The sequence below is a fragment of the Ananas comosus genome, linkage group 6 (assembly GCF_001540865.1).
Source record: "Ananas comosus cultivar F153 linkage group 6, ASM154086v1, whole genome shotgun sequence".
Classification (NCBI taxonomy): domain Eukaryota; kingdom Viridiplantae; phylum Streptophyta; class Magnoliopsida; order Poales; family Bromeliaceae; genus Ananas; species Ananas comosus.
This window is the reverse complement of record NC_033626.1, coordinates 11,947,353-12,224,728: the sequence shown is the minus strand read 5'-3', so window position 1 is coordinate 12,224,728 and position 277,376 is coordinate 11,947,353. Positions and strand designations below refer to the sequence as shown.

Here is a 277,376-nt window from a genome sequence, read left to right as displayed (position 1 = left end):
CCGGTGACCGATAGCTTGTGGAAGAGATTTTACGAGCAACAGTTTGGAGTCGAAAGCACGAATCTTGCTATCAAGAGGATGAAACAGAAGCACGTATTTTTCAAGTGGAAACAGCTATACGAGGTGTTTAGCACTCTTTCTTGAGCCTTGCAGCGATTACTTTCGCTTTAGGGATTAATCATTATCGTGTTTATTTCTTGGCCGTAATTTGTTATAGAGTTGTATGCTTTATTGGAGAGGTTATTGAATGCACTGAGCCGCTGAGTCTATTCAGAGGATGTCCGAAACTCAAACCTAGAGGCCTTAAAGTCTAAATGTAAGCCGCAAGAGTAAACAGTTTACGTATGAATATCATAATTTGGAGTGGTTAAAAAAAATTGAGTTTCTAAGACATATACACATAAAGTTGTAGATCTGCTTTAGACTTTTAGGCCTCTGAATTTTAGTTTTCAAGACCCTGGTGTACAGGCTGTAGTGCGTGCAATAAATTCTCGCGTTTTTGGCATGCAATAAGCGGCTTGTTCTGTTGTGGTAGGCAAAGACTAAGGAGCGGGAAGAAGCTCAGAATCGGGTAGCTGAGAAACTTAAACAGAGATATGCAGAAAGTTTGGCTCGTAAGTTGATTTTCCATTTCCTTAACATTGAGAACTTTCTATTGAAGTGTTTAGGTTTTCATGAATACAATGCCATATGAAATCTCTGTTATGTAACTATGAGCTTTGCGGTCACTGGTGGTAACATGCATCACATCTGCTGTCCTTTTATGTATAAGTTTCTTAGTTTAATTGAGTAACTTGACAGGGTAGATTTCTTACTTCTTTTTGTCGTTTAAGGGTCGTTGATGTTGCTCTTGCTTGACTCCTATTTCCTAATAATGGCTTGAACTACAGGACCATAGAAAGTGAAAAGTTTATGCTTGCGAAACCTTTTTTCTCCTCCGGTGTTGTTTTTTGAAAGTGTAATGCAGTACATGGCTGGTGATTTGATGAGTTTGTGATGGTTACTTTAGGTTGTGTCAGTTGTTAGATCTTCATCTCTTTAAGCCTGTAGACGACATCAACACTCGAATTTCTACTATGCATTATCACAAAAATAATACACTTGTTACAGGTATACAAGCTTCTCATAGTTGACATGTTTTTTAGCCTTCTATAACACAACGGATGATGTTATTAAACTTGTCTCGAAATATCTGTTCTCATATTTGAGATCAATTTTCAGCTGTTTGCAAGAATGGGAGGAGGGAGATGTTCGGTGTCTCTATAGGGTATACTAGAGAAAGGGCACATGCTTTGCATGAAGTCTAAGCACAAGTTGTCAATGGTGCTGGACAACAAACTAAATAATCAATGTATTGGAATATGTTTTGTTCTCTAGTCATTTCTTCCCAAGAAATTTTTCGAGTACAAAGTATTACTTCTTTAAAGCTTCATTTTGGCCTTATGGATATTATTGAGAAACTTTGTGCATCTACATTTTTGTGCTCTAGTTATTCATGAAAGTGTTTAGCTGTTGATAGCAAATGGAATATTTGTACAGGACAATTTTAAAATGCATATCCAACCTCTCTTTTTTTCCCCTTCCTTGTTTGAGCAAAATGTATAATCGACAATTATGCAGTTTATTTCTTTGCTCTTTATTGACATAGCCACTGGGTAATAGTATGCCAAGAGTTCTAATATTTCTTGACCTGCTCTTTTGCTTAAAAATTCCATTTCATCACCTCTTTTCGTCTTTGCATGCAGAGAAACAAAGTAGACAAATCAGAATATGTTCTAAAATCCCACCTTCGGGTGGTAAAAGAAGCTTCTGGGGAGGTAATGTGGTTTTTGGTCCACACGGCCTTGTTATGTTGCTTAGTTACCTGCTAACACGCATAGCAGCAAACAAGAAATTTCATAGGGTAATTCTTTAAATTAATGTTCTATGACTCTTTGGTTTTTTGTAGGCGGTGCTTCTAGCACCATCTCCAATTTCAAGAGCCCCCTGATGAAAAAGGCAAAGATCGAGTGCCTTAATAGGTAAGGGTTAACTACATATTGCATCTTACATGGTAATAGTTTGAGAGCTTCTCTTTTCCTTTCTTTCTTCATATGATTTCTAAAACTTTGCTGATTATATGCCTACAGTCCAGAGGCAAAAATACATGCAACCATGCGGAAAAATGCCTTGCAAAGAAACAATCTGACTTTTAAAAGGTATTTCTTCTGTTCTTTTTTAAGCATCCTCAATAAGAAAGTTGTCTCCTGTGCTTGCACGAACTTATATGCAAGGGGGTATGTTTCAAGTTCTCATTTACTTCTCCTATATGTATGCTGCATATATTCTTTTTTTCTCATTTTAGTATTTTGCAGCGCCCCTTCTCCGGTTAAACCAAACAATCTTCGTGGAATGGATCCATCGGCCAGTTCAAAAGCAGCAAAACCTGCGGTGAGAAAATAGTAGCAGATATTCTCTGACGAAAGGCTTTTCACTGAAGAGTTAACTCTTGCCATGCCAATATGGGATCTCATAGAAATCTGTAATTTGGTGTAACCATGCTGTATATGTAGGTGCCTCATACAATTTGAGTTGAAGTTAATCGCCTTAGGCCCGTCTATTTTGTTTATCGCTCTTATATAGGGAAGACAAATTTCTGTAAAATAAGGTTGAAATAATTTGGATTTAGTGCAAGTTAAAGAGTTATGAAGCATTATTCAGATTCAGATGGGCGACGGAACCTCGATTCGTGGTTCCCATTTTGTTACACTAAAACATTCCCCAGAACACGAGGGAGGAAACAATATATTGTTCGTTGATATTGATGGTCTTTTTTTGCTTTCATTCTCTATGCTTAGAGATTAGTTCTTTGTGTCACAATCATACTTAATTTACATTGCATGTGTGATTGTGGAGATCAAATGTATGCCACCCTGATTAATCCATGCACAGGGAGAGTGTCACAATGATTCCAATTGCATTTGCACAAATCTGTGAGTGTAAGAGAATTTGTGGATTTGAAAGAAAATTTCTCCTTTACGTGCATCTTTTCTCTGTTTGGCTAATTTGCATAAAAAATTCATTGGTTTTGAACTTTTGCAAAAAGTAGACTATTTTTTTAGATTTTGTAGATTCGAGCCGAATTTTCAGAAACTAACTAAAATGCCGAGACCGTGCTGCGATCTTTTTTTTTTTTTCTCTCCGACCTTTCTCCACCGCCTCCCCGGTGCAGACTCAGCGTGGTCGGAGGCGAGAAAGGCGGAGGGAGGGTGCGCGGGCGAGGGCGAGGGCACGCTGGACAGAGTGGAAGTGGGCTGTTTTTGCCTCCACCTCCGCCACCCTCTTTAGAGAGAGAAAAAAAAAAGAAAGAGAAAAGAAAATAAGAAAATTTTGATAAATTTTTTAAAAATTTGGTCCGAATTTTTAAAATTTAAAAAAACAGTCTATTTTTACAAAAGCTCAAAACTAATAGATTTTTTATGCAAATTGGCCTCTCTGTTTATCACAATTTTTGAATCTACTGAATAAACTAGATCAGTTTTTCCTGCAAGCAGATTTACAGCTCAAAAACAAATTTTTTTTTTTTTCTGAGAGAGGAAAAATAAATTATTATTTGAATATAAAATCCCTCTTTCCAAATGAATTGTTTAAATTCTTTAATTGGTTGGTTGTGAGAATTATAACTAACTTTTGGACATATTATTTTTCACAAGAAACAAAAAAAAAAAAAAAATTTCACCGTCGCTACACAACTTAGGAAGCAGAAATAAAATATAACTTAATCATCTGCAATTTACAGAGCAATGGGTTTGTAAAGGATCCGACATTTTCGTTCCTTACGTAGTATAGTATCGCTCTCCCCAGATCCGACCCGTTCCCTCTCCCTCTCCTTCTACATGAGACGCTAAACCCTAATTCCCACAATCTCAGGGATTCGCCATTTCTTTTTTGGTTTTCGATTCGAGCTCCCTCAGTGAAGTGCCGAGGATTATGCGCTAATGGCCGTTCACAGGCTCGGCGGCGAGCCGTTGCGCTATCGCCGAGCGCGGCGGATCGCACGAATATTGAGGCGGCGGTGCTTCCTCGGCATCTTCTCCGTCTCTTTTCTCTCCTTACTCTATCTCGCCTTCTTTCACCCGAAACTCTCGTTTCATGGTGAGTTCCTCATACTGCGACTGCATTTTTTTTTTTTTTTAATTTCAATTGGGTGGGAATTGTTACCTAGGATAAAGAATGTATGATATAGATGATCCAAGAGGCGTGGATTAATCTGTTTAAAGAGATTAGGAGATCTCACAATTGAATGTGCGGTCGCAGAATAGTTTTCACCTATATTTGTTGATGAGTGGTATGAATTCGATCTCCGTGGTGACCCATCTTGAGTTCGTATAAATGATATCTTGCATCAAAAAGCATTTTTTTTTTCTTGGTGGAGGATGTTTGTCTACTTGGATTTCTGAATAGGATTTGAGCTGAGAAGAGTGTTGATGTTTTAATTGAAGTTCCAAAAAAAATCTGCTTTTAACTAACAAGATTGTTTTAATAATCGAACGTATCAATCTACAGCACAAATGCAAAGCACGTGTCTAATTCTAGCGCAACAGGGAAAGTTTATGCAATGGCCATAATTTGCCGAGACTGGATTTGTTGATTTTTTTTATTTGCTTTTTCTTGAATTTGTTGAACAATTAACTCAATCATCTAACAAAGCAACAAAATTTGCGGGATTCTTTTGGTTATCGGGAAATTTTATGGTTGCATGTTGCCTTTACCTCTCATTCATTGATAACCTCGATGTACCGAGTTCTTCAATACTATTAGCTACTTGGTTCTCTGTTATGTTCACAAAAATGAAATGTTTTCTTCAGCTTTGCACCACGGCCGGGTTAACCAAGGAAATACTGGGCACCGAAGCATTATAAGTACATTGTATTCATCGGACAATGAATCTGATGTTTCATATGTTAGTGGTAAAGCTGAAGCGGAGACTTCTAGACATCCAAGAGCTAAATCTCACAAGCACCGTAAGAGCTTTTGCACTGTCCTTTTTCATATTATAGTCTTCCTACAAATTGTTTTCTGTGTTGCAACATACTCGTTCCCCACTATGTGGAATTAATAGCTTCTACACCTTTGCATGGTTTCACACAATATTTAACAGAATATGGTGATTGTTTTGTTTGTCTAATATAAGCATGAGCCTAATTAGTTGAGCCTAATTAGTTTATTAAAATCAAACATTTCAGATGTACCGTGTGATATTGAGTTTGTGGACTCAGTTGAGGATCTTGTGGAGCCTGAGAACTACATGAATTTCACGCGATTTTCACTAGACTATATCATTGAAGAGGAAGCTTTCTATCAGACTGATCAATCTGAGCCTTTATTTGGCGGACGTCAGAGCATTGAAGAAAGAGAAAACTCGTTCTACGCTGAGAACCAAACAATACATTGTGGTTTTGTCAGAGGACCAGGGGGGTATCCTGGCAGTGGATTTGATTTGGATGAGAAGGACAAGGAATTCATGGCCACTTGCATTGTGGTGGTCTCATCATGCATCTTTGGAAGCTCGGATTTTTTGAGGAGGCCAACTAGGAGTAAGGTACTTGCTTTGTGGTCTAAAAGACAATGTGCATTCTTTTTAGCATTGCACATGTACATTTAACAATTTTTGTTAATCTGATATCATTCATGATTTTAATATTTACTGTAATGTGATAAATACTCAATAGAGCATGGCATACTAGTCAGAGTTGGCTTAGCTAGTATTTTCTTTCTTTTGAGATAATTAGCCGCTATAATATCTTACTCTCCATAACTTGGCCTTTCTTAAATATAGAATTTTTGAGTTGTGTCGAGGTATATTAGTTCAGATTATGTCTTGATGATGATTTTTCTGGCTTATTTTAATTAAGAGTATGTTCACTACTGGATTTTTTTTTTTTCCTATCAAACTTGTGGATTACAAGTTTTTTTGTCTTATATATTTGGTTTGTCATGTATATCACCAGCTTCCAACTGTCACAGATTGGCACATACTCTAAGAGAAATGTATGCTTCGTGATGTTCCTGGATGAGCTAACATTGACAAAAATTTCTTCAGAAGGAAACATTCCTAACGAGAATGGGTTCATTGGCTTATGGAGAGTTATTGCAGTGAAGAACCTACCATATACAGATATGCGGAAAACTGGAAAAGTGCCAAAGTTTCTGTCACACCGACTTTTCCCATCAGCTAGGTAGTGCAGATTTGTAAGAAATACATTCTATTTTTTGACTTAATTAAAGTAAGAATAAAAGCATATTTATATCTTAAGATTGTTTCATTTAGAGATGGTTTTCATAAGCCAGCAGATCAATCTCTTTTTCTCTGTTTCTTGAGATATTTAGTGCAGGTATTGGCGTGGAAATGATTAAATTAGTCTGTAATCCTTTCAGGTACTCTATTTGGATCGATAGCAAAATGCGTCTTAATGCTGATCCTATGCTAATTATCGAATACTTCTTGTGGCGAAAGAAATCAGAGTACGCTATTTCAAGACACTATGACCGTAGCTGTGTCTGGGAGGAAGTTCTTCAAAACAAGCGCTTGAACAAGTACAACCACACTGCAATTGATGAACAATTTCTCTACTACCAGTCTGACGGTCTAATCAAGTTTAATGAGTCTGACCCAGATGTCCCTCTTCCAAGTTGTCTGTGTCATTTCATATTCTCTTTGTAAAATCTAGGCCTTTATTATCTTCCTTATCTGTGTTTATTCTTTTGCAGATGTACCTGAAGGCTCTTTTATAGTGCGTGCCCACACCCCAATGTCTAACTTATTTTCATGTCTTTGGTTCAATGAGGTTGACCGTTTCACTTCCCGTGACCAGTTGAGCTTTGCATATACTTTCTTAAAGTTGAGGAGAATGAACCCGGGAAAACATTTTCTCCTAAACATGTTCAAGGTAACACAAATCTTGATTAGAGGAGACTCTGCAGCGATAGTTTCAGCACTCATAGTTTGGTGAACTTTCTGTTTCTAGTAGAGATATGATCGGTGTTAGTTAATTTCTTTTAATTCTTTTCCACAGTTCGTTTGCTTAGAGACTAGAAAATTAATAGCTAGCTCATATATCTATTACATGTTAGAGCGAATATACCTATTGTAAAGCTGTTGAATTAGTAGCTGCTAGTAGCAACAGAGGCACAAATATGCTCCTTTGTTACCTTACTAGGCTTTTTTAGTTTGGTCAGTGTTATGAAGAAATTTATTTTTTTCTTAGATTTGGAAGTTGGACACTCATTCATATAACTCCTAAGGTGCATCTAAGCTCCTCACTTGCTGCAAGTACATTTAAGTTTTATTCACAGATAAAAATTTTTATAAGGTAAATCCTTGTAGGCATATATCAAGCGTAACATACTGAATTGTTACTTCTTTTCTTTCTTTCTTTCTTTTTAATTCTGCAGGATTGCGAACGAAGAGCAATTGCTAAATTGTTCCATCACCGGACTGAAGAATCAGTTCCACCGCCACCTCCACATTAACTGCAGATAAGTTCTTGGTGACCTCATCGGCAAAGTTCATGTTGGGAGTACCAAATGAATTTCACTTGGATCAATTCTGCATTCCCCTCTCTGCCAGCCGCACCGTACGTGTCAAATATTTCTCGCTCACTTCAAAAAAAAAGGGAAGAAATTATCCCTTTTTGTATTTCATTTTTGCTTTTATGTTTTCCTATTTATTTAGCGGTCTTAATCAGAGTAGCGCAATCCTCTTATTTACAGATTTGTGAAGCAATTGTCAAGAGGCAAAGCGTCAGCACCAGAGGGAGCTCTGGATCTCCTAGGCATATATGTTTGTACGCTATGTAAACGGCAAAATTCTTATGTTGCTGTGATGCATGTAGTCAAAATTATTGTGCAGTTTTTTTAAAATTAAAATAAAGAATCATTGGTAAACTAAACTTTCTCACCCCTACTAGCATTATGATCTATTTTTTCACTCCTTGTTCTCTTAACAGTAGTCATTCCTTGCCTCTTTATTAGTCTCTTATAAACAGCAGCATTTCTCTTTAAAATAAGGTAAAATGATTAGCCCCCTTTATTTTGCGTATTTGCATTCTACCACTCTACAGTTTAAAAATGATACTTTCGGTACCATATAATTATATTTTTGTTTTATAATAAAGACCAAGACCTGCCTTTGAAAGATAAATGTCATACTCTACGGACATCATTAAGGGCATGTTTGGTTTATCTATTTTAGACTATGGAATCGATATAGAATTTATTGATTTCGATAGTTATCGTTTGTTTTATAGGAATCGAATTTTAATTTCCATTCCATTCCGGAATGGGAATAGTCAAATTCATTTATAACCCAATCCAGTTTTAAATCTCAGATTGACCTATTCCAAAGGAACTATTCAAAAAAAAATTTCACCAACACCTTTCTTCTCTTGTTTCATCACTTTTCTATTTTTTAATTAAAACCCTCTACAAAAAGTTGTATATTTTCATTCTGATTTTCATTCCAATAATGAACTAAATATTTTTGAATAATTCGTTATTTCATTTTTCATTCTAAAATAATCTAATTTTATTTTTCATTCCTATTCCTACTTTTCATTCCTATTCCCCCTAAATGTGATGATGTGTGCTGTACTGTGCAAACTGTACGGTGTACGGGGACAATAAATTATCAATAAAAGCCCATGATTCTGCAGAAGCATGCTACGAAAAACAGTGAAGCGCCACCGCGGAACGGCCAGAACCATTCAGCATACTCTTTCATGCTCCTTCGTCAAACAAAATGAATGATTCATCTGGCTGTGCCGTAGAATCTCTAGCAGAAGATAGACACTTTTTAAGTAGACCAGTCAACAATATGAGTCAACATTCCGTATTCTCTCTTCTCAAATCAAAGATATCAACATCACGGATCGATCAGCATCCGAAAAAACAGTTAAGATCAATGCTTATGGACATATCTATATAGCTTACAAGAGGTCCGTCGCAACCCCTGAACTATATTATTAGCCTACCAAACTTAAGATTGACTCCCCATGTTGGGGACTAAGGCCTTAGAGATTTACATCTGAAACCAGAAAAAAGAAGATATACAAGGCATGTGAATTTAATATCGAAACAACGAAAGGAATGTAATTTCTATTTAACCATGCAACCAAGGTGTGTCAAAGCTAATAGATTACGCACTTACGCAAAGTTAAATGGACTTCCAAAGATGGAAAAAGAAAAAAGAAAAAAGAAAAAAAGAAAAGAAAACAAAGCATAACCGTTTCTGCTGAGAATACATGCAAGAAAGTCATGCGAGGTACCGATACAACTTCCTATCTGCTTTGTCCCTCTCCAAGAACTCGCGCTCGATGAGGGACTCGATCCGCTTCTTTATCACGACGGGATTCGGCAAGAAGCGGGACTGCAACTGCTTCGTTACCTCGGTCACTATGCTGTTGTGATCCAACACCCTCCTCGACTTCATGATCCTCACAATGGCTGCCTCAATCTGCGGCTTCCTGTCCTCCTCCACTCTTTGGCGGGTCTCCTGCTTCTCCGGTTCAGATTCTTTTTGCGCCACTACTGTGCCTATCTTCACCTTGACAAACTTGCTCGAGAACTTGTCATTAAAATAAAAGGTATCATCTTCGGAGATATCCTTGCTCATTGGTTCCTTGCGAAGGACATTCTTACCCTTCACCAAAGCAAGAGACTGAAGACAGCGCTTCAGATCAGAAGCCGGAATCTCAGTGGCTTGTTCAATCTCTTTGTATGTTAATCCGTCGGCTGAATTGAAAAGCATTAGTACGCACATTTGATAGGTTGAAACATTGAGCTCGTGCTTCTGACCCTTCCCAAAAGTAGCTTTTATATCAGCATATCCCATATTTGTTTGCCATGTCAATCTCCTCCCGGTATGGGTTCCAAGATAATAGGATTTAAATTTCTCACAAACATTAACAATTTCAGGGGGAAGGTTGCAGGCTGGGCTAGGTTGGGTGGGCCATGAGCCAGTTGTCAGGATCTGGACAGTGAGGGTGGGCCCATCACCAATATCACCGAATGGACTTGCATAGAAATCTTGCATGGTGTCCTGAGAGGTCTTCATGTCGGTAAACATGCCTTCCAGCTTAGAAGTGAACTGATACCCACATTCCGTTTTCAGCTTAACTAACATGCTTCTCTCAGCATCGTCGGAAACAGTTTTGCCGTTGAGCAGCCGTTTTGCCAAGTGCTGTTTGTAGTACTTTTCGAAAACATCCTTCTCTTGTAGGTAACGGAACAGCATCATAACCTTGTCAAGGACAACTTCAACGTCCTCTTCAGTGGCCCCATTTAGCCCTTTGCGGAGTTTATCATCGACATATAATGATATAAACTCGGGCGAACGGTTGTTTAAGTTGATGAAAAACTCAAATGAAGAATTTAGGGCATTTTGGAAAGTCTTGTCATTGTTGAATGCAATGCTGATTATCTTATCGTGCTTATCCTTCTCATTTAGAAGGCGCTGGACAAAGTCCACAGGGTCTTTTAGTCTCTCAGGGTCGGTTACCAATTGCTTACCAGTTTCACGAAGGTGAGAAGTCATCACGTCTCGAATGGTAGAAAGCCCGTCAGGTACCCTCCGGAACAAGTTGTACATCCTGCTCAAGTCTTCATACTTGTCATCCAACAGCATGTTGACAAGTCCGGAGTTCTCCATGTGTACTAACCTTTGCATATGGTTTGCAATCATTTCTTTTTCAACGACACTAGTTATTTTGGCTTCACTTCTTGCATCCAAGTACTGGGAGACTCGCTCCATCTCTTCATTAAGCCGCCTCTCAGCTTTCTTAAGGTAATCGCCACAGTCGCAGCACTCAATGAACTGCTGTGACTCACCACTGTAAAAGCCAGCAGAGACCTCTAAAAATGGCTTCTCAAAATCTTCTTGGTATACTGAAGGTCCAAGGTCCATTAGCATCTTTGTAATGTTCCTCATCAGCCCTCTGTTTATTATTTCGCCAGTCCTTTCTCTATGTATGAGTTCGAGAAGCGTGTCGAGTAGCCTAGTTTGGATTTTGCCGGAGTGAATGATGTGATCCCTCCATAGATTAAGCCCGAGCTCATGAACAGGAGTCTTATGACAGCTGGGAATATAAGTCCTGTCCATGTACATTAGTATGTCGCGGATCATCTGTAATGCCTTGTTGTGGTCAACCCATTTTCTGTTTAGTTCCTCTAAAAACAAGCCACCCTGAGCAGCCTCTATGGATTCCGCTATTTGTTTCAGATGCCATGTCATCGTTGTTACAAGACCAGAGTATAGCTTCTCGCCGTACTTGTGAAGCACCATGTTATAAGCACTCCTAGATTGATAGAATAAGAAGCCCAAGTCAAATTCCAGGCTTCCAAAGGAAGCAAGCCATCATTTAAATTACAATTCACTAAAACAGATACAGAAAAGTTTGCGTATCAATTGAGAGGCAAGAAGTACAGAAGAGAGGATATGCACCATGTCAGGTGAGAGTGGTAACACCTTTTTTAACTAAACAAAAAAATATATATAAAGGAAAAAAAAAAGATTAACAACAAAGCATAGTAAATGTAGAGGAGCATAATTTTAGACATTAAAGGCAGTGAACTATCTCACAAGATTAAGTAGGCTGTACAGCTACCAGCCTATTCACAGTCTAACATATTAATGCTTGATGCATATGATGCAAGGAAGTTGGACAACCCTTTACCATGACAGGTTATTTAGTGAATGCTAAATCACTTTCTTCAGACTAAACAACAGCTGTTTATCCTCTAGCCCTATTTGACCACAACCGCAACAAATTGCAAAGAAATTATCTAGCATCTAAGGACATTAATATAGATTATATAATCAATTAAAAGAAAATATGCATAGAAAACACTATGAACAGTAACTATGATATTCAACCGAATCCAACTCTCATCAGCTCTCTTCCAAGCTATGTCGGCCGACCACATGAATCCTGACCAAGTGAATCCTCAACAGAAACTATATGGATCAATCATATGATCCTCTCACACCGCCGAAGGAAGTAATGAGTAATGTTCTTCCTAAACATATTGTTATTTAGCTAACAAAGCAAAGAGGCGAAATGATGAGCAAAAAGTTAATGTCATATCCAAATTATAGAAAAGCAGTTGAATCAAAGGCATGGCCGCAAAGAAATCAAAAATCGAACACTTAATGGTAATTCCACATTATCCAATAATAATGTCCAGCAATCAACAGCGGGCCATGCAGTTAAAGATCTTTCTAGGTATTAAAACAGTTGAGAAGGTAAAAACCAAATGGTGTGGTTCTTGGATTTGTTATGTCTTTATGACTTGGATGAAAAAATATATATATATTGATTTTCAGGGAGTAATTATGGGGTACAGTATAGATGAAGCATTTAACACTCGGTAGCCTTTCTACAATGTCTTCTAATCTGGCTATAGCTTTTGCCATCAGTTGCACGTGCATCCCTTCTACTCGACTAACACCAAAAGTATGAACACGCATGAACATTTAGTTGCCATGGCCCTAAGCAGAACCAAAAAGGAAGTAGAATCAAAGAATTGACTACCAAGTTATCGACGCTTCACCTGTCACAGTAAAAGAAAAAAAAAAAGAAGCCACTCCAAGTACCACAGCTATGTTTGGTTACTGTGTAAAAGTAACAGAGCTATGTTTGGTTAGTTCACAAATCACACAACGACAAGCCACTTCGACAAACTACCTACCATAAAGGTAAACAAAAGAAGTTCCTACAGACCATAAGACTTAAGCATCATCAGTCAGGAAGCATCTTTTGCCGAACAAGTTTCTATACCTTTACTATAGCAAGAAAATCATCCATGCACAACAGTAAGCATATCTAAAGATAATCAATATCAGGATTCTGGAGATAATTCCAACATCATACAAGAACGGAAAATCAAAATCATAGAACCTGCCTGTGGCAGCAACAGGGGGACTAAAACAGGCTTTAGCAACATAAAACACATAAAAATCCAAAATCATAAATTCACAAGATCCCTATAGAATCACGCACCAACACAACAACTCTCAACCTACGCAGTAGAACATTTCTCCCTTGAAGAGAGGTACAAGCACAAGAATGATTCCTAAATTAGTAGTTCCTTCGCATGCTTAAAATTGATACACTTTACAAACAAAATTGTTTCGAATCTCATAGCGTTCTAAATACTTCAGATAAGGGACAAACGCAAGTAACCAAAAAGAACATCAAATGCTTCATGGCATCCAAAATATTAACCGAAATAAATAAATCAATCAATAATCTAAAGGTCTAAAACAAACCATGAATAATCTATCACTAGAAGAAAGCGCTAGATCTCACAGATCCACTGTTTAATGGTTTCTAATAAGATCAGTAGCTAGCAAAAAAAAAAAAATACAAAATAACCAAAACAAATAGGTCATCCCAAACCTCGATCAAAACAATCCTAAGAGGGGGGAGCAAAAAAAACGTGAAACGAACGATCAAAGAGGAGGGGAAAGGAGCGAACCTGTAGAGCTCCTCAAAGCTGAGGCCGCTCGCGTTGTGGTTATAAATCTCATGAATCGCGTGTTCCAGCACCTTCCACGTCCTCTCGGCGTACTTGGGATCGAGCTCCACGCGGTGCTTGAACGCCTCGATCTTGAAGTTGCGCTTCTTCTGCGAGCTCATCGTCTTCCCCGCCGAGTCCTCCGGCGAAAGCGATCGAGCGACACCAATCGGAACGCTAGGGTTCCCGCAGAAAGGGGACGAAGACGATGGGGCCCCGAGCGAAGGCGCGAGGGTTAGGGTTTCGCCGAGAGGGGAAAGGGGAGGGGTGAGAGGAGGAGAGAGAATGGGGGGATGATGAGAGAGAGAGAGAGAGATGGTCGCTTTATTTATTCTTGGTTTTGCCCTCTTTGGTGATCTTCCATCTTTATACCCAGATATATAGTGATCAATGGAAATATATGATGAAATAAATATTTATTTTCGAAAATATAATGAAATAATATAAAATGTTATATTATTATTGTGGTTTACTTCACTGGTTGGGTTTGCTCCCCTAAAGCCGTAAAGCGTCACTAATTTATTCAATTTTATATGTAAATATAAATAAATTTATTATGATATATTTTTACAATCTCATGGGAAAAAAAAAAAAGAAAATTTGTTACTATCTCTCTCATCCCAACACTAAAAAACTTTTATTAGGATCAGGGATGCAAACGGGGCGGATCCGGAGGCGGGAGAGTTCCCCCACCTCCCGCTTCATTTCTTATCGGGGCGGGGCGGATTCGGGGCGGATTACTTTTCATTTTATTTTTGGCTTCCATTTACCGCTCCATTCGGGGCGGATCGGGGCGGGAGCCGGATTTTTGACGGATCGGGACGGATTGAAGGAAGAAAAGAGTCTCCCATCTCCCGCTCTATTTACTTGGCGGATCGGGGCGGATTCGGGGCGGGTTATATTTTTTTATATTTTTTGTTCCCACTTACTACCCCATTCAGGGCGGATCGGGGCGGAGCTCCACCAACCCGGATCCATTTGCATCCCTAATTAGGATAAACTTCAAAATATCACGCTTGTGATTTTGTACTTTTTCACTTTAATATTCTATAATTTAAAGTGTATCGATTTAGTACCTTGTGGTTTTATTTTTTTCTTTTCGTCAGTCCTTTCGTTAACTTTTCGTTAAATTATATACAAAAAACTTCAGATACTTCATTTACGATTTATCAAATATTCATTTTAGTACCTTTAGTTTTAACTTTATCACTCATTTAATGAAAAAAAATTAATAGAGAGAATAATAAAAGAAATAAAATTATAAAATATGAAAATGATACATTTTAAATCATAAGATATCAAAGTAAAAAAATATAAAACTATATACGGATGATATTTGAAATTTTTTTCTTAACTTAATTACACGCCTTAATTTTCTTTTTATTTTTTTTTATATTATTTCGGTTTACGTCACAGGTTGGGTTGCTATTATAGTTGGGTTTGGTTTCCCAAAAAGCATCACTAATATATTTATTTTTTGAGCTAGACTGGTATACTATCGGTAGCACGGAGATCTTCGTGTTACTAAATTATTTTCAATAATGCGGCTTCCAAATCGACGATCGGCTTCATTAGACTTGATTTACACTATTAAAAATATTTAGAAACTAAATTTCATAATTTTTCGGCATAATTTACCTATCAAACGAGTAATCTAAAAATGAACGGTTGAAAATAAAAATATCATAAAAATGATGATAAAAAACTCGAATTTAAGATCAGCGATACTGATCTTACTCTAAATAGTGAAAAGAATTTTCTATAAAAATTTCATCAAATTTGAATTATTTTACACCGTTAAATTCACAAAAGTATCACATCTATCATTAAAATTATCAATTTTGAAACTTTTTTACCACTAGCCAAATGATATCGAAATATTATGAAATTTAGTTTCCAAATACTTTCAATAGTGTAGATCAAGTTTAACAGAGCCAATCGTCGATTTAGAAGCCGCATCATTAAAAACAACTTGGTAGCACGGAGGCCTCTATGCTACTAATAGTATACCAGCCTAGCTCTTTTTTTATGTAATATTGCATTTTATATATTATAAAGCTATTATTCTATTTTTACAGTCTCACTGGAAATTAAAAAATTATAATTCTTTATGCTTTTATTCTATTTCTATGTTGTCTAGCAATGCTAAATAACTTAATTATGGACCTTAATTATATTTTCACTTTTTTCTTCTTTTCTTTTTTTTTCTTTTTAGAAAATTATGTGGTCCTGATTCCTGAATTGTTAGGAACCTCTCCCACAAAGTAGTCTAATAAAAAATATATAAAATAAAATTTTTGTTTGTAGAGAGAATACCTAGCAACTATTTATAAATAATAACATAGTATGATGTAATGTTTAAAATTCTAATATATATAACAAATTTAGTTTAGTTGGCTACTACTCTGTTTAAGATCACGGAGATATTGCATACAGTAAAAACATACGATAAAAAAAAATCTTATTTGTACATAACACAGTTAACTATAATATATCTTTTTAGTATCATCAGAAATTTAAAAGACNTTGTAAAAAGTTTCCTCTTTTTTTTTTTTTTTTTTCACCCACTCAACCCTTTTGCCTTATCATTTAAAGCGTTCAAAAATTTACATTACTATTAATCATGTCTCATAAAAATATCTTCATATATAATTAGCCAAAGAGTTTGCCACTTTTTACAACATAATAGAAAAAGTTCAACATAGAAGTTTGCGGCTCTTCGTAGCATAGAAAAAAAAAAAGAAAAAAAGAAAGAAGATATTTTAGTGTAAGTTGTTGACACGCTGGCATTTACAGTACTAAAAAAAAAAATGCGGCCCAATAGGCCCGGTCCACTGAACCGCTTGGGGTCACTAATTTTGCTTTTCATAATCATAACGGTTCGTTCTAAGAAATGTAATTAATTAATTAATTAATTTGTTTTCATTAGTACATAATTAAGTCCACGAATCTCGTCTCCGAGTTCTCCCGATGTTTCTCGGCGATCGAGTTCTTTATTCCTCGTCAAAACCCTTCACCCTCTTCACCGTCGAGAGGTAAAAATTAGTTCCTTTTTTTTTAGCCCTAATTCCCAGATCAAACCCCGATTGCGTGCTCCACCAATTCGATTTCTTATTTCGAATTGTTGAATACAAAGTGCAATGCAATTGTTTTTTGTTTTTTTTTGTTTTTTTTTTTTTAAAATCAGATTCTAAGTACTTGAAAAATAATACCATAATCTAAAATTTATTTCATTTTTTTTCCCCCGAAAATGAGGATGAACAATTATGTGCTCGGCTTTTGTTAGGCTTTGTTGTTCATAGCATTATATATATATATATATATATATATATATATTTGGTGAGAAAATCGTGTATGGTTGAATTGCTGGATCACTGTGTTGATCGGGATCGAAGAGCGATTTCTTCGGTGTTTGAAACAGGATTCGAAACTCTTTGCTGTTATGTCAAATTTTGGTTTTGGCCAAGTAGTTTTTCTTAGGCTGCTTTACATTCTGCTTATAGACATTTGGAGATTTATGGGATCAAAGGTATTCTTTTTTGTAGGGAGCATATAATATATGTCAATTTTTAATTGAATCAATGAGTGTGGTTGTGGTTCTTAATTTCATGTTGCAGATTTTGTTGTTCCGAAATTGGATATCCACAAAGTAGAATTATAAAAGGGAGTTGTTTAATACTCCGAAATGATATTGTCGAACGGCCTTTCTTGTGCTATATCATCTTGCTTTCCTCTTCGATTTCAGGTCGGTGTTTGTCTTTATTGCTTTCATGTGAAGAAGCATTTGGTTTTGATACCATCAAATCAGAAAATCTCGAAATTGAGGCGCGAAACTGATATTAGTCTTTGCTGTGTATTAGGATGTGAGCAGCATTTTGGAGGTTCCAGACAATCAGGTACAATCATGATTCCATTACCCGTCAGTTGCACATTATGCTTTCTTTTGTTCAATTGATATTGATTCTCTATTGAATCCTAATGGAGGTTTCTGTGGACCCCAATCACGTTGGGAGCATCATTTTCGAGCCCTTAGATTTAAAAGAAGAGGTCCGAGACAATGAGAATGCTGTGCTGTTTCTATGTGATACTGCGAGTGAACAAGATGCAGAGGAAACCATGGTGAGTTTTGCTCAGAGCTCCTCCTTCTGTCTTGATCTGTTGCTTTGTTAATACAAAAATTGGAATGCTTGGTTGAATCTTGAGGATGATTATTTGCTATCCAGAAAAATGGAATGAGGAATATTTTATACTTCTATGTCTACCCAATCTAAAGCAGAACTATCTAGCTCGATATGTACATTCAGCCAGTTATTCTTAGGGTGGTTTAGTCACACCACAAAGAATTGATGAGTACGCTTGTATATGTACATGTAAAGCAAATATATAGGCTTTCCATGTTGTATTTGCAACATAATTACTACGCTATTAATCGGAATCGCAGTAATATGTTTTTGTAGATGGTTTATTTTGTAAATCTGGGTTTGCACCCTGTATTATCCATCTTGAGCTCACATAATCTTCCTGTCATCTTACTTTCTTATTTATTTTAAACTCCTTTAGTTAACGATCAGATTCACTTTGAGCTTCGTGTATAAAACAGTTTTGAATTAAAGCTTCTCGAATCTCCTGCATAGCGCACTGCACTTGACATTACTTCGACTCGTCGTTTTTGTTTACATCATTTACTATATTACCTTCAAGCTCAACAATTCTATTTTGTGATAGGATAAGTTTATGATGTTTGGGTGCAGTAATGCAGCTCATTTGGTGGATAATAAAGTTTGCAAATAAGCTGCTTTCTTATCATCTATCAGGTGCTCGAGCACTCTGGGAATCTCGAGTTAGGTGGTCTACATAGTGGAGATGCACCTACAATTGCTACAACTGCAGTTGGCCAGATGATAATCTTTTGGAAGAATTGTTGATAAAGTACCTGTGGGCTGCCGGGTGTTTTTACTCTTGGCTTTGTTTATTGCATGTGGATAACATAAAGATTTTTGTGCAACTTCTTTATGTATTTAATGGTTGCAAATTGGAAGGATATTGCTATTAATTGTATAATGAAAATAAAGGATTGCGGCAAAATGTAGTCGTATGGCTTCAAAGTTGTTAATACGTACTGTCTTACTGATGCGAAGCTACTTTAGTGTAGATATTTTGAGAAATTATGGTATGTGTTACAATGGTTTTGTTACCCAATTTTTTTATTCAGAATTTCTTTAGTGAATTATTTATTGAAAATTCTTTATGCGTACAATATTTCACAATTGCTGCAGCAGGAAACAGTATAATGTTCGAATGTGAAGCCCTTTTGGTCGTAGATAGCAGTTATCTTTTAAACTTTTAACAAACCATATGAAACATCGAAATGTGAAAAGCTGTAAAGAAGTTTTGTCTTGTTTTTTAACTAAATGATGCTTGCCAGCTGAATGTAGGAGAACTTTTAAAGCAATCATCTGATTCTGCTGCAGTTTGACATCTGGCGCACTTTGACTGGTACGCATATAATGAAAAGAGATGCATGATCATATGGTATGGTCTCAATAGATTGTCTTATAACCATGATAGTTCACCTGCTACTTCATAAACATCTTTCTAGTCATATCTTTACCTGTTTTCAGCTTATCAGCAGCAGATATACAATATTAGTAAAAGACATTGTTGCTGGTTTACTTCTATGTTTTCAACACTGATCTAAGCATATTTTAGATCTCATGCTGTCAAGATTTACTCTCCTCTTCCGTGAGTTTTCTTTGTCTATCCAATATGCTAGCGTAAAGTGATCTCTGGATGCAAAAACTTTAGATGTAGTAATTGACGGATGCGATAGCTCATTTGGTAAGGTTATCTAGTAGCTATTTTACATGAACATGAATGGGCTTCCCTAGCATATCTAAACCAGTGTCCTTTTTCTTTTCTGTTCTATTTGTATGAGAATTCTTTTCTCTAACTTTTTCCTACTGTCAACCTAGTTTATAATTTCATTCTGTTCGCAGGCAATTTCAAAGGGCAGACAGGGAAGGAAAGCACAAAACATACTGCAGTAAGCTCTTCTTTTTTATTAATAACAAGCAATTCAATGGAATTGTTTGCATGAGCTTTTCATCGATGTTTTCAGATAAATCTAGCTCATAATCTGCGTCTCAAGTTGGTCTCGACTGATGTGCTTATCACTGCATATGTACCAATAATAATAAAGCTTTACTTTTGTGTCAAATTAATTCTAGTCTTATTGACCGAACTCTCATCTTAAGAGTGAATAACATCATTCAAGAATTGTATCTCTTTCTTTCTGTAAGTCTAGCCCCCTTAGTGAGACCGCTAAGACTGTAGGAGCCAGCCCAGCTGTACTTGCTAGACAAGTAGGATGCTTGCTTGTGGCCAAGGTCTTCAGATTTGCTATCACACACTATAAGATCCATGGTTGCAGCCTTTTCGTTTCAGGAGCTTGAGCAAATGCAGCTATGCAATATATGGCTGTTGTGTGTGTACAGCTTTTAACCCCCTTTTCTCTAATGTTTCTTTTGGAGTTTGATGATGTTTATGTTTGTGAATCTAATTTTGGGGTGACATATTGTTACTCCAACTTTACCTTCCTACCTATAATGAAATTGTTTACGAATTCCAGCAATTCTCAACTGTTTTAAGAGTGCCCTACACTGAAAGCCTCTCAAATTCCTTTCATATGACAACAAGCATGTCCTTCAATAGGAAGAACTGCCATTATCAGTGGGAGGCCGTCTGAAACGGTAAAAGCTGCACCGACGCCTGATGTTTAAGTGTTTCATTTATCTCTCCGCAACTTCAATTGAGTTATCTATGTTGCAATAGCTGACAAAAATTTCTCCATATGTCGAGATTCTTCCCCCCCTATCTAATGGACTTTCTCTTCATGTCATTTGCTTGTCAAATGTTGCAAATTGTGTATTAGATAATGATTGTTTGAAAAAATTGTGTATTAGATAATGATTGTTTGAAAATTTTGTGTATTAGATAATGATTGTTTGAAAAAATAATGTCGAAAAAAAAAAAAACCAACCTTGGAAGTTTGTTTCAGGCCAAACAAGTGCAAGAAAGATTACTTGTTGCCCTTTCCGGCTTAGCAGTCTAGTTATTTGATGGTCTTAATATTCTGAGTGGCACCTTTGAATCTTTTAAGAATATGTGATGTTAGTGTTACTATAATATGCGATTGAACACAGAGGACTCTCTCGGCGCATGTTTTAGCAGATGCAAGTGAAATTCTTTTAGCAGAAATCAATGTATGGCTTGGTAATTATTTCTGGTACAATTCTAGTGTTGGAACATATTCTTAGTGTCTGTATATTTTGACAGATACGTCTCGTAGCTGGTGTAAATCGAGCTGCAAACTAATTCATGCTCACGTCCTTGTCATCATGCTGCAGTTTCTGCTGCTACAAAAATGGGACAAAATGGTGAGCCCTCTTCAGCTTTTCCTCAGTGGGTCTATTGGCCCATCTAGTTTTGATATTATGTTCCTCTGATGCTGCTATTCCATGTTACTATTTTGCTTTTACCACCAAAAGCACTTTTATTGTTTGGTCTTTTTTTTTTTTTTTCCTTTTTCTCGACTGGGCTTTTGGTAAGCCATTAGAAAGAAACGCAGAAATGAGCGAGCGTGCCTTCTACGGTGGTGGCGTTCGCGGTGGTGCAACGGAGCTCATCGTGCGAAATTATCAATAAAAGTGCAGCATGCGTCTTCTGCGGCACGCGAGGGGTATAAAAGTTTAACTCTCTCCTGATACTCGTCATCACTGATCGCCAATCACGTAAGCAGCGTAAGAAGCCGAGCTGAAAGAAGGGGAGGTTGCTAGATATGAACCAAAAACTCTTTATGTGGTTGAGCCAAAACTAGACCAGACACTTTGGGCCCACTCGAATTTGATGAGGTGGGGCGCGAACACATGGGTCGCTAACTCGTTGCAGCTCAAGCTCAGTCCCCTTAGTGCCATCCAACTGCTGTCGTTGGAACTCGTCAGATTTGATCAAACCGAAACATTGAGCCACCACCAACCCATGGCCTTTATTCTCCTCTTACCCAGATCATAGCTTTGTAACTAGATGGAGCATCAACAGTCCATTCGTGTTATTAAGATGTTTTTGTTTTTGTCTTCTTTTTGTATGTATAATTTAACTAGGTTTCGTCAGTTTTAAACGAAGAGAAACAACAATTCAGATAACAGCTACATAACTACTCTCTCCTGCGTTGTACGCCCTACACTATAGTTAGAATCAAAAGGACGAGGAATGAACAGTCGTTCATTCCGCTTCTTCTTCACGTGGTCCTTCTAATCATTTTCATGCATATCTCTCTATACATTTCATGCAGAGATGCATGAAAATGCATTGCGGCTTAGACGCTGTTTGAAAAGGTAACTACTCGACTTCACACCCCCCACTCTACCGAATACGAAAGGTCGATCTCTGTGCAACTCTAAGTCGGAGTTTACATGACCTCCCGACTTTGATGTTGAAAACGAACACTACCACTTAGGATTTGTTTGGTTGAGGGTTAAGGGATGGAATAACCCCTTAACCCCCATATTATTTCCAAACCCCACCTCAAATGGGCTATTCCGGATTAGCTAACCCCACCCAACTCTAACCAAACATTATTTTCTATTCATAAAAATCTACTATCCTTTTTATCCCACCTACTCCAACCAAACACTATTTTTTATCATTCTGGACTAACTCCAACCCCCACTCTACCGAATACGAAAGGTCGATCTCTGTGCAACTCTAAGTCGGAGTTTACGTGACCTCCGGACTTTGATGTTGAAAACGAATACTACCACTTAGCGTTTGTTTGGTTGGGGGTTAGGGGATGGAATAACTCCTTAACCTCCATATTATCTCCAAACACCGCAAAAATGGGTGGGGTCTAACCCCACCTCAAATGGGCTATTCCGGATTAGCTAATCCCATCTAACCCCACCCAACTCCAATCAAATACTATTTTTTATTCATAAGAATTTATTATCCTTCTTATCCCACCTACTCCAACCAAATACTACTTTTCACTATTCTGCACTAATTCCAACCAAACACAAAAATACTCTAATCCCACCTTATGCCTGAACTTAATCATATTCCTGTAATAACTAATTTTTTCTTAACCCCGAACCAAACGGTAGCTTAAAAACTATTTTCAAGTTACAGAGTCCGGCCTCTAAATTTCAAAAATACGCTTTTATTTGTTATCCACAGAAGGTGCGAATTTTACTACACAATAACTCTATAAAATATATTAAATATTATTGATAAAATATAAAATTATTTAGTAATAAATGAAAAAGTAAATTATCTGCGCATTTTACGATTCTACTCTATTTTCCGCTATCAAAAAGAGTACAATCAATGGCTTGAAGTTTAGGGGGTTTAGTTGTAATTAAAGGGATGGGCAGGGGCAAAGGAATGTGGGGATGGTCCCACCCCGGGTCCGGGCTTACGGGTATACCATATACGGCCCGGAATAAGCGGGTGGGACCCGACATTCGCGATGTGACCCAAAAAGAAGCAGCGGGGCCCACTTGTAAGGCGGGTGACGTCCTCCTCGGGAATTGTGGGTTCCCTCACCCGCCAACTTTTTGGGACGGCGAAAAATTTTCCAATGCAACGCTGACATGTCACACCCTCGTTACACGTACTATTTCAAACTGATTTAAAATAATAAAAGTTCAAATCAAAATTAAATTGAACCCTGTTAAAAAAATGATGATTAACAAGCCAAATTATTTCATTTGCAAATGTATTTATAATAATAATATATTTAAATCGACACATGTTCAAGAGGAATAGTATACGACCACGTACCCGGTTGTTTTCCACAGCACAGGGTAGTGCTATCATCTTTTTAAATATCTTTTTTTTTAAAAAAAAAGATTTGAGCTTAATAGATTAAGTTAATTTAATTTAACATGATGGGGCCTCACACGCAGGAGTGTCACAACACCGTAACATGTATCCGTACGCTAAAAAGTTTGTGGGGGTGGTAATGCGCTGCACAACTGTGAAGAGATTCCGACTGTCTGATGATATGGAAATGTCCATCAATCGTCTATTTACAGACGGTCTTCACTATTATAGTTATTTTATAAAAAAAATAAATAGTATTTAATCGATACGATCAATCATATTCAACATAATTGATTAAGTGTTCGCTTGGTATTGAAAATATACAGAACAATAGAAAAACAAATAATATATTTTTTATTATACTATTTTATGTCGAGTAATGTAATCTTTCGGTAATTCCAAACAAAATCTAAGGACTTTAACGGTTGTCGTCCGATATTTCAAGTTTGAAATTTTGATTACCTTATTAGCTATATTTATAGAAAGCTATAAGTAATTAACACAATAAATTAAAAATATCTCCAAAATGAAGATTCTGGAGGTATCTTCTCTCCTTTGTGTCTTCTTAATTTGGCCATAATCGCATGTGTAGTGCAAAATGTACGACTAATCCAGCAATAACTGGATTAACCGATCGAACCAGCAGGAAGAACACTGCAGGATTTTCTAATGATCATGCACGTACTAAAATTAAGAGTTACGAGACGAGTCTTTTAATCATAAAATATGTGGTGCAGTACTAGCTAGTCTACTAAATACACCCCTATAGGAACTACATGCAACTTTTGCTCAATTATTATAAACAATATATAGATTCACCTACTATTGTTTAATTAATGTTAGCCTCCCCAATCATTTGTTACAAGAAACCTTAATTTCAATGTTATTATCTTTAACTTAAGGGATAACTTCAAAAACCCCCCTGTGGTTTTCAACTTTCTCACTTTAGTACCCTGTGGTTTAAAGTTTATCAATTTGCCCCCCTGTGGTTTTGTTTTTCTCTTTTTTTTATCAATTTTATTATTTTTTTTCCTCAAATCAGTAACAAAATTAAAATTAAAGAGTACTAAAATAAATATTCCGTAAATGTAGATGGATATCTGATATTTTTTTGCATATAATTTAACGAAATGTTAAGAAAAAAACTATAGAAAAAATAAAAACAAAACCACAGGAGCGCAAATTGATACACTTTAAACCACGGGGTACTAAAGTGAGAAAATTGGAAACCACAGGGGGGGGTTTTTGAAGTTTTCCCTTAACTTAATTATGATCTGATTTTGAGGACATTTTTGACATACATGTGTGAGGTACTTCGTATTGTACATGACAATTTAGGATATAGCTAGTATTACATGTACCTGGTGCATCCATACATCTGTGAGCCCGCTAGCTCAAAACCCCGGTTGCCATCTCATTTTTGTTTTAAAATTCAATTATACGTATATTTGTTAACCCAAAAAGAAAAACAAAACAATAAAAAAAGACTCATATTTATTTGGTGGAGCATTAATATAGATTGAAAGTTGAGATGAAATGCCCTAAAATATATACATCGTCTTAATTTTTTCTATAACATCCTACTTGGCTCGGATATAACGAGGGGATAAGGGGGATATCCCCCCTTTATACCCAAACATAATTTTGGGATCGTGGGAACAAGTGTTCCCACCATGGGTTGGAACAAGCTTGTAGGCTTGTTCCAACCCATTTGAGAGAGAGAGAGAGAAAGAGAATTTTATTTTAAATTTAAATNATTTTAATTTCTAATTTAAATTTAAAAGTTAAAATTTTAAATTTAAAATTATAAGTTTAAGATTCAATTATAGGGATAATATTATTATTTTCTATTTATAACTACCAACTATTTCTCTTATTCTCAAAAACCATCCAAACACAATTTTTCTAGTTCCAACTTATACTCACAATTTCATCCAAACAAAAAAATACCATTGTTCCTATAAAAATCCATATTTATATTTATCCTCGGTATAACTAGTTCCTTCAAAAGTATAAGAACAAGCTAGTTTTTTGTTTTTCTTTTTCCTTAGCATCAATTCAACTTAAATTTATCATAAAATTATAATTTTTTTTTTGAGAGATAGGTAGCACGCTATCCACTTTATTTATTTTATTTAAAAATAAACTTAGCTGGAAATGTGAATCAACTGTTGATTAGACCTTCACCATCTTAAATAACTTATTGAATTAGATAGGTGCGCGCATATCCTAATTAATTAGATACCTACTGCGGAGCCGCGCTTTTGTCATCTGCAACTGGAAATCGGAAATGACCCTAAACATGCATGGCCTTACTGTGATTGCCCAAAACTCTAGTTTAAGGGTGCGTTTGGTTCGCACTATGAAAGATTACTATCAATAAAACAATGTCCGAAAATCTTATTCCTATTCATTCTATTACTAAAAATGTGGCATTCCTGTGTTTGGTTCGCACGGTTATATTATTTAGTTATGTTATTTAAGTTTACAAAAAATATACAATTAATTTATTTATTTTTTTAATTAATTTTAGATAATGCCACCAAAAATTTCAACATCTTTTTAGAAAAAGGGAGAGAGAGAGCATAGGTTAGAGAGAGAGAGAGCATAATTAAAGAAATAAGAAGAGAAATAGAGTCGAGATTAAAGGGAGTGAGAGAGTTGAGATTTTAGAAAAAGAGGGGAAAAGAGAGTTTAGTTTAGAGAGAGAAAAAGAGTTGAAGTTTAGAGAGAAAAAAATAAGTTTAGAGAGAGATATGAGGTTAGAGTGTAAAAAAAAATAATACCAACTAGCCGGCGGGTAGGGAGAAAGAAAGAGATTAGATATATTATGATTATCCCAATCCATTAATATGAGAATACCCACCCTCCCTCAAGGGAATGAGATTAGTACTTTGGGATGAATCTCATTCCCAAGTAAATCTAATATTACCAACTAGATTACTTAGTACGTTTAGCCAAACACCGTCATATTTTTTTATTCCTATTGGATTACTAGGAATCTTAAAAAGATAGCGCGAAACAAACGCACCCTAAAAGTGTGTGATTCTTTGGTTGCAAGAAAACGGAATGGGTACTACACTATTTACAACTGTAATCACTACAATAAAAAAGGTATATAGCGATACTTTTAAATATCGATATAGATAAAAAAGGTGTTGCTGATTAAATTATCGATATTTTTTAAAAGTGTCGCTATATATGGAGTCACTATATGTAGGACCGTCTTGATGTTTGGTACCAACTCCTCCAACGACCTGTGGCGGAGGAACATGTGGCGATCGTAGCTCTCTATGGTCTTTGCAAAATCCTCGGGGCAGAACTCCAGCCGCCGAAATCCTAACTCGTCGGCTACGACAGCGGCGGAGGAGGAGAAGGAGAGATGATAATCAATTTTTCTACCTCGTCGGCTGTGGCGCCAACGGAGGAGGAGAAGGGGATATGGTGATCAATTTTTTTTCTTTTTTTTTCTTCCTTTTCTATTTGTAATCGGACCGAATGAGCTTGGTAAGGTTGGTCGAGTAGATAAACTTTTTTATTTTTGATTAGATTGAGCTTTATATTTAGATTTTAGTAAATATTTTTAAAAAATTTTGACATAAATGAAACACTTACGCAAAAATATTCTAAAAATATGTTTCTATAATCTAATTCTGTTGTAATGAATTACTAAACCTACAATATGAATCTATATATTCCCTTTTTTTACTTGCTTTTCCAACTTCTCAAAAAAAAAAAAAGGAAAAAAATAAAGTGATCTCGAACTCAATCCTACAATGCTTTTAACAAAGAGAATGAAACGCCCTATAATCAAGAGAAAAGTAAAACCAAAAGAGAGAATAGAGTACTTAGAGCACTATTTATTACTGTCTCAACTGTAACAACCAAAACCTTTAGCTTTAATTTTCCCTCCTTTGTTCATCTATCTATAAATCCACTATTTTCATTATCTATACCTATATATGAAATCTCAATTTTTAATGCAAGCGTGAAAGCCGCTCTTTATTTTGGGGTGAACGGGATCCAAATTCAACAAAAGCTATTTTTTCTATACCTATATATGAAACCTCAATTTTTCCTTCGTACGCCTCTCTTTCTTTCTCCCTTCATCTCCCTACCACATTTTTTTTTAAAATATGTATAATTTCAAACTATCATAAATGATCAATGATGATAGGCAAAAAATTTACTTCGATAAAATCTGCCCGCTGCATCGCGCGATAACTATACTAGTTTCAATTTAAGACTCATAGACAACTCCATCAAGGAAAATTTATTAGAAGCAAATGGTTGTATGAGGAAGCACCCAAGAGTTGTAAAGCTGTGCAAAAAAAAATGAAAGTGTTATTGTTACTATTATTATTATTATTATTTCATTGGATAAGTATATTGTTTAAAGTCACACCCACCTCATCAACCAAATCTCTCCACTCCAAAGGAATGGATTTGGGATTAACTTCTATCCTAAGTGTATGGAATAATTGTAGACAGTTGGGAAATCCATTAATCACATGCTAGAAGGGACTTTATTTCATTTAATGTGCCATATATTAATTGTGCCATGTGTTCTACTTATTGGCAACATTAGCATATGCATAACCTGCATTTCTCTCCCCTTACTTGGAACAGCAAAAATGTAGAATGACAGAATTATCTGACCCTATATTTTTTTGAGTAAAATCGTAAAAAACTTATCGGAACTATCTAATCTTTCGAAATTTTGATTTTACTATCTAACCTTTCAATTTTGTTTAATTTGAACCAGTCAACAACATTTTGACTTCAAAACTTAAATTAATTATTTACTTTAATAAATTTATAGTTGTGAGAATTAATTGCATGATGTATACTAATTAAACCTATAAAGAAAAACGACAAATTCAAAATTTGAAGTCAAAGTGCCGTTGACCGACTAAAATCAAAAAAATTTAAAGAATGGATAGTACAATCAAAATTTTGAAAGATTGAATAATTAATTCAAAATAGTCTATAAATTTATGTAAGTTTGGTATGTATTTACCTATATTTTGTTTAGTTCGTAAGCTTGAATTATTTCATATATCACTTAATTTATAAGAAAAATGTGGTCAAGATGGAAATCATATAAATCTTTTATTTTCTATTTTTATTAGTGAATAACATAATTAGAACATTAGATGAAAATTATATTGCTTTAAAAAAAATACTATATATATCTGTACATGCATTCCATTAATTAAGAAGTGTAAGTCTTATATTCCAAGATCTAAGAATTGAGAATTTTTTTTAAAAAATTATTATAAAAATTGACAGGACAAAAAAGAAAAATATGGGCCACAAGATTTTATGGGTGAATGAATAGCATTGCTCTTCTTTAAAATTTGATACGTCAAAGGCCGTTGTTTCAGCATTTCATACTCATCAGCGCAAATTATAAAACATATTAATATGTTATTGATTTGTGGTACAAGAAAATCTCTCCAAAGAATAGACTAGAGTTTATTAGAAGAAACAGGTACAAGAACATCAAAGTTTAATAATAATAATAATAAGTTTTATGGGGGATTAAGTAATGTTCCCCAAGTTGGGAATAAAGCTTCCTAAATTGACTCTTATTAAGTAGCTAGGGAAAGACCCCAATAAACCCTAACCCTAGCTATGGTTTTTTTAAAGGGAATGATTTGGAAGGACCCTTTCCCGGGATCCCAACCATGGTCAGGCCAAATTAACAAAGGCAAAGGCAAAGGCAATGGCAATGACAACAAAAGCTGAGAGATAAAAAAGGCAAGGGAATGATCACTGATGTGTTCACAGAGAGAGAAGAGGAGAAAATATTTCCTACACCCTGTGTATTTATATATTTTTGTATATATCCCTGCATTCTGACCGTCCCTAGCGCAAGTGACAAAAGAGCTTCGTGGTTGGTATCCGAGACCTAAGTTCCAATCCTATCAACTAAGTTTATTTCTAAATAAAATAAACGAAGCGGATAGAATTTAAGTAATTATTTATAGATCGCACGTCTAAATAATTACATTTGAGAGTTGATTGTGCACCTGGTGCAGGAGATAGTTTTTTCTTGCAGGAGAGAGAGTGAAGGGGTGTGGGTCCCAGTGCATTATATTTTTCTTTTCCAGGTCCCTCGATTTTTGACTTGGAGGTGGGACCCATCTCAGCCCACTACATGTCCGAGATGGATTGAATCATAAAGAGCACCGCACGTGGAGCCTGAGCCCAAGCGACTGCCTCTCCACAGTGTAAAGTAAAAACACGCACAAACACACACACACGAAAAAAGGAAATTAAGAAGGGGATTTTCAAGTTTCAACCAATAAAATTATATTTTTTAAATTTATATATCTTATCATAATTAATAAAAAATATTTTTATTATATTTTTTAAAAAAATAATTAATTTACTGTTGATAACGTTGTGTAAGTATGATACCGTAGATTTTTTTTCGCACTACCACGTATCTGACATCCTCTTTTTTCTCTGTCATTCTTTTTTTTTTAATTTTATTTTTTAAAAATAAAAAGACAGGAAAAATAAGAAAACAGCTGGATGAGAGAGAAAGGGAGAGAGAGAGAGAGAGAGAGGAGATGGTTAACTAAAGCAAGCATTTTCCGCCAAAAAACAGCTGCTTTCCATGCCACCATATTATTATTTCCACTCAATTGTATTTGTCGCTTAAAGTTTCCCTTCTCCCTTATTCTCCATATTCCCCACCCCCCTTCTCTCTCTCTCTCTCTCTCTCTCTCTCTCTCTCTCTCTCTCTTCATGTGTCTGCTTCTTCTTCTTCTTCCTCCTCCACCTCCGGAGGAGGCATAGATTAATTTGGATCGATCGTGTGTCCTAAATTTTAAGCTCTTTAATAGCTGGACATTCCAATTCCCCATCAAACCCCCCACCCAATCTCTCTCTCTCTCTCTCTCTCTCTCTCTCTCTCTCTCTCTATGCCGTGCGCACTTCAAAACCCCATGAAATTAATACTATTATGTGAACCATCAAGGTAGGTAGGTAGGTAGGTAGCTAGCTCCCGCGCAGCTCAAACCCCATCCCTCTCCATCGTATCCCCAACGTACACCCAACGCATGATCATCAAAGCTAGCTGCTGCAGCTTAATTTGAAATGTTGTGTAGCTTCCGATCGAACACTGATAATTAGTGTATAATAGTTAGCTGTAGGTATTAATTACCCACGAGCTACCACCCATCGATCCTTTTCTCTCAACCTTAATTCGCTTATAATTAGTTTAGTTTAAGTTTTAAGTTTTAAGTTTTAGTTCGAGACAAAAAATAAATTAGTAGAGCGAGCAGTTCATTAATTTAAGCGATCGATCGACATGGTTTAATTAAGCGATCGGTTATGGAGGCCGCCGGAGGGCCCCGCCGCCCGAACTTCGTCCCGCTGCAGCTGCTCGAGAAGACGAAGGAAGACTCCTCCTCCGCCGCCGCCACCGACTCCCCGAATTCGTGCTCGCCGTCGTCGGCCGCTGCCGTCGTGACGACTAATGCGGCGTCCTCGTCGGACGCAGCGGCAGCGGCGGCGGCGGCGCAGCGGAAGGCGGCGCCCAAGCGGAGCTCGACGAAGGACCGGCACACGAAGGTGGACGGGCGCGGGCGGCGCATCCGCATGCCGGCCTTGTGCGCCGCCAGGGTCTTCCAGCTGACGCGCGAGCTCGGCCACAAGACCGACGGCGAGACCATCGAGTGGCTGCTCCGGATGCTCGCGAACCCTAATAACACCAGCCAAGGAATCGGCGGCGGCGGCAGCGGAGGCGGAGGCGGAGGCGGAGATTCGATGTGGACGTTCCCGCAGATGGGATTCCGCGGGAACGTGGCGGCGGGCGGGCTGCATTTCATGAACTTCCCCGCGGCGCAGATGGCGCTGCTGCCGGGCCAGCAGCTGGGCATCGGGTCGTCGGGCGGCGGCGGCGCAGAAGGGCACATGGGAATTCTGGCTGCACTGAATGCGTATCGGCCGCCGCCGGCCGCGTCGGAGGGAGTGGAGAGCGGTTCCCAGAAGCATGCGGCAGGAGCCGGAGACCGCCGCGACCGCGAATCGGAGCGCGCCCAGTGATCGATGGATCGATCGATCATCGCTCTTTTGGCTCGGTTTCCATTTGTAAGCGCCCCTACGTGCACATATATGCATTGTGATTTATTGTCTCTCATTCTCTCTCTCTCTCTCTCTCTCTCTCTCTCTCTCTCTCTCTCTCTCTTAATTTTAATCATTATTATCATCACCTTTGATCTGCATATTGCTTTGGGAAGTATATATAAATATATATATACTGGTGTGCTCGCAAAACATATGATCGAGGGCCGTTAAATTTGTGAACGTTGTGGTGTGCGAGTGATCAATGATATATAAGAGAGAGTTTAGGGTTTTAGGGTTTTATGGTTTCATGGGAGGGGTCTTGATCATCATCATGATTTTTTGTTAGTTTTTCTTAATTTTTTTTTCCTTTCCTTTTCTCTTTTGGGTTTTTTTCTTTTTTCACTTTTTCGCATTTTCAGTCGTGCTTGTGAGCTTCTATTAATCTACAAAGTAATGCTGTATAGCCATGCCATTTTGCATTGCTCCATAAGTAAGCTCTTCTTTTTCTTTTTTTTTTCAAACGACAAAGATAACAAGCTAGCACTACTCGCCTCATTCATTAAGAAAATAAATTTAATTATAAAAATGAGTCAATTAGGTCTCAAGAAAAAAAAAATATTGCTAGGTTAAGGAAACAAAAAAGAAAAATTACAAACAGAAGAAACCAAAAGTGCTTTTTAAAAAAAAAAAAAAAACCATGTTTTAAGTACTGTTGTTTTTTCACTGTCCCACTAAAACTTACATCCATGAGTTTTCTTTCTCCATTTCCATTCTATGCGGTTAGGTGTGAAATGCTCATGGAATTTGGATGCGTAGTTATAGCACATGAGAGAGAGAGAGAGAGAGAGAGAGAGAGAGAGAGAGAGAGAGAGAGAGAATAGGGCTTCATAAGTTCAATCATGGAGAGAGCAGTAGCTGGGATATGCAAGTAGAGGACAGAAGGAAAAGAGTTGTGAAGAAGACCATCAAATTCAACAGTGAGTCAACTTCGCCAAACTTTTATAACTCACCCAAGTAGCTAGTCATCTTATCAACTGTTTTTCATATGTACAAAAAGGATTGGGCATGTGTAACCTTCTCATCAAATATAATAGTACAAATAATGGTAATTACTCGCATATATATTTGTTTTTGTTTCCTACCTGCAATTAGAAAACTCAATACCTACTAAAGAGATATATACTTGCTACAACAAATACCTTATTATTACTATTATATATAAGTGTTGCTAGGCATGCAATGAATACTAAGTTTGAGGGATGTGGTTAGTTGCTTTATATGGATGTATTCATATACAAATATATGTACACATGTGGGCTCAGTTTCTCACAGATGGAAATGCGAACAACTAGGATGGGAAAGGGGCCAAATGAGTATAAAAACCACGCTAGTACCTGTCGGTTGTTCTGTTCCCTAATGGAGCTGTCACATGTTGAGCTTGATTGGTTGACATTGAGTAACCCTAACCACATGTAGTCTTATCCTGTTTGCCCTTTATTTCTCCTTTTTTCTTAAGTTCTCTCTCTCTTTCTCTCCGCTTTTCTTTTCTTCTTTTACAAGAAGGGGACTTTGAGTACACTCCTACTTCCTACTTGTTCATAAGAAAAAACATGCATGTATTTTTATGCAAAAAACAGTAGGCTAGCTATCTTCATGCCTACATTCTTATATGCACCAATCACAGGAAGAGAGAGAGATAGAGAGAGAGAGAGAGAGGCCTCGTTTTCTTTTTTCTTTTTTTCTCAATAATATGAACATCTAGTTGTAATCTCCAGATTTTTCTAAGTAACATCTACAAAAATAAGTTATTAGTGTAGTTTAATTTATGGTTAATGATTGAAGCTCCACAGAATTGTATGAGTGGTGAGAACACCCTGACATTGACATGAAGCAACTCAGGCCTCGTGCGTTGAATTATGCTTACTATTCTGAATGATTCGTCATTAATGTCTCGTTGGATCAGCCTTGTGTTTTCTTGAAAAAAAAAAAAAAAACAATAACGAATTAAACAGAAAAAAAAAATGCATACCACCGGTTCATTCAATTAATTGTATAGAATTTCGTCTTAAAAATGATAATAATATGATCGAAGAGGTTATCAAACAAGCTATGTGTGTAGTCCTTAAATTTATATTTGAATTTTGTAGCAATTGGCTATTGAACTGCTTGTGGTGTCGATGTGTACTAAATGCCTTTTTCTTTCTCTCTCTGTGAGTAATTCCAACCTCAGCAGCTTTATGATAAAACTGAATATATCCTTTTTTCAGGTCATGCTTATGATTCTTTATGTTGTCCTTTGGATATTTTGAGAAAGTTTATGTTCCAGCTTTTATCACCTTATTTGCTTTTGCTCTCCTCGAGGTTGCAGCATGATTTCCATTTGATGGTATGATGATGATGATGGCGAAAATAAATTGTCTGAAACCATTAAACGTTATTCTAGCATATTCTGATCTATTACCGACCGTCCCTAGAGCAAGTGGCAAAGGGCTTGGTGGTTGGTATTCGAGACTCAAGTTCGAATTGTAGTTGATTCATATTTCTAGCTAAGTTTATTCTAAATGAAATAAATGAAGCAGGTAGCGTGCTACCTATCTCTCTAAACAAAAAAAAAGAAAAAAAAAAGAGCATGTTCTGATCTATTTCAAAATCAGTTTCAAGCATGCATTTCATTAGATAAACATACAATTAATAAGTTGAATTAAACTTTTGATCTTAATAAAGCAGGTCGTTAATTAATTTGGAACTTCCGCTTTTAGTATGTTATAATTTTATCAAATAAAATGATTTAGACTTTGTTTGGATGCCAAAATGAGTTATCCAATGATAACTTATTTGGTGTAAAAATTTTGGAGTTTGATTTTTGTTTTTTGGAAGGTCTTAATTAGTATTCATAATTTGGTAAGATAATGTATCTCATTTACGAGGTGATTTATCTTATCGAAGAAAAGAGTACTTGAAGGCTAAATGTAGTATCTAATTTTAAATTTTGATCGTACTTCTCATCTACCAAATGTATAAGTTTTTTAGACAAATTGTAAAAATATATCAAATAAAATATTCATACATCTAAACATCATTTTTAAGAAGCTCCGTTCGAGCTAAACAAATGCCAGGAGAGAAAAGGCATGATAAAAGAATTTAGAAAAAATTTGTGCTAATGGCTTAGCTGTAGTGAGAACAAATATTAGTGCGTTAATTTGACTCCAAAAGGTATCTTCGAGCCCTAATACGTACGACTCTAACATATAAAACCGAAGTGCCAAGATGGATTAACTAATGTTTAATATATATATATATATATATATATTATATATTAAATTAAAATATATATATATATATATATATATATATATATATATATATATGAGTCCGGTTATGGCACTTGTAAAAGTACCAAACACTTGGTGCTTATAAATTTTTTACCGTTAAATCTATGCCTTTGATCATTTTTATCCGTTAGAATATTATACTATTCAACCAACCGCCCACTCAACCCTAGGGAGCCCACATCATTCTAACCGCACATCCTTTAATCCAAGGGCCGAAAACTTACAAGCACCAATAACTTGGTACTTTTAAAAGCATAGGAGCTCAATTCTATATATATATATATATATCCAACAATGTAGTTTGATACAGCAAATGAGCATAACCTTAATCCTTCGATTAATTTTCCACTCTTTAGCTGGTTTCAGCGAGATTTGTGCAAGGAATTAATAAACTCATTAAACTCCCAATAACCAACAGATTCTGCAACGATTGTCTTAGATAGATGAATAAAATATAGGTATATATATATATAATAGATACATACATACGAAAATATCGATGCAAGTATATATACTCGATCGCGTCATAGATATGCACAAGAGTCTAGATTGTGACAATGTACGTGCAAATATACTACTTGTTTTCGAACTCAAACAGATCTTAATTAAGGCTCTATTATAAGCCTAATTAAGATGAGGAATCTCTCTTGTAACTAAACATGTAAAAAAATTTCTCCCTTGGTGGATGCATGGAGCCCGTATATTCCCTTCCACCTCATCTCTTAGATTAGTTCCCTGATTAATTGATACATGATTGGGTAACAGGAACTAATCATATATTCACAAGAAGCTACAGGTCAACAACTGCTTTGTCAACTGTCATAGACTTTTGGCCTAAAGAAACAAATGAAGGAGATTATCTTGATACTGTTTATGGTCCAATATTGAAACAGATTAGTAGCCCTCAAATTGTCTTATGTTCATATGTAGCCTCACTGTATATATTAATGAAAGGGATTTATGTTTTTGAACTATATATGGCGATTTCAGAAGATTAATTTCTATTTACCCAAGAGAACAAATACCTCGTAGTTTGATTTACATCATACATATATAACACAAAAAAATAAAGTTACTCTCGCATGCATGAAATAAGTACAGGTAGAAAATTAGTAGCTATATATACTATATAGTTAGTACATGAGAATCATTATAAAGCAATATCTAATCAATCATATCCATAATTATTGTTTATTTATTTTATTTTTTAACAATGTACAAATGATTGACAAAGAATCAAAAAAAAATTTAGATCCAATTACTGCTTAAGCTAGAAGAATTAGGGATTGCTCAAACATAAATTGATGGGTCTTTTGTGCTAGTTCACGCAGAAGTAAATTTTATTAACACAGATGTGGAAACAAAATAAAATTAACTCCTCCTTAATTCCTCAATTCTTTTTTCGTATGAATAATTTCTCTAACAGTTAGATCAAACAAGTCCTTCATTCCTATTTCCTATGAATAATAATTGGACCATAAGAAAGCATGATCGCAAACTTAACTGAGGAATAGTGGTGAGATAAAAGAGTGTAGAAATCAATAAAAAATAGAAAAAAATTAACGAAGAATCTACTTCAAAAGGCTCTCCAAATGCTATATCGTTTTAAGCTAGTTTGCGATAACATTATCATAACCGTATGTTTTTCTGACAGCGATAGTGCCATAATCTTATAATAATAAAGAAGAAAATTATAAAAACTCTCAATTTTTTATATTATTTAAACGTATAAAAGTAGGGTTTTTTTTTTTTGAAAAAAAAAAAAGAAGAACCACATTCAGTGAAGGGTGATTTGGTAATTGCACACGAAGGAACCATTGTGCGGAGATGGGGACTTGGGTTCACCCGGCCCCGTGAGTCCGAGACCGAGCCATAGTCGGGTCCGAGGGCCACACGTGCTCGGCGCACATGGTCGGGTCCAACCCCGAGTCCACAGCCATCGAGTGCAGTTAGGGGTGTTAAACAGGCTGAGCGACACGTGGACTGCCCGGCCTGGCATAGCCTCAGGCCGAGCTATAGCACGGCACGGATACTATAGCACATGTGCCGGGCCCGCCGGGCCCGAACCTCCGTGCCGTGTTGGGCCGCTCCTCTGTGGCCTAACGGCCCGGCACGGCACGGCCCAAAACCCCAGCGCCTCTGGCCTCCGTTAATTTTTTTTTTCAAAAAAAATAATACAAATTTATTGTTTTTAAAAAATTAAATATTTGCTATATTATAATTATTTTTATAAATTTTTAAATGATTTAATCAAATTTAAACTAATTTTTTTTAAAAAAAATTAAAATAAATATTTTAAGAGGCGGCCCGAAGCACGGCCAGTCCCGGCACGGCCCGTGCCTTCCGGGCCGAAGCCTTGCCGGCTCAGATGCTATTGCAGCTCGGGCCCGGCCCAGCTGCCGAATTGAAAACCGGCCGGGCCTGGCAGACTATTAGCCGTTGAGTTCCGAAAAATGTGGCGTGTCGGCCAATTACCCCCTACGACAATGATCCACTTCCCGAACTATCTTTTCCTTTTCTTTTCTTCTCTCCTGCTGTACGTTTTTTTTTTTTTCTGCTTAACTCCATCAAAACCACCAATTTGAACGCCCTCGCAGCGTTTATATCGGTTCTTTCCTTCGTCCTTTTGTTTAATTCCCCCCCCCTGAATTTAGGCAATTTGGGTTAGTTCATCATGAACTGTGCTCTTTGTCGGTAATTTATTTTTATGCATTTTGTTTTGTTTTTTTAATTCGGTTTAGGTTTCTTTCTTCTTTTATTTAGTTATTGATGAGTTTAATAATCTATGAAAATTTTGTGTAGAAATTTGCTCTGTGGATTGTTAGGACGTCTTGTAATTATTACATCATTTTGTTTTTTTAATTTTATTTTTTTTTTGAATTTTTATTTTATTTTCTTATGCTAGATATCTAGTCCTAATGTTAAGATTCTCGGGTACTTGGCCAATGATGCATATGTTGAACTGAGAAGAGGTGACGTTTCTTGTCACTGTATATCTTCCCTTTTTCTTTGTTCATATTAAAAGTAGTTAAATTAATTAATACTGCAATTTTGTATATATAATTTTATATATAGATATTTACGTCTTCATAAGCAAGCTAAAGTCTAACATAATTGAGTAATGTTTTCAACTCCGTATGCTAGCTTTCGCTACCATTATGCGTTGTCGAAGCAGGTAAGCTCGCTACCTTTATTCTCAAAAAAAACTTGATATGGTTGTTCGAGCCTTTTTATTACGTTTTGCTTTATAAACTCAGAATATTCGAAGAAACTCTTGCTAAATTGTTCGACTATTGAATGCTTTATACTTTGCTTAATTTATCCTTTGCTGTGATTTTAGTGCCAAACTTTAATGGTTTCCGAATTGATATACCTGTTTTGACTGGTGCTTGCACATTTATTGCGTTGGACTAGGATTATTCGAAATATAGAAACTGATATGAAGATATAACCAGTTTATTTTCAATTGGGTAGAATATATCCACATTACGGATTGGGTAAGATATGAGATAATCTTCGTGTAGAGAAATGTTCAATGTCAAACCGATCTATTCTATTAAATTTTGAATCTGAAAAATTATTTTTTGACCATCTTTAGACTTGTTGGTGATTTGGATATTAATCTTAATCTCTTTGTCAGATACCTACTTTTCGATCTATCATTTCTTTGCTTGATTCATACTTGAAATACCTGAAGGTGCGTATTGGTTTCGCATTATAAAATGATTATAGGAATAAAATTATTCCGAGAATCTATCTCTTATGCCTATTACTAAAAAATTGGAATTCTGGGTTTGGTATCGCACCCACAAAGTAATATTTATACATTTATTTCATTTCAAATAAATATCTATTAATTAATTAATTTTTATTAATTTAATAATGTTAACTAATAAAGTTTCAACATCTTTTTAAAAAGGTCGAGAGCATATAATTAGAAGAGAGGATAATAAAAAGAAGAAAATTATTAGTCGAAAATTAGAAAGGGTGGCGAGAGTGAAATTTAGAAGGAGAGAGAAGAAAGTGTATGTTTAGAGTAGAGTAAAAAAAGTTGTAATGTTAGAGGAAAAAATAAGTTTAGGTTTTGAGAGAGATAATAAGGTTAGATGTGTAAAAACAAATAATATCAATTGCGCGAGGAGAGATAAGAAAAGAGATTTAGGACACATATTTTATTACCCCTACATTAATATTGAGTGTACCACCCTCCTAATGAAATGATATTATACTTTTGCATGATTATTCCCAGAGATGAATCCATATTACCAATAATTTACTAGGCGTTTATGCCAAACGCGTCATATTTTTTTATTCCATTGATTATAAGGAATCTTTAAAAGATAGCCCGAACCCAAACGCACCCAAATGTGTTCGAATGCACGTGTACTCAAAAAAGTGAGCGTGAGAGTTCCGAGAAAGACACAAGGCTAAAAAGAGACAGGATGAAAGTGAATACTATGAATAGTTTTTTGGATCTTGTCATCATCGTCTAATAATCGTCCTATTTGTCTCAGAAACCTGTTATTTATATATATATATATATATATTATATATATTATATTTATCTTATATATAATATATATATATATAATATATTTATAATATTAGGCTATCACGTTATACGTATCTATAGTTACCGTCGGTACCTATATGCGTTTTTTCATTCTAGGGCGTCAAATCAACGATCCACACGTTACAATGATCTAGGGATATTTAATTTAAAAAAATATTTATATTTTTTCGACCATGTTTATTTTAGATCAACGCGATTTCAAATTTGATCAATTTTCATGGCTATTATGTACGAGTTTGTGAGTTTACCGTGTAGAGAAGATTTAATATATTCTTAAATTTGATGAAAATATTTTAACGATATAGCTTTAGGTTAAATTTCTTGATCTTGAATTTAAGTTCCTATGCCTCAAGTTTAAAGATTATTCACATTTCCACCGTCCATTTCTTATAAATTATTTACTAAGTAACGATAATCGAAAAAACTAAAATTTTATTTTCCTACAAATCATATACCCTGATTATTATTTAACGGTTTGATCGTTGAATTTGAACGCCTTAATACGAAAACACACATTAGTACCGGAGCTCGTACTTAGATATATAGTACTATTTCTTATATTATATATATATATATATATATATATATATATTTGTTCGTTAGCGTTCAATAACTTAAACCAAGTAAATATGTCATATTTTAGTCTTTTGGCTCAGACTTATCAAGTAACTTCTCCAACGAAAATTATATTTTAACTTTCCGCTGCATTAGAAGTTTAAAGCTTTTCTATGTTTCCAAATGCTTTACTAGCTACAAATGATCATGAATACAACTATCTTTTTATGCACATGTATTTGTGGCTTCAATGTGTATAATTAACTTGGAAAGGATTAGAGGCTTCTGCTTAGGTTTGATATTGCTACAGTAAATGCATGTGCGGAAACAGCATTTTAAGCATAAAGCTGTTTTTCCTCACTGGATTGTGACTCTTGAACTAACCTTATCAATGTAACAAGCTTGGTGATGTTCAAAATTTTCTGATTTGACCTTCAAATAAATAGTCGATCACCTGTTCGCCGTAGATCTCTTACTATTTTAACCAAGAAAAGTCCAAACTAATTAAGGACTTTGAGTAGACAAAAGTCTATTTTATCACCAACCTAAATAATTGCTACCTTCCAAGGAACGTACACTTGCTAGAATAGCTTCAGCTCATGGAATTAATTGATCCAAGGACAAGCATGTGACACATTCATTTATATATGTATACGTGTGTTTAACGCGTACACAAGAAATTTGTTAGTAAACGAACCTGTCAACACAGCTGTGTTGAAACTAGTCGCGTGTGTTTCAATTACATTCATATGCACGGAATAGGTTGGATGCATGGGGCTATAAATAGCCTAGAAGAGCTGCTCCCAAAAGCCACCCATTCCGTAAAAGCTCAAAGCAAATTGAAGTGCTTCTCTGCCCTTTCTCTTTCCTTCTAAAAAGATGGGCGTTCTTAAGGTTTCAATGACGCAAGTGTTAGGTTTTGTTCTATTATTTGGTGCCCTAGCTCGCCCCACTTGGACCAAGGTTCATCACCATACCTTCGTTGTAAGTGTACCTCCACAATTACATATATACATATATATATAGGCCCCAAAACTATGTGATTATTTTAGTTACTATATATGTGGAGAGGATTGCACCATATTGTATGGATAGAGGCACTAGATTGTCACTACGCATATGACATAGATAGATAAAGTATATACATATTGTAGCACATTAAATATAAAAATATTTCAGTACTATTCTTTAGCACTCTTTAAGTTTTTTTTAGAGTAACTGATGGTCTCATATTTTATACAATGAAAAGATCTGTGTTTAAATCCACTTAAAGTCGTAGAGTAGTATAATTTGTTCTGCTTAGGCTTGAACGGAGCTAGAAAGTTGTGCAGATTAATTTAGTTTGGCTCAAGTGAATCTGTTGATCTCTCCATGTTTGGAACATATAATTTACTATTCTATATTGAGCTTTCACAGTTTGTTAGTGTACCTGCATGGACCAAGTATCATATCATACCAACTTTCCAATATACCAACCACGTTCACATTTTTATCAATTGATTAATGTACACAAATTAACATTTCTTAATTTGGTACACCCGATTAAACTCAAATAAAATTATCAAATAATGCCATCACAAGACTCATTCGACATGAACTAGCTAGCTAATACAACTTGCAGAGAGAAAAAAAAATGGCATTTATTTGGACTATTTCTAATTTCGATTACTACATTTTTACTTTGAAGTATAATAATAATATAAACAATTCATGATATTTGACCTTTTATCGACATATGTACTCGTTACAGATCGAAGAAACCAATTACACTCGGCTCTGCTACACGAAGAGCATCTTAACTGTTAATGGTCAATTCCCGGGGCCGACCATCAACGCGCGCAACGGAGACATGGTCATCGTCAAGGTGTACAACCGCGCAGGCTACAATATCACCCTCCACTGGTATGACCAAAAACCTCATTAATTATGTATTCAATTTGGTGAAATAAGATTAATTTTACTTAAACGTTAATTAATTGATTTATTTGTTATTTTGTGGTAATTTTGTTTTGTAAATACAAAGGCATGGGATACGCGAGACCCGGAACCCGTGGTCGGACGGGACCGAGTACATCACGCAGTGCCCGATCCAGCCGGGAGGCAACTTCACGCAACGGATCGACCTCACCAATGAGGAAGGCACCCTTTGGTGGCACGCCCACAGCGACTGGGATCGCGCCACCCTCTACGGAGCCATTGTGGTTCGCCCCACGCGCGGAACCGCCTTCCCTTTCTCCAAGCCTCAAAAGGAGATCCCCATCCTTCTCGGTGTGCTCCTTGAATTTCTTCTTAATTTTGACCGGTCATGCTCAGGCATTAGGAAAAACTGAAGTCCAATACAAATTATAAAGCTTCTGCTTTTTTAGTGGTGAAATATTTTGACGCTAATTAAGTTTTTGCTGAAAATGATTAGCACTTCTTTGAGCAACTCTAGTCAAACAAAATTAAGCAGCTCACCGTCTTTTTTTTTTTCTTTTTTTTTTTTAACCCTCCGTACGTGATGCTGCAGGAGAGTGGTGGATTGCCAACGTGAGTCAAATCCTGGCCGACCTCATTCGGACAGGCGGCGACCCTAATATCTCTGATGCCTACACCATCAACGGCCAGCCTGGGGATTTCTATCCATGCTCCCGAAAAGGTAATAGTTTAAGTAGTGAAGGACAGACTAATAAATTGCATCAGACCCGTACGTCCATTATATGACGAGGATGGAGCCTTCGCGGCATAGTTTATTAGCCGGTATTTTTCTGGCCACAACTAATCTCATCTCATCCTTTCATGCGCACGCAGATACCTTCAAAGTCCTAGTGGAGTATGGCAAAACCTACCTCCTCCGCGTGGTCAACGCCGCAATCAACAACGAGCTCTACTTCGCGGTGGCCGGCCACAAGCTCACTGTGGTCTGCACCGACGCGAGCTACACCAAGCCCTTCACCACTGACTTCATCATGATCACCCCGGGCCAAACCTTCAACCTCCTCCTCGAAGCCAACAACCCGGCCGGCGCCGACCCCTTGGCCCCCCGCCGCTTCTACATGGCGGCACGCTCCTACTCCAGCGCACAGAATGTCTCCTTTGACAACACGACCACGACCGCCATCTTAGAATACACCACCGGATCTAGCCCCTCCACACCTGCTGCGCCGCCGCAGCTCCCGTACCTCCCTGGGTACAACGACACCAACGCAGCGACCGTATTCACCGCAGGGCTGCGCTCGCTGGCTAGCCGGGAGCACCCGGTCGACGTGCCGCAGACGATTGACCGGCGGATCATCATCACAGTCTCGGTCAACCTGCTGACGTGCCCCGGCGCCACGTGCACGGGGCCCGGCAATAACCGCATGGCGTCAAGCCTGAACAACGACAGCTTTCGAAACCCCCGGATCGACATCCTTGAGGCGTACTACTACAGCATCTCCGGAGACTACGGGACCAACTTCCCCGACCGCCCGCCGTCCTACTTCAACTTCACCGCCGACATGATTCCGCAGAACATGACGTTCACGAAGAGGAACACGGAGGTGAAGGTGTTGGAGTACAACACGAGCGTGGAGGTGGTGTTCCAGGGGACGAATTTATTGGCCGGGGAGAACCACCCCATGCACCTGCACGGGTTCACCTTCTACGTGGTGGGGAGGGGGTTCGGGAACTACGACGAGAAGAGGGACCCCCTGGGGTACAATTTGGTGGACCCGGCGTACGAGAACACCGTCGGCGTGCCACGCAACGGCTGGGCTGCAATCCGCTTCAGGGCGGATAACCCCGGTGAGTTTGTTTCCACGTCTTTCTTTTTCTGATTTGATTTTCTGGTCCTTCATTCCGTGCTCTTGAACTTTACAATGAAATACCTTTATAAAAAAAAAAAAATACTAATACATTTAAAAATGAACAGTAAATTTTACACCCATTTATTTTGTTGGGAAAAATCAACGATCATTGGTATGAGATATCATACTTGTATTAGTTTCAGACGAAAGAACTTGTCGAATCGTTGCATTCGTCTTACAGCCTCCTAAATTTACGATGACTTTCTAAATCTTCGATTGAATGTTATGTCGGGATCTTTACGCTTGATCGTCGTCATGGAAGGCTACTAGAGTCTCCATAATAGCCCACCTTTTAAAACGAAATCCCGAAGAGAACTTAGAGCAAGAAAAAAGGATTCATATGTATAGATAGATTATCAGGAGATTACTCAAAATATGTTGATTTTCACATAAAAATAAGTATAAAAATATCTATTAAGACATTCATTAAGAGATACGTTTTTTTAACTAATAAAAAATATATAATTTGTCTTTAGTCTTAACTTATTAGGATAAATTATAATTCACATCTCATTTAATTTGAATGAAATAGAACATGCTACAAGGCAACATATTTAGCATCCATCTTTCGGATGTATAGAGAGCATTGCTCAATAGCTTAATGGTATTTATTTGAACTTATCAAGTTTTTAATTTTCATTCATAACATAATGTGACATAATTTTATAGCAAGATTTTTACAGAAGATATCATAAGGCAAGTTGAGTGCCCACCTTAAAATTACACACGGTTATCTACATATTATAGAAGTTTGAGATACGCACAAGGCTTTTTTTGAATTACCTGTGTTGAACGTTTTCTAAATTCACCATTTTTTTTCTTCTTTTTCTCTGTTTTAGGTGTTTGGTTCATGCACTGTCACTTGGAGCGTCACCTCACCTGGGGAATGGACACAGTGTTTATAGTGAAAAATGGGAAAGGCCCCCAGGAACGTTTGTTGCCACCTCCTCCGGATATGCCTCCATGCTAAGAAGATCAAACAAGGACTCTATACATAGAGTTGGATACGAACATTGCTTATAAAATTTAATATTGGTTGAATATGGAAGTATGGTAAGGAATTTTAGTACTGATTTATCGGATGGCAATGTTGTTATTGTTGTAATTTATAATTTGTTTATTTGTTTGTTAATTTGTAAAACGTTTTACCCCATAAATTGAGTAAATAAATCAAGAACATCTCACTAGTTTAATTTCTCTCTCTCTCTCTTTTAAGACATCTTTTTGGTAGTTCTCTTTACAAACGAGTGGAATTATTTCTCGAACCTTAAAGTAATTCACAAATTAACTCATTCCCGGGAGTGGATCTGGACTAGTAAAGAAGAAAAAAATATAATGTGGACAAGTATGAGGACCGCATGTTTTTCTGATAGCGATAGCCGATAGTGCCATAATCTTATAATAATAATAAATTTTATATATATATAACCTTCAAATTTTTAAAATTTTTAAATGTATAAAAGTAGGTTGTATTTAAATAATAATAATAATAAAAAAAATAAAAAAAAATTAAAAAAAAACACAGCATTGAGGGAAGGGTGATTTGGNAACACAGAGCATTCAGGGAAGGGTGATTTGGTAATTGCACATAAAAGGAGTATCGTGCGGAGATGGGAGGGAGTTGGGTCACCCGGCCTCGTGAGTCGGAGCCCGAGCCATAGTCTGGTCCGGGGGCCACACGTGGTCGGCACACGTCGTCGGGTCCGACCCCGAGTCCCCGACCACAGGGTGGAGTGCTCGCCACACGCCGCAACGTGCCACATGCTCCCAAAACTCCTCTTTTTCTTCTTCTCCTCTCTGTGCTTTTTTTATTTTTATTTATTATTATTTTTTCGAGGGGTAGTTAACTCCCTCAAAACCCCCAATTTGGGCGCGTCCTCACGAACCTATTCGATCGGTATCCTCCCCCCTCTCCGCTTTCTTTTTTTTTTTTTTTTTACATTCTCTCTGATTTTAGCTATTTTTGCTTGCTCCATTGTGAATTGTGTGCTCTTTGGTTCGGTAATTCCATGTGCTTTTTTTTTTTTTTTTTTTCGAAATCCAGGGTTAGGGTTTCGTTCTTCTTTTGACTTGCTATTTGAGAGTTAAAATCTCTGAAATTTGGAGAAAAATTGCTCCTTTGGATTGTTAAGGGACTCTAGAATATTACATCATTTTGGGTGTTAAATTATTATTATTATTTTTTTGAAGTTTATTTCTTATTCTTGCAGATATTCTACTTCGCAATGGTTACGAAATCGCCCTCATCTGTGGCCAATGATGCAGATATTACAGCTGAAAAAGGGTGAGATCTTTTTCTTAAAACTGCACATGCTTCTTTTTCCTCTGTTGTTTATTTAAAAGGAGTTAAATCAATTAATTGATGCAATTGTTGTAAGTACATATATATATATATATATACATCCTTCAATTACGCAAGCTAAAGTTAACCATAATTGCGTATTTTTGTTCGATTTCGTAGTATGTTTGCTGTCACGGCCAATTATGGTTGTTCCGGCAATATGTTATTACCTTTGCTTATATCAACTCAAATACTCGAACGAAACTCTTAGCTAGAATTGCTACGACTATCGAATGCTTGATACATTGCCTATTTATTGTTGCGGGTCACGGCTCAGTGATTTGTGCATATGACCTTTCGATGTTGATTTCGGACATTGATATGACCGGTTTTTGACATAGTTGCTTGTAAATGTAATTTGCGTTGGACTAGGCTTATTCAAAAAGTCGAAACCGATAATAATATACCAGTTTATTTTCAATTGGGAGTTGGAATATAATCCCACACTACTTGGATTGTGTAAGCATACGGAAGAGATAATCTTCGTGTGGAGAAAATGTCTGATGTCGAACCTATTCTAAGTCCCTATTAATTTCAAACCTTGCATTATTCCTTTGACCATCTTAGACTTGTTAGTGTACTTTGCATATCACAGCTCTCTGATCTCTGTGTGTTGCGATACTTGTTTTGCATTGTCATTTCTTGCTTGCATTTCAACTTTAATACCTGAAATGAGTCGCGATGCAGGTCAACCGTCAAAAAGAGGAGCATGAGAGTTCCAACGAAAGAGCACAAAGCTAAAAGAGAGAAGATGAAACGCAGTCACATGAATGAGCTTTTTCTGGAGCTAGGTCATGCAATCGGTAAAACTCGGCCCCTAATTTGTCTCATAAGAACCTGCTTTTAATGTATATATATATATATACTATTGATAGTATGGTAGCATAATTCTATATATATATATATATATATATATATATATATATATATATATATATATATTAGTTGGTTACTGTTCTAGTGACTTGAACCAAGTAACATTATCCTTTTTCCTCACTGATGGCTATTTCACTTTCTTAGCATTTTTAACTTGTAGCATGCTATTCTGAGAAAACCAAATTTCTATTACAGAACCGTCTCAGCAGAACAATGGTAAAGCCTGTATATTGAACACTACCACTCGATTACTACGAGATCTCACTGTGCAGTTGGAAGCTCTCAAAAAGGAAAACGCGGTTCTGCTTGCTGAATCTCGCTATGTAAGTTGGTGAAAAGCCTACTGTACTGTCTCTCTGTATCTTAAATTTTGATACTCCGACGAAAATTTATTGCAACCAGGAATATATAGACTTACAGATCCGTTCTAAACAATTTAAACAAAAATAGGTTACTGTCGAGACAGATGAGCTGAGAGATGAAAACAGCATGCTCGAGGTCGAGATCGAGAGACTGCAGGATGAGCTTCGCGAGAAGACGCACTCTTCTGATTCAGATCAGCCCACAAGCAGATCGACGCAAATGCAAGACCAACCAATCGGGCCGCTCTACGTCATTCCAATCCAACAAGAGCCCCATCCCTTCACCGATGCAGAAAACACGTCAGCCCCGCCCAATCCTCCCTCCATTGTGAGCCGGCCGCATCCGAGGTACCCGAGCCCGTCAGATTCCTGGCCTCTGGAGCTCCTCTCCAAGCACCAAACAGCGGCCCACGAAGGCTCAAACGCGAGCAAGCCATAGTTTAAATGCGAACCTTGGTTGCTTAAAAGAGGTTAAAGAAGCATCGGATCGAATACGATAACTGCGGGGACATATAATTGAGATTTTGATGAGGAAGGAGTTGGTGTAATACATGTTGCTTCAGGATGCTTAGTTTTTTCTCTTTGTTGTGTGTTTCTTTTTTAGTTGTCCATCAATGGTTCTAGTAGTATTGTATATACTTATTTGGGACTAATGCAATGTATAATCCTGTAGTTTTATGTCATAGAATTGTTCCCAAAAAGCCTTGGAATCAAGGAAATGAAATGAACCATTTTGCTAGTTCAAATTTTTACAAGAATTTTAATTATACCAATGTATTTTATTTTGAGTAGGACCACTAAAGAGTCAATGTATACTATGTGTTAATTTTGTTTGCAAAGCAAAAATAAATTATTAAAAAAAAATCTTTTCAATGATCTTCTTTTTCCTTTTTCTATTTTTGGTAAAAAGCCGAATATTGAGTAAATTTTAGTATATATTTCGAATCAATTAATATCATCAAATACCAAAAAATCATCCTGGTCTAATATTTCCAATTTTACAAGTTATCATATCATTGATTGCTTATCGATTATAATCAAGCAATTTTTATCTAATAATGCTTTTTTTAACCAAATTGTACACTAAATAATTAATTAATTTTTCTGGATATTCACTAATTCATTCTCAACTTTCCTCGAATAACCTTCCAGAATCGCCCGCATAGAAATTTCTATGAGCCCAGTCGCACCGCCGCATACTGTCCCCTCCCGTTGTGAGTGTGAGAAACATCGCACTCGCTCCCATGCCCTAAAAGCAAAGAGAAATACAAAAAAAAGGACAAGCGAACAACTCATCCTCTTTGCGATTTTAGATTTTAAAGAAAAGAGAGTAATCGAGATCGAAGAAGAAGAAGAGTTGGAATGGGATCGGGATCGGGATCTTTCCTCAAGGTTTTGGTCCAAAATTTCGACGTTCTCGCTGGGTAATTTTCCGCTCACTCCGCAAAAATTCGACTTTTTTTTTCATTAATTTAGGTTTTCCTATTTGCTCGTGCAATTTAAATCCTATCACATTGTGAAATCACACCTCGATTGATGATCTAAGCAACAATGTAATTTGTGGGTTAGGTCGATTTTCCCCTTTTTTTGTGTTTGATTAGTACAATTATTGGCCCTAAAAGAGGCATTTTTAAGGATCCCTTTCCCCAATCCCTGTCTCAATTCAATGCTTTTGTCTTGGTATAGAAAAAAAAAAGGAGGTTTTTTTAGGTCATATAATTGCTTGGAACAACCAGGGTAATTTATATTTGCCAATAATAAGAGGATCTAAAGTCATTGTTGTTGGTGTTATGTCTATTTTTTCCTAAATCATATCTCTTAATATTTCTTGTATTTGTTAACTATATTTTCAATTTTTGTATTTGCAGGCCATTGGTCACACTTGCTTATCCACTGTAAGTATCATTAAATAGTATTCGTAAGACGCCGAAATCTCATTTTACCCCTTGATTTTTTAACATACATACAAACTTGTAATAACTTCGCAGGTATGCTTCAATCAAGGCTATAGAAACAAAATCTTCTGTGGATGATCAGCAATGGCTCACTTATTGGGTGCTCTACTCATTTATTACACTGTTCGAGCTCACTTTTGCGCCAGTAATCGAATGGTAAATGTTTTGCCATTTCTTTGACTGATTGTACAACCTATTAATCCTTCATTACATTTCTTGGCTTTATAGCTTAACATGGAAACATGTTGTTGATTCCCCCAACAAATTTAGTGCAAATGTTCCACTAAACAGTCGGCATATCGTTATTAGCAATGTTCAAATTGCACCCTTTAGAGTGATGATGATATCTAATAATAAGTGAATACATGCGATTTTTGATCTTTGGATGGTAACATTTGTGAGTTTCAAAGTTTATGATGGTAAACCATATGCAAGCTTTTAACTTGGGAGTGCATATGTATGTATTATCCTTGTATACATGTAAGCCACTTATTGAGGTTATGTCATCGCAAAACATCGAGAGGGTGACACTTTCACACAACGAGTCTTCGTAGGTGGGTGTTTGTAACGCCTAGTTGGAGCTTATGTAGATGTGTTGATTGGCAAGTGCTTGTCCAGGAGCCTTCCTCTTTTCGCTGAAATCGCTTTACTGACTTTCCGCATATTTCTCAAGAGGGGAGAGTTAAAACGTAATTACATTACATGCATGTGCTTGTCGCAGGCTTCCGTTTTGGTCTTACATGAAGCTGTTCTTCAATTGCTGGTTGGTCTTACCCCACTTTAACGGCGCTGCATACGTTTATCAGCACTATGTGAGGCCGCTGCTTGTGAACCAGCAAACCGTAAACATCTGGTACGTTCCAAGTAAGAAAGACATTTTCAGTAAACCTGAGGACATATTATCAGCTGCGAAGAAATATATCGAAGAAAATGGACCGGAGGCGATTGAGAAGCTCATAAGCAAGGTATATTCTGTTTTCCACTTTTACATTCTCCTTTTTGAGGTTTGCAACTAACACAACAAACTGAAAGGAGATTTATGATGTCCTTTTTGAGGGGTAAAACTCAAGTCTCTCTTTTCATTTACTCGCCAGACTAAAACCATGTGCGTGTCTTTCAGACCGGAGTTCGATTAAACTCTAAGGGAAGGAGACGCTCGATCTTGGAAGAGGTCGAGGCTGAGCAGAAAGCAAAGGCAGAAAAAGAGTCGGAAACCTCGAACGGAAATTATTCGATCTTTGATGAGGGCTACCGATACTGATACCAAACCAAACTTCTCTCTCTTGGGAGATCGAAGTCTTTGTTCGCTGTTTGTTAATATGTTTAGTTCCCGTTCAGTTCTTATCCTACGATGACGAAGAGCACCGAGGACCAGTTCAATTGGAGTACTTGAGAGAGTTCTCTTACTAGAGGATTGTTCGTTGCGTTTGTAGTGAGATGCATGATAGTCGTGACGCATGATGTCTGCATGTGACGGTCTTGTTCATCTTTTACTTTTATTGGTATCGGCAGTTTCGTGTACTTTTCAAGTGGCTTTCTGAAATGGTATTCTGAATTTCTTGTTAGAAAATCTGCAACTTTGCATGGGTTGCTTGTTCAAGAGAAAATCTGCAACTTTGCATGGGTTGCTTGTTCAAGACATTCAACTACTAGCGGAAAGCTCTTTTCCGGTGAATAAGCATTCCCATGAATTTCTAGTAAAAGATATTTGATTCATAAGTGGGCGATTAGCAAAGCAACCAAATACTGGAAAATCTATGAACTCGTCGTGCAATGCAACCATCTTTTAAGGCGGCATGTTCAGGTCATATTAAGACGACAACAAAGTATCCAAGTCGCCTTCGAGTCGAGAAAAGCTCGAACTGAGCTTGGACTCGTCTCAACCTGTTCGGATACATACACAACACAATTCAAATGCTTACAAAATGGAACGTTACACGTAGAAAACTCCCTCATGTCTCATAGGCCTCTTATTGGATCTCAGCAGTGATCCAAATTTTAAAAACATGGAGGACCACTAAAGCCACATATTTCTAATAATAGCGAATCAGAGCTTTGATTGCGGCCGCCTCTTCTTACATCCATATTAAGCTGAGGAAAAACTTAACTAATCTACCAACCTTACAAAGCACTAATGGGCCTAAGCAAAGACAACCTGTTTTTGTTCCAGCTCGCAAGGAGAGCTGCAGCAACTAGAGCTGCTGAACCCCCGCCTCTTCTACGCGTTTGGGACCTCTATCTATATAGTTGCCGATGTCGAAATTCGTTACAGCATTTCGCCCGCGTAACTCGACGGCGGCAATATCATATGCCTCCGCTGCTTCTTCCTCTGTTTCTGGTGTGAGACAAAACACTCTTAACAATTTTTATATTTTAAAAAAAAAAACTGCAGTTTTCGCACCACTTAAGTAACAGTGTTAGAGACTTAGACAAAGGGACCGACTTACTGAAGGTTCCTAGATAAATATCTCTCGTATCAGCAACCAGACCTATACGGGCTTGCCATCTCCCATCCTTCTGCCTTCTATCATCGATGTAAGTTTTAGTCGAAGGATAATCAATGACAAAGTAGAAAAAGTATAGCGGCGAAATTACAGGAAATCCCCTTACAACAAGTATCCTGAGTATGTGCAAAGATCAGGTAAAATGTAGGCTTTATAATTTCACGGTGGAAAGTGGTAAAATGTGATACTTTGTAAGGGATTTCCTGCATTTCAGCCGGATATATTTCCATAGGTAACAAACGAAACAAAGAGGTCACCTTGTGACTCCTCTATAAATGGAAGCACCCCTCGAGAAGCAACTGCTCCTCCTGCCACACAAGTTGAAGATTATATGTGAGGGCCTTTACCTAAAGAATGAAACTAAATCAAGTTTCCTTCTACAATACCTTCTGAGGTATGCAACACATTCTTCGCGAGTCATGTCCTTAACATCCTCCAATTCCTTCTCGTATTCTGAAACCTGAAAATTATGCAAGTTGTAAGGACTAATTCGCCCTAAGAGTACCGAAGCACATGAATTAATGCAGCACCAGGCACTAACTGGAAAATTCAACTTGGTGCTGGCACCCCAATACTTAAGGGCTGCAAGATCATAGGCCCTTGCAGCTTTTTCCTCTGTGTCATAACTTCCTGGGGGCAAAAACATGAAATCATGTATGTATGAGATCATTACCAACACTCACAATATTAACTGAGCCAACTTTCGATTTGAAGAACTTACCTAAATAAACTGAAGCATCACCAAGGGAGAGCGCCAAAGCAACAAGAGCAGTTAGTGAGAACTGACTGTAACTAAATAAAGCGGGTGACAAACAAAATATATAAAACAGCTTAAAATAAAAACAAATATCAGATGCATATTTAATGCCTTTGGAAAAGCTCTTTGTTTTTTTGAATGGAATGCCTTTGCAAAAGTTCATTCATCAAGAAAGACTCAAGCAGAAAATCTTTTTGCTGGCTTCAGGATTGTTAATTTGCATATTTCCTTCTGGATAATAATGTACAAGAATGCACATCCGATGGATCATCTACTTCTACCTAAGTTTGATTAGAGGTTGTAGGAGCACATCTCCAGTCCTTTCTATCAAGGAGGATCACTTGAAAGACTGTGGCTTGCTATAATTTGGCATATCATAATCTGGGAACGGAAAGTTGTAGGGAAAACCTAACTTTGCGAAATTTGTAAACATGGTAAAAATTGCCGTCCTTACTTTTCATGGATTTTGCTACTAATAATATATCAATATGAGGAAAACATATCGGTACAAATTGACAAGCAATAATAGATGTAGATGCTTACCTTGCTTTCCCTTGCGTCTCCGCCCTTCTACTCTGCAAGTGTTATCCCACAAATGAGCTTCATATTTTCCACTCCATCTATGCCTGCAAATTGTGATGTTACAGGTTTCCTCAATACTTCACTCCATAAAAACTGTAATCAAGGTCCTCAGCAGCAGCTTAGCTCCACTATTTAAAGAAATACCCATGCTATCTTCTTCCCAAATACATGATCACACAACCAAGAATGATGTAAAAAGAGGAAAAGTACGAGATGTGTTATCTCACGTTGGCCGCACCTAGTGACCCCATGATAGTTCGACGACCGGGGAATTGGTGACTTTACTGCAGATATTCTACCTGCAATACCGCCGATCTTCTTCTCAGAATTATTCTCGCAGTTTGGCGTGGCAGCAGCGGAACAACTTGTGGCCTCCATAGAATCATCTTTCTTCACAATGGCAATCCCACCTTTCTCTTCATTCCCAGATACCTTCGCGCAATCATCTTTCCTCGCAACACCATCACCACTAGTGCATTCCCAATCCTCAGAAATCTTAATGGGCTCATCTTTTTTGACAACAGCCGCGCAATCAGACCGCTCTTCATCCCCCAAAACCTTCAAAGAACCATCTTTGTTCCCAAATACAGAACCATCAGTGTACTCTTCACTTCTAACTACATTTGCAGCATCACCATTTGAGCTCTTCTCATTTCCAATGAGCTCCAAAGAATCTTCTTTACTACCAACAACAGGATCCTCTAAGGAATCATCTTTTCTAGATGCGGCAACGCATGGCAAAGAATTAAGGTTAAAGGAATCGCCTCTTTGCGATTTAGTATCATCTCCATCATCTAATGTCGACTGAATCCTGCAATCGGAGCAGTCCACTTCCTCTCTTTGTTTATTGACTTCTCCATCTAATTTCCCCATTTAAACAAAATCTATTACAAAACCCTCAAAAAGAAACGCACAAAACTACCTACTCCGATCCATGGTTATAGCAACCAATTATTTCGCCCAATAACCCTATGAATCAAAATACATAAATCAAATTAATGCCACGGATTATCAGAAAACAAAAAAGCCCGATCTCAAACTCGATCAATTCCTGATCAATTCTACATATCTTCACGATTACAAGCAACAGTGATTAACATGCAAATTGAAATAAGAATTAAAATTTATAACCGAAATCAACAACAGAAGGGTTCCTGAGACGAAAATTTTAATTTAATTCATCAAAAAAGTACCTTAAATAGAGGAAAAATCGACCCCAAATCCACGGTTCACGCCCAAAAATGAATCGATCCGGGCATATAAGAAGCGCGACCAAAACTTCGAACCCTAAACGGGGTATCGACGAGCTACGGGGAATAGAGGAGATCGAGGGGTCGTGGGTTCATGATCGTGGAGAGGAAATAATAAAAAGAGAAAATTATTAAAAATTATAAAATAATCAAAACATAAAAGAGAGAGTGTAAGATTTTTTTTTTTTTTCGACCTTATATTGTATATCGCCGCTTCCTATGTGATTGCATCGTGATGCGCGCCAGGTTGGAAAGGCCGACGAGTGGTGACAATTTTGTGTGAACCGCGGTCCATAGACCAGGGATCGTAATTTGCCGCAAACATATCTTTTTGCGGACCGCGGTCTATAGACCCTGTTCCATGCAACGGTTTCTCCGAGGAGCGAGGGACGCACGCGGAGTGCGTGGGGGCCGGCCGATCACGGAGTGGAGATGCCACGCATACAAGTTTCTCTGCGGCATCATAGATCCACCGTTCATTCACTTGCCCTCTCTCGGTTTCGCTTTCACCCCGCCAGCTGTAGAGATGCGCGTGGGTCATTCTATGCGGACGCCCAGTACCTTCGTGGCAACGTTAGCGTAAAAATGCATCCACGTTGCGCGAATCTCCAGGCGTGTCCTTGAGATCGACGGAGACCGTTTGGACACGACCGTTGACGTGTGTCCTTGTCATTCCATTTTACTGCAGAGACTTATCGTTACAAAAACAATATTTTTAAACTATACAAAATCATACAATAATTATATTTATGTATCTTGTGCTTCTTATAATAATAGATTATTTACATTACATACAGTTTGAATAATATATATATTCCTAAAAATTTCAACCTTTCATCTTTATTACCGTGAAAATTTTAATATTTCCACGTATATCTTTACTGTTAGAATCCGTTAAAAAAATATAATTAACAATAGGTAAAATATGTAATCCCGGTTATTGAATGATGCAAATTAGCCTTTTAACCACTATTATATCACTTATGATGGTAGAAATAAAGAAGATAATCGTTGGAGTTTTTTTTTTTTTTTTGAGAGAGATAGATAGCACGCTACCCGCTTCGTTTATTTCATTTAGGAATAAACTTAGTTGGAAATGTGAATCAACTAGAATTCGATCTTGGGTCTCGGATACCAACCAACAAGTCCTTTGCCACTTGCTCTAGAGACGGTTGGATAACAATCAACAAGAAGATAATCGTTGGAGATTTTTGAAATGACATTTCCGTATAATTTTAACAATTAGAATTTTAGAATGACATATTTATGATGATAACAAAACAAAGAAACAAATATAAATATTATTTGATTTTTGCAGAAATAAATATGAAAAGTTGAACTTTGTAGGAATACATTTGATATTCGATATGGTTACAAAAAACTGTATGAAGTTAACCCTATAATAGATATTATTTCCAGGGAGCAGTTTCTGGCCCCTTAAATGTCAAGGCCGAATGGATCGATCGAACATGATGAGCTAGATTTGCTCAAGTCCAGTAAGCAACCGAGCGTTCAACTCGCGAGGCTCTACTTCATGTGTAGCTCCAGTGCAGGGCTTTCTCACCGTCGTCGTTGTCGCCGCCGCACTGCAGTACGGTGAGATGCCTTTCATATAAAACTGGTTCTAACTACGCGAGTAAGAAAACAAGTAACTACTTAGAGCTTCACAAAAAAGATTATCTTGTTGAAGCGTTCAAACTAAACTTTGTTAATACTCTCAATCCACATCGGTATGTATCTTATGCCATTATTGATCAACATCAATGACGATCCATCTCTTGCCGCGATTCACACCTATATTTGAAAAAAAAAAAAAAAGAAGAAAGAAAGAAAAAAAAGTAGCTACTGTTGTACAAAATTCTCCAACAGGGCCATATATATCTAGAACGCATACTTTAACAAATCCAGCATGTGAATAATTTAGTCCGCTTCAAAAAAATTGTCTAAAACTAGAGGCCCTGATTGGTAGGAAGAGACTAACTAAACCAAAAGTTTCGTTTTTATATAATGAGCTGATCTTAGATTAGTGTTCTTTGTGTGACGCTTATGTTTTGATAAAGGTCATAGACATATAATAGCTTGTGTCTAAGATACTTTGGATTCTATCGGGTGTTGCCCAGCTTCTCTAAGAGGCCATTTGGTTGTATGCGATTACAACTATAATGCAGTTGTAACTGCATGCAAATATAAATTTGGTGATTGGTTGATGTACTTAACTCTAATTGCTGCAGTAAGAATTGCAAGAGGAGGAGCCCAACTCCAGCAGTCGGAATTACGCAATCGCTAGTAGGTGACGATAACAGGGACACATCACTGACCGTCCCAAGACCCAAATTTTGAAGCATATTTATTTCATATTTTTAATTAATTTTATTTAAAAAACATATAAACAAAACGGATTGAATCCTAACTTCTTTTTTCTCAAAAAAAAAAAAAAAAAAAAAAAAAAAAAANCGGCCTCGGCCGGTCGATTTCTGCGGACGCACACGAGTTCGCCGAAAAGGGAAGAGAAATAATAAAAAAAAAAAAAAAAAAAAAAAAAAAAAACAGACAACAAAGACACGCGGGATTGATATTTGAAGATTCCAAGCCGAGTTTGATCTTATCCTGGAGTAATTAATACCCGATAAGGATCCTACTTAGATTTCCTCCAGAATCAGAAAAGGCCTTATTTGTCTTACCAATTATACATATAATTAATGCACCGTATGCAACCTAGTCCAAAATTATATTCAAAATTTATTAGAGAGTTTTATATTCAAATTGCATTCGGACATGGAATAAACAAAAAAAAATTAAATGAAGAAGAAGTCTTAGGCTTAGTTTGATATTGAGACCTACACTTTATTGTTAAATAGGAATAATTACCTATATACTCCTCATACATTTGAAAATATCTGATTTACCTATTTTTTTTTCTTTCTAAAATACCCCTCATATGTTCCACTGTTATTGCAAAATATCCTCACAGTTATCTCCTGTTAAGTTAACTTGGGTTAAACGTGAGTTAAACATCTACCACAGTTAAAGGGCAAATAAGAAATGTTGGTGACGGTAGAGGGGTATATTGGAAAAGACCAAAAGTCAAAATATTTTTTGTACCCCTGACTTTAAGGGTAAATAAGAAAGTCAGTGATTGTGGAAGAGTATATTTGAAAGGGCAAAATAGTAATTTTACAGAGTTAACGGAGTTAATTAACAGATTTTAACTCTAGGGGTATATTAGAAATAGGTTGGAACGTAAAGAGGGTATTTTCAATATTAGCCTTCTAAGTGGGGTAAATCGGAAAGTCGGGAACTTTTCAGGAGTATATAAGCAATTGCCCCTATTAAATAAAATAGAGTTGGAGTAAAAGCATATAATGATATGCTTTTGTTCTTTCGGTGAGAATGCACAAAATGTATCGTAACTGACTCATCGAGATATGCAGAATGCAATATTTCGTACGGAAATAAATATGTTATTTTTTCATCATACTTTCTCACTGTACGTAATATAATCTCTCTATAATTCCAAACGCTACAATTCCCAACGAAACCTTACAAAAGAAACACTTATTAGAATCTCTTGCTTTCATATCTTGTTAAAAAAATATAAAACATAAAATAACTATCTATTTTAAAAAACTTGGGCTATTAAAGAATGATATCTTATTGTTTTATATGATATATTACATGCTAGGTTTCCTATGAATATCTCAATAATCCTACATATATAGGATAATGTGGAAGAATCTGATGGATTTATAAGTGACAGATATATATACTAATAATAATAACTATATTTAAGCATTTTAGGTCAATGGTTTGACCCAACAGTTATTATTGCTAACACGAATTTAAATCCGTGTGATGGATACATTAGTAATAATAACAGAATTAAAATACTTTGGACTGGTGATTTGGTCAAACGAATTATTGTTACTGGCGGATCGGATCGTTAAATTTACATTAAAAATATTTTTATCAGTCACCAACTCTATTTTATAAAATTACTAAAGTACCTTTAATTTAGATTCAAGCTTATCAGCTTGAAATGACATTACATGATTGGAGCATGATTCATCCCATATCGTGGCATTGGGAAGTGTTGCACACGACACCTCCCTTGGAAATTTCTTTACCTCCTCCAGAAAGAAATATTCTATGAATTATCCAACGTAATATTCTCCGACACATCAGATAATATAAAATCATCTACGTTATAAAGATTAAAACATTAATATATTGGGCGGTTAAAATATTATTAATAATTAAAAAATAATATTTATTGTTTATTTATTTATTTTTTTGAATGTCTAGTAATATTATTACGGACGCAAAGTCTAAACTATTAATAATATATAAACTATTTAGAACAAAAAAATCTCTCTTTATAAGTGGATACGAGGTCTTCTCAAGTCATTCGAATGGATAACTTTGTTGTTATTTACAATATTCAATTAATGGATATATATAATATAATATCGTTGCAACATGGGTACCAAATTCAAACAAAAAACAATTGGGTACGTACGTAGCGTTATCTCGTGCTGTTTATGATTCCAATGACGTGGCTTCGTCGCTCCATCTACGTAGCCAATTCACCCATTCACGTTCCTCCACCTTTGCTGTACTTTTAAAAATTTAAATAAATATATATATATATATATATTATTTATATATATAATTATAATTATATATATATATTTATATATATATAATATTTAAGAAATTTTAGAAAAAAAAAAAGCGTAACGCCAACGTCTCTTTTATTACGCGGCATCCGCTCCCCCCGCTCCTCCACGTCACCGTCCACGTCGCTTCGAAGCGACGACCCTCCTTGCTTACCTCCCACACGTGTCCGGTCTCCACTCGAGCCACGTGTCTCCACGTGTGAAGCCGTGGTTTGTTTATAAGGAAAACGGGGGCGGCCCCCTCTCCGCGTCTTTCCACACTAGGCTAGGCTACTAATTAAAATCGTAACACGCGGGCGCTCACGAATCGGCGATACTTCTCGAAACCCTAGCCCTAGACCTTACGCCCCCCCGATCATGGCGACGATCCCGATCGAGGAGACGAAGCCGCAGGGATCCCAGCAGGCGAATTGCGGCGGCGGAGGAGGAGGAGGAGGAGGAGAGGCGCGGGGCGGAGCGCCGGTGCACAACCAGGTGCGGCGGATCAGGGAGGAGGAGATGCGGATCGGGGAGGCGAAGGGGGAGGGGTTGAGCGCGAGGGAGACGGATCGGGATCGATTCGTTCTCCTCCGACTCAACCCCAGCGTGAATTCGATCCTCTGCTCACGGCCCATGATCCGATCCTCGCCGCTCAGCAGCAACGCCACTGTCGAATCGCCCTTGCGATGAAGGTAGAGTGGATTATTAGCTTCGTCTCGATATCTCACTCTCTCTATCGCCATTTCTTTGTTTCCCTAATTTCGTTTTTGATTCGGCCTCTTTAGGCCTTGATTTCGAAATTTGAGTTGATTACTTTTGAGTATGATCTGAGTTTAAAATTTTATTTGCTCTTCTGCTGCATCGCTGGGACCAAAAATTTCTACAGTGGAATTTTCAGTGGAGTAACAAAATGGATGAACACCAGGTGACCTTGTCAAAACCGTGCAATAGATTACTAATTTTTATATTAAAAAAAAATGCAGAAAAAGAGGTTAGGTTGATTTGCTAGGAAGGGTATTTATCGCGAGCAAATCCTCGACATCTTGTGCGTGTAGCAACCTAGCGTTGAACAATCCTACGGATTTTGCTTGATCACTTCAATTTGCGGAGATGAGTGCTATATTTGAATGGATGGTCAGATCATGCAACTAGACTGTATGGTATTCGTTTTCTCGAGAGAAAGATAGCGAGCTATATGTAAGAAGTATAAAGTAATTAGAATTAAAATTTAAAATATTAAGCACCAACAATACAATTCTGTATACAACTGCACACGGCACAATCGATGACTAGCTATATGGTATTGATAAAATTAGCTAGCTATATATATCTTTTGAATAATCACTTATCTCGAATGTCACATAACCAAAGGTTTGTGAAATTTAATCTTATAGAACTCATTTATACATTTTCAAGGCAAAATACATAATGTTTAGTTGAAAGCCACTATTCTTCTATAGTTCCCGTGACAGAAAACACTAGGGACGTGAAAAATACTATGCATAAAAGAATTTTGCATACAAAATAACATTGTCGCTTGTCCGACAAGATAAATTCGAACTGTCCACGTCCACAGATGGACGGAGGGAACGCTTCGCTATTTATTTATCTGATGGTATAAATTCGAACTATCCATGTCGGCAAATGGGCGGAAGGATCGCTTTGTAATTATAACACACACACACACACACACACACACACACACACACACACATATATATATATATATATATATTTTTGTGGTGTGTGGAAAAACCGGTTCCCATTTTGGGTATTCAGAACATTACTATATAGTAAGCAAAGTAATTGCATTCACTGTATAAATTTTTGTCCCGGTCGCGGGCTCCGGATGGTATCCTTCTAGACTTGCTTACATATTGAACCGGAAGAATCGCTCGTATCAGCAGGTGAATTTACAGAAATGCCCTTAATTAAATGGTCAGACCTAACACGACGTATCTCTGCAAATTTCCGTGCAGGGCTGCGAACGAAATACATTTACGGCTGCGCATAAAAGAAAGAAAAAAAAAAAAAACTCACGCACCTTATCTTATTCGCCATTTAACCCCCTATTTTTTTATTTTTCCTCTTTTTGGCCCTTTCTCTGTTCTATTTACTCTTTTACCCCTCCCGTTACATGTACAGCACAGCCTTTTGTAGGGGCATATTATGCCATTATCATCTCAATATATTTGTATATTACGGTGTCGAGGATTTTCTAATATTTTTTGTTTAATGATTTTTTTTTTTTTTTGCCTTTTTTAACTGTCGTGTTCAACTAACTAGCTACAACCGTAGGATACTATTCATTGGACGGTGGGGACCGAGCCCCAATCAGTGGTGGGCCCCGCACTGGGGCTCTGAGCCCAGCAGGCCCTGACTCTCGGGACCCGCGTCCTTCAATTTTGGCGTCCTCGGAGGCCACCAACCGTTAGATCAGTTCCCTCGGTCGACATCCTCGCCCCTCCGTTGCTCCACAGGTACAGCCTAATCCCAGTACGCGCTCCACCCACTATTCCGTACCGTCCACGTGTGCAAACCCTATTGGTGGGTTTTTTGCCCGCCGGGGTGTTAGAATCATCGGAACACAATAAAAACAGAGCCGGTGTTGGGTCTTAAACAGGAACTAAGGAGTAAAAGGAATTTTTCAGGAAAAAAAAAAAAAAAAACTTATGTGGTAGTTATATATTTTATTAAGTACCTCCCCTTTCACATGTGTACGGATTGAACTAGGGAGTCTAAGAAGGAGCCATGAAAATGAGCATATATATATATGTATATATAAAATAAGGTTTTATATTTATATATATATTTATATATATATAATGGAAACTGAGTAAGAGCTGGATTACATGATAATTTTCCTAAGTAGTGGTTGGTCGGTTGCCATAGTAGAAGCAACTCGAGCCACACCTCAAAGAAGATGTGCATAAAATTGAAAAAAAAAAAAAAAAAAAAAAAAGAGGAAAAGGAGAAGAAGAGGTAGGGAATGGAGAGCTAATGCTACGGCATTATAAAGCCTAGCTAGGATCTAATATATAAGTACGTACATTAATGAGATCTAGTTACCCTAGAAGCTTATAAATATATATATAGATTTATCTATTAGGAGTGGTACGTTGGAGGGGCTAACTTGGCGGCGCAGCACAGCACAGCACGGCACGGCACGGCGCTCAGGACCGGAGGAGGCTCCGGATGATCTCGGCCTGGGCGCTGTCGTTGTCCATGCCGGCCATCAGGTCGGAGAGGCGGTCGCTGAGGTCGTCGACCTCGCGGTGCAGGCTCTTGATGTAGTTGCACGTCTCCTTCAGCAGCTTCGTCGCCGAAGCCTGCATCTTATTATTTTATATCATCATCATTATCATCATCATCATCATCATCATCATCATCATAATATAAAAGTAAAGTTACAAGCAAAATGTTCTAACTAAAATATATATTTATATTTGTATGGTGCTTTACTTCGAGAGACTTGAGATTGTTAATACCCGGCTGTTGCCTCTGCGGCGGCCCTCCGGAAGCAGCGACTGGAGCTTGGAGATGAGCTCGCTGATCTCCTCTTCGGTGATCCTTGTCGACCTCCGGCTCGACATCGTCGCGGAGCGAAGGAGATCGATGTGAGAGAGACAGAAAGGGAGAGCGAGGGAGGGGAAGTTTATAGGGGAGGAGCACTCGAGACAAGAGGAGGGAGAGGTTAATGGGAAGGGACCGGAGGAGAAAAGAGTTTGAGAGGCTTGAGGAGAGAAGAGAAACACACATATAAACCAAACTCTTAGGCCCTACATGTCCCCCCCCCCAACCTTTCTCCTTCTTTTCCCATGCTGGGCCCACCACCCGGCCCAATAGCTGAGAGGGCCTATGGGCTCACCATACCACAGCCCCTCTCACTGCTCAGCACGTGGCGAAATCAGGGGACTCCTCACACCATCTCTCTCTCTCTCTCTCTCTCTCTCTCTCTCTCTCTCTCTCTTACATCTCATGCGGTAAAAAAAATTTATTATTATTTATTTTTAAAGAAAATATTACTCTAGGCACAAAAGATGCCTTTGTCCCCTTTATGTCTAAAGAGGGGGCGCTACAACTCGTCCTGGGCATTATCTTGTCAATTCGACGACCTTTTAGCACAATCTCAACGCCTACATTTTTTGTTAATACTCCAAAATAATAACAATAATAATTAATAATAAACAATAGTAATATTATTACTATTACTATATTGAGCCCACGTTCGGAAATTAAGATTTTTAATAGAGAGATTAGAGCCCGTAATTAATCATCATTAGAATAACAAGCCCGCAATTCGGCCGCTTTCACTTCATCCGGATGTTACGGATGATTTTTCTTTTTTGCTTTTTTTTTTCCCGTGAAGGAATGGAAAGTGGCCAATCCGGCAGTGCCACGTGTCCTCCTGGCAAAGAGGTCCACGACGTACGTCCACGTGACGGGGCGCGGTGGGCGTGCCCATGGGCCGATGGGACCATGGCCCATTTATGGCTCTCATGTGATCCGGGCCTCGCGGGAAAAACGCATCATTGCACGCTCCCGGCGAGCGCGCACCGTCCGTTACCGCATCGCACTCCTCAACACGTAGCTCTAAAATTCGTGCCTCAGAATTAGAATTTTTTATCGACTACTACATGCGTCACGTGACATTCCAGATATTTTCGCGCCCACTACTCCAAAAAATATATATATATATATATATATATATATATATATATATATATATATAGTCCAGCATAGTGCTGTACAAGCACAGCACTTGGTGTTGTAAAATTTTTACCGTTACGATCTACTCCTAAATCATTTTCAACCGTTAGATCTATACTATTCAACCAACCACCCACTCAACCCTAGTTTGGCCCACATATCTATCCGCACATCTCTTAATCCAATGGTTAAAAATATACAAGCCACAAACTTGATACTTGTTAAAAGCCATAGAGAGCTTCAATTAATAGATATAGTGGGCTGGTATGCTTCTGGAAGACGAAGCCTCCGTGTTCCAAGTTTGTCGATTTTGAAAGTGACATTAAAAACAACTTGAAAGTTACGGAGCGTCCGTATTTTGTGAAGCATACCAGATGCATATATATATAGATATATATAATATATATATGCGATGGTTTAGTTGGGTGGCTTAATAAATAAAGCGGTTGTCACCTATTTCCTAACAAAATTAGACCTATGAAGTAGAGAGGAGAGAGAGAGAGAGAGGGGAACGAGAGAGGAGAGAGAAGGAGAGACGAGAAGGAGGGGCCATCGGATGATGGGGGACTTAACATGTGAGGGATTCTACGTGTAGGCGCCCACTTGGGCGTGGTTCTCTTCTCCCTGGTGAGTCATAAAGGAAAAGAGATCGCAAACACCGTATATTTAAAAACTGGGGAGATGAAGAGAGGGGGTGGGGGGTGTTGTAGCCCCTTGTGGTGGGCATCATCCCCATGTGACCAAGAGAGACATGACAGTGCACTGGATGTGGAGAGATGGGGAAAGGCTGAGTGAGAGAGAGAGAGAGAGAGAAATTATTGCTCGTATCCTTTGCGTATATACGTACGTCTTAAAATTAAAATCCAATCTGATAGTTATGGCTTACAATATTAGAAAAGGCGTATGTGGGAAAATCATTGAGCTTGAAATTTTAAAGAATTAAGAAATATATATTATTATTTGATTTAGAATTTGGGCCCACTAGACGTCTTAATATATAGGTTAATGATGTATTGACAAAATACACGTGGCATCTTTGAATTACATGCATACGTTCGTTAAGGGCCTTCACCTCATTTATATTGTTATGTCGACAATATACAACGACAACTTTCTAGTAGCAATTTTACAAAATTAGATGTTCGAGATTTTCTGATATCATACATGTAATTTGCCAAACTATAAGTGATAGATATATTTGAACTGCACACATAAGCTAATTTAAGGACGCTCACCTCCTATGTACCATTATATCTATAATACATTCATATATACAATTAAGGATGTTTGGGATCTTATAATGTTTGATGCATGCCGCATTCGCTGAATTAGATTCTGATTTTCATATTTATCCGCTAGAGTTTTAGAGGTGCGGTGCATGAGACGTACAGATGCACGGGGTATGCGAAGCGAATAGTTTAGAGAGTGAAAGGGGGGTGGGGACTGTAATGAACACTCGAGGCATGCTGTACATGGGCTGCTTACCACATCTATATGAATCCGGGACTTCCCACATGCGCTTTAACTCGCTATGTTTCTTTTGCGACATGACTACACCTGACCCAAGATAGATACATAGATATGCATAGATAAAACAAGCCCCTGATACAACCTTCCTATTTTTATTATTGCGACGTGGTCATCCACACCCACGCCTAATGCGTGTTGTGTAATAACTCGTAACTTTGCTGAGAAGCTTATATGAGTCCCATGAGGGGAGTGTTTAAAACTGGGAAATGAGGATGGAGGAGATCGAAGGGGTGTGTGGAAAGTGGGAGTGGGTAATGTTTGGAATGGGAGACATTATTTATTGCGTGCATATGCATGGATGCATGACCCTGTGCATGCACAAAGCTTTCAATATTGGTCGATATATTTGTCTTGTTTATATCTTCATCATCACCGATTAATAAATTAAACAATTTAAGGTCATAAATATATAGTTTGCGGATTCCTCTTCTGGATGCTATGAATATATATATATATATAGAGAGAGAGAGAGAGAGAGTTAGACTAATATACTTTCGGTAGCACGGAGACCTCCATGCTACTAAATTATTTTTAATGATGCGGCTTCCAAATTGACGACCAACTTCGCTAGAATTGATCTACACTATTAAAAATATTTCGAAACTAAATTTCATAATTTTTCGACATCATTTGGTTAGTGATCAAAAGTTCTCAAAATTGATAATTTTAATGGTAGATGTGAGGCGTTTGTGAATTTAACGGTGTAAAACAATTCAAATCTGGTGAAATTTTTTTTTTCACTATTTAGAGTAAGGTCAGTACCTCTGATTTTAAATTCAAGTCTTTTATTATCATATTTTAGGAGATTTTTATTTTTAGCCGTTTATTTTTAGACTACTCGTTTGATAGGTAAATGATGCCGAAAATTTATGAAATTTAGTTTCCAAATACTTTCATAGTGTAGATCAAATCTAATAGAGCCGATCGTCAATTTGGAAGCCGCATCATTTAAAACAACTTGGTAGCACGAAGGCCTCTGTGCTACCAATAACATTCCAGTTTAGCTATATATATATATATATATGCTAATGCTACTATCCTATTAATAGGATAGGAGCACTTGTCCTATCAAGTTGCTCTTGATGATCGAGATTCCGAATCGATGATCGGAGCCGTTGAAGTTGATTTAGAGTATTTGAAATATCTAGAAACTAAATTTCATAAATTTTAATAATGGTTTACATGGTGATCAAAGTGTTGTAAAATCGATAATTTTTTACGGCCTATATGAGCCGTTTGCTTGTTTAACGGTGTAGAGCAATCCAAATTACTTAAATTTTTGATAGAAAATTCTTTATACTATTTAGATAATGTTTGATAACTCTGATTACGAACTGAGAAAGTCTAACCTCTATTTTAAGAAGGTTATTCATTTATGACCGTTCATTTTTCAACTCTTAAGATGAACTTGATAATGATTTTTAAATATTACAAAATTTGGTTTCTAAACATTTCTAATTGTGTAGATCAACTTCAACGGTGCCGATTATCAATTTGAAGTTCCGATCATTCAAATCGACTTGATAGGACAAGAGTCCCAATCCTATTAATAGGATAGTAGCCGGACCCTATATATATATATATATATATATATATCATCTGTAAAAAGTTTTAGTTCTTCATACTACTATTTTATTGTATTTGGTCAATTACTCTGGATGTTTCAACAGCACTTTAGGTCCTATTTAGATGTATGAATATATTATTCGACACATAAGGAATGTGAACAAATATATAAAACAAGCATCGATCATGTTCGACCTGCGAGCTATTTTTTCATAATGAGATGCTTCGAAAATTAAAACTACTCAAACTTCTTACTTTCAATCATAGAAATATATAATTTATTCCGACATTCAATTATAGAGAATTATATATGTTTGGTGTCTCACTTCATCGTGTTTGCGGGGATCCTCGAGTAATATGGAATCAGTATAAGATATATGCAAAAAATTACTCTCTTAATTAATTCTATTTCTTTCTTTGGCTCCGCACATTAGTGAACTAGATATGATTCACTTAAAAGGCCTTAACTAGTGGGTCGAGTTGGGTGTGAGCACTACCCAAATTGACGTGACTGCATGGCACGGACCCGATCGCGTGGGCACCCACACGTGCCCGTGTTTGCGGTAAAACGACTCGGTACAATAGTCTAGTAATGCTAGCCCAACAATTCGATCAAATTATATCTTACAACTTTTTATTATTTAAGAGATTTTTTTTTCCCACTAATGTTATTATTATTCTTTAAACACATTTTAAAAAAAAATTAAAAAATATCTTTATATGTATGTATATTTTATAAGGTTTATTTCATACGAACCTCTACAAATATAGTAAATAAAAAATATATTCCTATAAAGTTCAACTTTCATATATTGTCCTTACAAAAGTTCCGATATTTTTAAATATATACTTTTGATTTGTTACTGTTAGATAATCTTTAAAGATCTATTTATTTTTTCAATTTTGCTATAACAAATATGTCCTTCGAGAAGCTATAACAGTATAATTAATATAAGAGGGATAAAAATATCAAAAACTAATTTGGATAAGTATTTATCCTATGTTTAATTAAAATCTTTTAACGAATTTTAACGGTCCGGACATATTTGAAAATATCAGAACTTTTATAAATACAATATATAAAAGTTGAACTTTGTAAATATATATTTATCATTCATTATATTTATAGAAATCTGTATAAAATTAATCCTATTTTATATATATTATAAAGCATAAAGTAGAGGGGTCCCAAATTTTGTTGTTACTACCGATTGGACCAGTTGAAGAGAGTGGGGGACCCACCTCGTCAGCTCAATGTCGGGGGCAAACTCTAGTCTAGTGCATTAAGTTGTTAGGCCTTCTGCAGAAAATGATTGTTCCGTGGACCGTGTGCGCCAGCTGTAGCGATTTGAACCCACGATCTTACAGAATAAAGGATATATTTGGTTCATGATTGAAATTGAAAGAAAAAAATTAATGTGTGCGCCAGCTGTAGCGATTTGAACCCATGATATTATAGAATTAAGGGTTCATGATTGAAATTGAAAGAAAAAAATTAAGTTAAATTGTACCGGAATGAAAAATAAAATGACGAATCATTTAAAAAATATTTGATTCGTTGTTTTAATGGTTTACTCTCAATTGGGCCAATTCGGAATTTATAGTCGAATTGGATTGAACTAGAAATGGATTGACTCATTCTCATTTCAGCGTAAAATAAATAATAATTATTAGGATCAGCAAATTTTATTTTGACTTTAGAGCCTAAAATAAGTGAACAAACCAAGTCCTAAAGAAATTTAGAATTGATATAAAATATTAGGAGCCTTTGGTCGATTTCAAATTTTACATTGAGCATTTGAACCATGTATCAAGCAATAAAGTTTGATTATGCTTTATTAATGCTATTTTGTGTTGAATGATTCACAACTGAATAACCTTAAAATGTCATTGGGCTCAGTTCATTCAAGATCGGACTTATTGATCTTGAGTTATTCGGAGAAAAAAAAGAATTTCAACAAAATAAATGTTGATGTGCTTGGTCGGCGCTAGAGGCCTAGTATACAACAAATCCAAGGAATTGTGCTTCTCAATCAATGCCATGATGTGACTGTAGCTGGCCTTGGTGGCTCATTAGTTGGGTTAAATCTAACCACTAGGGATCAAGTAACTAGAGCAAAAATAACATTTTTGATACTTTTTACATTTTTAAAAAATTATTATTAATGAATCAGCTTTTTAAAATATTATTAATGCTAAATTAGAGCAGACTGGATTTATCTGATGCCAAACTGATATGATTTCAGATAGAAATATAAAAAAAGCGAAAATCCGACTCATTTGTATTCAGGTATGGATTTTACTTTTATCAGAAGTGAACTCAAATCCGAATTAATTTTATGCAACATAATTTATAATTAATACTTGTTGTTGTATTTGAATTTGCTTTGAATTTGAACTTTTTTAAAATTTTTGATCGAACTTTATTCTGAATACGAATCTTCAAAATCCATCGAATTCGAATTTGAATTTAATTATCAAATTTGGATTCAAATTTTTGATAATTCGTCTCAAATCCGGTCCGTTGACATATCTAATATAGTATTTAGTAGCCAGCTACTTATTGTTGGCATTTGATGGAACCTTCCGAGTTAGGAATAAGTTATAAGTGTCTAATCTCCTAACTATTGCGTCACTAAACATTGGTACTAGAAAAGTCCCAATCATGCAACAGTGTCGTCCTAATAATAGTACTCAATGATTTCCATGATTGTGATGAGTAGTTTTAGATTGTCGTGGGGGGGTCATGATGTTATCAATGATGTTGATTTTGACACTAATATATAGATTCGTCCAATCAAATTATTAGTCCTCGATCAAATTTGATCAGATTCAATAAATTTTATCACGCACGACTCCTCTTATTAGCAGTGTAAGCACGTTTGTCGAGTTATTTCGTATTTGGATTAGTTCAAATATGAAGAACCATATTGAACTCGTATAAACAAATGTTAACTCAATTCTATTTAATAATGCCGTGGAATAGTGCGATTGCGCAATTCGTCGAAAATCACAGGTTTTGTTATGTATGCTTTTAGAAAAAAAAAAAAAGAAAAAGAAAAAGAAAGAAGAAGGTATCCACATTATTAACAGTCAACGAAATACTTTGTTTACTGATTGTACGGTTGAATCTCAACCATTTATCACATATTTAATTTGCATTACGAGTCGAGATCCTTTTCTTTATTTATGCCGTCATTCAGTACTCCTTTCATTTAAGCAGCAATAAACGATTGACTTTGAACTTTCAATTTTATTTTCATTCAAGAATCTTATCACTTGTCGTAACAGGAGAAGTCGCGTTCATTGCATTTCTGTGCGTGCGTATTGATATTAACAATCTCCTTTATCCACACATTATGTGTCATCACGACATCACAACTACAATAGCCGTCAAAAAGTTTATAAGGAGTACCGCACTTCGCAAAGCGGCGAAATTGATTAGGATGTTTCGCTTGATTAGGGTTATGGAGACTACAGGCCCGAGGCCTGGTAATTAAAAATCTACTGATTGATTTATTAATGCTATAGATACTAAGAACATATTTTAAAATACAATTAATAAGCGAGCACGATATACATATACTAATTATATATTGTTACCGAAGCTAGGTATGTCATATACGCACGCAACATGCATTGTGAACTTACCATTGGTAAATCAATTTTCCTTTATCCTTCCTTGCATAATGTACTGTTTACTTTGATGATGATTCGCTGTTGCATTAATTTCATATCCATAACTAGTGACTATTAACTCTTCATCATGAAACTTGTTGGTGACCGCAATGAATTAATGAATGTCTATGACCCATATGCCTTTATAATACACCGGTACAAAAATGCGAAGAAAATAAATATTCTTTCCGTAAGGTGCTGATTTTACCAACATATCAACCGTCTGTAAAAACAGTATTCTAATAGATCTCTGATAATGATACTTAAAGAAGATTAACTTGTATTGTCGTATTCCTTCACCAAATTTCCTACGAAAGGGGCTTCAAAGAGTTCGCATTTATTTGTTTCGTAGCCGAATCAACCCGATGTTTCCGATATGAAGTGTATAAGGATAGGGATAGGTCCACAGCAGGAACCAAGAAGTTTCTCCAAATAGATCCAAAGCAAGTATGAACAGAGATATGATCTGCAAACCAAAGCAGCCAACATTATGAGATTGACCTATGCCTTCTCCATATCTTTTTGTTGCAGGGGAAAGGGAACTTTTAAGCATATCTGAGCACACAATGTTAAAAGAAAAATCTTTCTGTATGGACCATTGCAAGATTTTGTGGTCCTTCACCTGGTGATCCATCGATCTCGCGGCGAATGTGGGTCGACGCCACAACAGGAAGCCTACTGGATTTTTAGTAGTCCGTCTCTCGTTCTATCCTATTCGTTTAGCTTATCTATTGTCAACAAACACGATAGAAAAAAATTTATTGCTTCTGTAGTAGTGGAGAGTAAAAAAGACTCTTGAGGCTCAAATATAGAAACTCTAATTTGATGCTATTTATGGTATTGTCGAAAGACTCTGTTAGTACAGTTAGTTCTTCTAAAACTACTACTTGGATCGCACTTTATGCATTACAAGAGAGTGTACGAACTATAGAAAGACTCTTATTTCTAAGATGTACTTTTTGCAGTTTCTCAGATTCGAAGTTGTCTCTTGATTCACAAAATTCTGGTAACTCCAGATCAAATTAATGTAATAGTTTGGTTTAGACAACATGGCATAAAATAAATTTTCCCCGAGTGATTTAAACTGTTTGTTTAATGAAAATACAGCTGAATAATAAGATGCCGACAAATCTAGCAAAGATAAGGTGGCGTATAATGTTCGCGGATATATCAGCAAGTCAAACAATATTCAGAGAGTACACAATCAAAATGACACGAAGTGAAAGAAGCAGAGGGCATGCGAAACTATTGCAAGATAACATACATAGCCAAGAAAAGAGCAGCAACATCTCCTAAGAAGTGCCTGTACAGTGAGTTTGCAAAAGATTACCAGGAACAAACTGAAAAAACAGCATTTCAAAAAATTGAGAAGCTTAAACAATTAATCTCATAAAAGACGATCTGTTATTGCAAATAATTACATCCTCAAGGAAATAAGAACAAAAACAGAATATAATTGAAAAGAATAAGAAAAAGATCATATTTTTGGGAAGCCCTATTTGACTACAACAACTTCCAATAAAACAGTTCTTTCTTTTTCTTTCCTTAACAGACACCTACTGTTAGTTTATCGTCTACCTTTTTCAGATAAATTAATGAGATAATCATCACAGAAAGACCCTACTTTTCATTATTTTCTCGACCTCTACTATGTTTAAGCGCCTTATGCCGTTCTCCTTCAGCCACCTCTCCTTCGCTTTCGACATTCCTTCCTTGAGCGCACTCTCATCCATCCTTAATATCCTGAAACTCTCATAGAGCTTAGGAAAGAACCCTTCAGGTCTCAAACACCACGCAGCGAACACCCCGAATAACACATTAAGATCACCGCCTAATCTCTCCACACCGCCATTGTAGAATTTTGCACCACTCATGAGAATTCCATTGAATAGAAGTTGATCGACCCCATCTGCTACAGTTCTCCACATTGTGATAAAGTCCAACGCATTTATGTGCTCTTCCAATTTGGATATCTTACCTTGAAGATAATCTAAAGAACCGACAATGATCCTTGAAACGGCCAACTCTTCTGACTTGTCCTGCCATTGCTTCTTGTTTTTTAGATAGTCTCGTGATCGAGCATCAAATCCCCTTAAAATGACGGTTGAAATTTTATCAACCCATTCCACTCTAAACTCCTTCAATTTGTTTATCTCCTCGTCGAAAATACATTTCCCACCAAATTCTGGCGGTAAAGCTTCCATCTCGAGGAAAAAGACATCCTCACACCATTGCATTAAGTTTGATTCACAGTACCTGGCTGCGTTAATGCACTGCGAAACCTTAATTAGGGCATCATCATCTGCCAGAGCGGTAAGGCCCTCTGCTTCTTGGCATCTATGGAGCATGCAATCAGCAAATTCCATCAAGATTGATGCAGGAGCCAACCTGATGAACCTAGCTCTAAGCATGATGCTGGGCAAAGGACGAGCCCGGTCGATTAACAAAGATACACCTTGAAGAACAGCACCAGAAATAGCAGGAGAGTTGTAATCATCTGATCCGGATATGAGAACAGCCCCTCGAATCCTTGTAATCCAACTTTTCTCATTCTGCATCGCCAATTTTACCTTATCTAGTATCTCCCCCTTTTCAATTTCCGCCCATACCTCAAGCCAATCTGGGCGATCACAAAAAACAGAGAGAGCTGATATCCTCGGCAAATTCTCGTCTTCTTTAAGAGACATTAGCAGTCCCGCATTAGTTATCAGGGCCCGGGTTCGCTTATCAAAAGATATCATCAAATCAACAAGGTTGAGCCATGTTACTCGAGCATGTGATGTGCTTTCCTGAAGAAGATCAACATACTTGGGGAATACTTCCTTCGACAAATATAGCGATAGTGCAGTAACCATTCCCGAGATCCACTCCTCTCTGCAGCTATATCCTACAAGCCTGGCCTTGTCCACAAGTGGTTGCAATATCTCATCCATGGAATCAACGAAATCTCTAGTGATCTTGTACACGAGAGCAAACACAAATTCAGGTTTCTCAACCCATTTAGAGAAATGGCGTTGCGCGGCCACGGCTATTGGATTCACTAGCTCCTCGATAACCCACAATGGTTGGCGAATTAGGGTTTCAAGATTATATCCTTCTAATTGTCGAGCTTTTCTCCGTCTTTGCAGTTCCTGTAAGCAGCAGAGGGAGAGGAAGCTATCGGAGTATTTACTCTTAAGGTCCCCCCTCATTGAAAATAGAGGGTTTGAAAGCTCGGCTGTTTTTGATGAATTCGTATTTAGAAGATTTGAACCAGTTAAAGGAGGAGGCCACCCAAGGGAGACTAGAAGAGATCGATGATCAGCAATTGCTTGTGGCCTTAGAACAGCTAAAGCTCTGTCAACTCTGTGGTCCACAGCCGCGACAAGACGAGTCCATTGAGGCCTTGTTTTAGTAACTGAAATCAATATGTCCTCTATGTCTTTGAGAAAGCTGATAGCCATTTGACGAGTTTCCTGTGAATAAAGAGAAAAGGTGAACGGTTAATAAAAGCATAAAAGCTTGGTGATTATAGAGTTTCCACCTTTGCAATCTAGCATTTCGCACCTCTGAATTAACAGCATTATGAGTTCGTAGTTTTCCTGCGACAGAAGAAGAAACTGTGTCCTCTACATCCCCAATCAAGCTGTCAAGTTTTAATGCCGTTTCTGTGCAGGATAAAACCTCCCATAAATAAATTTAATCCATGATAGTAAACTACAATCCATAACTCTAATAAGCAAACAGGAAATGTCAGAAGATGAGAAATTTTCAAACAAGTTACTCATAAAAGGTGAAGTTGAAGATACTACAGCTTTACTTGAATATTGCATAAGCATAAATGTATCCGAATCTGAAGCCAAACTAGCAGAAACTCTAGTATTAAAAATCCAGTTATGAACTAAAAGCAAAATCAACACATTTGTGTTGGAAAGGATCCGTTTTTTCCAAAAAAAGATTAGAATAACCTTCAGATTCAAGTTTCAGTAAATTGGTAGCCAAAATATTTGATCTATGCATCGTAGCATCTTCACTAAGCGAAACAACCAAAAATTACAACCTGAATTATATCTCTTTAAACCAACATGAGTTCTGTGGTACGTATAAATAGGTCTTCTGAAACTGTTAGTTTGGTGAAAAGATCTTAGCACGTTCGTATTTGTCCATAGTTGCATATCCAACAGCTTGACCCTTTATTTATTCATAATGGCCTATCAAACATTCATCTGTTTTCTTATCCCTGCGTTCAATTCCCCTCATTCCTGGATCGAATGAAAGCAAACACAAGTCGGCCTCCCTTCTCCACCACTGTCGCCCCTCGCCGGTAATTACCTTTGTTGAATTTGAACTAAGAATTTCAAAAACTATAAAAAGTCTAAATTTTTATGCATTATTTTTTGGATACTGTGATTGTACTAAAAAATTTTCTTTCTTGAAAAAGGAAAGATAAATTTAGGATTCAAAAAGCAGCACATTTCGCAGATTCATCAACTTCGTTACAAATTAAGCACTCAACAGCAAATCCACTGCATAAGTCTAAATGAGTTGGCACATTACCAGCATACGCGCGGACCGTCTCCACTCTCGCCACCTCCTTCGCCAACGCCGGTAGCTCCTCTAGCAAGATCCGCTCGCTCCTCTCCGATCGATCCCCTTCTCCAACACCTACGACCATTGCCCTTCTCACAATTACAACTCGCCGTATATTGAAGTAGTCAAAAGCGCAAATTCTATCTATAAAAAGCAACGATCAAACCGAACCTTGAGAGGACTCGGATACGGAGGCGCGGAGATCGATCAACCCCTCCCTCACCCTGCCGAGGAGCCCCTCGACCTCCCCGGCGTGGGAGGCGTACGCGGCGACGGCCTCGGAGAGCCTGCGGCCCAGATCGTCGAGGACGGCCTCGAGATTCGCGCACCGATCCCTGATCCCGGATTCGAGATCCGCCGATTTGGAGAGGTCCTCCGCGGCGCGGAACTCATCGGCGAGGAATCGGAGGATGGAGGGGGTGAGATCGGTAGGCCGGGGCAGCCCCGGGGCCGCTTCCATGGATCGCGTCGCTCCTTACGCCATGGATATCTTCGATCTAATGAGGAGACGTTGGATTCGGGTTAGGGTTAGGGTTAGGGTTTGGCGTTGCCGGGAGGGAGGAGGAAGGAGGTGAGCGAGAGCGTGCGGGAAGGAAAATAACGGCGGAAGTTTCCGGTTAGAAGAGTAGTGATGCGTTAATCTCGGCCGTCCGTTTAAGCGGTAAGCACTATATTCTATATTATTATTATTATTATTATTATTATTATTATTTACCATAATAACGTAAAAATCAACATTTTGTTTTATTTTACTGTTTAGTACATCTCAAATGTCCCTGATTAAAGTTGCATAATATTCGATATTGCCAATAATTACAAAAGCAAGTGTTTTTGGTTCCAGAGCAAATTATATGTAATTATATATTATTTTAATAAGACTGTAAATACTTAACTCCTACTGAAGTTTCAAACAATTGAACAACGAGTCATAGTTTTTCCTTTATTTTTTTATTATTTTTTTCCCAATAAACTATTTCGTGTGCTTGTTGGGCCGAGTATGGTCCGGTCTACTGGGCCTAGTCGGGTCTGAAAATACGTTCCCTTTTTTCGATTGACCCGATTCGACCTAAGATTTTTCAATTTGATTTGGTCGAATAGCTATTGAGATTTTGAACCAAAAATCAACAAGAATACATGTAGATCGCAACAATTCACTTACAATATAATCTCTTCTATGCACTGACCGTTCTTAGAGCAAGTGGAAAAAAGCTTGGTTGTTGGTACCCAAGACCCAAGTTCGAATCCTAGTTGATTCACATTTTCAGCTAAATTTATTTCTAAATAAAATAAACGAAAAAAAATCTCTTCTATGCCATCTGAACATGCAAAAGCAGATGTATATATAAATATGCATGTTTTTCTTTTTTAGGATTTTAAAACATTTCTTCAATCCGATTAGCAGGCAATATGCATGTTTTTCTTTTTTAGGATTTTAAAACATTTCTTCAATCCGATTAGCAGGCTAACACTTTCGGAGATAAGAATATCTATCAATCAGACTACCGGTATATATATATATATGCATATTTTTCTTACACTTTTGGAGATAAAAATATCTATCAATCAGACTACCGGTATATATATGCATGTTTTTTTTACACTTTCGGAGATAAGAAAATCTATCAATCAGACTACCGGTATATATATATATATATATATATATGCATGTTTTTCTTTTTTAGGATTTTGAAACATTTCTTCAGTCCGATTAGCAGCTACCAAGCTAACATTTTCGTAGATAAGAATATCTATCAATCAGACTACGGGTATACAAGCATAAAAAAAGTTGCGGTGGGGGAAAGTACCGCAACGCCACGTACTTTTTAATCGTGGTCCTTAGATTCCGACCAATCACAGCCCACTCATGCGGACCCCACCCGTCGCGGGGACCAATAGGACGGGCGCACGCTTTTCCAAGACTGCGATTCGTTCCTTTCTCGTCCCCATTCCCCTTCTACGGTCCCCTACGTACGGTTCACCAAAATCAGGAATGATCCCCCTCCTCCTCCCACCACTCACTGCGCACCTTTTTCTCTCTTCGTACTCTAAAATGTTTTCAAATTCAAATCGAATTTGACGACTTTTAAAATCGAAAAGCAACAAATTAAATTTAAAATTCAAAATTCAAAATTTAAAATCCAAAATCTACTTTGTAATGCTCAGAGGTGACATTAGTGAAGTACTTCTCGATCGCTTACTTTTCAAACAAGCGCTTCCAGCTCAAGCACTGCCGAAGCTGCCAATTCATCCTGCTGTGCCAGCAGTGAATGCGCGAAGAAGAGTCTCCCGCCGCGCCGTAAACATCGAAGGAACGGCAAAATGTTGCTGCAGTAAAAAGAATTCGGCGAATACAAAGCAGCAGTAGATGCGCCAAAACTGTTTGTTTTTCCGCTATTCGTATATGCTGTCTATATCTGACACATAGAATTACATTTTAGATGATTGGTTCTCAGATTTTTAGTCCACTGAGCATACAAAGTGAAAGCAGAAAAAGAAAACTGCTGTGCACAGCTCAAAACTGCAGCAGTAAAAAGATTTTTGTGTTTGAAAAAGAAAAGCGACCGGAAAAGCCTAAATTATAGAAATCACTAAGCAGTTAAAAAAGCCGCATTCGCGGAGATGCTGAGTTGGTAGACCAAATAACCAGATGAAGGAACCAAAACACACCATGATAATGAATCATAAAACTTACATTTCTTTTGACCATTCATTATCAGTTCAGTGTTTCTAGAATAACAAGATAAGCAGTTACTCTATGAAGCATGTAGACGCATAAGATAACTACTCCAGTATAAGGTCATTTCCATACTAACAAGCATTTGAAGCAGCAAAGTTGACAAACATAAAATTTTCAGACGACTGAATCGCAATCTTGAACTAAAATATCTGCACCGCTACTCCTCAAATGCAAAAAGAACTTCTGATAGAATCTAAAAATTTCACTATTCACGACAAGTTATCAATTGCAGTATTACTTGGACGCTTTAGCGAAGCATAATTCATGAATTACTTTCTATAATACATATTTATTACAAACTTATAAAGAAATTCGACAGTAGTGCCCTACATGAGTGGGCACAAAGGAAGAGAAGTTAGGAGAAGTTTACGAGAATTCAAAGATTTTGGTTTCATTCTTGGCAGAAAATATTTTGTCTTCTTTCGATTTCGTAAGTCTAACGAGCAAAAGCATTCAGGGAAAAAAAAAAAGTATAAGCAATTGATATAGACGACTAAGACGCAAAATGTACCCCCACAAACTACTAGAAATACACATTACAAAGCACATATAGTAAGCTCAAAAATAAAAGCACATAAAATAAAAAAATACAAGTCGATTGGAGAGGAAGCAAATGTTCCAAAGGAGTTATGACACCTTAATTAAACATCACAGCCGTCCACAAGGATGATGCATTTTTCGCAGAAAATTAGCAACACAAAACAAAACAAATTAAATACGTATGTAGCCCTTCCAACAAAGAAAGCAGACAAGCCAGTCATAATACTACTAATAATCAGAAATACCATTAGCTAAATTGACAGAAATGATCACTTCTCCTTAAGTCACTGTTGTTTTTAATACAATCAACTGAATATTTTACATGACCAAATCCGAGACGTGATGGCATCAAAGCAACATAAGATGCAAATATGATAAAAGTTCAATGACTAATAGACCACATTCTGTGGCCAAAAAGGAGTACATAAAAGCGACCATTTATTTTCCCTCAACAAACCAGACAACAATGATATAGCACAACAGTACAGCTAAGAAGTTTATAATCTTGATCTAGAATCGAATAACAATCTACAAATGGAGGATACATCGTTTTACAATTCACCGCTAAATGCATGATCTATCTTCAGAAATCCCCATTCCAACAGAATACAGAGTAAGAAGTTAAAAGTCTTTGATCCAAATTAAATGGCGCAAAAGAACAAAGAAAGATAAATGGTCAAGAGAACAAGGAACGGAAGCGAGCCTACCGAATGTTGAGTAAAATCTGAAACATCAAAAATAAGGCAGAGATTACCCATTAAGCAGAATTAGTATTATGTGCCCCTCAATAAATGAATTTTTTGCACAAGTAGAGCCCTAAAAAATCAGCAGCCCATCACAGCGCAGTTATAGACGAAGCTCCCGCAGTGCTTGCTAGCGATCATGTCCCACTCCGGCTGGCCCTCCCTTGGGACCCACGAATGGAGTTCGATCATCCCACCGCCCAATGCTCTCGGCCCACCGACCACTACAAGCCTATTCCCGCACGCCCTAAATGCGATTCCCCAGCCATTCACCGAATCTGGTCTCTCCGGCAGTTTCCCTAAGGTTATCCAACTATTGTTCTTTTTATCATACTTCCTCACCTCCTTCTCTGCATAGCTCGCGGCATACAACTCGTCATTAACAACCGCAACAAGAGGGGGTGCGCCCATAGGCCCATTAAGCCCGTTGGACATGTTCGGTATGACCCTCCAAGTACCCTTCTCTAAGTCAAACTCTTCCCCACAAGTTAGCAACTCTGTGTTGCTAGCCATTCCGCCAATCACGTAGAACTTCCTGTCCATAAAAACACCAGAACACATTTTCCGAGGCCTATTCATGCTGGGAAGAGTCTCCCAAGTTCGAATCTCAGAATTGTACAGCTCCGCGGAGCTTAAAATATTCCCGAAAACGTCTGTACCGCCCGCTACAATTGCTTTCTCTCCAAGGCTAGCTGATCCAAACAAGCACCGAGGAGAATTCATCTCAATACCAGGAGACCAAGAGTTTGTTAGAATGCTATATCTATGCACTACATGAGAAAGGATTTCTTTTCCGAAAACAAGGAGCTCAGTGCCCACCGCTAGCGACTCCTTATCCGAACACATGAAGCACTCATTATGGGGCATCCTGGGGAGGGTCATCCACCGCCCGTTGTTTGGATCATACGCCTCCCATTCGAGGACATTGCACGAGAAGTAAACCCAGTGCTCGACAATCCCTAATTGGCGCCGTAACCTGTAGAGCTCGCCGCTCTGAATAAGTGACCGGAAGCCTCGGTTAAGGCAAGCTAGGGCTCCATAATCGGAGCGCGAACAACGGAGTAGACAATTAATAGAGTTGTCGCGGCCTATAGGATTGATAAGGGAGGTCGAATCAGAGTAGCGGCTGCCGCCACCATGATTGCCCTGGCAATCAGACTGATCTGCCAGGGGATCTGAATTCTTCGGCAATTTCAATCTTTTGGGGAGAAAGGCGTGATCTTGCTCATCAAATCCAGCACTTGGCGGGCATTTGTTGCTCGTGATCTCGAGGAGCTGGTAGGTCATGTACACCCACTTGGATTCGTGCTCGCAGGAGCTCGGCAATGCCCTGATCAAGCAAGATTGGCCCTCCAACATATCGGCCGATTTGTAACCAGATTCGCGAAGCTCAAGAATTCGGAGGAGGCGAAACAACGACCCCTATCAAACCCCAAAATCCACAATCTGGATGCGCAAAAGAGGAAGATGCATCAATTATTTCAATCCATCTAGCCCAAATTGTTAACTTTGTACCAGAAAATAAAACAAGCCACTAAATCACATCCAAAAATTATCGAAACGCACTCCTTTTCAATCCAAAACATGAATCAGGGAAAGGGAAACAAGAAAAAAGATCAAAATTTTCGAGGTCTCTAAAACTCCTACCATAGAAATGCAAAATTTCAATGGATTTAGGTGCAGTATAACCTAGGTTTTGCCTATAAAATTTAGAAAACTACTACTACCCAAAAAAGGAAACGTAGAATTTTTAAAAAAAAAAAAAAAACCCTAGGAACACCAACAGATCCTCTCCATTATTGTCAAACAATAAATCCAAATACTCCAGAATCTTTCTCCTCCCACAACATCAATCCCCACGGAACCAAAGATCTAAACAAAAATCCCCACATCGAGATAAAAAATTTTAGAAAAAAAACACGAAAAGTCCTTCCTTTTCCCCCAAAACCACTTCCAGAGACAAAATAGAATGAGATCTCAACCAAATCACACAAAAATTTCTAGCAAAAATACGGTAAAAAAAAAATGGCGAGACTTACGAGTGGATATAGAGGAGGAAGAGCACTCTCTCTTCGATTTATTATTATTACAATTATCTCCTTTATTATTCCCCAAAAAAATTCACCTCTCCATTCTCTATAACTCGATTTGTTGCTCCCCCTCTTCCTCTTCTCCTTCGTCCCTTCGATTTTTCTCCTCAAAAAAAGAATTAAAAAAAAAAAAATTGGAGCTTCGCTTTGATGCTTCGGTGGGTGTTTTCGCCCCCCTCTTTATCTCTCTCTCTCCCCCATCCCTCGCAGCATTTTTTTTTAATATAAATTATTAAAATAATTTTTTATTTATGTCGTCAAAATTTAGTTAGATTTCTTTTTTTTAATAAATATAAATAATAATTAAAAATTCCTTTCAATGAGTAGATGTGGGTCCCACCATTTCAGTCCCCGCTCCCAGCGTCCGTTTATTTTTTTATTTTCTTTTTATAAATTTCGTACTTACTATATATTTCAGATAATTTATTTATAAAATTATTTTACTAAAAAAAACTTTAACTTATCCCACTGCAGTTTGCCCGTTTGTTTTGGGGTAAGTGGAGTGATGGAACTCAAGTTCCATCACTTCCGTTATTTGTTTTGGTGTAAGTAAAAAATATAATGTAATTCAAGTTACGTTAGAGCTCCACTTCATCTACTCTCGACTTCCGGCTCTAAAGTACCGAACTCGACTTCCACCACACTCAACCTGCTCTAAACAATTTATTAAACAGTAAAACCTAAACTCTACTTTCTTTATAATGGGTTAGAATTACCTTATTTATAATAAATTAAGATTATCTTTAAATAATAATAAAAAATTTAATTATATAATAGGTTAAATTTTATATTGATAAATTTATTACTATATTTAGGAGATAATGGGATCCACTTACTTACATCAAAACAAACAACGGAACTCAAAAAATTAATTTTACCAGCACCAAGTTACATCAAAACAAACAGCAGAAGTGATTGAATTTAACTTTCAGTGGTACGAGTTACGTCAAAACAAACAACAGAAAAATAATCACACTTCAGGGAAACTCAAACACCACTACACTTGACTTATGTTGAATCTACAAATTCGTCAATCCAAACGCCCCCACATACTTCATTTTATTTTATTGTAATAATTTATTGCTAAGTAGAATAATAAAGTAATATTTTTATAAATCATATAGCATCTTTTTTTTCTTTTTTCTTTTTTTCAAATTACACTTTTGCTGTAAGTTGTAAAAATATTAATTTATTATTATATTTAATGAGCTGTTCTTATTTTTATTAAGGGAAAAACTTCAAATACCCCCTTGTAGTTTCACTTTTTCTCACTTTAGTATTCTGTGATTTAAAGTGTATCAAGTTAGTACTCTGTGGTTTCGCACTTTCTCACTTTAGTATCCTGTGGTTTAATATTTCATTAAGAGAAAAATAAAACAACGGGGTACTAACTTGACACAAAAATACAACCACAATGTATTAATTTGATACAAAAATAAAGCCACAGAGTACTAACTTGATATACTTTAAACCACATGGTGCCAAAATGAGAAAGTGCAAAACCACAGGGTACTAACTTGATGTACTTTAAATCACAAGACACTAAAATGAAAAAGTGCAAAATTACATAAGATTTTTTAAAATTTCCCTTTATTAATACACCAAACCAGAGAAAATCAAAATATACTATTTTATTTACCAAAAAGCTAGTTTCTAATAGAGAATATATATAGAAAGAGAGAGAGGGAGAGAGAAATTTTAATTACGATAAATTTGATCACTTCACATCTTCAAAATTTACTTGCATTGTTTACTTTTTCTCAATTAAATAAGGAAATAAGAAGAGGTAAATCATTTTCGAATCACATTCTTTTCAAATAAAGTTATTCATCATTTTAAATTGTTTTTTTTACATACACTTTTTTTAACAACAACAACAAAGAGAGAGAGAAAAAAAAAAAAAAAGTAAACAATGCGATTAGAATTTTTATTATGATGAAAATATGTAGAGACACTTTATTTATAAGTTCTATTGAAATTGATTCCTTAACTAATATTTTCGCATGCTTTTCGTTACAAAGGAATTTTTTTTTTTTTTTTTTTTTTTTGTGTGTTTGATTGGTCAAAATTCTTCATACGATCGTGATGTACTACCGTAACGGAAAACGTTTTCCCGGGAAACTCCCCTCCACGTGTATCGTGGAAACCAAGGTCAAAACATTGGTGAATTTTGTCATTTTTCATTAACTTAAATGAATGTAATTTTATATAATATATATATATTATATTATAAAATTGTATGGGTTACCATCACTTTCCTTCAAATATGCATGGAAAGATCCGCGTAATAAATTAAATTATATCCGCAAGATGTATAGATAGCATACGTTACACGAATAATTTTTCCGCACAGAGGCTTTTCAATTTTAATTTATGCGAAAGGAGATTGAAGTTGACACGTAATTGGCCTCGAAAAATTACGACTTTGATTGACGTAAAAAGTGTATATATATATATATATATATGTGTACAATAAGAATCTGTATTAAACTGTGGCTAACTATGTACGTAATTTAATTAAGTTATCCTCATTAATATAATAATCAAAGTAAAGCTCTGTGCCAACCCAATTATGTCTAAGTTGTGAGGATTGGCTATTGGCTTCTATGTATCCGCCCGTACAACGCTGGGTTGGATTGATGAGGAATTACACTATGGACTTGGTCTACCAAATCATCGGTGGACCTCCTAATCATCTTCTCTTAATCTAATTACTTCTTTAGGTACCTAGTATACTTTTTTTAGGCACAGTTTGGTATTGAGACTTGTCTGACGCTATTAAATAAAATAGAATTTAGGTAAAAATATATAGTGATGTACTTCTGCTTTATCCTGTAAAACCGCTAATCGATTCATCGCGATATGCACAATATTATGTATGAAAACAAACAAAGTATTTTCTTATCGTATTTTTTCACCACATATAACGTAATTTTTTCACAATTCCAAACGAAGCCTTATACTTCTTAGAACTTCAAAAGTATATATATATTTTTTCAATACTGAGAATTGAAAGAAATGATAGTGTGTATGAAATAACCAACCAATTTGAAAAAAAAAATTTAATTTTGTTATAGAACAATATTTTTAGTATATATAATATCCTCTAAATTATATCTCATCACAAACACTTTTCGATAAATCAGTAAATTAGTGTACAAATCAAAATGCAACCCGTTTCATTTAAAAATCTAGCTACAAATGTGAAGTGACTATGCTTTGAACTTAAAATCTCAAATACCATCTATAAAATCCTTTGACACTTATGTTAGAGACAATTAATAAAATAGAAGAAAATTTATTAAAACTAGAAGTTTTGTCAGACTAGAAACTCATTACCTTCTGATATCGTATTGCATGCTTGCGTAAATAATATTAAAAACAACGATTTTTGTGGCATAGTGTTTAAAGAATTACGGATATTTTACAATATTTTTATGTTACGCATGGTTTTGAGTTTGAGCTTTGCAAGGCTTTATTAGGTAAGCTATTGGTTTGTATATGGCTTACATGGTGCACTTGGTGTAGGCAATAATATTAGGTAAAATTAAAAAGGGGAAAAACCGGGCGGGTCTACGGCCAGCTACGCCGTGGTCCGGGATCACGAGGAGGGGCCCATCGACGGTGGGCCCTTTTGATTGAAGGAATGGACGGCCCATAATGCTTTGGTGGGCCCACCAAGCTGAGTCTTAGGCCGTGGACTTTTGGCTCGTTGGGTCCACTGTCCACATCAAGCGTCCACCATTATATGGAAACGTAGTTTTTTTTTGTTTTTGGTTTTTTCTTTTTTTTGAATGAGCATTTATAAAAAAAAAAATGGAAAACAAATTATCAATTTTTTTTTTGCATAAATTACACTTTTAATCCGCAAACTGTAAGACTTGTAATGCTTTAGTTCTCAAACTTTTATTCAGTGTAAATTTTTAGTCGAAAATTCTACGATTCAATTTAGTTGACTAAATATTGACGTGTTGTTTTTATCACGTTATTAATCACGATATTATTGTATCACTTTTATATTACAGACTCATTAATATTTAATTAAATAAATTAAAATATAACTTTTAATTGTAATAAATAATAAAGTGTGAACGAAAAGTTATAATAATAAATTTAAGTTTGATAATAAAGTGTAACGCAAGATATAATTTGAGGACCCAAAAGTATAATTTAACTCTTAAGACAAACAATATTTATAAATTAAATTTATTATATACAATCAATCACATCAACTTTTAATTACTTGAACTATTATAGTGGGCGAAGGAGAAAGCAAGGGACTTGGGAATTGCTTCCACAAACATGGCATATTTGGAAAATTTTAAAAAATAAACAAATTGGCGTAAAAAAAATAGTGGCCTATGATAAACGATTCGTTCCACGTGGCTAGCCGATATGGATAAATCGAAAGATGACACATGATATACCAAAAGCCGAAGGGAAATGTTAGATATTTAATAAACGAGATTTAAACGAAAGAAATTAGAAGCCTCTTAAAAAATTTCATAACTAGTAATCAGCTCACCCAAGTGCAGCACGAAAAGTAAAGAATGTGGCCAAAATATCCTTCATAATAAAAAAACCACCCGATAACCAAAAGCGGACGACATGTTACTATGAATGGAAGAAACGCGCCTGCAATAAAAATCTTTTACACGAACAAGAGACTGCGGCATTTTTAATTTCTTTCCAATTTTAACATTTACGGATTTCTAGGGATAACTTGTACCCTTTCTGTATCCAATATTTATAGCTTTCTCTAGGTTTAAATCTAGTGAAGTGCTTAAATCCTATAAATTCTGAATATTTGTGAAATATAATCAATTTGACGCTTTCAGTCAAGTCTGTTTCTTAAAGCTTACGTTCAGTTCAGTTTTACATATAGAGAGAGAACCGGATTGAGTCGATCCCTTGTTAATTTAATTGTCTGATCTCAAGGCGCACTTAGGGATGCAAATGAATTCGGGTTGGTGGAGCTCATGTTCCGATCCGTTCCGTTCCGACGGGGACAGTAAATGGAAGAAAATAAACAGATTCGGAGCAGAAAACGGAAGAAATTTTGACCCGCTCCGAATCCGCCCCGCCATGATCCACCCTGAATCCACCTCGAAAACCGTTTATATTTTAAGAAAATGTCCCTAAAAAATAATATATTTACAAAAANTAAAAAAAAGTTCAAAATATAAATAAGTTAGTACTCGCATCTCTAATGTATTTGAAATTTTTGAATTTTGTTTTGAATTGTGATTGATTTTTTTATTTTTATAATTGATATTGTTAAATTATATATATAATATTATTAAAAATTATTAATTTATATTTTATAAAATATTAATAATATTATAATTTTATAAAAAATATTAGTTGGCGGAGCGAATTCGGGGCGCTAGCGGGAGGCGGGTTACGAGGCGGAGCGGATTATGGGATGTATTTTTTAACTCGTTACGGATTCGGGACGGGAGGCGGAACGAAATTTTGCTAGGCGGGGCGGGAGGCGGGGCGGGGCTCCCGCACTCAGATCCGCCCCGTTTGCATCCCTAGGCGCACTCGAGGGTCAATTTAAGAGCCAATCCAACAATCAGTAGGCACATTTGATCCGATCAACTGTTTGACTCGGTCAACAGTTCGGAGAACTCGGTTCGCGTCAAAAAGCAAGAAATAAAAATAAAAATATCATGTCATTTTTTCCAAACTTCACAATGGATGTCACAAGAAAAGGCAGGACAAACAATCTACTTCGATATGATAAAGATGAGTTGGCTACATTATCATCCTCAGAAGCATACAGTACAATGAAAATCTCAGTTGATGGTGATATTTGGAAAAAGAAGGATATATACAATATCTCAATCCTCATATACATAAATAAATAGAAGAGGCATAGTAACTGTATACTAATTCGAAGCATCGATCTAAGTTTCTTTTGGACTATGGATACAGAGTGCCCATTCCACTACTAAAAACAAACAAAAAAAAGAAAAATGAAAAGCTTCTTTTACCTTGCTTCTATCATCAGGTCCAATAATTTCGTATTTGATCGACGTACGATTTGTTTAATCTATCTATCTTGGATGAATTGTTCTGATAGTTCTCACACTTTTAGTTAGGTTTAATCGCAATTCTCGAAGTTTCATATCGATAGAGCATTTAACTCATCGAATGTTAGATGGATGAAAAGATTATGTTTAACTGGTATAAGATAAAATGATTTATATACTTTTATTCTTTTAATTGCTATTTCATGCGCGACTATATTGGATTATCGCGCATGCGCACCTCAAACTTAGGACTTATATTGTCTAATGGATTTTACAAGGGCCAAGGGGTAAGAAAAACCCAATTGTATCTTTTTTTTTTCCTCTTTTAGTAACAAATATTGGGGTCATTAGTTAGCATTTTTCATTGATTACTCGTGTGAATCCACTAATAAGTTTAACAAAAGCCTAAAATGGTGGGATCTAGGTGAGAATTATTTATCATTTTTCCTATAGAAGATGAGTCCTAAAGTCGCGATAACACCAACCCACTTATTTTTTTTTCTTTTTATTTTTCTAATAAGAAGGTTCCAATTAATGGTGGGGTACTACGTCACCGTTGATTCGACAAAGTCTCCCGACCAATGGAAAATGGTGAGTGTAGATGACAACTAATGATAATGACACCCTCTTAGTACAAACTCTGTGCTCGTTTAAGAACCAATAAAATTTTTTATTTTTTATTATTAGTCGCGTCGGATAAACCCCTCAACATTTCACAAACTGCGCTTAATGTTTGACGATAAATATTTTTAAAACATAATTTCATGAAAAAAAATATGTTTATAACATTTAAATGATCTGTGCACACAAATCATGCGCCATAAAATTAATTGTATAAAAATTAGTATTGTTTAATTTATAAGAAGTAGTTGTTGGAAATTTATTTATTTTTTTTTTTTTGAGAAAATAGGTAGCAAGCTACCTGCTTCATTCATTAAGGAAAATGAATTTAGCGTACAAAATGAAGGCAACTAAGGCCTCCTAAGCGAGCGAGGAATCTAGAAAGAAAACGAACAAAACAAAGGACCGAGAAGAATGAAAAACAAAAAACCACACCAACGGATAGTACAGAAGAGTAACCCAAAAAAAGGCAAGGTAGAAAGCGAGTATTCCTGAAGTCGATATCTCGGCTGCTTGCGCGTTCACCGATCAAGCGCTTCAGTCCAGTCTTTCCTCAACGAATCGACCCGTTCCACAACTCGATCAGCGTTCGTAGCCACATCCCGGAATATAATATTGTTGCGCTCTGTCCAGACGACCCACCAGATCGCCGCCAGACGTGTGAGGCTTATCGTTCTGGGCCGAGCAATGGGGAAATTAGCTGTCCGCGACCATAAGCTCCTGACATCGCAAATGTCAGGCTCCCAAGTAATCGAACTCCCCGCCAACAGAAGGAGATATCTGACGAAGACACATTCCCAAAAAAGATGGTCACAGTCCTCCAATGCGACTGCACAGAAAATACAGTACGGATTCACCGGGCACCCTCGGCGGATTAATCTATCGGCCGTAAGTAGTCTCTTACGAAGTAGAATCCAGATGAATACTTTTATTTTGGTTGGGATTTTTAAATTCCAGATATGTATGCAACTTGGGTCTCGTTGGCCTGCGTCGGTGATGAAATCGTACATAGACTTAACTGTAAACTTTCGGTCATTGTTCCATCGCCACTCCACGATATCCGTACTGTTCGTAGGAGAAAGGTTGGAAAGTAGGTTTTTTAGCAATCCAAACTGTTGACGTCTGTCACCATCTGTAGCTAGTGCGAGACCCCTTCCGATGAAACGCCATCTCCACCCTTTATCGTTCCAACATTGCGCAACCGTGACCTTGTTGTTCACAATTCTGGAGAATAATCCTGAGAACCGGGTACTTAGAGGGGTTTCTTCAATCCAAATGTCTGACCACATCCACACATTTTTCCCGTCCCCCAACCTGTACGATACTCCACACTTGAAGGCATCCCGACATTTCATCACACTTTTCCACCACTGTGAATAAGGTTTGAACCTTCTACCCTCATGTAACGGCCTTCGTCTGTTGTAGTATAGAGCTTTAATCAGCCTTCCCCACAGCAACTGCGGCTCCTTGAAGAGGCGCCACCACCATTTGGATAAGAGTGCCAAATTCATAGCTTCCATTTCTTTAATCCCCAATCCCCCTTCTTTCTTACTTTTGCATAGCGACCCCCAGGCAATAAGACATGAACCCCCTGAAATTTTGGAGCACCCTCTCCAAAAGAAAGATCTTCTCAAAGCTTCAATGCGTTTTAGTACCCATTGTGGAGCTTTGAAGATTGAAAAGAAGAATAGAGGTAAATTTGAGAGCACCGAGTTAACCAAGGTTAGCCGTCCCCCATAAGAGAGAAGTTTAGCCTTCCAACCTTCGATGCGCGTCTCAATTCGGCTAACGATCGGACCCCAATCTTCCTTTCGAAGGGGTTTGATATGAAGCGGCAACCCCAAGTATCGAAATGGTAGGTTGCCTACCTTACATCCTAAAATATCTGCAAGTCTATTGGCTCTGCTTGTATCGGGGCCCAGATAGTAAAGTTCCGTTTTGTTCGTATTTATCTTTAGGCCCGAGGCCCACTCGAACAATTTCCATAGGAACTTCAGGTTTCGCATCGCCGATTTCTTTGGTTCCGAGAAAAAAAGTGTGTCATCCGCATATTGGAGGATAGATGTTTGACAGTCGGCGGTCGGGCCTATTCCTTTCAGCAAGTTGTTACTCCTGGCTGCTTCCGTAATCCTAGCTAGACTGTCGGCCACTAAGATGAATAAATAGGGAGAGAGCGGGTCGCCTTGTCTAAGCCCTTTCCTTGTTTTCAGCCACGTTGTCGGCTCATCATTAACTAAGATGGCGATTTTAGCGTTGCAGATGCATTGTTCGATCCAGGACCACCATTTGTTGCTGAACCCTAACCACCTCAAAATGCTTTTCACAAAGGTCCATCTGACACTGTCGTACGCCTTCTCAAAGTCCACCTTGATGCTAACACACTCCTTTCCCGATTTTGCGGACCAGTTGAGAAGCTCGCTCGCCGTAACGAACGAATCAGCTAGGAGACGATCCTTCAAAAAGGCCGCTTGTGCTGGGGAGATGATCTTCGGTAAAATGGTCGCAAGTCTATTTGCCAGTACTTTTGAGATGATCTTCTGAATTCCATTCATGAGACAAATCGGTCGAAAGTCGTTAGCTCTACACGCCCCTTCCTTTTTTGGAATAAGACATACGTATGCGTAGTCTGTTGGGGCCGTGTTGAGGGTGCCATTCTGGAGATCGGTGAAAATATTGTAAATATTCTCCTTCACCGTCTCCCAGAAATGCTGGAAGAAGATGAGGGGGAAGCCGTCCGGTCCCGGTGCCTTTTCACTGCCCAGTTGGAAAGTAGCTTTCTTAACTTCTTCGAGAGTAAACGGACTAGTAATGGAATCCGGGTTAGAAAGCAAGTCCGTGTGATACAGATCGCTCCAATCTCCAACCGATAAGGGATCCTCCTCCACCTGGCCAAAAAGACGTTTGAAGGAATGGAAAAAATAGGATCTCATTTGGTCATTGTTGTGGATAGCTCTTCCGGCGTCGTCTTCAACAAATTCTATCGCGTTGTTGCGCTTTCTCCCATTTGCCACGGCATGAAAAAATTTAGTGTTGTTATCGCCTTCCTTAAGCCAATGTTGTTTCGCTCTCGTTTTCCAGAGAATTTCTTCCTCCTTAAGAATTAGTTGAAGTTGTGCTTTAAGCTCGATCCTTTTATCCCGGGCTTCCTGCGGCAGGATCTTTTGCTCCTCTAGGAGGTCAATAGCTCGGATTTCATCATGAATGCACTTTATAGCATTAGAGATGCTATGAAAGTTCGTCTTACACCACTCCTTCATTCTTACTCTGCAGTGTCTGAGTTTAGCAGTTAGTGTGAGTAATGTCGATCCCTTATTGGAGACTTCGTTCCACCATGTTGGGACCTTTTCCGAGAAGTCCTCCTTAGTGAGCCAGACCTTCTCAAATCTGAATCTCCGTGGTTTGGGGCCGATTCCAATATTTAGTACGATCGGGGTATGGTCAGATGTAATCCTAGGCAGCGCTGATACCCTGCAGTGCGGAAAGATTTGGTCCCATTCCGTTGATACGAGAAATCTGTCCAGCTTTGCCAGAGTTGGTGAACGCTGCATGTTTGACCAGGTGTATTTTTGGTTCGAGATGGGCAGATCGATTACTTGGAGATTTGAGATGAGGTCAGAGAACAGGGACATTGCTCGACCCGACCAAGGATTTCCGGTTCGTTCTGCTTGATTTCTGGTAAGGTTAAAGTCCCCGCAAATCACCCAGCTGTTTAAACAGGACCCGCTGAGATAGAGGAGTTCCGAGCAAAACTCTTCTTTCCCTTCCCACGTCGGTGGCCCGTACACATTTGAAAGGAAGAAGGTCTTCCCGCTAGTGACATGTTTCAAGTTGACTGTGAGCGAGCGTTCACGAACTAGGACTTCCGTGCATAAGAAGTTTTTAGAATTCCAACAAGTAATTAAACCGCCCGAAGCCCCACTAGCAGGAATAAATTGGCATTTATCGAAATTTGAACCACAACAAGAGCGAAGAAAAGATCTCGACACCGACTCTACTTTTGATTCTTGGAAACACACCACCGACCAAAAGTGCTTAGACACGACCGACTTGACAGCACGACGCTTGACTGGGTCATTAAGACCACGGACATTCCAAGAAATTATGTTAAACATGAGAGACAATATCACCCACAAAAGGCCCCTCCTCGAGGATACCATCTGACTCCCGATCACCCGCGCACGAGGAACTTGCGGAGCTCCTCAGCATCGTTCCCACTGAGCTTCACCCCGCAGCTGGCAGCCTTCGTCAGTACCTTTTTGGTGCTCCATTGTCGATCTGGGGTCCTTGAGCTGGAAACTACACCCTCCAGGCGTAGCGCTTTCCTGCTCTTAGCCCGTTCCATTGCCGACACTTTCGCCGAGGCCGTCAGGCGTGGGCTGGATCTTATCACGCCCCTCATCTCGGTCGTACCTGGGCCGACACCTCCGCCCAACTCAGCTCCGCTCGACAAGTTAAGAAGGTTATCGGTTGCATCTGTGTTAACAAGGAATGGCACGTCCCCTCCTCTCGTCTTGGTCCTACATGGGCCGACACCTCCACCTGACTCTGCTCCGCTCGGCCAGTTAAGAAGGGTATCGGTTGTATCAGAATTACCGGGGACTGGCACGTCGCCTCGTGTCACCGGCCCAGCCGAAGTGAGGGGTGGGGGAGGTGTCCAGAGGAGAGTGGGATCGAACCTGAGAAGGGAGCCAACGGTGTCTACGTGGGTCCTAGGTCCCTCGCATCGAGCGCCTCGAGGTGTCAGCCCGCGGGGGAGAAGATCTCCAGGGGGGCCAGAGTTTTGAAGCGATCCACCCAACCCACTGTGGCCCATGGCCACAGAGGGATAGTACTTGAAATCACCATCGGGCCCCAGCGACACCAAAGCATCGGGGGGTTCCGCAAAAAAGAGAGATCCACCAAGAAAACCACTAAGGCCTACGACTTCTGGAGTAAAGTACTTAAAGTCGCCATAGTTGAGAGAGTCGGGCCCCTGATAATAAAAAACAGCAGGGGGGCCCGAAGTAGTAAGGGGTCGGCTGGGGCCGTGACTGGAACGAAACTTGAAGGTGGTAGGCCCCAATGGGCCCCAGTTGACTAATAAGATGAGGCTGCAAGGCTCCCAAAAGTATATCAACATCAGCCCTGGTCCACCTGGCCCCAGCAAGCCCATTCCACCATAACGGTCCGAGACCAGCGGAACTGGCCCCAGCCTCCTGCGTACACTCGAACCAGGCTGTTGCTTGTCAGAGATCGTCCCAAGCCCGAGTGTCGAGGAGGATAATCCGATCTCCAAGTTAATGCCGCCTCGGTATTCCCCAGGCATGAAATAAATGTCATACCTCCCTTTTGCCTTCATCCTGTCTGGGTGAGGGCTCCAAGACCCAAGCCGTGAGCCTTCCACCCCTGGTCGAAGAGTAATCATGAATGCCGGAGAGCGACAGATCACCGAAGCAAACCCGAACCGAGAAGCGCCGCCTGACAAGCTGACTCCTCGTACCCCACCCACGATGGGATGTGCAGCCAGATCAGCGTCAGCAGCGGTGCAATTTGAAATTAGCATCGTTTCGTCGCACTTCCCGACGATCACCGGCGATGCGTCAGAGCTCAAAGATCCGCCGGCCGACGATCGACGCCCTCGGATATACTCCTCTGAGTGGCCATGACCGTCGGAGGGTCTCTGCAGAGTACCAAGTTGGAGGTCAGCATCGCGTATGATAGGGAGGGCCCGCCCACGCCGATGATCGCGAATCTCTGAGGAAATCCAAGAGGCGTCGGAGTTTGAGTCACCGCCGTCGGAGGAGCATCTCCCTCTGTCAGATCTGGTAGCATGGAGGTCTCTGGCAGGCTCGTCTGGAATATGTTGATCGGAGCGCTCGTTAGGCTGGTTGCCGCGTCCGATGGCATCAGCGCGATCCCAGCGCCCAATCTGGATGGGCACCGAAATCGACAGGTCTCCAAAGGTGATTTCCAGATTTTCCGGTATGTCGGAGAGATGGTTCACCGCGATGAGGCACCTATAACCAGAGAGATCGGCCATCCTGGCGCTGAAATCGTCCGGCCTGATAAAGCGACCAAAGCCGCCTACAAGCGCCCCCACTGACCTGGACGACCAGCACTCGTAGGGTAGGCTAACGAGGCGGATCCAGACCTTGTAGGTCAGCGGTGGACGACGAGCACCGTGGTAGGGGTTCCAGGGGTAGCAACGAAGTCGGCAAGCTCCTAGGTTGAGGACTTCCCGACGAACGAGTCGCTCCGCCGGAACCCACTCAGGTAAAAAAACAGCATAATCTCTTTCACTATAACGAGCGACATGGAAGTCATTGGAGTATCCACCAAACCGGCTTGCGAGCTCGTTGGCGACAGTGTCTTGAGGGAAGTGTCCAAGGTTCGCAGGGGGCAGGATATCGACCAAGATAGCATTGCGGCGCCGATTTTGACGGGCGGTGAAATCGTCAGAAAGGGGAACAAAAACACTGAGGTAGGAGGGGCGTGCTCGCATGAATCGGTAGACAGGCATCGGTAAGCGCTCCATGCAGGCTCTCGCAAGGTCGCCGGATTTGAAGCACTTGATACAGCGAACAGGGTCGCGGCAACGAGAAGCCCTGTGATCCCTTCCCAGGCACCTGAAACAGCGACCCTTGAAGGAGACGAAGCCGGGTGCGACAGGGAGAGGGGATGAAGACTTAGCGGAAGTGAGGTGGCGAGGCGGCCGAGAAAAAGGTGGAGCAGAGAGTAGAGCTTCCTTGTAAGTCAGCTTAAAGGGCTTAAGGGGGATTGCAGAGTACTGGTTTCTCTCCTTACCACCACTTATAAGGACCTCAGATCTTGACAAGCCTTCAGGTTGGTAGGCTAAATTAACCGAGCCTTTAAAGGCCCCAGATCTTGAAAAGCCTTCAGGTTGGTGAGATCCTTCTGGTTCTGGTTCGTGAGCATTTGAGGCCGCAGTCTCTGAAGCGCCTTCAGGTTGGTGGACATTTAAAGCCTTCTCTTTGCAGTGGGAATCCTCATGTTTGAAGTAAACAGTTCGACTTAATGCAATGCCGGCTTTGTCAGCCCAGCTGACCTTCTTGTAGGCGGTGCTGGCTTCGACTGTAGAGCGTCCGAGGTTGTTTGGATCTTTAACTCCTATCTCGCGGGAGCTACAGGAGCCTCGATTGTTGGCAGGTATGATCCCTTTGTCGTCGCACGTTCTGCTGGGACCTTGGCGATGGTGGGGTCGGTCCTTTGTGGCTTCGGTCCTGGTAACCAGCGCCGCCTTCCCCGTTCTCTGCTTTCTCGCGCTCACCACCGTCCATTGCTCTATCTCTCTCGTCACCTTCGGGTGCTCTCTCACCCTCGCCATAATTTTCCACAAGGGCGAAAAGAATTTGATTTTTTACTGTTGGAAATTTATTATTATTTTCATTAAATAGAACTCTTAATAATATTTCAAGTTCTGGGCCTTGATGGAGGGATTAGTTTTAAGAACACGAAGGCTTTTTCAAAATTATTTTTTTATCAAATAATCTTGTACATATGATATAGTATCTAAGCGAGATTTTAGCTTTTAAGATCTATTCATATTTAAAGGTGCTAAACTTGATTTCCTTGTCCATTATTGTAGGGGGCATCTATTTGCTATTTTGTGTCTAGCTCTTTGTTAATCTTTTTCATATATTTTGATGCATAAAAATAAGGACAATGCCAGTTTTACAATTACTTTTTTGTTGTAATGCTACAACTCTCTTATCCAAAAGTCTATATTTCTTCACTGATCTTATTACTATTATTTTTTAATTGCTAAAAGAAAAAAAAAAAATTGAATCTTTAGGAATACAATTACAATCTATGGATTAAGGATTGTAATCCTATAATCTTTTTTGCATTGTGGACTTAGTATTTCTTGAAAAACAATAGAGAAGAGAGAGACTAATCGTACATAGCATAATTGACTAAGAATTTGATGATTTATATCCGATGTTAAATTATATTTATTCTTTAAAATCTTCAATCGATAGAAAGCAGTATTTAAATATTTTTCTTTTCAACACTCCCCGCACGTTTGGGCTCGAGGCTTTTACTTGCCCATGACGTGGATTTAAATTAAATAGGAGGAAATAAATAATGCTAAGAGTCTGTTATGACTCGTACTCAGAATTTCTTACTCTTGATACCATATTAAAATTTATGAAATAATCATTATTTTCTAAAAGTTTAAGTTGGTTAAGAATGATGTTTAAATATTTTATTTTTAAAATTTTTTAAAAAATTGAATAGTTTGGTACCTTTCTCTCTTAAAGAGAGAGAGGGGCTCTCACTCACATGCTTTTTTCTTCTTTTTTTTTTGTTGGAAAGGTGTGATGAGAGAGAGAGAGAGAGAGATATGCTCCTGTGAGAGAGAGAGAGAGAGAGAGAGAGAGAGAGAGAGAGAGAGATATGCTCCTGTTATTTCCTTTACAGGGAAATAGTTTGGCCCGGTACCCTTTTTAGAGAGTTGTGGGAGGAAAAGGGAAGGGATTGGATTCCTATTTCCAAGTCTCTGATCCGCAGTCACCGACTTCCCTTTTATGGTGGATGGATACATCAAGCAGGAATCCTTTTGCTCGGAAGAGCAAATTAATACGGATAGTTAATAGTTAATATTAATTCCACAAGCCACGTGCCCAAGTTACTCTTATTTATATAATTTAGGTGAAGTTATTCATGCATTACCATGAACTAATACTATAAATGATAAAAATTTGATAAAGTAAAACTTCAAAAAAAATTTGACTTGTCTTGAGATATTAATAAATACAAATAGTATAAAAAAAAGTACGAAAAGATTTTTTTTTATTCGCTTTTTACGAAAATGATTTGTTTAAATAACAATAGATCACAGGAACACGCTAATTAGCAAGTAGGAAGGTAGGAAGACGAAGTATACCACGGAGATGGGGGGTGGGTGGGAAGGTGATGTTGGGAATAAGGTACTCGCCCCGGTACCGGATCTCGTGAATCCGCAACCCGCTCCGATACCGACTGCTGTGGATTCGGTATCGATTGTTGGGATTCCGCAACGGAAGCGTCAAATCGAGTTTTTTTACCATAAACCCGTCTCCTCAGCAAAAGCTGATACAATCATAAAAGAGAGAAATACCAAAAACAGAAAATATGCGGGTAAAATAAGATTCATTAAATAAGAGAAGATTACACCTGACTCCTCTTCTGCACAGAGTAACTACAACCCGAGCCCTCTTTCTGAATCTTTTCTACCATTCTCTCGTCTTCTATAATCCCATAAAGAAGACAATCATCCGCGCGCACCCATGCACTAGGTGCACTAAATAACTCTCTCTCTCTCTTTTTCTCTCTCTGGTACGGCACCCAAGAGGCATTTTCTCTCTCTCCCGTACTCACCTCACAGCCCTCCAAATTAATTTACCCAATGCATTATTTATAATGCTCCAACTAGAATGTACCCAATTCTAGTATATTTAGGATTTCTATTCTAATTAATATCTAAATCTATCTTAATTAATCTCTAATAAATTTAAATATTAATCCTAATCTAGTTAGGTTTATCCTCTAAAAAATATTTAAATCTTAACAGATTTAAATATTAATTATTATCCAAATAGGATTCAATTACAAATCTAACCAAATCCTAACAGGTGAAGTGTCAGAAAATGGAAAAGGGGTAGAAAGTTAAGAGTAAAAGATAAACTATCATGTGACAAATTTTATGAAAATAATGTATAGTTATAAATATGTATAAATATAGATGATGATAATAATTATTATTATTGTTTCAGGCTACTATCAAAACGGGGAGTAATTTAATTGAGGATTTACTGAAAAAAAATCTACACTATCTAAATATCTAAAAAAAAAAAAACAACAACAATTATTAATTTTCGATGCATACAAATTACATAAACTTATGGAACAGCCAATATGTAAAAATCAAAGTCACCATTCTTGATCTAGATGCCTGGCATCATACTTTCTAGTTGTGAACGAGATTTGGAAGGATTTTTTTATTATTTTTTTTGGAACATTACTTTTCGGCAACTTCCCGTTCCTTTTCCTTTTGTTGGCAGCTTCCATGATTTCTGAACTTCACATGTAAATGTTAAATTAGATTAGATTGGTAGTACAAAAATTCTAATGTTCATATTAATTACTTGTTCTTAGATAATAGAGAGTACATTTTCCTAGGATTTCGAAGTTAAAATTTCGTATACCTGCTATCAAATTTTTTTACTATATACATTAAGGACGTCCCCAGTAATAAAGAATACTGCATGTTTAATGAAATCTTATTGTTTCTATAGCGGAAAAAAAAAAAATAGAGACTATAATTAGATAGAGCAGAATTCAAACATCTCTATTCAAATAGTACTTTTCACAGATGATTTGTTAATGCAGAATCTGCAGCAGGCGAGTCTCGGCCTAAATGCCGCGGAAACTATGATAATAAGCACCGAAGAGAATGGTGGGTATAGAATTATTGGGTTCTTTGCCTGCTCATTTTCATGCTATGAGCAACCCCAGCTGTATACAGGTACGTGAGTACTCACATTCCGATCTAAATGTTAAGCTATTTTGTTCTCTTTTGCTTTGTTTTGGGACCTGGGTCTGGTCTACTTGGTGGGCTCGACCCTTCCTTTTATATATATATATATATATATGAGCTAGATGTGTATGGCTATGCACGGAAGATCCGTGCTTTCACTTTATTTCGTTCGACTTCAATCGAGATCTGCTCCGTTTTAGATGATCTAAGATAGTTCTTTGAAGTTCGAGAAATAAATTTCCGATTTTTCATATCATTTGCTCTAGTGATCGCAAGGGCGATCTCAATCATGGCTAAAAATTCATATCTTCAAAAATGTATGTATGAATTTAAATTTAAGATTAAAGTAATTGATCTCTAATTTATATATATGAGAATTTTCTATCAAATTTTATGTGAATTTGGATATTCGGTCCACCGTTTAAGACTTGCAACGCGCTCGCCACTCTATTAAAATTATTTAATTTTACCCTTCGATCACTAGGCAAATGGTATCGAAAATTTAACAAAATGTTATTTTACATGACTTCAATGATCTCAAATCAGGTCTAACGCAGCGTCGCGATTCGAAAAGTCCGAAAATCTGAAAATAACTGAAAACCGACAGATCCGTACTTCCTATTAGTCATAGCGCATCCCTAAACTCTATATTACTTATATATAATATATATTATATATATAATGTATATATATATTTTATGTACGATTAGATCTGAACCCAAGGTTGAGTCCAAGAAAACAACAACAAAATCATAAAAGCGATTCATGTCACAATGCCTCGGTGGTGAAAGGGGAAAAAAAAAAAATGATTAGCCCACACTTGTCGCCATGCTGCGTACAAAATAAGGGTTTAAAAAAATATAAACTCAAATTCTATTTTATCTTTTACTTATTTTGTTGGAAAACTCTCACTTTCATTTTCTCATCTTTTTCTTTTTTTTTTTCTAAAACTCTAATCCCGGATATCCCAATCTCATGCGCTTACAGAAAATAAATAAATATTATATTTTTTTTTTCTATATTATATATGATTATTTTATTTGATCCTTTTGATGTATAACTTCGATGATATTTGATTGTTTCTTTTAAATTTCACAAACTTTGTCATTAAAAAAAATACAAAAATTACGTAATTTTTTGAATTTTTTTCAAAATTAAAACAGATTTATCTCTCTGCCAGAATAATTAATTAATTCTTTCTTTTATGTTACAATCAAGTCCCAAATTTGTTAAAAAAATTTACTAATTAATTATAAGCAAACAAGTTAAATGTTATTTACTTTAAAATATATATTTGAAGTGAGCTTCTTCTATGTGCACTGCTGCTCCGCAATTTTTTTATAGCTCGGAGGCCTACTGGCCCAGTTTTATGGGCCATGTATTTGGTGCACAAAAATGTGTGTTAGAGTTGAAAATGATACAAATTTACATGATTGAAAATTTGAAAATGATACAATGTAGACAATTTTATTATAAGATAAGATGACTCGAATTCATTCTCTCGCAAATGAAATGAACCGCACCGCACCCTCAAAAGGATGGCATGGTTCTCTATTTTGAGATTTTAGAACTTCATTGTTTGATCAGATTACGTACGGCCTTGGTCGCAAATGTAGTACACTCTACGTTTATTGTGCTGGTAATCACATACATGAAACATAATTAATGATCACAACAACAAACCATTGCATTAGAAATTAGAAGTTAAATTTTCATTCAAAACATACTTAGAAGTTTCACCAAACAGTCGTCTATTGGTGATGATGAGAACATCAACATATGTAAGACACAAAGCCAGCATAATCTCATCAGTACTCGTCCCCTTCATCCTCCTCACCCTCGGCCGACTCGGCGCCAACCTCCTCGTAATCCTTCTCGAGCGCCGCGAGATCCTCGCGCGCCTCGGAGAACTCACCCTCCTCCATGCCCTCGCCGACGTACCAGTGAACGAAGGCGCGCTTGGCGTACATGAGGTCGAACTTGTGGTCGATCCGCGAGAAGACCTCGGCGACGCTGGTGGAGTTGGAGATCATGCAGACGGCGCGCTGCACCTTGGCGAGGTCGCCGCCGGGCACGACGGTGGGCGGCTGGTAGTTGATCCCGCACTTGAAGCCGGTGGGGCACCAGTCGACGAACTGGATGGTGCGCTTGGTCTTGATGGTGGCCACCGCGGCGTTCACGTCCTTGGGCACGACGTCGCCGCGGTACATGAGGCAGCAGGCCATGTACTTGCCGTGGCGCGGGTCGCACTTGGCCATCATGGAGGCCGGCTCGAAGGCGCTGTTGGTGATCTCCGCGACGGACAGCTGCTCGTGGTAGGCCTTCTCGGCGGAGATGACGGGCGCGTAGGACGACAGCATGAAGTGGATGCGCGGGTACGGCACGAGGTTGGTCTGGAACTCGGTGACGTCGACGTTGAGGGCGCCGTCGAAGCGCAGCGAGGCGGTCAGCGACGAGATCACCTGCGAGACGAGGCGGTTGAGGTTGGTGTAGGTGGGGCGCTCGATGTCCAGGGACCGGCGGCAGATGTCGTAGATGGCCTCGTTGTCCAGGAGCACCGCCACGTCCGTGTGCTCCAGGAGCGAGTGGGTCGACAGCACGCTGTTGTACGGCTCCACCACCGACGTCGACACCTGCGGCGACGGGTACACCGTGAACCCCAGCTTCGATTTCTTCCCGTAGTCCACCGACAGCCGCTCCAGCAGCAGCGACCCCAGCCCCGACCCCGTCCCGCCGCCCACCGCGTGGAACACCAGGAACCCCTGCAGCCCCGTGCAGTTGTCGGCCAGCTTCCGGATCCGGTCCAAGCACAAGTCCACTATCTCCTTCCCGACTGCACCAGCAACGTTTACCATTCAAACAAAATTAAATAATAATTTCAAATCAAAATTTTTAGTCGTTAAATCTACTTCTTGATCATTTTCATTCGTTAGATCATACTATTCAACCAACTATCTACTAAGTTTAAAAAATTACTATCATCTCAATCAAAAAATCACTATCATTTTAATTACACAATCTTTCATTCAACGACGAAAAATTTATGAGTACAAAGAAATCTATACTTATAACGTATATATTATCATTGTCTAAGTAATATCTTACTAGTGTAGTGGCCGCGGGCGAAGTTGTTGGCGGCGTCCTCTTTGCCGCTGATGAGCTGCTCGGGGTGGAACAGCTGGCGGTAGGTCCCCGTCCGGACCTCGTCGATCACGGTCGGCTCGAGATCGACGAACACGGCACGGGGCACGTGCTTTCCGGCGCCGGTTTCACTGAAAAACGTGTTGAACGCGTCGTCGCCTCCGCCGACGGTCTTGTCGCCCGGCATCTGGCCATCGGGCTGCAGAAGCAGCAGCAGCAGCACAAGTCGTACAACCAAAAAAAGCATTAGACATTACACCAAACGCCTGGCGGGAGGTAGCGACGGTGCGTGAATATTACCTGAATCCCGTGTTCGAGACAGTAGAGCTCCCAGCAGGCGTTGCCGACCTGAATCCCGGCTTGGCCGATGTGGATGGAGATGCACTCTCTCATGGCTGCTTCGTTGGGGAGCTTAGGATTTGGGAAAAAGCTAGCGCTTTTGAGCTCAAAAGCCTTTTAGAAGCGAGGCGTTTGTGAAGACGCCTTGGAATGGATTTGAGCGGTGGATGAGGAAGCGCTTTTTGTTTTCGAAATGTGGAAGCGATTGTGGGGGTGATAAGGGGGTTATTTTATAGATGAAAAGCACGGGGGTCGAAATAGCCGTTAGAAACGGGCGGACATGCGTGGTGGGACTTTTTGGGCAAATTTTGAAATTTGAACTGGAGTCCAGCTGGATCTGACCGTTCGGCTGTTTTCGCGAGCGTAGCAACAGCGTTTGAAATTTTAAAATTTCGAAATTGGTACGAGGAGAGGAGCTCTCGAGCAGCAGCTACAATAATGGGCCGCGTACGCGGTCGGAACGAATTTTATGAGTCATGAGTAGGGCTGGCAAACGAGCGAGCCGGCTCGCGTTCGACTCGTGTTCGGCTCGATATTCGGCTCGCTCGAGCTCGACTCGAAATTAAATGAGCCGAGCTTGAACAACATAAAAGGCTCGAAATTCATTTCAAGCCGAGCTTGAGTATTACTCAGCTCGTTTGAATTAGGCTCGAAAAGCTCGAAAATATATATATATATATATATATAGGCCGGGGCTACTATACTCTTATGAGTATAGACCCCCTTGTACTCATAAATTTTTAACCGTTGATTGATGGAATGTGTGGTTAGGATGATGGTGGTCCCCACTTAGAATGATAGTGGTCCCCTAGGGTTGAGTGGGTAGTTGGTTAAATAGTATGATCTAACGGATGAAAATGATTAATGGAATAAATTTAAGGGTCGAAAACTTATGAGTATAAAGGAGCCAATACTCATAAAAGTATAGTAGCCGGACTCTATATATATATATATATAATATTTATAAATATAATGTATTTTAATTATATATAGGCTTTAATTTAATTTGGGCCATTATTGTTGGCCCATAAAATAAACCCAACAAGTACAACCGTGCAATTGAGCCCAACTCTAAATTTACATAACACACTCTCTCTTTCAGACTTTCACTGTTGCACATAACCCTAAAACATGATAACATTCAAATTTTCAAATCCCTACTTTTTTTCCTCTCTCTCTCTCTCTCTCTCTCTCTCTCTCTCAGACCCTCATCGAGTCAGGAAGTCACCCTAGCTCACATTTTTTATAATTATTTTGTATTTTGAACTATTGGACATGTTGCATCAAATTATAGGTAATGTTCTATAAAAATTAAACTATTGATTATATAATGTCGAGAATTTCAATCGGCTCGTTTAGAGCTCGAGCTCAGCTCGACTCGAAATTAGGCTTGCTCGAGCTCGGCTCGAATTAATTTTAAGCCGAGCTTGAGCCTAGATTTAGGCTCGAAATTAATTTCAAGCCGAATTTGAGCTGACATAAGCTCGCTCGAGCTCGGCTCGTTTCCACCCCTAGTCATGAGTTAGAATCCTACTAATTTGAAGAGCTAGTACAAAATTTTTTAAATTAGCAAATTTAAAATTTTTCTTCAAAAAATAAAAAAATGTGTTCTACGAGCTCACTGTGTGCAACAAAATCCCTCAATATAAGTACATAAAATTATGCTTTTCTAACTACATGAGAGAATCTTTCAATGTAAGTATACAGAGTCCGGCCGTCAATAGCATTAACTATCTAACGCTATCAACTTTTCGCTATTAGATCTTACTTTTTTTTGACCATTTCATCCTTTAGATCATGCTATTTTATCAACCATTCACTAAACCTAAGAAAATCATAATTATTCTAACCGCATATTTTTTTTATACAAGGGTTAAAAATTTAATAGTACCAATAATTTAGTGCTATTAATAATATTCTAATCTAATCTATGTATGCAAATATATATGTGCTAATGAAAGCATTTTGTGTTACAGCTGTAAGGCTTCGTTTGGAATTACGGAGAAATTGCGTTACGTGCGGTAAGAAAATATGATGAAAAAAATACTATATTTTATTTTCGTACGTAATATTTCGTTTCGCATACCACGATGCATTGATTATGATATATTTTATGCGATCCCACCGGAAAATGTAGGAGCATATCCTTATGTGCTTTTACCTAAGGGCGTGTTTGGATCCATGTAAAACTAGTCCGAAAATTTTTTTTTCAGTTGAAAAATATTTTTCCTTTGTTTGGTTCTCTGTAAAAAAAATTTTCCGGAAAACTTTTTTTACGAATACACAGAAAAATCACGTTTTTGTTTTCCGCTCCGTCAGAGCGGAAAACGAAAAGCTACAGAGAAAAAGTCGCGGCTCACGGGCGCGGCTCACATCCTTTTGCACGCGGTCGACAAGGTGTGCTTCACCTCGTGGACCGAGAGAGAGAGAACAGTGAACCTAGCTCTCTCTCCCTTTTTAATTTTATATATATATATATATATATATATATATATATATATATATATATATATAGTAATATTTTATTTTTTATATAAATTATTATATATATATTTTATTTATAATATATAACAATTTATTTTATAATATTAAATATATATTATTATATATTATATTACATATTTATTATGTAATATATAAATTATAATAATATAATAATTAAATATATTATGATAATTATTATATATTAATAATATATAATATATATAATTAGAGAAAATATATATAATAATTATAGTATACTAATAATATATATAATAAAAAATATATTAAATAGTTTTTCATCTATTTTCTTTTTCTTTCAACCAAACAACTGTCATGAAAAACTACTTTTCTTTTCCTACAAACCAAACACAAACGACGTAAAACTTTTTTTCACCGAAAATATTTTTTTCACAGTTTTACGTGGAACCAAACCCACCCTAAATTTTATTTTATCTAATAGTGTCAGATGAGTCTCAGTACCAAACCAACTCTAATTGTTATGAATCATACGATACTCGTCTGAACTTGTGTGAATATAAAGACATGACATATCCTTTTAAACTCAGCATAAGTTACTCTTATCAGGTACTTCATGCGAAGTTATTCATGCATGAATTTCTAATAATAACTGCTATGTAGCATTAAATACTTGCAACCATATAGACCCTTAACACAAGAATAATCTAAACAGATTTTTTTTTTTTAAGTAATTTTTAATATTTCCCCGCAATTGAAGGATCAGAGAGGGAGATAAATATGTTAATCAACTTTGCAAGGTCGAAAGCAGAAACATGATCTTCTGCAAACACGGTATTATTATTATGTCTTCAGATCCAGGAACCATCCAATGTGCAACTCAGCTTTCAGGGACCCTACAAATGCATGCAGAGCCCTTGGATTTATGGTCGATGGCTCTGATCGAGACTCTGAACCTAACGTAGTCCTACTGTATCAGCGACGGATCAACAAACAATATAAAGACCATCAACTGCTCAGTATCAAACTGCAAAACAGGTAAGAGAAAAGCCTAATGATTTGGAAAACGAAAAAAATGCGAATGTAGATATTGTTGTTTGGATGGAATGATTAAGATTGCATGGAATGATTAAGAGTACGTTTGGTATTGAAAAATAGAGTTCCAAAAAAATTATATAAAAATATATTTTTATATTTTACGAAAGGACTATAAAAAATATATAATAACAAAGTATAAAATTCAAATACCACCTATGTGATTTTTTACTTTCTCACTTTAGTAGCTTGTAGTTTAAAGTGTATCAATTTAGTACCTGTCGTTTTATTTTTCTCTTTTCGTCAGCCCCTTCGTTAATTTTTTGTTAAATCATATATAAAAAACTTCAGATACCCCACTTATAGTTTATCAAATATTCACTTCAGTACCCTTTAGTTTTAACATTGTCACTGATTTAACAAAAAAAATTTAGTAAAAAGGAATAACAAAAAGCAAAAAATAAAATCACAGGATGCGAAAGTGATACACTTTAAACCACAGGATATTAAAGTGAGAAAGTGTGAAACCATATGGGTGATATTTAAAATTTTTTCTTAAAAAATTGATAATACATATAAAATAAATAAGGTAATTTTTTATCGTATGTTCTCACTGCATGTATGTTAACTCTACTGTATTTTCAGATATATTTGGTAATATTTTCTGTTGGAAAAGATAATAAATTTGTTTTTTTGAAATTGTCAATACTTGTGGCAATGTCACTGATGGATATCTGGATATTAAATTTTTTTAATTATAATTGTTTTAGATGTGGCCCCCCTGTCCTATCACATATTCAACTTTGTTACAAATTGGAGCTGCTTTTTTTTATTTAGGTAAATAACAATGAAGTTCACAATGACCCCGTTTGGTTTGAAGGATAAGTGGGAATAACGAAAGTTATCCTCGCTATTCCGCCAAACGAGATGAAATTTGACCGGAATATTTTATCCCGGTCAAACCTTGCTATTCCCGATTATCCCGGAATAGCAAGAAATTTACTATTCCACCATTTTGGTGGAATAGTGCTATTTCAATGCTTAATTTCAAACTTAATTAAAATTATAAATTGAATTAAAACTAAATAAAATAAATATAATATGTTATATATTATAATNAATTTGAGATTTTAAATTTTAAATTTTAAAATTTCAAAGCTAAAATTTTAAATTTAAAAATATAAATTTAAAATTTTAAAAATTCAAATTCAAATATAATAAGAGAATAATATCATTATTTTTTATTTATAAAACTCACTATCTTTCTTATTCCATTTACCTAACCAAACGCTATTTTTTTATTCTCAGAAATAACTCAATTTTCATTCAAACGCAAAATTGATCTAATCCCCGCTTATACCTCAATTTATACCTATTCCTGAAATAGCCACTTTTTGCTTATCCCCGAACCAAACGATACCATATATGTTTATATATTGTATTTCTTATTATGGAGCATCCCAGCGAACGAAGAAGCTCCTTTATGAGATACTTCCAATTTACTTTGGTTATATGTCTCCATCTTTACACTACCTAATATGGGTTGGATAACATGTGTCCCTCTAACCGGCCGTCTATAGAGCAAGTAGTAGAAGGTTTGATGGTTTGTATCCAAGACTTAAGTTCGAATCCTAGTAGATTCACATTTCCAGCTAAGTTTATATCCAAAAGAAATAAACAAAGCCTCTAATCGTATTTTTAAGTTAAGCACGACATAATCTCTTTATCCACATAGCCTTCGGAGTTTCAAAAAAATTTGATGTTCTTAATCCCATACAGTAAGAAAGTGTTTGATTTTTTGAAAAAGAATATTTGTAAAAAGTTTTTTTCCTAATTTTTTTGTCGGCTTGAATTTTTAAAAAATACTTTAAAAAAAAATCAGATTTAAAATATTTAGTATTTTCATTCTTTGAATACAACACTAATATAAATATTAAGTTTCTCATTGCCATCCTTCGGCTACCTAATGTTCAAAATAGAACACTAGTTCTTTTCAGAAAACGAAAATACAATTTTTCGTCAACATCTTTTCCTACCTAATATTTTCAAAAAATACTATTTGGTCATAAAATCTAATTTCTTTTAAAAAAGTATTAATTTTTAGAAAAATGAAACACACGAAAAATTAGAAAAATAAATTTCACATGAAAATTTATTTTTTGTTTTTTTGAAAAGCCAAACACAATTGTTTGTGATGAAATTAAGTAATCCGTCAAGTGTGACAAGTGATTAATTATAACTAATCTTTTTAAAAAACAAGGTATACAAATATTATTATAGCATTATTTTTTTTTTGTAAAATAATTTCTCGTCTTGGTATATTACAACACAAATGAACGGTTTTTTTCACTCAATTTTTTAAAACAAACGTAAATCAAAATATAAAATAATTAAATTTCAAACTTAAATTTTGAGCGTAAAATGTTTTTTTTTTTTTTTGAGAGGGAGATAGGTAGCACACTACCCGTTTCGTTTATTTCATTTAGAAATAAATTTAGCTGGAAACGTTAATCAACTAGGATTCGACCTTAGGTCTCGGGTACCAACCACCAAGCCCTTTGCCACTTGCTCTAGGAATGATCAGTTATAAACTAAAATGTTTTTGCCATTTAAACTAGAGACATATAACATGAATGAAAAAAAAAAAAATTTGAGAAAAAAAATAGCGCACTATTTACTTTATTTATTTAGCAAATAAATTTAAGTACATGCAATGAGACAGTAAGGCCTCAGAAAAAAAAATAAAATCAAAATAGGGCAAAATGAAAAAAGATAAAATTTTAGATAAACTTCAAATACCATCCACGTGGTTTCGCACGTTCTCACTTTAGTACACTATGGTTTAAAGTGTATTGAGTTAGTATCATGTGGTTTCATTTTTATCCCTTCAACTTTTTTCATTAATATTTTGTTAAATTATATACAAAAAATTTCAAACACCCCAACTAGATTTACTGAATATTTACTTTAGTATACTTTAGTTTTAAGTTTATCACTAATTTAATGAAAAAAAATAGTAGAATTGATAATAAAAAAATAAAAAAAATTATAGAATACTAAATTGATATATTTTAAATTACAGAATACTAAAAGAAAAAAGTGTGAAATTACAAGGGTGTTATTTGAAGGTTTTTCTAAAAAAAATTTGTGAGCGTCATTCGTCATTATAATATTCAGCCTACTTTCTTCGTCGGTGCCCTAACATATTGCGCAGTTAAAATAACATGAATGAAAGGTTAATTAGTGAAAAAAACGTGCTACATGATCCTGCTGGAAACTTCGGGCCTTGTTTCTCAGGTTTAAGGATCCAGGGTCTTATTAGTAATTTCACGCTTAATAAAGCAGTTTCCTTCTAAGTAAATTTGGGGAAAGAACACTGAATGCAGTACTTTTACCGTTTGATTCGGGTATAAATAAGAACTAGTTATTATAAGGATAGGTACAAATATGAGGATAAGAAAAATAGTGTTTGGATGAAAATTGGATTGTTTCCGAAAATAAGAACAATTTTAGATAGTTTTATATAAAAAATAAAAATATTGATGGGAATAACCGAGAATTACTATTTTCGAATAAAAAAATAATGTTTGAATATAAAGAGAAGGGTAAGTACCTATTCCTATCCTTATCCCTAACCAAACGCTGCGTTAAAAAGTTCTTAGCACTGTAATAGTAGTGTATTGCTTAAACAAGGCGAAGCGTACCCTCTCCTCTTCTCCTCTTCATTCGCTAACGAAGAAGCAATCAGATTCAGCGAATTAGGGGTAAGCTCTCTTTCTTTCTCTCTACCTTAGGATCTGCCCAAATTGATGCTTTTTAAGTTGGAATTAAACTGTTCTGGGTGTTTAAATCACCGAAAATCCATCGATTTAAGCCTCTTTTTTTTGTTAATTTGCTTTCCAATTCTGAAATCTGGGCTCATAATCGGCTGGTTGTTGTTCTTTATTTGATCAGATTTAATTTTACAAAGGGGTTTTTGGCAATAACAGCTTTATCTTCCAGAAATTTTGCAGTAATTCTCCTTATTTTTGGACTTTTCCCCTTTTTTTTATGTTTTTTTTTTTTTTTCAATTTTCCGTTCTCAATTTTAATTTAATGTTGCTTACTGGAATTCACTTGCACTTATGCTCTTTATTATACAACAAGTAGTCAAGGTCTAGTTTTTTGTTGTTGTTGTTGCTGCTGCTGCGTAAAAATAGTTTGAGTGGATCAAAAACCTTGTGTGACTATATGAAAATCTATTATTTGATTATGGTAAGAGATTACTATGCTCCTATCCAGGTTCCTCTTTTTTAATTATCCAATACTTTCAAACACGTACAAATTTGCAATTTAGGGCACATAGATTGCATAATGGTTTCTACCGTATTGCCAATGTAATGTTTTTCATTGAATTGTCTCGTATAATTTCCTTTTAACTAATATAAAGCTAAGTTGGTTGTGCAATTCGTTTGATGTTGCTGCGTAACATCGATTTCCAGGATCATGAGCTTAGACGGGTACACGGTGGAAGTCACTAACCTATCCGGGAGAGTTACTGAAAGAGATCTCTACGACTTCTTTTCTTTTTCTGGGGCTATCGATCACATTGAACTCATCAGGTGATAGCCGAGATCTGTATGCAATTTCAGTCAGCTATTTTTCATTAACCTGCGCAGAATATTATTTTCCGTTTTTTAGTACATTGATAGTTTTACATGACTCCTAGAAAGAAAATGAGCTAAACCTTACAGTTCATTACTGCTTTTAACATTTCTATGTGCCGTATTGTCTTTGCATATGAGTTGAATTTGTATATCTCTGCGTGAGTAGTGTTTCATATGTTTTATTATTCACTGCTGAGCAGATCAGGCGAGCACGGTTCCACTGCTTATGTAACATTCAGAGAACCCCATGCCTTGGAAACTGCTGTCTTGCTTACTGTAAGTTTCGAAGTCTTCTTTTCTCTCTTTATCCTCTCTTCTCCTTGGATGGGACTAACTCCCAATAGTAATGTAATGACCTGTGGCTGGTCAACGTGGTCGTCAACCCTCATCTTCCGTAGCACTAGGCATGCTTAGTTATGAAGACTCAAGTTTCTTCACCTGGTATTCTGTTATACTTGAAATACAAATTGTGAGTTTTCATGGCGTGGAATAAATCGCCGGCGGAACTCATTGCAAGGCAGGGTTATCTGTGAAACGACTACCATTGAAGGCAGTTAGGAGGACTTGCACTTTTACTCCCTTATTTGATTACACATTTCAGTTCACTTCGAGATTGAAACTGCCATCCTGTTCACCCGGTTCTTTATCTTTTTATATTGATTTCTGGACTGTAGAATTTGTAAATGTGGATCACATATAATAAGATCTCTTTTCGTTATTGCTTCTTTTTGTAAATGTATCGGTTGCCATATAAATGTGATTCGTTTGTTCGATCCACCTTATTCACAATGGAAATCCATTGGATGTCTTTTGTTTTTTTTTTTTTGCAGGGAGCTACTATTGTAGATCAGCCAGTGTGCATTTCTCGATGGGGACAATACGATGAACCTTCTAATTTCTGGGACAGGCCTTCTTGGAGTTTTGAAGATTATGAGTCCACGGTTTGTGTCCTTCATGTTGTTGTTGAAGTTCTCTACATTTTTTGCATGACCTAAAATTTAAGTGCAATCTTCTATTAAAATAGTTTTATCTCAGGAGAAAAGTATTTACTGTTAGAATAGTGAATGTTTATCAGGTCATGATCTTAAAATTCAAATGAATAATTTGACTTTGTGTTGGATGTGGGTGTGGATGCCATTATGTGATTGACCTGATAAACATTCGGTCGAATATAGATTGGTGTACGCACAATCAATCACATAAAGGCATGCAAACCCACATGCGACCCGAAAGTCAAATTGTTCATTTGAATTATAAGTTCATCACCTGGTAAACACTCACTGTTCTAACTGTAAATACTTTTCTAGTCCCAAAAGTAGTAATAATCTAGTGAAAAATTCTTTCATATGCTTATTCAGCTCCCAGGGAAGTAATTCTATTCTGTAGTGTAGCAAGTAAATACTGTTATCTATTCTCGACTGATTCCATATTTATCTCAACAGACTGTACATGCCTGCCAATTTAGGGCTACCCCAGGTGAAGCTGTGACAGTGGCACAAGATGTTGTCAAAACCATGCTCTCAAGGGGTTACCAACTGAGCAAAGATGCCCTAATCAAGGCCAAAGCCTTTGACGAATCTCATCAGGTATCGGCCACTGCTGCAGCAAAGATTGCTGATTTAAGTAAGAGGATCGGATTGACGGATAAGATTAATGCTGGGATTGATACGGTCAAATCGGTGGACGACCGATACCATGTATCGCAAACCACCAGATCCGTTGTGTCCGCCACAGGGAGAACGGCGGCAAGTGTCGCTAATTCGGTGGTTAGCAGCAGCTACTTCTCCGCAGGAGCCATGATGGTGTCTGATGCCCTAAACAGGGCTGCAAAGGTTGCAGCTGATTTGGCCAGCCATGGTAGCAAGAAGTGAACAAATAATGTGTTTGTGCGTATGCGCTCTTGTGATGTAAAATGAAATGAGCCTACTTCATCTCGCCTGTGTGATTTGTAGATAGTGCAGTTGTACCGGGTCATATTTTCGCTATTATTATGGTTTATTGTAGATGTAACGAGTAGTTGTTTTGAGGGACTCATTGGTAATGAAGTTGCCGAAGTAGATAGGTCTGTACCTCCTATTATAACCACTGAAAATCAAAATATTTTGTGGAATGTAATAACATACGCGAAAATATGCATTTTACAAAGCTATTACTGTGTTAGATGTGCATGTCTAATCCTCCATCAAGTTCTAATTGCAAACTCATGTTCTGGTTGTACATTCAAGACATTGGGTCTCTCAATTTGCTGTTGTAATTTAAGGTTCCTTGCACATGAATGAAGATCTCAAGATTTGTTTTTGGCACATGAAGGGGTTGTATGGCTTTACCGATTTGTCGCCCGTCGGAGCTCACGAGTTCAGCAAAATCGATATCTGGTAATGGTTGCGCGATGTCGGGACTTTCATCTGTTTAAGAAGTGGCGGGGTCGTGAGAGATAATTGCTGTAGGTCCCATGCTGGTTATCCATATTTTCGAGTTCTGCGGCATGATCCAAACAAACAGATGTGGGGCTTCGAGTGGCATCAGAAGTTCTACCATTGAGTTCTTGCTATCCAACCATTTCCGGAGCAAGTTTTTTTTTTTTTTAATTATCCAACATTTTCTCCTGGGGTGAGATGGGAACTTTCACCAACTCGCACGACGAATCACTAATTCTTGATGCGCTCTAAAGTTGAAAGCTTTGTTAGTTTAATAGAGGCGAATGCTATTATGTTTGGATTAAAATCATTTCTATACAGTAGAATGCAACAATTAACATACCTAAAACTTGATAATATATGAGAATCTTGAGTAACAAATTAAATTACTAGTTTTTAACAAGAATATTGCGGTAAAACAATAAAGTAAACAAGCGAAGATAAGACCATAGTAACTATAAAATACTTTTCTTATCACCCACCACCTCAGCCTAATTTCGGAAGGTGAACGCTCCCCATTTACTTGACTCAATCCCACGGCACCAAATCCACCGACTTGTTCGTTGTTGATTGATTGATTAATTGATTAATTAATTAACTAATTACCATCATCACCAGCTCCCAAAAACCAAACCGCGGAATCACCGTCCCTTCCTCGCATCTAGCCGACACGTGTCCCAATCAGGTGGGGCCGTTGGGATTTAATCAATTGGGCTCCAACCGTGTGATGAGCGAGCGCTACATATAACGCACCTTCTCACGAAACTCGCCCTCGCACCATTTGTCTCTCTTTTTACCTCTACAAAGCTTTGTGCGAGTGAGACGTTGACTTGGTCGCCTTCGTCGTCTTCTCCGCCACCGCTTCTCCTTTGACTCCCACGCTCATGGCGAAGTAGAGCTTTAAACGAGACCCTCGAATTCCCCGTTTCCCTTGTGTTGGGTTTGCCCCATGGGTTGCGCGAACTCCGCGGAGGCGCGCGGCGAGGGGCGGCGCCGCAGCCGCGCCCCGTACGCGCGGACCTACTCCCTCCCTGTGGATCGCCACGGCGCCCATGGCGAGTTCTCCTCTCACACCGTCGCGCTCAGATCCTCCACCCTCGGGTCCCTCGTGCTCGACCGCGCCCCGAGCACCGCCGCCGCCGCCGCCGAGGTGGAGGAGGAGGAGGAGGAGATCGCGAAGACGAGCTCCGACGATCCCTCGAAAGAAGCCGATTCGTGGCCGGGGACGACGATAGAGCTCCGGCGCCGGCGCCGGCTCCCGCCGCGCACGCCCACGGCGACGCCGCCGCGCGCGCCGGAGATCATCAACGCGTGGGAGCTCATGGAGGGCCTCGAGGACGCGCTCCGCCCCTCCATCGACCGCTCCTTCTCCTTCCACACCACGAGGGATCCGCCGAAGCCCGGGTTCTTACCCCTCGATCCGATCGTCTCGGAGCTCGATCCCGAGATCTTATCCTCCTTCCGCGACGCTCTCCAAAGCCCATCGCCCCCCCCGTTTTCGACCAAAGACGGGATCTTCGATCCCCGGGATCGGAGCAAACGCGAGATCCCCGGGATCGTGCGCGCGAGGATCGCCGCGTTCCAGGAGAGGATCGACGCGAGGAGGGCGAGGGCCAACCCCCCCAATTCCGCGAAGGTGTCGCCCTCGACCCGATCCCCGCCCCCGGGGGCCGAGCGCAGGGTGGTGCTCTACCTCACGACCCTCCGCGGGGTGCGTCGAACCTACGAGGATTGCTGGGCCGCGCGGGCGATCCTGCAGAGCTACGGCGCGCGCGTCGACGAGAGGGACGTGTCGATGCACGGGGGCTTCAAGGAGGAGCTGAAGGGGCTGCTGGGGGAGAGCTTCGCGGGGAAGCTCCCTCGGGTTTTCGTGGACGGGGAGTATCTGGGGGGCGCCGAGGAGGTGAGGAGGATGCACGAAGAAGGGGAGCTGGGGAGGTTGTTGTTGTCGCGGTGCGATGCTGCCGCGGAGAAGGCGAAAGGGGGAGGAACGTGTGTAGGTTGCGGCGACGTGCGGTTCGTGCCGTGCCGTATGTGCTCGGGGAGTTGTAAGGTTTACGTCGAGGAGGAGGAGGAGGTTCGGGGGTTTCGCCGGTGCCCGGATTGCAATGAGAATGGGCTCGTTCGCTGTCCTCTTTGTTGCTGATGAATAAGGGCATGTTTGGTTGCACGAAATTTATACTCAGAACTCAACTCCATTGGCCTGAGAGATAGGACCTGCATGCGTTTCAGTGCAACACTCGTTCTCGACTCCCCACTGGATGGGGACGAAGTTTGAGATTTGCATGAGCTGTGACTTTCACGCACATGCGCCGTGTGTTTGTTTGGGTGTGGTTTACTGTACATGTATAGTGATTGATGCAGCCTCCTAGTTGCCCGGAAGGCAACGAGGAGGAATTATTATTAGTGGTTATTTGTTCAATCTTGATGTAATTCCATTAAATGTATCTAACTATCTATGTCAATATTTCACCTCATAAAACTTTGAAATTCCTTAACTACGAATAGCTCATTGCTTTCTTATAAATCCAGCAATTTAAAAAGTGTAACTCAAGTTACAATAATTAGAAGCTCTATTCCAAAAAGAAAGTTAGGTTGCTTTCAATAATTAGAGAAAAAGAAAGATTTTTTTTTTTTTTTTTGAGAGGAGAATGTTGCACTTTCCCGCGTTCCGTTTATTTCATTTAAGAAATAAACTTAGCTGAAAATATGAATTAATTATTATTCAATACTTAGTCTCTGAGTATTCAAGTCCTTTGCCATTTGCTCTAGGGACGGCCGGTTAGAGAAAAAGAAAGTTAGAAGGTTTGCACCAATAACATATGTTGGGTCAAAAGACTTGTTGTCCCTTCTCAGAAGAGTCTGGGCCGAGAGTAGGCCCAGGCCCTTCCCAAGGCCTCCAAAGGCCAGGCCCGGGCCTCTAGCCGTCATGGGCCTTGCAGCAGCACTGCATCTTAAATAAAGGGCTCTGTCTGGCGTGGGCAATAAATCGAACAAAGATCAAACACGTTTGCCGCCGAGTTCCGTTTCCGAATTCCGATGCGATGGCGCACCTGCACCTGGAGGGGGTGGTAGAGCGGTGCAGCACGCTGGGACACATCAAGCAGCTGCAGGCGCACCTGCTGACGTCGGGCATCTTCCACGCCCGGCCGGCCTTCCGCGCCCGCTTCCTCGAGCTCTGCGCCCTCTCCCCTTCCTGCGCCTCCCTCCCGCACGCCCTCCTCGCCCTCCGCTCCCTCCGCCCCCACCACCGCCCCTCCGCCAACGACTTCAACCCCCTCCTCCGCGCCCTCGCCTCCTCCCCCAACCCCCTCTCCGCCCTCTCCCTCTTCTCCCGCCTCCTCCTCTCCCATTCCCCCCCAACTTCTCCTCGCCCCGACGCGCTCTCTCTTTCTTTCGCCCTCAAGGCCTGCGCCCGCTCCTCCTCGCTCGCCCCCGCGCTCCAGCTCCACTCCCTCCTCCTCCGCCTCGGCTTCTCCCCGGACCCCCTCCTCGCCACCACCCTCCTCGACGCCTACGCCAAGTCCGGCGACCTCCCCCGCGCCCGCCGCGTGTTCGACGAAATGCCCATCCGCGACGTCGCCACCTGGAACGCCCTCCTCTCCGGCCTCGCCCTCGGCCCCGACCCCCGCCTCGCCCTCGCCCTCTTCCGCCGCCTCCGCGCCTCCCTCCCCTCCCTCCCCGCGCGCGAGGCCCCCAACGACATCACCGTCGTCGCCGCCCTCTCCGCCTGCGCCCTGCTCGGCGACCTCGCCGAGGGCGCCGCCGTCCACCGCTTCGCGCGCGCCCGCGGCCTCGACGCCGGCGTCCGCGTCCGCAACGCCCTCATCGACATGTACTCCAAGTGCGGCTCCCTCGACCGCGCCGTCGCCGTCTTCCGCGCCATCGGCGACGCCGATCGCACCGTCGTCTCCTACAACGCCGTCCTGCTCGCCCTCGCCACGCACGGCCGCGGCCTCGACGCGCTGCGGGTGTTCGACGAAATGCCTCGCAAGCTCCAGCCCGACGCGGTCACCTACCTCGCCGTGCTCTGCGGCTGCACCCACGCGGGGCTCGTCGACGACGGCCTCCGCGTGTTCCGCGCCATGCGGGGGGTCGCGCCCAGCATGAAGCACTACGGCGCGGTCGTCGACCTGCTGGGCCGCGCGGGCCGGCTCGCCGAGGCGCGCGACACCATCGCCTCCATGCCCTTCCCCCCCGACGCCGTGCTGTGGCAGACCCTCCTGGGCGCGTGCAAGACCTACGGCGACGTCGCCCTCGCCGAACTCGCCGCCGCCAAGCTCGCAGAGATGGGCTCCAATGTTGACGGCGACTACGTGCTCCTCTCCAACGTGTACGCCGCCAAGGCACGCTGGACCGACGTAGGCCGCATCCGTGACGCCATGCGGAGCAACGACGTCCGCAAGGTCCCCGGGTTCAGCTACACCGAGGTGGGTGGGGTGGTGCACGGATTTGTGAACGGCGACACGGGGCACGAGCGGTGGAGGGAGATATACAGGGCATTGGAGGACATCGCGGCGAGGATAGGGGAGCTCGGATACGAGCCGGAGACCGGCGACGTGTTGCACGATATCGGGGAGGAGGAGAAGCAGAATGCGCTGTACCACCACAGCGAGAAGCTCACTATTGCGTTCGGTTTAATCAGTACCCCGCCGGGGGAGACAATCCGGGTGATCAAGAACCTCAGAATATGCAGGGATTGCCATTTGGCGGCGAAGCTGATATCTAAGGCCTACAGTCGGGTTATCGTTGTGCGGGATACAGCGAGGTTTCACCGGTTTGAGGGCGGGGAGTGCTCCTGCAAGGACTACTGGTAAAACCTAGTGCCTGGGTGGAAAGAAAGACGACTATTGCTGAAAGCAAAACCACGTTGTTCGGGGTCTGTTGATTTTCAGTCCTGACTCTACCCTGCAGGCCGGTTAAGGCAGGTTAGATTGAGTTCGCTCAGCTCTACTTACGGCCTTTTTCGAGCCTCATTTATTGGTTGATGGGCGTATTCTTTTACGATTGAAGTTCAGATGAGTGAGCAGGTTGAAACTGAAGCAGCGCATTCAGCCGGGCAATGATCGCAAATCTTCCATCTAAAAACATTGTAAAATTATTGTAAAACAAAAGATAAATCAAAGACACTGCCAAAGCATTTTTCTCGTAACTTAATGCATGAACGAAACAAATTTTATGATTTCACAGCTCTGAATCTTCTAATGTATTTAGTGGTGAGATTAGCACTCATGCAAACCCAAGCAAGTTACATGGTGAAGTCTCCGTAACAGCGCTGGTAAAGCAAAGATAAATTTTTTTTTTTTTTTTTTAAGTGATTTTGATAGTGCATCGTAAAAATCTCCCCTCGTGGGATTAGTGAAATACGGCCCAATCCGAGAAAATGGAAAGATCCGAAACAAGCCCTTGGTGGATCTGTTTTCGAGTCCCCATTTGGGGGCCTATGCTATCAAAATTTGGCCCAATCCCTTTAAATCCCAAAATCCTTGACCCGCACAAGAACCAAGCCGATCCTTAAGAAGCGATCGCGAACACGAAAGTGTAGCGCAACATCCGGTGTGCCCTTCTCGGTCTCTCTCCCCTCCTCTTCTCCGCCGCTGTGAAAAAAAAAGAAAAAATCGGAGAAATTAGAAAAAACAAAGAAGAGACCCACACGGAAGAGAAAAGTTTACGAAGGTTTTGATTCTTTTCACTCCCCAATAACGACTTTAGGGTTTCCATCGCAATTTTTCTCTCTTTCTCGAAGCTTATCCTGTTTCTTTGAAGGCTCTTTTTTTGTGCTCGGATTTGTTTGTTTTTTAAGCCTTTTTCTGTTGATTTGGTTAAACGAAGTTTTTTTTTTTTTTTTTGGATATTTCTTGATTAATTTCCACTCCTATACGCCGAGGCCGTATGCTTGCTCCGTTTCTAAGGTATGAAAATTCAAAATTTCTCGAAAGTTGCGATTTTTTCCGATATATTTCGTTTAATCTATTCGTTTGATCCAAAGAAATTAGCTAATCAGAGCTCCCGTTTTCTAAAACAATCCCATAATAAGTTGTGGGTGCAAAAGTTGCAATACATTTTCATTAACACTCTTTTTTTTGTATATTTTTCTTTGCAGGGTAATCATTTTCTTGCTTTATCCTATCGCAGGCGCAGCAATAACACATCTGGGAATGAAGTAAAACCTTTCCTGGTCACAAAAGTTTGCAATGTATGCCAGGAGATTGAAGTGTCGAAATCCTAATTGGAAATTCCTATTTGGTGGACAATCAAGGGATATTTCACAATCTTGTTGTAGTAATATCTCACATTTACACCACAATGTGAAAGGTACAGTTATCAGAAAATTCGGCCCAACTCCGCCGCTTTCATTCCCAAGTAGTTGCAATGTAGGGAACTGTAAAAGGTATAGCGCGCGCGATTCGTATGGTATGCTTAGATTTTACAGCTCCAAAGGTGATGGTAGTCGTGCAAGTGAGGGCAAACGTGTGCCGGTTAAAGACGCGACGAACTTGGACAAAGCTAAGGTTAGTAAAGAGGCGGTTGTAACCAATTCGAGAAATTACAACGAGCATGCGTGGCTCGGCGAACAAGACCAGCAAGAGTGGCTCAACGGCGAGAAGTTCTCCATTGACTGTAAGAAGAGGGAATCTCCGTTTTTAACCAAGAGGGAGAGGTTCAAGAACGAGTTCTTGCGCAGAGTGGTTCCGTGGGAGAAGACCACGGTTTCGTGGGACAACTTCCCCTACTATATTAAGTGAGTCCGTGTTTCTCCAGATTGTTTGCTCTTTATGTTTGTGAAAATCGCATGCCTTGTTGTGATGTTTTTCTTTTTTCTTGCTATTATTGTAAGTGAGAATACAAAAAAGGTGTTAGTCGAATGTGCGTCCTCCCATCTGAGGCACAAAAATTTCGCGTCATCCTACGGTGCTCGGCTGGCTTCTTCGAGCGCGAGGATATTGCTTCAGAGTGTCCCAGGTTATTTCTGAAAAAAGTTCATGCTGCTGTTCTGCTGACTTTCATAATATTGTTCTGGTTATTTGTTGAAAAAGGTTGGATCAGTAACTGAATTATTATCTATTTAGGAACTGAGCTTTACCGGGAAAGGTTAGTAAGAGCATTGGCTCGGGAATTACAAGTCCCATTACTGGTTCTCGACAGCAGTGTTCTGGCTCCATATGTAAGGACAGCATATTCCTTCTTTTCCACGTATACAATTCCTGATTTAAACGTATTTTCCTTTCTTTTATTAGCGTTGATTTGCTTGTGATGTTCTATTTTCCTTTGCTCATTTTTATATCTCGCAGGACTTTGGTGATGATTGCGCCTCCGAAAGTGAGACGGACGACGAAGAAAATGCAGAGTCGGGGGAGGAGTGCACGTCAGAGTCAGAGGAGGAGAATGAAGCAAGCAATGAAGAAGAATGGACGAGTAGTAATGAAGCTAAATCTGGTGAAAGCGACGATGATGATGCTTTGCAAAAATCTGCTGAAGCCTTGAGGAAACTCGTCCCATGCAGCCTTGAAGAATTTGCCAAGGTGTGAAAGAATTATTTATTAGAGTAAGCAATTGACTTATAACTTGTTTGAACTATTGCTATAGCAGTAGAAAGGTGCTCATTACTCAGGGCGTTGCCTTATTAATCACTTTTGTACAGTTTGAATCTTGTTACTAGAGAGTATCACTAGCGGAATTTTATAAGCATTCTATTTTGTACATATTGCTTTAGTTTAACAATTGATTCATTTAGGCCTCTTTTGGTATCTTGTTTGTTTTTTTTTTTTTAAAATAGAATTTTGTATATCAAAAAGTGTAGGAGTGGACAGTTGATTTTTTGCAATTCTTTCATCCAAAGTGTTTACTTGGCAGCAAAAAATAAAAATTTGAAAGCAACTTTTTTTTTACTTCCAAAATTTTTTTAAGCAAGTTATCATCTATCATTTAGCTGGATGAATTATAAGCTAGTCAACTATAAAAGAAAAGAAGTCTTTCCTCCAATACATCAAATTATACAGAATTGGTGTTAAGAAAAAACAAATACGATACCAAATTATTTTTATTTTCTGAGATTTACGATCTCTGCACCGTCTTAATTTGTCCATGCACTTATATTATCATGGAGGACAGTAATCGAAGATCATGCCGTATTAATGGTTTTGACAAGATACAGAATATGCTATCATAAGCATTTAGCCATTTAAATAAAGATACCCTGTAAAAAATATTTCAGATATTTTCAGGAGCATAATTTTCTTTTGATACAGAAGGACTGCACAGGACGGTTTCATTTCTTATTGTGAATTTATAAGGGATTGAAAAAGGAGCAATTGGTCCACGGTAGTCCCGTGAGTCCTGCTTGGATTAGATGCTGAGACTTGTTAATGTGTGTTATCTTGAGGCTCTTGAGTCTCGAACATTGTGCTCGTGCTCACATGATCTGGCTATGTGACTATCTGTCATACTTCTGTCGTATGGCTATCCGTAGAATACCATTGTAAATGCAATTTTGATATTTCAATTATTCCTCAGTGAGAAGATTGAATATCAGTAAGTTGTGAGAGTATGAGGTTAATGCTGCATCTCCTGATTTTTGGGGTTGTTCTTTTAGTTAGTATGCCTGATTATAGGATGTCAGTCTATGTCAGTAATAGCGAAAACATAGCTGGTGGTCTTTTGTCCTCAAAAAAAAAAATGTCTTACGACCTTTTTAGGTTATAGGGAACAACAAATTATGTTATTGTTATTGCATAAACTGGTAATGCAATATTGTTTCAATTTATTAAGGATTGAACTTTTGATTGATGACTTGTCTTGCTTATGATGCTGTTATGAAATATCATGTGTTAGAGAGTTTCTGGAGAAGCTGAGAGTACTTCAACATCAGAAACCTCAGAAACTGCTGAGTCATCAGAGCAATCAAAACGACCTCTCAAAAAGGGTAATGTGATATTGGGCTTTCTTCTCTGGTTTCATTTTATTTTAGTATAAATGCTGGTCAGTTCTTAATTAGTTATCATGATATTGAAGCTTTGGCAACTGAGTTATGTAGTTAGCAGTTTCAAATCTTCATTGAGATTGATCATTGCAACCTCGGATGAGCTTAGATGAAAACAATTTTGTTTTATTAAAATATTGAGTTTGAGGTTTCATAGCTTCATTGAGATAGATCATTGCAACATAGAGATACTTGCATTTATGTATATCGTGGCATGTGCTATTTTAATTGTAAACCCCTTACTCATCTGCATTTCTACCATAGTGGCTCTTAGCCCACTTGATTAGGTAGATTTAGAAATCTCATCTTCCATTTCTAGGCCTACTTAACGAGGCAGTTGTTTGTGAATAGCACACAATTGGCGAGATTCTGCCAAAAATGAATCATTGAAGAAATAGATGAATCAAACATGAACTACAATGCCTGTTCAGTCTATAATTGGCTGGCGATGTGCTGTGTGGCAACTGTACGCACTTGCTAACATATTCAGTAGTCGGTACATAATGTGGTACACCTGTATCTCAACGGGCTGTATGCACAGAAAGTAGCATTTAGAACCTTGCTTGGAGAACATCTTCTCCTGATCATTGTTCCATTTTGCTGTTTGCTTGAGTTGCAAAATTCTTTATGTTCCTGATCTCTTTATTCTCGAAATGCATGCTAAACTGTAATTCATTGCATTGTTTTCAGGAGACAGAGTGAAGTATATTGGTGCCTCAGTGCTTGTTGAAGTTGATCATAGGTGTGTAACTCATGATTTTTATTCTCCCTTCACTAGACAATGATATGCAAATTATTTGTTTCGTCTATGTAGACTAGGGGAGTTACTATTGTTGGAACCTTCTTTTCTATATATGAATTTTTTTTTTTTTTTCTTGGCCTTCCAGTTTATAGCTTGAAATCTATTTCCTAGTGGAAGATGCATATAGATCCCTGGAATGTGTATCTGATGATCTATGATAAGTCCTTATTTTCCACGAGTAGTTGTTACTACAATTGAGGTTGTTAAAATGCCTAGGTAGCCCTACGAGGCAAAACTGATTAAAGACATGGGGATAAAAATTTCTTACAAGTTCCAGCTACATTTTGAAACTTATAGTATTAGTAAGATGCTTGAAAGCAATGCAGATTACACAGCTTTCCATAATATGAGATGACGTACAAGTTCTGTTATAATACAGCTGACGTTAGTACTTACAGGCGCTGCAACTTGTTCGTGAAGTTGTTCAAGGAGTCTATTAAGCCTCAATTGCAAGAGAACTTATGAGTTGAGAGACATCTGTAGTCTCTCTTAATAGATGTACTATTGATATAGCAATTGATGAACACTACACTTGCATATCGGAAATGATAACATGATTTAGAGTTCTTGTTTAGAGCTTGTTAGTAGCTAATAACTTCTGTAGTAAAATTAAGATTGCCTTGCCTTTCCTTTCCATTAGCCTAAGTTTGTTATATTTTCATTGCTTGCCAAGTGCCATTTCTACTGCTGGATTTATGATCCATGGTATTCAAAAAAGTCAAAGCACTTTTATTGCTTGATCTTTTGGTTTCACTGTTATCTTTCTTATTTGGAGATAATAACATGTAATTGGTAAAAGGAACTAAAACATTTCACCATGTGATTCTGTGCTTGCCTAATGTTTGTAATGCAATTCTCTTCATAAATGAGCCCATTAGCTCTTTTGTTTTTTTCCTTTGTTCTGAGTTTGATAGTAAACACCCTTCTAATCTTCACCTACCTAATGAGCTTCTGTGTATTTAATCCTGATTGTTAGCATATATATTGTATCACAGGATCATTTTGGGAAAAGTACCTACTCCTGATGGCTCAACCAATGCCTATACTTTTCTTAGGGGCAGGTGGGTGGGTAAGTCTTCCCTGTGTAGCATAGGATAAGTAAATGTCGATCGGGCTCCTATATTAGTCAAGTTCTTAGATCTGTGGCATCAGTACACGATTTTGCTTTTATTTAAATGCCTTCTTCTTGAGGTCAGGATGAACAACTTCCCTTGTCTCTCCATATTGCTTTTTGAGCTATTGCAATTTCAGCAGTTTATAGTGACTGATAAGTGCCATTTCCCATCATTTGCGAAGAGTTCCTTTTAACTTCATATCCAACTTTATCTATTGATTGGCTCCCTGTGCTACTTCTGATCATCTAAGAAGAACTTCAACTCCATCTCCACCTTTATCTGTTGGTTCTCATCAAACTATAATTAGATGCTTTCCTCACTCTTCAAGAAGATTTTGTAACCACAATCTTGTTCAGTTACCATCATAGAGATTATGATATCATTATCTATACCTACAGGAAAACAGGAACATTAATGATAGGATCAGAACTTACGAGCACATATCCTGTTGCTGATTTCTAGCATTTGACTGGTAGAAATGTCTGGTTTCTGTCAATCCTGAGCAATCATTCATATTTGGCATACTTTGATGCATTCAGTGGATTTCTAAACAAGGTGGATGAAAATTGGAGAAATCTTAGTGTGAGGTTAAAGTTGAAGTTTGTGGTGTGCTGATGACTGTCAAGTTGGAGACTGTAGAATTGAAAGGCGATGTGCTTTGGAAGTGTGAATGGGGATTTTTGTTGGTTCAATAAGCGAATGATATGCAGTGTTACTGGTGAATAAGGTTATGCCACCTTTGGGTGTTTCCTCTAGCGCAGAACAATTTTCAGTGACTACTGAAGCAATTTTAGTAGTGATGTGTTGATTCTTATTTCCTTTTTTACACTACGTTATTGGCATGCGGAGATTTCGTTGGAAGTTATAAATCAACCTTTAGCATTGTAAGGTCGATATGTTGATAGATGCGACGATCTATATTTCATCTCAATTATATTTGTTTTCTGATAGGCATCATACTTGATTCTTTATCCTTCTAATATTCCTTTGAATCATCAACAATTTTGCAGGACTCTTTCAAACGGACAGCGTGGTGAGGTATATGAGATCAATGGGGATCAAGTAGCTGTCGTTTTTGACAGTCCTGGGAACAAAATAGATGATGACAATACAAATAAGAATGCCAAAGAGCAACCTGCAAAACCTTCGATCTATTGGGTTGACAGTATGCTTCTATTCCACACTTTTATTGCTTTTTTCCTGGTTTGGGATTTCTGCCAGTCTTTGTTTCCATTGGTTTAAATTGCATTTTTAGGGTTTGTATAAGAATAATTTCAACATATGTTATGTTATTTAAATAATAATATCATACAATTGTGAATAGATTTTTTTAACTTTTAGAGATATTAGCTTAGAAATATGTGTTGCACAAGGAATGCATGCAAAACTTAGTTATTTCTATTTCTCTCCTTTATAGTTCAGGATATTGCACACGATCTTGATACTCAGGCAGAAGATTGGTACATTGCAATCGAAGCACTTTGTGAGGTGTGATTCTCAGTAGTCCACTCTGTACCTTTTTTATAACTTTGGGTGTTATCTAATTGATGTTGGATAAACCGTCTATATGGTTTTATAATCGTTGGATGAATATTTTTTATATTTATTTACTTACTCTTGTTTTTTCTACTCAAATGATACACAGGTTTTGCCATCTCTTCAGCCAGTTATTGTCTACTTTCCAGACAGTTCCCAGTGGTTGTCAAGGGCAGTACCAAAGTCAAATCGTGAAGAGTTTATCCAAAAGGTAGAGGAAATGTTCGACCAATTTACAGGACCTGTCGTTTTGATTTGTGGACAGAACATGGTAGAGGCTGCACCACCCAAGGAGAAAGAGAAATATGTAAGACTGGTCAGAATTGTAATTTCAGTTCATCAGGTTCCTGGTTTGCGATGATATTTAGGCTTAGGCTAAATTTTTACAAAAACATATGTGATATTTGCCTGTCCATGTTACCATTGTAGACGATGGTGCTTCCTCAGCTTGGTCGCTTGACTCAGCTGGTAAATGCTCCTATTAAATTCCTTCTTAAGATCTTTTTGATTGTTACAATTTTGATTCTTTTGAAGTTCTATATTGTATGTTTATGTCCTTCACTTGTCTCTATTGAAGAATCAATACAGTAAATATGGTATACATTATTTTTCATTAGATCCTCCATAGAGGAGGTTAGAGCCCTTTTTTGGTGTGGAATAAACGTAAATTATGGTACTGTAATTTCTCTGTAACATATCATAGACACATGCATTGCTTCCCTTAGTTGTGGAATGCCATTGTAAATCTGATAAAGAATTCTAGTTCTACTCTGGGAGCTCTTTTCCAGCCAGTTCATCATTTGCTTCTCTCTTTTCAATTGCTTCAAGTTATGGTGCGCTAATCAGTTCACATGGATGGCCTGATGGTGGCATTTTGCATCCTCTTCCATGTAATCTTTGATTTAAGCGGTACACTAGATGTACCTTTATAAAAGTTTGAGATCTGTAGCCTTCTTACTACATTAGCTGAATGACATGAGTGACCAGTAGTCCTGTTAACAACTTGTTGCTGATCATTGTTAAGAGGACATTATTCCTCATTATCGTATTTGCGATTTAATGTCGGTAGTGATTTGCTGAACTTTAAGTTTTGATTGTGTTTGCAGCCCTTGCCGTTGAAGCGACTAACAGAGGGACTGAGAGCAACAAAATCTGCAAAAACGAATAGCATATGTAAACTATTCACAAATGCTCTGTTTATTCCTCTTCCAAAGGTATTTACGTGCTTAATAAATTTTATCAAATATGCTGTTCTTTAACACTAATATCACTTTTGCTCCCGTCCAATTGATAAGTTTTGCCATGGTATGCCTCTGATATTTATTTAGTGTCAGCACTTGCATAATTTGAAGTCCGTCTCCAGTTTTTTCATCAGTAAACCATCTGAGGGCTAAGTTTGGTTGAGGTGCAAAAATGGATGGGGTTAAAGCACTTTTATCCGCAATTCACTTTGTTGTTCGTGATTCAGTATAATGAGCTACATTTATTCTGTTGGCTCGTTGTTTGGATATATCTAATTATTAAATGTTGTAATCATTAGACCTTTCATTCTCTCTTTGAGGGAAACAACAGCAATTGCTTGGTAAAGTGTATTCCACATTTGGTGAGAGTGTTACCTCTAATTTGCTTCTTTTACTTTCAGGAAGATGAAGAGCTAAGAATTTTCAATAAACAGATCGAAGAAGATAGGAGAATTATAATATCAAGAAGTAACCTTATTGAACTGCACAAGGTTCGGACTTATACAGTTGTCATACTAATTATGGATGCATATGCATGCTATGACCTATCGGTGTGTTTTACTTTCCTTGTCTATAATTGCCACTAGCTGTTAATTTTGTTTTGCTCATGTAGGTAATGGAAGAAAATGAGCTGTCATGTGCAGATCTGTTGCATGTAAAGTCTGATGATGTGATCTTGACTAGGCAAAGTAAGTTTCATAATTTTGAACATTTGATATGGAGCTAATATTTTTAGTGATAACACTTTAAACCCTTGATTCGTTAGAAGTGCTCATGAAAATTTTTGTTCTCCCCTTAATGTTCTTGTTTAGATTCATGTGCTCAATATTTTGTGAGAAATTGTGAAATAAAATGTTAAACTACAAACATGCAGAGAGATTTCATTTCTAAGGTGTTCTTTTTAATTTGATAATTGTAGAAGCCGAGAGAGTTGTTGGATGGGCTAGAAATCATTATCTGTCATCCATAATTCTTCCCTCTTTAAAGGGCGATAGGCTGGTGATTCCTCGTGAAAGGTGATGACTTTTGACATGGCAATGTTTGTGTCGGTATAGTGGCTTGGCTTTCATAAATTAAACCTCTATTATCTCCGTTTAGTGGCTTGGATAAATTAAACCTCTATTTCCTCCTTGTAGCTTGGACATAGCCATTGCAAGGCTAAGGGAACAGGAGTCAACTTCCAAGAAAACATCACAAAATTTGAAGGTTAGTGTTCTTTATTTCTTATGTAGATTCTGAATTTAGCGAATCAAACTCTTTTAGTCGTCTTATATCACAAGTGAATATTATGATTTCTAAAGCATGTGTTTACTGTAGAGTCTGGCCAAAGATGAGTTTGAGAGCAACTTCATTTCAGCGGTAGTTCCTGCTGAGGAAGTAGGAGTGAGGTTTGATGATATTGGTGCGCTCGAGGAGGTGAAGACGGCACTTGATGAGCTTGTCACGCTTCCTATGAGGAGACCAGAGCTCTTTACGCATGGAAATTTGTTAAGGGTATAGTTCTATGTATTTCCCTAATATTTGCATGTTTATCGTTCTGCAACCTGATCGAGCAAAATCATAAGGACTTTGTAGAAATTTTGAGAATGGTGAAAATTCAAAATAGAAACTTTTTGTTCCCCCCCACCCCCTCCCTTTTTCTCTGGAGATAGTACCATCTAATTTTTCTTCTTATTTAAGAAGCACTTCCTCTTCTTTTACCTGGAGTTGGTACTGGAGTAAAGATTTACTTGTGAGCACTAATTTTTCTTCTTATTTAAGAAGCACTTCCTCTTTTTTAACCTGGAGTTGATACTTGAGTAAAGATTATCTTGTGAGCCTTAGTCTCACACATCTTTGGTAGGTTTGAATTCAATATTTGCATAAGCTGCTTGGTCTTTTTTATACAACTTGATGTGATTTCAAGCAATATGATTGTAATCACTGGTGCAATCTATTAGATATCCTAGAAGGATGAAATCTCTGATAAAAAGCTGATTAACAACCACCAAAGCTGCCCTCAACAATATGGGGTCGTATAAAATACAATAAGATTTGAAAACATCTCCTGGATAAGTGAATGCATTATTATGTTCACTGTCAACACAGAAATCTGTCAATTGAAACTTCTGCACTTGGGATGCTACATTTCTCAATTTTCTTTTCGCTGTTTTATTTACCTTTCTGCATATCTTTATTGATAGGAGAGCTGTTTTTAGAAATTATTATAGCACCATTTTCAGTTGATTATTAGTTACCATTTTCCTCTTTCGATTCTCTCAGCCTTGCAAAGGGATTTTGCTCTTTGGGCCTCCTGGAACAGGAAAAACTCTTCTGGCAAAAGCACTTGCCACTGAATCTGGTGCAAATTTTATTAGCGTAACTGGTTCAGCTGTTACATCAAAGGTAAATTATATGTGTTCTCCTATATGCTCGAGGGCTGGTAATACGATGGAAACATAAATAATGAGTTACTAGTTGTTCTCAAAGTTCTGTTTCTTATTATTACTCTTTATCTTTTAAAACAGTGGTTTGGAGATGCTGAGAAGCTCACTAAAGCCCTCTTTTCCTTTGCGAGTCGACTAGCCCCTGCTATCATATTTGTTGATGAGGTAGCAATTCAGTCTTTTTGAAGCTAATGCTTTGTGCTTTGTTTTGTTCTTTGACGGTAATATCAATGTAAAAAGTTAGCAATACCTTATTCTTAATGAGGTCCTGTGGGAATAATTCTGATTTTAAGTACTTCAATTGCTATAATGGAAGGTTGACAGCTTACTTGGCGCTCGAGGTGGTCCTTTTGAGCATGAAGCAACAAGAAGGTTGCGAAACGAATTTATGGCCGCATGGGACGGGCTTCGGACAAAGGAAAACCAAAGGATTCTTGTTCTTGCAGCGACGAATCGTCCTTTCGATCTAGATGATGCTGTAATACGCCGCTTGCCTAGAAGGTACTCCACACAGATAAATTGTTCTCCTCTTTCTTTCCTCTTAGTTTAAATATCTTTCTTATGTGTAGGATATTTGTGAACCTTCCTGATGCCGGGAACCGAACGAAAATCCTAAAGATTATTCTTTCTAAAGAGAACCTCGAACCTGGTTTTAGATATGAAGAGCTTGCCGATGCCACTGAAGGATATTCAGGAAGTGACTTGAAGGTATGGTATTCTGATTGCATTCAGACCCATTTTTATAAGAATGCATTCGCTTATCACTCTCTGTTGTGTAGAACCTATGCGTTGCTGCTGCGTATAAGCCAGTTCAAGAACTTCTGGAAGCAGAAAAGGAGGTGATAAACTTACGTCTTTCTATTCCATTTCCTTTCAACCATCCAGCTCTCTATGCGAAAATGTTCTTTGTTTTGCCTTCTGGTATTTTTCCGTTACCCTAATGTAACTATCCTTTGTTGATCAGGGAGGTGCTACTAGTCCAGGACCTTCTCTAAGGCCCCTAAAATTGGATGACTTTATCCAAGCAAAAGCCAAGGTATTGAGAGTTTGTAGTCAACTAGCCATTCTTCAATTGGGCAGCGAACAGGCTTTTTTAGTATACAATTTGTGTTTAACTTCTATGTGATCTCATTCATTTTCCATTAAGGTCGGCGCTTCGGTCGCCTATGATGCCGTTACCATGCATGAACTCAGAAGATGGAACGAACAATTCGGCGAGGGCGGCAACAGGAGAAGATCGCCATTTGGATTTGGCAATACTGCATAACGGTATATCTCGGTATGATCTTTTGTAACATTATAGATCTGATCCAAGCCCTACAAGCCTAACTTAAATGTTTATTGCAATTATTTCTACTTCTTTTATCTCTAATCTCCGGCCCTCGTGTTGCTTGGGTGGAGCTTGTGGTGTATCAAAATGCATGCTTCTGCGTAGGTTAGATTCTAAATTGAATTTGATAGCCAAAAAAAGTCAGGCATAGTAGATGGTGATTACGAAAATCGAGCCCTTTGTAAGCTTGATAATTTTTTTATTGATGGCGTAAATTAGGTCGGCGCATATTGTTGACTCTTGCTTTTTGAAAATGAAGTTTATTTACGGATTATAAACAAGTTGATGATATTGTTATATTCAAATACTTTTTTTGATTCTGCCAATACTAAAGGCTTCGTTAGCTATCAACCGTTATTTGTTTATGGTACTTGAATTTCTGAGTTAAAAACGATTAAAGTTGTTTATTTCTTCACAATTATGCAAAGCGCCTTTTTTTTAAAAAAATAATTATTTCAAATCTCAGAGTGGCCTATAATTGAACTTTGTTACATCTCTATGGGATAGGGCTTTAAATAGGTGTTTTTTTTTTTTAAAAAAAATTTAAGGTGATTTCTCTGTTTTTTTTGGATGTGGTAAATTGCACCAGTACGCAAATAATTAAGTTTTACTTTGGTTCCTGAATTTTTGAAAGCAGCATTTAATGTTTTATTATTTACTTTTATATTCATCTTTCTTTTACCAGTAAATAAAAAAACTTAGTATAAGTGTGCGTCCTTTATTTAGAACTTTCCAATTAGGCAATATTTTTTTTTTTTTTTTTGGAGCAATACTAGTGGTACATCCAAAAGTACTTTCTAATTGGGCAATATATATATTTTTTTTGAGCAATACTATGGGTGTATATCTTATGCGGACTTTTTTCGAAAATAATCCTGTAAAATTTCGTATTTGCCAAACTAACCTTGTGAAATTTTTATTTGTGAAACTAACCCTCCTCTCGCCACGTGGGCGCCACGTCAGAGATTCCTCAAAAAGACGGTGAATCGTTCACCGTTTTTGATATTTGTTGTGAAGGCGGTGAACCATTCACCGTCTTTATAAGACGGTGAACCATTTACCGTCTTTAGTACAAATCTCTACACTGTGCAAATCTTTTCAAGTCTATAATATGGTGTCCTTGATAAGACGGTGAATCGTTCCCCGTCTTCTCGAGGGCATAGAAAAAGCGGACTTGAGAGGGCGGAAAGGAAAAAGGGCGGAAAGGGAAATTTTGCACTAAAGGCGGTGAATGGTTTATCATCTTCTAAAGACGGTGAACCATTCACCGCTTTTAAACAAAAATTACAAAGACGGTGAACGATTCACCGCCTTTTTGAGGAATCCCTGACGTGGCGCCCACGTGGCGAAAGGAGGGTTGGTTTTACAAATAAAAATTTCACGGGGTTAGTTTGGCAAATACGAACTTTCGCAGGATTATTTTCGAAAAAAGTCCATCTTATGCTCTATTTATTTTTAGATAGAAAATTTTTCGTCAGTCATTTGGATTATACTCCACCCTAGTATAGGTGGGGTGTAAGATCTATACCTATTTTTGGGTGTACAGGTAGTTTTTTTTTTTCTTTTCTTTTCTTTTTTTATGTTTGGGCATTAGAATTAGTTGAAGCTTTTCGCACCAAATTATGTTAAATTTAGCTACTCAAACTGCAAATGGAGGACATTATTTAGCAGGTCTACAGGATTTTAGCTTAGCACCTGTTAGGTTCGGGGTTAAGAGGTGGAATAACCTCTGAACCCCGAAGTTATTTTCAAACACCCAATTTGGGGATGGGATTAGCTAATCCCACCCCACTATTCCAACTAAACAAAACATTATTTTACCTACTATCCTTTTTAGTTCACATATTCCAACTAAACACTATTTTATCTATATTTGGACTAAACTCAATTCTGAACCAAACATAAAATTATTTTAACCACACCTTAACTCTGAATTTAACTTTATTTCTGAAATAACAAGTTTTTATTTAATTTCGAACCAAACGGTGGCTAAAGGTTATGGTGCATTTTGATTCTGTGTTGGGCCCTTGTATGGTGCATGTTCCTGTCATTCAACAACCGGCAATATAGATTGAACGAAAAGGATAGCATTCTACAAGTCTTCAAGAAATACTTAAAACGCACCGTCATAGGTTGAAAAATTTTAGAAGGGTGAACTTCAAATATCTCTCCAGTAGTTTCACACTTTCTCATTTTAGTATCATGTAATTTAAAATATATCAAGTTAGGCTGTGTGGTTTCACACTTTCTCACTTTAGTACCCTGTGGTTTAAAGTGTATTAAGTTAGTGCTCTATGATTTTATTTTTCTCTTTTTATTATTCATTTTATTTTTTTTTTCGTTAAATTACTGATAAAGTTAAAATTAAAGAGTACTAAAGTGAATATTCGATAAATCTAGATAGGATATTTGAAGTATTTTGTATATAATTTAACAAAATATTAACGGAGGAAAAAAAAATAAGTAACAAAGTTAAAACTAAAATTCGATAAACTTAGGTAGGGTATCTAAAGTTTTTTGCATATAATTTAACGAAATATTAACAGGGGAGTCGATGAAAAGAGAAAAATGAAATCACAGGGTACTAAATTGATGCACTTTAAACCACAGGGTACTAAAGTGAGAAAGTGTGAAATCATATGGTACTAAATTGATACACTTGAAACCACATGGTACTAAAGTGAAAAAGTGTGAAACCACGGGTGTGGTATTTGAAGTTTTTTTATTTTAGAATGCACCAAGTATATTAGTGACGCATGACTTTCTCAACCAATCAAATAGATTTTTTTGAGTTAATCGATGATATCATGATTAAAAATATATATTTTTATTGTATTTTTCTTTCAAAATAAAGAGATGTAATTCGCTTGTTATTGCTGATGCGTTGCAAGTGTGCCATAGTAGACATCTTATTGGTGAGTTATCAAAACCAGCAGTAGCTTTAATTGTTAGACATTCAGATTTGACTTTAAGGTCAGAAGTTCGAACTCTCACGTGGGTGAGTTTAGATTTTCTGATGCTCTTAACGTTTTCCTCCTAGTTTAAAGTTTAAAAAATGAAACAAATTTTTTTTTTTTTAAAAAAAAAAGACAGTACACCTGACTACAGGATAAGCTCGCATAAATGCGTCCTGTGTGGATGCACCTAACTCCAACTTAATTGCTGTGCTTGATAATAAAATTGATGTTTTAGTCCGTAGTTCACATGAAGCCATCAACTAACCCTTTTCGAGTGGCGAGTGAATAAATTATTGATCGGCCCACCCATCACCCTGGCCGATGACAACGTGAACCTGATGATTTCGACAACTATGTTATTTTATTTTATTTTTATTTTTATTTTTATTTTTTGGCACCAAACCAAAACCAAAATTATCGGGATGGTGAAATTAACTCGTCATACTTGTCATTTAAACTTGAATTTCATTAGTAGAAGTTGTGAAAATATGTCTTGTATTTATGATGCAATGCATTTCATTTTTTCCTCTCTCCAAAAGAAGAAATTAAACATGCGTCTACACTTGAGAAGTAGCTTCACCAACCATCTCTTCCTAATGTACTTTTTATGATTTTAAAATATTAGTAACCAAGCAAAAGCGACAAATGTGGAAACTTTTATGTAAATGCTCTTCCAAAAATTATCTATTTAATATATATATATATATATATATATATATATATATATTTGTAAAATCTATATTTTAATAATTGATCGTTTGTACTGTAGTTTTTGAGAGATAGATAGCATGCTATTCGATTCGTTTATTTTATTTAAAAATAAACTTAGCTAAAAATATTCGAACTTGGGTCTCGGTTACCAACCACCAAGTCCTTCGCCACTTGCTCTAGAAACGGTCGGTCGTTTGTATTGTAGTTGATAAAAAAATTTGACGGTTGCTATTTGAGATCTAAGTTCAAACTTATTATTTTATATTTTTAGCTAAATTTATTTTTTAAAAAATTAAATGAAGCGATAGAATATTATTTTTCTCTCTCTCAAAAAAAAAAAAAAAAAATCAGTGGCCTATATTTGAGTGTACAACATTTAAAATCTAATACATCCATCTTTGAATGAAATAGAAATAGGTTAAAATTATTATGTGCGTATATTGTATCATACGAATTTGATATTAGGTTTTTTTTCATTTGAAACCAACCTAAAATGATCAGAAGATTTGTCAAAAGATTTTTTTAATCTTTTTTGGGGTGGGGAATCTTCTCCCAATCTTTCACCAACCCTTTTTTGACCAAAGAAAATACATCTCCTTTTTTTTCTCAATAAGACACACCTAAAACGAGGCTAAAACAGAAGTGATTTTTAGTAAAATTTTAAAAAATTAATGTGACAATAATGACCTTCGGATGAAGTGGGTGTAAAATGTACACCCCACTTTAAGGTGTATATGTAGCATTGCTCTTTACATTTTCAGATAAAAACTGTTCCGAGACCCCTTCAACTATAGTTTATTTGTGAAAACAAAACCCCTTAAACTTTATTTTTTTAATTAATAATTTGTTTTCATAATTAAATTATTTTAGCCGAATAAAATTTTAAAACTTTTCATATTTATTCACGAGCCTATCAGATTAAGACAAATAATAACTAATAATTTAAGAAAATTATTAAATTTATTTGAATTATCAACTTAACCCCTTAGAATGATTCCAAATTAATATATTGTGTAAATAAAGTATCACTAACTAATGATTCTTTTGTCTCCATAAATGTTATCTCTTTAAAAGTCATTTTCTTTTTCCTCTAAGGCTTCGTTTGAGATTCCGGAGAAATTGCGTTACGTGCGGTGAAAAAGTACGTACGTTGGAAATATCATGTTTGCTTCCATACGTAATATTGCGTTTCGCATATCGCAGTGAGTCGATTATGATATATATTCTGCGGTTCCATCGAAGAACGCAGAAGCATACCTTAACTCTATTTATTTAATAGCGTTAAACGGGTCTCAATACCAAACTAAGCTTGACTCATCTATTTAAAATGTTTATTGGATCCTACCACACATGATTCGATCCATTCATTCACCACCAAAAAATTCATTTTTGATTCGTCAGGTTTACTTCATCTTCTCTATTTTCACCTTCTCGAGCTTCAAAATTTTCAACAATGACGGAACCAAATTTACCAACCACCATCCCCACATCCTTCTCCTACTGTCGCCCTCCTCGTCTTTCTCGATGGTGATGCGATAGTGGGATTTGCAATGAAAATTATATACATAAGAGGTAAAATAATTTTTTTACATCTAAACGGATTAAAATTAAATATTTAATTATTTACAAACTCTAGATTTTTTTTTTTTTGGAGGAATAAGCATGAAAAATAAAAATTTTGTAAATTTTGCAGAAATAAATTCGAGTGGGCGCTTTTTGCAGGAATCTACATGTAACTATTCCAAATTTTTATCTACAGTGTGATATGTAGACGTTACACTAAAGAATTGGCTCAAAGTTTGATTTGGCCCCTTTGTGAAATTGTTACATGCCCGAGTCAAACGATCACCCACCAAACACCTCCTCATCCGACGTGGCATAGTTGGGGGTAGTTGGGGTCATCGTGGCGTACTCCCTTAATCCATCTGCACCTTATACGCGCCACCAAACCCCCAAAAGTTTCTTGGACCAAAATACCCCTAACTATTTCTACCAAAATTCTATTCTACAGTGGAACGTTTAATTAGAAATGTAATTATAAATACAATATAATTAAAGATGCATATAATTAAAAATACAATAGTTATAACTATATGCATCCTGTTTAGCTATATGCAGTTGCGAAATAATTTTTAAAAATTTATTATTTTATATATAATGGTGAAATTACCTCTAACTTAAAAAAATTAATTTTTATTTAAAAAATTATTAAGGATATAAGTTTATCTTTCGTTTAAAATTAGTCTCTCTAACTGCGGTCAATTTTGACGTAGTTCCAACTGCTGCTGTAGTTGGACCTTTCGTTGTAATCTTTACTGCAGCAGTTAGAGTTAAATATATAAAATATCAAATTTATATTTGTATGTAGTTACGTGCAGTCGTAACTATATGCAACCAAATGGTCCCTTCGTTCGCAACGCCCGTGGAGGGACAAAATCGTCAAAACGGAAGAGCGGGGGTCGTTCGGTAATTTCGTGGCATTTGGGATGGGGATACTACAACTCGCGAACGCGTGGCGGAGCGCGGTATATAGCGCGCGGACCCTCGCCGCCCCCTCTCCGCCGTCCGATCCTTATCGTGCGCCGCCGCCGCCGCCATCGCCGCGCTCCGGGGAGCGCTAGCGTGCGCCGGAAACCGCCATTAACGGAGCTCTCCTCAGCGACCCTGCCGATCCCAGCCGCACGATCGGGAACGGAGGGCTCTGATCGCGCGCCGGGGAGCCATGCTGCGTCGCCGGATACGGATCCTGAGCGGAGCGTTTGGTGATTCTCTCTGAAGAGAGAAATTTACCCTTTTTTTTTTGCGTTTTCTCTTCGTTTTAATCGGAGGAGACGATGGAGAACAGTGTGGCTTTGTCGTTGCAATCGCGTGCTTTGATCGGTTCGGAGAAGCTTGGGCGAAGAGAATCCGGTTTTGTGAGGTTTGGGAATGGTGTGTTTGAAGAGAAAGCGTTTCAAACGATTAGGGTTGGAGATCAACGTTCTAAACGAGCTTCGATTCGATCCGGAATCCCCGATGCTAAAATTTCTTGTTGTTGCAAGAAATCCACAGGTAATTTTTTGGTTCTAGGCTAATTGGATGTGTTGGTGGAAAAGTTTATTATATAATTTATTTCCTAGTTGGATTATGCGGAATATTTATGATTTGTGTTGAATATAATGTGGAGAAAGGTTTTAGATTTATTCTCTGAAGTTCGAGCTTCAATATGTTGTCTATTGCCTCTGTACATAGCAAATTTAGAACTATGATTTATAATTTAAAGCGTTTAGAAAAGAACAAGAAGAAGAAGAAGAAGAAGATTGGAACTGTATGACATATGTAGATCGATGATAATCTACCTATAGTTCTCAAAAACACAATTTTGTTTAGTTTGTTTCAGAGTAAATAGGTGAATGTGAAATAAAATGCATTGTTCTATATTTACGTAATATTTTCAATTTATCGAAAATAATGAAGAAGAGGGCACATTGTACATTGTATGAACTGAAAATTCCTGAATTCTGCTTGACTCCACACTTTCGGCTGCGCTGCAGCTGTAATATGATTGCGCATGCTAAGTAGCTTACTACTTGAAATGCCTATATGCTTTGCTGTTTCGTACATGTTCGTGAACTTGTGATGGCATTTCCATTTCACATTTGCTAGAGTATACCTGATGACGAAAGAATAAATACACATTTTTTGAAAATTTCTATTGATGGGTTGTGTCAATAGTGAGCTTCTATTTTGTATTGCCGACGTCGGAACTGATTGTTTTTATGTTAGCTGCTCTATTTCTGTTAAACCTGCCTATTTGCTCTCAAGTCAATACTCTCTTAATGCTGAAATTATTGATGTGTCGTGCATTTTTCTGAACTTGCATAATCGCTAAGGTATGGGGTACCTCACAGAAAAATCACGACTAGAACTTGTGACAATTTCTTTCTGTATCATGAACTTGTGATTACTAGAACTTGGATTGCTCAGGGTGTGTACTGATTGGTTGGTGTATTTTTGGTGCTTCCAACTGTTCTTACAATTTAACCTTGTTGTGTTTTATGGAATGTAGGTCATGAGAACTTTCACATCTCAGTTGATGAAGCACTAATATTAAAGGTTAGGACCAGTCCAGGATAGTTTAATTCTTATCCTACTGTGAGGACGTTATATGTCCTGCAATATTATTTCCTTGTACATCCATTTGATAAGTTGTTTGTGTATCTGCAGAGGAAATCAGAAGATGTTTTCTCCTACTTGAACGGGCGATGTATATATCTAGTTGGTTAGTTTCAGTTCTTCTCGATCAATTGTCTAATAAAAAGTAACGCATCGCATGCATCTTCTGAAGTAGTGTGTTAACTGGGTTTGACATAAGCAGGAATGATGGGCTCAGGCAAGAGTACCGTTGGAAAGATATTGGCAGAAGTTCTGGGGTATTCTTTCTTTGACAGGTTTGTATTGTTTGACAATAACTTGAGCATTCTTAGAAAAGCATTTTTCTCATATAATCCCTTTTGAAGAATAAGCTGTTAAAAATACGCACCTTTTCTCTTGGTTACAGTGATAAACTGGTTGAGCAGTCTGTGGGCATGCCTTCTGTTGCTCAGATTTTTGAGGTGTATAGTGAAGCCTTCTTCAGAGATAATGAGGTAGTGTTTCCACGTTTTCTTCACGGATGCAATGATCTACTCTTGGCTTAATTTTTTACCTTGTGGCCTTTCATAATAAACTCCCCAGTTGTTTTATGAGCAATTTCTTTTCCTTCATGAGGTTGCTTTCTTCAGTAAGAAAGCAATTTCTTTTCCTTTCTAATTTTCTATCTTTCATTTTTCATGTCCCAAGAGCGAAGTGCTGAGGGAGCTATCAACAATGCGCCGGTTAGTTGTTGCAACTGGAGGCGGCGCCGTGATTCGACCAATCAACTGGTTAGGAATTGATAAAAGTATAATTTTATTTGGTTTTTGTTTTACAGAGTATATAACCTAACTCTAGTATTTTGAATTATTAGGAGGTATATGAAACAGGGAATTACGGTCTGGTTAGATGTCCCTTTAGAAGCTCTGGCAAGGCGGATTGCTGCGGTGGGGACTGCTTCCCGTCCTCTTTTGCATGAAGAATCTGGTGACCCTTACACAAAGGTAAGTCACTACTTCCCTCTCAAAACTCTCTCTCAACTTCCTCTTTTACAAATATCGGACCACTTGGTATCATACATCACCAATGTGACTTGCAAGCACTAATATATGATCATAACAGCCAATAGTGTCAACATACTGAGCAATTTTGCTTGCGATTTTTCCCTTTACCTACTTGTCTATGCTATTGCTGATTAAAAGTTATCCTCTCTTCCTAGCTGATCGCTCATAAGAACTGTTGCTCTGCATGTCATTAGTAGTTTCACAAAAATATGTAACATGTCATCACTCTGTTTCAGGCTTTTGCAAGGCTCACTGCGCTTGCAGAACAAAGGGGTGACGCCTATGCCAATGCCGATGCAAGGGTTTCCCTTGAAGGTATGTTTCAGTGGGCCTTGAATGCCATCGTCGTTACTTTTAGTTACAATTGTACAGAGACCTGCTCAACAAAGATCATAACGCTCAACTTTTGCTCCTTTCCAAATTTAGCTATTTTCAGCAGTTAATCTGGGATTTGGTTAACCGAGCCGTTAACTTTACCAGAATCCACGATTCAACTAACGGAAGTAAGTCAAACCGAAATGAACAAAAGTTAGGGATGCCAATAAAAGAGATAAAAGTGGGAGATCGAGTTTAAAATGTCCTATCGTTCAGGAACCTTTCTCTACTAGTCTTCACCTCGGATCCTTTTATTTTAAGTCCAATATTGTGCTGATGGTAATCTCAATGCATGCTTTTCTTTTATTTTCGCTTATTTCTTTTTTGTTTAAAGCTTGTGCTGAAAACTTAGAAAAGCTTGCGAACAAGTGTATCACATACAACGAAGGCCGTTTGGATCTGCAGTTCAAATCTCTCTTTATATTAACCCCTTTGCCTTTCTTCAGACTGCTTGATGCATTGACAAAACTGTCCTCTATCGATGCAGATATTGCAGCGAAACAGGGTCATGAGGACGTCTCTGCGCTCTCACCGACCACTATTGCCATCGAGGTATATCATTCTGATCTTATTTTCACGTTCTTTACCGGAAAATTCAGTTCCTTTAAGATGTTCAAACCTTATGAACACTAGCTATTTCGAATTCCTTGGATGTATGTGTTCCAGTGTGAACTCTTCCTTTTTGTGTTTTTCCAGGCACTGCTGAAGATTGAAATGTTTCTTACTGAGAAGTCCAAGGTTCGGAATAGTGCAAGCATCCAGGGATAATAAGTATAACTAAGAGATTTCCCTGGAGCTTTTACTGTAATTATTATATAGTGTATACGCTTCTTTCATTTAATTTTCTTTTATTAATTTTGGAGTATTTTGTTTATTGACGAAGTCTCTTAGCCCGGCTTTTGTAAATGAATAATTGTGTCATGCAAAGAAGCAGCTTTAAATCCAAATGCAGATTCTAAATAATTGGAGAACGCTTCTCTTCGACTTGCTCTTTGTCTAGTTATGCTCCAGCAACCAAATGTAACTTAACAACGGGTCGGATAGTTAAAATTATAGTAATAATGTTGAAAATATTAAAAATTAATATTTTTTATTTAAAGACAAACGGTTGTATCATGGTTCCTAAACTAAAATTTGTTAAATACAAATTTCATCCGACTCTTAATTTCTGCAATTTAAGTTTACCTTTTTTTTACCCTTTTTTTTTTTACGTTTTTTCCGATTAAACAGGGGTAGGGGTATTACCCTCTTTAATTTAAGTTTACATTAGCTTCGGTGTGTTACTCATCGAGTTGTTCATTTGTACCGAAACATCAATTAACTATTTGTACCCAATTTTCCTACGCATTTTTTAACATTATTTTGCTAGTTCTTTATTAAGACAAAAGATAACAACTTACAAAACAGGACGCTCATACCATTCTCTCCCTTCATGCATACAATACCCCATAATCTAACATATACACATGCAAACTCCTCCATCTCCTGAACCAGGCACTCTCTGAAGTTAACAAAATTCTATTACAGATCCATATACAACTACTATATATATGTATATATATAGCGCACACATGTACATATGTTTCTGCATCACATTAATCCCACTCCTACTGCTGCTGCTGCTGCTGCTGCTCCTGCTGTTGCTGCTGCTGCATTATCCCGCCTTCGGAAATTTTGATGGCCCGGACATTGCGGGCCTGGGCGGTGTCCTTCTTGGGGACGACGGCGGTGAGCACGCCATCCTTGAGGGTGCAGTTGACATCGTCGAGATTTGCGTCGTCGGGGAGCCTGAACCGCCGGAGGAAGGCGCCCCTCCGCCGCTCCATGCGGTGCCACGTATCGCCCTTCTGCTCCTCCTTCTCGACGCGCTCCCCGCTGATCTTCAGCACGTTCCCGTCCTCCACCTCCACTTTCACGTCCTCCTTCCTCACCCCTGTTCCACCGCCAATTTCCAATTTAACGTAATGCTCACGTGTGTGTGTGTGATCTCTTTGTAAAATTTCAATTCTTATTCTTTTATATCTTAGTTACAAATATCAACAGTAATAAACTTTCAACTTTATTCAAAAATAACTTAATGAGTGACTAGTGACCAAATATAATGAATTTATATCTTTCTGCTAGCGAAAGAGAGCAGGGCCGCAAACCGGGTAGCTCAGCGACGAAGATGTGGGCCCGGTCGGTCTCGCGCCAGTCGACGTTGGCGCAGGCGAGGACGGCGGGATCGTCGCCGACGCCGCCGCCGCTGCGGCCGACGTCCCATAACAAGTTGGTGGTGGCCCCAAACGGGTCCCAAAGATCAGTTGTGAACGGGTCGAACACACCACGGCCCCCCACCCACGGTATAAGCGAAGACATGGTCGCAAAGAAACGTTTTTGGTTCAGCTTACGTCCAGTTGATCTCACAATGCTTGATGATATAAGCACCCGAGAATATTTTATTTTTTATATATTATGCGAGCAATGTGCTGTTTACTACGCGAGTGTGACACGTGCGGTGCGCCACGTGTACGATGAGCGGCGTCTTCGGTTGCCGCGTGTGGTGGCTGGAGGAGATTGGGCCGGGCCTTTTTTATGGGCCTCTTTTGGGCTTACTCGAGAGTTTATTAGCCCATTCTTAGACCCATTTGTGGCTTAGCCCATGGACCTATTGTGGGGTGAGATGCCCACCACTTTTTCTTTTTCTTTTTCTTTTTCTTTTTCTTTTTTTTTTTTTTTGAGCCTTCAAAGTATAAAATTGAATGTTTTTTTTTTTTAAATGCAATTTTAAACTGGGCCTATTCTTGTGATCAATATCAGATCGCTTTATGTGGGGGGCTTAGTTGAGTGATTCTCATAGATTCATATTGGTATCGAAATAAGTTATCTAGTAATAATCTGCATGGTTGAGAATTTTTTTGGATGACCGTAAGCTGGGAGTTTATTTAATTTTAATTCCTTGAAACATCTTAATCGCCGCGATTTGGTATAATAGTGTATTTAGCTTAGTAGATGATTTATTTTATTTCAAGAAAATAAATAGAAGGTGAAATATGGATAGAACTTCTGTATGAAGCTCTCCCAGGAGGGTTCGTTGGGAAACCACCGATCCGCTATAACATGCCGGTTTTGCCAACTCCTAATAGTTCATTGAGTGTTTTTTAATATTAAAACTAAAAAAAAAAAAATAAAGCCTAGAGGAAAGAAACTTTTGGATAGAGATAAAAGTGACACGTCATTAAGGAACTCTTCATTGAAGTTTTTTCCGCAAAATATATTATGCCTATCCTGAAATTTGAACATGCGAATGCTACAAACTATTTGAGTAAATAAAAAAAAAAATACTGAATAATATATTTATGCATCTAAATAGGGGCAGATTCCTCTTGTACTATTGATCGACTGCTCTATCAATCTCTGCTAAACGGGTGAAGGATGTGCCTACAGGCTTTTCCCTGAAAAAAAAAAAAAAAACACCATTGACAAATCGGAGTGCAATTCGAGGACTCTTTAAAAATTGAAGCTAGACTTGTGAACTTGAATTAAAATCAAAAGCTTGAATTTTATTAAGATAGTAACATTCTTGAACTTAATTTTCTCATCGAAGGTTCAACTAATCCCAACAAGAAGTATCAGTGCATTTTTTATTCTTTTCACACGGATCAAAATCCAGTTCTCCTCATAAGAACGATCGAAGCATCCCCTCAAAGTCAACTATACAGCAAATTTCTACAAAATCAAAAGTCAAAAAGCTTATCACTATCAAAATCTTTCACGGGTTAGCTGTTTATCACTAAGTATCAACACTTGGACACGAATTTAATTTTACCCCGTGACTAAATATCTACAACGAAGACCATGCACATATCTGTAGTTATGTATCTATCTTCTAGAAAAGGAATATGAATATTGAATGGATATTTATTAACTACGAAGGTGGAAACTTCTTATCCATGACTTGGAAATTAATAGGAAAAGCTATGGAGTCATAAATGAACCCATAGATCGAATTGAATAGAGTTCCAAGTTTTCCATAGATTATGATCCATTTATACAAGTTTCCTCAAGAAGATACTAAATTGATTAGTTGCAGCAGGTGAAGGTTTCTTCTTCTGAGTTGAATCCCATCTTGTTTTCAAACCTTACCAAATTTTAGGTGGTTCCTTCTTTGAATTGCTCTCATAACATGTCTTCTTTTTTCCTTTCATATATATCTAAAGATATGAGAATGGTATAGAGTTGGAATGTTTTTTTTTTTTGAGAAAAAGGTAGCACGCTACCCGCTTCATTCATTGGAAAAATGAACTAGGCTACAAGGGTGGGGCAACTAGGGCCCCGGAACAAAATACAAATAAAAATAAAAACTAAAATAGAAATAAAGATAAAAATAGAAAAAGAAATTAAAATTCAAGTAGATAGAGCCGAATCCCACTCCTTCAGTAACTGCTGGAGAGTGATAACAACCCTCTCAGGGTTTGGTTGTATATCCCTAAAGATCATGTCGTTTCTGGCCTTCCAAATGCACCACCAGCAACCGGCTAAATTAGTAAGGCAAGCCCTTTTCTTCCCTCGGTTCTTCCTAATCCTCCACCTGTCCCAAGCCCGGGTAACGTCATCCTCCATGTCTAGGGTCTGAACTCCATCAACACCCGACACTAAGATGAACTTGCTAAAAACACACCTGGTGAACAAATGGTCTACTGTTTCCTCGGCCGACCCGTATAGAGTTGGAATGTTAAACAATTGCATTAAATGGTTAGGTCCACTTTAGTGTATATATTCTAAGAGTAATCACATTTACTTAATTTTTTAGATATTTAAAGGCATTTTAGCTAGAGGCAAAAAGTCAAAATTAGTTAAGCCAAATCAGTAAGGAATGTTTAGAAAGAGCTTTGGTATTTTAGAAATAGAAGATAATTTATGCAAGAAAACATTTTCTACGTATATATGCTTTTTTAACGGTCATGCATTACTGAAATATATAGCTAGTAAATAAAGCTAAAATCATTCAAAAAAATGCTAGCACAATAATCATGTGTTACCATCAATATATTTTGCACTTCTCTTAATTAGATAACTCCGTTTAATGTTTATTGTTTTTGTTTTTTTTTTTTTTTTAAGAGAAGGTAACTAGCATGCTATCCGCTTTATTTATTTTTTTAAAAAAATAAATTTAGTTGATAATGTAAAATAACTAGACTTTGAATTGGGAATCACCAATACCTATTATAATGCCATTTCCCCTTGCGCTAGATTATTTGGTATTGGAATTGCCTATTACTATTCGGCCAAATGGAGTAGGGTCGAAATCATATGAAAATATATTTTTCTTGGCTTTTGCTTAGACCGCAAAAATCATAACCAAATTGAACTTGAATAATTTGCATGATGTATGGTGTTTACAAAAAATAAATAGAATTTTTAGTTATACTATTTTATCATACGTAAGGTATATTTGTTTTACCGAAAGTGAAGGAGTTTAATTAAGTAGCTTTCGGCTTTAAATATTTACTTTGTTATTTAGTTTTTATTGTAAGTTAAATTTGCCTACGAGTCCAATTTTCTCAAAATGTTGGAACTGACTTTGCCTTGGGTGGTGCGAAAATTAATTACGGAAGATGAAATAATTGAAAAAATAATAGTAAGTTAACTACTTTATTTTTTTTTTCATCCTATTGTATGTTAGTCTAAAAGGTTTCCGTAAAATAAATAAAAATATAAGATAATAATATATAGTTTTAAATCCATTGACTTTCTATCAAAAAAAAATAAAAGTGGAAGATAAATTGAGTAAATTATTAAAAAATTTCCAAGCTCTACTTGAATTTAGTGGGTGGGTGATAGAATAAAAATATATGATCCAAACAAAAAAAAATGATAAAACAACGTAGATCTAGTTATAAAAAATTGATAGCATCAAATATTTAATACTATTAAAAACACTCCAGTCAAACTATGTATATATATATAGAACTAGGATACTATACTATTGATAGCATCAAGTCATTGGTGCTACTACGTGTCCGGCTCTTTGATTAAAGGATATGTGGTTAAGATGATAGTGGTCCTATAGAGTTGAGTAGATGGTTCGTTGAATAGTATATGATCTAATAGGTGGAAATCAAAAGAGTAGATTTAACGGTAGAAAATTTGATAAGGCCAAATGTTTAGTACTATTCATTGTATAGTAGCCGGATTATATATATATATATATATAGAGAGAGAGAGAGAGAGAGAGAGAGAGAGAGAGAGAGAGAGAGCTAGGCTGATATACTATCGGTAGCACGGAGGTCTCCGTGCTACCAAGTTGTTTTTAATGATACAGCTTTCAAATCGACTATCGACTCCGTTAGACTTGATTTACACTATTAAAATTATTTGAAAACTAAATTTCATAATTTTTCAACATCATTTGGCTAGTGATCAAACGGTCTCAAAATTGACAATTTTAATGATAGATGTGACGCGTTTGTAAATTTAATGATGTAAAACAATTCAAATCTGATGATTTTTTTATAGAAATTTTTTTTTCACTATTTAGAGTAAGATCAGTATCTCTGATCTTAAATTCAAGTATTTTATCATCATTTTTTATAAGATTTTTAATTTCAGTCATTCATTTTTAGATAATTCGTTTGATAGATAAATAATACCGAAAAATTATGAAATTTAGTTTTCATATATTTTCAATAGTGTAGATTAAGTCTAATGGAGCCTCCGTGCTACCATTTTTAGCTCAGCTAGGCTGGTATACTATCGGTAGCACGGAAGCCTCCGTGCTATCAAGTTGTTTTCAATGATGTGGCTTCCAAATCGACGATCGGCTCCATCAGATTTAATCTACACTATTAAAAGCATTTGGAAACTAAAATTTATAATTTTTTGACATCATTTGGCTAGTGATCAAAAATTTATGAGTACAAAAAAAAAAATCTATATTTATGAAAGTATAATAGTCCTATCATATATAATAAAAATTACATAATAGCCGGACTTTAAATAATGATGATCATTTTCAAATTATCTGCAGAATATTTCGTACAAATCTGAAAAGAACCTTCTGGCATTTCTTGCCAATTAAGGTTGCTCTCGCTTTGGTAAGAAGGCAATGATCGATGGAGACTTAGTTCGTTTAAAATGATTTAGTCAACCTCAGCAGCAAATACTAATTAGTTTGCGTCACGGGGTGTTTAATTAATCCCATCAACTCTTCTGAGCCAACTGGCGAAAAACACAACAACTTGTCGGAGCCTCCTCACCAATTGGGCGGCAGCCGACGCGGCACCCACTTGGAAAGAAGCGCTCCTCAGATAATTTATTTATTAATAATTTAAAAATATATATAAGTATTCATATTTTATTCTTCAACTAAACGTAAACCAATATTCAAAATATATATTTTTATAAAAGGGTTTATTTCATACTGGCCTCTGCAAACTTAGTAACTAGCAAATATATCCATATAAAATTTAACTTTCATATATTGTTTCTGCAAAAATCCTGATGTTTTCAAATATGTCTATACCCTTAGAATCTGATAGAAAATTTTAATTAACCATATGTTAAATACTCAACCTTAGTTAGTTTTTGACAATTTTGCCTCTCTTATATTGTACTGTTATGATTTTTGGAGGTACATATTTGTGATGGCAAAATTGAAAATATAAACAGTTTTTCTAACGGTTCTCTAACGGTAATAAACCAAAGGGATATATGTGAAAGCATTAGAACTTTTGTAACGATAATATATAAAAGTTGAACTTTATAGGGATATATTCATCCTTCACTATAATTGCAGGAGCCTATATGAAATTAACCCTATTTTTAATTTAATCTTTTTTATTTTTTATTTTTTGAAAAATATATCAATACTATTTATAAAAGAGCGAGTTTTAAATTTTTTTCTTTTTCAAAATTTCACTCCCTATTAATATAATTTCAATCACATATTAATAAAATCATTTATTCAACTTTTACGGGTATAAATCACAGCCGTATAACTTTTATTTTATTTTATTTTCAAATTATTATAAAATATATTAATTTTTATATTTTATTTTATTTTTAAATTATTATAAAATATATTAATTTTAGTCATTAGATATAATCCAATGATCGAGGAATTATGTATTGGACGGGCAGATTTTGCACCTGAATGTCTGTGACATGTTTCAGAGTATTCATTCAAAGTGTATACACCGTATGGAGCCACCGTCGCGTCGAGTACGCATGGCATTTTATCTCGTGGGATCATTCCAACTTGGAATTCTGAGGGGCAGAGAATCACTTCTCCAAGCAATTATTTTCATCCGTACTGTTTATAAAACTTATAATTATGAAATCGACTTGATCATCATATTATAAGTTCATTCTATGTCGATAGTTTTGATAGATGAAGACAGAATTGTGATCTGTCACTTATTTTTATTTAAATTGTTCTCAGACATTGCGTATCAAATTTCATATTTTATACGTGTACCCTATCTCCTAATAACAACCACCAACATAATATTTATATATCCCATCTTATCTAATAATTTATCTAATAATAATTCCGTTTACACTTTATATTTATCTATACTATATATAAAAATATTTAGAAATTCTTATAAAGACAAATGGAATTAAAAAAATAAAAAAAATATTTCCTACCAACTGTTATGATTAATTTGTTAAAAAATATTTCAAATAAAAACGAACGCTTATGATCAATCTGTTAAAAAATAACATTCCTATCCATAGATTTTACTTTAAAATTAAAATTTGAGTTTAAATCATGAATTGGATTTAATTTTGGATATCAAATTTGAATTAACAATTAAAAATTCTTAATTACAGTGGATCAAACAAATTAAAATTTAACAAATTTAAATTTATAAATTTTGGATATCAAATTTTAATTAACAATTAAAATATTTAATTACGGTGAATCAACATTAAATTTTAAATTTCAAAGTAAATATTAATTAAATTTTGATGCCTTAGTTTAAACAATATATTTAAATTTTAAATTTATTCAGAATTCATAAAATGTGTAAAAATATTCAATATATATTAAAAAAAATAATATATGATATTGCAAATTTTTTAAATAAAATATAACATATAAATTTATAAAATATAATTTTTATTATAAATTTTTGGATAAATATAATATAAAAATTTATATTAATTTGAAATAAATTAAAATAATCTTTACGTGTATTTGTACGTATACTCATCTAATATATTCTTGTACATATTCCTAGTTCGGATATTTAGTTTTTCTTTTTAATTTTCTCTTAATTTTTATTTATTAATTTCATTTTTTATTTATATTCCTTTAATTATTTTTTTAAAAAAAAAAAAAAGCAAGGGAGCGTGTTCTTCTTCCCAAGATGGGCCCCCCGTAGGGGCGTTGAAGCACGGGACTCCAAAAAAAAAACCCTTGTCTCCGAAGGTTTCTCCTGCGTGCAAATTAGTCGTGACCGTTAAATTTGGTGCACCTTCTCCAATTGAATATGCATTTTCCATAACTTAACCATAATATTTTTTTGAAGCTAATTGCATATATTAACATAATCTCGAATATTAATTGTGTCATTTTAGCGCCATGCATACATGATATGCTGACACGTGCGAGCTTGTAGTATGTACAGATGGTGACCATAACGGTCACGTAACGTGTAAGGCTTAAATCCCATGATTATAATTCGGATTTGAGTAGTCAAATTTAGTTCTCATTTTCTTCCAATACGTAACCACAGTTTTTTTTTTTTTTGTTTTTTGCATGCATGCATGCAGTGTTTAATGTGTTCTACGAGCTCAGCTTGTGTAATTAAGGGCATGTTTGGTTCACCTATTTTAGACTATGGAATCGGAATGAAATTTATTGATTCCGATAATTGCCGTTTGTTTTATAGGAATCGGATTCCGATTCCCATTCCACTCCGGAATGGGAATGGCCAAATCCATTTATGATCCAATCCGGCTTTGAATCCCGGATTGGCTCATTCCAAAGTAAACTATTTAAAATTCTCTTTCATCAACACCTACCTCCTCTCCCTTCATCACTTTTCTCTCTCTTAATCAAAACCCTCTCTCAAAAATTTTAAATTTTCATTCCGATTTTCATTCCAATAATGAACCAAACATTTTTGGATGATTCGTCATTCCATTTTCCATTCCAAAGCAATCCAATTCCATTTCCCATTCCTATTCCAATCATTAACCAAACATGCCCGAAATGCCAATAAGGATGCAGAATATACATCACGTACACGTATTCACTGCTGCAATGCGCACTTGCTCATGTAACTAGCTAGGATGTGTGTGTGTTGTTTAAGATAAGTGTTACAAGGAGATAGAACTAATTTGTTGATTTTTTTTAATTAATAGATTTTTCTGTTAATATTCATGAAAGTTTCAAATTAGATCTTTGTTTTTAACGCTCATAGCTACATTTCAATTTTGTAGCGCTAGCGTGCTATCTATCTCTCAAAAAAAAAAAAAAATTGTAGCGCTATAAGGAGTCATATATATGTTCCTCCATTTAGCAATGGGAATAGCACAATGACTGTAGGTAGAAGCAAAATCTAAGCTTAGGACATCATTTAAGTTTCAATTCCTACGTGCAAGAAATTGCCTCTAGGAATGCACAGTATCTCATGTACGTATTTGTTATTAATATTTCCACTCACGTACATAATGGATATATATAATTAAGGCAAATCATGTCAAGTACAACAGGCTTAGAACTGACTTTAATACTAGGTATACCTAAAAGATCAATTTTGTAAGAAAGAGTCCAATAGTAGCTTTAGCAGTTACATGCATTATCGACCTATTTGGCAATGTTACATTGCTGCTGTTTGAGAAGTGATATTAAGAAAAAAAAAATACTATACCAAAACCTCCTAGCAACTTCTATATATCTTTATAAATTAATTCAGAAACTCTTTGCTAGACCTTCTATGTTTGAGCCTCCAAACTAAAGAAATTATATACAAATAGCCCTCACCCTCATGCATGGAATAATATGTAAGATCTGAAAAAATTGATATACTGGTGTGCGCAAACCTACAGAATTAAATTTTCAGGTTGTACGAGTTCAAGTAAATATATTAATTATATTCTTAGGCTTTTGGTTCAGACTTATCGAGTTAACTTCTCTAACGAAAATTTATATTTCAATTTCTGCTGCATCAGAAGTCTAAAGCTTTTTTGTGTTAATTTCCAAATGCTTTACTAGCTACAAATGATCATGCAAACAGCAATCATTTTACGCACATGAAATTTGTAGCTTCCATGAATGTAATTAACTTGGAAAGGATTAGAAGCTTTAGCTCAGGTTCGATATTGCTACACGTAAATGCATGTGCGGGAGTACCATATACATATGAATATGTTTTTCCAACACTGTATATACGTGGTGCGTTTTATACGTTTGCCGTAGTTCTGATTGCGACTCTTAAACTAACCTTATTAATCTAACAATTTTGGTGATGTTCGGGATCTTCTGATTTGACCTTCAAATATATAGTTGGTCACCTATTCGCTGGAGATAAAAAAGACTTATTCTATTTAATACCCAAATTACGACCAACGATCGAAGTAAGCCTCTCTCTGACTATTCTAAGAAAGAAAAGTCCAAACTATGTACTCCAAGTAGATAAAGCTTTATTTTGTTACCTCAACCTAATTATAATTATTTGACTTGTCTAAATAAATGCTAAATCGATCCCACGTAAACTTGGTAGAAGAGCTTAGCATTTGGAATTATCTGATCAAATGATGCATGTGACGCATGCATTTATGTATGCACATGTGTGTTTACCGCGTAGCACAAGAAATTTAAGAAGAAAATTAAAGAAGCAATCAACGCAGCTTCGTTGGAACTAGTCGTTTGTTCCATAAGTACATTCATATGCATGGAATAGGTTGCATGCATGGGGCTATAAATAGCCTAGCAGAGCTGCTCCCAAAAGCCACACATTCCGAAAAAAGCTCATAGCAAATTAAAGTGCTTCTGATCTCCTCTTTCTCTTTCCTTCTAAAATGATGGGCGTTCTTAAGGTTTCCATGATGCAAGTGTTAGGTTTTGTTCTATTGTTTGGTGCCCTAGCTAGCCCCACTTGGGCCAAGGTTCATCACCATACCTTCGTTGTAAGTGTACCTTCACAATTACATGCATATATATATATATATATATATATAGGCCCCAAAACTATGTGATTATTATGTTAGTTACTATATATGGAGAGGATTAATTGCATCATTTTGTATTGATAGAGGCATTAGCTTGTCACTACGCATATGACGTAGATAAACAAAGTATTGTAGCACACGTTAAATATAAAATATTTAAACACTATGTTTTAGCAATTTAAACTTTTTGGTGTAACTGATCGTTTCATATCGTATTTCCTATCTTCTAATAAAAGGTTATGTGTCTAAATCTCACTTAATTAATCATAGGGTAGTGTAATTTGTTCTGCTAACGCTTGAAGGGAGCTAGAAAATTCTACAGATTAATTTAGTTTGGCTCCAGTAAAGCCGTTGATCTCTCCATTTTAGAAACATATGATTGATCAGTATTCTATATTGTACCTGGACCAAAGTAATATCATATCACACCTACTTTCTAGTTTACCTACCAAGTTCACATTTTAGCTCATTAATTAATCTGAACGTCATTGTTAACTTTTCCTTTACCAACTCCCGCGTTATTGGTTCTTACTATGAATTTGGTACATGCACCTAAATAAAAATCAAATAAAATCATTAAATAATGCCATCACAAGACTCATTCGACATAAACTAGCTAGCTAAGGCAAGTTGCAGAGAGAAAAAAATTGGCATTTATTTGGACTATTTCTAGCTTCGATTAATACATATTTACTTTGAAATATAATAATATAAATAATTCATGATATTTGACCTTTTGTTTGCAAATATTCTCGTTACAGATAGAAGAAACCAACTACACTCGGCTCTGCCGCACAAAGAGCATCTTAACTGTTAACGGTCAATTCCCGGGGCCGACCATCTACGCGCGCAACGGAGATACGGTCATCGTCAAGGTGTACAACCGTGCAAGCTACAATATCACCCTCCACTGGTACTACGAAAAAAAAAAATTTCCATTAAATATTATTTACTCAATTTCGTAAAGTAAGGTTAATTTTGCTTAAATGTACTAATTGATTTACTTACTTGTTATTTTGTGGCAATCGTGTTTCGTAAATTACAAAGGCATGGAGTCGACGAGCCAAGAAACCCGTGGTCGGACGGTCCGGAGTACATCACGCAGTGCCCGATCCAGCCGGGAGGCAACTTCACGCAGCGGATCGACCTCACCGAGGAGGAAGGCACCCTTTGGTGGCACGCCCACAGCGACTGGGATCGCGCCACCCTCTACGGAGCCATTGTGATTCACCCCGCGCGCGGAACCACCTTCCCTTTCCCCAAGCCTCACAAGGAGATCCCCATCCTTCTCGGTACGCTCCTTTAAGGTTTTTTTTTTTTTTTTCCTCAATTTCGACCATTACAAATTATAAAGCTTCTATTTTTTTTAGCAGTGAAATATTGACGTGAAATTTTTATTGAAAATGAGAAGATCGTTGATACTGTTTTCAGCAATTCTAGTCAAACAAAATTAAGCAGCTCACCGTCTCTTCTTTTTTTTTTTGTTTTTTTTTTTCTGCCCCCTTAATTCGTACGTGATGCTGCAGGAGAGTGGTGGATTGCCAACGTGAGCCAAGTCCTGGCCAACCTCATTCAGACCGGCGCCGACGCTCAAATCTCTGATGCCTACACCATCAACGGCCAGCCTGGGGATTTCTATCCATGCTCCCGAAAAGGTAATAGTTTAAGTAGTGAAGGACAGACTAATAAATTATATGACGAGGACGGAGCCTTCGCGGCATAGTTTATTTGCCGGAATTTTTCCGGCCACAACTCATCTCATCTCATCCTTTCATGTGCATGCAGATACCTTCAAAGTCCTAGTGGAGTACGGCAAAACCTACCTCCTCCGCGTGATCAACGCCGCGATCAACAACGAGCTCTTCTTCGCGGTGGCCGGCCACAAGCTCACCGTGGTCGGCACCGACGCCAGCTACACCAAGCCCTTCACCACCGACTTCATCATGATCACCCCGGGCCAAACCTTCGACGTCCTCCTCGAAGCCAACAACCCGGCCGGCGCCGACCCCTCGGCCCCCTGCCGCTTCTACATGGCGGCGCGCTCCTACTCTGGCGCAAAGAACGTCAGCTTCGACAACACGACCGCCACCGCCATCTTAGAATACACCTCTAGCGCCTCCGCACCTGCCGTGCCGCCGCAGCTCCCGTACCTCCCCGGGTACAACGACACCAACGCAGCGACCGTATTCACCGCGGGGCTGCGGTCGCTCGCCAGCAAGGAGCACCCGGTCGACGTGCCGCAGACGATCGACCAGCGGATCATCATAACGGTCTCGGTCAACCTGCTGACGTGCCCCGGCGGCACGTGCTCGGGGCCCGGCAAGAACCGCCTGGCGGCGAGCCTGAACAACGACAGCTTCCAAAACCCCCCGATCGACATCCTCGGGGCGTACTACCACAGCATCGCCGGAGACTACGGGACCGACTTCCCCAACCGCCCGCCGTCCTACTTCAACTTCACCGCCGACATGATTCCGCAGAACATGGTGTTCACGAAGAGGAACACGGAGGTGAAGGTGTTGGAGTACAACACGAGCGTGGAGGTGGTGTTCCAGGGGACGAATTTATTGGCCGGGGAGAACCACCCCATGCACCTGCACGGGTTCAGCTTCTACGTGGTGGGGAGAGGGTTCGGGAACTACGACGAGAAGAAAGATCCCCTGGGGTACAATTTGGTGGACCCGGCGTACGAGAACACCCTCGGCGTGCCACGCAACGGCTGGGCCGCAATCCGCTTCAGGGCGGCTAACCCTGGTGAGTTTGTTCCCACGTCTTTTTCTTCTGCTTTGATTTTCCGGTCCTTCCTTTCCTGCACTTGAATTTTTATAGACCGGACCACAAAATACCTTTTTAAAATACATCCAAAAGTGAACAAAAAAATTGTACACATCTGCACAATTTTTTAAATGTTTTTTAAAATAATTAAACACTAAAAAAATAAATCGATAAAATTAGTGTGAAGATATATATTGGCCAAATTAATTAATACCTCACTCGTATTTATTTGAACTATCAAGTTTTAAATTTTTATTCATAATATGACTCTATTTTATATAAAAAATTATACATGCACATAGTTATCTGAACTTTGAGACACAAATAAATACGAGTGAGGTATTAATTAATTTGGCCAATATATATCTTCACACTAATTTTATCGATTTATTTTTTTATTCATAATATGACTCTATTTTATATAAAAAATTATACATGCACATAGTTATCTGAACTTTGAGACACAAATAACGCTTTTTTCATTACGTGTTTGTTTTGTTTTGTTTTAGGTGTTTGGTTCATGCACTGTCACTTGGACCGTCACCTCACCTGGGGAATGGACACAGCTTTTATAGTGAAAAATGGGAAAGGCCCCCAGGAACGTTTGTTGCCACCTCCTCCGGATATGCCTCCATGCTAAGAAGATCAAACAAGGACTCTATACATAGAGTTGAATACAAACATTGCTTAACTCAATTGTAAACATAATCGAGTTGAATATGAAAGTATAGAATAGAATAATAAATGGGAGGGGAACTGCTCCCTAGAGTTGGTTAAGGAATTTTACTACTGATGTTGTTGTTGTAATTTACAATTGGTTTATTTGTTTGTTAATTTGTAAAACGTTTTACCTCAGAAATTGAATAAATAAATTAAGAATTTTTTACAATCTTAGTTTCTCTCTTTTCTTTTCTTTTCTTTTTTAAAAGACATATTTTAGTAGTTCTTTCATATGTTTAGGTCAGTACATGACCGAGTTGAGACTTGAGAGTTAAGCCATTTGGATTAGTTGGGATTGAGACTAATGTTGGATTTTTCAAACCCGGTGTTAATTAATGTTGAATATATACTTTGGACGGGTTCAATTAATTGGAACCCAACTGCCGAACCCGGTGACTGGACCTGGACCAGTAAAGTTTGAGAATCTTATCTATTATCTATGTACGGTTCCACCGACACTTACAGCAATAACATTATTTAGCAGATCATTCGAAATAAGCATAAAATGAGATTTCGAGCTAACATTAGTTGCAGCATATTTAATTTGGTACTTCCAAATTTTATTGTTCAAAGAAGTTGTTAAAAATATATCATTATGGTTTTTCTCCTAACATCTACGTTTGGCAAAGAATTTGGTGGTTGATACCCGAAGTCCCAAGTTCGAATCCTAATTGATTTACATTTCTAGCTAAATTTATTTCTAAATAAAAAAATAAAAAGGGTAGCATGCTACCTATCTCTTAAAAAAAAAAAAAAAACATCTACGTTTGTATATAATACCATCAAACAATATTTTGTCCTATAAAAGAGTTAAATATTTTTATTTTTTTTTTAAGAGAGAAAATAGTAAACTAACTAGTTTTGTTTATTTTTTTAAAAAAACTAAATTTAACTAAAAATGTGAAGTATCAAAACTTCAAATTTAGAACCTTAGGAACTAGGGGCAAGAATCACAGGCACGAAAAATAATAATAAAAAAAGGTTTAAAAGGAGAAGAGGGGGTAATATACGCACATGTCATTCCATCTCCGTTCTATATTTCCTACCAAACTAGAGGGTCAGGATCGTATATGGCTCGGATCCGACGGCCAAGATGATAAACGAGCGACGATTTCGGGTTGACTCGTGTAGCGGGTTCAGATCCGAACTCGTTACTATAAAATGTATTTCCCTTGGCGCCGAAACGTTATCCCCTCTTTTCGCTTCCGACGGTGGGAGAGCAACGAAGAGAAATGGCGATCGCGATCGTCCTCTCACCTCTCGTCCCTAATCCTCGTCCAAACCCTAACCCTAGATCTCTACCTCTCACCTCCCACATTGGAGCGTCGGATACGCAGAGAAAATGGCGGATCGGAGCTGCTTCTGCTGCTCCGGGAGTCGACCTTAAGGCTCTCGAAGCAGCGATTGAGAAGGTCTCTTTGATTTCCCTAAAATTCTCGTCCGTGATCAACTTTGGATTTGATCATTTTCATTTATTGTTCCAAATATCATCTAATTGTTGAGTAGTTTTTAGACTCAGGCCTTCGATATCTCATGCTCCTGTAAAGATCAATCGACAAAGTTTTTTTTTTCTCAATTGTAGGCACGGATCAAACATACTATAAGTACTGGATTTGTTGGTTTCATGTCAAATAACAATTTTGGCCACTCAATGTTTTGATAAGGAATGTATGTAGCCGAGCTAGCTCACTTCCTGTAGAAGTTTTTGTTTTTTTCTTTTATAGATGAACGAGTGTTGTCGTTATGTGTCATCCCAATGCTTGTTAACATTGACGAGATACTCTGGGTCTGTATTATTGTTAACTATTAGCATCACCATAATTAGCCATGAATATTTATAGATTTTGACAGAACGCCCTTATTAGCATACCCCCTACAAGAATGACTGCATCCTGCTTGGTCCATCTTTGGTCTTATACTAATGCTTTCTTTGTTAATTTGGTCAGAGTTTCTTGAGAGTGCAGAGATAGTTCTATCCTTGTGTTTGTTTAAATGCATGCTTTTTATGAATATATTTCAATCTATAGATGATTAAGCAAATGCTGTGGCATAATGCAATGGACATGACTTTGACTATGATTTTTCTGATTCAGAAGGACAGCGATGCTGTAAAAGAGACCCTTAATCAACTAAGCAAACTTGGTTGGGCCAAGAAATGGAGTTCCCAGCCATATGTATCACGCCGTATGGTTAGTCCACCATTCTGGAGAAGTGTGGGGCAAATATCATGTATACCAATCACTAATACAAACTTGTTGTTTATTTAATCTGCTCGGGTAGATACAATTGTTAGTACTAATGCTTTTCTGGAAATGAATACAGACATCTTTGCGGGAGTTGACTACCCTTGGAATAAAAAATGCAGAGAACCTTGCAATTCCAAGTGTGAGGAATGATGTAAGCCCTCTCACGCAGTTTGTTTACTGTTGTATGCTCCTGTTTCTTATCTTGCATTATTTTGAAAGCATGTTCTTCTGTTTTAATGGGCAACAGCATCATAAGTATAGTACAAATAGCAGAGCCATCTTAATGGCAGAACTCCATAAGTATCCAGCAACATTGCATTTTCAGTGAGACAGAAAGAGCAGCAGAAACAGTTGGAAGATACGATATTAGCCTACTACATTTTGTATTACGCTCAGACTAGTTACTGCTCTCCAAAAGGGTGTTGCTTCTTTTTTTTGAGATGACGGTAATTTATAGGGTTTGGAATTGGAACTTCTCCTCTTTTTGTGGAAAGTGTAGTATATCTACATCTGCAAGTTCAAATCTTAATTAGTTCGCATGGGAAACTCTTGGAGAAGAAAATTTCTACTTCAACAAATCTACCAGAATATCCTATGTCTGAAAATTTTCTTATATTGCTGGCAGTTTCCATGACTATACATAGTTATGTATATATATTTTGCTTAAATGTTATAACAGCATGGGTTTGATCAAACAAAATTCTTAAATGGAAATGCATACTCACAAAAACTGACCAGTTGTTATGAGTCTGTCATATAATTCTCTTAAAATTGGTTTTGAATTCTCACAAAAGTGATGTCAGGATAAGGTGTAGCTAGCCATGAGAAGAGTTGGTCCTGCTGGAGAGCCATCATATTGTTCAAATATTGGCTCATGTAACTTAAACGTAGTCCTCCGGACTAAAGATGTATATAGTGTCCTGTTAAAGGAGAAGAACTGTAACTTCTTTATTTACTTAGTTAAATTCATTTTTGAGGCAAAATGTTCCCTAAAAAATGTAGGCAGATTGTCTATGTTTCAAGGTCTATCGAGACCTTGATCAGGTTACTTAGCTTCTTACTTTCCCTTATTATGATGACTTTTATCTCTTTTACTCATTAAGTTTTATTCTAGTGATGCAGGCAGCATTTTTATTTACGGTAGTTGGAACCACAGGATTCTTGGGTGTCATTGCTGGCCAACTTCCTGGGGTACATCTTTTAACTCTCTCTTCAACTATGTTAAAGAGCTTCAAATTTTATTAATCTACTTATTGGTCTTGAGGAAGAAGATGAGTGTTTCCTACCGGTTGTCATTTGCATAATAATCAAGTATAAGCATATATACTAAATTGAATTGCTAATGGTGTTCTTCTTACGGGTTACTGATGGATTAGTATTCAAAAATATTTGTCTCTGGTCAAGGAATTATGCTTTTAGTTACTATAAAAGATAATACAGTGTCTCCGCGTTAACTCATGCTACAAGCCGGTTTTCATACTTGTATGGCATCACACATTGTAACATTGTAAAATTGAATACTTTAGTGTTTGGCTTTGTCAAGTTCAGGGATTTAGTCTTTCGCAAGGCCTCACTATTTACTGGCCAACTCGTGCAATATGCAGGACTGGGGTTTCTTCGTGCCATACTTACTTGGAAGTATTTCACTTATAGTGCTGGCTATTGGGAGCATATCTCCTGGGTATCTTTCATCTCTTTGTCAGTTTTTGTTTTTTGTTCTTTGTTCTTTTCTTTTTTCTTTTTTGAATGGTGAGGAGATGCAGGGTGATTCCCTATACCAAAACAGTTATCTCTTTGTCATCTGAATAATAGTGTTTCAATAACAGCTATGCAATTTTGTTTTGATTATGCTACATTCAAACAGGTGCATTCCTCTTACAATATATATGATCTGTACTCTTCTGGATATAAATGAAAGAAACACAGAAACACCTAGGCACTTGGATAACAAAAGGTGTTTTCAGAGAGAAGAAAAAAAGACAAGTAAATTAGCAGACTCAACCTGAGCATATTTTAAACCTGCAGAGGAAAGATCCAAATGACATGGAAAGTTTACTAGTTGCTTAGTTCAGTTATGTTGTTAAAGTGGGCTCAACTCAACATATAAAATAATAGGAGAAAAAAAAAGAGAAGTTATATGCCTTTACTAATATAACGACGTGATATTTAGATTCAGACATTGTTATAACCTGAACTGTACACACTCTTAAAATTTGTGTACATGACGTAGGTAATTAAAAAACAAGGGAAAAAAAGAAAGAGAAAATTTACCCTCATCATGAGGCATTTATACATGTCAAAGAAGTTCCATATGATAGATCTATAGGCTATATCCAAGGAACGAGCAGTATCTAATCATAGACAACCCTTGTCTCGTTTTGGATTATTATGTTGTTGGTGGGGAGGGGGATATCATAGTGTTACTGCTGTTAGGTTTGCAAAAGAAGGGATACTTTGGAATCCTCCTTGTATAAAATATGTAAAAAAAGTCATCTAGGCTTGGGTAATTGGCAGAAGCTCTTTATGCTTTCCAAAGTAAGATTAGGACAAACATATATCATGTTGTATTCTGTTTTATGAATTATGTGCATTTGCAGTCTACTTCAGGCCGCAATTGGTGGATTTTCTTCGTTCTTCCCTGATTACCAAGAGAGAATTGCAAGACATGAAGCTGCTCATTTTTTGGGTATATTTTCTTTTCTTTTGTGTAGAATTTTACCAGATGCGACTGTCAGCACACTTAGAAAATATTTTAATGTCAGTGGCCTACTTGATTGGCCTTCCTATCTTGGGATATTCTCTGGATATTGGAAAAGAACATGTCAATTTGGTTGATGAGAGGTTGCAAGAGCTAATATACAGTGGTCAGCTTGATGATAAGGAGCTGGACAGGTATTTCTGCACCGCCAATATTAAAACATTGATTCACTCGCTTTTATTAATTCTTTTTATTCATAGGAGATCTGCTGCTGGAGTGTTACCAGTGAGCTTGGCTTTTTTCTTTTTTCTTTTTTTTCAAAGTATACATAGGCAAAAGTTCTTAGACTAGAATCTGTTGCAAGTCATATTTAGTAATTGGGCCTGTGTAAAAGGCAGCAAATGAACTGCACTAGTTGGACTGTTTACAATTAATTGTGAGACTCTCTCCAGATTGGCTGTTGTGTCAATGGCTGGATTGGCTGCAGAAGGTCTGAAATATGATAAAGTCGTTGGCCAATCAGCAGATCTTTTCACCCTTCAGGTACTTCATCGATTTACCTAACTCATCCAATAATTTAAATTTTCATACATGCAAATAGTTCAACACAGCTCTTTGATCAGAAAAGTTCTGGGGCCTTGACTTTGATGTGATCTCTTTCTTTTCTATCCATGCAGAGATTTATAAACAGGAGCAAGCCGCAGCTAAGCAAAGAGCAGCAGCAGAGCCTTACCAGATGGGCAGTAAGTTTCTCATCCTCTGTGGTTTCATAGCTTATCAATTGTGCTTAGATTTAATTTCTTAAAGAAATCGAATGCAGGTATTGTTTGCCTGTTCACTTTTGAAGAACAATGCAGCCACCCACGAAGCCCTCATGTCGGCAATGTCGAAGAAGGCTAGTGTTTTGGAGTGTATCCAGGCAATTGAGAATGCTGCTTAGAGTTTGCTTCTTTCATCTTAACAAATACAAACGCCGCTGTGGCACCTCTGTCGTGTATTGTTTACACTCTCAAAGACCGACTGTCGTCTTAACTGTTTTTGGTGAGGGAACTCGGAAACGCTTGTCGATATCTTACGTATTATTGTTTCTGAGAAAAAAATGAAATGCATGTTCCTTGTCTTTTTGTTATTATTGCTGTTCTGCTAGAAAATTGTTTTAACTATGCAGGTATCGCGCACAATTTTTGGCCGTCGTTGCTTTCCACACTAACTGTAAAAGCAAGCCAGCAGCAGTGCTGTATCAGGTTGGGGATACAAAGGGTTGGGAGGCTTTAAAGAAATCTCACCGTTAGGATTGATGGGGTTTATAATTTACACCCGAGAGGTAGTGCATGTACATTTAACATTTACAGGTTTCTAGGTACTGTTTGGATGTATGAATATCTTACTCGGCATATTTTTTGATTTATTTAAAAAGTATGTAGTATTTAGTAGATAAAAATTATTATCGAATATTTAAAATGAGTATTATATTTGGCTTTTTAAGTTATTTTTGGCTACAAGATAAATCACCTTCAAGAAAAAAAAAAATGCTATCATATCAAATCATAAATGTTAGCACTTTTCATTAAGCAAAAAAAAAAAATCAAACGATGAAACGACTAATTTTCAATCACACACATAATTTTTTTCTTTTATACGGAATAGATTATTATGAAATATTTTATTTCGACATCCAAACAAGGTCCGAAAGGGGTTAAATTAAACTTGTCACTGGTTTCATGGCGAAATTGCAATTAGATCACATTTATTTTATTTTCATTCAATAAGTTTAGGGTTTTTACAAAATTTAAAAATGATAAACTTAAATAGTTTGAGTACGGAAATGCTACTTATGTACCCAAAATAAAGTATAATTCTGACACTCAACCCACGGGAGGATTTAAACAATTTTTTTGGATTTGTAATCTTAAATAAATAGAAATATGCTAGTACATATGTATGAAAAAATAGATATGTACGGTTTTCTCCCACTTTTGGATATGCATGACATTTTTGGGTTTGAGATTTGGGTACTCGTTGGTATAATGATCACACAAGAGGAAGTCAATGTCAATTAGGAGAAAAATAGTAGTTATTTTTGTTTTTTTGGAAGCTACTTAAACGAGTCATTGTCAAATGGCCAAAATAATTTCACAAGATGAAATAAAGAGAAAAACAAAAAAATACATACATACACTACTATACTCTGTTTCTACGTATGAGAGGCGAGGATCTAATACGTCGACGACGAAGGTATAACGGTAATAATAAACTATAAAACGAAAGAGAGCCAAAAAAAAAAAAAAAAAAAAAAAAAAAAAAAACACAAACAAAAGCGAAATATATATATCCCATTTCGTCTTCGAGCATTTTGTTCTTCTACCCTTGTTCTCTCTCTTCTTCGTCTTCTCCTCTTTCTCTCTCTCTCTCTCTCTCTCTCTCTCTCATCCTTCGTCGTCTCCCGCGCGCGTCGCACGAAGCCCCCCGATCCCCCAGAGCTCCACCGACGCGATGATGGAGGATCTGGGCATCGAAGCCAAGGATGCCGCCGTGCGCGAGGTGGCGAAGCTCCTCCCCCTCCCGGAGCTCCTCGCCTCCATCTCCACCATCAAATCCGACTACCTCTCTCGTCAACAGGTGCGCGCCTCAAATCCCCAAGATCTATCTCCAATTCCCGTTTCTTTTTCGTATTAATCAAGCGCTAGATCGTGGAGATCGACGTGATCTTAGATATTGTCGATCTAATGACGCAATTGAGATCTTGATCACTGGAAACGTGCAAGAATTTTCTTGATAGGCTATTTGATATCAGGAATTAGGGTTTCGGTTAATTAGGTTGGTCCTGCTCGATTTCTTTATCATCTAAGAATTCCTGTAAGCTGCAATACTTAAACTTTAGAATGAGGTCCAATGAGATAGTCCCTTTCTTTATTTTGACCTTTTTAGATGCTTGTTGTCATCAGTGTCCTACTGGTTTTGTCCTACTGGTTTTGGTTGTATGGTGAAGAGACCTAGCAGTTTTGTAATGCAATTCCTAATCGACAATATGTTGAAAGAGATGGCCAGGCCAATTTGAGAGCCATATTTTCAGGATCGACGCCCGTAATCACTATTTTCTTGAGGTCAACTTTGGAAGATTGATGGCGTAATTCATTATCAATTAAGGTTTTGGTTAATTCAATTCACGTATAGCTAGGTTCTACCCAATTTCTTTATCGTCGAGAATTAGTTATAGGCTACAAATACTTCTAACTTTAGAGTGAGTCCTCGGGAGATTTAATATGTTTTGCAGTTCTTTTTCTTTTCTTTTCTCTTGTTAGACACCTATCGTTTTCAATGCCTGTATTCTGTTGATTGTATGATCAAGAAATGTTGCAGTTTTCTAATGAAAATCCTAATCAACATTATGTTGGAAAAAATGGGCAGATGAATTGAAAATTTGAGAGATCAATGTACTTATATTAGCGTTGATCCAATGAACAGTTGGGATCTTGAACTTGTATAACTGTTTGCTCGAGATCATATTGGAAGATAGATGGCAAGATTTGATATCAGGAATTAGGGTTTGAGTTCAGTTCATGTATAGTAGGTACTCGGTTTCTTCACCATCAAGAACTCCTATAAGCTATTCTAGGATATTCCTTAGAATTTTTGTCTTTGCAGTTCTTTCTTACTTTCTTTTGCTCTTATTGGACGCTGATAAATCTTGATGTCCGTATATTGTTTATTGTATGATGAAGAGATGTAACAGTTTTCTAACTTAAGTTCTAATCAACATTATGCTATGGAATCTAAGGGTCTTGTTTTCTGTGATGCACTAAACTATGTACTTTTGTTGTCTTTCAGACAAATGATGCGCAACTCAGCACGATGGTTGCTGAACAGGTATATTAGCCTTGTCTTAAAATTATTGTTTTACTCTTCAGTACTCAGTTATTGATATATTCCAATCCTATTAACATCTTATGAAGACAACATGTCTTGAATGTTCCACAGTATTTGAAACTTTTCTGCTTCTGTTATATTATGGTTCTTGTTAGCACTTTTCGTTTCAAGCCTTTTCATCTAATTATCATGATGTTTGTAAATCCTACAGGTAGAACAGGCTCATGCTGGCATAGATGCGCTTGCTTTATCACAGAAAACAATAAACACACTGCGCGAAAACTTTGTAGCTATTGAAAAGTATGCTTTAAGTTTATTGTCCCGAATGGTTTCAATTTTTTGGTGAAATAAATGTTCAGGGTTACTTTTATTATTAGACAACTAATTTTTCTTATTATGATAGGATTCAATCATTTTGTGCCCATTCTGATATTATTGATCTTATGATACTGCAGGCTGTGCCAAGAATGTCAAACACTGATTGAAAATCATGACAAGATAAAACTTCTTAGCAATGCAAGAAACAACTTGAACAAAACTTTAAAGGTTGGATGGTCCTGTTGTTATCTCACTTCTCTCGTGTTTCTTCTTGTTTTGCTGCGATGATGTCGCTCGATTATATGGTCCATTACTACAAAGGTCAAACCAAAGAGTATTTGTTAATGCTGACTAGTGTTGCTAATTTGCATTTCAATTGGTGATTCCTCTATTATTTTTGTCTCTGTTGTCTATCTTGGGTGCCATTTCTTAACATGTCAATCAGTCGTAATGGTAGGACGTGGGAGGAATGATGTCTATTTCTGTTGAAGCAGCTGCCGCACGTGATTCTTTAAGTGATGACAAGGAACTGATTCACACTTATGAGGTCATTATTTTATTTTTGACTTTCAAAGTTATTGACCTTCATAGATATCTTATCAAAATTATTTATACAGTTTTATTTAATGGTTCGTCATTTCTTTGTTTTGCTCATGCTGGTTATAGAAATTAGCAGCTTTGGATGGTAAGAGGCGTTTTGCATTAGCAGCTGCTGCATCTCACAAGGAAGAGGTTGGCCGATTAAGGTCGATGGCATACTCTTTTCTCAATATTTGTTGTATTGCTTTCTTAGTCTGAGTTATAGAATTTGCTGGCAATGTATCATTTGCTCTGAGCCATACTTTTTAGTTTTTCCAGGAATGGAAGTTAGAAAAGAAACAGCTTTTTAATATGTTACTATAGACTATGAAACTTACGTAGAGAAAAACAGATTAGATTTTTCTCAAATCTTATCATTCCCTAAATTACTATGGTATTTACTAGTTAGTAGCAACACATCTTTCATGCTTAGTTTTGCAAGCTTTTTCTGCAAGCTCATATGCTTTTTATGCATGCTTTCATCCTTGTGAGTATGTTCACGACTAGCATTGAATAGAAACATCATCTTCAACTGTGCCTGTTTCTATGTAAATACATCTATCTATCTACTTCTTATCATCAATATAGTATCTTTTGCTAATGCAACTTTATTTCTATGCCTTTACATAGTATGCTTCCTCATAGCAAACCATCTCGCATCATGTCTGTCTTACCACCCATTGGACTTAATATGATGAAAAGCCAAACACAAGCTTAAGCTCTTGATTTTGGCTGTTTTTTTTTTGGCTAAATTACAGAAAACCCCCCTGTAATAACCCGCTTTTTCACTTTCCCCCCCTAACATTTAAAAACCTACACTTTGCCCCCTTGTAAAATGAAAAATATGCACTTCACCCCTACCGTTAGGGGTTCTGTTAAAAAATATTTTTTTATACCGAAAATACCCCTCTGCCTCTTCTCTGATGCTTCGCTCCCTCCGGCTCACCGCTTCGCCGCCTCGCCGCCTCGCCGTCCTCCACTGCTTCGCCCTCGCCCACATCCCTTTCGTCCTCCTCCGCCACCTCGCCTTCGCCCTCGTTGTCCCTGCCTACCTCTCCATCAACACCCATCTTAGCATCCTCCCTACTGTCGCCAAAATCGATGGGCGGCGACGGTGTAGGAGGAGAAGGGGAGCAGGTGGAGAAGAAATTGGAGAGGAATCGTGGCCGATTGAGGTGGAAATAGCGGCGGATCGAAGGGGCGGCTGAGGAAGCTCAGGAAGAAGACAACAATGGCGAGGGGCAAAATGGTCATTTTACACACCGTGACCCCCCTGTGAACATTTTTTATTTTATAAGGGGGCAAAGTGTAGGTTTTTAAATGTCAGGGGGGGAAAGTGAAAAAGCGGGTTATTACAGGGGGGTTTTCTGTAATTTAGCCTCTTTTTTTTTTTCTGTTCTGTCTCAAAATTTAGTTTCATTGATCCTGTTGATGTGTTTTGGCATCTGATCAGATAGAACATTAGTTGGCAACAATATAGCTTATACATTTCTGAATTCCACTATATCATTCAAGTTGTATAATGTCTGATAGATTGAGGCAGCGCCTTTAGGGTTCATGTTGCTATGCCTATTTACTATCCTATTCTATCTTTGATGCTTGTTTCATGAACATGACCTAATCTGCTGCTGCTTTTTGATATGATATTTGGAAACAACTTATTACTATTATACTGATTATTTCTCTGGTTTAATCTTAGAGAATACTTTGAAGATGTGGATCGAACTTGGGAAACATTTGAAAAGACATTGTGGGATCACGTTTCGAACTTTTTTAAACTGGCTAAAGAAAGGTATTATCTTGTTCTCATACTATCTATTATGTATTCAGCATTTAACAAGTACTTATCATCACTCTTAAGCTTTCCTCTGCTTAGCTTTTTTTCTTTTTTCGTTTCCTACTTTCGATGTGTTATAGTGATGCCATATTGTCAATTTAGTCTGCTTTATTATTTAATTACTAGATCCTTACTATGGTAAAGGGGGAAAGGCATGATTTTGATTATCCAACTTCACTTAATTCTCAATTATAATCAGTTTGTGCGTGCTTTAATGCTTAATTTCCTAACATTACATAAATAGCTTGCTCTAAATATTTTCATTTTCTTGTGGAAAAAGCGAAAATGTGATAATTTTGTATCTGATTAGCTGTTGCAAACTATATAACAAATTCTTTTGATTTTTTTTTGGCCTCATTCAGGAAAGAAGAGCAGGTTTAAGTTGGAAATGGTGCCTCATATTCTTGATTAGTAGTTAGGAGTTCGTAGTGTTAACTATCAAGACAAAACATAAGATGATAGGAAAAAACATCGCCTATGGGGCATTTTAAGAAAATTTACTGAATTAGGTAACCATATTTCATATGATTGACGAAGGCTACCAGGCATAACAGCATCATGACACTAAAGAAGATGAAATCATTGAATGAATGAGATTTTTTCCTGTTGAATCCTGTTAGTCTCGATATATAGTTGCCATTAGAAGACGGGATACAAGATTTTGAAACAGCTGCATCATCATTGTGAAAAGATTTTGGCTGCTCAATGGGTAGTTTAGATTAGTTGTCCTTTTAGGCCATTTTTGGGGGCTTTTATAAAATAAATTGAGAGAGAGAAGGTCTGCACTGTTGTATGAAATTTTTGAAATGGTTTGATATCTGCTAATTGTAGTAGTTTAATCATGATGTTTTCTACTGATTGGAGCCATATATACCTTTTATTTTCTGCAAAATTCTTCTCATAATCTCTTTTTCTGTTTTTGTAGCCCACAAACACTGGTGCGAGCTTTAAGGTATGATGCATTCTTTAGATTCCATGTCTGTACCTTCATTTTTTAGTTGTAGATTATTTAAACTTTTTGTTAAACATTTCTTTCTTCCACTGATCTTTCAGATTTCTAAGATTAGATTTGAACCGTTTGATAATTGAAATGTATTGAAGTGGCTTTTTACATAAAATGAAACTGCAATCCGCTTGCTTCTTATTTTGGTGGTTATAGCATTGTAACAACAAAAGCATCAAGTCCACTATGCAAAAACATATCTCTAGACACTATCAATTATCATTTTGTAATACAAATGAGGTGCAACTTGGTTTAGTCTATGAGTTGGTTTCATGGAAAAAAAACTTCTGTTTAGTGGGAGCAGTGTGCACTAGGGCACCTTCTTTAAGGTGATGGTTTGTTTCTTCCTCATTCTTGTTCTGTTCCTTATCTTTTAATTGAATCCATTGTTTCTCATTTTCTTGCTCTCACCCTATACCCTACTCTATTTTGTTTTTTCACTTCCCTCTTTTTATCTCTTTGATTCAAGTGCAAGCTTTTGTTATGCATTTGTGATCCAAATGATCATTCTTTATCTGTTTTGCTGATCTCCATGCTGTATTAATGCAACATAACTCTGGCACATTTATTTGTCACGCCCAGCTTATACGTGTTCCACTTTTCGTTCTTTTTCCTCTTCTTTTCTATCTTGTTGATTCTTCAACTGACTATACCACTGATGAAGTCCTAATAATCCTGTACAGATTTTTCATGTAAAATACACATGCTATTGCTACCTGGTGTGTCCTAACAAAAGTGAGCTGTTAGATCTATTAGTTCAGAGGGATTGGTGGATTTTATCATATTTCTCCAGCTATGCAGTACCTAAATTCTCACCAAAATATCTATTACGATCATAATAGGAAAACAAGATTGACGACCATTTTTTATTTTCTAAAATTACTTTAAAATAGTGAGAAGTATTATTTTTCCTGATTTATCAAGATGCTCGTCATGCTGCTGCAAATTCTTGCAGGCTTGTAAGTCACTGCATAATCATACCGTTCAACTATTGGAGTGTTAGAGAGTGTGAGACATGCCATTTACCTATAGTGTTGCCATTTACCTATAGTGTTGCCATTTATCTATAGTGTGTAGTTTTCATGCTGCCGTTTTCTCTAGAAAGTTTAGTTTCTTCTTGCAGAGTAATTGAAATGCAAGAGATCCTAGATCAGCAACTTGCGGAGGAGGCTGCAGAGGCTGAGGGTGAGGGCACTATGTCAACAATTACAAATCCACGCAAATCTGCAAAGTATGTTATTGTTTTATTTGTCCTTGACGATTCAGTTCAACTTTTTCAGGATTGCTATTAGCTGGTGTTGTACCAATATCAAATATTTGAGTGTAAATTTTTAAAATATAAGCTGAACTATAACTTTTTAACCTCGTATTTGAAATAGAAGGAAATGGCTTGAACTCAGAAAGAAAACCCTCTATTGTCTTGAAGTAACTCTTAACTGTTTCTTATGTGAGATTGTATCTAGTAATTTTTCAACACATTAGAATGATAGGTATTAGCTATTGGCCACGTTATGATATGGCTTGCTCTTGTTTCCTGTTGTATTCCTCTTTCGAGAGTTATGGGAAATTCACTTCATCAATTACAACTTTCTTTAGTAACTTTACATCTGTTGATCATTCTATTATGTATAGATAACCATGAAGCTCTTGTTGCCAAATACATGTATAGAACTTGATACTAAAATAACTTAGATGATTACTTTATTTTTTTTCAATGATTTTTAGAGCATATTTTAAATTAACAAACCTTTTCACATGGCACCAACAACCTCAAATTTTTATACTTTGAAGTTTGATTTCTTATTATATGTCTCCAGAAATACCTTTTGTTATTTGGTGGTACCTAGTCTCTGCTTATTAGTGTATGACATTGTAGACGTGCATTTTCTATTCTTCTTTACTGTGTTTGACATTAATATGTTACAGGGTGTGTTAATATAGTTATTTAAGACTATTGCTTTCTTTAATTTATTGAGCACTTTATTTTGTCCAGATTGCTACTGTAATCTTGTTGTTTGTTGTCTTAGAAAGAAAGGATGAAAAAAAACTTGTAGGTTGATGCAATAGTTCTGGATTTATGGTCTTTTGTTTTATAGTATCTTAAATTTTCTGATCTAGTAGCATGTGCTTGGTGGCAGTTTGCACTTGCATCTTAATGTCTTGTCGTCATAAGCCAGTCCCCTTGAACTTTATTGTTGACCATTGCTGTTTTATTTTGCAGAAAAGCTTCAGTTTCAACAGCTTCACCGAGAAATGTAATGCCAGATAAGTCTAAGGGCCAGGGAAAAGGTTACAAGGACAAGTGTTATGAGTGTATTCGGAGCTCTGTTGAAGGGCGTTTTAACAAATTGCTGACCCAGGTGGGTGCTTTAAGGATGGAGTCCTGACCTCTTGTTTGCTAAGGCCTAAGAGTACCGTTACCTCTCATTTGTTGGTTGCACTTAATAATTTGTCGTTCCTTTCATGCAGCTAGTTTTTGAAGATTTGAAACTTGCTTTAGAGGAAGCCAAGGCGGTATGTTTTGCATTAATACCAGGAAATTCTTTTTTGTAGTATGTCTTTTGGTGGGCACTTAAGTGCAGTGCCTAAATTCTTTTGACAACAAAAAGTAGTTTTGAAGATTGAACTTGCTTTTCTTCTATGAGGATTCAATTTTGTAATTTTATTTGGAATAGCTCCAAGCATGATCACAAAGGTTGATTGGAAATGGCTTCGAGCCAAATTCTGAAATTTAACATGCTGATAGTAGCAAGAGCTTTCTAAAGCAGTAGCCTTTCCATTGAGATTGTGACTAATGTTTTTGGCGGATTAGCTGTAATATATTATACAGTTTCAATTGACATCAAGCTTCACCTTTGACATTCTTAATTAGAACAAATTCTGGAAACTGTTAGTTCATCAAATGCAAAACGGGTAGTTAAGTGCATGAGTTGGTTATAGATTACCTTTGACGCCACGAAGCGCTTGGTTCCTGGCATAGCTTACCAAAGCAGTGGATGTAGTAAAAGGTACACGTTTTCGATTGTTCAATTGAGTTTCCTGGTAGGTTTGTTTGACTCTATTCATAGTCTTGATCATCTAGCTTTATTATCTGATTTCGTTAGGTGGACGTTGTGATTATTTCTATAGAGCAATCCTTGTCGAGTTGTCATAGTTTTTACTAATTTGTCTTTCAAGAAATCCTTTACTTATATAATTAGCAAATATAGAACAGAATTTCTTCCTTCCTTCTCTCTTCATCAAGGTATACATCCTATCAAATGACAATTTTCAGTTTCTAATCCTGCTTAACACTATGGTCTCATTTTAGTTGTCTTGTTTTGAAGTTATGATTATGATTTATGCTGTCTATTGAAGTTAAATATATGCTCATTAATTCCATGTCTGATTGTATGATGGCACTATTGTGGTTGTGATGGTACAGATTGGTGCAGAGCTTGCTGATATATATGACTATGTGGCTCCTTGTTTTCCACCTAGGTAGGAAAACACACTGTTCCTAGTCTTTTTTTTTTCCTTTTGTTTTCCTCAAGGGGCATAATAATATAATATTTGACATTTTTCTTACTGTTTTGGACCTTCTTTCTATCAACTGTTATACATGGTATAAATGAGTTTGGAGCCATATTGTACATTTTCTAAAGTGGTTGCTTGAAACTTATAATATTATTAGAGTTTAACTTTAAGATCTGTAGATATCTCACTTATGTTAATTATCCAAAGCAAGACTTTCTAAATGGACTTGTAATAAGTGCAAGGTTCTTCTCTTTTTCTCAATTATTGTCAATTGAATATTATTTTTGTGCATTTTCTTGAGGACTATTCATATGCTCATATACATGGTTCAAACTGAATGTTCATTCAAGTAATCATATCTTCTACTTGCCCAAATTTGATGATTCCTCCTTTTTCGCAGATATGAAATTTTCCAGCTCATGGTTAATCTTTATACGGAGAGATTCATTCAAATGCTTAGACTGCTCAGTGATAGAGCAAATACTTTGACAAATATTGAAATCCTGAAGGTAATGGAGTTTGAGCAAAAGGAATGTGCCCCCTTCCTTCACTACAAATTTGGAGTATTTATGCTTGCATTTCTTTTCAACCATCTTAAAGTAGTCATGTCATATCATAGGTAACTGGTTGGGTTGTTGAATATCAAGATAATCTGATTGGCCTAGGCGTTGATGAGTCTTTAGCACAAGTTTGTTCGGAAAGTGGTGCAATGGATCCTCTTATGAATGCATACGTTGAGCGAATGCAAGCAACAACAAAGGTTGTCTTTTGTGATCTACTTGAATTTATTTGAAGTTGTTAGGGAATATAAGTAAAGATTCAGATACCTAAAATTTATTGCTTGTGTAGAAATGGTACACAAATATCCTGGAGGCTGATAAAGTACAACCACCCAAGCAAACAGAAGATGGTAAATTTTATACACCTGCGGCTGTGGATTTATTCAGAATTTTGGGAGAACAAGTTCAAATTGTGAGGGAAAATAGCACTGACGTCATGTTATACCGGATTGCTCTTGCTATTATTCAGGCAAGTATACTATTAACTATTTCTTAGGTTAGCTTGTTAGAGGGTTGCACCTTATTTCATCTGGAAGCATAGCATAAAAGATATATTTATTTTTGGTTTGCTTTTCTGGTGTTGTCAGGTGCTTCTAATACCAGAATTGACGCTTCTGCAACCTTGATTTTAAAATCTTACAGTTTCTGATTTTACTTTTTTCTTTTGTGTTTAGGTAATGCTTGATTTTCAAGCAGCTGAAAGGCAGAGGCTTGAGGAACCAGCTTCTGAAATAGGTTTGGAAGCCCTTTGTGCTATGGTATGTGGCTTTTTTAATTTCCGGAAATTTTGTAAGCTTTCTGGTTTATACAATTAATATGAGTTCCTCTTCATATTGCTTGATACCAGATTAACAACAACCTGCGCTGTTATGAGCTTTCAACCGAGCTTAGTAGCAGCACACTGGAAGCTCTGCCACAAAACTACGCTGAACAGGTTTGTACTAGTAACTAATATTTTTGGTCCTTAGCCAAAGGATTTTCCTAGTGTGTACTAGTTTTCTCCTCAAAACATGTTTTCTGCACTAGTGCTATCATAAACTAGAAATTCACAATTTTCTTTCATAGAAGTATGGGTTGCAGTTAACTTTGAATGTTGTTGTCATGTCTGCTATTTGTATAAACATATTAGTATATGTATGTTTGTGCATGCAAATAACTCTGTAAATGGAACTAGCCAAGACAATCAGTCTGGTATAGCTAAAGGAATTGGAATTTTCCTGAAACAGCAGTTTGTAGCTTCTCAACTCTTAGGGAAGCTGGTGGGATTCATCACCACTGACCTGGAAGGATAAATGGGATGATCTATGTGCAGACTTGGGAGAAAGAACAAATTAAATTGATGGAGGCATTGAGCTGCAAAAGCAAGTACTTCTATCAACACTGTTTCCAAGAAAGAGCTAAAAGAGCAATTGATTAACCCTTAATATGATAATTTGGCAACTACCAAATTATTAATAAGATGTAGTACTTAAGGGTTGGCATGGTAATTATGATGGTATAGTTCTTAATAAGATATAGTACTTAAGGGATGGAATGGCAACTATGATGGTATTGTTCTTCATGGACAAAGGAGCAATTGATTATATGAGCTGATGATCACTATCGAAAGGTTTCCCGTGGCATAGCATAAAAGCCATTGTCTTTCTCTCTAGTTTGCTACGGTAACTTCCACTTTCCTGACATGTGAGAAGCGACTTAAAGCTCATTGGCAATATGTTGCAACAGGTCCTTTTTAACATTACCATGGGATCATTCATAATTAATTGTAAAACAACAAGAATTTTGCTTCTTCTGAAGAGTTGATGGCATGTGAGGGCAGTGATGGACGGTGAGGACAATGATATACTGATATATAGATGATCAATTCAAACACTAGCTATTTTCTTGCTGCAGAAAAAATGCTTGGGAAAAAAAAGTAATTTGGTGTTTAAACTGTCACAAGGCAGCTTCCTTCATGGTTTGCATTTGCCTTATTTACTCGTTTTTGTCACAGAATAAAAATAAAAATGTTAGGCTTGCTTTACTTTTCTGGTCTACTGTGTTCCTTTTGATTTACACATTGGCTTATTTGACATGAACTTGTGCTAATTTGCAGGTTAATTTTGAAGACACTTGTAAAGGCTTCCTTGAAGTTGCCAAGGTGTCTGTCCATATGCCATAGCAGTTTTTAATTACTTCTAATTTTGTGAACTTCATCTCTCTCTCTCTCTCTCTTTCTCTCTCTCTCTCTCTCTCTCCTAACAAAAGTATAAGAGAAAATTAAGGCTGATCCTATGTTGTTAGAAGGTGTTTAAGAGTTTATTCAACTGATTAGATACATGGAAGCGAGAATAACTGTTAGATCATTTATGTGCTTGTATGGTTTTTAATCGAAGTTTCCGTACATTTCGAGTTTCTAATTCTTTTCTCCGAGGCACATTGTTCCTTGTAAGTTGATGTGCAAAGAGATAGGAGGCTCAAAAGTAAATGGTTTAAAGTGACTAAGAAAGATTTAAATACAACTTGTTTACTGGAGGAAAATAATTGACGATAGATTGGGCGGTGAAAAAGGATTCATATAGATGTTTCTCAATAATTTATTTTAAGGATACATTTAGCCAACCACCAAAGTGGATGAAGTCTGCGTTAGAGTAATCCTTTGTCATTCATATACAATGTTGGCGAAAATTCATCATTTCTCACATTTTTGAGTGTTGGATTTGTTTTCAAATGCAGGAAGCAGTCCTTCAAACTGTTAATGTTATTTTTGAAGACCCTGGTGTGCAGGAGCTACTTGCCAAACTTTACCAGAAGGGTATTCTTTCAGTAACCTTTACTATCTTAAGAGCATTTTACTTTTTCTTTGTTATATATTAATTCACATACTGTGCTAAATAAATTAGAAGACTACAAACAACCTCACTACATCCGGCCCGTTCTTTTGCAAATATATTCACTATTTGTCAGTGGGGTATGCAAACTGCACAACTTTTATGCCTTCTATTTTATTCCATCTTTGTTCATTAACCTAGTGTGGTTGGGAAACGTACATATGTGTGATTCCCGATAAAATTCTGATTTAGTCTTCGTCGTGGTATTTTATGTTTCTATTATTTCTTCTCTTCTTTTAAGTTGTGTATTTCCCTGATATCATGTAACTACCTAGAAATTTCTTTGGGATTCAAAGTTCATATCAGGAAAGGATGAATTTCTTGTGTGGATTTCTATCTATTCTGTAGCCAAACTATTTCAGGGTTACGATAGCTGTAAGACGTTCTTGGCCCCAGATTGAACAAGAAGGGCAACCCTTTAATGTTCAGATAATGTATATGTTTGTTTTTCAAGGCAATTTTAAATGCTTACTAATACAAAACTTTCTTCCTATTTTCAGATTGGCTTGAAGGATTGGTCACTGAATATTTAGTTGCAACATTTGCTGATTATTTTGCGGATGTTAAACTGTAAGCCTCCGCTCTGAGCAAAAAGGAGTTCAGTGATGCAATTTTGATGTTTTATGTAGTTGGAGATGTGTTTTATATGTGACTGCTAGTAGTTGCTTGATGATCTTTTTCCACATAGGTTGTAGTTGGAGATGTGCTTTATATGTGATTGCTAGTAGTTGCCTGATGATCTTTTTCCACATAGGTTATATACAAGGATATAAAAATATGATTTTAATCGCCATTCAGGTTTCTGGAAATTTGCATTGGCTTGCAGGATTCTTCTAATTATGATAATTCAGTCCCCTTGCGCTGGTGCAAGCCTGCAGAAGGAGTCTATCTCGTTCCCTTCATCTATCATGTTGTATTGAAACTTTACTGCCTGACATGAATATAGCACCAATTCTACAAAAAGAGAAAATTTGACGTAACACAGAGAATAAGCTTAGATTATGCCTATAAAGCCTTGATAATTTTCACCACCTACTAACTACTATTCACAAAATCACAGAATTACCATCTAGGTATAATAATGGTACTTTGACTTTGCTGTTTCTTGAAGTATCTCCTTTTGTTTCTTTAGCTACATTGAAGAAAGATCATTCAGAAGATTTGTTGAAGCTTGCCTTGAGGAAACAATTGTAGTTTATGTTGATCATCTCCTTACTCAGGTTTGCTGAACCTGCCTTTAATCTAAATGTTTGATTAGACCGGTATTATTATCCGTGTTGTTTTAATTGTTCGTCTCTGCAGAGAAGCTACATTAGAGAAGAAACAATTGAAAGAATGAGGCTAGATGAAGAAGTGCTTATGGATTTCTTTAGGGAGCACATAAATGCAACGGTAAGTACTGTGCTGTAAATGTTTTCCTTTTTTTTTCCCCCGTGATTTCTTCTGAGATTTGTCGTTGGATGGACTAACACCATTTTAGCTAATACTTAAACACTTGAGACATTTGACATTTTGACTTAACGAGTAGTTTGCCTTGTGACGACTCCAATTTAGTAGCAATCTTTATTGATGTTATTTGCCTGGTAGTTGAAACACTTCAATTGTATTTTGCCTCTAATTTCCGTTCTGAAATGAATGACACTGTTTTTTGTTTTGTTTAATGTTGTTTGACTAAATTCTAGAGTTCATATTCTTGCCATCTCTCCGAGTTGCATCAGTGCTCAAAATCTCTTACTATTGAGTCCTACTGCAGAAAGTTGAAAACAGAGTGAGGATTCTGGCTGATCTAAGAGATTTAGCTTCAGCTGAGAGCCTGGATAGTTTTACTCTGGTCTACACAAATATTCTCGAACATCAATCGGACTGCCCAGTTAATTCCTTCACCATGCCTTTCTTTTTTTCTTTTTTTTTCTAATTCTTTTTTGGTCATTGTTTGTGATCTTCATTCATTCTATTATGGTGGGGTCTAAAGAAATTAGATCACCAGCCATCATCAATATTTATCCCATCTTCTATTGTATTCTGCAGCCTGAGGTTGTTGAAAAGCTTGTGGCATTACGAGAAGGCATACCGAGGAAGGAAGCAAAAGAGGTGAGAATTATATCAACTTCCGGGAAAACGATGCTAAATGGTATATATGTTTTGACTTCCTGTAACACATAAAGGACGTGCAAATCTTCTCATGGTATGCTATCTTTAGTAGGCTAGCACTCAGTAATCTGATTAGTTGGATGCTTTTTAATTTTGAAAATAATAGCTCGAGAAACGATAGAGATAATATGACTAATATGATGAGCAGTTATTCTTCCATCGTTAGGTAATTTGGATGTTTCGGGAAAGGTTCTTCACTGATTTTTTTCTCTGTTTGTATAGGTGGTACAAGAATGCAAAGAAATATATGAGAATTCTCTTGTGGACGGCAACCCTCCAAAGGCTGGATTTGTCTTTGGAAAAGTCAAGTGTCTCGCTGCACCGAAGGGCTCTCTGTGGAGAAAGCTTGGTTGATAACAGTTTTGAAGAGTATGTATATGGAACATTTCTGCATTTTGCTGCAATTTTGCTTCTTTTTTTTTGTGCATTCTTTTAACTAGTTTGTAAGCCCTACTTATCTCTCCTTCATCTCATCCGCGTGGAGTAATACAAAAGAGAATCCCTAGTAGCTGCAGTGACTTTTGGGCTTAATCGGAACGTGTCGTATTCGATGTAGTGTTGTAGGGTTTTTTTGGGTGAGAAGTAGAAATATTTGTGCAAATGATTTGCTGGCTCGTTGCTTGTAATTTCTTATTTATTCTTAGTTGTGTAGTTGATAACTCCCTAAGGGCTATGTTATACTATGCAAGCTAATTCGACATAGCACTCATAAGTTTATATGCTTCTACAAGTCCAAAAGAAAGAACCGACTGTCCTAGTGCAAGTGATAAAGAGCTTAGTGGTTGGTATCTGAAGTTTTATGTTTGAATTCTAGTTGAATTTATATTTTCAGCTAAATTTATTTCTAAAGAAATAAACGAAGCATACGGATGTATAATCCTATGGTCTTTTTAGTTTGGTTATATGTCAAGTTAGTTTAAGGCACCTGGGTTTCTTGATTCTGCTTGATACTGGATTCGAGACCAAGGGAGTCGATCATATAAGAAATAAGGGGCAAAAATCTATAGAGCTACGTGTGAATTTGCCCAGTTGCCATTAGCCATTGCTGAGTTCAAAATTTTGATGTATCGTAATCAACCATAGCCTCAGTTTGATATCGCTGTTTTTCTTTAATTTTTTTACACTAATTTTATGTAAGTAGATGTGTTGGAAATTATAATTGGTTAACTTATAATGTATCACATCAAGTGTTCCATCACAACATGTTAATAAAAAAGGAAAAAAAAATATTTTAAACTTAAAATTTTATTTTATTATTGTTAAGTGTACATTTTGAATGAATAGATTGCAAGCAATTTATCATTCAATTCTTCTTCTTTTGATATACATTAAAAAAAAATGATACAGTAGCAAACAGTGTCAATTTTTAACATTGCTGTCAACTTATAAAAATCTGATACCGTAGCAAACAGTTTCTGTCAATTTTTAACATTGCCGTCAACCTGTGTTACGTGAGAAAACAAATATGTTTTCAAGTTTTGGGAGTAGAAGAATGGTCTAGAACAAATATATTGTAAGACTTAATAAACCACAATTTAATTACATAAAAAGAAGAAAAAAGGGGAAAAATGGGTGGGGGAGTTTCAGTTCTCCAAACTATGGTCACTGCTCACTAAAACACCATTTAATTTATAGGCTATACATATGATGCCTCAAAGAAAATAAATATAAACAAATTTAATAGACAGGCGTAGCACATCTAATAGGATGGAAATGACTCAGTGGTTTACTCTCCAGGGCAATGGCAGAGCAGCTCAACATATACAGACAATCTTAACAGTTCAGGTATCGCACTCAAACCGGCAACTAAATCACGGATTTCCGTCTGAGGCGGAATTCGAGTTTTGAGATATGAAGAGGTTCGGATAGGGGAGATCACTGTCATCGTCAAAGGAATCTAAGTGCTGAAGTGTATGAGTCGGCTGATGATTCTCTAACGTCTCATTAGATCTCTGTAATTTACCTTCTATTTTAGGCTCTTCATGCAAATCTTTTGGAGAATCTGATGCCTGGTTCGGCTTAAAAACATCATTTTGATCACTGTATGAAGAAGAATTGTGTTGATGAGAATTCTCTCTATGGATCTCATCCTTGTTCCTCTTCTTTAGAAGATCAGAGATTCTACACTGAGCCAGCTCTGCTGCAGCTCGGGCAGCCATTGCAGCTTTTTCAGCAGTTTCAGCTACGGCTTGTGCAGCATCTAACACATCTTGCAAATCTTCGTAGTTTTCATTCTTAGTTTGAGTAGGAAATGAAACTTGACCACTTCTAGAAGAAGCGCACTCGCTCTGCTTTGGAGGTGGAGGATCAGAGAAAGATGACGGCGGAAGGTCTTCGTAGGTGTCATCCTTGGTTTCAGGATGAAATTGAGCTTGCTCACTTTTAGAAGCAGCTTGCTCGCTCAGCTTTGGATCTTGATGAATAGAAGAAGAGGATGGCGGAAGGTCTTCGCAGGCCTCATTCTTGATTTTAGAAACAAATTGAGCAGGCTCGCTTTTAGAATCAGCTTGCTCGCTTTGTTTTTGAGGTGTAGGAATAGAAGAAGATGAAGGTGGGAGGAGAGTTGGCTCACTCTGCTCCACTGAATGAGAAGAGAGTGATGGGGCCTCACCTGTATCAGCTGAGACATTTGTCACTGGACTATAAACTGTGGCCTTGTGAGAAGAATGATCCAGTTCATTTTCACTGGGCTCGGTGGTTTCCGAGACCCCGTGGTCAGGTTTGGAATTGGTTGAGTGAGAGAAAGTTGGTGCTTGTTCACTGATTTCTGGAACTGAAGAAATGCCAGAAGTTGGTTGGGCTGAAACACCCTGAACATCTTGCAGTAAAGAATTTAGACCAGAACCTGAACCTGAATCAGTATCTTCATGAGAATCTGCCACTGCGTGCGGTTCTGATTTCTCTTTGTGTTCCTCTTTCGGGAGAGGAAAAGCAGAGGCATTTACGAAGCGGTCCGGTCCATTCTAACCAAAAATAGCAGCTTTTGTCGGTTGGAGAAAAATATGGAGTAATAGAAGGAATACGGCGACCCCAGGAATTACCAGCAAATCTTCATGTGGCTTAAGAAATTCAGCTTCAGATGCCGATGGGTCCCAATCTAAGTTGTGCTCTTCAGCAATCTCCTTCAGTAGCTTTAGTTTTGCTTCAGTGGAAGTAGCACGAACAGATAATAGTTCGATTAGCTGCGAAGGAGTGAGCGAGGGTAAAGATATTTCTCACAATACGAAATTAAATCAAAACCCTAATGCTTGATATTTTTGTATACCCGACGATTGACTCCACAATTTGGCACGAGTCCTGTGGCAGCTGCGACAAATTCCTTGCCATACTTGGCTGCAAACAGCATCTGAACTTGCAGCAATTAGGGCAGATCAACACATCTCGGAGCAGCAAAGCAAATGCCAGATATAGCTTCCTTCAGGTCTAAAGGACACTCCCTGGATCAGTAAATCATCTTTAAGCATATAAGAAACAACTTTCAAAACTTATAATGCTGCTATTGGAGATATTTTTTTTGTCCTTGTTCAAATGATCCACCGAAAGCTACGACGAGCAAAAATAGGAATATATGCTGCTTACCTTTGCGTTTCAATGATAGGAAGGCGGACAACTATGCGCTCGCAGAACAATTCGATGATCTCCTGTGCCGCCATCATGTTCGCTTCCCGAAAAATATGCTCCACCTACAAGGTAATACCAATTTTTTTTTTTTGAGAAACAAGTATTAGTCCAAATTTGAACCTCACACCTTACTTCCGAAATCGCATGAAGTAATTCATTCATCTTTCTTGCTTATGCTCAAAGTTACAATCTACAATCCATACATCCAAAATATACCAACGGTTTAATTTTTATGGTCTGATCTGATCCAAAAGAGAAGTGATGTTTTTATACCAGAATGCGCGCAGTAACCTCTTGCCCACTCTCCAAAAGCTTAGCAATAGCTTTGCGCATCTGCTTCAGCTGAATCTCCCTCTGATTCCGCAGCAACTTTATCCTCGGAATCGTCAGCTTCAGAAGTGTTTTGCTGATCGGAGAAAAACAAGCAAAAAGTGATAAAAAGGCTCAAACAAATCAAAAGCTTAAACTTACATAAGGTAAAGAAACCTTAAAAATTGTATACATAACCTGGATTCTTATTAGATAATATGTTCGCACACGATACCACCACATGGCTGAGAAATCAAACAAAATCCATTAACCAGCGGATCCGAACTCAAAAGAGGTGTTTACTAAGCTCTGATACCATGATATACAAGTCCAATTTCTTGTTTCTATCCACTTAACAAAAAAACAACTTATAGCTCCAATTAAAGAGGAAAACATAGAAGACCCACAAATCAAAAATCCTAACTTTTGAGTTGCTTGATTACAACCAATAATCTAACATCAAGAAGTCAACATTTCCACCAAACCCTTAAAATTTTTCATTCGAGAACCTAATAATTCGCAACATAGGCACAAAATCGAAGGTAATAACGCTTAAATTACCAAAATCATCTCAAATACCCCATCTTGGAAAAAAAAAAAAAATTAACCGAAAAAAACAACGAAGCTTATTGTACTTGCTCACCATTGAGAAACTTTAAAAACGCCCTTTGCGAAGAAGGAATCAAGCATCGACATGGCGATACTATCGATCGAACAAAAAAAATCTCACAAATCAAACGATAAATAGACGATGAGATCGAAGAGAGAGAGTGTATCCACGAAAGCTAGTTGAATGTATACACGAAGTATAGTTTGAGATAAACGGCCCTGATGTATTTGACGCGAAGCGAACGGTGTGTGATCCTTTTTCAAAAGGTTTTTGTGGGAAGCGATTGCTTCGGCGGGAAGGACCTTCGCGTGTGACGCAACGCACATGAGCGATCTCGGCATTGTGGGCTTGTTTCGCCGCCGAATTCAAACAGATATCGGCAATGAGAGTGGTTACGTCGCCGCATTCAGAAGCTCTATAATTTTTAAGTTTCGTTGGGTACCGACTTTAGGAAGAGGTTCGGCGCACTCCGAAACTTCGAGAGTAAAACCATAGAAAGGTCGGGGCGCGAGAGAGGGGGACAAAGGGGGCGCCCTCATCGTGTTCGACAAAATTCCGCAACCACGATGCTCCACAAAACCTCCCATGTCGCCTCCTCCCTTCTCCTTCGCCATGGGAGAAGAACCCTACTTCTCCCTACAAATCTCTTGAACCCTGCGTATCTCCACCTCCTCCTCCCCTTCTCCTCTTCAACCTCCTCCGCCACCATCGCCCAAACCCCACCTCACTTCATGGTGGAGTACCTCGTCTCCCACTGCGCCTTCTCCCCCTCCGAGGCCTCCAAAGCCTCGAAGTACTTCCTCCACCTTCGCTCCACCCAGAAGCCCGACTCCGTCCTCCGCTTCCTCCGCGGACTCGGCTTCGACAGCTCCAACGTGAAGACCCTCGTCGCGTGGTGCCCCCGCCTCCTCACCGCCGACGTCGACAAAACCCTAGAGCCCAAGATCGCCGCGATCCGCGTCCTCGGCTTCTCCGATGCCGAGGTCACCGCCCTCGTCTCCGCCAACCCCTCCGTGCTCCGCCTCTCCAACATCCTCCCCAAGATCGAGCTCCTCCGCGCCCACCTCCCCTCCAAAGCCTCCCTCCTCAAGGCCCTGCGGAGGGACCCGACCCTCCTCCACTGCAACCCTAACAAGAGCATCGTCCCCAACTCCTCCCTCCTCCGCGAGCACGGCGTCCCCGATTCCAAGATCTCCGCGGCGATCCTCAACATGCCGTGGCTCCTCACCCGGAGAGCTTCCTCCTTTCGCGACCTCGTCAACCAAACCGTGCGCCTAGGGTTTCCGCGCGGGTCGGGCATGTTCCTGTACGCGCTTCACGCCATCAGCAGGATGAGCAAGGAGACGTTCCAGGCGAAGCTCGAGCTCATGAAGAGCTTCGGGTGGTCGGAGGCCGAATTCAGCTCAGCCTTTAGGAAATCTCCCAACTTTTTGACTCGGTCCAATGAGAAATTGAGGGCTGCTATGAAATTTCTCGTCGAGGATGTAGGATTGGATCCCGCATATATCGCGGAGCACCCGATGTTACTCTTGTTTAGTCTCGAGAAGAGGATAAAGCCTCGACATAAGGTGCATCAGATTATGAAGGTGGAGGGTTTGTTTGGCTCGAAAGCTAGCTTGCTATCAATTGCATTCTTACCTGAGGAGAAGTTTCTCGAACATTATGTAGCCCGGCATATCGAAAAAGTTCCAGCTCTCCGAGAATATTATGAGACTGCTCGCCTCGGGAAAGTTCTGGCTTAATGTAGCAATGGCAGAGTCTTTATAGGAGGATTGCTTTTGGTTGATTTGGTTGGTTAGTTTTTGTTGACATGGAATTGGCATGGAGCTAATGGTGAGAAAAGCATATGAAAGGCATGAAGCTGTTTCGCTCTCATGCAGAAATGTGAGGACGCGTTAACCTTTTGTAGCAGATTATGTCAAGTTCCAGTGTTAGCTTAGGGTTATTGCTATTTAAACTGATTTTGAAGCTTATCAAGTGTCTAATGAGGTTGCTAAATTTTATTCTGTCTATGATGCGAGTCACTTTTCTTGATGAGGAACTTAGTGATTTTGTTTCTTTCTTTACACAATTGTTCATATCATATTCCCAATTGGTCGTAATCGGAGTGCTGTAGTAGGTTTATAGTGGAGAGACTATACATACAGAGCCTCATACTTTGTAGTCCAAAAAATTCTGGAGTTCTAGCCGGAACTGTTAGTTCGGCTGTGGATTGGAAACTGGATGGCGAACATTCTGATTGAATTCGTAACATCTAAAGGTAGCAACAACGTGGAGATCAGATGTTGGAGTAAGGCATTTTGATATTCACATGAAGGTAGTATAATGTTGCAACTTTTGAGTGATTGCAAAATTGCATACTGAGTAATCGTGCAGAAAACAGAAATTTGTGTCATCGGTTCTTAGTACACAAGCTTTAGAGTGACATTGTGTTTTGTTTACAATAAGAATCAGAATTGGATAGCGATGGAAGGAGAATAACCAATTATGTTAGTGTGTATGGTTCGCAGCAGAGTAAGAATTGGAGTTAAAGATTTTCATTCCTCAGAATGAGATTGCACTCCTGTCTACTCTACTGGATCCAGAAAAAGAAGAATACACCTGACATTCCACCTTGAAATGGGAATCCGAAGAAGTGCCGCAAATCAGAGGAAGTTCGCTGACACTTCCTCTAAGAATCGACCATGTGCATAGGCATCCTAGTATACATCTGTTCCTTCCGTCGGACTTATAGCAGGTAATGTCACCATTCCGCTTTTAGATTGTTGTCTTGAACCATCTCAGGAAATTCAGCATCAAGCTTATCAGATGATGCCAATTCGCTTCAGCAAATTTTGCAAAACATTCGAAAGACTTTGAACTTCAGAAAAGCAGCAGCTTCAGAAAGGTTGGATTGGATTTTGTTATAAGTAGTACAATCTAATACTATTCTCTAGTAGATGAATTCTTTTATGTGCAGGGATATCCCAGAAGCTGATGACTGGTGCTTCTTATCTAGTCTGTGGAATCTAATTAAGTACTGTTCTTAACCATATATTTCCAATTTCCTATTTAACGAGATTAAGCGTAGATCCAGAATATGTGATGTCAGATAATCTTTAGTCATTATTCTATTTTCTCGCATGGATCTGTTGCATAAGTAGAGTTCCTCATGTTGCTTCTGCGGGAGTTTCCTTGTTTCAGAACAAACAAGATTAAATCTAGAACATTATCTTGCAGAACTGAGAAAGCCCTGCTTTGGTTGGGAGCAGAATCAGGTGTTTGGTCGACTCTTTTTTTCATTGTTAATCTTTCTATTTAAATTTTGGTCGATTTCTTAAATCTAGTTAGTAGACTAGCAGTAGTTACTATGGTCCAATCTAAGCTTATCTTTCATGGGTTTTTCTCCTTGTTGCTATTTATAATTATGTAAAAAAATTATGTTAGTAGCTAGATCGCATCGTACTTTGAATTTTCTTACTATCAATAATATTTGTACCTCTCTAAATTAGTGTAAATTGTATTTTTATGTTTTTTTGAGTAAAACTATTTTACTAGTCAAATTGCTGTGACAAGTAAAAATACTCACCCTTAGAATTGAGTTTGTGTGGAGGATCATATCAGGTTCCAAAAAGCAGCTTCGACCTCATCCCTTGATCGTCCACATGTCAACTTATCATTCACTCAGACCATCCGAGGCCACCATTTCCTCTCCACTCCCCACAGATAAACAAACACGCGCTTCTCCACCCTCCGATCACCGGACCATCACATCTCATCCGTCCAATAACCCCACTATACGACACTACCCTCCTCTCCCTCTCTTTCTCCCCCCTTATCCCTTCCTTCGACACTCGTAGAGAGAGAGAGGGAAACGAAGTGCTCAGCAATGGCCTCTCTCCGCCTCTCCCCGATCACCATCCGCTCGAAACCCTCGTCTCCTCCCATGGCCTCCTCCTCCGCCTCCTCCGCCTCCCCCATCTCCTCCTCCTCCTTCTCCCTCCGCCGCGTCCCCTCCCTGAAGCTCTCCTTCCCCGGCTCCGGCCCCCTCCGTCGCCGCGGCCGTGGCCGCGGGGCGGCTGGCGCCTCCATGATGGACACAGCGGCGTCGAGCTACGCCACGGCGCTCGCCGACGTTGCCAAGTCGAACGGAACCCTAGACGCCACCGTCGCCGACATGGAGAAGGTCGACCGCGCCTTCTCCGACCCCACCGTCCAATCCTTCTTCTCCAACCCCACCGTCCCCACCGAGAAGAAGCTGGAGGTCGTCGCCGAGATCGCCAGGGCCTCGGATCTCCAGCCCCACACCATCAGTTTCCTCAACATCCTCGTCGACATGCGCCGCATCGACATCATCAAGGAGATCGTCAAGGAGTTCGAGGCGTGCTACAATCGGATTACGGGCACCGAGATCGCCGTGGTGTCGTCGGTGGTAAAGTTGGAGTCGCAGGACCTGGCGCAGATCGCCCAGGCGGTGCAGCGGCTCACCGGGGCGAAGAACGTCCGGATCAAGACCATGATCGACCCCTCCCTCATCGCCGGATTCACCGTCCGCTACGGGAGCTCCGGCTCAAAGCTCATTGACATGAGCGTCAAGAAGCAGCTCGACGAGATCGCGTCACAGCTCGACTTCTCCTCCATCGGGCTCGTATAATTTCCCAAGGTCCACCTCCTCCTCCCCCCCCCTTCCTCCTCTTATCTTCTTGTTGTTGTTCAAAATTTGATCTCTTGTTTTGTGTTGCGAATGTTTAAATCCAAAGTACTGTTGTTGTAATTTGAGGGAATTTATATGAATTATGTTTAAAAATTGCATTTTGGCAATTGGGTGCCTTTGGTTTCTTCTTGTAGTTGCGGTTAGAGTGTTCCTGTATCTTTTTCTGACCCCAGTATTTTACTCGTTGAGGTGGCTATGTTTGTAATATGGAGAGCTTGTAATATGGAGAGCTTCGTGAGTAGATATAGGCATAATAAAAATAATATATATATATATATATATTATAAAGTATCTAAAGCTTTTATTTGTCTGAATGTAAGTTTTCTTATTCTATTTAACAAATATTTGTGTTTTGTTTTATCTTGGAGGAGAAATTTTTGCTTGCATTACAATCCGTGCATTCATTCATCTAACCATCTCAACTCACATTATGAAAAAGTTGACACTCAGTATGTGATGAGCATTGCACTATTATTAGATGACTATGGATGAAAGGGTAAAAATATTAGGGTTGTGTGAATGCAATTGTTGAAGATACTAACTTCCTGTGATAGAGAGGACTAGTATATCCGTTGTATAATATCCTCATTGCTTTTGCCGAGTGAGTTAATTTAATTTTTTTCATCTTATTTCCTTTGTATTTCTATTCTATAACTCGCTAGACTATTTAGTTCCCAGCTCAAAGGCCTTAGACTTCCCTTTGGATTGATTAATGTGATCAGATGCATAAGCAGCAGCAGCTGAGGAGCTTCACTCGGTATGCCGTAGTTCGGCTTATTTTGGCCATTTATGTATCTCCTGGAATGCTTCCACATAGGTGCAAGCATAAAAAGTACAACGAAAATACCGATGAAAAATAGATACAGCCAAATGCAATCTCTGCATCTTTAACATGCACGGAATGGAGAAGATGCATTCGTAAACGCAACCTTCGTACCCTACTGATTAGCTTTGTATACACTTCTTTTTTCTCTTTTTTTCTTTTTTTACCTTAATTGTTATTGCAAACTAGTTGAAGCATGAAAACTGAGTTAACATCATCGATATGAGTCTCATGCTAACTTGGAGCTGCGGTTAAGTTTTGTGCTAACCAAGCCGCATCTCAGCCCCTTCCAAGCAAGAGTCCCTGACTAAGATATCTGTTGGGCATTGTGTATAGGTTTCTATTTGGATGTTTGTGCACAAAGTCATCTAATGGTTATTCATGCCATTTAAAACATTTTGTAGCTACAAACTAAGGCAGTGTTTGGATTGGGAATAAGGGGAGGGATAACTCCTTATCCTTCATTTATATCCAAATGCAAATTTTTTACTCGAGAATAGTAGTTATCGGATTTCTAAAATAAGCTGGTATAATTATCCCCACTAACACCTCCATTTTTTATACATAACTATCCATTATTTTCTTATTCCATATTATCTATCCAAATGCTATTTTTCTTATCCTCGGGAATAATCCAATTTTTATTCAAACGTTATTTTGCTTATTCCCATACTTGTAGCTATTCCTATAATAGCTAGTTCTTACTTATATCCGAACCAAATGGTACCTAAAAGTATAATGTTAGTAATTTTGAGTTTCCATGAAAGCATGTTTGGAGGTGATTCATTATATCGGGGGGGGGGGGGGAAAAAAAAATAGACCAGATATGTTATGCAGTTGTAGACACAATTGTTCTTTTCCATAAGGCAATTGCTACATAGATGCCCTGCACACAAGCAAATAGTTTCTAAGTTCTCTTAAATATTGGGTTTTCTGCAGTACTGAGTCAAAACTCTCGATTCTGAAACAAAAAACGAATGTATTGTGAGAGGAAAATGGTTACTAATGGAGCCCTACACTCCTTCCACGGCCATGGCTAAAGAGCTGTTCTTAATGGGCTTTGTCGGTTTATATGAAATAATTGTTGTTCTTCAAAAACTTAAACTGTTTTAGTATTTATATTCAACATTTTTTTTTAACATCTTGGCTTGAAATATTTTGATAGGCCAATATCATAGTAAGTTATTCTCAACTGGCTTAGCCGCCATTCAGTAGTGGTATATTTTCATAATATTGTTGCTCAGCTGTGAATTCAGATACTATAGTAAGACAATGATCAGGGCAAGTTTGAAGATGAGAATGCAATGTTCAGTTTAATTTTCCTATAGGTCTTACGGTCTAATTATTTCTAATCTCAGAGCTAATCAAATGGGGATACCTTAAATAGTAAGTCTTTAATTCAATAAAATCAAATTTATAATTTTCCTCGCAAAGAGTTATCTTTGCAAGAAAACAAAAATTTTAAAACATGATCTCCAATGGGGCTAAATTCAATGAACAATTTAAATTATTTCTCAGTTTAAATAGATTATTAATTGTAGTTACAAACAGGGGATCCGTGGCGCAATGGTAGCGCGTCTGACTCCAGATCACAAGGTTGCGTGTTCGATTCACGTCGGGTTCAAAACCCCGATCCAAAACGGATCCAAATTTTTTTTATAATTTTTCTTTTATCATCTAATATTTATTTTATCACTTACCGTCCATTTTCCTATGATATTGCCCATCCATCATAACCAACCGTCGATTTGGTGAACCATCGTACCGTCGATTCACTATCAATCGATCCAACCACCAATCTCCACCGTCCATCAAATCAAAGTCACCGAGGTCACTCTGACACTTCTCTCTGCGTCCATGGTGTTCGCACTTGTTCGAGCTGTTCGTAGCTTCGCTCAGAACCCTAATCCTCCGCCATGTCTACGATCTCCGACCTCTCCTTCTCCTCTCTCCATCTCCAATCCCTCTCCCCCTTCTTCTCCTCTTGCCCCAAATCCCACTTCCCATTACGATTCCACAAGCTCCCCATTGGTTCGTCGAGCTCCATCTCGAAGGCGACGACGACGCTGCCGCCGAAGAAGAAGATGAAGAGGCGGAGGAGCTCCGCCCCGAAGGGCGACGGCTCGTCGGAGGTGGAGGAGCTCGTGCGGTTGCTCCTCCGCAGGTCCGGGGTGGGCAAGGAGCCGCTCGTGGCGACGCTCGACAAGTACGTGAGGGTGGTGCGCACCGAGCACTGCTTCCTCCTCTTCGAGGAGCTCGGGAAGCGGGACGGGTGGCTTCAGTGCCTCGAGGTTCGATCTCGTTCTTGTTATGTTGTATGAATCGAGTGATTAATTCGAATTGTTAGGGTTTGGTCTTTGGGCATTGGAGATTGGGAATGTGATGATGATGTGTTGTTTCTGATCAATGCAAAGATGGCGGTTTTTTTTTCAGTGAAACAGTGGATTTTGCATTTACTAAACTATTCAAATATTGCTGTAGGTAGTGTTTTTTGATGAACTGTTATTTGTGTCGTGTTGTTGGATAAACGGAGGAGGAGATGACATAAGTGGAATTTGGAAAATTCAATCAGAAATTTCAAATAAATATTGCATTTAAGTTTATTATGCTAACCATGCTTGCTATTTCTGTAGGCTTTACCTCGAAAAATCTAACCTAAAAATTACTATTTGGCCAATATTGAATCAGCACTGATGGCATAATCGTCATGGATTATGGACTCTTTATCTTCTTTTTTTGGTTCTAAACTTGTTGCATTAGCATCAGAACAACCAATCCAAAGTGCACCTACCACGTTTATATGAGTTAGCATATATTAGTTTCGATTTCAATTATATGCCTAGCTAAAACTTATTGAATGTTATTGCTAGGTGTTCAGATGGATGCAGAGGCAGCGCTGGTACGTTGCTGATAACGGTATCTATTCAAAGCTAATATCTGTAATGGGGAAGAAGGGCCAGACGAGGATGGCCATGTGGTTATTCTCTCAGATGCGAAACAGTGGGTGTAGACCAGACGCTTCTGTATACAATGCTCTCATCACCGCGCATCTTCACTCAAGAGACAAAGTTAAGGCCCTGGCGAAAGCCCTCGGCTACTTTGAAAAGATGAAGGGGATCGAAAGATGCCAACCCAACATTGTCACATACAACATTCTCTTAAGAGCATTTGCTCAGGCCAGCGATACTAAACGAGTGGATGCATTATTCAAAGATCTTGATGAGAGCATCGTTTCTCCTGACATCTATACTTATAACGGTGTTATGGATGCGTATGGAAAGAATGGCATGCTTAAAGAGATGGAGTCTATATTATTGCTCATGAAAAGCAAACAATGCAAGCCGGATGTCATAACATATAATATTCTTATCGATGCATATGGGCGGCGACAAGCGTTTGATAAAATGGAGCAGGTTTTTAAGAGCTTGTTAAGATCGAAGGAGACTCCGACTCTCCCTACATTCAATTCGATGATTACTAATTATGGGAAGGCTAGGCTTAGGGACAAAGCAGAATCTGTCTTTGAAAAGATGAATGATTCGGGTTTCAAGCCGAGTTACGTGACTTATGAGTGTCTTATCGCAATGTATGGTTATTGTGATTGTGTTGCGAGAGCTAGAGAGGTGTTTGATGGGATGGTAAATAATCAAAAGGAGGTACAGGTATCATCATTGAATGCTATTCTTGATGCATACTGCGTGAATGATTTGTTGATTGAAGCAGATCAACTTTTGGAGCATGCAATTAAGAAAGGAATGGTGCCAAATGCATCGACATACAAATTACTATACAAGGCTTATAGCAAGGCAAATAGTAAGGAACTTATAAGTAGTTTGTTGAAGCGTATGGACGAGCAGGGTATTGTTCCGAATAAAAAGTTCTTCTTGGATGCCTTAGAAGCCTTTGGTTCTTCAGAGTCGAGAGCCAATTCTAGCAATGTGGCAGATAACTCTAGCAATTCACAAGTTAGGGCGAAGATTGCATTATCTCGTGATTAATTTCTTGTCATATCTGTTTATTCCGCAGGCTGCTAAGCAGGATTACCATTCATCCGACAATCACTTGTAAAATCTTGATTTAGTCGTGCGTTCGCACCAGTCTTTGTATATTATGAGCTCATGTTTGTTGTAAAAAATTTCAAGGTATGTAAGATTGGTTACTTTATTCATTTGATTATCAGATTTCGATGTGAAATCTGTTTCCGATTTAGCACGCAGAATGAGAGTGAGCTCACAGGTGTGTGCACAAGCTAAACAACAGCAGGCTAAGGTAAGAATCAAATTGGCTAAGCTCGAACAAGCTGCTGCTCGTGAACAGCTCGTGTAAGATATTGATTTTGGGTTAAGACTATGAACCATTAAGTGTTTGCTTCTATGAGCTTGCCTGTTGGAATTGCATTTATATAGCATCAAAATTACTTTGTACATGAATAACCTATTAATCAAAAATCTGTTGTTCTCCTTGCAGATCATTACGGTATCAGCATGTCTTGTTTATATACCCAGGTTAATTTATGGATAGCCTGTGTACTATCCCAATTTTGCCACCTATAAGTCTCCAATTTTTTATTTTTATTTTTATTTTTTTAACTTGAGAGCTTCAATTCCAGGTTTTTCTGTAGAATAGCAGATGCAGGTCTGTTTTATAACTGCACGAAAATAAGAAAACTACTTATAAAAAGATCTAACTATACGACAAGTAATGAAATTTCAATATATGAGAAAGCTCGAGGCGTCAGCGACTAAAGTGCTTCAGTAAAAAGTCCAGTGAGTAGATTACGATATCAGCATATACGAGGGACTATCCTTGAACTCATATATACAGAATAGTAATAAGTTCCTTAAGCAGATTAAGATTCCATTGATTATTTATTTTGGATTAATTTATATATTTCTATAAAATTTAATTTTTATATATTATTCCTATAAAAATCCTAATGTTTTCGAATATATCCTTAATGTTAGAATCTGTTAGAAAACTTTAATTAATCATAAATTAAATGTTTAATCCTGATTAGTTTATGANATTGATTATTTATTTTGGATTAATTTATATATTTCTATAAAATTTAATTTTTATATATTATTCCTATAAAAATCCTAATGTTTTCGAATATATCCACCGTTATAGAATCTGTTAGAAAACTTTAATTAATCATAAATTAAATGTTTAATCCTGATTAGTTTATGAGATAAATTGATATTTTTGCCTCTTATATTCTACTATTGTGACTTTTGAAAGAATATATCTGTGATAGCAAGAATGACATTTCACTTAAAATATAAACAGTTCTATAACGGTAACAAATAAGAGAAATATATTTAAAAATATTAGAATTTTTATAAGAACAACGTATAAAAATTAAAGTTTATAAAAATATATTTAGCTGTATGCATTTAACCCATTTATTTTATACCCCACTCACCCATCCCTCGCTAATAAGGTGGTTGGCCATAATGTTGGTATGAACGGTTCGTATTTTGAATAGGAACTCCTCTTCTGCATCATAAAGAGGTGGTTGGATATGCTAGAGAGAGAGAGAGAGAGAGAGAGAGAGAGAGGCAGCTTCGCTGAAATTATGTTTTGCAGCAAATTTATAAAAAGAGATTCCTATGTTCGAGACATAATATAATTGCGATGCACAGGACATTTTTTTTAATTTAGATAACAAAATTTTATCAGAAATAATTTAATAAATTTTAACAAAAATGGTAAGGAAATAAAAAATCTGCATAAGTGCATAACAAATTCAACAATTTATTAAAGTTTAAGCTAAACATTTTATTTAAGTCTAAGCGGCTTGAAGAAAACATAAATAGAAAAATTTAAAGAAAAAGCAGTTGTCGTTGCATTAAAAATATAAGAATAAACGTATAAAAGTTTGAGTCAAATTTCATCTTATTATTTGAGGATCAAAAGCACAATTTACCTTTTTTATGTTTTGTTTTTATTTCAACAAAGTCTGAGCGTTGATCATTTTTTTTAATTAGTAATTTTATATAAGAAAATTACATGAATTTTAGAAACCTTAATTATTAAAATTAAAACTCAACCGATCATATTTTAGATATTCCAAAAAATTTTACATGTAAGATTAATCACTCATGAGATTATAAATATTGTATTGAAGTTTGACAGTATAAATATATAAAACCTTTCTGAATTATGAATTATTTTAAATCAACTATCCAACATTTCAAACTTTTATTTTTATTATCCAATTTTTTTATATGTTAGATTTGAGTCAATTGATGGTATTTTAACTTCAAAAATTAAATGTGCCCTTTATTTTTACAAATTTAGTTAGTATATTTTATACAATTTTCGTAATTAAATTTATTAAAATAAAAAATTAATTTAAACTTTATTTTTTTTTATTATACTATTTATATTTAAGTGATTATAAAATTAAAATTTATATTTAATGCATACAGTCTAAAATATTAAAAAGGTAGGCATAAATAATTATACATTTTAAATTTTTATAATAAAAAAATAAATTGAATTTAAAAGAACATCTAAAATTCTCCTCTATACGTAGAGAGAGAGAAAAAGAAGCAAAAAAAAAAAAAAAAAATCCCTCCGCCAACAAACTCCCCGCGCGCTGCAAATCGCCCGCAGCTTTAAGATTAGTGCGGGACCCCTGTCCTCACGCAACCGGTATTGGGGATTTCACCCGCATAATTTCGCGAAATAGGAGAGGAACCTTTCCCTTACTATTTCGGCGGCAATTTAGTGGCGTACCCCGGCTCCTTATCCTGTGTATTTATTCCGATTTTTATTTCTTTCCTATTCTCCACCCTTGTATAGGGAGAATAAAAACAGTGGAATAGTTATTCGGCGCTTTTGCTTACTCGAACGTTTGTTTGATCGTGGTAAGAATAATCAAAAGCAATTCGATTCCGTTCTTTTCCCAGCAATCTTTTGATCTCCATTTTGAGATGATTCAATTCCAGTTTCAGTTTCATTTCGATCGATATTCGATCTTTGGTTTTCTCTTCTTCTTCTTCTTTTTTTTTTTTTCTTTGGATATGTAGCTTAGGTGTTTGACAATTTGCCTCTTAAACAGTTTCTATGGATTCAAGAAACGGCTCGGAAACTTCTCAAGAATCCGATGTTAAGTCCTTCTTCCGCTCGGCTCCCCCTCTGCAAAATGGCGATCTCATCTCCGCGAATTTGAGGCAGTTCGTAGATCGCAATTCTCGGCGTTTAGGCAATCACAATTTGATTTCGGTCTATTATTAACTGGTTGAGCATATAGCAATTTGGGGTCTTGAATCCATCTAACTATTATGTGTTGTTTGTAATCTTGTTTAGAGAGTGGGGATCCAATTAAGGTTGTTTGCGTCACTTCCGGAGGCACTACGGTTCCGTTGGAGCAACGATGCGTGAGATACATCGATAATTTTAGCTCGGGCTACCGAGGAGCTGCATCCACAGAGTATGATTGCTATTACCGTTTACGTATTTTTGCTCTCGCCTGTCGCATTATACTTATATGGAACTAACTCATTGGTGATATTGTAGGTACTTCATCAAGGCTGGGTATTCTGTTATCTTCCTCTACCGGCGGTGAGTTTTTATTCAAATTGTGTTCTTGTTGTTAATAATTTACTTTTTTCACTAATATTGACCCTGTGTTCTCTATGCCTCCTTGGAGTCATGATAGTAGAGACCCCTAGCCATACTTTTTTTTACCCTTTTTCCGAGCGTTTCGTTGTTGTTATTAGTTGAAATCAATCAACACTAAGTTAAGCAGTAGGATTATTATCTTTTTGCAGTGGAAGCTGTCAACCTTATTGTAGATATCTTCTGGAAGATTCATTTCTCGACTTTTTCGAGCTTAATGAAGAATCAATGATTCAAGGTGAGTACTATCACGGCAGTTACAACTGTTATGTTAGGAAAATTTGCTTTCTATCTTCTTACGGTTTCCTCATGCAACAAAACAATCTAAATAGTTTGAGCTGAAAATATGTTCTTCAATAACCCTAATACCAAAGCTTTACTCTAGCTCATGATCTTATAATGATTTGTCACAGGTTGATTTTCATAATTTTACAAGTTACTACTAAAAATGAGAAACTTGAAATCTAAAATTGCAGTGCCTAACCTAACCTACAAGACTTTTCTTTAAAAAAAAAAAAAGAACTGCATTAATTTCTTTTTTTTTTTTTCTCCTAGTAGTATTTGTCTATTTCTATCTCTCTGACCTGCCCTGATTATTTTTTTCATAGATATTCATGTCTCACTAGAATTTCTCTGATACTACCAGTGCCCGAATCGCATGCTACGGTGGTAAAAACAGCAATCAAAGATTACCATAAGGTATGTACGTGTTGCTACTAATTTTATACTATCCATTTTTCATAGTTCAAAATAGTTGGCTCTCTCCAAGGACAGGAGGTCTTGTTTAATCATAGAGACTCTTCTCATTGCAGGCGGTTGAAGAAGGCTTGTTGCTGAAAATTTCATTCACCACAATCTTTGAATATCTTCAGGTTTTGCACATCTTCATCTGCTATGAGTAGTTTCAAAGGCTACACATGGGCATTATTACTTGCTTTCAATCTTGACCATTTTGTAAAAGAAAATCAAATATTTTTACAGTTTTGCAACTTAAGCCTCTTCTAGGTTTGCAACTTTTGCCCAAAATTTTCCTGAGCCACTTGAAACCTTTGTTGTAGGGCACTAAAATAGGCCTATATTGTTTATGACTGATTTAATCCACTGTCTTCCTCTCACTCTCCAATTGTTTTTGTTCACAGATATTAAAAATGGTGGCTACTTCAATGAGTTGTTTTGGGCAACATGGGATGTTCTATCTTTGCGCTGCAGTATCGGATTTCTATGTTCCATGGGAGAGTATGGTAAGTTTGAGTTAACATCCTATGTCTCTTGTTAATGGTAGAGTATGCTGCAGCATCAATGAGTTTCTTGTTAATGGACTGGTGGCTACACAAATTGGCCTCCCTTTCCTCATTTCCTTTCTTAGTTCAAATTCTAATAAAACAAAATATTTCACACTCACTGTGGTGTAATGGTTGCTCATCATGTTGTTGACAAGCAACATAGCAGATTTTTTTTTTTTCCCCTCTTTATAAAGTTGTCCTATCGGGGAGAAACAAGTCAAGACCTTATATGCTAATAAATGATTGTGCAGGCGAAACATAAGATCCAATCAGCAGGCGGACCTTTGGACATGAGACTCAATCAAGTGCCTAAAATGCTTTCAGTGTTGAGAAAAGAATGGGCTCCCTCAGCATTTTGCATCTCTTTTAAGGTTAGTTCTCTTAACAAACGAAACTTTGGAGTTGCCAGTGCACTTTCAAAAGACGTTTGTTTAGTTTCACGAGTAGATAGGGCCTCTGAGAATGATGCCCCCACCCACCCCACCCACCACTGCAAGCTATAGGAGAGGAGTTAAGCTTTTTCCGTGTATAACACATCTTTAGATTTTAAATTTTGGAGCTCATACAAAAATAATTGGGAAATAACAGAATAATTTACCATATGCGGATATGAACACATGTTCATCACCATCTGTTTTATGTCTGCATATTACCTGTTTGAAATTTGGCTGTGCGACCGTCTGTATAGAAAAATATTGTTTACATCTTATATTTGTAGTTCACCAGTTGACCTAAGCGAACACTTGATGCTTAAACATGTTAAAGCTTTGTTGAATTATTTCTTTATGCTGCAGACATAGCCTTCAATTTCCCTCTCTTGCTTTTTCCTGCAATCAGCATGTTTGGCATGATTTTCTCAGTAGAATTGATATCTATTCTTTGTGAAGAAGTTCTTAATAGTGAAACATATCTTGCTCCCCGCTTTTACTGTTCTCTTAGAAAACTTTAATTTCCGTATAGAATATTGCTTGCTTGAAAAGAGGCTGTCAAGGATAGATTTAGCGTTTTTGCTTGGTTAAATTATGGCGAATCTGTTTTGATGCATATTATTGAGTTAACTAGCATTCGATGAATGACAGCTGGAGACGGATCCGGATATCCTTCTTCAGAAAGCAGACATGGCTTTGAAGAAGTATCAGATGCATGTCGTCGTGGCTAATGAACTGGCAACATACAAGGACGAGGTCATCGTCGTCACCGCCGGTGGGAAGACTACGGTACGCAGGCACGGAAAAGATCAAGATCTTGAAGAGCAGCTTATTGATCTCCTCGTAAAGGAGCACAAGGAATACATCGGCTAACCCAAAATGGCATTAAAATCAGCCTCATGAGATGACGAAAATTTGATGATTTGATGCATAGCTTGATGATATTAAAGGTATCGGTTAAAACAAAGTATATAGAGCTAACTAATGTATCTTCGTTTTGAAAGGACAATTCGGTTTGACCTCATTATTATCTTTGTATTGCTTAGTATGGAAGCAGGATGCGACATTGTTTATCGTGCCGATTTCTTTAGGAGGAGGTTCGTGCTATACCAAACTAGTCGAGAAGCCTTTCAGTGCATTTTGGTACAAGTCATCGGGTAACCACCATCTAACTAATAACGAAGAAAAAGGAGAAACTGATCCAAATATTAAACTCTCTTGGGCATCATTATAACTACAAAGTGAAATCTCATTATTTTAAGCTGAGGGTATGCCCTTGCGGAAAACTAAAACGAATTTCTAAGCATACATATATCGTATACCGCTGTAACACACCAATACTGGGGATCATATTACATAAAAGTAATCATATAAGTCCAAACGTAATCAAAGAGAGGCTATTTCTTTTCACCCCCCCATTCACAAGGTGGCTCGCTTGCCTGACGATATGAGCGATTCCAGGGTTTCAATTGTCGGGCTGATTACACGCATTACAGAATCCAAATTTAGAAATGGAAAAAAAAGAGTTTTCTCAAGGAAAAGTTAATACAACGAATAAAAAAAAAAAAAACTTCTACATTATCTCGAGTACCTCAACCTGCCACCGACAGGGAAGGGGTCAAACCTTCCACAACCGAAAATCAAGACAATCTGCATTTAAAAGGGAGTCATGATCCATTATGAAGCCTCCTCAATATCTTGCACTAGAAAACGCCAAACCCTAACATACAACTACTAAAACGAACGAGCCTCTTCAATATCTAGCAGTTGAAAACGCCAAACCCTAACATACACCTACCAAAAGCAATGAACTAACACGGTCAGAACTAGCTTGATACTGTGCAATATGAAGAGGACAAAGCTAGAAGCGGAAGAAGCACACCCATATTTCCCTCAAGTATACAAGGGTGCAGAGAAGACCAAGTGTACAAGCACGCCATGCTTCTTCGACTTAAACATCCTTTCAAAGTTTACTTTCTGCTGCCAGTTCCGATACGCGGCTTTCCTTTCACCTCAGATTCCTGTAGTGAACAGAGAACATGGGTTGCAAGATAATTCAGATTTTATTTAAAGAAAAAAAGGCTTCCAAGAATCTCACTCATAGCCTTGAGTTGGAGAAAAACAACATTTACAAGTGTAACAGATCCAACATCTTAAGTTCGTACCGCAAGCTATATTTGTTGGCTCTCATTATTGCAAAATATCAGAGTTAAAACTAACCTGTGGCGTATGAAGATAGATATACGTCTTTGCAGTAGCCGGATTATGATTCTCAGCACCCTTGCTCCAGTCATAGCACACCTGAAAATTTTATCGCAGAGAAATTTATTCTCAATTGTGTGTATGTAAGCTTCTGCTCACACAGGCATACAAGTCAGGCCTAATAGTTTTATTAGAAGACACAAAAGAAGAAAATTTTGTTTACCAAAACAAACAATCTACAAATCACGGGTGAAGTGAACCCTTATTTACAGCTATTTTACAGTATAATAGCCTTAGAGGCAACACCATTTAGTAAGAACATCTCTAAGAATCTAGCCACTAACATATATTAAGCCAACATGTAGGTAAAAAGTTCAAAACAGAAGTACAAGTATAAAAACAGACATGTACATTAGAAACATGTACTGGAAGAAAGGATCCTAGAAAAGCAGAAATTGCACGTCCAAGAAGTAAGACCCACCGCATAGGCAAATATTGAACCATCTTGGTTGAATGTACTGCAGGGGATAGGATGAGGACACCTAGCCATAGCCTGTAAAAAGTACAGTATGGTCAGTAAAATTAATAAAACATATCAAGCGGCATAAAATGAAGGGTCACACTATCCATTAAATTAAATATCATAGTCAAAGGTCAACCAAACATGTCAAAGTTCAACCACGCGCAAACAAGTCAATCCCAGAAGATGCTTCACGGAACAGGTAGCTATCATTGCATGCATGTCATAATAATAAATAATGATGTTTCCCATGCATCTCATACTAATAAATAATGATGTTTAATGTATAAAATTCTAGTACTCAAGCACAAATGAGCACTTCCTTTCTGTGTCATTTCATACATTTACACTATCTCCAGTCTACATTCAGCACCCTCTTAAGCAGAATTCAAAAGCAGGAATGGAAGGAAGAAATAACACAGATGTGTAAAACAAAATAGAGCTTTCAAAGAACCATAACATGCACAACAACTCATATCGGTGGAGATATGAATAATAAGAAACAAATCTATTAATATAGAGCACATAAAAGTTGAATTCTACTGTGAAAATCCTACTGTCCTAATAATACCTTAAGTCTTTGTTTACTGTCTTTGTCCCAGAAGTTGAAAGCTCCATCTGATCCTGCAGTGGCAAACGTGCCATGCACCTACACAAATAAAGGAACAGCAGAAGCATAAGTTAATCTGAAAAAGTCCCTTACACTTAAAAACTAAGATTAGTATCTTACAGGATGAAAGTTCAATGAGTTCACAGAGTAAATCTCAGTGCCTTCTCTGTGGCATTTGAATGTAAAGTTTTTACTCTGTTGTGCATCATCCAAATGGTGGACGCCGACTCTTCCTTCTATAGAGCCCACCTTGACAAGAAAAAGATGAAAGGTAAAGTGATATGTACTTCAAGAGGTAAATAAACTGCAAAAGGAAACACCATGTAAAATTAGCTTGCATTAATTGAAACAACAGGTAAGTTTCAACTATATAAACAGATTACTTTGCATTAAAAATTGAGTTAGAATAATTTCAGAAGTACTAAGCCTCTGTTTCCGAAGATGGGGCATCCGAATCGACGATCTATACCATAAATATGATCCACCACTTGTGAATTTTGTAGGAAGCAAAAATTTGCGATTTTTCATGATTATTTACCTAGTGATCAAGTGGCCTCAAATACACCTTGTATCTACCCTTGAAAATTGTTGGTTCTGAGACCACGTGAACAATAGGTAAATTAAAAAAAAAACCAAGTTTGGTTCCTAGGATGTTCACATGCTATAGATCATGTTTAGTGGCTTCGATCATCAATTCGGATGCCCTGTCATCGGAAATGACATAAAAATGGTACTTCTAAAAGTACTCTAACTCAACTCTTGTATTAAAATTTGTTTGCATTACAACTTCCAAAGGATATGAAACATTTATGGAGATACCCAAAAACTGTATAAAGCATCTATTCCTTGAGTCAGTGTCTTCAACTGAAGTCAGTGTTTTCAACTGTATAAAGCATCTATTTCATTTATTCAACTGAAGTCAGTGTTTTCCACCAAACAAAAAAAAAAGAAAAGAAAAGAAAAGAGAATTCATTGAAACAAAGCCATAATGATCCATAGCAGACAAATGAAATCCATGCCCACATAAAAAATGCAAATGTCACTCCAAATTACGATTAAAAAAAATGCAGCAGAATAACAAAAAGTGAAAATATGTAAATAAAAGAATATAGCATTACCAGAAAACCTTGTTGATCAGGAAATGCAGCAAGGCATCGTGTCTGGTACTTCAGAGGTGACTGAATTCTCTTGAACTCTGTCTGTTGGCAGTCGATATATATATAAAATAAAAAATAAAAAAAAACTATCAACTATCAAAACTTCAACAAATTTAAATATATGGTCTAATTAGAAAAAAGGGAAAAAAATTTGTTTAGTACTGGGCCTGCATATGCGTACATACTCTTGGCTGCATCAAAAGACACCTTGATAATGGCATTTACGCCATCGAGCCCATATTACAACAACTAAAATACAAGTGAAGTGGCAGCCTTGAATCGCAGGATCCCAAGATTGTGGAATCTTGAGAGCCAAAAGAACATGCAGTGTTGCACCAACGTTTGGTGAAGATTTCAACGATTTTAATTTGAGAGACACAACTCACAATGGTGCAAACATATTCTCTAATGCGGAGCACGACTATTAACTCGCAATAGCCAATAGTCAGCTGGTGTTAGATAAATCACCTGAGGATTTTGCAAATTGTAAACTATCAGCTGTCGATCTGCCGTCCCAACAACCATAAGAGGATACCGGACCGTCATAGCATAGCAACGCTCAGGGAGCTGCTGTGTATGAACAGGCTGTGGTTGTCTAGTATCCCAGTACCTAGATGTGAGGTAGACAAATATGGAAAGTAAGTTCACAGATAGTTTACATGGAAAACTACCAATGATACTACAGATGTACGGTAAAAATATAAAAGGAAGAACAACAAAATGAAAAGCATTTAAAATAGGCTTCAAAATATGAAACCCTACAAGCAACATGATTTCATAATCAATATTGTGTAAATGAAAGCAACTAAAGTACAGCACAGAGTAGACAATAACGACTAACTAACACTGTCCTCAAAGGATCCAGAAATTTCAGATCAAATTTAAGATATCTTAATAAGCAAAATAAAGCACAAATAGCCAATCTATCTCCTCTTTATCTCCACAACCCAAAGACTGTCAATGGTGAATTTTTTTTATAAATAATCCTATCGATTTTTATAATTATAAAATAATTTTTTTAAAAAAAATAATTATAAAAATAGACCTCTAAATGCAGTGAATGATTCACCGCATTCATAACTTCTCATTAGGAGTAGAAAAAGAATAAAAACGGTGAACCATTCACCGCTTTTACCATCGTAGAAATATAAAAAGAAGTGAGAAAAAGAAAAAAAGCGGTCAATGGTTCACCGCTTTTAAAAGCGGTGAACCATTCACCGCTTTTATAGGACCATATTTATAAATAAAAATTTAACAGGTCTATGTTTAGAATAAAATTTTAGGAGAAGACTATTGCACTAAAAAACCCGTCATGGTAGATAGTCTTATAATGGATAGTATAAACAATCATTTTTCATACTAAGATATACCTTACTTATAAGACAACAACACTAGTAGCATTGGAACATCAAATTATAGCCACTGTTTACTGTAACAATGACAAGAAAGCATTTCTCATACATCATGATATCCCAAAGTGTTAGATGGCTCGATTCTAAAAAGATATTTCACCAAATGGTTTCCACCTCTTTAACAGAAAATAGAAAATATAAGCCCACGAAACAAGGGTGCACATTGCTTCTCAACTTCACATTATTCAAGGAAATTCAGGTCCATTGAGAAATGAAAAATGAGATGAGCAAAAGGAAGAAATTAAAGAAATTAATAAAGCATTTCTCACTTCAATGTTTTATCCCAGCTGCCTGTAACAAGAAGATTCATTTGGGGGATCCAAGCAAGCTCCTTAACAGGTGCATCATGAGCAGCCACTGTAGCAGGCTGCCCACCAGTCATTAATGGCCACATCTTGACGGTCTTGTCACAGCCTCCAGAAAACACAGTCATCCCATCATCCTTCCAAGTCGAGCATAGAACCTGCGGCAGAAAACCACCAATCAGCAAATAAGAAACATCAGACACACAAAAATCCGAAATAACAAACATCACAACAAACCGGATGTTCATGTGAAATTGATGCTTTCGGCTGACTGCTCCCAGAAAGAATCTCCCAGCATCTAACCTATATCCCGTGGAAACAAAAGGGTATGCACAAGACGTTAATGTCATAACAAATAGATAAAGTCATAGAACATTAGTACTTAAAATTTGCTATATTCAAAGCCTGCGAGTAGAAGACCTGATTATCCCAAGAAGTAGCCGCCAGGAAATTTCCTTTTGGGCTGAAACTAAGGCTCGAGACAGAATCACTAGGAGAGGGCAGAACCTGCATTCAAGTGAAACATCATGTCACTGTATAATTATGCTGAGCATAGGTGTAAAAACATTGCCGAAATGAGGAACAAAATAGGAATTGCTCAGTAAACAGTACATAATTTCGGTAATGGGGAATCCTTACCTCAAAAGATTTGTTTGGATTCGGGTTTGCGGCTCCTGTACTCAGACCGGAAAGATTCGCCATTGCTTTTTCCTACCAATCCTAGATAATAAAAAGAGTTGCGATAAAAAATTGGACAATACACATTAATAAGCGTGCCGAATAAAATCAATTTCCTTAAAAGGGAAGACGAAATCCCATCCCTAATTTCTTTCCTCGATAAAGTATAGGTAAAATACTCATACAAAAAGTAATGCACTAACTTTTTGTGCGGAACTGCAGAGAAAATCAACAAGATTGAAGAGTATTACTCATAAAACAAGCCAAGAATCGCTTAATTGGGGAAATGCACACGCACGCTCAAATCAAATCATCGAGAAGTGTTTCATAAGAAAGTAAATTGCAAGTCAGATTGATCTAAGTTCAAAAAAGACTCCAAATAAACCCTAACGACTTTACCACAAAACCCGAAGCAAGAAATGGCAAAAGGGATACAACCAGGAGTAGAAGGGGGGCGACCAAACCCTAGCAAGGAGATAAGGTGGGGCCGTGGACCTCCCCCAATCACGGCACCAGCCCTAACAATCGCCTTGTGCCCCCTAGAGAGAGAGAGAGAGAGAGAGAGAGAGAGAGTTACCTCAGCGGAGAGTGGAGAAAACGAAGACGACGTAGACAGAGAATGAAGGGAAGAGAGAGATTAATGGAGCTCAGGAGAGAGTGGGAGACGCGAGGGGAGCTCGAAAGGTGTTCGACGAAATGGGACACAGAAAAAGAAGGGGGGGAGGGATTTATAGGGAGAAGGTTTCGGTGGAGCCACGAAGAAACGTCGATTCATCGGACGGTCCCGAATGTAGAGACACTGGAACAGTGGAGATCGACGGCTGATGTGCCATCGCTACACGTTACACGTGTGCGTGGGATCTACGCTGGTTGAGAAAAGCGTTTGTTAAGCTAAAATCGGCGACGGCTTCTGATTGCCTGCCGATTTCTGGTTTCGGGAAAGGGGTGAAAGTGATATGTTAGGAAAGTAGACAACTTAAAATGATTTTCTTTTTTTTGTAAACATACTCTGATTTATTTTACATCAAATATATTTTTAATTAATTTATAATAGAATTTTTTGAACTGGAGTCGAATTAAATTTTATTAAAATTTGATTTCAGAACAAAGAGATGATAATAAAAATATTTTACAAAAAGACATTCCGATGATAGCAAATCATCTTATCTTGCCAAGATGATTTGCAAGTTTTGAGCAGCCAAATGGACCGACAAAAGAAAATTAAATTTTGGAAAAACTTCAAACACCCCCAATGTGGTTTCACTTTTTCTCACTTTAGTACCCTATGGTTTAGAGTGTATCAAGTTAGTACCTGTGGTTTTGCACTTTTTCACTTTAGCACCCTGTGGTTTCAAGTGTATCAAGTTAGTACCCTGTGGTTTTGCACTTTATCACTTTAGTACCCTGTGGGTTGTGGTTTCGCACTTTATCACTTTAGTACCTTGTGGTTTAAAAATCACAGGGTACTAATTTGATTCAAAAATAAAATCATAGGGTACTAACTTGATACAAAAATAAAACCACAATACTAATTTGATGCACTTTAAACCACAGGTACTAAAGTGATAAAATGAGAAACCACAGGGTACTAACTTAATACACTTTAAACCACAGAGTACTAAAATAAAAAAGTGCAAAACCACAGGAGGGATTTTTGAAGTTTTCCCTTAAATTTTCCAAAACTTCGAGTGCTATGTTTGATAATTAAAACTTGAAAAAACTTCAGAAACCTCCAATGTGGTTTTGCACTTTTTCATTTTATACCCTATGGTTTAAATTGTACTAAGTTAATGCCCTGTGTTTTCACACTTTCTCATTTTAGTACCCTGTGGTTTAAAGTGTATCAAGTTAGTACTCCGTGATTTTATTTTTGTATCAAATTAATACCCTATGGTTTTATTTTTGTATCAAGTTAGTACCCTGTAGTTTTATTTTTCTCCAAATGAAATATTAAACTACAGGGTACTAAAGTGAGAAAGTGCGAAACCACAGGGTACTAACTTGATACACTTTAAACCAAATGGTACTAAAGTGAGAAAGTGCGAAACCACAGGGTACTAACTTGTAGGGGTGGAAACGAGCCGAGCTCGAGCGAGCTTATGTCAGCTCAAATTCGGCTTGAAATTAATTTCGAGCCTAAATCTAGGCTCAAGCTCGGNTACTAACTTGATATACTTTAAACCACGGTATACAAAAGTGAGAAATTGCGAAACTACGATGGGGGGTTTTCGAAGTTTTTTCTTAAAACTTTTATAAATTTTATAATTTTAGTATTGGTGCGAAGTAAGATTCGAAGTTGGCCCATTATAAGCATCCCTCCGGACGAGCCACTTTACAAACTGGGCTGCTCGTTGCATAAAAGCCCAATATAATCGTTATTAAACTTCGTAACGTTTCCATCGTCTTCTTCTTCTTCCTCGGAACTTCTATATAAACCCTAGCGTAAAATAGTAATTCCCCTCTCCTCTCTCCTCTCTTTCTCTCTTTGGTATTTGGACGAGCATCTAAAACCCTCGCAAACCCTAGGAACTTCCATAATCCATGGCGACGAAGAAGCGCAAGGTCGATCAGGAGGACGATCTCCTCTCCGCTCCCAACCACCATGATTCCTCCGACCACAAGACCCCGCGCCAAACTCTGTACTTCCCCATCCCCGACGACGCGCCCGCGGCGGCGGGGGACGGCGACGGCGACGGCGACGACTACGCCGGCGCTGAGGAGGAGGACGAGGACCTGGGGAAGCTCCTGGAGCCGTTCCCGCGGGAACAGCTCATCTCCCTCCTCCGCTCCGCCGCGGCGCGCGACCCCCGTACGCTCGACGAGATCCTGAGCGCCGCCGACGCCGATCCCGCCCACCGCAAGCTCTTCGTCCACGGCCTTGGGTGGGAGACCACCTCCGAGGGGCTCCGCGCTGCGTTCGCCCGATACGGCGAGATCGAGGATTGCCGCGTCATCGTCGACAAGCCCTCCGGCCGATCGAAGGGCTACGGCTTCGTCCAGTTCCGCCACCGGAGCTCCGCGAGCCGCGCCCTCCGCGAACCCCAGAAGCTCATCGACAACCGCATGACCGCGTGCCAGCTCGCCTCCACCGGACCCACCCCCCACGGTCACCAGCAACATAACCCTAGCCCCAATCCTCTCCCGAACCCTAGCCATAGCCCTAACCCTAACCCTAATCCTAGCACTACCTACTCGGACAACCTTCCCAGGAAGATCTACGTCGCGAACGTCCATGCCGACATTGATGGCACTCGTCTCTACAACTTCTTCGCGAAGTTTGGCGAGATCGAGGAGGGCCCCTTAGGGTTTGATCGCCAAACAGGTAAGGCCAAGGGCTTCGCGCTCTTCGTGTACAAGACATTGGAGGGCGCGCAAAAAGCCCTTGAGGAGCCTATCAAGAACTTTGAAGGCCACTTGCTCCAATGCCAGAGGGCGACCGATGGTAGGAACAAGGCGGCGTCAGGCCCTATGATAAACCCCTCTGGTAATGAGGTAGTAGCTGCTATGAACATGCCACAGAGCATCGCAGCTTACAACGGCGTAGTCGGCATGGGTGGTATGACCCCTGACATGGGATTGGCCCAGCAAACTGCGTTGTTGAACCAGGGTTTTTTGGGGATGGGTGCTCCCCAAGCCTTTGTGCAGGGGATGCAACCGAATGCGGCAATGCTCGCCATGCTGGCGGCGGCCGGGCAGAATCCGGCTGCTTTTGGCTTCAATCCAGCGGTGCTTGCGTCGCTGAACCCTGCTTTTGCTGCTGCTGCATTGGGTGCTGGGGCCCAGCCAACTATGGCACCTTCCGCTGTTACGCAGACATCACCAATTCAGGGTTTAGGGGTTGGGAGCATTGGTTACCAGACTGCAGGGTTTCAGGGAGGACCTCCTGGGTTTCAGGGCCCTTCTGTCTTGCAAGGGCCTCCGGGGTTTCAGGGTCCTCCTGGATACCAAGGCACTACGCCGGTGACTCAGCAGGGAGGAGCTGCTGGCACCGCCGGTGTTGCTCCTTATCAGGCCGGACCTGCGGGGCAGGCCCAGATGCCAAGACCGCCTATTGGACATATGGGTGGCTATGGGCAACAACATTAGGTATAAGAGTTTTGACACTTGTTTTTTTCTTGCTGATATTCTTACTTGTTTCGAGTGTTTAAAAGATTCTTGATACTTATATCTATTGTCTTCTAGCTTCTCAATTGCCTTGCTGGTCGGGTTTCCCTCCGTTTTTAGTTCGATATTGCGACCGTGATTTACTTAAGCGGTTTAGAGATCAGATGGCTTTTGAATCCGTAATCAAGCTCGGGTTGTTGAGGAATGCGCTGCAAAAGTTATTTGGAAAAGAACTTTTTGTGATATGGTTTTTGTCGAATTTTATGGTTGTATTGTTTTGCGTTTTAGCCGTTAGCTGTGCTTTTTATAGCTGTGTTGCCGTTTTCTTGTAACAGATATTGCTATAGTTGTCTCTAGTGGTTTTCGTACATGGTGCTTTGGCTTTTCTTTTTGTGTCGATGGTTTTCATTGGTGGCTAATACATTGTTTACATTGTTGAGGTTTAACAAATTGTTGCCTTTGTCATGATTTTGTCGCAATTATTTCGAAACTAGTATTCTCTTGGTAAATTCAAACGTCACATTATTATTAATTTCTATACTCTTTCACTTTCCAGAAAGATGTCTCCTTTAAGTATACACGACAAGTATGTCGTTTACATGACTGACTTCTTTATTTCTGAAGAACCAACAAAATGCATTCAGCTGGATCTTGTTGATGTCTTAATGGAAGTTGCTATTGAAAGATTGTTGCATATGAGTTCAAATTGCTACTATAAAAGTATTCTTTCGGTTTAATGTGTTTATCTTCAAATTACTAAATGATTATAGATTTTATGCTGATTGCCTGATTTCCCTACTGTTCGATATTCCTTCCTTTTTTTAGCATGATATTGTGATTATGGTTAATTCATGTGATTCAGAGATCAGATGGCTTTTGAATCTGTAGCGACTTCCTTCCTTGACATTAGTTTCCTTTGCTGGTTTTATTTTTCCCTTCTGGTTTTTGTTTAATTGCACCTGTGCTTAATGGTGTTGGCATATAGATCAGATGGCTTTTCAATCTGTGTTGGCTCTAGAGATGTTGAGTAAGCCTTTAGGAGCCTTATAATATCGAAAAGGAACTTTTCGTAATATATTTATATCTTATTACAGATGTACAGTTTTATCGCATATTGGATTTTATCTTGCTCTTTTAATGGTTGATAACTAGTCACCTTCAGATGTTCTTTTTGACAAAATTTTTAAATCCATTTTGGGCCCCACAAGCACCACATAGAGCAATCCTCTAACTATGTGACAACAATTGCAAAGATTAAGATAGCTGCATGAAGGACGATGCTCCTACCAGTTGAGCTAGCAGTCAGGTACTAGTAAACTTTAGATCTTATTTAGTTGGCTTTTTAGTTATAATTGAATTTGTATCTTCTAAGGGCAGCAATGAGAAGACTATCTTATCGCCAGCAAATAACAATAGAGTTGGCGGGAGGCCCTTACAGATTTAACTACTGCGCATGCATGCAGCGCAAAATAGAGACGACAAGTTAGTCTTAACCGACCGAAATCAATTGATGCACATTGATTTATTTTAGAGCTACTGTTTTGATCGACTCTGCCTGAGCTGCAGCTTGAACTGCATTCTTGTGCAGCCGCGGTGGCTTTGTTGTTATGGACTTCCATTAGTCAGAATTTTTCTATATATTTTGTTCATGGCTACATGCATTGTAGGTAATTTATAAACAACAAAAATGCCACTACCGTCATTTCTCATTCACGGACCAAATTGCGTCAACTTAACCGTGGGCCTTCTTATATAGTCAACCTTGTATCGATCATTGCAAAGCTAACAGTTTGTGCACTTGTGTGTGAAAGGGAGATGTTGTCCATTTTCAATAATTAGGTCTTGTTTATGCTATATAGCAACAACTAAATTATTAGTTTTTGTTTATGCTACATTTATCAAGATGGGATTTTAACTCTTCTTTTCTATAGTTTTGGATTTTGCACAGTTCCTTTGTATTTTGTATATTGGCCATCCCCACTTTGGTATCAGTTTTAGATCAGTTGAGAACTAATTATATATTGCATCAGTATATACGATTAAGCCAAAGCTATGGGTATGTGTCATATATTCATTTTTTGATTGAGATGATGTTTGAAATAGTTCAATTCAAATCTGAACTGATTGTCTTATTATATCAATTTCTTTTAGACTCTATGTTAAGATTCTATATAGATATGACAGTATTCAGCCATATGCATCCTTTATTTTCGTTGTTTGTACTTAGCTCAAAACTAGCAGGCATGTGCTACTGACAAGCAGTAAGAGAACATTTGTGCTTTTTGAGGACATTACCCCTTGAACCTTATTTATGGAAAATAGCTGTGCTCTCTCCTTCAGCCATCCTTACGCAAAGATTGATGTTACACCCGTTTAACATTATTATATGCTGCATTCTAGAGATTATACAACCATGGTTGTCTCCAGATGTTTCTGATTCTTTGAAGTTGGCAAGGTTATCAGATATTTATCTTCTGAAACATAATAAATCTGTTGGCAATTGTCTTAGTTGCCTTCATAAATCATTCTCACGTGTGACATTACTAGCATCTGTTAAAGATCTTAAGCTTTAAACCATGTTCTTGTAGAATGATATTTACTGGTACCAGGTGCACATTATATACACGTTAAAAAAAAAAAAAAAGTATTCCTACTTGTACATCGTGGCATGCTCTATTTCACCTTAATATTTCTTTGCAATGCTACTCTCAAAGGTCTGATCTTGTAACTGTAAGGTAGTTCGCATTCTACCTGTGGTACTAGACTTTGCATGTATGTAAGCATTGTGGTTAGCTAATATACTACTGTTAAACTAGAATAATTAGTAATTCATGGATGTCACTACACTCGTTCATAATCTATGCTTGTTCAGGTATGCTTTACTTTTCCGTTGTTGTCCTCATTGATGGTAGCCTATGTTTGTTACTCTAGCATTGTTATTATTTGCATCAAAATGCTTGCTACTTTCATAGTGTAAATGAATACTAAAATAAGTTTCGACCTGCATTATTGATTGGCAACTTGGCTACCAGTCTTTCTAGAGATCTTTGTCAAAAGTTTAATTTTTTGATAAGCATTGAAGTACTTTTATTGTCTTGGGAGATGATATCCTTGTCGAGGTTTTGTTACACATTGGCTATGAGTTTTTCCTCCCTAGTACCATTCAACTTTTGCAGTTTATTTATCAATCTTAGCAATTTCTATCTTAAGAGATGAATATGTGAATTCTCTATGAATCAGGTTCGGAAATTTGAGGGCTCTCTCATTCGTTGTCTCGTTGCTACGCTTGATTTAAGGGCGTGTGAGACCCCAGATAATAAATTACTAATAGCTACATTCGCTCTCTTTTTTTTATAAATTTTTTTTTTTCGGTTTGAGGGAAAAGTTTGTTGGTAAATTTTATTTCCTAAGCTTCGCAGAGGGCCCAACTGAAAAATTATGGAGGACCCAGTAAAGTAGCCATTAGAAGTCCATAAGGCCCGTTGGACCAAGTCCACGCTCTTAAAATGAGTAGGTGAAGTACGAAATTGTGCCTCTGTTTCGTTTTTTTCATTAAGTCTGTAGGTCCCATCTTAGAAACTATTCTATACCAGGATTATTTTTTTACTGTACTGTTGAGAATGCTCCGTTAATAATAACGCCCTATTAATAAACACTCAAGTGGAGTTTCAAACTTTTGACCTCATGGATTGACATCTAGGTAGTTAACACTAATGATCTTGCATTTCCGAGGGACTAAAACAACTAAACCATACCGTGGGATAAGGGTGAGTTTAGATTCGCCATTTAACATTTATCTTTTATTAAATTAAGGGGCAGAGTTTGTGATTTTCATATATAATCATTTTTTCGCTATGTGCTGAGCTGAGCTAAAGTTTGCCCACGCTTTAGTGGCAGGTACCACATCTTTCTTCTAGAAAGGAATGGCGAGCTAAAGTTTGATGGATTTCAAATCTTCGATTCAATCTGCTTAATTAACGGATAAATCCAGCGCTGAATAAAACTGGTGGCGGTGTTAACGAGCGGGAGGATCGCCACTCTGACTCGGTCTTTGGCTTTGTGGTTGCATCGGTGATCGCAGGTAACCTCTCACCACTCTAAAAACTAAAGTGCGAGAGAATAAAATAGATACAAATGTACGGTGACCCCCTCATTATATGCTCTTCTCAAGTTGCCCCATCATTTGTTTTTTAATGGAAATATCTTACTAGTCTTTTGTCTCATGAGTGATTTTAGTTACACTATATTAGAATTTTTTAAATACAAAAAAAAAAAATCTGATTTTTTTTTTGCATAATTAAAAATATTTTATGCGTATAATATATTTTGCACCTCTCGCTTGAATTTTTAGTATTAAAAATATAATAATAGTTGATAAGATAAGACTAGTGGGTAAATATGAATTTCTGAAAAGCTACAGTTTTTTAAATCTTATACTTTATTCATTCAGAATTTAATTTTAGCATACTAATCTTATCATAATTTTATTTTTTAACACTAAAAATTTAAAAAAATTATTTATTTTTATTATATATTATATACGTTGGATCTAAACCCAAACCAACCCAATGGATCTGTGTTCGGGTTCAAAAGGAGTACAATGTGCTCAAGAGGGTAAGCTAGGTGTTAGGTGAACATATCCTTAAATATCTCGCGAGGGCCAAGTGGCCAGGATAAAGCTCTCTCTCTCTCTCTCTCTCTCTCTCTCTCTCTCTCTCCAAAGAGTAAAGACCAAGTAACTCAACTGCTTCACCTAACCACACACCTTAACCCTAGTTAGCTGGGAGAATCGTATTCCCATCCACTCTACTAATTGCTCGGGTGCGGTGGGTCCCCACACCCGGGGGGTTTAAAAGAGTGGAAATACTATCACATTAACGGCTATATTGTGTCACAGCTTTTTCGTATAGGTGACATGTGGGCCCCACGTGCTTTGTACTGGACCGTTAATCTTGCAACGTTAATGAGGAGGATCACCGCGAGATATTAAGCGCTAATCCGAGGCGCATTATATCGCTTTTATTTTGCTAATACCCCGTTTATCCCTCAGCCTCCTATTTCTACGGGCAGCGGTGCGCACCACTCTTTTCCCTCACGCCCTGCCCTGCCCGCCCTGCCCGAACTGCCCGTCCTCNCCCCTCTCTCTCTCTCTCTCTCTCTCTCTCCCTCTCTCTCTCTCTCTCTCCCCCACTCTCCACCCAACTCTAGAGAGTTAAAAAAATCTAAAAAAAAAACCAGAAAAAAAAAAATCTCTCAGCTTGTTAGCTCCCCTCCTCTCTTCGCTTTATCTCCCCTTCTATTTTTTGTTTTCTTTCTTTGTTTTGTGGCGAGAGCATCGTCGGTGATGATGCTAAAGAAGCGGAGCTTGGCTTAGTTCCAGTTATTCGTAGATCCGCTTCTTCTCTTCTTCGACCCCCTTAACAGGTGCCTCTCCTTCACCTTTTTTTTCGTCATTTTTCCTCTTAATTTGGTGTTTATTTGCCCAAATATTCGATTTTTCGCTAGCTTAGTGCCTTTTTCTGTGTTCAAAATCATATTTTTGGCCTCTTTTTTTTCCATTTTTTCATTGTTAAGAAATTTAAGAAGTTTTCGCGATTATTCGGTGGTTTTTGCGTTAATCAGGGGACTAATTTTTCTTTGTTTTTGAAATTTTCCTTTTCCTTTTTTTGAGTCGGTAGAATCCTTGTTTCGTTTACTATATTGGGAGGAAAGTGCAAAAAAACCAAGGAAAAAGTTTTTTAAAATTATTCGTACAATTTTTTTTATTTTAAAACGCTCTTCCGGCTTTTTTTTTTTTTTTGGCTTTGCGGAAAAATATTTTTTATTTTTTATTTTTGGAAAAAATAAGGTTTCGTTTTCTCATTATATCTACTATGGATCTGACGGTTCCCTTTCCATCTCCCACCCTTCCGATTACCACAGGCTCATCCCGATACGAGATCCCAGCCGTCCAAATGGAGATCGTGATCCCATCATCAGCGCTCCCCCGGTCCACGCTATCCTGCGCCGGAGAGCACCCCCGGTCCACGCTAACCTGCGCCGCGGAGCTCCTCGGCGCCACTCCCAAAGCTCATCTCCCCCCAACGGTAACCCTAATTTATCACTTTGTTTTAACTTAATCACTCCTTAATTAGATAATTAAATCTCCTTAATTTTAACCCGTTTGAGCTCACTGTTTACGAAGAGAGATCTCAAACGGTTTCATAACTTCGTTTGTCGCGTGGAGCGGCGAGCGCTATCGTGCGCCTCCGTTTTTTTTGCGGACCCGAGGCTCGGATTGTTTTGCGGTTTATAGCACGGGTTTCAGGTCCGGTGCGGGCCCCACTTGGCATTTAAAGCCAACCGATCGATTTTTATTTTCCAATTTTATAATTATTAATTATATTATTTCCGGTTGAGAATATTCGATTTATGAAGGGAAACGAATATTCGGGTTTCGAGATATTATTGTCGTATAGTGAATAGAGAGAGAGAGAGAGAGAGAGAGAGAGAGAGAGAGAGGGGTTTGTCGTGGTTGGCTCCTCTAGGCGACACGTGTCCTTTTAAAGTTGCACCCAACCAGTCCCTTTGAGCCGGATGAGGGCACGGTAACGAGGGTAATATCGTAATTTTACGGTGCTAAAATGTCACTGAAAATTTAGGTACTGTACTTTTGGGTAGCAGGACAATATTTGGTTAGATCTCATTATACGTTTATATGTGATAGTGATGTGGTGATTTTTTTGATTAATTTGTACGCACAAGACACTTCGTACAAACATAATGAATTTTAAAAATTTAAATAATTATTTGAGTATATTTATATATATATAATTTTACTGTAACTAGTTGACTTAGCGGGGGAAGTTTATTATTTTATCAAGGTTGTTAATTCTTAATAATTTGTTTGAGACCAGACTCAAAAGAAAATCTCTGTTTTTTTCACTGGAGTTACAATAGTATATTGGATTTGTTTTATCAATTATGGTGTACTAGTCCATTTAATATCATCACGTCAACATGATGATTTCTTTTTTATTTTTTTTATTTTCTCAAATATTTTCTTACCGCTGTATATTAATGGTTGTCACACGCACATGTGACTATTACCCGGGAAAATAGAAACTGAACTAAAAAGGAAGTGAACCGCATAGGCTTGTTCAATGTTGGGGGGGAAGGTGAAAACAAAAAATTGGAACTTTTGAATTTGGTTTGTGAGTAGAGAGTAATAATTCGGCCTCTAAAGTGCCATAGTGTGCGTGCTTGAATTAATCAGCACGCACTTCGTGTGATTGCCTGTTCATCAGCGGCCCCTTAAAAGTTTTTGTGAAATAGATTTCGCGAGGGCGATGGCACTTTTGAACAAAACCAAACCGTTCTGAGAAGTTTGTTCGAATTGATTTTGTATGCTCTCACTGTAAGAATTTGGTTCGGCGGTTTGAATCCATCTGAATTGATGTATTCTGCAATTAAGGAAAAACGAGCCGAGCCGAGCCACGTCCACCTAAGCAAGTGATTTTGGTTCCTTATCTAGGTTTATATTTCTTTAGAAAAGCCTCAATACTGGTGTTTGGATTGTTATTCTATTGCTCTGCTTTTAGTGTTGAGTATCACTTTAAGAAGGAAGTTGATGCACATTTGTTGAATTTATAATCTTAGGTTTTCGTATAATTACTCGCCCTAATGTAATTCAGGAGCCACTCTATTTGATGCCGGAGTTCCAATCTGCTGGAAGGAAAAGCAGCAAGTCCGAGCCTGCAGATGCTGAGGAAGAGGACGGCGACGAGGACGGGGATGGCGAAGAGGGCGGTGACTTTGGAGAGGGCGAAGAGGATGTCTCGGAGGAAGAAGGGGAAGGGCACGAGAACCCGAACAACAACAGCGGGAAGAAGAACCCGGGCGGTGACGCCGGTGGCGAGGAGAACGGTGAGGAAGAGGAGGAAGAGCCCGATGATCAGGAAGATGGTGACGACGACGACGATGACGACAATGACGACAATGACGACGACGATGACGACGACGATGACGACGGGGGCGAGGAGGAGGAAGAGGTGGTAGAGGAGGATGATGATCAGGAGAACGAGGAAGAGGAGGACGATGACGAGGAAGCGATTCAGCCCCCGAAGAAGAGGAAGAAGTGAAGCTCTGGATTTTGATCAGCTTTCCCTCTGTTGTTCTTTTTAAAACTCTGTCCTCTGTTTCTCTTGCTTTAACACTTTCTCTCTTCTATCTCCCAACTGTGGGTTATCTTTCTTTATGAGGTAATGGTGACTCACCTTTAGAATAAGAGGGTGGTCTATGTAGTAGTTTGTAGTAGTAGTAATTTTATCTAATGGCATTAGAGAGGTAACTTAATTGGCACCTTAGACTCGGCATTTGAAGAGCTCTTGAGCATTTAACATCTGGGGCTTGCCTATTTCATGCTGTTAGATCTCAAGTTTAAGAATATCTGAAGTTATCCTTCTTCCTAATGAGATTTGCATCTATTTTCGCAGCATATAGAAATATGGTCTCTGCTCATAATCTTGTGATCAAAGTTGAACTGCTACATTTGGGAACTTATTTTCTTGTGGCAAAATCGAACATTGCATCAACATTAGGATCGAAATTGCTTTTTGTTCAGTAACTAAGCAATGTAAATACTAGATTCATGCAACCAAGAAAAAAGGAGAAAAAGCTTGTCATAAACACCTTGCTTGGAAGAATTTGAGGGCTGTGACATACAATTCAAGAACACAGAATTATGTAAACAAACCAGCTAATCTTTCAAAACAATATAAGAATTTTATTTTAACCCCATAGTGGCACTTGCATATTGAGAGGGAGAGTATTGTGCATCATGAGAAACACAAAATGTTTTTGATTGCGAGTACACAAGGAAAGAGAAGTACAAAACAATCTAAATTAGTTCGGCAAAAACGATAAGAGCATTCAGGCTACCACGGGCGGCTCAGCCGATTGTTTGTTACCAACACTGCTGCTGCTGCTGCTGCTGCTACTGCTGCTGCTGCCACTCTTACAGCCGTTCTCGCAGAAGCCCCCTGCTTTCTCGCATGTTTCTCGGCACTCGCTGTATCCACCTCCCGAGTGCACCCAAGTGCACAGCTGCACAATGCACAGGCTCACCCCGCGTGCGCACTCATGGTGACAGGAGGCTGCTGAGGGTGGCTTCATGGAAAAAGCCACGGTCGAAACCAGAAGGGCGAGTAGCAGAACGGTTACCTCCCATCTGGGCTTTCCTACTGCCATCCCCACTTTTTGGATTCCACAAACTTGGAGGATGCTTCTTGGCACTTGTTATATGGAGCAAGGAAATAAGCATGCTTGTAAACACTTTTTGTGTGAGCAAGAACCCTCTTGGTGTGTATTCTGTTGGTTTGTGTACAGCGCAAGAACGCAACTGAGCCAGGCGTCTTTAGCTTTTCAAGAGAAAAGGTAAATAATGTCTTTCACTCCATATGTTATTGACCAAGCCAGTGGAACCGGAGAAGTCAAAGCGAAGGAGGAGTCAATCAAAAATTATACAGAGACCCAAACAGCTGCTCGACTACTTTGAAATAAGCCCCAGAACTTTATATTTCTTTTTTAAATCCCTCAACTTCTGGTTTTGGTTATTTTCGTCAGAAACTTTGTTTCAACTACGGTCCCAAATTCGAATGAAATAACTCAAATTAAAAAGAAAAAAAAAATCTAAATTTGAGGTGTCGATCAAAACAAAGGGATCTATGGGCCATAATTGGAGTCTCCAGATATTTTTGCCTTTTCTCTCAAAAGAAATGTAACTCAGTGCGGCTAGATCATCAACAGAATGCATTAATTGATACTTCAATCGAAATAAGAGACTACACTCAATTGCAGGGGAGAAGAAACTGCCATTAACTATATACCCCAAAAAAAGGTAAAAGAAAGGCAGAATTGATTTCAATGATACGATGACACGGTTTAAACTCACTGATCAGAGAAAACAAATTGACTGCAGACTTTGAATCGACCAAATAAAGCAGTATGCAAGTAAATTTCACTTTTAAGTTTCTGTATTTCATGCAGTATACTTTACCTCTCAGCAGCAATCCATTCTTCAAAAGAAAACCCATCAGAATGGAAGCAAATTTCTGCCATGTCTCATTCACATGCCAAAACTTTCATTAGGCATATCAGAAGGCCAAAACCTTTAGATGCCGAAGTTGATTCCTATAATGCCAGCATAAAGACAATATAGAGGGTTCAAGACGAAGAAACCAAAACATGCGGACTACGAGGGAACGTACATCACCTAGAAAAAAGTTTGGTGTATTGAATTGACTGTAATAGTTCAGTCTCTTTAGATTTGTTTTAGTTGATGTCCATCCGGTGCATAAGGTTAACACTACAGTGCATCCGTGGTTCAAATCTTCTCAAGAACAATACACCAGTTGGATTTGTCATAGAATTGGTCAACTATGGCCGTATTTTCTACGCCGGAAACTAACCTGGAAAAAAGAAAGAAAGAGGTCGAGTTTTATGATTACAAAGATTCAAAAGGACGAGTAAAAAAGCCAACGATGCTATACCTTTGGAGTTCCCCTTCAGCAAAAACATGGTAATAGCGGTTGTACACTATCGCCCCCTTCTTATCATCTTTCTTCGCGAGCCCATTTTCCAGAGCAGAAGCTGATGCACCGCCAATCTCAGCACGATGGAATGGCAGGTGCCAAGGAACAAAGTATTCTTGCTGAGTTATACTACACCCATTGTCCGCAGAAGGAACTGAAGGCGATGCCACAATTTTATCATCTGGGTTTTCTTGAACATCTTTTACTCGATTCTCTACCTGCTTTGATGCACCTGAATCTTCAGCGGTCTCTGGAATGCTCTCTAACTTGATATTTGATTGGTTTCTAAGCAGAGAAATGCTACTATCCACCCACTCGTCATCATACTTGTTAAAAAGAGGAGTCCACTTAGCGAGCAACGACTCGTCCTCCTGTTCAACAGCCCACACCGTGATCAAAACAAGACCGCCTTTCCGAACCACCCGAATCAACTCCTCTACGGCCTTCCTCCGCCTCGTTTCGGTACTCAGATGATGTAACACCGCAATGGAAATCGCCGCATCGCCAAAATTCTCTCTGTAAGGAAGGTTAACAGCATCGGCGACCATTACTTCGTGCCCTCTTCTCGCGCAAATCTCGATGAGGGGAGGGCTTATGTCGCAGCCAATGTAGAAGCAATCAGGGTTCAGTCCCAGGTACTTTCCGTTCCCACAGCCCGCATCTAAAATGACCGAACCAGGTTTCAAGGAGCTCAAGAATTCGGCTACTTTCGGCCACTTGGCGAACCGGGTGGAGCTGAAATGCGGAGCGATGGCATCGTAAACACGGTGCACGTAATTCTTTTCGATGTCGGGAGTGGATTGGACACTCGGCGCGCGCACATCGTCCTCACAAGATGCCTCATCATTTGAGTTTGTAGAGTTATTGGTGCTAAGATTGAGATCTGGAGTGGGCATTCTAATAGTGCAAATGGTTCTCCGCAATAATATAAATGTACTCAGTTGCAGTGATGAACTTGAGCTATATGAATCGATTTCTCGGACTCCACGAGAAGATCTAAACCTACTTGCAAAATTAAGAAGCATCAAATTGCAACCTCTGCTCTAATCAATGGAACAAAAGCTACTGCAAATAGGGAAAAAAAAATCATATTAAAAAATAATGAGCATTTTTCTTTGTACAGTAATTATAAAAAAAGGGAAAAAAAAAAAAAAAAACCTAATATCCAATATCAACAGCATGTCAATTCATAAATAATCCTAATCTGAGCAACAAATTGTTCAACCCTACACTAATTGCATATTGCAATGCTAATTGATCAAAATAAAAGAATTAAATTCAGGGTTCCGCGAGATTCGCCACGGATTTTAACGCAATAATCTAATAAAAAAACTAGGATAGGATTGGGGATTTTGAGGAACTTGATTACCATTTGTTGAAGGGAAACGCGAGCTATAGAGCGAGAGAGTTGGGAGAGGGCGAGGACGGGGGTCGTCGGAAACCCTAGATGGCGGCGTAGCAGAGCGAATCACGACCGTCCATATTCTGAACGGTCATGATGCTGATAAAAATTGGGTGGGACACGTGTAATGGTATGACACGTCTAATAGTATGATGATCAGGAACGAGATTCGCGTGCGAATCGTAAAGCACCCCCACCTGATGCGACTAATGCCAGAAAGCCTAATAATATGATGATCAAATGTATCAATTTTAATTTTTTTTTGTTTTATAGTGTTTAAAAATTTAAAATATTTTGAAGGTTTTCTCAATGCTATAAAATAATAATGGTGAAATAACCTATCATCAAACATGATGGAGACATTTGACATTCAAATCGGGTTAAATTTTACAACACTTTCTAACAGACTAGCACTCGTTAAACTATCGGTGCAAAATAATTAAAGTTGGTATTTTTAAAATTTTTAATTTTTATATTCGTAATTATTATTTGAATAATATAGACTCATCCAATTCTGACGTACTGTTGTGTTTCCAATTTTTCAGTCCAATTTATTCCATACTTCCAAACTTAGCCGCCCCCACTTAGCCGGCCGCCGCCCCTGCCCCCCTTTTTCTTCTATCTTGCCGACAACTATTGCACACATGTACTGACTGTTCCTAGCGAAAAGTGGCAAAAATTTTGGTGGGTGATATTCGCAGTTTTAAAATTTAAATTCTAGTTGATTCATATTTTCAGTTAAGTTTTTTTAAAAAATAAATCTGTTGTTAAAAATAAATTAAAAAGAAAAAAACTATTACACACACATCGTCATGCACGGCATGAACTAATAAAAGAAAGAAAAAACTTCAAAAAAAAGCTCATGGTTTCACACTTTTTTATTTTAGTACCCTGTGGTTTAAAGTGTATCCAGTTAGTATCATGTGGTTTTTCACTTTATCACTTTAGTATTATATGATTTAAAGTATATCTAGTTAGTACTTTATGATTTTATTTTTGTATCAAGTTAGTACTCTATTATTTTATTTATGTATCAAGTTAGTACCATGTCGTTTTTAAACCACAGGATACTAAAGTGATAAAGTGCGAAACCATAGAGTACTAACTCGATACACTTTAAACCATATGGTATTAAAGTGAACAAGTGTAAAATCATAAAATACTAATTTGATACATTTTAAACTATAGGCTATTAAAATAAAAAAAAGTAAAATAACAGAAGGGGTTTTTGAAGTTTTTCCTAAAAGAAATTAAAGAGGAGCCAAAGTTGCACCACAACTCCACCACTTAAAATTTAGCCTCATAAAGTCAACTCCTTGCTTCACATCTTCTATAAATAACCATTACCACGTACGTTTTATAGGACAAAACCCAGTACAAGTATTTAGCTTAATTACTTAGTTTTTTGTTCTTTTTTCTTCACGAGTGATTAATTAATGGCTTCGATGGGAGGAGACTTAGTTGAAGCGTACGTGATGAGGAAGCTCTACAAGAAGAAGCAGCGAATGGAAGCGAAGAGCTCTAAAGAGAAGAAACCCATAAAACGCTTCTTCGGATTATTAAAAAGCAAAAAGGTCGCTCCAACTGGTACTAAAATATTCGCATTAGCCCCTGACAAATCAGTTAATTAACTACTGAGGCTGGAGGGGCTTATAGAGTTTTTTTTTATTTCTTTTTTCTTTCTTTTTTTTTTTTTTGGTGTAGAGATGGATTAAATAGGAGTTGTGCAATGGCCTATGTGATTTGTGCCTTGAAAAAAAAAGAAAGGTAATTGAATTTTCTTTTTTAAATTTATTTCCCAATATTTAGTTTTTATGAATGTAATTTTTATATATATACAAGAGAAAACCTTTCTGTTTATTTTTCTTTTCTTTCTTTTTGTCATTTATTTCTCAAGGGAAAAAAAAAAAAAAAAAAACTGTTAACAAAACTATGGTTTCCAATGCTTTAGGTTTCGGAAAGCACCAAAAATGTATTTGGAGTAAGTTTGGTTGGTAGAAAAAAAATCGAGGAATAAATCTCTAATTGTTACGATTCGAATCTCGCAAATGAAATTAACAAAATAAATCCAAGACAATTTTACATCGTAAAACATTTCTGGAGACTTTTTAATTCGAATTACCCATTCAAAGACCAACTTTTTCACACTAAGTTGTGTTTTAATCCTAAAATCTAAAAAAGGATTGCATAAACCTTAGGAAAGAGAGTAGGGTTGTGATCTTACAATTATTTGGGGTGTTAGACTTTTAGTATATCTTTTCAATTTATATGTTAGCTTAGTTACAATTGTTTTAAAGACCGTCCATAGCGCAACTAACAAAAGATTCAACAATCAATACATAATTATTTACATTTTGAGCTAAGTTCATATATATAAAAAAAGGAAAAAGAAGTGAATAGCATGCCATCTTTTTCTCACAAAGAAAAAATAAATACTATTTCAGAGCTTCCAAGATCCTACATTTCGATTTTCCCAATAATGGATTCAACAAGAGTCCAGAAAATGACATTATCAAAGCCACTAATGAATGAATTCTAGTTACATTACATAAAAGTCTAGAGTGTAAAATTTAGAGGTTTTTTAGGCTCATATTGAATCCGGTTAAATTCGATCAGCGGCGAATCTCAATGTCAGCAATAAAACCTGTTAATAATGTCACTCAAATTATTGCCCAGTCTGCCCACTGTCTGATCTGAAAGTGGCCTCAGCGATAAACCTTCATATTAATCCAGACTTGTCTCTAGAAAACCAGCTTTATAATCAGTGCAAACAAGAATCCAAGTTACCTTAAGCACAGCAGCAACTCCTTTTCCCTGAACACATATTTATGCTACCAATTGCTGCTACACACAGCTAACATACAGCAGCAGCTTCTGACACTGAAAACCAATTTTCGAGAAAGAATAATTCCAATCATTGTGTCATTCAGCGTCGTAGGAAACACCAAAAAAAAAAAAAAGTGTTTGCGCATTACATTTTATACAGCCACAAATAACAAATTCGCACTGCACAACGAATTGAAGTCTTAGCTCCAGAAGCATGAAAGAACGCATTCTTGCGAAAGAGAACTCCGAAAACTAATTTAGAGGCCTTGAGGACCAGTAAAGATGAGTTCAAAAGGGCATTCGCGCCTCCTGCGGACACAACAGATCCACTGATAGTTCCAAGCAGCGAACGAAAGTGCTTGCTTTATTAAATTGTTTATCACGCGTCACAGAATGGTGCATTGACATCTGTTCTGCCTAGGGGTTTTTGTCGGCTGTTTCGCTGCACAGGTAAAAAACTATCCACATTACGATTTAAAAGTGGGAGATAAAACACTTTAGCATGCATAACTTCATTGATAATCGTGAAAACAATTTCAGTAATGCTCCAACACTTTTCCTAATATAAGTCTGCGAAGAAGAGGTTGAGCATGTATCAGTCTATTTAATGCAATCAACTAAGGATCTATGTTTCATAGTAATTTTGATTTGAGTCTTTTTCCGAGAGTAAATTTTGATACAAGTCTTAGATAAACAACTGAAATCTAGAGCTATAACAACCACAACGTTTGTATTTGCTTCAACACTTCAAAACCTTCCAGTATTATAAGAACAACCATGTAGGAGATAAAGATTATTTCAGTATGTTCTTTTCAAAAACTACCGTGACAAGGCAAAATTACCGTTGTTTTTGTCAAATTGGGGAGGGCGCACCACGACATGCATAGTGATTACACCTCCAGGAACCTCTCCAACTAGTACTCTAGACTCGGCGAGAGTCCGGTTGTTTTCTAATATTCTCCCAGCATTGATCAGTTTCAGATCATTTATGGTTTTCGGAGCAATTTCCTTGTCTATCAGCAAAAAAAATTTGGAAACAGCGTTTAGTAAATCTTTACACTAATTTAAGCAACTATGAGTAACAAATTTAGATAAAAGTGACAGATCAAGCATGAAATACATGGTAGCAATAAAATTCCCAGAACATAGTCTCTATTCTTGCTTTATTAAAGATGGAGCTAAATGATCAAAAGTAGATAACCTAAAGGTAGGTAGAGAAGCCAACTACTAATACATGATGTTTGAAAGAACTATTTTTTTCTTTAAAAAAAAAAAAAAACTTTCTTTTAATCTCTAGAAATTTGTTTACTTGATACCTTTCTCATGAGAACTAACTCTGACAATCCTATCAATGTTGGTACTGTAGCCCACTAATAATTAAAACTCATAGAATGAACAACAATAATAATTAAGATGAAATGAGCCACCCCATTTAAATCAATATTAGTTGGCAAGGCCTTCAGATGAATTGGGATGATGGTGTCATATAAAGTACTAAAATGAAAATAAACTACTTAACAACCATGACTTGTATAACATAAAACCAATTTGATCGGCTCTCGAGATAAGCTCAAAAGGGTTAAGTTTCGATGATATCTCTCTGCAGTAGCACCATTCCTGTATCTCTTAGAAAAAAGACGAACAATGGCGTCATCAAAAGAAGATACAGTATCAATCCTATATTTACTATAGTCGATCTTGCATGGAGTGCCGCTCATACAACAATAGATAAATTTCTAATTTGCAAGTTTTATGCAATTTGGATGCAAGGGACGATAATATGATTGAAGAAGATATTACAACAAGCGACAGTGAATATCAAACTGATGCAAACTGACAAAACCAGAGAAAAGAAAATTGTACCATAACCATATGCAGAAGGACAAATATGCAGATGGTATAGACTGATTTCCTAGAACATTATAACAATACAATTAATTTGATACACGAAGTCAAGCTACAACAAGCAAAGGAAAAAAAATGGAAAAAATAAATAAATAAATGCCACCGAGTTATTTAATAGATCATTTTCATCAGAATTATAGAATAAGCTATCCATACACAGAAATTGAGCATAATTACACTGAAACTATAATAGCATAGAATCAGAAGCAGCCAAGTTAACAATTTTCCACATTAAAACCTATGTTTGGTTAAACCAAATTGGACATAATCTAAAACAGATAGTAAAGGAGACAAATAAAAACCACACAAGATCTGGAGATATTAAGCCCTTTTTTTAGCTTATTAAAGACAATAAAAGGTGTAACTAGATTCAACTTTCCCATTAAAACGCCAAAAGAGAAATTGTAATTAGTTTTGCCAACCAGGAAATATAAATTACTAAAAAAAGAAGAATTTGGTAAAGCTGTAAGAGGGAACATAAATGAAAGCAAAATATTAACTTGATGAACAATAAAAAGCAATTAAAAGATCACAAAGCTCCCACCTTGTGGCCACCGAGCTAATATGATTTCCTTGAGAGACGCCACAGTTGTTGAAGGATCATATTTACTGGGCCCAATATCAGTCCCATCAAAAAGCCTAAATTTTACCTCAATTGAATCCTCTCCGGCCATACTAAGATCAATCCCAGATGAACCAAAACCTCTCCTTAAATACCCACCATTCAAAACCAATCAACTCAGTTCCTAAATCAACAGCACCCACCCCCAATTCCCCCAACAAAATCGAATTCCGGAAAAATTTTCCCCAAAAATTAGATCTTTATGGACCCTAACCAATCCAAAGAGGAAAACCCAGATGGGGATTTCGCCAACTTCGACTAAATCGGGTAAAATATGGAAACTATTGGATGAACCAAAACGTAAAAAAAGGAAAAAAAAAAATTATTGGGGAGAGAGAGAGAGAGAGAGAGAGAGAGGGTTCTTCCTCTTTCTAGATAGAAACTCCAACGCCGTCTTTTTCTTTGTGCGTAAAACGTTGTCGAGGAAAGCTGATGCGAGTTCTCATCTTCTTAGTAATGAATATTTTTGACTTATAATAAATCCAATTCTTTAACCAGGAGAGATCGAGGCAGGGGAAAAGTTTAAGTCCACGTGGCAATTTTGGATTTTTGATCGTCTAATGTTGGTTTTTATAGCAAGTTATTTATCTCACAAAATGATTACATGTGAAAGTAGGAATGGAACTTAAAGATCGAAATTGAGATATTACGATAATCACACATCACACGTTGTATTAGAGAGCGTGTGAGAACTGAAAAGTTTATAAATATAACGAATACACTAAAAATAATAATTAGATTTGAATATTTTGGACCAAATAGTATTTTGGACGAAACCCTAGAAATAATAATTAGATTTAATTTAAAAAAAAAGATCGCCTACCGTGTACAATTTGTTTAAAAGGAGTTGGTCAGGAAATTACTGGTGTATCTTGTGTGCGGATGGTCTGAAGACTGTTGATCACTTGTTGGTGGGATATGTCATTAACAAATTCATATTTTTTTTGCTCCTCAAGACTCCCACGTCCTCCCCTCCACTGAGGATTTCAATACTGCCTGGGAGGAGTTAGAAAAGGGGGCACTAGTTGACACTGCGAAGACTCGGATATTTATGGCGGCCACGTGGTGGATGATCTAGTATGAAAGAAACAATATTATCTTTCGGAATTTATCTATGAATGCTATCTCTATTGCTCATCGGAGAACTGGCGAAAGAATGAGCTAATTTTTGTAGAGTTGGATAATGTTGGTGATTGTTACACCCTTCCTTCTGACGCTTATTTTCGTCTTTACCATATATACTCTTCTTTTTTCTTTTTTCTTTTTTCCATTGACTTCTTATTGTCTCGAGGCTTTGATTGCCTCATTCTATATAGCTAAATTCACTTAATGAATGAAGCAAGTAGCATGCTGCTCTTTTCTCACAAAAAATAATATTGGCCCAACGAAATATTATTGTTAGTGGCTAAATCATTATAGATAGAGAAAAGGTTTGGATCTGATTCTACTTAAAAGATTAATCTCGTAACAACCAATATAGTATTAATCTTAATATCTAATTAATTTTATTTTACTGATCGTACCTGGCTGTAATTTTATGGACTGTACCCAACATAATTAACTAAAGGCTTGATAGTTACTAGTCAGTATTCAAGATTGCAAATTCTAAATTCAAAATCTATTAATTTTATTTTTAAAAAATAAATAAAGCAGAGAAGTTGCTACTTTTTTCTAAAAAAATAATTTTTTTTTTGTAATATGAGATATAAACAGTCTAATCAAAATCATTATTTTAATTTATTCTAAAATAAGATAAAAAATATAAAAATTATTAATATTATTAATTTTAGAAAATGGTAGCTGCGCACTCCATTTTGAGACTCACAAAGCCCTTTAAATTTTGTAAAAAGTTTTAAAACACAAACATTATAAGTCAGTCCTAAAATTAAAAAAAATTATAAATTTCTTTTTCTAGTTTAATGTTTACACTTTTGTTAACAAAAGAAATAAAAAATACTCATGATACGCCTGAAGCATTAATTCTAAGAATTATTCCTCCCAAGTTGTGCCAACATACCGTCAACTAAATGTTTGTCAATAAAAACTAAAAACAAAATTATACACATATAAATCAGTATAGTAGTATTTTGTATTTTTCGTTTAAAATTTAATTTTTTTGTAATACAGTCCAGTCACTTAATATGCAAAAGTGTAACACGAGAAAAAAAAATATACTTATACGTATTATAGAAAAATATATCACCATAAATCATAAATAGAAGATAAAAGAGATTGCCGGATTGAGCAAATCAATTGGGTGTCCCACTAATTCCACCTACTACGGCCGTCAACATAGATCTATTATTGCAGTTTACCTGTCACCATCATTCATCAGCATTAATTGTTTGATGAAGTCAATTTCTTTTTCTTTTTTTTTTTCTTCTCACGAGTACAAAATTAATCACCTTTTTTTGGAAGTAAAAAAAATAAAACTATTTAATCATCCAATTATTGTCTTCCTATATATTAGCATATATGTAAGAGCTCCACCAAATCGAATGCCTCCAATAATACAAATTGCATGTAACTCAGCATACGCATTTGAAAAATCTCACACACGCTTTATAGTTTTTTTTGAGGGAAAATTTTTTTTTTGAGAGAAACACATGCTTTATAGTAACACTCTCTTTGGATAGATTATACTTGGCGCAACCTGTTAAAAACTCGATTGTCCGCATTCGATATCCTAAGTTTAAAGTTTATTGTTGAAAAAATGAACGAAATAAATAGCTTGTTATCTTTTTCTCTCTAAAAAAATATTCTCATTGAATGGACCGGACAGAAAATTTTTAAAAAAACTAATAAAATAAAGTAATCAAAGAAAATAAATTTATTAATTTTAGAGAGAATAACCAATATTTTTCTCTCAAAAAATGGAGAGAAATTTATTTTCTCTTTTATCTTTCCTTAATCTAAACAACAACAAAAAAAAAAAAACACTTATTAATCTTCTTTTCTTTTCTTTTCTTTTTTCTTCTTTTTTTCTCTCGTATTCTCTCCATCAAGCTGAAGCATTACAAAAAGAAAAAAAAAAAAAAAAGAAAACAAAAAAGAGCAATGGGCAACACAAAAGGTCCGACGGCCCAATTGTTTCCATTGATGGCCCAGAGCCTAGTTGCCTTTTTTGTGACAAGGCTCCGTAGTGGATCTAAAGTTTGGCATATTGGAGTTGCATCACATTACTTATACATCATTAACTACATATATCAATTATCAATTATAAGTATTAATTCCAAAATCTAATAAATTTATTGAATAAATATTATCTGCAACGTACCATACATATAAGTCTATCACCTCCGCATTCGGTCGCGATATATTGCTCTAACTAGCTATCAGTAGAAAATTTGTGTCTAAAATTTGTAATCTCTGACACGTGTATCTTCTGTATATAATATATCCAGTACATTAGATTTTTTAATACTAAACTATGATGATCAAGTGTAGACGATAATGACTTATGCAACGATGGGTGTGTATGAGTGAATTTATGCCCATCTTAGTATCTCTGTAGCTTTCTATAATTGTATGTGTGTAGTTACATGCATCTAATCCAATCACTAATCACTAATTAGTAGATATAAAAAAGAATCGTAAGTGTATATGTATAAGGTAATCTAAATCCAATAGTTATAGCAAGTTATTAAACTTCGAAATGGACACATAATAATAATAATAATAATAATTTTTTTTCCATGAATTTTGGGATTTAGCTTATCCGGGAATTCATGCCACGCCGGAGAGAACTCGAGACTCTCATCACCACTCCAAGTTAACGCGTCTCTCCGCGCACGTGTCGCGATCACGGGCCGTTAAAAAGGGGCAGTCCCCGGGGGGCCACCACGCCCACGTCAACGGTCGTGATTTTTTGGGATAATTGTATACATACACATATAGACATCATTAAAAAGAGTAATTATTTATTAATGTTTCGGCGTTATTACGTGCCATAATTGCAGATTAGTCCCCCCCGACTCCCCTATTCACCGCACCCGCCCCCTCAAAACTCCCCCTACGGCTACGGCTTTAATTGCAACATGACGATCTCACTTTTTTCACTTCTAGCTGGCACTGCCACACTTTTCTCTTCTCGATACAGGAATCTCCTCATCTCTAATAAAGAGAAATTATTGCGTGCGCTTGGTGTGTTTGTTAAAACTCATGCACCATTACGTGTGAAAACACATTTTTTTTTTTCATTTTATTTAATTCTTAAAAATATGTGCTTAAAATCTATAATAATATTTTAATATACAGGGCTTTTAAATAGTTGATGATTTGGTTAGACGCGGTGCACCGAATACTCCGGTGTTCTTTGGATGATATGTTTCTATTTCGTGTAGATTCTACTTCGGTGTGCACTCTCGAGATTTAGAGATGCCTATTTCTCTTTCGATATATATATATATATATATATACTACCCCTCCATCGCCCCCTATAAATACACGTCAACCCCCCTTGGAAAAGGTCTCACTCCTCTCTCTCTTCTCCTTCCTGCGCCATTGTCAACCTAATATTGCTCCCTTCTCTCCTCCTCTTCACCAAAACCAGAGAAACCACCGCCACCATGATCCCACTCGGCCTCAAAAACCTAGCCGACACGAATCTCAACGGCCCCGTCAACTGCGTCACCCGCAACAACATCCGAGCCGTACGATCATCCCCACCTCGCTCCCCCGCAGAAGAGTGCGTAATTAACGACGCCCCCGAAGCCGAAACAGAGGAGGACGCAGAAGAAGAAGAAGAAGAAGAAGAAGAAGAGTACGAGGAGGACACGTGCTGGGCTGCGTATGGTCGGAGGGGCAGAGTCGGCGGCCGCGGCCTCCCGCCGCCGATTCCGCGCCGGCGCGAGCTGCGGCGCACGTACGCGGGCGACGGGCGCCTCGTGATTCGCGAGGTGGCCTCGAGGCGCCACGTGTACTTCCGGGCGCGGAGGAGGGGCGGTAGGCTCACCCTCCGACTCGTCGAGTGCTGCGCTTCCGCGTGTGCTTTAAAGCGCGAGAACGAGGAGGCGGAGGAGATTACCGGGGTCGTGCGTGATACCGCCGAGGAGGAGGAGATCAGTGCGGGAGTGGAATCATCGGAGCCGTTGGATCTGTTTGCGGGCAGGGATCAGACGGTGCAAGTGTCGTCCGCGTTGTGCGGGGAGGGGTGTTGCGGGGTCAACCAAAGGTCAAACCCGCTCATGCACATGCCCATGAGCAGTATCCCAACGGTGCATGGCTAGGCCGAGAATTGGAAATATATGTGAGAATTTATTGTTGCATGCACCTGGTCTATGCACCAGGGTCTTTAAGATTCGAACCTGGAGGCTCAACAATCTAAATGTAAAACGTTAGATATGATTTTGGCCGGTTTTACAGTGGTTTATTTAGCATCGAAAGGTAATTAATTTTGAAAATCATTTATCTGAATTTTAAGCAGTTGCTTTTAATTAATATTGCTCGTAAAATCAGTGAAAAAATTTCAAAGAAATGAAAATTTTAAAATATTTGCTTTTAGATTTTATATTAAGGCCTCCCCGTTTGAGATTTGGAGAACCTGGTCTATAGACCAGGTATAGACCAGTTTCCATGCAATAATAATATCTTCTTCGTCGCTATGTGGCTTCTTAATTTGTAAACTTGCGAGATAAATAATTAAATGTGAAAAGTATTTAAGAATATTTTATACAATAATTACTATATATGGGTATTTAGAAATTTATTTGTTGTATTTTACAGTAAAAAAAATCTTGTGGAAGGGCCAAGTTGAATTGGAACTCGATCTGTAGCAGTAAGTAATTTTCACCATAAATGTGGTTTGGTGCTCTTCACGAGTGCAACTGTCCCAGCCACATTGCTTGGAGCCAGGTGTTGCATCCTCGTTAAGATTGAAACAAAACGTTTCAAGTGATGAAATTTTGAATTGAGATAGTATATTCATAAAGGAACAAAGTTTCAAATTATCTATATTTATATCTATATCTATATCTATATCTATACTATATATAAAAGCGTATAAGAATTCCGACAATGACAGGCGGAATTCAAAAAGGAATAAAATAATATTCCCTACGAATGGTTATAATTAATTTATTAAAAATATCTCAAATAAAAATTAACAGCTATAATCAATCTATTAAATATAAAATAATATTTCCTACGAATGGTTATCATTAATTTGTTAAAAATATCTCAAATAAAAATTTGTTAAAAATATCTCAAATAAAATTAATGGTTATGATCAATCTATTAAATATAAAATAATATTCCCTACGAATGGTTATAATTAATTTGTTAAAAAATATGTCAAATAAAAACGAACGGTTATGTTCAATCTATTAAATTTCTACTACATATAAAAATCTATTCTCTATAAATGGTTATGATCAATTTGTTAAAAAAATATCTCAAATAAGAATAGTTATAATCAATCTATTAAAAAATAGCATTGGCATCCATCTATAAATTCAATTCTATGAACAATTATAATTAATTTATTAAAAAATATCTCAAATTAAAACAAACGGTTAAGATCAATTTGTTAAAAAATGACATTTCTATTAATCTATTTTACATTAAAATTAAAATTTGATCATGTAACAATTTATATTGATTTGAAATAAATTATAATAATTGTTACGTGCATTTGCACGTACATTCAACTAGTATATATATATATATATATAACACATTTTTAAATGGTTCAGGGTAAACTTCAAATATTATTTCTGTGGTTTCGCATTTTCTCTTTTTATTATCGATTCCACTAATTTTTTTCGTTAAATTAGTAATAAAGTTAAAACTAAAGGGTACTAAAGTNAATAAGAATGAACGGTTATGATTAATCTATTAAAAAATAGAATTCTTATCCATCTATAAATCCAATCCTACGAAAGGTCGTGTCAAATAAAAATGAACTGTTGACTTAATTAAAAAAATCTTAAATAAAAACGAACAATTATGATTAATTTGGTAAAAAATAGCATTCTTATTCAAAAATTTAAATTATAGTGGATGAAAATTAAATTTTAAATTTTGAAATAAATATGAATTAATTTTTGATGTTTTTTGTTTAAAACACATATTTAAATTTTAGATCATCAGAAATCAAAAAATATATAAAAATATTTAATATATATAAAAAAATATAGAATATTACAAATATTTTCTAATAAAATATAATATATGAATTTACAAATTATAAATTTTTAAATAAATATAATGTGCAATTTTATATTAATTTAAAATAAATTAAAATAATTATTATGTGTATTTGTACGTACACCCAACTAGTATTCATAAAATGTATTTGAGATTCAAGAACATATATACGTGTGTTTTTCCACCCGTGATAGTTTCACGTAAAAATTCTCTTTCCCCGGCCACGTCGCATGCAGGGGAATTAATGGAGTCACACACACAACTACTTGCTGTATAAAATTAAGATCAAATTTTGAATGTGTGACTGGGAGTGGACACTTTAATTAATAGAATTTATTTTCGTAAAGAATATCCTAGAGACGGCGCTATTTAGGTTTAGTTTGGTAGTGAGGCTCATCTAACGTTATTAGATAAAATGGAGTTCAGGTAAAAGTATATAGAGATATATTTCTGTGTTTTCCGATGGGACCGTAGAAAATATAACGTAACCGACTCATCGTGATGTGTGGAACGCAATATTACGTATGAAAACAAATAGAATATTTTTTCAACGTACTTTCTCATGGCATATAACACAATCTCTCTACAATATCAAAGGAAGCCTTAGAACAATTTGTGTATTTTTTTCTTTTCGGAATCTAATTTTGGGGTTTTTTTAGTTGATTTATGGGTATAGAGTGGATAATCTTATACGAGAATTGTTTAAAAGATTATTGTAAGGATATTTAAATTTTTTTAATTTCCACAAAATATAAATAAAGAGATCAAAATCAGGAAACATATGCACTAACTCTTTCGAATTGCAATTTTGATGGGCTGACACTTTGACTTTCGATAGAAAACAACCCACCAATTAACTTTCGCCCACTGCATGCAGTTTGGCCCAAAAACTTGTTTTTGGTGCTGAAACTTAATTACAATTATATATCTCTTTCATTAACCAAAGGAAAGTTTGCTCTGCAATATATAGGTTTTAGCGCCACTAGATTAAATATGTTAGTATTTTTTTTTTAAAAAAGTAGATATTAATAGTTTCGTTGTAATCCTTCAATAGCTTCTTTCAAAAGCAGAAGAAAAAATTTTAAATCAATTTGTTTACTTTAAACCTCAAAATGTTCTATTTATTGTTTCTCTCATCAAATGAATTATAATTTTATGAAAAGGAAAATTAATTGTACTAACTAAAGCGAGGAAAAGCAAATTGGTAACTATTGCGGAGCAAACACTATCGCTTCTTCAATCGTAAGCAGAAATTAAGTCCGAGTGTTGTAATAATAGGATTTGGAATAAGAGAAAATTTATGAAATGTTAGGGTGGTCAAAGAGCATTACCTACGACTAGACCATGGCGATACCTCATACTTGTGATAATAGTAAAAAAGTATATAATTTTGGAACTTGAGCAGGAATATTTATGAAAGTATCAATAATCGTGTACTTTCAATGTTTGTTGTTATTACCTAATGTTCCTAACGGAAGTGGAAAAAGACTTGATGATTAGTATCCGAGATTTTAAGTTTGATTTATAATTAATTCACATTTTCAACTAAGTTTTTTTCTAAAGGATTTTAGAAATAATTAAACGAAGCAGGTAGTATATTACTTTTTTCTCAAAAAAAAAAAAAACTTTGTTGTTTTTGAATGTTTGGGTTTAGTGGGAATAAATAGAATAGAAGTAAATTCAAAGGTGAAAAAGTAAAACATATAAAAATATTCTAGTTCAACTCTAATTTTAGTAGGATTATAATACTCTAAGCATATATATAAGCAGTACATACTTTAAACCTTTTACCCTTCAGATATTTAGATTTTACTATTTAGTAATGACACTATATGGACCTGACATTTAAAAAGTTAATAATAGATACTATTCACATGCTTTTGAAGGTATCCTAGATTGACTCATATAATTTTCTTTTTTTTTTTTAACACTTACAACGTATTTTTTCTAGCACGTTGGTCTGTGCTATATTCATGTGAGATATATCAACATATTAGCATATTAGCTTGCAACTTTGGAAGATTCATTAGTAGTAGTGTTTAAAAAAATAATAACAATTTGAGAACGCCGCACACAAGAGCATTGAATTCACGCGGGCTTCTTTGCAAGAAAAGTATCAAGTGATTTACCAGCAGACAGCTGTTGTTTCAAATATTATGTTTTTAATTAAGAAAAAAGATAGCATACTAACTGTTTCGTTTATTTTTGAATAAACAAAATTTGTAAAAAATGTGAAGCATTTAGGTTCCTAGTTTGAAAGAATTTTGAATCTCAAACTTTAAGCTTTTAATCAATTATGCTAGATACAGTTAGTCCACAGTTTTAAATGTTGATACAACAATGTAGAGAGAGAGAGAGAGAGAGAGAGAGAGAGAGATTAGTGTGTATCTTGTGGAAGTTGTGATGAAAATGAGGTGGTTGGAAGGAGTGATGGAAAGGCACATCGCACCAAGAAGTGGGGTAACGGATCCAAAGGCCAGCCTACTAGTTACTATCAGCAGTAATTATTAATAAATAACATTCATGCCAAGGCATCTTCTAGAGGGCAAAAGTGTAGAACTACCTTCTTGAATACTTAAACTAGGAACTAAAAAAAAAGTTGTCTAAAAGCTTAATAGTTGAGATTTCAAATTAAAAACTTAGTTGCTTTACATTGCTAACTGAATTTATTTCTAAAAAATATAAAATATTGAGTTGAACCTAGTCCATCGTGTTAATCGCAGATTGTTCAATAATAAGTTACGCATTCCTTCTTTACTTCTAATCCAATAATAATTCACGCCAATAATTGAAAATAAAGAGGACTTGCACCAATAAATTTTTTTAAAAAAATCACACTTAGAGCCTGAAAACAAATGATTGATGCAAGGAGACCAAGTCCGCATAGAATTTACCCAAACGGTGGGTCCCATTTGCCCGGTAAAGAGCAATGCCAGCCATACAATCAAAAATTTATTGCAATTTTACGTCTCAATCATTTAAGAACTTTTATTTCTCTCCTAGTTTAATTATTTTATCTCTTATATTTAAGTTTTTTAAAAAAATTAAATTAGAGGTGATAGGATTACAATCTTCTGATGAAGGGATATATATAATCCGACAATCCTTTTTGAGTTTTTTTTTTTTTTGATTAAACAGGGATTTACCTTATTTGTGGAGTATAGTACTGAAACAAGGAGTAAAAACAGCACCTACAGAAAAATAAATTACATAAGTTGAACCCACAATCCAAACTCAATCATCCCCCCCAAGGTGGATCTCCAGAACTCTACTTCAGCCATGATGGATTTTCCCATTTCTTCGTGCGTAACTCGTCGATTACGAAAGATCCTCGAATTTCGCTCTTTCCAAAGAGCACAACAGGTTGCAGTAAAAGAGAGGTCGAATAGTGTTCTCAATTAGAAACCCCACATGGTCGAATTTCGCTCTTTTTGAGTTGTAAACCTAACATTTCTCAATTAGAAACCCCACATGCGCATAGGCAATTTCTATCTGTTTGCTGAGATTAATAGGGGTTTGTTATACAACAATGTTTGATAGACACCTAAAGTGAACTGGATTAATGTTTTGTTATGTTGATTCCTTTTCTTAAACCTCGCTTGACTTTAATCTATTTATTAATGTGCATTTTAGTTGTTTAGTGAGACATTTTAGAGACAATGATGTGCATATGATTAATAATCTTAATCATATTCCTAATTTAAATCCTCCATTGCACATGGGGGTCACATGTGTGCTCACATATACCTTCATGTTTTTAGGTGTATGGCGATATATTTCAATTAATCCGATCCGTGTCTTACCATGCATGTTGGGTGTAATTTATGTAAAATGCTTTAATTTAGTTAGAATACATGAAAAAATTAATGTGATCAAGCTCCTCGAACTAATTCATCCTTTTTATATGTGAATTTTTTTTTGCTTTTAAATAAATTTTACAGCATTTTATATACTCTACGACTAAATAGTTGGATTTCAACTTTGAAATTATAAACCATGTTTACTTTCTCGTAATTTATGCTTATCCATTAAATATATAGCGTCATGTATAAAATTTATTTATAAGTATGGTATTACACTTTATATATATATCCACTTAACCCCAAATTTTTGCTGCTGACGTGGCATGAGCTTGGCCATTACGTAATTTTGTGTTGGTTAGCAATTAAATATCATTTTTAGAGTATGGATATTACAAGTAATTGACGTACCAATCGACCTTAGACTCCCGATTTATAATACGTGAATAAACCTCATAGGAAGTATCGATTTAATAATAAAAAAACTTTAAATATTAATTGTATGTTATCTTTATTTATTTCTTACCTTTTATTCCACTACATAATTTGTAATTACATGTAAACTTATGTTTTTGAAATTAGAGATGTTATTGAATAGTTTCTACTGCTTTCTGAAAATTTGCATGTGCTATCGATTGCACCCAGTATAGCTGATTAAATATTTAATGATTAATTTTTGAGATTTAAATTCAAATTTTAATTATTTTATATTTCTAAATGAGTTTAGTGCATGACTGTTTTGCTTAAAGGCCGGTGACGAATTCGTGATATTTTGTAACTGGAGATTGTAGAAATTTGGACTAATTTGAATTTTCATGTACAATGCCGACACGTAGTGTCTCATGGGAACTGCGAGTACGCATACGGCATGAGTGTGAAGACTCGAGTTCGCGCCAGATGAACAAAATTCTCCGATTTTGTAGTACCGCGAAAACTAACGTGCTGTTATTTTTAAACGAACGAAGCTGAGCGTATGCAAACTCTCTCTCCTCAAAAAAAAAAAGAAAAAGAAAAAATAATAATAAAGAAGCACGTGGTTTTGCACGTGCGCCACGGGCATAGACGCAAATGATGCTCGGCATGTAGCATTGTTATGCCGTCCCAATCACGCAAGGAATCGTTGGCTAGTCCCGATCAAAGCACAGCTGCGAGGAGGAAAGTGTTTTTTTTCTTTTTTTTTCTTTTCTTTTTTTTTTTTTTAAGATAGATAGCATGCTATTCGTTTCGTTTATTTTATTTAGAAATAAACTTAGCTATAAATGATAATCAACTAGAATTTAAATTTAGGATCTCGAATACCAACCACCAAGCCTTTTGCCACTTGCTCTAGGGACGATCAGTTGCGAGAAGTAAAAGTTGAAATGCTTAATTAGATGTAATTCAGACTATAGCAGTTTTTTATTTAACACTAGCCAGATGCATCTAAACTGTTTAAAAATATCATAAAAGAATAATATTGAACAGTTCAAGCATTAAATTTTTACACCCGAAATTGTAGAAAAAATTGTGAAGCACAATCACTAGCCAAATCAATACTTATTAAATAAAAAATGTGCTGTTTCAATGTATCTTTTAAATTTTATATTTTCAAGCCTAGAAAATTAAAAAATTATTAGAAAATTATTTAAGTACTAGAAAATTCTGATGGAAGTACCAAACAGAGAAATATCTTACTGTACACAAGCATCCGTCAAAAAATTTTATTGCCGCTTTTTTATTTCTAGAGTTAAATTACAAAATTCGTTATATTTGAACAACACATTTCAAAACTAGCCCTAAAAACCTCTGATCTTGATCAGACGGTCAGCGTATCACTTGATCGCTTTGGTAGGCCAAAATTGGACGGTTGGAATTGCATCTAGACATGGTTAAATCTTTTTCTTTTTTTTGTTTGAGAGAAAAAAAAAAAATAGAATAGATTCCCTTCACAGTTGGATTTGGCGCTCCTCCCGTCCTCCGTAAAAGCTGCTTCTCAACTGTAGGGAGATTGTGGGGATGCTTCTTCTCTTGGGTTTCTCCGGTGATATTTTTATTTTATTTTATTTTATTTTATTTTGGCCCAACTCCTTATAACGTGTGATTAATTAAACACCACCATCACTAACTACTGCTAATATTATCTTATTGTTTTTAACGTTTTTATTTATACAACGTTTTGCCAGCTATCTTAGAGAGAGAGAGAGAGAGACAGAAAGAGTGATGGCTTAATTAAGAATTTGGCTTTTGGCTGGCTTGAATAGCAGCTCATGTGAATCGTATAACGATTATATGTAAACTGCATCGGTCTTAAAAAAATAATAACCAAAAAGTATACCAACCAATTAAATTATTGTTACATAGTACATTGGACAATTCTCTTTGTTCCAACGCACAAAATGATACTCCAATAAACATAAAGATTTGAATTTTTTCCTTTGGGAGAATAGTTACCTGCTATTCGTTTGTTTATTATTTAAAAAGTTAAAATAATTTAAAATACAAAGCAATTATGTTTTGAATTTGGAATCCCATATGACTAGCACTAGAAATAATCGATGGATCTATGCAAATTTAGTATATATATATATATATATATATATATATATATATATCGATAGTATTCTGGCATAGATCATATTCAACGGGCTCCGTTGCCACCCATTTGTTTTCAATGATGGAGCCTTCAAATTGACGATCCGCACCGTTGAATATGATCTATGCCACTTAAGAGTACTAAATCCAAATTTCAAATCTTTTCGACACTCATGACCTAATGATTTAAAAGTTTCAACATTATAATTTTATATGTTAGATATGAGAATTTTTCTCGTTTAACCGTAATAAAGCTATCTAAAATCAATTGAATTTTGATATAGAAAATTTTTTAACTAGTTAGAATAAATCTTATACTCTGATCTTGATTACAAAATTTCTATCATCACTTTAGTAGAATATTCATTTTCAGCCGCCGTTCATATTTTCACTGCCTCACTTGTATTGAACAAAAGTAACATTATAGAAAAAAGTCATAACAATTTGATTTCTAATACTTCAAATGATATAAAATCATTTAAACGATACCGAGATCGTTCGATTTGGAGGCTGCGACATCATCGAAAACAAATGGGTGCAACAATCATTTGCTATCGATAGATTCTAGGGCCCAACTATATTATATATGATATATATATTTATATATATTATATATAGTATATATAACACATGTTAAAGAACGATCGATGCGCTGCGATTTGAGGCTCCAATCATCGAAAACCAATGGTGCAGTGAAGCCCATTTGCTATCGGATAGCATTCTGGCTGCAAACTCATATATATAATATATAGATATATATATATAAATATTATATATATATATAGAATTGAGCTAGAATACTTTTAGAAGTATCACCCAATTGGTGCTTTTAGATTTCTAGCCCTTAGATCTACTCCTTGATTACTAATAGCCTTTGGATCAAATACTATTCCACTTACCACCACCTACCACCATCATCCCAATCTTATATTTTTTCATCCAATGATTAAAAACTTCAAAGCACCAACCTCATAATACTTTTAGAAGTATTCTAGCTCAACTCATATATATATATATATATATATATATATATATAAAATTGAGCTTCTATATTTTTAAAAGTACTAAGTTATTGATATTTATAGGTTTTTGGTTCTTGAATTAAGATATATGCGGCTAGAATGATAGTAAATAGCATAAACTATCGGATGAAAATAATCAAAACAATAGACCTAACGGTAAAAAATTTACAAATACTAAATATTTTTTATTTTTAAAAACACTGTAGCTGGACCTCTCTCTCTCTCTATATACATGTTATTCGAAGATCATTATATTACGGGTTTTCAAGATTTGTACAAGGTCTCTAATTCAAAATCCTCTAATAGTGAGGTAGTTAAATGGACTACTTGAGTTTACTTTGAATAGCATATCTTTTAGGGTGCGTTTGGTTTGCACTATGAAAGATTACTAGGAATAAAAAGATGTTCGAGAATCTTATTTCTATTCATTCTATTACTAAGAATGTGGCATTTATGTGTTTGGTTCGCACGGTCATATTATTTAATCATATTATTTAATTTTACAAAAAATATATAATTAATTAATTAATTAATTAATTAATTTTAGACAATGCTATCAAAAATTTTAATATCTTTTTTTAAAAAAGAGAGAATATAGGTTAAAGAGAGAGCATAATTAAAGAAATAGGAAGAGAAATAGAGTCGAGATTAGAGGGAGTGAGAGAGTTGAGATTTTAGAAAAAGAGGGAGAGCGAGAGCTTAGTTTAGAGAGAGAAAAAAAGTTGAAATTTAGAGAGAAAAAGATAAGTTTATAAAGGGACATGAAGTTAGAGTGTAAAGAAAAATGATACCAACTAGCCGGCTGGTAGGGAGAAAGAAAAAGATTAGATATATTGTGATTACCCCAATCATTAATACGAGGATACCCACCCTCCCTCAAAGGAACGAGATTAGTACTTTAGGATGAATCTCATTCCCAAGTAAATCCAATATTACCAACTAAATTACTTAGTGCATTTAGCCAAACACCGTCATATTTTTTTTATTCCTATTGGATTATTAGAAATCTTAAAAAGATAGCGCGAACCAAACACATCCTTAATTTAAAATTTGTTTGGCTACATAATTAATTTATTTAAATAAATTTAAATAATGCAGTAATTAATTTATGAAAAATATAAAAATTATTTGAAATAGCGTAACATAAAAGCCTCTAACATACATATATTTCAGATCATAAGGCAAAATAAATTATTTAAATAATCATAGCTATGCATTACAAGTTTTGCTATAATGATCAACAACAGAAAAAAAGAAAAAAAGAAAAAAAAGAGAGGACTTCCATGCCATATTAAAACTACATTTTAAATAATTTTTATATTCTTGACAAAAATTATAAAACTTTTGAATCAGAATAGCTATGTGAATAGTAACCAAGTTAACTAAATGATAAATTTTTGTTTTTTCTAAAATTAAGTGGTGATTGTATATGGATTTCATCATTTTATGCTGTGCAAATNATATAAATTTGTTTTCCAATGCTATATGTCTTTTTGGTGATGGTGGCAATTATAATTTATAATAAAATTTTAAAAATAATTAAATTTTAATTTTTTAAAAAATTTCTAGTATAAAAATAGTGCTCGTATGCCACTGCATTATCCATCTAAGCGCTATGCTGAACGCAATATCACGTACAAAAATAAACAGACTATTTTTTCAACGTATTTTCTCACCGCATGTCACGCAATCGCCATGCAATTCCAAACAAAGCCTAAATCTCGGAAACTTGGCGGCTCGCGCCGATTCGCTCGGAGCCACTGGGAAACACGCAGTAGCGTCTCGTGTCGGCAGTCGTTGGAGGAGAGAGAGGGAGAGAGAGAGCAGCATATAAGCACCTACTGCTCAATTTAGTGCGAGAATTTAGACGAAAAAAAAAAGAAAAAAGGAAAAAAAAAAACTCAACAAAAGATTACGGAGCTCCTCGATCCACCACTGGTTCTGCGGTGGAGGGAAGGAGAGGAGAGGAGAGAGATCTCCATTTCCACACTCGCGTAGATCTCTCTCGCCGCACTCTCCTCCTCTGTCTCAAATCGAATCCACTGTTGTTGTTGTTATTGTTGTTGATGCCACCAATACGTCGAGGTTCGTTCCCTCACATTTCCGATTCGCCCCCTTTTTTGAGCAATTTTTCTGCTGATTTGGGATTTTAGTCGACGATCTGGTCTTCCGTGAGGGTTTTTAGTGCAAACTTTACTGGTATTTTGGTGGAAATTTGGATCAATTTTGAGTGTGAGGTGGGTGTGTGAAGTTTGGTTAGTTTCTTTATTCGATTTGTGGCTTTTGAGTGTGAAGAGTGCCTGATCTAGTGTTTTGATGTGGGATTTGAATTTTTGTTTTGAGAACAATGTAGAAGCACTTGGAAATCGCTAGATCTGTAGAAGGAAATGAGTAGTTGTGTGATTTGGATGTTGATTTGGAGGGGAATGGAGAGATGGAGATTTAGATCCGCATCCAAATAGTTACCATTTTCCTCTTTCATGAGTGGATCTCGATTCAATACATTATCTTAGACGAGAACTATCACTTCATTAACTTATTATTTTATTTAATTTGATTTTGTTGAGCTGATGTGTGCATTCTGTAGATCTCAATGCTCCGCATTTAAAACTTCCTTTCCCTTTTTCTTTTGTTCTTTTAATCAGACTCCGTGCGCTTGTGAAGTGAAGAACTAGATCTATCTAAGCTGAGAAGTTTTATAGCTATTTGCAAAGCTGGCGGCGGCTCTAGCGTGGAGGTACACCGGCGCCAATGGCGGCAGCCATGGAGCCGCAGATCTGGTAGGTTTCCTCTTAACTTGTCTTCCTGTAAGCTGTGATTGTTTCTTAGCTGATGCCTTTGCGACAATATTGCCTTGTGACATTTTTGTTTTGGATGATGATGGTTGGAGCTGTAATGCATGGTTATTTCGTATCTTTTTCAAGAAATGTGTCGGTAAAAGATAACATTGCAGCACTGAAATAGTTTGGATTGCATTATTTGTTATGGGAATACTTGGGCAAAAATTAGGTAACTGTTGAATCTGTCGTGGGGTGAAGGATTTTAGAATATTTGTATGACTTACTTGACTGTAGGCTGTAGAGTTGAACTTCTGTTCCTGGTTATGGTCTTAAACTAAAGTTACTTTATTTTGGGAGGGATATTACTGAAATTTTTGTTGTTTTCAGAAGAAAGGTATACAACCATGTTAAAAGAAGTGATTTATGTTTAAAACAAGGATTTGGATTTTTTAGTTTTTATGAGGATAAGATATAGAAAATAAATCTGTTTAGTGATGGGCTAGGTTGACTGTTGTGTGATAGCTTGCTGAGCAGCCATCCACTGTTTGTGGGATCTGCTAGACCGTGTCCTGTCCTCCTCTCTCCTCTCTCACTGCCACCTTTCAGTATTGCTTGTGATCATCTCATGCAAAAGAACATCCCATGCTTTTCTCTGTAATCAATTTTGGCCAGGGAAGAAGAGTAATTAATGGAAGGTCATAGTCTTGAACTAGTACTTGTTAGAGTTTAATGTGAGGATTGTGTAACAAACCGAGCCAAGCATGAAAATTGTAATTATGTGAATGGATTCTGAAAAAAAAGAAAAAAAATTCCCTATGGAAACTATCCATGGAAAACTCTAAACAATCCGCATATTATTACTTTCACCCTTATGTTGGGTAGCAAGCAAATACAATGCAGGCAAATACTATGCACCACAAGTTTAATTGTCCACAGATGCTTCAGACTGTTCTTTTTAATATTCTTTGGTTTTTAGTTTTCTGCAAAAGTTGATGGCGTCCGACCGGACATTCACCATAATACATGTTTGTGCTGTATGGTAGGAATGTAGGATGGCTCTCCTCATATTCCTTGACTTGTTCAGAATAGTTTATAGTATTTAATCTATTATGGAACATTTACAGTCTACCACCTAATTTTATAGTTTGCTCATTTCATCATGTGACGAAGTACAAAAAACAAGTGAAGTGACATAACTTGCAAAGTTATTTAAAGAAGCATCTTGCTACTCGGATATGCAGAATGAGATGCCATTGTTTGCTACAGATATATTTTGTTGACGAAAATGACAATTGCACAGGAAAAATGCCATGCCTTATTAAAAATATAGGAACATTCCGTGTCACCCTGAGATTCTTGGAATTTAGAATTAGTTGATCGGTATCTTGAATTCAAAAAGTAGACTTATTTGCATCATGTTCAGTACCTTCTATTCTTAATTCTTTGTGTGATTTTATGAACAAATGGGTTAACTGTGAAGCCAGAAATGATATTCATGATATTAGCAGAAAGTAGTTTCAGCTTTATAATCATACACACTTTTTTCTGCCTCATGAGGGGTGATGCGGAAAATGTCTTTTTTTCTGCGCAGGTGGTATTTTCATTTCAGCTATTTATAATACATTTGTCATTCAGTCCTCATTCTACTTCCGCTAATGACAATAATTATATTTGCTCTTCCTCAGTGAAATTCTATGTTTAGTGCCTCATTATTTTATGTACAATTTCAGGAGAGAAGTATGGATAATAAAATTCCAGATTCAGAACCTGCAACCCCACACTCAGTTGCGAGGATGGGTTCAAGGTAAGATTTAATTTTTTGCTTGTAGGGTGCAGATCTAGTTATTGTTATGGGACAATGGGGGAATTAGAACATTCTGCAGTATTTTAAATGAAGAATTTAAATGGGTAACAATTTGTTGGATTGATGACGTTATGAAGTACAAATATGATGGCGAACCTCCTTTTCCTCTTATGTTGGGATTACTGATGGTATTGCATGTTTACAGTTCTTGGAAATTTGCATGTTTTACTTGGTCAAATCCTGACTCTTCAATAGTTTTGATGACACGTCATGGACATTGCACACATAAAGTCAACATGAAAAGATTATATGATTTATATCCTTCTCTCTCTGTATACATGTTGGAACTGTTTGAGTGAGTTATCTATCCAATATGAAATGATAAACCTGATATAAAGGGATATATGATTTGGACTCTCATCTTAGTGCAAATGTAGTTACATATATGTAGTCTTACTTCAAATGCACTTTGAGACAAACTCATGGTCGATATATATTGAGCACTATACTTTTCTGAAAATCTGAGTCCTAACAGTTGCTTACTTGCTAATTTCATGCAAAATAAAGGTGATGAAAATGCAATCTCCTGTATCACTCTAGTTGTCATTGAAGTAGACATAAGTCTTTGATCACGTAATAAGCATTCCATGAGTGTCTTTTCCATGGCATGATTTGAGATGAGCTGCTAGAAGGTCCAACAATATTTTTTTCATAAAATTGTCTCAAAAGCTTTTTGCTGAAGCTAGAAGTTCAATATCAAGTTTGTTCTTCTTTAAGCTTAGTAGCTCATTTTGGCTTCCTTCTCCACTATTTTAGTTTTATCTTCTCTCCTTTTCTTCTTCCTCTAATATTGACATTTAAATCTTACTAAATCTCACTTTTACAGAGACCGCGCTGCTATGGAAGATGCTGATGGAACACTTTCTAGTATTGCCCAATGTATCGAACAATTGCGCCGAAGCTCCTCAACAGCCCAAGAGAAAGAGAGCTCCTTGAGACAGTTACTAGATCTTATTGAAACTCGTGATACTGCTTTCGGAGCTGTTGGTTCTCATTCTCAGGCTGTCCCAATACTTGTCTCTCTCCTCAGATCAGGATCATTAGGAGTGAAGATGCTCTCCGCTACTGTTCTGGGGTCTCTTTGCAAGGAGGAAGAACTAAGGGTGAAAGTGTTACTTGGTGGTTGCATCCCTCCTTTGCTAGCCCTACTTAAGGCCAGCTCAGTTGAAGCGCAAACTGCTGCTGCCAAAACTATATATGCCGTCTCTCAAGGTGGGGCGAGGGATCATGTTGGATCAAAAATCTTTTCAACTGAAGGCGTTGTACCTGTATTGTGGGGACAGCTGAAAAATGGTCTCAAGAGTGGAAGTTCGGTTGACAGCCTGCTTACTGGAGCACTGAAGAACTTATCAAAGAGCACAGAAGGTTTCTGGTCTGCAACTATACAATCTGGTGGAGTTGACACACTTATAAAACTGCTGGTTTCTGAACAGACAAGTACCCTTGCAAATGTTTGTTATCTACTTGGATGTGTGATGACAGAAGATGCATCAGTCTGCTCCCAAGTTTTAGCCACAGAAACCACAAAGCAGCTCCTCAAGTTATTGGGGCCCGGTAATGAGGCTTCTATCAGGGCTGAGGCGGCAGGTGCCCTCAAATCTCTCTCAGCACAGTGTAAGGAAGCCAGGCGTGAGATAGCTAATTTTAATGGGATACCTGCTTTGATAAATGCAACCATTGCTCCATCAAAGGAATTTATGCAAGGGGAATCTGCCCAAGCATTGCAGGAGAATGCTATGTGTGCATTGGCAAATATATCTGGGGGGTTGTCTTATGTCATATCCAGCCTGGCTGATAGCCTTGAATCATGTGCTTCACCTGCACAGACTGCTGATACACTTGGTGCTTTAGCTTCTGCCCTGATGATATACGACACAATTGCTGAATCTGTCGGTGCATCTGACCCTCCGAATATCGAGAAGATACTGGTAAAACAGTTTAAACCCAAGTTGCCATTTCTTGTACAGGAGCGTGTAATTGAAGCATTAGCCAGTTTGTATGGTAATGCTATTCTCTCAAAGTCACTTGGCAATTCTGATGCTAAACGCTTGCTTGTCGGTCTAGTAACCATGGCAACTAATGAAGCACAGGATGAGCTCATAAAATCTCTTCTTGCTCTCTGCAACAAGGAATGCAGTCTTTGGCATGCATTGCAAGGCCGTGAAGGGGTTCAGCTGTTGATATCTCTTCTTGGCCTCTCCTCAGAGCAACAACAGGAATGTGCAGTTGCTTTGCTTTGCCTCTTATCAAATGAAAATGATGAAAGCAAGTGGGCTATAACTGCTGCTGGAGGTATACCTCCTCTTGTTCAAATACTAGAAACGGGGTCTTCAAAAGCCAAAGAAGATTCTGCAACTATACTTGGAAACCTTTGTAACCATAGCGAAGATATACGGGCTTGTGTTGAAAGTGCTGATGCGGTTCCTGCTTTACTGTGGCTGCTAAAAAATGGAAGTGACCATGGAAAGGAGATTGCTTCTAAGACATTGAATCATCTAATCCATAAATCCGATACGGGAACCATCAGCCAATTGTCTGCTCTGCTAACCAGCGAACAACCTGAGTCTAAAGTTTATGTTTTGGATGCATTAAGAAGCTTGCTTTCAGTGGCACCTCTTAATGACATTTTGCATGAAGGAAGCGCTGCTCATGATGCCATTGAAACAATGATTAGAATCTTGAGCTCCTCCAAGGAAGAAACTCAGGCCAAATCAGCCTCCGCTCTTGCAGCACTATTTCATTGCCGCAAGGACTTGAGAGAAACTCATGTTGCAGTGAAGACTCTTTGGTCAGTTATGAAGTTGCTTAATGTGGAGTCTGATAAAATTCTGATGGAGGCTTCCTGCTGCCTTGCTGCTATTTTTCTTTCAATTAAACAAAGCAAAGAGGTTGCTGCAGTAGGTAGAGATGCTCTGAATCCGTTGATTTCGCTTGCAAATTCCTCAGTGCTAGAAGTGGCAGAACAGGCAACACGAGCTTTGGCGAACCTTCTCCTGGATAATGAAGTGTCTTTGCAAGCAGCTCCAGATGAAATTATTTTTCCAGCAACACGAGTCCTGCGAGATGGCACCATTGATGGAAGAACTCATGCTGCTGCTGCAATTGCACGTCTTTTGCAGTCTCGTTCCATTGACCGGTCATTGTCGGACATTGTAAACCGTGCTGGGACAGTTCTTGCTCTTGCTGCACTTTTGGACTCTGCTGGTACTGAAGCTGCTGCTACATCAGAAGTTCTTGATGCACTGGTGCTATTGTCGAGATCAAGAGGAGTGAATGACAATATAAAACCTCCATGGGCCATTCTTGCTGAATTTCCCCACACCATACTCCCTCTTGTTGCATGCATAGCTGATGAATCACCTTCCTTGCAAGATAAAGCTATCGAAGTTGTGTCAAGATTGTGTCGTGATCAGCATGCTGTAATAGGTGGCTTAATATCGAAGACCTCAGGGTGCATCCCATCAATTGCTAGACGAATTATTAGCTCGAGCCACTTGAAAGTCAAAGTTGGTGGAGGTGCTCTTCTTATCTGTGCTGCCAAAGAGCACGGTCAGAAGCTCATAGAAGATTTGAGTGAATCAAACTTGTGCAGTCAGCTCATTCATTCTCTAATTGATATGCTTCATTTGACAAATTCGTCAGCTGAGAACAGAGGAAGTGAAAATATTATGGATGTAAGTATTCAGAGGCATTCCAAGGAGCAATACCCAAGTGGTGAAGCTCGATGTTGCACTAGTATGATCTCTGGTAACATGATTGCCTTGTGGCTTCTTTCTGTGCTTGCTTGTCACGATAACAAAACTAAAGCAGAAATTCTGGAAGCCGGAGCAGTTGAAATTCTTACTGAAAAGATCTCTCAGAATGCATTCCTATATCTGCAGGTATCTTGAATACTGATCCATGTCATTACTTTCACCATTTTTGGACTATAAGTGAATTTGATACTATTTACTTTATGTACTTCCTTGCTTTTATCTCTTTTTTTTTCAATTGATAATTCTGTTTGAGCTAAAGCTTCTCTTGGGACTTACTGCAACTTCAAATGTGAATTTGGCAGAGCGATTCTAAGGAGGAAGATAACACGTGGGTTTGCTGTTTACTCCTTGCGGTGCTGTTCCTAGAAAGAGATGCCATAAGGTCGAATGCTGCAATGCACTCCATTCCCGTCCTCTCAAACTTATTGAGGTCAGAAGAGTCGGCAATTAAATACTTTGCTGCACAAGCTTTGACGAGTTTAATCTGTAACGGTAGCAGAGGAACTCTTCTGGCTGTTGCTAATTCTGGAGCAGCTAGTGGACTTATTTCTTTGCTTGGCTGTGCTGATACTGATATTGCTGATCTTTTGGGACTCTCGGAGGAGTTCAATCTGGTGTGTAATCCAGAGCAAATCGCACTGGAGAGGCTGTTTAGAGTTGATGACATTAGGGTTGGCGCAACTTCTAGAAAAGCCATACCTGCACTTGTTGATTTACTCAAACCAATTCCAGACCGACCTGGTGCACCTTTCCTGGCTTTGGGGCTTCTAACCCAGCTAGCAGTAGATTGTCCGTCAAACAAGCTGGTCATGGCTGAAGCTGGGGCCCTAGAGGCTCTTACTAAGTATCTCTCGCTCAGCCCACAAGATGCGACTGAAGAAGCTACAACAGAATTACTGGGCATTCTATTCAGCAGCGCTGAGATAAGGCGTCACGAATCTGCATTTGGTTCTGTTAATCAGCTTGTCGCAGTTTTACGTTTGGGAGGAAGAAACTCCAGATACAGTGCAGCCAAAGCATTGGAGAGCTTATTTTGTGCTGAACATATCAGGAACGGGGAGTCAGCTAGGCAAGCTGTTCAGCCTCTCGTAGAGATTTTGAATACTGGCTTAGAGAGGGAGCAACATGCAGCTATTTCTGCACTCGTTAGGTTGCTCTGTGATAACCCATCAAGAGCCCTTGCTGTTGCTGATGTTGAGATGAACGCAGTAGATGTTCTTTGCCGGATTCTTTCTTCTAACTGTTCAGTTGAACTGAAAGGAGATGCTGCAGAACTATGCTGCGTTCTTTTTGCAAATACGAGGATTCGATCTACGATGGCTGCAGCCCGTTGTGTGGAGCCGCTGGTGTCTCTCCTATTAAGCGAACCTAGCCCTGCTCAGCATTCAGTAGTTCGTGCATTAGATAAGCTTTTAGATGATGAGCAGTTGGCGGAACTAATTGCTGCTCATGGTGCTGTTGTTCCTCTCGTCAGTCTTCTATTTGGTAAAAATTACATGCTTCATGAAGCAGTTGCTAGGGCTTTGGTGAAGTTAGGAAAGGACAGGCCAGCGTGTAAACTCGAAATGGTAAAGGCTGAAGTGATTGAAAGCATACTTGATATTCTCCATGAAGCTCCCGATTTTCTCTGCATAGCTCTTGCTGAATTACTTCGAATCTTGACCAATAATGCTAGCATTGCCAAGGGTCCATCTGCAGCCAAAGTTGTGCAGCCACTTTTTGCTCTATTATCCAAGGAAGAAATTGGCCCTGATGGCCAGCATAGTACGCTGCAAGTCCTTGTGAACATTTTGGAGCATCCCCAGTGCCGAGCTGAGTACAACTTGACACCCCATCAGACTATCGAACCGGTTATTGGTTTATTGCGCTCATCAGCGCAAGCTGTGCAACAGCTAGCTGCAGAGCTACTCTCTCACCTCCTTTTGGAAGAACACCTACACAGGGATCCCATAACCGAGCAAGCCATTGGTCCACTTATTCAAGTTCTTGGGTCAGGCCTACCAATTTTACAGCAGAGAGCTATAAAAGTTCTCGCCAACCTCGCATTAGTTTGGCCAAACACAATAGCAAAAGAGGGTGGTGTCTTTGAGCTGTCCAAAGTGATATTGCAAGCCGATCCTCCTTTACCTAATGTCATATGGGAGTCTGCTGCATCTACTTTGTCCAGTATTCTACAGTACAGCTCTGAATTCTTCCTGGAAGTGCCTGTTGCTGTGCTTGTGCAGTTGCTTCGTGCTGGAACAGAGAATACTGTTGTAGGAGCGTTAAATGCCTTGCTTGTTTTAGAAAGTGACGATTCGACCAGTGCAGAAGCAATGGCTGAGAGTGGTGCTGTTGAAGCACTTTTGGATCTTCTGAGGAATCATCAATGTGAGGAGACTGCAGCAAGACTTCTAGAGGCGTTGCTGAACAATGTAAAGATTAGGGAAGCAAAAGCTGCAAAATCTGCCATTGCACCATTATCTATGTACCTTCTGGATCCACAAACACAATCACAGCAGGGAAGGTTGCTAGCAGCTCTTGCTCTTGGGGACCTTTTCCAAAACGAAGGCCTTGCTCGATGTACGGATGCTGTTGCAGCATGTCGTGCTCTGGTAAACCTTCTTGAAGATCAGCCAACAGAGGAGATGAAAGTGGTAGCCATATGTGCTTTGCAAAATCTCGTAATGTACAGCAGATCGAATAAGAGAGCTGTTGCCGAATCCGGTGGTGTTCAGGTTGTGCTCGACCTTATCAATTCCAGCAATCCAGATACATCTGTTCAGGCTGCAATGTTTGTTAAGCTTCTCTTCTCAAATCACACCATACAAGAGTATGCTTCCAGCGAAACTGTCAGGACTATAACTGGTCAGTTCTTGTCTGTATTTTCTATGAGATATTGTTTCTTCTTGCTAATGCAAAGCTTTAAGCTTTGTTTTCCTTTCAAAAAGAAAAAAAGGGTACTACCTGGCGGGCTTGATTTTCGGGAAAAAAAATGATTTTGTTGAACGTACGGAATCTTGAACTTCTGTTGATGTAAATTTTTTTTTCTATTTTAATCTAACTTCTATAGGACTACCATTTCATAAGGGGCAATTTGTTCTGTATAAAAATGAATTTGGCCTGGTGTGTGTAGCATTCACATTTGTGTCTGTTTCCACATGATGTGAATGTTCGGACTCTCTTCTTTGCTATTTTCATCAGAAGCTGCCCTTAATTGCTAGTCCTAAAATTATTAGTATCTTTGCACATGTCCACCGTCCTTTCTGATGTCTGATGGAACTGTTTTTATGGCAGCTGCAATCGAAAAGGATATATGGGCCACCGGGAGTGTGAGTGAGGAGTACCTTAAAGCACTTAATGCACTGATTAGTAACTTCCCTCGATTGAGGGTCACTGAACCAGCAACATTATGCATTCCCCATCTTGTAACATCCCTCAAAACAGGATCGGAAGCAACTCAAGAAGCAGCACTTGATGCACTTTATCTTCTAAGGCAAGCTTGGTCTGCGTGTCCGATTGAAGTATTCAAAGCTCAATCAGTGGCTGCTTCGGAGGCTATTCCTCTACTTCAGTACTTGATTCAGTCTGGGCCGCCACGGTTTCAGGAGAAGTCTGAGCTGCTTTTGCAGTGTTTACCAGGGACACTTACGGTCATAATAAAGCGTGGGAACAATTTGAGGCAGTCGGTAGGAAACCCTAGCGTCTACTGCAAACTCACACTCGGAAACAACCCCCCTAGACAGACGAAGGTAACCTGAAACTGCATATGTTAGTTAGGAGTGCAAGTTGGTTGTGTTCTACTGTTTGTTTAATCAAGTAATTCTCTTTTTTCAGTTTATCAAATGGCATCTGTTAAGATGCCCTGGTTATTTCAATCACATAATTACATTAAAGTAGGGATATTAGTAGGAAAGATGAAATCTATGTGGTAAAAGCTTCCAGATGTTTGCTGGCTCGAGATGGGTTATAATTTACTTTCATTCTTTTCATCCAATTATTACTAGATGATTTAGAATGTTGAACTAATTGTAAAGCATAAGTCAAGAGTCATTCACTTCTGTGTAGCATTATTTAATATCTCTTAGAACTTTGCTTTTCTGATAGCATTATTATATTACATCTTTGTATCGGTTTTCTATGCTTACAAATTTCCCCTAACTTATCTGTAATTTTCAGATCGTGTCAACTGGTCCAACTCCTGAATGGGATGAAGGCTTTGCATGGGCATTTGACAGTCCCCCGAAAGGGCAGAAGCTTCACATTTCCTGCAAGAATAAGAGCAAATTTGGGAAGGTATTAACTCTCGACATAATCTAACACATTTCCTGTTTGTTTTTATTCCATAAGCCCGACATTCCAAGTTCTGTAAAGGATTGACACGGAATCCTTACTATGTCTCTGATTGCAGAGCTCATTTGGAAAAGTCACAATTCAGATTGATCGGGTAGTTATGCTGGGATCAGTTGCTGGTGAGTATACTTTACTGCCTGAAAGCAAAAGCGGACCTTCTCGAAACCTAGAGATTGAATTCCAGTGGTCAAACAAATGACAACCCTCAATAAGGTAAATGATCTATGTAGTTTTGTTATTTAAAAGGAGTTTATACTATTTCTGTGTTTCTGTCCTGCTAAATGTTGTTGTTCCCTTTGTGTATCAGTGTAAATAGTTAGCAGGTAATTTGTTTCGTTTGCACCCTTTCTTATGAGGAGATACGTGTGTTGAATTACATTATTTTTTTGTGAGATAGACAGATGTTTCAAATCTGCATCTGGCTTGTAATAATTCATTCTTTACTTTGAGAGTTTTGTTTGGCTAAATCTACTGAATATAATTCTCCCCGTCCAACTGTTTTTCCATCCTCTACAATATAACAAATTTGATGTCTTATATAGAATTATGCTACTATATTAACGATAGTACCAAGCGCTTGGTGCTATCGAATTTTCGGCCGTTGGATGAAAGAATGTGCAGTTAGGATTATAATTGTTCCCTAGGGTTGAGTGGGTGGTTGGTTGAATAATATAATCTAACAGATGGAATTGATCAAAGGATAGATCTAACGGTAGAAAACTCGATAGTACCAAGAGCTCGGTACTATCAATAATATAGTAGCCGGATTCGTCTTATATATGTTGTATTTGCATATTGCCGAATGTTATCCTCTTTTTCAGGTTGATGAACCTTAAATGATCTGTATGCTGCTACACAACATGATACCTAATATACAGTAAGAATTATCAACTGTATTTAGGGCAGTTGGCAAATTGTTTGATAGTTGATGCTTGAGGTTTTAAGTTAAAATGTTAAATACTTTATATTTCTAGCTTAGATTATTTTTAATAAAGGAGCAAAGCGAATAGCTTGCTACCTTTCTCGTAGTATATATATATATATACCTTTCCCTCAATATATATATATATATATATATACATATATATATATATAGAGAGAGAGAGAGAGAGAGAGAGAGAGAGAGAGAGAGAGAGAGAGAGAGAGAGAGAGAGAATTGGATGAATTGTTTTTATACTTGGAAAGTTTCTGCTATCGTCCATCAGCTAGATATCATTGTCTATGAACCGATAAACAAAATACCATCACCGGGTGATGAGTGAAAAATGAAGAACCATGTATCGTCCAAGATAAAGAGTTGAATAGAGTAAAGAGTATTTGCATTTCTCATTGAAATTATAATTAGAACTGCTGTATGATTTTCCTTCTTTATTTAGGTCTTTTGGGTTGCTTCCAAGTTGCAGGATCCAAAGCAAAGAAGGTAGTCGTTGTCAATGTCGTATGCAGTCGATGCCTGGGGGTGAAAATATGATTGCAAAATAAAAGAGAAGATGCTGCTCTATAAACATGTACAAATTACATAACTCTGAAGAGCCGTTTCTTCTGACTGAAAGAGGCCATGTTCGTCAACATTTTCTGCACCAGATAACACAATAATCCTTGTGAGCCAACCTTCTCAGCAGGAAGTTTTGATGCTCCGGTACTCCGTTGAAGATATTTGCTTCCACATTCTAACACTAGTACTTTGTTCCGCATAAAGATACACCCCTATGTGCGAAAAAGATGAACAAATGAATAACACAAATACGTCGCGAGTGGACATTTTAGCTGAAGACATGTATAAGAAGAGACCTATAAGAAAGGCAAAATTGTGAGGATATCAAAATGTCAACCTTAAAGTTATTACCATGGTCCCTTCAAATGCCAAACACCATGAGTTGCAAGTGCCGACGCTCACTTGTATATTCCAACAAAAAGGATGTCATAGAGAAGAGTTGCATTGCTAGGAATGTTGCAGTCCCCTGTTAGACAACGGATTCTCTGAAGATTAACTTGGCAAAGTAAACAGTAAAATGAAAGAAATTATCATGATTTACAAAATTTAATGTTAAATAGAGGCAATAAGATTTGCATAAAGCTCCCCTGTACCTGAAAAGCAACCTGCTGGTTCAGGGCCATAGGCTAACATTGGAGGTATCATAAGTTTACGCTTCCCCCCTACAACAAATATAAGGAAAAAAAGAAAGTGCGACTTATATAAGAAAGGGAAAATGAGCATAAAATAAAGAGGGGGAAAAAGGCTTTAGGACGTACCAACAAGCATTGGTGGCACACCGCCACCACCAAGAATCCCTTGGTCAAGGCCTCGGAGGACCTGTCGAGAAGTATCCATGGCAAATATTTCATGAGAGAGTGCAAACGGAGTTGGACTTTGTTTTCGACCTGAATAAAAACTTCGTGATTCTTTATTTAAGTTTGTTTCATTTAACATGTATGTGCTATCCAATGTCTTGAACAATAGGCATAAAAACCGCCTTCACTAACATCGCCATTCAAATCAAGTAAGTAATGTCCAAAAGTGGTTCGGTCCGTTCACAGTAAAATGGGCATTGATCTGGCAAATTGATTGCCAATTTCTTTAATTTCACGAATGCAGCGAGTTTAAGCCCAAATAACATTAACTAGAAACAGAAACATACTACCAATCAACAGTTTGAATCTCGTAAGTTCAAACAAAAGCATAATGCAGCACAAAGATGACGATCAAGTCAAAAAAAAACTGAAGAATGTATACCGACTGCCAACATTACGAGCTATTCTGAATCAATGCATTAACAAAATATGAGAACTAGTTAAAATGTAGAGAATTAAAGAGAATAATTAGTAAAGATACCTTCCCCACACCTATGCGCATTGTGAGTGGTCTTCCTCGCTTATAACTACTATCAAACACAGTCCCATCCGCAAATCTTGCAGTATAGTGAATCTGCCAAATCAAGAGTACTCATTTCAAACAAAGTTAAAATATAACTACACATAGCTGAAAAAGGCAGAAAAATGCTATTAATCATCCCACTATATTCTTAAGAGCATGCATCAAGAGCTAAATCTAAGGCACATGAAGCTTTGGAAGGCGACGGTCCAAGAATATATTAAACACTCCAGCTCACTTATATGATTGATACGACAGGCACGTGAAGTCGAGATGCGATAAGTATTTGATTCATGGAGTTCTAATGCGGGAATTTGACTCATTAAATATGGATGGCGAGAATTTGAAACTATAATCTCCAATAACCAAAGGGGTCTAGAATTTACTGTAATATCATGTAACCCGGTCGAAAGATTGATCTGATAGGAAATAGTCGGAGAATTTATTTAACAAGTCTAGTCCAAGAATATACGTAACACTTCTCGGGTCTAATCTAGCCTAACAAGATCACAAACTTAAGCATGAGCAATTAATCTCACCCAATTATAATAACATCTCAACACATAAACTTCCACCCTAATTCCAGCATAAATTGAGTAACATGTCCAACTCTTCCAAGTGATAATTAGATGATATATTTCTTGATAACACAAAATTAAACCAAATTTACAACAAGAAAAGAAGAAGAGATAATGAGAAATGGGAGTTCACATTGATGAGCTCTCCTCGTGGGGCCTGAACCCCGGTGCCGAGGGCGATGTCGCAGAAGCCGAGCCCCGACTTGGCGAAGCTCATGTCGCAGAGCGGCTCCCCCACCGTGGCGTAGTACTCGATCCGCGTCGCCTCCGCCTCCGACGCCGCCGCCACCATCGAAGCCAAAACCCCACACCCCGCCGCCGCGAGAAGCTTCCTCCTGCTCAGAGAGATCGACCCCAAACACGAATTGGACGACGACGACGAAGAAGAAGAGGATGCGGCATCTGACGACGACGATGACGACAACGACGACGACGAGGAGGAGGGAGAGGGAGAGGGAGAGGGAGAGGGAGAGGGAGGGGGTGAAGAGGGGAGGGGGGAGGAGAGGGATTTGGGGAGAACGGTGAGGGGTTTTAGGGTTTGGGAGAGAGAGAGGCGAGGGTTTGAAGCCGCTAGAGATAGAGTGGCGATGGGCATTTCTCTCCCTCTCTTTCTCTCTCTATTATCTCAAACTCTGCGAGCTTGTGGATGAAGGGGGAGGAGTTTTGAGGTGATGAGAGGTTTTATACTCTCTCTCTCTCTCTCTCTCTCTTTCTCACACGCACACACACGCGCGCACGTTTCGCGCCGGTCCAATTAAACCGGGCCGGGTGATTAACCTGGGCCAGAGTCACAACGTCAGCTGTGGACTACACCGTATATGCAATTTTCTCTCGGTTTGATTACTCCAAAAAAATATAGAAAAAAATTTAAAAGATAATTTTTTTTATTATAACTGACACATTCCAAATTTTTTCTAGAGATCCCTTATTATTATTTAGAAAAGTTGGTATTATTATTCTGGTTATAACAACTGGTTTCAGTTTTTACAATAATATAAAATATATTTATGTTATATATATATATATATATATATATATATATATATATATATATATATATAAAATTGAGCTTCTATATTTTTAAAATATAAAATTATTGATGCTCGTAGATTTTTGGCCATTGGATTAAGAGATGTACAGTTAGAATAATGTGGGACCCCTAGGGTTGAGTGGGTGGTTGGTTGAACAGGACAATCTAACGGGTGAAAATGATCAAAAGCATAAATCTAACGGTAAAAAATTCACAAACACCAAGAGTTGGTGTTTTTACAAGCATCATAGCCAAACTCTCTCTCTCTCTCTCTATATATATATATATATCAATTATTTATCACGTGAAGGCCCATTTTACGAATTTTAATCTACTAGTTTGTTCGTTACACAAAATACAATTTCACTTTTTTTTTTTAACAAAGCTGTTCATTTTATTCCATATTAGATCATGCAAGAGTATGAAGCTACAAAATAATAATTCCCAAACACGTCATAAAATTTGTTCGAATTTCAGCATATCCCCACTTCTTGCCAAACAAGCATTCTCTAAATATGTCTTTCTAATAAAAAAAAAATGTTGTAATTTAATCATTAATTTTTAGTTTTTTGATAGATAAGAGGACTAGATAAACCAAGCATTTTTTATGTTAAAGGCTATTTGATTATTCAGAATGTTACGATTGTTTTTAAAAAAATATTTTTTTTAAAAAATCTTTGTTTAAGATTTTTGTCAATTTGGTTCTTAAAAAAAAACTAATATTTTTTAAAAAATTCAAGTTTTATAAAGTACTAGTATTTTCGCTTTCTAAATTTTTTCTAGAAAAAATAAAGACACTTCGAATTTGGAAAAACAACTTTTTTTAAAAAATATTCTTTTCCAATCAAATGGATGAAAAGCTAAACAAAACATAAAAATTATTTTTACTATGCTTTTTCTAAAAAAATTTAATTGGTTGAATATAATTAATGTGGTGTGACTACTAAAAGAAATACAATATGAGGGACAAAAATTTGATGGACATAGTTTCCAAACATAATAGTTTGGGGATTGTCCAGATCGACGCCATGTGGTAAGCCGAGCTTATTTCAATCCCCCAATAAAAATAAAATTTTTAAATATTTTAGTCTATTAAAACTGATATTTTTTTTGGACGATTGAGATGAATACAGATTGCCATATGGCACCAATCTAAACAATCTCCAAACTATTATATTTGGAGACTATGTCCACTAAATTTTTGTCCAAGAATCTCTGTAATGCCATGCATGTTATATTACGAAGAACTTGTACTGTTTTCAGTTATGGTCCACGGTGACGTGGTGGCTCCGGAGCATGGTAAAAAGTTCGCCCTCACTCCCCCCTGTTCGGACACGCGTCAAAATCCCAATGGAGAAGCGAACCAAATATTTGTTCGCGGATCGCCAGCTAAACCCGCTGGACCCACCAATTTACTCGTACCAAAATCCACCCCCGACATCGCAGCTTCTAAAATCCCTCTCGTTCTTTCTCTCTCCTCTTTTCTCGCATCCCCTCCTCTCTCTCTCTCTCTCTCTAAGAGTGTTTCTTTTTTTTTTTCCTTTTTTTTTCTCTCAATCCTAATTAATCAATTTTTTCTCTCTTTTTTTAGGCTTTTACCCTTCTTGGTTCCTTTCCTCAAAATTCCAATCACCCCCTGCTTTTAGTTTAATGCCTTTTCTTGGATCATGGGTCGAGTAAAGCTCCAGATAAAGAAGATAGAGAACAACACTAATCGCCAAGTGACCTTCTCGAAGCGTCGCAATGGTCTCATCAAAAAGGCCTACGAGCTCTCCGTCCTCTGCGACATCGACATCGCGCTCATCATGTTCTCCCCCTCCGGCAGGCTCAGCCATTTCTCAGGCCGGCGCAGGTCGTGTCGATCGATCGAATGCACCGCTACGAATTATTCGCTTTACGTTCTTGCACCAAAAAGAAAATGCGATAAAATAATTAAAAGATCATTTTCTACTGAATTGTTATGATACTTTATATATGTTGGAATGAAAAGTAAGATGTTTTTTTTTTTTTTGTGTGTGTGTGTGTTTAATTAGGATTGAGGATGTGCTTGCTAGATATATTAATCTCCCCGAGCATGATAGAGGAGGGTAAGATCATAGTTTTTTTTTTTTTTTTTTTCCTTCAATAGCTATTAACACAATTTTTATTTTGAATTTGCTCTTTAACGTTTATCCTTTTTTATTTTGTTATATATGTTTTTTATGCAGAGTTATCCAAAACCGAGATGTAAGATTCTACACTATCATTTTTCCCTTCTCTTAGTTATAAGAAAGCAAATAAAAATACAAAACAAAAATTTTAACCATTTTTCCATGCACCAATGTAGTATTTGATTAAGACGCTTAAACAGCTTAAGTGCGAGAGCGAAATGGCTGCGCAAGTAGCGAAGTACGTAATCCTTTCACAATTTTCATCACAAAATTTTACCTTTCCTTTCGCCTTTTTTCGCGCGACTGCTCCATTTACTTTGTGATTAATTATCCTGACAATAAATAATTCTCCGCATGCTCCCCTTGCAAATGATTCTACATATCAGTCCCGGAACAGTGAACTCCAACATAGAGGTAATAATTTGATTCTACGGATCTTGTGATATAACTGTTACTTAATTTCTAAAATCTTAAATTGCTAGAAAATATAAATAATATTTTATATTTTTATAATAATCTTTTATTTGATCATTCTACTTGTAGGAGCTACAACAAGAGATCAGTAGATATCAACAGCAGCTGCAGCTATCGGAGGAGCGATTAAGGTTACTTTTGATGATTATAAAAAACAGAGTAACTACATATTTTATGTCGTTTAATTTGTGTGTAAATTATGATTTAATTTCTAATGTTTTGTTTTGTTTTGTTTTTTTTTAAACTTTGATGAATATAATCAGATTATTTGAGCCCGACCCACTTTGCATCACATCTATGAATGAGGTTGAATCATGTGAGAAGTTCCTCATGGAGTCCCTGAACCGCGTTACCGAAAGAAAGGTTGGTCCTTTTTATTTTTCTATATTTATCATCTTTTTTTTTTAACGAAACTTGAGTCCAAATATGGCACAAAATCTTTGAAAACTTATAGTATTTTCTTTCAATTAACGGCACAATCAACACATAATAGGTCATTACTTTCACTTCACAACCCTTCGATGTGAAATAATTGCTACACTCAAAAATATACAAACTCATAATGCAACGTAGTATACACTCCAATATGTATTTTGAACCTTAATTAACTTACATATTTATGTGCCAAATGAGCACCTAAATATTCATAAATAAAGCTGCTAATATTTTTCTTAACTTTTTCTTTTTATTGTAGAAATATTTGTTGAGTAATCACATGGCCTCCTACGACCCCTCTACGTCGGGCATGCAGGTATATGTAATAAACGCTTTATTAACGAATTAAAGTTACACCACGCGCATATATATACACGCAACGTGATTTTTTTCGCATTAATAACGCACATTGGTTACGTGGCGCGGATCCGCAAACTTTAAAACTCGTGCAGATGTACATGCAACCGCACCAAGATGGTATCCCGAGCGCGTACGGGAGCGAGACGGTGCAGTGGGTCCTAGATGGCGCGGCGAATCCTGGCCATCAGATCTTCGTCGGATCAGATCCGTTGATGTCCCTCAGGTACACCTTATTCCCGCGTAACGCGCTTTCACTCGGAATCACACGGCTATGATCGAGCGGGGAGATCTGAATATTTAATGGCTCGGATTCGATTTGGATGCGGCAGGGATCACGGGATCTACGCGATCTCGCAAGGCGCGGGGGGCCTACCGATGGACCCGCGCGTGGCGGGGTGCCACGTCAGCGGCCGGGAGGACACGTGGCAGCAGGCGTACACCTCCACGGAGCTGCTCTCCGCTCTGATCCCATCCGCGCCGTTCCCTCTGATCCAGGTACGTAGTGGTATCTCCACCGTTCGTTAATCTACAGCCATTCTACGGCCGTGATCGACTCAAAACGTGTGCTGTTTCGTGATTGGTGCACCAGCATCCGATGGCGCCAACGGAGTTAACGGCCGTGGTGGCACGGGAGCAGGTGGAGGCCGCGGGGAGTTGCTCGCACGTGCCGAGCGAGGAGAACGGGGCGGCGCACGTTAGCGGGTACGAGGGGAATTTGGCGCCGGTGAACGTAGGGTGACGCATGCACCGCGCACGTGCGAAAGGCGCACGAGCGAACGAGTTACCTCGGCCTCGTGCGCTGATATTCTAGTTTTCATAAATATATACAGTAGTGTATACGTACGGGAGGTGTAGACGATCGAAATTAATGCAACGTGGAAATTAAGACTAATTTTCATACGTTGAGTTTTTTTTTTTTTTTTCGGGGGTATATATACTTTGTGTTGTATCAAATGAATTAAAGAATTTATAAGCATCATAAGGAAAAGATTAATTCAAAAAAAAAATCGAGATTATTTCTGTACGTAGTTTTTATGAGTTGTTGAACTATTAATAAAACAGAGTATTATATACCATGCATTTATATATAATATCTAATACAGCATATAAGCTTTAATTCACATAACCATGCATATGTGCATGTTTTCCTCAAATTAGTAATTAAGATAATTGGATGCACCTCTGATCGAAAATTCAAATTTGCTAAACATAGAGCTTCCCTTATAATTTTTCACAGAATAATTAATCCTGTAAGGAGAAAGAAAAGATAAGATAGTAAGGCTATGAACACAGATATAGTACAACAAATTAAGGTACAACAAAAAATAATTGTCGCCTAAATCAATATTAAATTCATTTTGATCTCTAACGAAATGAGTTCTTCGATCTCTCTCTTTGGTCCGATCTTACTTTTAGTCCGCTAAGTTGTGCCTCCCACACTTCTCTTGAGAATTCCGACCTCCCCGCCTTATGATTTCCAGATGATCTCATCTTGCTATCATACTCCTCGCGGAGAACCGGGTTCGACAGCGTTTCGTAAGCTCGATGGAGCTCCACGAACATCTTTGCGGACTCTTCCTTTCTCGAAGGAGGGCAAACGTCGGGGTGGTACCTCAGAGCCATGCTTCTGTATGCCTTCTTTATCTCTTCCACGGTAACGGTCTCGGACTCGAGGGAGAGAACCTTGTAATAGTTGGTCTTAGCTCCATTCATAGCCAAGTTAACGGCTTTGCATGAGATTGTGTTCATGAGCTTGCATCTTCTTGTGGGGATTGCACCACATGAGCTCAATCTAAGGCCAAAGCTACAACTTGTATCTTTCAAAGGATACATTAGTTGTTAGTGTATGAGTTGGGAGAAGCAGTTAATGGCCTATATATATATATATATTCATATGCAGGAGAAATGGAGGGGGTGAAACCAAGGAAAAAGAGGGAGAGAGGAGACAAAAAGAAACAGCTAGATGTTCAAGAATCCTATTACCTAGGTGGTAATTTTAAGTTTCTTAGAGTATTTTGCTACCTTTTCTCAAAAAAAAGTGTCTTAGAGTATTTTATCGGAGGAGTGTTATTGATTGATTCAAATTTTGTAGGTAATAAGAGGAGTGGATTTTATTGAGATTTTGGACGGCAATTAAAATTATTGAATCATAGACCAAATGGCTTGGAAGTTTGTGTTGACAAAAAATTGTATTGTAGCCAATTGGAAAACCTAGTTGGCATAGGATTGATGCAAATTACTAGTAAAGCTTTGGTATAAACATGCAAAATGATAAGCAACAAATAGAATGGACAAAGTTTTCATTATATTTTAATGGATCGAGAGAGGAGCGCTACGTACTTTAATTTGATTTTCCCCGAAGTTTCTCATGCTCAAGACCATGTTAATTAATTCATCGAGGAACGACGAGATCTCCAGCGAATTTCGATCAAATATTTGGAAGTATACGATCAAAAAAAAATTAATTATCACAGTTGGAATTGGCTTATACTTTGTAATTTTGTTTTATGTCATACTTAAGCAGAATCCAATCATAATAATTTAACTTAATTTGGTTTGTAGCAATCAACTGCAGGACAAACAAATCAGTTTCGTTGTTTTGAAAATTAACGTAACGTGTTGCTCAACCAACTTCGCACGTGAACATTTAATTTATGTGTGATCAAAATCCTAAGTAAAACAATACTATATATTCTCGTATATACGTACACTGAAGAGGAGCCGTCAATTTGCTGTCATGTACGCATCGGTTTTTCTTCTATCCAAAGAGTTATATAGTTTTTCTTTAGCGTTTTTTTTTTTTTTTTTCTTTTTTGCCTAATAATTGGATAAAAATAAAACTGACTCGTTGCAACGAATCATCAGAAGCTCCCCACTGAGACACAGTTGAGAAGCTCCCCATTAAAGTTTTGTCAGGTTAGGTATCCCTATTAAAGTTAGGTATCAATCAAACCATCGACAAATCAGTGTTTTACATGAAGTATTATTATAACCATACGGAAGAACATTGGTCAACAATTATTTTTAAGAAAGTTCTGGGCCGGCTAACAAGCTGTTTTTATTTTTATATTACCAATTGAACTCTTATAGATTGAGTATGATAGTAAATTAAGAACACAGGGAATATAATAATTAATATTTGCAAAGTATATTTAGATGTATTTCGTTTCGAAAGTATCTATACTGATTAATTAAACGTTCTAAAACTTCTGCAAACCGTATGCTGTTTGAAGAGAATTTCTCTTCTTTAAAAAGCATCAATAACTTTTTTTGGATAGCCACTTAAAATAGCTTTCCGCTACAGCACGCAGGAGCACTCAACTAATTAGATCTTTCTAATCTACGGGACCAAAAACACCTTCTTTTTTTTTTATGATACAAATGCTTCACTTCAATTTTTTTAACTTGTCATTTTGTATTTTTACGAATAGAAAAGCTGTTTTAAAAGTAAAGGGAAATAAGCATCCTTTACAAAAGCGTGTGATATATCTCTTTAGGACTTCTTCTAAATCCCAAAAAGTTGAAACAATATCGCTTGAGAGAGTCTCCAAATGGACATAAACTGTATTAATTAACTATCATGTAGGTTTTGTGTTCCTACTTTCTAAAAAAAATAATCACGTGGGTTTTATCCAAATAAGACTAATATATATATATATATATATATATATATATATATATATATATATATGAGTCCGACTACTATACTATCGATACTGTCAAACTTTTGATACTATCGAATTTTCTGTCATTAGATCTACCATTTGATTATTCTCACCCAGTAAATTACACTATTCAACCAGCCACTCACTCAACCCTTAAGGACCACTATCATTCTAAGTACCGCAATATATTTCATCCAACACTGAAAATATCAATAACATTAAGCGATTATTGGTACTCCCATCCGATAGCATAGTGATAGTATAGTAATAATATATATATATTATATATATATATATATATATAATTAGGCTACTATACTTACTATAGTACCGAGCTCCGGTACTATACGTATTTGTTATTATCGCATCTTAGGGCGTTCAATCAACGATCCCACCGTTAAAATATGAATCTAGGATATATAAATGTCCTTAGGAATATAAATTTAGTTTTTTGCGAATATTGTTTATCTTATATGATCTAGGATATAGTAAATTTCTTAGGGAATAAAATTTAGTTTTTTTCGATATTTTTTTTTGTTTTACTTAGTAAAGTAAATTATATCAAAATGGACGGTGGATGATTGAATAATCTTTAAAATTTGAGCCATCAGCCGACTTTTAATTCAAGATCAAGAATGTTAAAGACCTTAATCTATATATTTTAAAGAATTTCTTTCAATAATTTGAAAGAAATTGTAAATCTTCTACACGTTAAACTCCAACTCGTCATAAATAGCCATTGAAATTGATAATTTGAAATAAGTTTTGATCATAAAAATAAACTATGTCAAAAAATATAAAATTTTATTTCTAGAAATTTTTAAATACCCTAGATTCAAGTTTAAACGTGTGGATCGTTGATTTGAAACGTCCCTATTACCCTAAAATCGAAACCACCACTATAACGTACCACGGAGCTCGGTATATATATAGAGTAGTGAATAGTAGCCTAGCTCTATTATATTATAGTATAGTATATATAGTGGGGCTACTATACTTATATGAGTATCAAGCCCTTTATATTTATAAGTTTCGCCGTCTAGATGAAGAATATACGGTTAGGATGAAAGTAGTTACGAGTTAGGTTATAGTCCCCCTAGGGTTAGAGTGGTGGTTGGTTGAATAAGTATAATCTAAGCGATGAAAATAATTAAAGGGTGAATCTAACGTCAAAAACTTATGAGTACAAGAGTCTCTATACTAGTAAGAGTATAGTAGCCAGACTCTATATATATATAATATATATTAATATATAATATTATATATATATGAGTCTGGCAGGATATACTATCGATAGCACGAAGCATTTTGTACTATCAAGTTTTCTGCGCATTAGATTTACTTTTTTATCATTTTTCATCGCCGTTAGAATTAAAACTACTTACAACCAACCCCCACTCAACCTAGAGGGCCCACATACAATTCTAACCGCCACTATCTTTTTAATTAAGGGCAAAAAATTATAGCTACCAAATCATTGGTGATATTAATAGTATTACCAACTAGTTCTCTTCTCTCTCTCGACATCTCTCTCTCTCATATATATATATCTATATAATATATATATAATATAAGAGAAGAGAGTTGTGCTAGAATACTTTTAAACAGTAAAAAAAGTAGTGTTTTGCTACCGTAACATTTTTAGCCAATTGATAATTAGGATTCGTTGAGGGTTAGTAAAAAATAGTAATAATCTAATAGTAAAAAGTTGATAGTAAGTACTATTGATATAAGACACTATTTGTATATTATCAATTAAGATGTTGAACTAGAATACCAATGATATTAATAGTATTAAGGCTATTTTCCTATCGATTTTTAACTCATTGATGAAAAGTTATAGGGTTAAGATATAGTGGGCCCCTCAGGATTAGTGGTGGTACCCTTTTAGCGGATTGAAGTGGGTGGTGTTGCTTGGTTGAACTAAGTATATCTAAATGCATGAAAATGATCAACGTGTAGATCTAAACAGCTAAAAAATCTATAAGCAAAATGAATTCAAATACTATTTGATAGTATTCCAGCTCAAACTCTATTGAATTATAGAATACTAACTCTTTATATATAAACTATATATATATATATTATATATTAGGCTTCGGGCTACTGATACTGTTATGATAGCGGTCCACATAGGGTTGAACTGCGTAGGTTGTTAAATAGTATGATCTATACGGATGAAAAATGATTAATAGAAATAAAGTCTAAGGGCTGAGAAACTTATAAGTAAATACAGGAACGTAAATACCAATAAAAGTATGTAGCCGGACTCATATAGCAGCTGGGGCTACTATACTCCTTATGAGTATTAGACCTCTGTACTCATGAAATTCAACATCCGTTGATCTGATGGCAATATGTGGTTAGGATGATAGTGTCCCCACTTAAAATTGATATGTCCTCACTAGGATTGAGTAGCGGTAGTTGATAATAATATGATCTAAACGCGATGAAAATGATTAAATAAAATAAATCTAATGCTGAAAATTTATAAGTAAATAAGAAAGTAAATACTCATAAAAGTAATAATAGCCGACTCTATATATATATAAAAATAATAGGCGTAACGTAGGCTATTTTTTTTTTGAGAGATTGGGTAGTAGCATCTACCCGCTTCGTTTATTTCATTTAGAAATAAACTCTAGCTAGAATGTGAATCAACATAGGATTTGAACTTGGGTCTACGGTACCAACCACCAAATCCCTCCTTGTCACTGGCTCTAGGGATCGATCGAACCTGGTACTATACCTATTAATAGCACAGTTATTTGATGCTATTCATAATTTTCAGTAGCTTAGATGAAGGAATGTCGATTAAGATGATAGTGATTTTCTAAAATTAAGTCAGATGGGTGATGTTGAATAATTACTTAACGGCCGGGCTGAAAATAATTTATAGAGATAGATCTAAATCGACAGAAAACTTAGAAAATAGTGTGGCTATTGATAGTATTGTAACTGTACTATATTATATATATATATATATATATATATATATATTAAACTCACCTTCTCACAAACCTCTATTTATTAGTTAGTACGCAAAATCGCTTGTTCCCAACCACCCTTTCACCTTGTTTCGCTAATGGATGTTTTCATTGCTATTTCAATGCCTTGATAAACTCTACAATATAAAAACTACACCGTCTGTTACTCAACAATTAGGAGACAACTTTACAATGCAGAAGTGAACCAAAACTAGTACAAAGTAAGAAGCAACCACTACTGACAGAAGTCCAATAGCACTCGATATAAGGGAAGCACGATTTTTTTTTTTTTTTTTTTTAGAGAGATAAGCATGCATGCTACCCGTTTCGTTTATTTCATTTAAAAATAAATTTAGCTGGAAATATAAATCAATTAGGATTCGAATTTGGAATCTCGGGTACCAACCACCAAGCCTTTTGTCATTTGCTCTAGAGACGGATGGTGGAAATGCAAATATTGATGCAGTAAAGAGAGCTTATAGGCGCATGCATGGCTCTTCGCCACCACCCCGACTTTTCTCCGCCGTCGAAGAAAGAGGAGTTCGCGAAGATACTTAGCATTCTTCGAAAGTGTGGATGAAGCAGCTCAATGAGCTTACAGCTAGGTCGAATAAACGCGTGCGAATAAGAAGAAAACAAATATGCCCTTTGACTTTTTTTTTTTTTTTGACCTTTTCACCCTTTTCTCTTGTGCATGTCGAAAAGTACACTGGTGCTTAATTTGCTTTTTCGAGAGCACAAGGATATAGCACCATTTTGCGCGGTTATGTTCTTGTAGAAGGAATGAGATTAATTCATTCGATCTAAGCTGATTTAAATTCTTTTCGTAGTAAGTGGCATCAAACTTAATTTGCTCGAATTTCTCAGCTAGAAAACTAGTGCGGTAATTAATTTAGCTGTAATCCAATTTATAATGCTGTTGATTTAAATGTCTAATTTTTTGTTACGAATTAATGTAATAACTGGGAGTCAAGATAATAATTACATGACCATCAAATTTATAAAACTAAAGTATATAACATTTTTCTATAAATACTAGTTTTTTTTTACTTTTTCTTCCTAATTTTTAAAATCTATATTTCACACCCTCAAAATTTAAGTTGATGCTTTATCAGGATTTTGTCACTATTTCATCTATTTCTTATAATTTATACTGAAAATATTTTTAACAACACCAAAATATATTAAAAATTATTTTTTTATATAACAAGAAAAAATAGTTTGGTCATTTCGTGCTCTCTATTAATGCCGTAACCTTTTGAAAATATTTCTAAAATTTTTAAAAAGCAATATAGGTTTTTAAATTAAAGTCAGAAAAAAATCGAATATTTACATGAGAATTTTTTTTATTTTAGTCAATTGAATCCATTGTGATTTCAATCCTTTATAAGAGAAGTAAAATACTTTGGCAGATTAATAATTTGATTGAAGTAAAAATTAAGGCTGGGATTTCTGGTAAAATGCGCTAGCTGTTGAGGAACTATGATTGAAAAATTATTTTGTTAATTACCCCACTAAGATATATTTACTGTAATTACGTAATAGTTACTATAAGGCTTAGTTTCATATTGAGGCTCATATGACGCTATTAGATAAAATGAAAATGACGCTATTAGATAAAATGAAGTTGGAATAAAAGTATATAAAAATATACTTTTGTGTTCTCCGGTGGAATCGTAAAAAAAATATATCGTAACAACAAATAGGATATTTTTTTCATCGTATTTTCTCAGCGCATATAACGCAATTTTCCCGCAATCCCAAAACGAAGCCTAATTTACTAATTTTGTTGGGATCCATTGGAGATCTCCTTGGTCCAAAACCCAAATTCATATTCAATATTAGGCCAATCGTTATTGGGCTAAAATTTCGGCCCACTTTGATCCATACCTTTATCGGGTCGGATATACAATCCCCGCTATAACCCGTATCCACTTTGTTTTCCCCTTCCACCCGACTCCGACCCGTTTCACCCGTACTACCCTCCCCCCACTTCGATACTCCCTCTCTCTCTCTCTCTCTCTCTCTCTCTCTCTCTCTCTCTCTACGACCTCCCCTTTTTCTCCTATACTAAGTTTCCTTCCCCCCCTCTTCTTCTTCGCTTCCGACGCCGCGGCGAGGGTTTTCGCTACCGCCGCCGCAGCAACAGGGGATCTCCAGGTACGACGCATTCGACACTCTTCTTATATTTCAAATTCTACTGTTATCGTGTGCTGCGGTTGTCGATCTCAGCTTGTTTCGATCGCTTTTAGGGTTCTTAGGGTTAGAATTATGGGAGTTCTCTATTGGATTCGAGCTTGTGTTGCGATCCTCGATTTTGAGGGTTTTGAGTGCTAGGGTACGAAGGGTACATTATCGGTTTCTGTTGAAGGTTAAATTGTTTGCGGCTGTGGTGTTTTAGGGTTTTCATGGATTAGGCTTATTGATTCAGTTAGATTTTGGTAGAGAGAATTGGTGATTTAGGGCTCTGTTATAGGGTTTTTGATCTTAACTCTGTTTCTGTTGACGACTTGGTTTAATTGTCGTTGTGATGTCTTCAAGGGAGAAGTTGGTTTGGTTTGATTGCTTCCTTGAACGAATTGTTCTTTATTTTTCAAAATTATCATTTTTTAAATATGTATGTTCTTTACCTCCATATACATGGTGCTATTACATGAATAAGCTTGGTAAACTATGAGCAAAATGCTTGTTTCCGGGTCCTTGGTGAAGTATTTACGGTTGGAGTTCAAGGAAATTTTGCAATTTTGGTATTTGTTACTCCTAACAAATATTGGTAGCGCTTTGGGAACTTAAATGTGTGAGCTTGGAGCGGGTAGGGCAGATAAAAGTGACATAAGTCTGTATTGTGAACAAATTCCGAAATTGCTTAGTTATGAAAATGAAATTATAGCTAGTGAAAAATGATCATACTATGACAATTTTTCTTTTTGCAGGCAAAAGGACCTGGACCCTGATTTTCTACTATGTTGGTTCTATATTATTCTTACAATCTTTAAAAGTCCATATGGCCAGTTTTCCACTTGGCGGCTCTTCACGTCATGTAATGTCAAAAGGTGGACCATATGGTAGTTCTCACGAAAGACCGGAAGAGCCAGAACCATCTGGTGCTGGATGGTATTTTTCAAGGAAGGACATTGAGGAAAATTCTCCATCTAGGCAAGATGGCATCGACTTGAAGAAAGAAACTTATCTTCGGAAATCATATTGCACACTTTTGCAGGATTTAGGCATGAGACTTAAAGTGTGAGTGCGTCGTTGTGCTATCTGCTTGGCAGTTGATAAAATGTTCTTTAATCTTAGGATCTTGTACAAGCTCCTAATCTGCAGCTGTTTAAGATGTAAAAGTATACACTATAGAATTTCCTGTGCATGTGAATGTGATTTTAGTGGAAGTCTTTCTTAGTTGAATAAGAAATTGAAATATTAAGCATTAGAGAGCAAGTTTAGTTCTTTCCTTCTTGGACAAACTGAACACTTCCATATATGCAGATATTGTAAAATCTTACATTGAATAGTGTAAAATTAATATTTTGATAAAATTATGTGCGAAGACTGCATATTTGTTTCCCATACCTCATGTGCACATAGACATAGAATTGTCTAAATAGGCATATTTTCGGACAGTTTATTTAGCATGCCTTTTGATTGTGGTTGTACAGAAAATTTGATATTAAGGTGTTCATATTGTAGACCTCAGGTGACAATAGCTACTGCGATAGTATTTTGTCATCGATTTTTCCTTCGCCAATCCCATGTGAAGAATGACAGGAGGGTAAGCGTGCAATTTTCCTTTCATTTACTAGTTTAAAAAAGCTGTTGCTTCCTATGATCTTCTATCAGTCAATGCTTTTCTTTATTGATCGTATATATATGTGGCATGTCTTCCAGTGTTATATAGTGGCTTAGATTTATCATTACGTATGTAGGAACTGCACATCAATGCTTGTTTTTGTCTTCAGATTTGTTGGTCAGTTTCTTTCAACTACATATTCTTTTGGTGTGATGCGTTTTTTAGTTCCTTTTTTTTTTTCAAATAACATCTGTCTTGAGCAGTCCAAGATTTTATATATATATATATATATATATATATATATATAAATATATGGCTCTTTGCAAGTTGATGCAGTAGAATTACTTGCAAACAATTAATCCTTAAGGCCAGAAAGACTATTATCTTGCTTTCTTTTATGTCACAATGACTAAATAGTCTCTTGGCTGCTTTCGTTTGTGTGGGGTACTAGATAGTTTAGGGTCGTATCTGTGAGTAATTGGTCTTTTGTGAAAATGATAAGTCTTGTCTTTCGAGAAAAAAAAATATAAATAACAGCAATGACAACAATGACTAAACCTTAGTCCTAACTCCTAATTGAAGCTATTAACCTATTTATATCGCCTAAACCCTAAACCCTATTTATATCCCCTTGGTACTGGTGCCGACTTCCTGTCAGAGCAAATTAGCAAGGAATATAGTTTTTGACTTTCTGTGATGTATTTATATCCCCTTGGTACTGGTGCCGGCTTCCTAGATTGCATGACCATACTTTTCTCCAATGGTCTATAGTTCTATACCATTTAAATGACAAAGTAAAAAACTTCAGTGATTGTTTTTTTTATAGTTCCCTGCCGGGGATTTAATATATGTGTTGTTATCATAATCTGTTGGAGTCATCTATTTGTTGTTATCATAATCAGTTGGAGTCAGAATAGTTGTAATGATGTTAATTAGCTGTTACATCACATGATGATCATCTACTGATGGAAAGATGATGAATTTCTTCAAAGATGAATGTATAACGATGGGGAGATGACAGATCTCTAATTTGTTAGGAGCATATAAAACATTGAATCATACATAGCTTCTAGTGGCAAGATTCGTGATCCAAGATTCAGGAATCTATTCGTTTTAGAAATCATGGCTCTTCTCTTTTCTTTCAATCCTTCCTCAAGACTAGACCTGAGCAAAGTCCAGCCAGGTCAGAGGACAAACTAGCACAGCTTGCCCCGGACTTGTGATGGTATGTTATGGGCTTGTTAATGATATGAATTGGCCAGGGAAGGACAGATTGACTAGGATCAATCAACATAGTCAACCAAAGAAATTCGAAACCTGGCCCTGCCCCAATATTCCTGGGTCTTAATTTTTCAGACCCAGGCCAAAATCAGTGAAACAGACCCAGGTCGGGTGGTTCCGGCAAGTTTTGCTCAGGCAAACATAAGATATTACCCTGAAGCAGCTGTAGATGGTGCTTTCTATTTTGTAGTTGGTTATGTCTGTTCTGATGAGCAGATTATGGCTCTGTTTCGATTGACAATTCTTTTCCTTTTCTCCTTTCATTGGTCAACACTAGTTTGACTCCTTGTATCTTTTGCAGACAATTGCCACTGTATGCATGTTCCTCGCAGGGAAGGTTGAAGAAACTCCTCGCCCATTAAAGGATGTTATTCTTGTTTCTTATGAAATTATCCACAAAAAGGATCCTTCTGCTATCCAGAGAATCAAGCAGAAGGTATGTCAAGGTCTTCTGACTTTTTTAGTTAGCTTGCGGAATTAAAATGACTATTGTTAGATATGATGCTGGATTCTGCCATCCTGATATGTGGTTAGAGATTCTTTTTCAGTCTGCTTGATGACTTTACTGTATCTTTTCAAATTGCATTTGCCTTTTTTTTTCTTTTAATAATTGAGACTCTTTCTGTGTATTTTTTTATTTACTGGGGCACTATGTTCTTTAAAGACCTCGTTATTTGGAGCTCAGTTATCGTTTCTGAATGATTTCTCTTGATATTCACATTTCAAGGGCCATTTCTTTGTATTTTTGTAGGAAGTATATGAGCAGCAGAAAGAACTTATTTTACTAGGGGAACGGTTGGTTCTTGCTACGCTTGGTTTTGACCTTAATATGCACCATCCTTACAAACCCCTGGTCGAAGCAATAAAAAAGTTCAAGGTTGCACAGAATGCTCTTGCTCAAGTTGCTTGGAATTTTGTTAATGACGGGTATGCCGAGCATCCTCTTATTACCGGTTTTTATTAGGTTGTGTATGTAAGAAATTAATTTTTGAAGGACTTGTATGAAAATTTAAATTTTGTTAAGGAAACAATACATAATATACATGTAAGTTGCAGCGGTGTATACGTAAGTATCTCTAATTTTAAATAATTCTTCATTATTTTACTTTGTTCTGCTATCATTTTTTTCAAGTTGTTCCGTCACTTTAATATTTCTAAGAGGATTATGTAGGCTCCGAACAGCGCTCTGCCTGCAGTATAAATCACATCATATAGCAGCTGGTGCCATTTTTCTTGCTGCTAAGTTTCTCAAGGTCAAGCTGCCATCTGATGGCGAGAAGGTCTGGTGGCAAGAATTCGATGTCACTCCCCGGCAATTGGAAGGTTATCAAGTCTTACTAAGCCCTTTTTTAAAATCAGGTCTACTTAGTACGGAGTGCATGAATTTAATTATACATTAAGTTCTTTGCAGATGTTAGCAATCAAATGTTGGAGCTTTATGAACAAAACCGTCCCCTGCAATCTTCTCATGCAAACGAAGCCGAGGGAAACACAGGCGGTGGTAGCACTCAGGCCGTAGCAGCAACCTCAACTCTTACCGAGAATTCGATATCTCCAAATGTTCCTGCTCAAGATGCTACTGCAGCTGTTTATACGAAGCCAGGAGCACAAGAGTCAGGATATGCTGATAGCCACAATAATGTGCGGCAATATACACAGAAAGGCAATAGAAACGGCAGTTCCGATACTAAAGGTGGTGTTTGGGACCATAATTTGGACAATGAAGACAAGGATTATTCAAATTTGGATGACTCTGTATGTGAAGCAGCAATGAATGTAAAGAGCAGAGCAACAGAGGTGAAAGAAACTAAGGATGAAAAGTTATTGTTTAAGCCTGGAATCTCAGGTGGTCGGAACAATAAGTACGGTGAGGCCGCAAAAGGCTACAGTCCTTCAGAAGCCATCACGAAGATTGATAAAGATAAAGTGAAAGCCGCTTTAGAGAAGAGGCGGAAGCTTGGTAATGGTGTGGTCAAGAAGAACGACATAATAGATGAAGACGACCTCATCGAGAAGGAGCTTGAAGATGGGATTGAGCTCGCAGACGATGAAAATAAAAGACAGCAATCAGCTTATGGAAAGAGAAAGGGTGAGTATTTTGATCGGCAAAATAGGGTACATCTTGATCGAAGTTTCGAAATGGAGTTTGAGAGTGCCGAGGAAGGAGAGCTGTCGTCTATGACGAACATGAACTCGTTCTAAAATAAAGTATTGACAACTGATGCGAAAGATGTGCCTGCTCCGGAATCATTATGTGTTAATACTGAGAAACTTGCGCCACTCGTCTCAAGGGACAGCTAAAATGAAACAGTCCAATTATAATCCAAATTTATCACAAATGAAAGTGAGACTTGCTATGAGGTGTCAAATTCTGTATGGTTTAAGTAACGAAGGAGTTTCGTTCGACTTTTGTTCTCTTCTTTGTCAACAACAATGTTGATTATCATTTGATAGATCCACTGGATCAAGAGAAAGTAATATGTTACCTGAGCGGTGCTTTACAGATTTTGCTAAGCTAAGAAATGTTTATTGAGATGTGTATTGGATAGTTGATCTTTTATATAAAATCCCACCTTGCTAGCAAGATTGTGTATTCGGCTATTAGCTGAGCCAAAGAAAAGAAAACAACACAAAAAAAGAACATCGAGCGGTAGTAATTCCTTATGGAACAATTTTTTTTAGTTGCTTTTGTTTTAGTGATTTATTTGATTGGCCTTTGGAACTGCAGTTGTGAATTGTATACATGGGTGCATAGCTGAATTTGTCATCTGCCAGTGAGGTCCTTGCTCATTTGGGAAAGAAATGTATAAGCACTTTGAACCACGAGGTACTCAGTACTAATTGTTAACCACATGCATTGCATGACTCGTAATCAATGATAACAAGTTGCATTAGCTTACACATATTCTATTGTTTAATCTGAATTGGGATTTGCGAGAAACAATTTTCAACTCCTCGTCGCCTTCATTTTGATCTATCTAATCCAACATTCCAACTTAATTTATTAGGATCTCATCGTAAATTCTCTTGACTAAAAAGTCCAAAGGGGTCCAATGTAAGGCGACACTGGATTCGCTGTCACGCAAAGCACCGAACCCTGCAATCACTCTACCCACGTGATTCGCTGCGCCCCACCGACGCGCTTTCACTCCACAGCACCACAGAGTGAGTACGCTCACTCGCCCTGATTATACTTATTCTCACCGCACCAACCTTATGGTCCTTTTCCGCATCAATTTGAAGCGGTTAGCTGCGACGTACACGTACACACGGTAACCGTGCTTCACCTCCCATGACACACGGTAACCGTGCTTCACCTCCCATGATAAATGCCCTAACCCACAACCCCATTGTTACCATCTACTCTTTCTCTCCTTTTTTTTAAAAAAAAAAAATTTCTCGGCGTCGTTGTTCTCGTCCTCTACCTCGCAATGGCGAAGCACCAGATCCCGGGGATGGCCATTGTTGCCGCGTGCTTCGTCGTCGTCGTCGTCCTCCTCTCCTCGCTCGCGTGCGAGGCGCGCCACGTGCGGAGCCGCTTCGTGGTGCAGGGCCGCGTCTTCTGCGACACGTGCCGCGCCGGGTTCGAGACCCCCGCCACCACCTACCTCGCCGGTAAATGATTCCCAATCTCGTCTCCAACCCTTTTCCCCCGCCCTCTCTCTCTCTGTATCCTAACCTAACCGCTCGATTATCTAATGTGCGATATATATAAAACAAATGCTGTATCTTATACCAGTGTGAGAATCTCTCCTAGAGTAATCGAATTGGGTAATTTTTCGTGTGTTTGATTCATGATAACTGTTGATAAATCGCTATATATTGTGGGGATATAACCCCTGATTGGATGAAGGAAACAACTAAATGGGATCAAACTGATGTTCTAGGCCCGATTCTTTTAGATTTTCTGTGGAATGATATACTCGTATTGAAGCAACTCCTCTGGAGAGCATTTCGGATCTGTTATACATTAAGCATATGTATACTATTTCAACAATTATGTAATGATCTTCTCATTGTTAGAATTTTTTTTTTCAAACATAACTTAGTTGGTATTAGTGGGAACAAATAGCGTAGTTGGACCTATCCTGTGACAATGTTGGGATTTTTGTCCAACTTTTGGTAGTAAATTTTAAGGGGAAGGGGATTTTTCTCCATGCTGTAACATGCGAGAGGTCAAATTTCCATAACATTATCTATCGGCAATTTATTGCGCGCGGAGGAAATTACTGGTATCTGAATTAAAAGAGTGTGGATGAGATATCTCTTAAAAGTTTTAGATTAGCAAGAGTGGTTTGCTTTATCATCTATAATCAACACTCCCTCATGATTAGTAGGCTCAGAACATGGAACCTGCATGAAGTGTGTCGAGGTTTACTTTTTTCTTTTTTTTTCCCTCCCAATCTAAGGAGGATAGAGCTGGTTTGATTCTAGTACTTCTAGTAAACGCAATCGATGAACTTCGTATTAAGCGTGTAAAGGTTTTAGTTTGATGAGGATGGACTTGGTTAGATTTCAATTGAGGGACGCCTTACTCTGCTACGATGTGAAACATTAGTTTTCTCTAAAATCTTGAGCATGTAGGGAGCATCTATTTCGTAGCATTAGATTTTTCTCTTTCGCTATTTATTTTCTTTCTAGTGACAATTAAACTGCACTTAAAATGAACCACAGGTGCTAAAGTGAGGATTGAGTGCCGAGCGAGATCCACCGGCATCCAGACCTACAATGCAGAGGGCTCAACTGACGAACGCGGCGTCTACAGGATCCCGGTCACGGGCGAACACGAGCACGAAATATGTGAATCCGTGCTCGTAAGCAGCCCGCACAGTGGCTGCGCTGTCGCTCTAAAGGGCAGGGAGAGGGCTCGCGTGCACCTTACCCGCAACAACGGGATCGCATCAGAGACCAGGTTCGCGAACTCGTTGGGCTTCGAAAAGGACACCCCTCTCCCAGCCTGCGGCGAGCTCCTCAAGCAGTACGAGGAGTATCAGATCTAAAGAAGCGATTATAAGCATACATCTAGGGTCTTTCCGTAATGTTACGTTTTGCGTTGTTGCTGTAACGAACTCTTAAATGTTTTGGTGCTTTGTTTATTAGTTATAGTAAACTAAAGCTATGGTTACTGTGTTTCTTTATGCGTTCGTTTAAATTTGTTGTTTATTTGCACCTATGTTGTGGTGTTCGCATTTGTTATCTACTGCTATTTAAGCTTGCAACTATAGCTGATGCTTCATTATTTTGATTGCGCTGTATGGTTATCTCATACTGCATTTGGTTAAGCCGCAAATGACATGGAAATGTATGTGAAAATAGCTAAGTGTTATTCCTTCTCTTTGGTCTTAATTATCTTATGTATATCAAATTTGATTTTTGTTTTTTTTTCCGAAACAGATTGATATTTGAGAGTACATCAGATATAAGAAAGTTTCGATTTCTAAGTGTTTTTTATATTTAAATGTTTTTGGACCTCATTGTTCTCGTTGGATGGTTCAAGTGTTCTAACTGTGATATACGTTCTTTTGTTATAAATCAGATCTTTGTCCCTAAATTTTAACTGCATTTTGCATAAAAACGAGTAGTTTGAGTGTCGCTCAAGTGTCTAAGAATTATGACTCTGGAACTATGGGATGGTCGTTAGACAAATGTGGAACAGCCGAACAGCCATAAATTGGAAACTTGGAGGACCGAATTGTAAATTTTTGAACTTTAAAGATCGCATTGGAATTTCTCAATATGGGCTGGGACCTCGTTCTCTGGGCCAGAGTTGGGCCCCAGAAGTATAGATGCTTTGGGATGTGGTCTAGTCTTTCTTCATTTAACAAAAGCTATAAATTAAAGCTTATGCTTTGAAGCTCCTGTACCGTACGATAAAAAAAATATTTTATATATTTTTCATATATCGTATATCACAATAAATTAATTATGATATATTTTTTTGGATAATTATATATGACTCTCTGCAAAGGTATTAAATAGTAAATATATCATTTTGTTACCAAAATTTAGACTTAGTTTGATATTGAAGCTCATCTAACACCATTAGATAAAATAGAGTTGGGAGCAAAAAATAAAAAATATATCATAATCAACTGATCGTGACATGCGGTACGCAATATTACGTCACCACTAAAAGTACATTGACATTTTTACCCTTTATATATATAATTTATATTTCAATATTGAGTCCAGTCAACCGACCGTCCCTAGAGCAAGTGGCAAAGGGCTTGGTGGTTGGTACCCGAGATCCAATTTCGAATCCTAGTTGATTCACATTTCCAGCTAAGTTTATTTCTAAATGAAATAAACGAAGCGGTTAGCGTGCTACCTATCTCTCAAATAAAAAAAATGTTGAG

At 37.4% G+C, this 277,376-nt stretch overlaps 38 protein-coding genes, 1 long non-coding RNA gene and 1 other non-coding gene across 74 annotated transcripts in view; 27 read left to right on the top strand and 13 right to left on the bottom strand.

Annotated features, from left to right (window-relative positions):
• LOC109712215 (transcription elongation factor B polypeptide 3) overlaps window positions 1-2,811 on the top strand; it is a 3,552-nt gene extending 741 nt beyond the window's left edge. The window contains exons 3-8 of the mRNA XM_020235662.1: window positions 1-123; window positions 536-614; window positions 1,746-1,817; window positions 1,949-2,021; window positions 2,130-2,198; window positions 2,355-2,811. The exon at window positions 1-123 is cut by the window's left edge and continues 15 nt beyond it. Coding sequence (XP_020091251.1) covers window positions 1-123; window positions 536-614; window positions 1,746-1,817; window positions 1,949-2,021; window positions 2,130-2,198; window positions 2,355-2,442 — 504 coding nt within the window. The 3' untranslated portion in view covers window positions 2,443-2,811. The remainder of the gene's footprint in view (window positions 124-535; window positions 615-1,745; window positions 1,818-1,948; window positions 2,022-2,129; window positions 2,199-2,354) is intronic.
• On the top strand, window positions 3,790-7,939 carry LOC109711171. 2 transcript variants are annotated; one of them, XM_020234094.1, is made up of 8 exons: window positions 3,790-4,134; window positions 4,848-5,003; window positions 5,226-5,581; window positions 6,007-6,218; window positions 6,418-6,674; window positions 6,751-6,929; window positions 7,435-7,616; window positions 7,753-7,939. In XM_020234094.1, exons 1-7 carry the CDS (start codon window positions 3,978-3,980, stop codon window positions 7,510-7,512), a joined length of 1,395 nt encoding a protein of 464 aa, XP_020089683.1. In that variant the 5' UTR covers window positions 3,790-3,977; the 3' UTR covers window positions 7,513-7,616; window positions 7,753-7,939. The 2 variants fall into 2 exon arrangements, with proteins under 2 accessions (XP_020089683.1, XP_020089684.1); XM_020234095.1 differs by lacking the exons at window positions 7,435-7,616; window positions 7,753-7,939 and having other exon boundaries at window positions 6,418-6,645; window positions 6,751-6,892.
• On the bottom strand, window positions 9,103-13,864 carry LOC109711655 (cullin-3B-like). Its single transcript, XM_020234803.1, has 2 exons — window positions 13,516-13,864; window positions 9,103-11,333 (listed from the first exon to the last, which is right to left on the bottom strand). Exons 1-2 carry the CDS (start codon window positions 13,674-13,676, stop codon window positions 9,293-9,295), a joined length of 2,202 nt encoding a protein of 733 aa, XP_020090392.1. The 5' UTR covers window positions 13,677-13,864; the 3' UTR covers window positions 9,103-9,292.
• Window positions 16,474-21,730, top strand: LOC109712213. Of its 8 annotated transcripts, XM_020235656.1 has the most exons (9): window positions 16,474-16,589; window positions 17,172-17,299; window positions 17,415-17,450; window positions 17,539-17,673; window positions 18,369-18,455; window positions 19,551-19,597; window positions 20,183-20,303; window positions 20,890-20,990; window positions 21,182-21,730. In XM_020235656.1, exons 2-7 carry the CDS (start codon window positions 17,240-17,242, stop codon window positions 20,199-20,201), a joined length of 384 nt encoding a protein of 127 aa, XP_020091245.1. In that variant the 5' UTR covers window positions 16,474-16,589; window positions 17,172-17,239; the 3' UTR covers window positions 20,202-20,303; window positions 20,890-20,990; window positions 21,182-21,730. The 8 variants fall into 8 exon arrangements, with proteins under 8 accessions (XP_020091245.1, XP_020091247.1, XP_020091246.1 ...); XM_020235658.1 differs by lacking the exon at window positions 20,183-20,303 and having other exon boundaries at window positions 21,170-21,730; XM_020235657.1 differs by lacking the exon at window positions 20,183-20,303 and having other exon boundaries at window positions 21,163-21,730.
• LOC109711286 (transcription factor TCP14-like) lies at window positions 30,137-32,630 on the top strand. Its single transcript, XM_020234248.1, has 2 exons — window positions 30,137-31,539; window positions 32,296-32,630. Exon 1 carries the CDS (start codon window positions 30,781-30,783, stop codon window positions 31,492-31,494), a length of 714 nt encoding a protein of 237 aa, XP_020089837.1. The 5' UTR covers window positions 30,137-30,780; the 3' UTR covers window positions 31,495-31,539; window positions 32,296-32,630.
• Window positions 40,702-44,998, top strand: LOC109711973 (putative laccase-9). The gene is made up of 6 exons (XM_020235362.1): window positions 40,702-40,959; window positions 41,726-41,877; window positions 41,999-42,243; window positions 42,485-42,613; window positions 42,766-43,740; window positions 44,642-44,998. The coding sequence occupies exons 1-6, from the start codon at window positions 40,855-40,857 to the stop codon at window positions 44,770-44,772; spliced, it is 1,737 nt and encodes a 578-aa protein (XP_020090951.1). The 5' UTR covers window positions 40,702-40,854; the 3' UTR covers window positions 44,773-44,998.
• Window positions 45,779-48,127, top strand: LOC109711253 (transcription factor bHLH47-like). Its single transcript, XM_020234205.1, has 5 exons — window positions 45,779-45,803; window positions 46,013-46,086; window positions 46,831-46,946; window positions 47,215-47,342; window positions 47,470-48,127. Exons 2-5 carry the CDS (start codon window positions 46,028-46,030, stop codon window positions 47,818-47,820), a joined length of 654 nt encoding a protein of 217 aa, XP_020089794.1. The 5' UTR covers window positions 45,779-45,803; window positions 46,013-46,027; the 3' UTR covers window positions 47,821-48,127.
• On the top strand, window positions 48,589-50,906 carry LOC109711367 (HVA22-like protein a). The gene is made up of 5 exons (XM_020234377.1): window positions 48,589-48,805; window positions 49,250-49,276; window positions 49,370-49,492; window positions 50,058-50,301; window positions 50,457-50,906. The coding sequence occupies exons 1-5, from the start codon at window positions 48,744-48,746 to the stop codon at window positions 50,595-50,597; spliced, it is 597 nt and encodes a 198-aa protein (XP_020089966.1). The 5' UTR covers window positions 48,589-48,743; the 3' UTR covers window positions 50,598-50,906.
• Window positions 51,100-54,623, bottom strand: LOC109711366 (AP2-like ethylene-responsive transcription factor AIL7). Of its 4 annotated transcripts, none has more exons than XM_020234375.1 (9): window positions 54,373-54,623; window positions 53,418-54,148; window positions 53,141-53,223; window positions 52,562-52,570; window positions 52,382-52,470; window positions 52,227-52,300; window positions 52,098-52,148; window positions 51,784-51,860; window positions 51,100-51,691 (listed from the first exon to the last, which is right to left on the bottom strand). In XM_020234375.1, exons 2-9 carry the CDS (start codon window positions 54,050-54,052, stop codon window positions 51,603-51,605), a joined length of 1,107 nt encoding a protein of 368 aa, XP_020089964.1. In that variant the 5' UTR covers window positions 54,053-54,148; window positions 54,373-54,623; the 3' UTR covers window positions 51,100-51,602. The 4 variants fall into 4 exon arrangements, with proteins under 4 accessions (XP_020089964.1, XP_020089965.1, XP_020089961.1 ...); XM_020234376.1 differs by having other exon boundaries at window positions 51,784-51,857; XM_020234372.1 differs by having other exon boundaries at window positions 51,100-51,671; window positions 54,373-54,621.
• LOC109711368 (transcription factor ILI5-like) lies at window positions 61,837-63,032 on the bottom strand. Of its 2 annotated transcripts, none has more exons than XM_020234378.1 (2): window positions 62,573-63,032; window positions 61,837-62,419 (listed from the first exon to the last, which is right to left on the bottom strand). In XM_020234378.1, exons 1-2 carry the CDS (start codon window positions 62,675-62,677, stop codon window positions 62,258-62,260), a joined length of 267 nt encoding a protein of 88 aa, XP_020089967.1. In that variant the 5' UTR covers window positions 62,678-63,032; the 3' UTR covers window positions 61,837-62,257. The 2 variants fall into 2 exon arrangements, with proteins under 2 accessions (XP_020089967.1, XP_020089968.1); XM_020234379.1 differs by having other exon boundaries at window positions 61,837-62,413; window positions 62,573-63,009.
• LOC109711180 (RINT1-like protein MAG2) lies at window positions 71,923-75,792 on the bottom strand. Its single transcript, XM_020234104.1, has 4 exons — window positions 75,309-75,792; window positions 75,105-75,212; window positions 74,115-74,215; window positions 71,923-74,023 (listed from the first exon to the last, which is right to left on the bottom strand). Exons 1-4 carry the CDS (start codon window positions 75,595-75,597, stop codon window positions 72,176-72,178), a joined length of 2,346 nt encoding a protein of 781 aa, XP_020089693.1. The 5' UTR covers window positions 75,598-75,792; the 3' UTR covers window positions 71,923-72,175.
• Window positions 78,671-81,404, bottom strand: LOC109711182 (F-box/kelch-repeat protein At1g74510-like). Its single transcript, XM_020234106.1, has 2 exons — window positions 81,197-81,404; window positions 78,671-80,603 (listed from the first exon to the last, which is right to left on the bottom strand). Exon 2 carries the CDS (start codon window positions 80,514-80,516, stop codon window positions 79,239-79,241), a length of 1,278 nt encoding a protein of 425 aa, XP_020089695.1. The 5' UTR covers window positions 80,517-80,603; window positions 81,197-81,404; the 3' UTR covers window positions 78,671-79,238.
• On the bottom strand, window positions 100,092-102,111 carry LOC109711181 (tubulin alpha chain). The gene is made up of 3 exons (XM_020234105.1): window positions 101,867-102,111; window positions 101,531-101,765; window positions 100,092-101,258 (listed from the first exon to the last, which is right to left on the bottom strand). Exons 1-3 carry the CDS (start codon window positions 101,957-101,959, stop codon window positions 100,234-100,236), a joined length of 1,353 nt encoding a protein of 450 aa, XP_020089694.1. The 5' UTR covers window positions 101,960-102,111; the 3' UTR covers window positions 100,092-100,233.
• Window positions 109,054-112,214, top strand: LOC109711345 (binding partner of ACD11 1-like). Its single transcript, XM_020234344.1, has 5 exons — window positions 109,054-109,164; window positions 109,882-110,001; window positions 110,247-110,322; window positions 110,877-110,987; window positions 111,489-112,214. The coding sequence occupies exons 2-5, from the start codon at window positions 109,886-109,888 to the stop codon at window positions 111,915-111,917; spliced, it is 732 nt and encodes a 243-aa protein (XP_020089933.1). The 5' UTR covers window positions 109,054-109,164; window positions 109,882-109,885; the 3' UTR covers window positions 111,918-112,214.
• LOC109711402 (uncharacterized protein At3g28850-like) lies at window positions 113,257-114,851 on the top strand. Its single transcript, XM_020234414.1, has one exon. It carries the CDS (start codon window positions 113,413-113,415, stop codon window positions 114,607-114,609), a length of 1,197 nt encoding a protein of 398 aa, XP_020090003.1. The 5' UTR covers window positions 113,257-113,412; the 3' UTR covers window positions 114,610-114,851.
• On the top strand, window positions 115,507-117,628 carry LOC109711451 (pentatricopeptide repeat-containing protein OGR1, mitochondrial). The gene has a single exon (XM_020234487.1). The coding sequence runs from the start codon at window positions 115,508-115,510 to the stop codon at window positions 117,278-117,280; it is 1,773 nt and encodes a 590-aa protein (XP_020090076.1). The 5' UTR covers window position 115,507; the 3' UTR covers window positions 117,281-117,628.
• LOC109711554 lies at window positions 117,995-130,219 on the top strand. 9 transcript variants are annotated; one of them, XM_020234678.1, is made up of 25 exons: window positions 117,995-118,135; window positions 118,567-119,205; window positions 119,302-119,426; window positions 119,534-119,628; window positions 119,756-119,986; window positions 121,296-121,386; window positions 122,134-122,185; window positions 123,241-123,306; window positions 124,371-124,525; window positions 124,778-124,848; window positions 125,006-125,203; window positions 125,326-125,364; window positions 126,003-126,110; window positions 126,539-126,628; window positions 126,751-126,826; window positions 127,057-127,153; window positions 127,274-127,343; window positions 127,455-127,631; window positions 128,400-128,522; window positions 128,645-128,728; window positions 128,880-129,064; window positions 129,133-129,271; window positions 129,343-129,402; window positions 129,528-129,599; window positions 129,711-130,219. In XM_020234678.1, the coding sequence occupies exons 2-25, from the start codon at window positions 118,658-118,660 to the stop codon at window positions 129,828-129,830; spliced, it is 3,072 nt and encodes a 1,023-aa protein (XP_020090267.1). In that variant the 5' UTR covers window positions 117,995-118,135; window positions 118,567-118,657; the 3' UTR covers window positions 129,831-130,219. The 9 variants fall into 9 exon arrangements, with proteins under 9 accessions (XP_020090267.1, XP_020090262.1, XP_020090270.1 ...); XM_020234673.1 differs by having other exon boundaries at window positions 125,006-125,212; XM_020234676.1 differs by having other exon boundaries at window positions 117,998-118,135; window positions 118,599-119,205; window positions 125,006-125,212.
• LOC109712175 (shikimate kinase 2, chloroplastic-like) lies at window positions 136,089-140,088 on the top strand. 2 transcript variants are annotated; one of them, XM_020235595.1, is made up of 10 exons: window positions 136,090-136,612; window positions 137,610-137,656; window positions 137,768-137,822; window positions 137,919-137,991; window positions 138,102-138,189; window positions 138,383-138,465; window positions 138,549-138,678; window positions 138,975-139,053; window positions 139,601-139,665; window positions 139,810-140,088. In XM_020235595.1, exons 1-10 carry the CDS (start codon window positions 136,396-136,398, stop codon window positions 139,879-139,881), a joined length of 909 nt encoding a protein of 302 aa, XP_020091184.1. In that variant the 5' UTR covers window positions 136,090-136,395; the 3' UTR covers window positions 139,882-140,088. The 2 variants fall into 2 exon arrangements, with proteins under 2 accessions (XP_020091185.1, XP_020091184.1); XM_020235596.1 differs by lacking the exon at window positions 139,810-140,088 and having other exon boundaries at window positions 136,089-136,612; window positions 139,560-139,634.
• Window positions 140,498-141,501, bottom strand: LOC109712039 (16.9 kDa class I heat shock protein 1-like). The gene is made up of 2 exons (XM_020235458.1): window positions 141,261-141,501; window positions 140,498-141,046 (listed from the first exon to the last, which is right to left on the bottom strand). The coding sequence occupies exons 1-2, from the start codon at window positions 141,469-141,471 to the stop codon at window positions 140,721-140,723; spliced, it is 537 nt and encodes a 178-aa protein (XP_020091047.1). The 5' UTR covers window positions 141,472-141,501; the 3' UTR covers window positions 140,498-140,720.
• Window positions 151,077-154,939, top strand: LOC109711293 (putative laccase-9). The gene is made up of 6 exons (XM_020234257.1): window positions 151,077-151,236; window positions 152,040-152,191; window positions 152,326-152,570; window positions 152,805-152,933; window positions 153,064-154,032; window positions 154,563-154,939. Exons 1-6 carry the CDS (start codon window positions 151,129-151,131, stop codon window positions 154,691-154,693), a joined length of 1,734 nt encoding a protein of 577 aa, XP_020089846.1. The 5' UTR covers window positions 151,077-151,128; the 3' UTR covers window positions 154,694-154,939.
• On the top strand, window positions 155,968-161,133 carry LOC109711162. Of its 2 annotated transcripts, XR_002216524.1 has the most exons (11): window positions 155,968-156,185; window positions 156,867-156,962; window positions 157,096-157,170; window positions 158,142-158,210; window positions 158,624-158,700; window positions 159,617-159,705; window positions 159,782-159,911; window positions 160,170-160,260; window positions 160,395-160,460; window positions 160,538-160,758; window positions 160,886-161,133. XR_002216524.1 is itself a non-coding variant. In XM_020234084.1 (10 exons), exons 1-10 carry the CDS (start codon window positions 156,006-156,008, stop codon window positions 160,655-160,657), a joined length of 993 nt encoding a protein of 330 aa, XP_020089673.1. In that variant the 5' UTR covers window positions 155,968-156,005; the 3' UTR covers window positions 160,658-160,846. The 2 variants fall into 2 exon arrangements, 1 of the variants encoding a protein (XP_020089673.1); XM_020234084.1 differs by lacking the exon at window positions 160,886-161,133 and having other exon boundaries at window positions 160,538-160,846.
• LOC109711646 (exocyst complex component SEC6) lies at window positions 162,067-177,148 on the top strand. 4 transcript variants are annotated; one of them, XM_020234791.1, is made up of 25 exons: window positions 162,069-162,336; window positions 163,546-163,584; window positions 163,796-163,884; window positions 164,040-164,130; window positions 164,360-164,449; window positions 164,569-164,648; window positions 166,181-166,273; window positions 167,244-167,270; window positions 168,445-168,552; window positions 169,543-169,681; window positions 169,791-169,835; window positions 170,746-170,801; window positions 171,238-171,346; window positions 171,457-171,597; window positions 171,687-171,866; window positions 172,072-172,155; window positions 172,245-172,331; window positions 173,493-173,537; window positions 174,113-174,191; window positions 174,768-174,837; window positions 175,400-175,487; window positions 175,570-175,659; window positions 176,021-176,137; window positions 176,296-176,358; window positions 176,641-177,148. In XM_020234791.1, exons 1-25 carry the CDS (start codon window positions 162,211-162,213, stop codon window positions 176,770-176,772), a joined length of 2,268 nt encoding a protein of 755 aa, XP_020090380.1. In that variant the 5' UTR covers window positions 162,069-162,210; the 3' UTR covers window positions 176,773-177,148. The 4 variants fall into 4 exon arrangements, with proteins under 4 accessions (XP_020090382.1, XP_020090380.1, XP_020090381.1 ...); XM_020234792.1 differs by lacking the exon at window positions 163,796-163,884 and having other exon boundaries at window positions 162,088-162,336; XM_020234794.1 differs by lacking the exons at window positions 162,069-162,336; window positions 163,546-163,584; window positions 163,796-163,884 and having other exon boundaries at window positions 164,348-164,449.
• LOC109711351 lies at window positions 177,904-179,823 on the bottom strand. The gene is made up of 3 exons (XM_020234349.1): window positions 179,684-179,823; window positions 179,460-179,600; window positions 177,904-179,381 (listed from the first exon to the last, which is right to left on the bottom strand). The coding sequence occupies exons 1-3, from the start codon at window positions 179,762-179,764 to the stop codon at window positions 178,230-178,232; spliced, it is 1,374 nt and encodes a 457-aa protein (XP_020089938.1). The 5' UTR covers window positions 179,765-179,823; the 3' UTR covers window positions 177,904-178,229.
• LOC109711354 lies at window positions 179,713-180,200 on the top strand. Its single transcript, XR_002216570.1, has 2 exons — window positions 179,713-179,839; window positions 180,017-180,200. It is a non-coding gene; the product is annotated as an uncharacterized LOC109711354 (long non-coding RNA).
• On the top strand, window positions 181,493-183,003 carry LOC109711352 (transcription termination factor MTEF1, chloroplastic-like). Its single transcript, XM_020234350.1, has one exon. It carries the CDS (start codon window positions 181,525-181,527, stop codon window positions 182,698-182,700), a length of 1,176 nt encoding a protein of 391 aa, XP_020089939.1. The 5' UTR covers window positions 181,493-181,524; the 3' UTR covers window positions 182,701-183,003.
• On the top strand, window positions 183,144-186,691 carry LOC109711353 (ATP synthase subunit delta, chloroplastic). The gene is made up of 2 exons (XM_020234351.1): window positions 183,144-185,600; window positions 186,374-186,691. The coding sequence occupies exon 1, from the start codon at window positions 184,827-184,829 to the stop codon at window positions 185,589-185,591; it is 765 nt and encodes a 254-aa protein (XP_020089940.1). The 5' UTR covers window positions 183,144-184,826; the 3' UTR covers window positions 185,592-185,600; window positions 186,374-186,691.
• On the top strand, window positions 188,027-188,098 carry TRNAW-CCA. The gene has a single exon. It is a non-coding gene; the product is annotated as a tRNA-Trp (tRNA).
• LOC109712054 (pentatricopeptide repeat-containing protein At4g39620, chloroplastic) lies at window positions 188,296-190,683 on the top strand. Its single transcript, XM_020235482.1, has 2 exons — window positions 188,296-188,765; window positions 189,345-190,683. Exons 1-2 carry the CDS (start codon window positions 188,391-188,393, stop codon window positions 190,470-190,472), a joined length of 1,503 nt encoding a protein of 500 aa, XP_020091071.1. The 5' UTR covers window positions 188,296-188,390; the 3' UTR covers window positions 190,473-190,683.
• Window positions 193,144-196,891, top strand: LOC109711640 (phosphopantothenate--cysteine ligase 2-like). The gene is made up of 10 exons (XM_020234785.1): window positions 193,144-193,349; window positions 193,544-193,687; window positions 193,792-193,915; window positions 194,002-194,046; window positions 194,256-194,341; window positions 194,750-194,802; window positions 194,916-194,975; window positions 195,243-195,344; window positions 195,638-195,757; window positions 196,466-196,891. Exons 2-10 carry the CDS (start codon window positions 193,549-193,551, stop codon window positions 196,685-196,687), a joined length of 951 nt encoding a protein of 316 aa, XP_020090374.1. The 5' UTR covers window positions 193,144-193,349; window positions 193,544-193,548; the 3' UTR covers window positions 196,688-196,891.
• LOC109711639 (protein RAE1) lies at window positions 197,145-203,418 on the bottom strand. Of its 3 annotated transcripts, XR_002216654.1 has the most exons (13): window positions 203,276-203,418; window positions 202,660-202,740; window positions 202,441-202,527; window positions 202,258-202,323; window positions 201,985-202,178; window positions 200,772-200,913; window positions 200,265-200,345; window positions 199,267-199,395; window positions 199,108-199,185; window positions 198,498-198,569; window positions 198,035-198,115; window positions 197,697-197,835; window positions 197,145-197,608 (listed from the first exon to the last, which is right to left on the bottom strand). XR_002216654.1 is itself a non-coding variant. In XM_020234783.1 (12 exons), the coding sequence occupies exons 2-12, from the start codon at window positions 202,720-202,722 to the stop codon at window positions 197,785-197,787; spliced, it is 1,044 nt and encodes a 347-aa protein (XP_020090372.1). In that variant the 5' UTR covers window positions 202,723-202,740; window positions 203,276-203,418; the 3' UTR covers window positions 197,145-197,784. The 3 variants fall into 3 exon arrangements, 2 of the variants coding, with proteins under 2 accessions (XP_020090372.1, XP_020090373.1); XM_020234783.1 differs by having other exon boundaries at window positions 197,145-197,835; XM_020234784.1 differs by having other exon boundaries at window positions 197,145-197,835; window positions 202,660-202,731.
• On the top strand, window positions 205,104-207,539 carry LOC109711532 (UBP1-associated protein 2B-like). The gene is made up of 2 exons (XM_020234641.1): window positions 205,104-206,784; window positions 206,881-207,539. Exon 1 carries the CDS (start codon window positions 205,240-205,242, stop codon window positions 206,782-206,784), a length of 1,545 nt encoding a protein of 514 aa, XP_020090230.1. The 5' UTR covers window positions 205,104-205,239; the 3' UTR covers window positions 206,881-207,539.
• Window positions 212,001-215,252, top strand: LOC109711534 (retrotransposon-like protein 1). The gene is made up of 3 exons (XM_020234645.1): window positions 212,001-212,226; window positions 212,725-212,888; window positions 214,476-215,252. Exons 2-3 carry the CDS (start codon window positions 212,757-212,759, stop codon window positions 214,920-214,922), a joined length of 579 nt encoding a protein of 192 aa, XP_020090234.1. The 5' UTR covers window positions 212,001-212,226; window positions 212,725-212,756; the 3' UTR covers window positions 214,923-215,252.
• On the bottom strand, window positions 215,541-218,880 carry LOC109711533 (alkylated DNA repair protein alkB homolog 8). 6 transcript variants are annotated; one of them, XR_002216637.1, is made up of 4 exons: window positions 218,743-218,880; window positions 217,332-218,438; window positions 216,839-217,250; window positions 215,541-216,074 (listed from the first exon to the last, which is right to left on the bottom strand). XR_002216637.1 is itself a non-coding variant. In XM_020234642.1 (3 exons), exons 2-3 carry the CDS (start codon window positions 218,396-218,398, stop codon window positions 217,166-217,168), a joined length of 1,152 nt encoding a protein of 383 aa, XP_020090231.1. In that variant the 5' UTR covers window positions 218,399-218,438; window positions 218,743-218,880; the 3' UTR covers window positions 215,541-217,165. The 6 variants fall into 6 exon arrangements, 3 of the variants coding, with proteins under 3 accessions (XP_020090231.1, XP_020090233.1, XP_020090232.1); XR_002216636.1 differs by having other exon boundaries at window positions 215,541-216,972; window positions 217,050-217,250; XR_002216635.1 differs by having other exon boundaries at window positions 215,541-216,972; window positions 217,055-217,250.
• Window positions 221,223-224,591, bottom strand: LOC109711997 (membrane-anchored ubiquitin-fold protein 3-like). The gene is made up of 3 exons (XM_020235398.1): window positions 224,051-224,591; window positions 222,444-222,614; window positions 221,223-222,043 (listed from the first exon to the last, which is right to left on the bottom strand). Exons 1-3 carry the CDS (start codon window positions 224,178-224,180, stop codon window positions 221,988-221,990), a joined length of 357 nt encoding a protein of 118 aa, XP_020090987.1. The 5' UTR covers window positions 224,181-224,591; the 3' UTR covers window positions 221,223-221,987.
• LOC109711679 (protein CELLULOSE SYNTHASE INTERACTIVE 1) lies at window positions 240,529-251,898 on the top strand. Its single transcript, XM_020234831.1, has 8 exons — window positions 240,529-240,752; window positions 241,313-241,447; window positions 243,178-243,251; window positions 244,138-247,192; window positions 247,369-249,913; window positions 250,343-250,797; window positions 251,225-251,341; window positions 251,457-251,898. The coding sequence occupies exons 3-8, from the start codon at window positions 243,187-243,189 to the stop codon at window positions 251,595-251,597; spliced, it is 6,378 nt and encodes a 2,125-aa protein (XP_020090420.1). The 5' UTR covers window positions 240,529-240,752; window positions 241,313-241,447; window positions 243,178-243,186; the 3' UTR covers window positions 251,598-251,898.
• On the bottom strand, window positions 252,696-255,498 carry LOC109711198 (photosynthetic NDH subunit of lumenal location 4, chloroplastic). Of its 3 annotated transcripts, none has more exons than XR_002216533.1 (6): window positions 254,982-255,498; window positions 254,232-254,324; window positions 253,652-253,712; window positions 253,487-253,555; window positions 253,231-253,359; window positions 252,696-253,105 (listed from the first exon to the last, which is right to left on the bottom strand). XR_002216533.1 is itself a non-coding variant. In XM_020234126.1 (6 exons), the coding sequence occupies exons 1-5, from the start codon at window positions 255,441-255,443 to the stop codon at window positions 253,292-253,294; spliced, it is 753 nt and encodes a 250-aa protein (XP_020089715.1). In that variant the 5' UTR covers window positions 255,444-255,498; the 3' UTR covers window positions 252,696-253,105; window positions 253,245-253,291. The 3 variants fall into 3 exon arrangements, 2 of the variants coding, with proteins under 2 accessions (XP_020089715.1, XP_020089716.1); XM_020234126.1 differs by having other exon boundaries at window positions 253,245-253,359; XM_020234127.1 differs by lacking the exon at window positions 252,696-253,105 and having other exon boundaries at window positions 253,245-253,359; window positions 253,652-253,780.
• Window positions 257,487-260,279, top strand: LOC109712017 (agamous-like MADS-box protein AGL104). The gene is made up of 11 exons (XM_020235434.1): window positions 257,487-257,730; window positions 257,912-257,965; window positions 258,086-258,104; window positions 258,205-258,266; window positions 258,415-258,442; window positions 258,572-258,633; window positions 258,766-258,865; window positions 259,197-259,253; window positions 259,390-259,520; window positions 259,627-259,792; window positions 259,887-260,279. The coding sequence occupies exons 1-11, from the start codon at window positions 257,546-257,548 to the stop codon at window positions 260,034-260,036; spliced, it is 1,014 nt and encodes a 337-aa protein (XP_020091023.1). The 5' UTR covers window positions 257,487-257,545; the 3' UTR covers window positions 260,037-260,279.
• Window positions 260,540-261,130, bottom strand: LOC109712136 (chaperone protein dnaJ 20, chloroplastic-like). The gene is made up of 2 exons (XM_020235561.1): window positions 260,708-261,130; window positions 260,540-260,545 (listed from the first exon to the last, which is right to left on the bottom strand). Exons 1-2 carry the CDS (start codon window positions 261,128-261,130, stop codon window positions 260,540-260,542), a joined length of 429 nt encoding a protein of 142 aa, XP_020091150.1.
• LOC109711432 (cyclin-T1-4-like) lies at window positions 267,964-273,604 on the top strand. Its single transcript, XM_020234459.1, has 7 exons — window positions 267,964-268,109; window positions 268,883-269,192; window positions 269,640-269,721; window positions 271,322-271,456; window positions 271,772-271,947; window positions 272,192-272,343; window positions 272,432-273,604. The coding sequence occupies exons 2-7, from the start codon at window positions 268,954-268,956 to the stop codon at window positions 273,220-273,222; spliced, it is 1,575 nt and encodes a 524-aa protein (XP_020090048.1). The 5' UTR covers window positions 267,964-268,109; window positions 268,883-268,953; the 3' UTR covers window positions 273,223-273,604.
• On the top strand, window positions 274,363-276,251 carry LOC109711436 (pollen-specific protein C13-like). Its single transcript, XM_020234464.1, has 2 exons — window positions 274,363-274,635; window positions 275,695-276,251. Exons 1-2 carry the CDS (start codon window positions 274,452-274,454, stop codon window positions 276,018-276,020), a joined length of 510 nt encoding a protein of 169 aa, XP_020090053.1. The 5' UTR covers window positions 274,363-274,451; the 3' UTR covers window positions 276,021-276,251.

Coding starts and splice junctions, on each gene's coding strand:
- LOC109711198 (XM_020234126.1), bottom strand. CDS start 255,443: ATGCCCATCGCCACTCTATCTCTAGCGGCTTCAAACCCTCGCCTCTCT. Junction 253,556..253,651: donor TGTGCCACCAATGCTTGTTG/GTACGTCCTAAA, acceptor TATTTGTTGTAG/GGGGGAAGCGTAAACTTATG. Junction 253,360..253,486: donor ACCAGCAGGTTGCTTTTCAG/GTACAGGGGAGC, acceptor GTTGTCTAACAG/GGGACTGCAACATTCCTAGC.
- LOC109711436 (XM_020234464.1), top strand. CDS start 274,452: ATGGCGAAGCACCAGATCCCGGGGATGGCCATTGTTGCCGCGTGCTTC. Junction 274,636..275,694: donor CGCCACCACCTACCTCGCCG/GTAAATGATTCC, acceptor AATGAACCACAG/GTGCTAAAGTGAGGATTGAG.
- LOC109711640 (XM_020234785.1), top strand. CDS start 193,549: ATGGATTCAAGAAACGGCTCGGAAACTTCTCAAGAATCCGATGTTAAG. Junction 193,688..193,791: donor TCGCAATTCTCGGCGTTTAG/GCAATCACAATT, acceptor AATCTTGTTTAG/AGAGTGGGGATCCAATTAAG. Junction 194,342..194,749: donor TGAAGAATCAATGATTCAAG/GTGAGTACTATC, acceptor TGATACTACCAG/TGCCCGAATCGCATGCTACG.
- LOC109712213 (XM_020235654.1), top strand. CDS start 17,240: ATGATATTGTCGAACGGCCTTTCTTGTGCTATATCATCTTGCTTTCCT. Junction 17,300..17,414: donor GCTTTCCTCTTCGATTTCAG/GTCGGTGTTTGT, acceptor GCTGTGTATTAG/GATGTGAGCAGCATTTTGGA. Junction 17,674..18,368: donor AAGATGCAGAGGAAACCATG/GTGAGTTTTGCT, acceptor ATCATCTATCAG/GTGCTCGAGCACTCTGGGAA.
- LOC109712136 (XM_020235561.1), bottom strand. CDS start 261,130: ATGTATCCTTTGAAAGATACAAGTTGTAGCTTTGGCCTTAGATTGAGC.
- LOC109711181 (XM_020234105.1), bottom strand. CDS start 101,959: ATGAGAGAGTGCATCTCCATCCACATCGGCCAAGCCGGGATTCAGGTC. Junction 101,766..101,866: donor GTCTCGAACACGGGATTCAG/GTAATATTCACG, acceptor CTGCTTCTGCAG/CCCGATGGCCAGATGCCGGG. Junction 101,259..101,530: donor CGCCCGCGGCCACTACACTA/GTAAGATATTAC, acceptor TTGCTGGTGCAG/TCGGGAAGGAGATAGTGGAC.
- LOC109711533 (XM_020234642.1), bottom strand. CDS start 218,398: ATGCTTCTTAATTTTGCAAGTAGGTTTAGATCTTCTCGTGGAGTCCGA. Junction 217,251..217,331: donor GCTGAAGGGGAACTCCAAAG/GTATAGCATCGT, acceptor TCTTTTTTCCAG/GTTAGTTTCCGGCGTAGAAA.
- LOC109711655 (XM_020234803.1), bottom strand. CDS start 13,676: ATGAGCTCGCAGAAGAAGCGCAACTTCAAGATCGAGGCGTTCAAGCAC. Junction 11,334..13,515: donor AGCTTTGAGGAGCTCTACAG/GTTCGCTCCTTT, acceptor CTATCAATCTAG/GAGTGCTTATAACATGGTGC.
- LOC109711639 (XM_020234783.1), bottom strand. CDS start 202,722: ATGGCGAATCTTTCCGGTCTGAGTACAGGAGCCGCAAACCCGAATCCA. Junction 199,396..200,264: donor CTGATCAACAAGGTTTTCTG/GTAATGCTATAT, acceptor TTTCTTGTCAAG/GTGGGCTCTATAGAAGGAAG. Junction 197,836..198,034: donor TCTATCTTCATACGCCACAG/GTTAGTTTTAAC, acceptor TGTTCACTACAG/GAATCTGAGGTGAAAGGAAA.
- LOC109711162 (XM_020234084.1), top strand. CDS start 156,006: ATGGCGATCGCGATCGTCCTCTCACCTCTCGTCCCTAATCCTCGTCCA. Junction 158,701..159,616: donor ATTGGGAGCATATCTCCTGG/GTATCTTTCATC, acceptor GTGCATTTGCAG/TCTACTTCAGGCCGCAATTG. Junction 159,706..159,781: donor TGAAGCTGCTCATTTTTTGG/GTATATTTTCTT, acceptor TTTTAATGTCAG/TGGCCTACTTGATTGGCCTT.
- LOC109711171 (XM_020234094.1), top strand. CDS start 3,978: ATGGCCGTTCACAGGCTCGGCGGCGAGCCGTTGCGCTATCGCCGAGCG. Junction 4,135..4,847: donor CCCGAAACTCTCGTTTCATG/GTGAGTTCCTCA, acceptor TGTTTTCTTCAG/CTTTGCACCACGGCCGGGTT. Junction 6,219..6,417: donor CGACTTTTCCCATCAGCTAG/GTAGTGCAGATT, acceptor TAATCCTTTCAG/GTACTCTATTTGGATCGATA.
- LOC109711646 (XM_020234791.1), top strand. CDS start 162,211: ATGATGGAGGATCTGGGCATCGAAGCCAAGGATGCCGCCGTGCGCGAG. Junction 164,649..166,180: donor GAAGAGGTTGGCCGATTAAG/GTCGATGGCATA, acceptor GTTTAATCTTAG/AGAATACTTTGAAGATGTGG. Junction 173,538..174,112: donor GCTTCCTTGAAGTTGCCAAG/GTGTCTGTCCAT, acceptor TTTCAAATGCAG/GAAGCAGTCCTTCAAACTGT.
- LOC109711352 (XM_020234350.1), top strand. CDS start 181,525: ATGCTCCACAAAACCTCCCATGTCGCCTCCTCCCTTCTCCTTCGCCAT.
- LOC109711402 (XM_020234414.1), top strand. CDS start 113,413: ATGGGTTGCGCGAACTCCGCGGAGGCGCGCGGCGAGGGGCGGCGCCGC.
- LOC109711679 (XM_020234831.1), top strand. CDS start 243,187: ATGGATAATAAAATTCCAGATTCAGAACCTGCAACCCCACACTCAGTT. Junction 250,798..251,224: donor ACCCCCCTAGACAGACGAAG/GTAACCTGAAAC, acceptor TGTAATTTTCAG/ATCGTGTCAACTGGTCCAAC. Junction 251,342..251,456: donor ATAAGAGCAAATTTGGGAAG/GTATTAACTCTC, acceptor CTCTGATTGCAG/AGCTCATTTGGAAAAGTCAC.
- LOC109711345 (XM_020234344.1), top strand. CDS start 109,886: ATGAGCTTAGACGGGTACACGGTGGAAGTCACTAACCTATCCGGGAGA. Junction 110,002..110,246: donor GATCACATTGAACTCATCAG/GTGATAGCCGAG, acceptor ACTGCTGAGCAG/ATCAGGCGAGCACGGTTCCA. Junction 110,988..111,488: donor TTGAAGATTATGAGTCCACG/GTTTGTGTCCTT, acceptor TTATCTCAACAG/ACTGTACATGCCTGCCAATT.
- LOC109712039 (XM_020235458.1), bottom strand. CDS start 141,471: ATGTCTTCGCTTATACCGTGGGTGGGGGGCCGTGGTGTGTTCGACCCG. Junction 141,047..141,260: donor CTTCGTCGCTGAGCTACCCG/GTTTGCGGCCCT, acceptor GCGGTGGAACAG/GGGTGAGGAAGGAGGACGTG.
- LOC109711182 (XM_020234106.1), bottom strand. CDS start 80,516: ATGTTGGAGGGCCAATCTTGCTTGATCAGGGCATTGCCGAGCTCCTGC.
- LOC109711973 (XM_020235362.1), top strand. CDS start 40,855: ATGGGCGTTCTTAAGGTTTCAATGACGCAAGTGTTAGGTTTTGTTCTA. Junction 42,244..42,484: donor GGAGATCCCCATCCTTCTCG/GTGTGCTCCTTG, acceptor GTGATGCTGCAG/GAGAGTGGTGGATTGCCAAC. Junction 43,741..44,641: donor CTTCAGGGCGGATAACCCCG/GTGAGTTTGTTT, acceptor TCTCTGTTTTAG/GTGTTTGGTTCATGCACTGT.
- LOC109711534 (XM_020234645.1), top strand. CDS start 212,757: ATGGAGATCGTGATCCCATCATCAGCGCTCCCCCGGTCCACGCTATCC. Junction 212,889..214,475: donor AAGCTCATCTCCCCCCAACG/GTAACCCTAATT, acceptor AATGTAATTCAG/GAGCCACTCTATTTGATGCC.
- LOC109711451 (XM_020234487.1), top strand. CDS start 115,508: ATGGCGCACCTGCACCTGGAGGGGGTGGTAGAGCGGTGCAGCACGCTG.
- LOC109711253 (XM_020234205.1), top strand. CDS start 46,028: ATGGTTACGAAATCGCCCTCATCTGTGGCCAATGATGCAGATATTACA. Junction 46,087..46,830: donor GATATTACAGCTGAAAAAGG/GTGAGATCTTTT, acceptor GTCGCGATGCAG/GTCAACCGTCAAAAAGAGGA. Junction 46,947..47,214: donor GGAGCTAGGTCATGCAATCG/GTAAAACTCGGC, acceptor TTTCTATTACAG/AACCGTCTCAGCAGAACAAT.
- LOC109711180 (XM_020234104.1), bottom strand. CDS start 75,597: ATGGAAGCGGCCCCGGGGCTGCCCCGGCCTACCGATCTCACCCCCTCC. Junction 75,213..75,308: donor CGTATCCGAGTCCTCTCAAG/GTTCGGTTTGAT, acceptor CAATGGTCGTAG/GTGTTGGAGAAGGGGATCGA. Junction 74,024..74,114: donor ATAATGCTGTTAATTCAGAG/GTGCGAAATGCT, acceptor CTTTATTCACAG/GAAACTCGTCAAATGGCTAT.
- LOC109711532 (XM_020234641.1), top strand. CDS start 205,240: ATGGCGACGAAGAAGCGCAAGGTCGATCAGGAGGACGATCTCCTCTCC.
- LOC109711554 (XM_020234673.1), top strand. CDS start 118,658: ATGTATGCCAGGAGATTGAAGTGTCGAAATCCTAATTGGAAATTCCTA. Junction 123,307..124,370: donor TATACTTTTCTTAGGGGCAG/GTGGGTGGGTAA, acceptor ACAATTTTGCAG/GACTCTTTCAAACGGACAGC. Junction 129,272..129,342: donor ATTCAGGAAGTGACTTGAAG/GTATGGTATTCT, acceptor TCTGTTGTGTAG/AACCTATGCGTTGCTGCTGC.
- LOC109712175 (XM_020235595.1), top strand. CDS start 136,396: ATGGAGAACAGTGTGGCTTTGTCGTTGCAATCGCGTGCTTTGATCGGT. Junction 137,657..137,767: donor ATGAAGCACTAATATTAAAG/GTTAGGACCAGT, acceptor GTGTATCTGCAG/AGGAAATCAGAAGATGTTTT. Junction 137,992..138,101: donor GGGTATTCTTTCTTTGACAG/GTTTGTATTGTT, acceptor TCTTGGTTACAG/TGATAAACTGGTTGAGCAGT.
- LOC109711366 (XM_020234372.1), bottom strand. CDS start 54,052: ATGGGGAAATTAGATGGAGAAGTCAATAAACAAAGAGAGGAAGTGGAC. Junction 52,301..52,381: donor GCACCAAGTTGAATTTTCCA/GTTAGTGCCTGG, acceptor CATAATTTTCAG/GTTTCAGAATACGAGAAGGA. Junction 52,149..52,226: donor TGTGTTGCATACCTCAGAAG/GTATTGTAGAAG, acceptor CTTGTGTGGCAG/GAGGAGCAGTTGCTTCTCGA.
- LOC109711351 (XM_020234349.1), bottom strand. CDS start 179,764: ATGCTGTTTGCAGCCAAGTATGGCAAGGAATTTGTCGCAGCTGCCACA. Junction 179,601..179,683: donor ATTGTGGAGTCAATCGTCGG/GTATACAAAAAT, acceptor ACTCCTTCGCAG/CTAATCGAACTATTATCTGT. Junction 179,382..179,459: donor AGCCACATGAAGATTTGCTG/GTAATTCCTGGG, acceptor ATTTTTGGTTAG/AATGGACCGGACCGCTTCGT.
- LOC109712017 (XM_020235434.1), top strand. CDS start 257,546: ATGGGTCGAGTAAAGCTCCAGATAAAGAAGATAGAGAACAACACTAAT. Junction 259,254..259,389: donor CCTCTACGTCGGGCATGCAG/GTATATGTAATA, acceptor AAACTCGTGCAG/ATGTACATGCAACCGCACCA. Junction 259,793..259,886: donor CGCCGTTCCCTCTGATCCAG/GTACGTAGTGGT, acceptor TTGGTGCACCAG/CATCCGATGGCGCCAACGGA.
- LOC109711432 (XM_020234459.1), top strand. CDS start 268,954: ATGGCCAGTTTTCCACTTGGCGGCTCTTCACGTCATGTAATGTCAAAA. Junction 269,722..271,321: donor ATGTGAAGAATGACAGGAGG/GTAAGCGTGCAA, acceptor TATCTTTTGCAG/ACAATTGCCACTGTATGCAT. Junction 271,948..272,191: donor TGGAATTTTGTTAATGACGG/GTATGCCGAGCA, acceptor AGGATTATGTAG/GCTCCGAACAGCGCTCTGCC.
- LOC109711368 (XM_020234378.1), bottom strand. CDS start 62,677: ATGTCGAGCCGGAGGTCGACAAGGATCACCGAAGAGGAGATCAGCGAG. Junction 62,420..62,572: donor GCCGCAGAGGCAACAGCCGG/GTATTAACAATC, acceptor TAAAATAATAAG/ATGCAGGCTTCGGCGACGAA.
- LOC109711367 (XM_020234377.1), top strand. CDS start 48,744: ATGGGATCGGGATCGGGATCTTTCCTCAAGGTTTTGGTCCAAAATTTC. Junction 49,277..49,369: donor GTCACACTTGCTTATCCACT/GTAAGTATCATT, acceptor ATAACTTCGCAG/GTATGCTTCAATCAAGGCTA. Junction 49,493..50,057: donor TTTGCGCCAGTAATCGAATG/GTAAATGTTTTG, acceptor TGCTTGTCGCAG/GCTTCCGTTTTGGTCTTACA.
- LOC109711286 (XM_020234248.1), top strand. CDS start 30,781: ATGGAGGCCGCCGGAGGGCCCCGCCGCCCGAACTTCGTCCCGCTGCAG.
- LOC109711293 (XM_020234257.1), top strand. CDS start 151,129: ATGATGGGCGTTCTTAAGGTTTCCATGATGCAAGTGTTAGGTTTTGTT. Junction 152,571..152,804: donor GGAGATCCCCATCCTTCTCG/GTACGCTCCTTT, acceptor GTGATGCTGCAG/GAGAGTGGTGGATTGCCAAC. Junction 152,934..153,063: donor CTATCCATGCTCCCGAAAAG/GTAATAGTTTAA, acceptor ATGTGCATGCAG/ATACCTTCAAAGTCCTAGTG.
- LOC109711353 (XM_020234351.1), top strand. CDS start 184,827: ATGGCCTCTCTCCGCCTCTCCCCGATCACCATCCGCTCGAAACCCTCG.
- LOC109712054 (XM_020235482.1), top strand. CDS start 188,391: ATGTCTACGATCTCCGACCTCTCCTTCTCCTCTCTCCATCTCCAATCC. Junction 188,766..189,344: donor GGTGGCTTCAGTGCCTCGAG/GTTCGATCTCGT, acceptor TGTTATTGCTAG/GTGTTCAGATGGATGCAGAG.
- LOC109711997 (XM_020235398.1), bottom strand. CDS start 224,180: ATGGCCGGAGAGGATTCAATTGAGGTAAAATTTAGGCTTTTTGATGGG. Junction 222,615..224,050: donor ATTAGCTCGGTGGCCACAAG/GTGGGAGCTTTG, acceptor TTTTGCTGATAG/ACAAGGAAATTGCTCCGAAA. Junction 222,044..222,443: donor CCAATTTGACAAAAACAACG/GTAATTTTGCCT, acceptor TTACCTGTGCAG/CGAAACAGCCGACAAAAACC.